General features: G+C 38.9%; 12 protein-coding genes and 1 non-coding gene across 15 annotated transcripts; 2 read left to right on the top strand and 11 right to left on the bottom strand.

Moving 5' to 3' along the window:
• Positions 1 to 9,525: 9,525 nt before the first annotated feature.
• Positions 9,526 to 11,000, bottom strand: LOC122666185 (transcription factor TCP9-like). Its single transcript, XM_043862326.1, has one exon. It carries the CDS (start codon positions 10,925 to 10,927, stop codon positions 9,710 to 9,712), a length of 1,218 nt encoding a protein of 405 aa, XP_043718261.1. The 5' UTR covers positions 10,928 to 11,000; the 3' UTR covers positions 9,526 to 9,709.
• Positions 11,001 to 30,276: 19,276 nt separating this feature from the next.
• Positions 30,277 to 32,686, bottom strand: LOC122665584 (peroxisome biogenesis protein 16-like). The gene is made up of 8 exons (XM_043861739.1): positions 32,485 to 32,686; positions 32,252 to 32,309; positions 31,847 to 32,063; positions 31,455 to 31,768; positions 31,094 to 31,362; positions 30,797 to 30,864; positions 30,659 to 30,720; positions 30,277 to 30,525 (listed from the first exon to the last, which is right to left on the bottom strand). Exons 1-8 carry the CDS (start codon positions 32,551 to 32,553, stop codon positions 30,464 to 30,466), a joined length of 1,119 nt encoding a protein of 372 aa, XP_043717674.1. The 5' UTR covers positions 32,554 to 32,686; the 3' UTR covers positions 30,277 to 30,463.
• A 1,682-nt stretch (positions 32,687 to 34,368) lies between these two features.
• On the bottom strand, positions 34,369 to 46,422 carry LOC122664694 (hydroxymethylglutaryl-CoA synthase-like). The gene is made up of 12 exons (XM_043860639.1): positions 46,215 to 46,422; positions 43,462 to 43,568; positions 41,587 to 41,719; positions 40,646 to 40,789; positions 39,557 to 39,715; positions 36,482 to 36,555; positions 36,323 to 36,398; positions 36,115 to 36,170; positions 35,940 to 36,027; positions 35,693 to 35,833; positions 35,453 to 35,602; positions 34,369 to 34,708 (listed from the first exon to the last, which is right to left on the bottom strand). The coding sequence occupies exons 1-12, from the start codon at positions 46,284 to 46,286 to the stop codon at positions 34,481 to 34,483; spliced, it is 1,428 nt and encodes a 475-aa protein (XP_043716574.1). The 5' UTR covers positions 46,287 to 46,422; the 3' UTR covers positions 34,369 to 34,480.
• Positions 46,423 to 51,412: 4,990 nt separating this feature from the next.
• Positions 51,413 to 54,891, top strand: LOC122664695 (mediator of RNA polymerase II transcription subunit 18-like). The gene is made up of 5 exons (XM_043860640.1): positions 51,413 to 51,485; positions 53,366 to 53,465; positions 53,798 to 53,855; positions 53,934 to 54,290; positions 54,749 to 54,891. The coding sequence occupies exons 1-5, from the start codon at positions 51,450 to 51,452 to the stop codon at positions 54,849 to 54,851; spliced, it is 654 nt and encodes a 217-aa protein (XP_043716575.1). The 5' UTR covers positions 51,413 to 51,449; the 3' UTR covers positions 54,852 to 54,891.
• Positions 54,892 to 65,646: 10,755 nt separating this feature from the next.
• On the top strand, positions 65,647 to 67,775 carry LOC122665336 (ubiquitin-related modifier 1 homolog 2-like). Its single transcript, XM_043861452.1, has 4 exons — positions 65,647 to 65,799; positions 66,921 to 66,996; positions 67,302 to 67,384; positions 67,588 to 67,775. Exons 1-4 carry the CDS (start codon positions 65,777 to 65,779, stop codon positions 67,703 to 67,705), a joined length of 300 nt encoding a protein of 99 aa, XP_043717387.1. The 5' UTR covers positions 65,647 to 65,776; the 3' UTR covers positions 67,706 to 67,775.
• A 1,197-nt stretch (positions 67,776 to 68,972) lies between these two features.
• On the bottom strand, positions 68,973 to 70,999 carry LOC122665335 (molybdenum cofactor sulfurase). The gene has a single exon (XM_043861451.1). It carries the CDS (start codon positions 70,861 to 70,863, stop codon positions 68,974 to 68,976), a length of 1,890 nt encoding a protein of 629 aa, XP_043717386.1. The 5' UTR covers positions 70,864 to 70,999; the 3' UTR covers position 68,973.
• Positions 71,000 to 72,722: 1,723 nt separating this feature from the next.
• TRNAL-AAG lies at positions 72,723 to 72,803 on the bottom strand. The gene has a single exon. It is a non-coding gene; the product is annotated as a tRNA-Leu (tRNA).
• Positions 72,804 to 90,956: 18,153 nt separating this feature from the next.
• Positions 90,957 to 102,111, bottom strand: LOC122665309 (ATPase GET3A-like). The gene is made up of 7 exons (XM_043861425.1): positions 101,851 to 102,111; positions 101,365 to 101,489; positions 98,114 to 98,264; positions 97,328 to 97,438; positions 91,791 to 91,926; positions 91,555 to 91,670; positions 90,957 to 91,470 (listed from the first exon to the last, which is right to left on the bottom strand). The coding sequence occupies exons 1-7, from the start codon at positions 102,109 to 102,111 to the stop codon at positions 91,294 to 91,296; spliced, it is 1,077 nt and encodes a 358-aa protein (XP_043717360.1). The 3' UTR covers positions 90,957 to 91,293.
• A 4,166-nt stretch (positions 102,112 to 106,277) lies between these two features.
• Positions 106,278 to 125,132, bottom strand: LOC122663630 (protein HOTHEAD-like). Its single transcript, XM_043859231.1, has 7 exons — positions 125,128 to 125,132; positions 121,173 to 121,177; positions 108,498 to 108,591; positions 107,563 to 108,204; positions 107,077 to 107,471; positions 106,429 to 106,994; positions 106,278 to 106,337 (listed from the first exon to the last, which is right to left on the bottom strand). The coding sequence occupies exons 3-7, from the start codon at positions 108,580 to 108,582 to the stop codon at positions 106,283 to 106,285; spliced, it is 1,743 nt and encodes a 580-aa protein (XP_043715166.1). The 5' UTR covers positions 108,583 to 108,591; positions 121,173 to 121,177; positions 125,128 to 125,132; the 3' UTR covers positions 106,278 to 106,282.
• LOC122663628 (SPX domain-containing membrane protein At4g22990-like) lies at positions 112,326 to 131,506 on the bottom strand. Its single transcript, XM_043859230.1, has 11 exons — positions 131,397 to 131,506; positions 129,453 to 129,526; positions 127,917 to 128,037; positions 126,162 to 126,473; positions 125,849 to 125,953; positions 125,250 to 125,704; positions 116,413 to 116,714; positions 115,948 to 116,132; positions 115,093 to 115,283; positions 113,205 to 113,338; positions 112,326 to 112,721 (listed from the first exon to the last, which is right to left on the bottom strand). Exons 2-11 carry the CDS (start codon positions 129,503 to 129,505, stop codon positions 112,483 to 112,485), a joined length of 2,097 nt encoding a protein of 698 aa, XP_043715165.1. The 5' UTR covers positions 129,506 to 129,526; positions 131,397 to 131,506; the 3' UTR covers positions 112,326 to 112,482.
• Positions 131,507 to 160,215: 28,709 nt separating this feature from the next.
• Positions 160,216 to 163,812, bottom strand: LOC122666225 (sorbitol dehydrogenase). Its single transcript, XM_043862378.1, has 6 exons — positions 163,537 to 163,812; positions 163,330 to 163,397; positions 162,951 to 163,187; positions 162,274 to 162,564; positions 160,590 to 160,777; positions 160,216 to 160,414 (listed from the first exon to the last, which is right to left on the bottom strand). The coding sequence occupies exons 1-6, from the start codon at positions 163,646 to 163,648 to the stop codon at positions 160,222 to 160,224; spliced, it is 1,089 nt and encodes a 362-aa protein (XP_043718313.1). The 5' UTR covers positions 163,649 to 163,812; the 3' UTR covers positions 160,216 to 160,221.
• A 3,361-nt stretch (positions 163,813 to 167,173) lies between these two features.
• On the bottom strand, positions 167,174 to 192,577 carry LOC122666223 (zinc finger CCCH domain-containing protein 48-like). Of its 3 annotated transcripts, XM_043862375.1 has the most exons (10): positions 192,374 to 192,576; positions 191,484 to 191,941; positions 191,263 to 191,358; positions 189,576 to 189,665; positions 189,312 to 189,413; positions 188,892 to 189,038; positions 188,378 to 188,497; positions 188,185 to 188,244; positions 167,673 to 167,770; positions 167,174 to 167,451 (listed from the first exon to the last, which is right to left on the bottom strand). In XM_043862375.1, exons 2-10 carry the CDS (start codon positions 191,937 to 191,939, stop codon positions 167,310 to 167,312), a joined length of 1,311 nt encoding a protein of 436 aa, XP_043718310.1. In that variant the 5' UTR covers positions 191,940 to 191,941; positions 192,374 to 192,576; the 3' UTR covers positions 167,174 to 167,309. The 3 variants fall into 3 exon arrangements, with proteins under 3 accessions (XP_043718310.1, XP_043718312.1, XP_043718309.1); XM_043862377.1 differs by having other exon boundaries at positions 189,312 to 189,410; positions 189,573 to 189,665; positions 191,484 to 192,577; XM_043862374.1 differs by having other exon boundaries at positions 191,484 to 192,575.
• A 4,212-nt stretch (positions 192,578 to 196,789) lies between these two features.
• Positions 196,790 to 256,512, bottom strand: LOC122666222 (DNA-directed RNA polymerase IV subunit 1). The gene is made up of 18 exons (XM_043862373.1): positions 256,360 to 256,512; positions 252,173 to 252,293; positions 251,951 to 252,075; positions 238,055 to 238,126; positions 237,740 to 237,997; positions 234,795 to 234,950; positions 234,428 to 234,526; positions 232,433 to 234,328; positions 226,310 to 226,479; positions 226,155 to 226,221; positions 225,950 to 226,065; positions 222,670 to 222,815; positions 215,175 to 215,434; positions 214,904 to 215,077; positions 214,648 to 214,785; positions 212,961 to 213,286; positions 210,937 to 211,048; positions 196,790 to 197,149 (listed from the first exon to the last, which is right to left on the bottom strand). Exons 1-18 carry the CDS (start codon positions 256,444 to 256,446, stop codon positions 196,979 to 196,981), a joined length of 4,494 nt encoding a protein of 1,497 aa, XP_043718308.1. The 5' UTR covers positions 256,447 to 256,512; the 3' UTR covers positions 196,790 to 196,978.
• Between the last annotated feature and the right edge of the window lie 5,467 nt (positions 256,513 to 261,979).

Genomic DNA, 261,979 nt, shown 5'->3' with positions numbered 1-261,979 from the left:
ACAGCCGCAAGATGAGAAGAGCTTCACCAATGGACACTCTCAGAGGCTGGTTTCATTCCTCTCGCCCTGTTCTCAGAACTTTCTCTTACTGATGTGTTTCATTCCGGTCACCCCTGTTCTCCTTCAACGCTTATGGTTTCTGCTTCTCTCCTTGCTCATCCATGGCTTCGGATCTCTCTCCTATGCAGGTTTGTACTTCGATTCAGGTTATTCTGAGGTCTGATCCCACGAAGAGTGGCGGTCCCCTGTGATTTTTAGCTTTGGACTCTGATTCTCTGTCAATGCGTTGCTAATCCACAGATGATGGATGTCCATGAGAAGAGTTCTCTCCTTGGGATCTTTTCAAAAACTTGAATTGACTTTTCGCCGCTACCACAGTTGGAATACATGTCAATCAAACCAGCATCTAAAGACGAGTCCATGTTCAAGCTGTTCTTCTGTATATAGGCATGAACTACGAGTGTCCGAAGCCTAAAAACTAGCACAGGCAGAGAGGGTGATCAACAAGGTTTAAATTAAGATTCACACCTGATGACTCCACCTGGTGGAGAAGTGTTAATTTGCATCAACTTACACAAGATAATTCCAAACCACTGTGACATCATCTTGAGCATGAATAATAGACATGCAAGGTCGATCGATGTTATCATTTTGGACAAATTGATGAATCATGGTGATCCAGACCACAACATTCTCCACGGGCATCTCAGAAAAAAAAAAAAGTACAAAATCTACAGTCTCAATCTCACCATACATGGCTAACCGTGATGAAGGCCTGTCCAAGTCCTATTCTCCCAAAGTCAGAAATGCAGTAGAAGAAAGGGTGGTTTACTCTCGAGCAAGTCATCAGATTGCCTATGAGTTATTCGATGAAATGCTGACATGCATTCTAAAATCAAGAATACACTTCCTAAAGTCAACATATATCCAAACAGTGTTCAATCTTAGTCAAGAATGCATTCTAACATTTGAGAATAGGAATGTACATTCTCAGAGTGGGAATGCATATACCAAGCACAGCCTAAGTCTCTGTCCGCTTGGAAGATTCTTCTTTCTTTGGTGAAAGAGGGCAAAGGTGTGTGGGAGAAAGAGTTATAAAAGGAGAGAAGAATTCATTCACCATACAATCAGAGCATATTTCAGAGGCTGATGGGAATCAAATGATAGCATTCAAGTTCTATCACTCACCTGTTAGTGGCAATCCGAGTGGTAAACCATTCCAATCATGTCTGTGATCGCTTTGTAGCATCATATTCGTATGATAGAACGATAAGCCTTCTAAGGCAGGTTTCCTCATGGGCATGGGAGGAAAGGAGGAAGATGAGACCATATACAAATGGGATTTTAATCCTCTCCAATTCTCTAAAACGTGCAGTTCGGGGTGGAAATGTCGACATGTGGCAGCTCAGACATCCAACAGTCCAAGCTCATTGACTTGGTTTTTTTTTATTTTTTTTTTTCTTCTGGAGCTTGACACCGTTGGATGTCCGAGCTGCCATGTGTAACATTTCCTCCCCGAACTACTGCACTGCACACTTTAGGGTTTGTTTGGTTGCAAGGGGAATGGAAATTTTTTATGTAAAGTGAAATTTTTTTCCCAAGGGATAATAATTTTAGGTGTTTGGTTATCAGGGAATTGTGTTTCCCATGGGAAATAAATTTCACTTTTGAGGTCAGATTGCAATTTTAATTTACTGACAAAAAACGCAAGTAAAATCAAAACCCGAGAAACGACTTGAACCTTGCTTTGTTCGTTATTTCGTCGATTGAAAGGGTTGGAGATTTGAAAACGTTTGAGAAGCTCAAAAGCCCTAAAACGTCTCTGGTGCTGGTTCGTCTCTCTGAGAAGGCGTTGAAGCTCTCCTTCTTCCTGGTTCAGTCTCTTTGAGAAGCTCCGAAGCTCTCATCTCTCCGAACGAAGGTACTCTCATATCCTTCTTCCTCTTCTCTGATTTTGTTCACAAGGCATGAGATCTAGGTATTTCTAACATCTCTATCTTGTGGTGCTTCAGTTTCTCTAAAAAGCTGCAAAGCTTTGAGCAAGCTCCGAAGCTCTCATCTCTCCGAACCTCTGGAAGGTAATCTCATTTCCTTCTGCCTCTTATCTGGTTTTGATTCCAAATGAAAGCTAGGACGGATTCCTTAGTAGAAGACAGGATTCTCTACACAGTTAGGTGGATTTCTGCCCTGTTCTATCAATGCTTCTATTGTCTATTAGATCTAGCTTCATATTCTGTTCTGTTAGTTCCATATCCCATATTCTCTGTTCTTCGATTTTGTAACCTGCTAAAAGTAACCTGCTAAAATTATTAGTTCCATATCCCATATTCTGTAAATCTTCCAATATCCGAATGACTGGTTATATGCAATTTGTTACCTGCAAGGGTAGCTTGGAATTGTCAGTTTTATATGAAAAGGAAGGAAACTATCTCTGTATGAACATATTTAGTTAATCAACTTTCAAATACATATTGTCACTAAAATCCAACTTCAATAGTTTAAGTTGTCATCTACTTCTTTTTTAAGGTTTTAAGCCTCCTAACTGTAAACTGAACCAGCAAAGCTTCTCCAAGGATGAAGCATGCCCAAATTTATTTAAGGTCCTTCATTTTTTTCACTATCTTAAAGATGGGCATACTGTTGTCGTCCAAAATACGTTGAACTTGGTCAAAGACAATCAAAACAACTCTTCCAAATGTAGTGAAGAGAAAGTAATGACAAATGAAGAAATTATTTGCAAGAAGAAATAACATGGATAGTTAAACAGTAGAACTTTTTAAAAAAATTGATCTTTTCATCCATGAAGAAAAAGATATAAAGCAGACACTAATTTGATAATATTTGAATTTTGAGGTGGAAGACGATTAAAATCTGTTGCCAAGAGTTGACTTGTTTAGATAACGGAAATTTTGGCTTCAGAAGTCAGCAACAAAATAGTGCAAGGATATGGAAGAAAAGACCTGGCCTAGAGGCTCTGTATCTTGAAAATCTGCTGAGGGCCACCCTAGTTGAATGCTTTCTCTGTATGGGATATTGCATCACTTAATAATTTTGGCAGCTGCTAATTCTGGTTTCTAGTTTCTATTTTCTGTCTTGGTTTTGTAACTTGCTAAAAGTAGGATTTTTACCTACCTCTGAATCTGGCTGTTGGAATATTGTCCAACTTTGATGCCTGATGGTCTATTCTCCTTGACAAATAAACTACTTAACCCCCTCAGATGATAAATACACTACTTGACCCATGTTTCAACCCCCCTCGGTTCAGTCCTTGTTAAGCTATTGAATTTCTCCCTTTCTGATCTTGTGGTTCCTTATCCCTTTGATTCTGGCTTACTTGAGGTTTTATAGACCCTAATATTAGTTGATTTAGAATACTCCATTATGTGGTCAATATACGGGTACACCATTATCTTGAATGTGAATATATTTGAGGTTTCTTGATCAAGGCCATTGATGCGGTAAGATAAATACAAAACAACTATGCCTATCTACTATCTTATTTAAATGAGGTTACTGTTTTAGTTGTTCAATTTTCATTGTTGCTTTGTAGTAAATTTCTCACTTTATTACAGAATTTCCTATTTGGTTGTAATGATGGCAGCTTATAAATAAAGAACAAGGGCACACTAGCCCACAGATTTGGATGTTTTGAAAAACATGTATACTGTGGTGAATCAGTCACAGTCCTTGTGGTGAAGCAAGTAGCAACCCAAGGTGGTGAAACCTTGGTTTGGGACTGGTGGTGAAGCCTTTCCCACAGGTCATGGATGGTGAAGACTATGATCATAACCCCTTCTTTTCCTCTTTCTTTCATTACTGTTCAGCAGGTATTCCAGCGGCTATCTCTAACTCTTATTAGGTGATTTTAGAACTTTGTGTGCTTATTTAATCTTTTATTCTTTCTGTTCAAGTTCTTTCTATCTACTATATTTTTTAGTATTGTTTCATGTCTACAATAGGGTTATTTGACAGCATATAAGTCTGAAGCTTAGACTCCGTTTTTAGAGTATCTAAACATCAGATGGGGCTGAGTTTTGACTATGTTATTATTCCCTCCCCCTTCTACTCCATTCAACCCAAACTTGAGCATCATCACAGTGGTGGATTTGACTACAGATAGATTACAATTGGAGTTGGTAGGATATGCAATAATATGTAATGTTGCCAAAATAAACCTTTGTAGCCATGGATGTTAGTATTCATTTCTTGATTCAAATCCCATATCTAACATCAATGCCTCTTGTAGCATACTTGGATTTGCTGTTATTTATTGGACTCAACTGATTATTCTATTGATTGATTGCTATTTATTTATTAGGGGGGGGTGTACTCTGTTATTTTTGGGAAAAGGTTCCCTTGCAGCATACTTGGATTTGCTTGATGAAATTTAGGATGTTGGCATTTATTAATGGTGGATAAATTTTCAAATTGAACTCTCTTTGATCTGTATCTGCCCAATGCTTTAATTTTCCATTCCATGACATTAGTAATATTCTCCTTCTTTGCTCCAACCATTAAATATAATGTTGATTTATCCATCGCAAATTGGCATTTTTTGTCGCGGAGATTTGCTTGTTTGCGGGTTCTGTGAGGAATGCCTACCATACCATATACAGGACAGTTTTTTGGGACCAACCTCCTTCTTGGGTCTCATAAAAAAAAACACCTTCTTCTTGCGAGATCTTGAGGAAAGGAGTCTTTGGAGCAGGGGCTGCCTTCATTGTGTTCACTGGCATACTCAAGGAACTCTTCATGTTTGTTACTCTAAGGCTAAGGATGGATTCAGATCTGACTTTGGCAAAGACATTGGTGTGGGGTTGAAAACCTATAGCTGAGTTAGCATAAGATATAACATTGTTAGCTACATAAGATCCAATATTGTTAGCTAAATATGGAACTGTTTGCACTTTGGATTTATGATGTTTGGCTCACTCGTTGAGTTTCATTGGTGTTTCCTGTGGAGCTTAATTTTGGTTTTTGGATATGGTATTTGATCATTGTTTCTATTCTTTGCCCTTGTATAGGGTTCTGTGAGGAATGCCTACCATACCATATACAGGACAGTTTTTTGGGACCAACCTCCTTCTTGCGTCTCATAAAAAAAAAACCTTCTTCTTGCGAGATCTTGAGGAAAGGAGTCTTTGGAGCAGGGACTGCCTTCATTGTGTTCACTGGCATACTCAAGGAACTCTTCATGTTTGTTACTCTAAGGCTAAGGATGGATTCAGATCTGACTTTGGCAAAGACATTGGTGTGGGGTTGGAAACCTATAGCTAAGTTAGCATAAGATATAACATTGTTAGCTACATAAGATACAACATTGTTAGCTAAGTATGGAACTGTTTGCACTTTGGATTTATGATGTTTGGCTCACTCGTTGAGTTTCATTGGTGTTTCCTGTGGAGCTTAATTTTGGTTTTTGGATATGGTATTTGATCATAGTTTCTATTCCTTGCCCTTGTATATACTGCTCACATTGTAGTTGGAAAACTTCAATTAGGAACTTGACATTACAATCTGATATAGACATGCCATTGAGGTTGATCTTTTTCGTGGCCATTTTTGGATTTTTTTTTTTTTTTGTAAGCAAATTGTATTATTTGGTTGATTGAGGAAAAATCCAATTGGATATAGATAGAATTTCCTTTATCCAGCTTGTCATTAGAAATCGTTTTATTTTTCTCTTTCACACAAGGTTAGAGAAATGCAAAAGAGGCATATTGAATGTTTGCATTTTGAATCATTAGGCCCGAATTTACAATTTGGTTTTGCTTCAAGGGTCATTAATGACTATAAATGTCTACCCATTTATTTATGAATGTTCGATAATATCCCCCCTATTGATGTGCAATACCCTCTCCTAACCATCCAAATTGTTAGAATTTAGAGGCTCTCTAATTGCCCATGCATATTTGTGTGTAAATGTTGTGGGTCTCAATGGGGTAGATATGATGTGTTTCCAAATAGTATTTCAAATTTAAAAAAAAAAAAAAAAAAAAATATTTCAAATTCATTAAACTTTTGTTATATATTACAAAAGTTTGAAATGACCGGCGCACCCCTGGTCCTTTCTGCCTTTCCAAGGGGTGCACCGGCCATTTTGCATGGCAATGCCTAACCGCAGGTACACACTGCGCTGCAGTATCGGTTAGCGTTCCTTTTCCATAAATTATTAAGAAAGAGCCTTAATAAGTGAAAGTTAGTAAAGTGGGTTGGATTACAAATTTTAAAAAAATTTACATTGATTTTACATCAATTTCACAGACAACCAAACGACATAGCAAAATTAATTTCACTTGGCTTCCTTTGCAACCAAACGACTTAAAAGGGAAAAAAAACTCCCTTCACTTCCCTTCCCTCACTTCCCTTTCCCATTTCCCTTGCAACCAAACACGCCCTTAGGGAATTGGAGAGGATTATTTTCCATACAAATGGGCTTCTTATCACTTGTGATTTATATCCTTATGGGATGGACTTAATTGGTTAAGTAAGCCAACAGTTCATCAGCCCATTGTGAAAGTGGATGGGCAATGAGACTCCATCCTAACTAGGCCTGCGCATTCCCGGGCTGGGCTGGTCAGAGGAAACCCAGCCCAACATAGGAGAGGCATCAGACGAAGATGGTATGAGCCCATCTTTGAAAGAAGCCGAAGCCCATTTATCCCTCGGAGTAGGCCACACAATAAATCTAAGCCCGTTAGCTCTATGGGCTAGATTCTGTCCAAATACAAAAATGAGCAAGATGGGCCGACTCAGACTTTGTTAAAAAGATTACAGAACCCTTCAATGAAACTGGATTTGGGCTACTGATTGGTCACAAAAAAATCCGTGACCAAGTGTCCCACATCAAACTAAAAACACATGAAAAGCCCCTCACTAGACAAACATAAAAAAAATATATATTAGAGTGGATGGAGAATATAGGGATCAAATTGTTCAAAGATAAGACGTCTGATTTTGTATCATGAATTAAAAACATCTAACAAAAAGAATTTTTGACTTTATTGGTTCTTTTGGTGGATCCATCGGTCTCTATTCATCTTTTTTGCTAATATTTTATGGATTATTTAATACAAAGATATACTTTATGTCTAGGAATTTTCGTCTCTTTAAACAATAGAGGTGACGATGAGTTGGACCGAACGAGTTTCACCCCAACGCGTTCCAAATTCATACCTTTTCATCGAAAGTAACATTGATCTTCCAATGGTTGTTCAACATATTTGACCGAATAATCAACCGTGTGTCCTATACGTTAGCTGGGAACAAATTGTGGGACCCACTGGCATTAAAATTCCAATCCTACGATGGAATCGTTTTGCCAATATACCTTTGATCCTACCAGAAATGAAAGAAAGGAAGGAAATGCACGTTAGTGGGTGTTGAATGGTCGTAGGGATTTGGAGAAGGAACTTTTGTTACTTCTAGTTCTTACCGACAACGTGTGGACCCTAAACATCATTTCGGCTGGTTCTCTCACACAAATGGGCCTCATCCAGACGTCACAGGATGGGCAAATGGCTTACGTCTCGCCCTCTTTCCATTCATCCTCTCTCAAGTCCCAACCCACAAAAACAAAAAACAAAAAAAAGAAGAAAAGAATAAGTGGGCCCACCCACACCTCCATATGGACCATTACACAACTAAGCATCATTGATTGTACGGCCCGGATCATCTGTGGTAGGGGAAAGAAAGGTGTGGGACCAGGCGGCGGGTTAATGGTCCATAGCCAAACAAAGGGCCCACCCATTTAGCATTTAGATGAGTTGGTACCTCTGACCTCTTCTGGTGGTGGAGGTGGACCTACTAGTAGTGGTGGTAGTGGTGGTGTGGTAATAGTAGTAGTAGTAGTAATGGTGGTGGTGGTGGGTGTGGGGTCCACTCACCATATCATATTGTGATAAGCATCGCCTTCTATATGTATCTTTTCTATTTTCTCTCCCCAATTCCCCCCCCCCCCGTCCATAGTAAAAAAACATACTACTTTTTTTGGTAGAAAAAAACAAAAACATACTATGGCCTTTACGTAAACAATATTTCTGTTCTTTTTTTTATTATTTAATTTGTTTATTTTTATCACATGTGCTCAGCGTATCACATCCACATATCGCTGACCATACCTCCTCCGTACACGTGGCCCACCAAACTAAGTAATGTTCCAGGCTGTGTAAAACTGTAAGGGGCCCATTAAAAGATGGGCCCACCTACAAAAGTGTGGTGGATCAACAACCCAAATCCCCACCTTCCTTCCAACCCATTCATTGGTCCACATGTGGCCTTCCTTTCCTTTCGAACCATCTCAAAGGAAACCCGTGTCAAAGATGGTTTATATGGGACCCAACTATGACGTAACACACACGATCACATCTCCGATGCGGAGATTAACCATCATCAATCCCATAAGATAATAGCATCTAAAAGATGCTATACCCACGGCTAGGATCTCTCTCCTGCTTCCTTTACCTCCTTTTTAATGTCATTCTCCATTCCTATGGTCCGTCCATCCATTAGGTGGGGGCCACTATGGAAAGCAGATCAGTAAAGATTGTATAGGGTTTGTTGTGGGTAGGCAGGCAAATCAATCTATATTCCCAACCAAAAAAAAACTTGAAATCTCGAGAAATTGAAAATGAGATTTAAAATTAAACTTGATATTACTTCAATGATGATACAAGATTACAGATTAGTCAGACCAAAGAGAAGAAGAATTCTATTAAGCCAAATCCACTATTAATTCAAACATTAGTTAGATGACTACGAAATTCGAACTAAAAAACATAAAATTTCCTAAAAGGCGGGAAGACAAGATATATTTGCAAGTGCTTTTATAAAGAAAAAGTGGGACCATCATTCATCATCAACAACAGATTGTTTTTCTTTCGGATCACTTGTAAAGAAGCAACAAACGGATATTCGCTTAGTCCACGTCTTCATATCCACGTGTCGCGTGGAGAACGAACTGGTCCCCACTGAAACAGCTAAGCAAGCAAACGCGTGTTGGCATGGTCACCCCACACCCACAGGCCACAGCCTTTCCTCTCATCTCGATCGAACCACCCAAAAGAAGATGGGGACCACCACGCGTCCCCACCTCGAGAGATGAAGCGGGACAGTTGTGGGGCCACCAAGTCATTGGGCCTTGGGGCCCGCGCACGCCATCACGTGGACAGACAGATGTTGGGCCCACGATGAATCGATTCAACACGGTCCACGGAGCACCTTACCTTACCTTTTAGTCTTTTACCCTTTGTTTGACCCACACCAACCGGAGATTGTAGGACCCAACCACCCCCACCCTCCCTCTACGCTCAGCCCAACAGATCCTCCAACCCTAACCTGGCATCCTGACCCCACCCCACACGTGCATGCTCTAAAGCACGTGCTGGACCCACCTCTTCCTCCTCAGACTTCCTTCCCTCTCCCTCCCTCCTTCCCTCCTTCCCTTATGAGAGGGAAAAGAAAAGAAGACGAACAAACAAAAAGAATTACAGAGAGCTCGGCGAATGAGATCGTTTACGGCGTACAGAACAAAGAAGGGAGGATTTGAACTAGAGAACCAATAAAAATGGAAAAATAAGAAAAATTTGAAGTTAAAAACCCTTCGAGTGACTAAACCCAGATAACGGAAAAAATAGTAATAATAACCCTTTTTTTCCTTTGCAGGGTTGACGTTCTAAATTCTACTGATTCATGAGAGTTTTTCACCCTTTTACTGCTTCGGAGAAGGTGTTTGATGAGTTGCAGGACGGCTCATGAACTGAAGTTCTTGTTTATCGTAGATTTCCAAAGAGAAGTCTCTAAGCATCTGGGTAGTAGTGGTAGAACTTGAACTTGGAGCCATGGTTGAAGTCTTGGCCGCTTTTGCTGGTGTTGAGGATACTACGACAGAAGCTGTAGCGTTGTTGGAGACCGGAGCACTTTGCACCTCAACTGGAGTAGGAGAAGAAGTTAAATTGATAGCCGGCTGCATAGCAGATATGAAAGATGAGATAGGTCTCGCAGAGATGTTGATGAGTGGTGTGGCAGGTGGAAAAGCCCATAGTTGCGGCTGGTTAGAAGGTCCTGCAATGGCAGTAGAGGGAGGAATCATCCAAAAAGCACCTGCAGCCACAGCGTTGGAAGGTATAACTCTTCCTCCACTGCTCACTGCCCACATGGGCACAAGACCTTGTGGTGCAGCAGCCAGTGCTGTCGCCCCAATGGGAGCGAGACCAGAAGACACGGAGACTCCATCGTTAACATCATAGTACTCGCTGGTTGCTGCCCGCTTTCGTTTCTTCTTCGTCGTCTCTCCTTCGGGATTAGAAGATGATGTTGGGATCTTAAGAGTCCCTCCCACAGACATGGCTATGGCTGGAACTGTTCCAGTCCCTGTAGCAGCGATGATGGCGGGTTCCGCGTGTTCCAAGAGCCACCGTATGGTTTCACCGTCGGACTTATGACCGAGTTCTCGAGTCAGCTGAAATATCCTGGCCGCACAAGTCGCCGGCATCCGAATCCTCCGTCCTCGACCTTCGACCTTCGTGTGGCGGTCTTTCGTAGACGCCCTTCTTCCTGGGGTCACTGATTTTCTAATCTGCATGGGCATAGGCATCTGCATCTGCATCGCCAACGGTACAACCCCAATGGGAGGGTGCTGCCTCTCCTCCAACTCTGGCTCTCCGTCTGTTGGTTCTTCTTTTAACAAGACTAACGACGGCGCCGCCGGGAGTGGTTGTTGCGTTAGAACCGCATCAGGGGCAGAAGATGGTGGTTGCAATGGTTCGACCTCCGCTGGTGGATCAGAAGGTGGAATTCCACCGCTGTCTACGTCGTCCTCTCCGTTAGTATCATCAACTGTTTCTTCACCATCTCCACCGCCCATTCTGAGATCAGCTGTCCTTCTCTCGTCGTCGTCTTCGACCACCTGTTTCTGAAACGACGCCATCCACCCAAAGGTCCCCCAAAGTTTCGAAACCGAACCAACCCAACACAGGATAAACAGAACCAAGAATAGGAAAGACTACCAAGACCCACAAACAGAAAACGAATATATATATATAATCCTCACCAAACCGAGGTTTTTCCTTGATGATTTCTTTAATTCTTTTTGTTGCAGAGAAACGGGGAGAGAAACTTGGAAAGAAAATAAATGGGTAGAAAGGGAAAACTTGGATGGGCTTCCTCTTCTGTCTTGAAGCTGTCAAAGAAGGGAAGAAGAACAAGAAGATTGTTTACGTGCACCAATCTACAAGCAGGGTCTTCAAAAGCCGCTCTCTTCTTCTTCTTCTTCTTAATCTCGTTGTCTTCACCATCACGGACACACAGAAAAATTGAAACTTTATCCATAGAATAACAATAAATAAGGGGAAAAAACGGAAATCGAAGGAAAAAAAAAAAAAAAAAAAGCAGAACGAACCCTACGAAAACCCACTTTTACCCCTACACGACTCTAACCTTTATGAGGGGCACCTCTTCCGTTACGGTGTTACTTACCACACCGCCCGACTCGATACCATTTAGAACTCCCATCTATTACGAAAATCTACGGTCATCTCCGCATCACTTTAAACTTGCCCCACCAGATAAAGACAGGTGGGTCCCATAAGTTAGGAATTCCTTGTTCAATTGGGTCAAAAGATAGTGACGGCACATATCGCTATTAACAACCTAAATTTTCTATATTTATTAATTCCAAAGAAAAGGGAGCGAATTTTCTATAAAGATAGTGTAAGAAGGAATCTAAATACTACAACCGATGCGGGTTGGAAAAATGATATCATCCATATGAGACCTGTATCCGCCCACATAATAAAATTAGGGAAGGGAAATATTAGTGTGGGTCCCACCATTTGTTATGTGAGGAGGGCATAAAGAATTTATACACTATAACAATCTTTTTCCTAAAAAAAATATATTCCAACACACCCTTCCTGAGAAGTAGATCTTTTTCGTAATCTGATCATTCTGATATGGAAATTAGATTGATCACTTGTCAAATTTCAGACGTAGTACTCTATAGGGTCTATCCGGTCATGATGCTTAATGTTTTTCTAGGGTCGATATTCTCAATGCTGCAACTCAGACTGAGCCCAGACACATGAGGGTGGTATTTCCACCATTGAGGGGCAGTGTGGTCATTTTGCCCAACCCCATGTGTCTGGGCGCAGCTTGCACCCTGGCACGGAGAACATTCCCCTTTTTTCAATATTTTATTGGGATAAAGAATGCTAACCTATCGCACGGCACACATGTTCCTATAGCTAGACACAGCCGTGCACAAAATGATCGACATACCCCCTAGAAAGACGAAAAGGACTAGGGGTACGCCGATCATTTTGTGTCTGGCAGTGTCTTTACCCCACTCTAAAGAATGATTATCCCTCCCCTCAGATGCCCATTCACGTAATCTCGTTGGCACCGTGCTGATGTAGATTTGGCTCTTCTCCTTAGAGTGCATCGCCTAATAAGTGTCCAATGAGGCATCTAAAGGCTGGACTGTGTCACACACATCCCGATGGCTTACTAAACATGAACTGGGATGTGTGCAGCATAACCCATGCCTCAATGGGCATTCATTGGGCGATAACCTCCAAGGAGAGGAACCCAATCCCGCTGATGTAGGGACCAAGAATGTTGGAAGTAGCCAGTCCCAAGGACCAGCTTGCAAGGCCCCCCTGCGGCCCTCCCTGGTGCCAAATTGGAACACGTGTTTCATACGAAAAGAATAAGGACCAACCAATAGATAAGTATCAAAGGTACCAAAATAAATGTTTAGATTATCTTAAACGGTTCATTCATTGCCGGTTCTTTTTTATGTCATACATTAATAACTTAAAAAATATTCCCCATATGAAAGATGATTAAGCATCACATAAATAGACTGCCTTAAGTGCCTTATGCTAAAAGGCAAACTCTCCTTCTGGGCCCACTAATGGGTGGATCCCGACCCTTCATATAAGAAAAATTAGATTTCAGATAGGTAGTAGTACTGTAATACTGTGTTTAAAAAAAATATTATCTTTTGCACCAAAGCTAATAAGCATGGCGGCATGGCCACTATCCAGGGATGGCAATTGGGATAAATTCCAATTACATAAGATAATTATGGGAAAAAGATCTCAACTTGATAGTGTTTCCTACGCCCTCTCACAAGGCACTGAGAGATGACGCCTCTGCACCCTAGATAGATACCAGAGCATGTTCACCCATTGGCCCAAGCGCTTGTGTAGAGACCATGCGACCAAGTAGAGATCTCTTGCCAGATAGTTATATTTCTTTCTTTCTTTTTACTAAATTACGAAAGTCAATGTTGAAACAATTTCATTTTTAAAAGGGTGTAGTGGTCATTTTACCCCTCATTATTCAAAATAATCTTACAAAAATAAGATAATTTTCTTTTTTCTCTTTCATTTTATGTGAGGAAACAACTCATTGTTTTCACCCACTATGGTGCAAGAGGGTTCTTATGAATCAATCCCCAATATGAAACAACTCATTAGGCTCTTCAGTCGTAATTGTTGCACTCATTTACTATGCCACATCGAGGCACTCTCAAGTCGTGCTCAATCAACCGACAAAAAAGAATAATAAGATATCTCAAAACAATGGGCAAAACCAAAACAGAGAGAGAAAGAGAGTGAGTTAATCGAAGGTAAAAAAACCTCTTAGAATAATGTCCACAGTGTCAGCAACATCCTATATTTATAGGGGAGAAATGCCTTTTGGAAGAACATGTCCTTGATGACCCAAAGGATATGTCTATTTAAAAGAAGACATAGAAAACTAGTCATTACAAGCATCCAATGGATAGTGGACGACACACAATGAAGAGTCTTTGAAAGCCGGCAACATACCAACCACCACAAATCTGATGATGGAGAAAGCCAATCAACTTCGGCTAGAATGTATGTTATACCCACACCCGGGATAATAATTAATTATTCTTTCTTTCTCATGACGTGTAAATACCGTTGTCCTATATGCTGGTGAATTGTTTTCAATGGTGGTCAAACCGAGCTACAAGATCATTGACCGTAGTATGGGTTTGCCTGTGGAGGAAAGATTCTTCAACCGACAGTGGGGGAAATTCATTGATGGCGACTTTGTTGACTATCTTCCAAGTACCAGCCTGGGAAGCGAAGAATTTCAGAGAGAGTAGCCCGGAGCGTCGCCTCACTTGGACACTTCGTTCAGTGATGAACTTGGTATTACTGTGGGAAAACTATTCGGGGTCATGGGGGACACACCATGACAGTTGAGAAGTAAGTTCTAGTCCCTTGTTTTATTTGTTTACCCTTCCCTTTGATGTCCTCGAAGTGCGGGGCCAAGCTGGGCATGTCTGGGTTAAGCTGTAACCCATCATTGCTTGGGTGGTTTATCATGTGATTTGGGTGTTAAGTAAAGCCACCATATGATCGCCTTGGCTATTTTAGCTGTTTGTGAAATATTTTATTGTGGGTTCCACTTACCTTGGGAAACGTATAAGGGACTTATGTTCCCATATCTTGTGGATCCCATCCATAATCTTCTGTTCTTTGTGGGACTAATAGGTGGACTCACTTAACCATTTATAGCCCAATAATGGGTTTTGACCTATTTAATACCCAACCAAACAAACCTTAGGAAGGATTTAAGTTATAAATAGAGGCTTGGATTCCCTTAGCCCATTTCTTTTACTCCTCAAGCCAAAGACGTAGGAAGAAAGGAAAGAAGAGAAAGAAGAAAGGAGAGAAAAAGAAGGGAAAAAAGGGAGCCTTTGCTGCCCTTCCCTTGAAGCTCCTCTCATCCTCCCCTCTTGAAGGCCAAGCTAAGAGAGAAACCTGTGGAAGGAAGGAGAAGGGAGAAGGGTTTTGGCTAAAGATTGAACCCACATCCCTTAGTGGACAAATCGTGGAACTCCTCTAATTGGTAAGGTAAGCCATTGACATCTCCTTCTCCTCCTCTTTGATCGATTTTGGGTTTGGGAACTTGGGAGATGGGAAGACCTTGATCTAGGGTTCTACTTGGAACCCAAGGATCGATTGGAACCTTTAGCCTATGCTATTGTGGAGTTATTACACTCCATTCTTAACCTTAAGACTCACCATCTCATCCTACTTGAAAGACTTAGGGTTTCTACCTTATTATGTCTTAGATTAGGTTATTCTTGGATTCTCCTCTTGAATCCTTTGGGTTGTATGGACCTAATGAGGTTTTAGGACCCTAAGGGACCTAGGGGGAAGCTCCTTTGATGTTCTCATGCCTTCAAACTCTTTGGGAATGAAACCCTTGGTGAAAAATCCCTTGAATCTCGGACGTGAAGGTGTAAGGTTTTACATATGATTTTGAGACCTACGAGAAATCACCCTTGAAACCGCCTCCTTGTGTAAACCCCTGGTTAGAGAGGTTTTACATGCGGTTTTATGTTCAGAGTAAAATCACCCATAAAACCGCTAGGCTTTAAAGCTACTAGTTAGAGAGGTTTTACATGCGGTTTCAGGATTCGGGTTAAGACCACCCATAAAACCGTCCTACCTTTGAAGCCATACTTAGGTGATTTAAGGGATGCCTTTTGGGGATCCTCTCCATTACTTGTTTAACCTTATTCTCACTCTTTTCCTAGGGTTAAAACTCATACCTTGTGGCATATTACTCAATCGCGGCGACGAACTTGTAACAACGGGGCCTAACCTATATTGTGAGTGGGTTTTGGATGATTTCCTTGGGTTTGCTTATGATAATTGTATCTAACAGGTTATTGTACATGAATGAGCATATTGCATACTTGCATATTATTCTTGATATATGATGTGATATGAGAACTGCAATGTATCTAACATGTAATTGTACATGAATGAGCATATGGCATACTTGCATATTATTCTTGATATATGATGTGATATGAGAACTGATGTGACTTGTATTCTTCTCTTACATCAGGTTACAGTGTCGGGAAGTACCGGTGTCGGAACCCCAGAAATGTATTTGATATCCTCTATTGCATGCCATATTGAACTATATGTGCCGTGTCGTGCTGGTACCCGGGTGATAGAAGGAATGGGACGTTGATGCACCCGGAATATCTCTTGGGACGATAGGACTTGCATGTAGTATATCTGTGGCTAGGATCTTTGTTCCCTTATGTTATGACCCTTACCAATAGGGGTTTAGGTGTTGGGTAACTAGAGCTCCGGATTCTGTGGAGCGTGAGAGAGAGCCAGTCATGGTAGTAATGGTTATCGAGGTCGGCCACTGGGTGGTTTTGGTGGCTTCGACCGGCGTAGGCCCCTGGTGACAATTGATGTTTCATTGTAGCGATAATCTAAGTGACCCACAGTATCTCCTGAGTTTTCATAGTAGTATATACCATTGACTTAGTTTGTGTGCTAGGTGAAAAACGAATTAACATATACACGCATCATGGACTATTTGTGATCGTGTGTTTGTGCATCCCCTTTTCTCCCTCACTAACTCGGTGAAACTAATCTCTTTTTGCACATTCTTTTAGATATTGATGCAGGTGGCAGAGGAGCACTGCGATCGATGTCCTTGCAACGATTGAGCCTATGGGGTGTACTGATGGCTGGGACTTAGTCCCCTTTTTTATTTTGACTTTTGGGCCTTGTGCCTTTGTAATAACATTATCTGTTCTACTATATATTTTGTGTAGTTACTATATGGTCAGCTCATGATGAAAACTTTAAACTATATGTATCACTCAGTAGTTTGAGCATGAAATAATTATTATGGTAAACGCTTCCGCTTGTATTTCTGATCTTTCAAAATGTAATATTTCTTCCTCCGCGTTCTAATATTACTGTGTTGTTAATATTAGTTTTGACTGTGTATTGGGACACTGCATCTGTGATCCTGGCAGTGGTTGGGATGACACATGTCGTCCTAGTCATACCCTTTTATTGTATTTTATCCCTTGTCGGGATGGGGGTGTGACAATGTAAATGATGTTGATAAGATCCCTGAAAAGCCTTGACAATGAATACTCAAAATTTGCCAAGAAAATCGAATTCAACGCCAAAAAATTCTTATCCAGTATCAGTAAAAGAAAAAAACCGGAATATGATTCTGGTCCAAAGCAATAAATATTTCACACGCTCCATGCCCCGACACTGCTCAGCTTAGCTCGAGCATGAAAACAATCCTTAGACCCCCGAAGACAAGAGAGAAACCAAAAACAACATGCAAGGTCAAGGAACCCTACCCTTGACCCTTGTAGTTCTCATAATGCTATATGAATTACACATTCTTCTATTTCACAACCAATGTATTATTAAACATTTTCCACTCCTTATGTTTTTTTTTTGTTTTTTTTTTTTTTTTTTGATGAAACAAAGTGTAATCACACAAACCACACATCAATCCCAAAAGGTTAACCGACTTTTGGGATTGTGAAATGGCGGATATAGACAACACACACCCGATGTGGGACTAAACCCATACATTAGAGGTCATGGATTCAAACCTTAAGAGAGACAAAAGACTAGAAAATACAATATGGGTATTTTAAAACTTACTTTTCCTTTTGAAATTCATTTGGAGAAACTTTTCCTTGGATGAAATTTCAGCCACCTTCGTACAGTTCACAAATCCTTATATAGTTTTAGTATATTCTCCCAAATACCCTCCTACGTATATCTGAAGTTCTACCCATTCATCGTGGTTTAAAGGAAACTCAATCCTTCGCTGAATACAATACTTCTCTTTAACTTGAACCACAGATTGTTTGAGACATCACTTTGCTAGCCAATTTTGCAGTTTGATTCCTTTTAATTCATATAACATCATTTTTCCTTCATGTTATTATATAAGCGCGTTTTTCTTCTTTTATCATTAGAGATATTATATAAAGAGCTATCCCACTATTGCAAGATCTGAGAAGGACAAATGTACACAGCTTTACCCTTGCTTCACAAAAAAACTGTTTCCTAATATTTTTACCCCTGCTTCACAAGAAAAACTGTTTCCTAGTATTTGGGATATTATATATGGGATTAATTAATTAATTTAAAATATTGTGGACTGGTTAAGGGAGTTCACCCATTTTCTTGGTGCAAACTCTGTTAGAGATGGCCATTGGGCCCACATAACATTGACAAAACTGAACTGCACTGACCAATCTTACATTGGTTGGGATCTAAACCCTTTTGATATTGAGTACAAAAGTCAAGATTTTTTTTCTTCTTTTTATTGGATGGCAATATAATAGAGGGATTTTTTCATCAAATATATATATATAATAGAGGGATTCATGGTTGAAATTTGAAACCCGTCATGGTTAGGTTGTTCCATTTAGCAGGTTAATTATACTAATACCCATTTAAGAACCTAAGCCCCTCCACTATTGCCCGGGAAAATAAATTATTAAGACAAATACATTATTCACAACACAAACACATACCAAGTATAGTTCACAATGGTTCACAAGTCAGGTACAGAGTACAAACTAGGGTTGCTTATTCCAACCAAATAAAAAAACTATGGTTCCTCATGACATTAGTGTGGATAGGGATAGGAATATACATGTTACAATAGATATCATTTATTTGGAGTCATATGGTTAGAATAGGTGAGAAAAAAATGATAAAGAACTCCCTATGAGAGGGAAATAATATTCTTGCATCGTAGAACACTTTTTTCCATGTATTATTTATGAAAAACGATCTCAACACTGACAATGGGATCCTTTCCCATGCTCGTTCACATGCTTATCATATGAGTCTCGTATTGACATTCTTTTTCTGATCATGTGGGCTCCCTGTTGACAAAACTATTTTTTATTTGATTTGGCTTTGTCAAATCCGGTCAAAACGAGTCATGTTTTTTCTTATTTCTTAATACAATAAATATGTTAAAATTAGTAAAAATCAGAAAAATACAAAAAAAAAAAAAAAAGAAAGAAAATTCAGTCAAGGAATCACAAATCATTGCATTTTGAGTTTATACCATCAAACAAGAGAAGGGAGACGAGAAGATGAGGGTTTCTTACTATTTTAGTATACAGATTTACTATGTTACTCAGCCTTGTTTCTAAGTAAATCGATTTTATGGTTTAAAAAAACGACTAAACTTGCCAAGCCTGCCATGACTCGGATAAAAATACTAAGTCTTATTTGACTCGAACGATTTATAATCAATCTCGTCATTTTTTATCCTTACCTAGTTTACACGACTGTTGACCAGATTTTTCAAATTTTTGATTCGACTAAAGCAACTTAGTCCTATCAAAACCCGATTTTTCAACTATGATTGAAAAATCTTTTTCTCATTCAACACAAACTTACATTTATGAAACCGTTTTGTCGCCCCTCATTAGTGTTATCTCCTCCAATTGTTCAGATAACCCTCTCCCTCAAAATGATTTCAAGAGACCGTGCCTCCTCCATAGGATGAATTGTTGTCAGCTATTCAAACCATGGTATTAAAACAAGGAATCCACAACAGAATCGCGTCCATCTGATTCCACCCAAGTTCAGTTAGGATTAATAAAGACTTGGTCAGGTCCTGCCTGAACCCTATATATATCATTCGCTCCAGAATGGCAAGAATCGAGATCGGGCTTGGCCGATTTCAATTCAAAATAGGTAATACGGCCGATCCGATTCCGATTTTTAATCTAACAATAAAAGAAATCCTTGCGGCACCACAGTCCAATCACATGTTAAATGAAATGTTCTCTCCGAAGCCATGTTAAGACTTAAGACGTAAGACTTAAGACTTAAGACAGGACATAGGAGTCGTATAAAAATCGTTGCTTTAGATTAGATTTATTTATTTATTTATTTTTTTGGATAATGCTTTAGAGTATTACTTGGTTATGGTTAAAAGAAAAAAAGGTGATCTTCAAACTGAGATCAATCAAGAAAGGAGGAAATGATAAGATCAGATTCCAGAATAGAAACTCAAATAAAACCCAGATTGTGCAATAGTACGAACAACCATATCCACAAACAAATGAAATTAGACAAATAGAGCTTTTCTTTAGAATCATCATCAGGTGGTTTTGCTTCGATCCCTTCTCTCTTAACAAACTCTAATACCTCCGCAAAAGATCAATTCCTCAAATAAGTGGTCATGAGTTCAAACCACCTTGGGGCTTATTCTCATCCCCCATTCCTCCCCTCCCCTCCCCTCCCCTTAATAAAGCTCTCCAATTTCAGAAAACAGACTCTAATACCTCCTGTCTGGCATTTGCATCACTTTGGAGTTCAATTGTTGGTGTGGGGGTAGTCGTGGGGGATCACGTAGGGCATCCTCAATTTAAAAAAGAAAGGAAAAGGATTGTCACATTGCTCTTGTGCAAATTCTTTTATACCCTCCTCATAAAATAAACAGTGGGTTTTACATTGATATTTTTCTCTCCAGTTATATGACCATGTGGATCTCATGTAAACCTGTATCGATGATAACATTTTCTAATCTATTATTGGTTGTAGTGTGTAGATTCTTTCTTACACTGTCATTAGGAAACTCTCTCTCCCAAAAAAAAAAAAGATTTTAATTATCATTAGACTATACTCCTATAGGTGCACTTCTTAACATGATTTTAAAAATTGGATCAGAATCAATCGATGCCCTCGATAAACCCAATTTCTAACTGATCAAGTATGTCTGAGCAGAGGTTGATTCTAGGTCAATTTGGATGAGAATCGAATCAGAATCACTGAAGAATGATCTCATATGGGCTTTTAAACTTTGATTCTTATAGAACTGGACATTCAAGCTGAAGCGATTAGTGAAGCAGCAGCAGCAGCAGTGTTATAGGCATTTTGGTCATGGGATCTTGACTAGGGACATAGGATGAATCTCTCACACCACATCAATCATCATGAAAGGACTTAACCCATTACCCATATGATGATTACGAGGTAGAAGAGTGTCAGTATGGATCCCACATGATCAGAATGTAAAAGAACATAAGAGTTGCGTCATCGAACCTATACGGTCAAAACCCAAAATTCAGGAATTGAATCGATGAATTGCCTGATTTGTATCAAAATCAGTTGTGATCAATTATGTTGCTTCCGATTGATTCCTGCCGATCCTGCCTCATTTCCGATCAATTTCAATTGATTCAAATCAGAATCGGCATTGACCGATTCGATCTCCGATTCCACTTTTTAAAACCCATGGGCGACCATGGCTTTAAAGGCGGCACACATCGCGACTAGAGTTAGAAAAGAAATTGAAAGACAAAAGGCCCAGAATTGAATATTGTAAATTGGTTGTTGTGGGAAGTGGGGATATATGAGTTGGATGAGAGATGTGGATCGTGCATTTTGTGCTCGTGCCGTGTCTGGGGTCCAATGCCGGTGTGCATCTGTCACAAAATTTGATGCTGATGCAGATGATGCTGAGATGCTGATGCTAATGCTGATGGACGCCTAATTGCCAAACCGGTCCCACCACCTGACCAGCCACTCAAGCACCACCCCTCCCCCCCCCCCCCCCCCAAAAGAAAAACATTCAAAATTGAACCTATACGCTATGGTGGTCCCCACGCTGCACATTTACTACCAGCCAATTGTGTAGTGAACCAGGTCGGCCTACTACTACAGGTTCTGAGTTATAAGGGTATCAATCAGTGGGTTCAGTTCGGTTCGATTCAATTTTTTAATCTAATATTGGGCTAAATCGAAACCAAATCATTAAGCTGAAGTTTGATTTCTATAGGTTTTCAGTCGAATATGATTTCGGTGTTACATACAAGTAGGATTGCAAGTTTGGTCTAGCCCACCCAAAGATTGATAGGTCCTAGGCTGGGCTAGGGTTGAGATTTGAAGGCTCAGGTAGGGTCGAGTCTGACTTGGGTTGAGGCCTTCGATTGAGCCATTGTCTAGCCCGATTCTATATACATAAATATAAAATATATAAGGGCAAGATATTGTTGTCGGATTGTGTGGCCCCTCAATAAGAGCATGAATAGGGGTATCAACATGGATGAGATTTTTTTCAAGAGTAAAAAAGTAATTCTGCATACTTTTGTGTCTTGACACAAGGGCCGCACAACCACACAATGTTCTTTTTTTCAATATATATAATAATATCATAGATACAACAAAAAATAGGGCTAGCTTGAGCTTCCCTAACCCTAAAATGAATATAATGAGAGTATTAGGGTCAATCAAGGCCAACTCAATTCAATCAGGGTCAATCAAGGCTGGGTTGAGCCTGCTAGAGCTGGCCTAGGCTGCGACATCCCAGCCTAACCTCGAGTTGGGCTTGGCCTGGATTGAGTTAAGTGGACTTAGAATGAGGCAGCCCAGCTGAGTTGCACCCCTACGTACAAGTATTTAAAAAAGAATTAAAAACACATATTTTGTTTTAGTTTATTATTGGTTTCCTATAAGTATTTTATCGGTTTGCCGGTTTTATTTTGTACCAGTCTACAAAAAACCCCAATCCAAAACTGCCTGATAAAGGTTCAGTTTCAATCTGACCCGGTTTTGTGACATCAGATCCAACTGATTCGGGTTGGATTTGAACACCTCTATCGGAGTGGAATCCCGTTTTGTAGCTCACAAGACCTCATCCTGCTCAAAAGTCAAAACGGGACGGTAAGAGTAGTCGTACGGTAGTACCTACCACTCAAGTAGACCCCACCAGTAAAAGGATGTGGGCCACTCTCCTCAAAGCCTCAAACCCTTACCTGTCTTCTCCTGAAGTGGGGAAGCGGGCCCCACATCCTTAGTCCGCCATTATGCCATGAAATAGGGGCCCATTTGCTCAGGTGGTCCCCTTTTCCCCCTAAACGAAATGCCCCATCGGATTCGGAGACGACAAACTCGCGTGGATGCTCCATTTTCTCTCTCTGCCTTTTTTTTTTTTTTTTTTTTTTTAATGTTATTAAAACATGGAAAATTTACACATACCACCCTGAGATTTGATGAAAGGATATTTTCACCCCCTAATTTTGGAAAATTATGCATACCCCCGAAGTTTGCAAACGGTAATAAATAAGCCCATTCCGTCAGTTCATCATTAATACTATTAAAAATTAGACTTAAACTGACGGAATTACCCTTCTAAGAAGAACCAAGAAAAAAAAAAAAGTTCAACTCATCTTCCCCAAACCTGGTACTTCGTCGAAAAATCCCTCCATGCTTGACCTTAAAAATTAGACGAGATTTTAGGCCAGCAAGAGTGCTTCCGTAGGTTTTAAAAAGCTCAACTCGAAGATTTTACGCTTTATCCTCTGCAAATCCACATTTTTCCACAAGAAATCCTGCAGAAAAGGAAATAAAATTGATTAACATAGTCAGATTTCAAAACTCATATTCTTGCAACAATGCAACTTTAATTCAATTCACAATTTTAATTTACCCCTTACGTACCTTCAATGTTTCTCTTGCATGCTTCACCAATTCCAATATTTGAAGAGTATAAAGTATCATCAAGGTTTGTTATACACAGTTCCAAAATATACAATCAACTGTAAGAGAGAGAATACAAAGGGAAACGAAAGAAAATGAAGAGACAGAGAAAGAGTTACCGAAAAGGAGGCAGTCGAAGGGAGAGAAATCCATAATGATGATCGATCGATGAAGACGAGAGAAGAAGAGAAAGAGAAAATTAAAATCGAAACTTAAAAATCTATGAAGGATTAACGGATAAATTGCAGACAACGAGATTTCTACTAATGGAAGCTGGAGGAGATAAATACGGATATATATAGGCTTGACGGAGAGAGGCGATAGCCTCTTGTTGCAGCTGCTGTTAAGATAACTAATTCAGAAGCTTATCTGGAAAATTGCATTTTATCTATAAAAATTTCTTCGATTTCCTGCGTCAATTCATGTTTCCCTGAATCTGATTAATGGATTTGCAGGAGGGATTTTGGTACCACCATGCTGAGCCGAAATACTTAATGCTGGTTCATTGGATACCTGAAACTCGTAATACTCTTCCTACAAATGTTACGTACAGGAAAAACAATCGGAGATGTTTAAGGTCAAGCATGGAGGGATTTTCGGACGAAGTCGCAAGTTTGGGGAAGATGAGTTGCAGCTTTTGTTTTTTTATTTTTTTTTAAATTCTTCTTAGAAGGGCAATTCTGTCAGTTCATGTCTAATTTTGAACAGTATTAGTCATGAACTGACGGAATGGACTTATTTGTTACCGTTTACAAACCTCATGGGGGTACGCAAAATTTTCCAAAACTAGGGGGTGAAAATATCATTTCGTCAAATCTCAGGGGTGGTATGTGTAAATTTCCCTTAAAACATTTACCATCCATGGACTCCCCTGCAAGCTACCAACTTCTTCTTGGGTCTGGTACAGGCCTGGACCCGCCTCACCGACCACAAAGGTTTTATGAATTATGATATCATAATTAAAAATTACCTGAGAACCATTTCATTTTTAACCTAACATGATTGTCACAATTACTTGACTATTATGTCCATACATTGAAGCACCGACTGAATCCAACTTAGAATCAGAAATGGTTCCCCTTGAATTATTTTTCCTTCTTGAAATGAAAGCATTGTTTGGCTAAGAAGATATTTGGTTCAACTACCGGATCAGATACAAATCTGATTAGTTGCAATTTGAATGTGATGGTTACTTCATCTTGAAATGAAAGCATTGTTTGGATTTCACTCTTTTCGTATGTGTGCGATGGATGTGAAGATGGTAGTGATGGTGACGGTGGTGGGAAGTCCGGGGCCGGTGAGGATAATGGTGAAGTTGGGGTGGAGCGTGGAGGAGACCATAAGGGTTGTGGTGAGTGCAGGGAAGAAGGATGCACACCTCCCTTGGATTGCGGCGTTGCTTCCTCTTTCTGAAGATTATACTTACTTAGGGAATGATAAAATCTAGTGTTTTTATCACCATCTCTAATATGAAAATGTCTAGACTTTCGAAACTAAAAAGCTTCCTTAGCAACAAACATCCATTCAAGATGATGACTGATAAACACCTACTTATTCAAAATTTCTGTTCATTTGATTTCACTCTTGCTCTTAAAATGAGCACATGATTAATTTGATGGGCAAAGTAGTAATTTCATGTTAAAATAAAACACCCTCCTTCTTCTACTCCTTGATCTCATCACCACCACAAGATCTACAGATAAGCACCTACTTTGCCATGTAGGAGTTTAGATTAGACTGAACTTCTTGCACAAGTAAACCTAAGATCCCTACTCACATGTCAAGTTAAATTTAGGGTTATCAAGAGATGGAAGCCCATACTTAAACTACTAATAAGACGCAAGCCAATACATTGGGTGGGTATGTGGCCAACCCAGATTGTTCACTCAATTTGCAACAGTCAAAATTGTAAAAACACTCTTCCATTTGGCAAAACTAGGTGGACTCACTATTGAATTCTATCCTGGCAAAACACTTCTTTTTGACCGAGTTTTCCTTCAGCCACGTTGAAGGGGAAGAATCCCTTGACTGCAGCTTCGTAAAAACACTCTTCCATTTGGCAAAACTAGGTGGACTCACTATTGAATTCTATCCTGGCAAAACACTTCTTTTTGACCGAGTTTTCCTTCAGCCACGTTGAAGGGGAAGAATCCCTTGACTGCAGCTTCGAGATGGGCAAGAGAGGGTAATGCGCAATGTGGATTCTGTTTGACCATTCAAAAATAGTGGGGGGGGGGGTGATGTTTTAGGACCCTAGGATGGTAGCTGAACACTTCCTATGTGGTGTAGGAAAACTTTCTCCTTTCTATTTATATAATGCAAGTAACTTTTAAAAGTTTGCAGCCTGGGGCTATTAAGTAAATTGGAGAGGATTATTGTACACAATCAGATCAGATCAGGTCAGGTCAGGCCAGGCCAGGCTTGGCTCGGCTCTTAATGTCAACAAAACTAGAGCTCAGTTCAGCCGTGATGTCTCTTCTAAGGGACAATTGCATGTTAGGTTTCAAATTGTGCCCACCAATAGGTTAGACATGCACCTCTGGATCCCTTTTGTTAAAGGAAGGTTGAATGAGAATTATTATAGGGAGCTGATTCATAGAGTGAATGCAAAGTTGAGTTAAAAAAACAAAATATCTTCAATCAAATGGACAGCAATGCCCCCATTTTCTATGTCTTGTTTTCAGTTGCCTTGATGCCTTCATCTACATTGAAAGGGAAAAGAAAAAGATTCAAATAAGTAGGAATTCTTTTGTTCCTACTGTCAGTTGGAAGACCATTTGCAACTTCAAGGCCAGAATTCTCATTCTAAAAGGTACATTAATTGGAGCAGGTTATGGCAGAACCAGGCTTAGTTTTTCTAGGATGAAAAACTGGGCCTAGAGAAGTCGAAATCTGGGCTGGGTTGGGCCAGTTTGAGAATTGATCTAATAGACCGAACCCAACTTGATCCTAGAACGTGTTCTAGTCTTCTAGGCCTGAAATATAAGGTCTATATTTGGTTCAGGTTTCACTAGGTTTCACTATAGCCTCACCCTTATCTCATGCCCAAATATGAATCTTAACACACACACCTCATACACATAGTCACCATTTATCTGGATAATCTGACTAAAAAAAAGTTAACTGAATAAGAAAATGTGTAGAAATCCCAAAAATTCTTCAGTGACTTGAAACCAGTAGGCAAAAGTTCTGAGATATCTCTGTGATGGCCATCAAAGTTGCAAACAAAATATTCTGTTGAGCAACAAATCTATCATCTTCTCCATAGTATCCATTCAATTGAGAGGCCCTGATCCTCAAAACACATGACATGGGACAGTTCAACATGAATCAAAAGGAGATCTCCCATGACTAGCATGGAATATCAACCCAATACAAAGCCACTAGCACAATACCATCGCAAGGTCGCATGGTATCAGCATCCCAAATCAGAAAAGCTGAAGTTCCAGAGCAAGCATATTTTTCAGGAAGTTCCCGCTCCCACGGTGCTGAGTAAAATTACCACCTCAGAAGTCAATCATCAGAAAATCAGCGTAATTTTGTGTCTTGCAGTTTCTTCTTCTGTTCCTCTAATATTTCCAATTCAACTATCCCAAACAGACAGCAAATGAAACTGCTGTCCCAAGTAGCTAACTGCTTACCTTGGACACTAAAATCTGAATTTAGGCATTCTATGTTACCCGTTTCACCTCATTTGGTGCGTCAAATGAACTTCAAATAATTACCAAGCAGTGGCAAAAATCTGAAGTCAAATTTGCTCTCTGGTTTGATTTCTCTTTTTCTTCATATATAGAACATGTGTTGTCTATGGTCAGTACTCAGTAGCAATCAAGGCACGCACAATAAAAATCATAACACCAAAGATATTGCAACATTAAAAGATCTAGTAAAAGATGTTCCAAAGAACCACATCATTAAGTCATCTCATGTCACGCACACTTGCTTCTCTAGCACTGTGTGTCTATCTCCTTCTCAAGTAGCTTGTCCCCTTCTACATTGTTCGACATATGCAAGTTTAATAACTAAAGGCAACATTCTGCCTACCTTTGCAACCATTTTCTTCTTCCATCTTTCTAACAATAATATGCAAATATCACTTCTCTTTACTCCCTCTCACCAAAGCTTCCCTAAAAAAAAAGTGTCCTAAGACACGAGGCTCCCACTACAGAAGGGTTTGGGAGGGGCAAATGTACACAGCCTTACCCCCTGCTTTGCAGGAGAGGCTGTTTCCAAGTTTTGAACCCGCAACCAACAGGTTGCAATAGCGCAACTTAACTGTTGCGCCAAAGCTTCTCTATCGACTACAAATGAGATCTGTGCACATTATATCATGAATAATGCTGTTATTGTATCAAATCATCAAAAAGGAAGTGGGCAACCCCTAAACCGTTGTCAGCTCAGCAACAGAAGCGCCATTTGTGGCTTCCTCTGGAATTCAAAAGCTACAATTAAGAGGGTATCAGTTAACCCAGATCTGGACTCCCAACTCCCAACTCAACTGAAGAAAGCCTTGTAGATAAATTGGGTTGGTTACAAAAGTTCTGTTCTTCCATCTGAGCCATGTCCTCTGCCTTATTGGAAGTCATTTGTGTATCTTCTCACCCTTGATCCGTATCTTTTTCACCTTCCCTTTTCCTTTTAGAGCCTTCGACTGGCACACTATCACTCTTGTGATGCCTTTCTTAAAACACAAGCCAAACTGAAAGAACTTGAAAAGGCTACACAATGGGATATGGATCTCTATCCATGCAATCCCTCAAAGTGTCATTCTTCCACTAAACATCAACCATGGCATTCCTAGGTATAGCTCTCCAATAGAACAATTAGAACAATTGCTCATGGGGATGCAAAAGGATCTGCCACACCTAATGAGTTCTAATCTCCACAAGCCCGGACAATATAGAAAATGTCATCTAGCCTATCCACTTGATTCACCTTCCACCTCCAAATGAGAGCATCCAACAGAAGTAGAGCCTAGGGCCAAATACAGATAACTTTAAGCTCAGGCATAGTCTAGTCTACCAAGTTAAGAATATGCAATAATATATTCTCCTTTGTGTCTCTAAATGCACCACCAAAACCCACCAAGCTCTGATTGCTTCACATGTGATGCCTTTTATCTTTAATGTCTGTAGCTGAACCAACTCAGTAAACTTTCCCTCGTCTCATTACTGTTATTGCCTTAATACCTGACTTCTCAGTGAGAACAGACTCTAGACCAGGAAAATGATTTGAATATTTAAATACTTAATAATTTTGCAAAAAGGAAGACCCATGGAGTAACTTTGGTTGTGGCACGAACCCAAATAGATCACCTTTGATCACAAAGATTTGGTTTGCTGCTCCTTCCCCAAACTCCAACAAATTGCAAATAGAATCATCTTCTATACGGTCTCTACCTATTAGCTTCCAATTTTCCATCTCTCAACTACCAACTATTTTTATTTGATTGATTGTCCACCACATCCATAAAGAACACAAGTATCTTCAATGATTAACGTTGCGAATTTAAAATTCAACAAATGGTTTGGACTTAAACTACCATCCAAGAATAGAATACAGAGATTAAGCAAACTTACTGACCTCATATTAACTGGTCAACATTTCTAAAACCTTCTCCAGCAATGGTGTCCAAATATTACGTGACAAGTACAATCCAACTGCAGCCAGAAAAGCAGATGAACCAAGACTGCAAAGCAGTTGATCTCCCCGAGGAGCATTTGAACTACATTTCCACAAGCACTATAGTTGTCTCCTTCAGGAAAATTTGGGCACCTGTTTATCTTCTTCAGAAAAGCTGAAAATCTAAAGTAGCAAGGGTTAGTTTCGCTGAGAAGAATATCTGATCTACATTCTCAAAGCACCTGTCATCTTCTTCAGGCAAAATTAGATAATCTTACAATCGAAGAAGCAAACAAATGTAGTCAATCTCTCACCATTGAAGTTATGTCTAAATCTCAGAAACTCACAGCAATGCTCAGCTTTTGATGAAGGTAAATGATGATCAATAAAACTGGCACCCTCCCGCCCCCCCCCCCCCGCCCCTTTTATCACCTTAAACAGAACTGTGTAAAAGTTCAGTTTTGCACTTAACTAAAAAAAAGGCATACCCAGTACCACTGCAGGGTCTGGGGAAGGTCATAATGTACGAAGCCTTATCCCGCATTGACCACTTGGTCACAATGGAGCAATCTTACCATTGTGCCAAGCTCCACCCTCTAGTTTTGCACTTAAATAAACCTTTTAAATTCATTCATCATATAACTTTTAAATTCATTCATCGTATACCTCTTAAATTCATTCATCAAGTAGTTAGATGCAACTAGGTAAATACCATCACTTGCAGCAACTCTCAGGTTCCTCTCAGAATCTTCGAAACTACTTCTGCATAGAGCTGTGCATAGAACACATACTAACTTTGGCTTTAGTACTCCTCCCTTACCCAACATACCTGATTGTATGCATGTATGACATCTCACAATGTGTTCCTCTATCTACTGTCACAAATTCCTCTCAAGATCATGCTATGGTGTCATCTCTACGTGCTGCTAAGTAACAGAATTGATGCATAAACTTGAATAAGCCTGGCAAGGCAATTAAAATGTGTGTTGGTTCACATACTCTGTTAGTAGAGCTTGTTGTTAAGCATAAACATGACCCAAAACATCTTTACTCACCACCAGTCACATTAAATGGCTTTTGAACCTCATTCTTCTCATTCAAGAAAAAACTCCTTCTTAAGTTGTACATGGACAGACAAAGCGCCGGCACGTTTGGAGGAAAGAGTTGGAAAAGTAAACATCTTTATATAGTGAATGCCACAATATATAGTTAGTATCCATTATCTTAGAGGAGGAATTACTACCCCTAAGAAGAGGGGGGAGGGGGGAGGGGGGGAGGCCATGAAAATTTTTCAGAGTAAAATACATTTCATGAAACAACTGATCAGGAACTGCTAACTTTATTACGTAAACTTGTTACAGCCATGTCAATCTAAATTCTGGACACAAGAATATCGAAAGGACACAAATTGAAAATTTGCTCCCACATTTTGAGGAAACTTAGAAGCAAAATGTAAACATCTACAAGAAGCCCGTGTTTACGCAAGTTATTACTTACGATCCTGACATGTAAGTATAACGCGACTGAGCTCCAACAATAAGCTCAATAAGCTTAGCTGCAAAGTGGAAAAAAGTTTGAAATTCAGATGACAAAATATTTTTCAGTATGAAACATTGCAGCATAATTAACTAGACATCAAAATGAAAAGATTAGGAAGACATAAATCAGAGAGAAGATATAGAACAGACCTGTAAAAACCCCAATAACAGGAACAGGTTCCAAGAATTTCTCAGTGTTTTCAAGTCTTTGCCTGAAATATTATATTCAATAAGTAAGAGACATATGGTAGACCTGCATGAATTTGGAAATCAATTCAAAATTTATACCTGGTATACTTGCTGAAGAATGGATCTCTCATGATGTAAAGTGCCCATAACAGCTTTCGCCTTTTTATCTGAAGCAAACCCATGAATTGAAATCTATTTAGTATAAAAAGGGATATGCCTACATGAACCAACAAACTGCTGCAGCATAACACTTCCAAGAATGTTCATCGTTCTAACAAATTTTGTGGTAACAAAATAGGTTAACAGGTCAGGAAAAGACACTCAGAACTAACCAGAACTCTAATGAACAAATTCCTTCAAAATTGTTTACAATGCTACCAACCAAAGAATTCTCACCTCATTCTGTTCAGAGGTCGAAAGAGGGAAATCTTTGCCATTTCCATTATTTTGTGAACGTGTAACATAGGAAAGAAAGCCCACTCCAGTAAGGTCCACCGCCAGCGAAACAAGCCATGGCATCCAGGACCGAACTCCATATTTTCTAATAAATAGAACATATACAAGAGGTCTTGCAATACATAGCACCTCTGCCATCACAAATAAGCCCCCATGAAGTCCTTTCTCAGAAAGAATGGTGGAGAGGGTAGGCCTCTCAATTGGTGGAGCTGTGAGACAGAAAAAAAAAATCATCCCAAGTCTATGGATAAACTTCCAATCCTATATTTTTTAATATATAATGTTCTAAAAGTAATTTTACTTGGAGGGTCTACAGTCATGCTTGTCACGGCATGCTCTTGCTGGTGCCTTTTCAACCATGTCGAGTTAGATTCCATCCTAGCATTCTGCCCAAACCTGTTCAGTGCAGTCAAAGCCCGCCCTTCAAGATTCCGTGTGTTATGCCCCTGAAGCTTCTGAAAATAACCAGGGCCATGATTTGCACCATTTGTCAAATTTCCCATTCTGTTGCAGGAACCCAAAGTATTTGGATCGCTTTCCGCATTTGGAGTCTCCCCTCCCTGTAGGAGCATCTTGTATCCACTGTCCCGGAACGCTGACAACCTAACTAGCACCCTGAATTGAATTGGATGACCAATGTTCAGCACACACACACACACAGATCACTGCAAGTGGTGAAGTAATGAACCTTACTTGGTAGCTTCTGTAATGGCAATGAAATGCCATTTCTTATCATCGCCATAGTATTGCTGCGCCACGACTTCAACCAGTGACTCCAAGTCTTTTAGCATTGATATCCACAAGGGCCAAGGAAATGAGGCGCGCTCTGCAGGCCCAGCATGAATTTGGGTAGGGGCCGTATCGATTATATGTTCATTGATAGCAGTGAGAATACCCAAAATTGTTGTTACTGCACAAGTAATTTCAGATTATTTTGAATACCCGTATCAAATTATTAGCTTGAGAAGAAAACCCAAGTATAACAATCAATGCTTTGTTGATAGAAAAATTCTCCAAAAATAATAAAACTGAAACACCACAGTTTCAAAGTCTCTCAACCACTAAGAAGAAGACAATGTTACCAAAGTTTAACAAAACCTGCTTCAGGCCCTATTTCTGAATTCGAGAAGCGTTCGGGAAGAAACCATGTCAAACCCTGAACATCAATTTCCAATACCCAAATGAGAAACATCAATATGCATAGGAAAACATAGTTAAACCTCATGTTACACCTCCTGTTTACCCCCCTTCCCTCCCTCCAAACTTAAATTTGCAAGCTAACAATAAAACAAACAGAAAAAGATAGCAGGAGAAGTGACATAATAGCTTACACTGGCCAGAGACTCCATTTGATGCACGTAATCCTTGTTCTTCCTGACCCATCTTTTATAGGTCTCCATGGCTTCAACAGGATTCAATGGAAACAAAAGAGGAACTCACTGTATCGAAACCTAATTTGCAGACGTTCAAATTAGGCCCATGCTTCCTCACCAGTCTGTTCTCGATTATCAAAAAAAAAAAAACTGGTAACAGAATGCCCGGTTCCTTCTTCTCTTCGTCACCCAAGTCTAATCAAAATTCAAGAATAAAGCGGCGTTTTTTATATGGGGGAAGAGGAAACGATGAAGAAAGCGGAATTGCAGAGACGACTCGAACAGACGAATGTCATCAGTTCTGTGGAGGTTGTGGGGGCGTACTACAGTGTGACTGTACCTATAACAAAACGGGAGATTCGTTCTACGGTGTCTAATTGAAAGAAAACGGAAAATTCGGAAGAGAAAAGTCAAGAAATAAGCTTTGAGATAACAGATGATATTCTTTGGAATAAAAATCTGAATCAACCCTCAGCCTCAGGTCCTCAGGGGGTGGGGGGAGGGGGGAGGGGGTTGGTGTTGCATTTTAAGTTGGATGGGTAAATTGACCATGGAATCAGGAACATTGATCAATTTCTCTCGTGGCGTTATCCAGATTCCAGATCGATAGATCTTTTTAAAAAGGCCTACTTCGACATCTAAAAGTGCTTACTGTTTTGTTACTGTACTATTATAGGCAGCGTTTGGATCGAAATGGTCCCAACAACCCTAATCAGATCTGAAAACTCACCTATTCTAAGATTATTTGGCATGAATCGACTCTATGACTCTACCAATCCGATTGCCAAACTGTCTGGTCGTGTGATCCCTACGCTGAGACACAAAAGCGTGTGACGAAACCTTGCCCTTGTGATAAGGGTGTCAATCGATATAGTATTGAATGCAGAAATCGTATTGTATTGAATACAGACTATATTTCTAATATCAAACTTGTACTACCAAAGTGTTTGGGAGTGATCAAGCTGTTGATTTTTTTTTGTATGAAAGTGTAATCACACAAACCACACACCAATCCCAAAAGATTAACCAATGTTTTTTAAATAGATTGTTGACATTGTTGGTTTGTCCAAAAACAGACTCAGATCCAAATGAGTTACTCGATGGGACCTTTATCCGTTGTTGCAACTGGAACGCTGCTGTGCGCATCGTGAGACGCAGCAACAGCCATGCGCGCATTGTGGGGCCCGCTGCTGCGTCGCACGATGCTCACAGCAACACTCCAGTTATAGCAGCGGATACAAATTCAAAAAAATATCAGCAAAAAATCTACCCAAAGATTAAAAATAATTAAAATTCATATTCAGCAAGAGTAATGCACCAAAGATGTAAGTCATAGAATTCCAATAGAACGTAGAGAATGGGAAAGAGCAATTCTAGACAAATTCATTACGATTTAGCCTACGTTTGATACAAATCCGGTATGGTATCAGTACACGCAATTCAAAAACACCCCAGGGACCCCACACAATTTGAGGCCTACCTGATCTGCAATTATTTCTTCGAAGAAATTCATTTATTCGGATAGAAGATTAGAAAACACTTGCTCAAGATCTCAGTTATTAGATTCCATCATGGAAAACACCAAATGCCCCGTGATCCATTTGACCCTTGAGTCTTGACCACCAATGGCCAACCTGTGAGATTATTTGAATAGGATGAGAACCGTTGGCCATTCTGGCAAATTCGTCTCTACGCAAATTTGACAATGCCGTCCTCTCCAATTCCAGTCTCGGTGGAAAAGAGATTATGGAATGCCCAAGCAAGAAAAACTTAAACTACCAAGATATCGAAACAAAAAAGAAATCAAATTACACACCTTGAACTACAATAACAACTTGCAGATTATCAAATCTCATATTCTTTGGTAAACAATGAACGGAAATCACTAACTTTCTTCTAAAATCACTAACAATATCTGAAAATGCAAATGCCAGTCCTAAGGATTGGCATAATCTTAGTGACCATTCCCTAGTGACCCATTTTTACAAGCTGCAATATTTCCACTGCCAGTGGTTCCATTTGCAGCCTTCTTAGCATAGTATCTCCGGTACATGGAATCAACTTCAGTCAGATAGAATGTGCCTGGAGACAAAAGGCTTGTGTCCTTGGTTGTCACAAAGTCCTTCGATCCATATCGATGTTCCATTAGCTTCAGAGTTTCAACAAATTTTTCAGGGGAGACCTGCATGACAAGGCACAAAATGTTTTACCAAACTGCGCCGATCAACAACAATATGTACATTGACAAAAAACAGATGCATCAGACTATGTTCCTGCATCTTCAGGCCAATGGAGATCGAAAGATGATATTTTATTTTTCCTCCTCAAAGAAGAGAAACAGTAAGGCCAATTTATCAATCGATCAATTACTCATGAAAGAATAGAGAAAATTCAATCATGTGCATATAAATATTCTTCACATGTGAAGGTAATCTCACCTCCTGATATTAATCTTCTCTTCAGGTGGGATTTGTGAGCAAAAGGAATTTTAGTTGTATGGTTTGTTACCTGGAGGCGGTGGAAGGGGGAGAGGGAGGAGAAATCAAGTGGCCTACAAATTGAAATAGAGGTTTATACCAACCTATTTCCCTATTATTTCTCTATTTGCTACATTTGAATGTAATTTGATGCATTTTCATGTCTTATACAGTTGGTGAGTTGTCTAATTCACGTAAGCAAAAAAAACAATGTTTATGTATATTGTACTCGGAGTAGATGCTAAATTGTTGATGAATATCTATGTACATAAGCTTCCTACAGAAGTCTGCATGTGCTCAGGTATGTCATATGTGTATGCATATGATGTTTGAATCAATAATAGAAAATATATAATACTCATCTTCCCATGTTTTTGGTGATGTTATGGCATGGCATCACAGGCATAAAACACCACGGAAACAAAATATTCAGAAAACAAGATAAATACCTCAAGTCTTGACTTCAGTTTCTCAGAGACATTCATCACTGTGGCAATGTTAGACAAGGTAAAGGGATGTTGACCACCTCGAAATTGCAATGAGAACATTGTGGCAGTTAGACCACTCCCATAAGAGAACATTATTACCCGTTTATCCACCTGCAAGTAAATAGAAACAATCAAAATGACAAGGTACATGAATTTTGAACAGGTAAATGCCAGGATAATGTCATATGCCTCAAGCTTTACCAGTGAGCTGTGTTGGTTGTGAATAAGAGATGCAAATGCTGCATAAAGAGATGCAGTATACATGTTGCCCACTTGTTTAGGAAGCAAAGTGGTTGATTGCACCTTTGTGTCATATAGATGCTTTGCAAGTTGCTGTGATACCTGAAGTACAAAGAAAGAATGCTCAGCACATGACTCCAGTTCAAGCAACAATACAATGGGAAATCAGCAATTTTGCCTAAAATCAGTGTCAGGATACTAAAGTAACCTTCTCAAGATCACGGCTCTGGTAGCTTTCATCACCAGACAGAGCTGAAAATGGTGCCAGTTTTTCTTTTGCAACCTCCTCAATAGAACTGACCAATAAAAAAATCTTAGTTAATTGATGCATGAGCATAAAAATACTGATAACCACAGTTACAAAAAGGGCACAAAGTAGGAACCTAGCATTCCTCAAGAAGTCATTGAAGTACAACCGAGCAAAGCTTTTCTGCACAAGCTGCAAAACCAGTTCAAGGACCAATTAACAAAACTAATGCTTTATTCATCCAAAAAAAAAAAACACAAAACTAAGGCTTCCAAAATTCAAAAGTTATCCACTGACAAATCCAGTAATATGCAGATAACATCTTAACCACGCAAAATGCATACCTTGTTATATGGAGAATGAAATAAAAAATAGTCTGCATCAGACATTGAAAATGGCTTTCCCCCCAATTTTTCAAACCTACATAAAAGAAGATTATAAGGCCCACAAATTGAACAAATAATCACCAAGAGGAGTTCTTCATCACATCACTGGATAATTACCTGTCACAGAAACGTCTGTAGCAAGAATCAAGAGCCATGAGATAACAAGTTTGTGATAGCTTCCCATCCACAACCTGTACACATAACACATAGAAGACAAAGTGGCACTAATGATTAAACCTGTGATATAACAAGCCAGTTATAAACCTAGTGTAAAATTGGATGCTACATACAAATTAAGTTCAGATTTTGCAAAGATATTCACTAAACCACAGTTAGATTTTGAGTTTTTGGCATCAGAAGCATCTGGCAAGCATCTGGCAAGCATCAATGTTGACTATATTCACAGAAAAACCGGTTAATATGAGGCAATCCTGCAACCTAAAGGGAACTACAACTGCACCAAAAATCTATGAGTCGGTGGGATAATTTCCTCTTGTTTTCTTTCTCGATTTATAGAATATGTCACTCCACAGGAAATTGAACAGACTTAGTACTTCAAGGTTTTGATACACCACATAAAGTTGTCACCCAGCAAGGGTCATTATTTATAGAGCTACTCAGGAAATTAGTGACGCAGATAAATTACAGATATGGGCTTATTTTAGTGGAATTAAGCCTTGGGTTCGGTTATATATGTTTTGGGCCTTTGGTCCAATGGGTTTTCTTTGTAATAGGCCACTTTAATGGGGTCTAAATTATGGGTAAGAGGTAGGAATACAGGATTTACTTTATTAGATTAGTTTGAGTTGTTTCCTTTCATTAAGTAATCGTTATTTACTTGGTTGTTAAGGATAGGATAGAATCTTGCCTAAATCGAACTCCTATTTTTACTTTGGATAGAGTTTTAATCATGTGGAACACTTATTCTAACTAATTAAAATAGAGTTTAGTTATAAGGGACGTCTATTCCTATTACGGATAGAGCTTCCTATTTCAATTACACTTTCCTTTCCTATTGTAAGTACAGTTTTAATTCCCATATGAATAATGTAAGGCTTAAAGTCTCTCCATGGTTTCTAGTATTGAATAAAGCTTGGCTTTGCTCCTATGTTCTGTGTGATTCAGAATAGCTTCTGTGAGATGCAGTAGCAACCCTTGGTGAGACGCTAAGGTATGGCTGATGGGATTTCAGTCTAGTTCCAAGTGAGATGCTAAGGTAGGGCTGATAAGATTTCAGTCTAGTTCAAGGTGAGATGCTTGGTTCATATCCATCTATCTTTCTTCCAAATTTTTCATCTTATTACCACCACCAAATCAGGTTAGTATTTTCTGGTTTCTACTATGCTCTTGTGCTTCCCTACTTGCTGGAATTTCACTTTCTCAATGGTACTTCTGAGATTTCATATCAAAACTTTAAATTTGACAATCATATAGGGTTGATACAGCATCGCTTCCATGGACTGGGCAGAATCCAATAAAAAACCCAGACCGAGAACCAGGTTCAGATTTGGTTGGGTCTAGTAGGATAATTAGATATCAATTTTCTTTATTAGGATGATATGTAATCTTCTTATTTTGGAAGTTTAGCTACGGAAGTTATTTGGTTTCCCAGTTTGAATTGTTCTTAGTTTCCTAGTTGTTGTATGGTGTGAGGCTGGTGTCCTCTTCTTCTTCTCCTAGGTGATTTTCTTCCTCTCCTTCAATTTCTTCTTCTTCTTCCCTTTTGGTAAGATCTGTTCCTTCATCGTCCTTTCTTCTGTTCTTCTTCTTCTCTTTACTGATCTTCCTTCTTCTATTAATCCTTGCTCTGTTACTGCTGTCCTGTTCTAGGCAATAGTTACAGCCCATATACTTTGGGTCGAACTCTTTGGGGCCTCATCGATTTGGACTGATACTTGAGGGCTTGCTTCCCCATCTTAGGGCGACCCAGGTTGCAGAGTTTGAGAGCTTCAGACTTCATAAACAGAGAGTTTCAAACTGAAACTCAGATCCGGTCCCTCGACTTACCACCAGATCAGGTTGCAGAATTTATCCCATCTTATTCTCCATTGTTTGGGATTGGTTCTTAGCTGAAATCAAGAGGGTAATTCCTTACGAACTCACCCTAAAGTCTCGTGGGGTTTGGAGGCCTGAATAGAGAGTTTGATCAACTCCTTGAGGACTGGTTCTACCTGACTCTCATGATCGAGAGGTAGAAGAAGACCCTTTTCTCTATATTTTTACGTTTAATTCCTACAGTTACTGTTAGTTTCCCCTTTAGACCCTCCTTTATACAATTCAGTTTTATCCTTTTATTTTAATTTGTTCCAAGTTAGTCTCGATATTTTCATTCCCATAGATTGCTACTTATTCAATTTCTTCTAAAATCTTGTCTTTTCCCTTAATAGCGATTCTGGTTTTCAAATGAGTTTCTGAACCTAATCCCTTGGGCTTCTAGAAACTCATCAAGTAGACAATTTGTCACGAAGATTAACTTGTGTAAAACTAATTTGGATCCATATTGAATACTGCAGGATGTCCAATTGAATAGATTCCAAAAAGTCTTTGCTCAGCCCAGACTGAAGTGCTGTCTCACACATTATTAGGGGGAAACAAAGCATCGTCTCTCAGATGGGTATTCTCATAGAACGACAGACCCTTTGCAGGGAATAAAGGATTAACAAGTTCAGGTCTGTACTTGTATGGACTACACAGATAAAATTCCCAACATCAATTGACACTTACAGGCTTCTGCTTCTCCTTATACCATGCTGTATATTTTTCTCCATTCATCCAAACTTGAGCAGATCTCAACTATAACTCTGTAAGTTTAACTTATTTGATGATCACTCATACATAGAATGAAGCATTAAGCCTATGATGGTCTGAAATTGTAACACACTTAATACATTTTGTTTGGTTATACATGGCCATCTTGAAAGTTTGATTCTTGAATAGCAAATTTTGGTTGGTGGGTAAAGAATAAGACCATAAACATAACATCACAAATTGAATGCCAGCTCCCCTTCTTATCTCAGATCTACAAGAAACTAATGGGAAGCTAAACTTCTAAACTGCAGAGAAAGAGACATTTGAGAAATTGCGGGGATAACATAACGCAAAGACATCAAAATAGTCCATACAGGAAAACAGAATTTAGAATCCACAATGGTAGTAGAACATCACAAACAAAACATAGATCAGCAAGCATACCGGGTATTCACTTGCAAGATTGGGCTTGTAAAAATCATAGGCATGAGACATGTGACTTGCTCTACATTTGCTTTCAAATGTAATTGGAGCATTTGGCCCTATCAGCATAGCAATAGCTGCCGCTCCTCCTGTGGGACGGGCTGGACCTTCTGCATAGACCTAAAAGAAGGAAGCTTGATGTAAGCAAGTGTCCATACCTTAAAGCAAGTTGGTCATGATCTGGATCTACGTAAATAAGTTTAAGCAAATAAGCCTAACAGCCATGACACAACTAGAGCTACAGAATCACATGGAAAATATTAACTGCATCTTAAAAACCAAGAAGCCTGGCATCTTTGCAACAACCAAGCCCTTGTTGGATTTCATTATACTGTCAAAGGTGCTAGAAACTCATGAATGTGAAACTAAGTGCTTGTCTTCTGAAATTCAACCTTTTTTAGTCATTAGTCATTAAATCCACAAGAACAGAAAACATTAAATATTCATAGTAACGAAGCATCTTACTAGCCCATAAAAAGATGATAAAATAGACTACCAAAAAAAGAAGAATATATAGACTCAATTTGGTAATATTCATCTTTTTCAATAAAAACGTATGGAGGTCTATCACACAAACTAAAGAGAAAACCAACCAAATTAAGTGCCTCCAATCAATATCAGAACTGTCTATGATACATTGATACATCAACTGTTTGATTTCATTTAGGCTACAGAGAAAATTAGTATGAAGGCACTGCGGACACGCCTAAGTCATATCATCATGAGTTTTGATTTTCATTTTCATTTAATTCCATCAAGTTCTAAATGAACTATTTAAACTGGGTGTAGAACTGCAGTACGAGGTTAGTTAAGATTCTCTGCATGAACCTCAATCATTAACCACCGCAGGAAAATCACTGAATAACTGAAAACTTGATCATAATCAAGGAAGAAAAGGCAGATTGATTGATAGATCCATTGATGAATGCAGAACATCTAATCAAAGGTAATAGTCTACATTCGACATTACAATTTCATAATTAACAGTGATTAGAATATGATTCTTGATGGTCAATGTGAAATATATGTACCAAAGGGGGGAAATCTAACCGCACTGTCTGTGCACACAACAAGTCCATAGCGTCCGTCCCATGAACTACTCTCTACCCAATTCACACAGTTGAATAAAGCTGCAGTTCCCCCATAGCATGCATTTGTTGAGTCAACTCCTTCAATGTCAGTATTGCCATATTCCTGTATGTTTTACATAGAAATGGGGAAACAACTGAGAAAACTAGAGACATAAGCATATAAATCAGAAATAGAAATCTCCAATAAATCAGATAATCCCCTCTCACATCAGGTCATGACTTCAAGTCCTCTCACCTATGCAGATCAATGAAGCACCACCCTCCATAACACAGGTATAAGCAAACAGAGATGGTAACTGATTCCAAGTGGGATGGAGAAAAAGAAAGGGTAAGAGGGGGGGATAAAGCATAACCCAGAGTTTTGGAACCTGGATTGATCTGGACAGTCGGAATGGTCGCCTGAAAATGTTCTCTTTCAGGTTACATCATCTGACTGGAGCAGCCAAACTGGTTGGTCCAGTTAATGCATGAAAAAACACATGCCCATTTGAAAACTTTCACAAACAAGAAACTGTTAGTTATAGATTGCCTAGTTAGTATATTAACCACCCTTGATTAGTAGGCATGTTAGTAGCCCCTTGGGAAATGGGCATGTTGATTTGGTTTTTAACTTTTTAAAGCATACCAAAATAAGTGGGTAAACTCATTAATGTAAAGCTTTGAAAACTCAATCCCCTTCAGTAGGGAACTAAACCGACATCTATAATTGGTAGTCAATTATTGCCAGTCAACTACTGGGTGCAGTAATGACCCTTATTTCTGAAATTTGATCTCTGTGATATACCATAACAGATCCCTTTTGTAGGACAGTTGAACCAGGTCAATTTAAACCAACCCACTTTCTCGCCCTCCGAATTGGGTTCAAAAACATCTGCATAGCCAAAGAAATTGGAAGGTTACCTCAAAAATTTGCATCAAAAAGGTCTTAATGGATTTGCTCTTGTCTATTACAGTTTCACTGCCAACTTCCAGGCGACCAATTTGTGTTGGATCAATCCCATATTTCTCCAGAAGGGAAGTAACAGCTGTCAAACTGAAAACCCAAAATCAACACAAGAACAGAAGCTCCACGAAAAAGCCAACAAGCTGTCATATTAATGAAAAAAAAATTTCATTGCACAAGTATATAATGCAGAAACATCAAATATAAACCAAAAAACAATAATTGAACAGAATCAAGACCATATTTGCCAATGATAACCATCAGAGAGGAGACTGTCAACACTGCAATTAAATTATGAAACATAAAAGCTTTCAAAAGCTAATAAATGATATTATAAGTTTATAACAATCTTACATCAACAAAAACAGTTAATGGACAAAACTTGTCCACATCTATTCTCAAATATGTAAATAAAATTAAACTAAAAGATAGCCAATATATGATCCTACTACAGTATTACTTGCTTCACTTCATATCATCCACTTCCAAATTTTATGTAGTCTCATAGTCTTGACCATAAAAAAAAATAAAGCCAGTTTCCATAGTTCATCACTGTATTATAATGGTTCTCAAGGAAGTTTTCCATTCTGTAACTTCTTCAATCCTCTCCATGGTAGCAAACACTAGAGTCATTGAATAACATTCACATTTTATACTTCAACTTGAAATGGAATTTCATAAAATATTAAGACAAGTCTGTGAGAGCAGAATACATCATCTCTTAGATTCCAGAGATCAACATCGCTTTCTCTTTCTACCCTTACTTATACCATGGTATCATAAATGCTATTCGATTGATAAGGAACAAAATCAAAAGACTGTCATACCCCTCCCCAAAATTATCACCTAAGAAGACTGCAAAGGTATTATTAAATAGAAATCTATAGAAAGTGAAGCAAATGGATCAAATAATCATTCCCTGTTTTTCAATTCTGGCAACTAGTATCAAATTAGATGCAATGAAGGTCTACAGTAATTAATATCTCATAAAGCTAGAGTAGTGCATATTTTCTAAAAAAAAATGCATGCTTCATATAAACCATAGTTTTACTTTTTATTAACCAATCAATAAACTCAAACAAACAAATAGACATTGTTGACAGAGTTTAACTAGAGGCTGGGACACAGGAATCTGCAGTCTGCTGAGTGTTGAAACTAAACCCTACCATTCTAAACTTATGCGAACATATAGGGAGCTAGAGTATAATGACGTCTGAAACCAAAACAAAATGGACCTTTTGCACCAACCTTCCCCCCCCCCCCCCCCCAAAGTTTTGACATAACCAATATTATGTTGTATTTTCGCCTGTTATTATTAACTACATTATCTAGATTACCTACATCCACATATCAAAACCATAATTTTATAACCCTAATTGACCAATATGTCCACAATCGGCTGAATTTTCCATTTCACATCAGAGAAATTTGTGCAATGATCCCAAGTGGTGCGAATATCCTGGAAGGGCAGAAAAGCCTTGCGTACCAAAGAATTGAAACTACTACCGACTTAACCCCTTGGCCTAGCCCTGGATCAGCTAGTTCAGATGATTTGGCTTTTAAGATTAAACTATTCGTATGCAGATGTCAATGCTGTATCCTCATAGACTGCGAAAGAGACTGCACTTCTGAGTTGAGGGAGGTAAGTAAATCAACCCCCCACAGGTTAGAACCAGGGATTTTCCACTCAATGAAAGCCAAAAGGGAGACAAAAACTCTCCCGAGGTACTTTGGTGATTGAGAATCCATTAAAGAACAGTAGATACAACATAATAACTGCAAAGACAAAAAGTGACAAGAAAGAGAGTCGGAATGAAATGAAGCATGAATACCTCATCGAAATGACATCTTCCAATTCTGTACAAAATGCCATGCAATCTTGCCCAAGTCCAATAGTGTATTTTCCTTTACTTGCACCATCATGAGCCTCCAATTCTTCCTGTTTTAGAGAAAGGCAAAGATGAATTCAAGGAAGCTAGTAATTTTGGATTAAACAAGTACTGACACATAAATAGGAAACATACAAAATAATAAAAAGAATATAATAATTAACAGAGTGTTTGGTCAAAGTCCAGGAGACTGTTAAGGTGAGGGAGGAAGATTAAGGGGACGGAGGAGGGGGAAAAAAAAAGAAGCACAAGTACATAACTTAATTTTCTTTCTCCAAAGGAAGAAGAACAATATAAAAACTAACTTTAGCCATAACAACTTCTCCTTGATAATCTCTGATTCAAATGAAATGCATATCTAAGTCCAGGAAACAAATGTTTTTAAGGTGGCACTTGAAATGTCAAATTGTGCAACCAGTAACCGTATATCCAGTGTTTCTGTTCTAGCTTGAGCTTTGTGAGGATCTAACCGACATATTGGACGGTTTTATTCTTTTATTCTTTATAACGAGCAGATATTCTGATACGTGCAAGGATAACCAAAGAGAGATAATAGGAAGAGGAGATGAGAGAGAGAGATAATAGGGAGAGAAGGGAGAGAAGAGAGGGAGCGAGAGAGAAAAGAGGGATTTTCTTTACGGACGAAGCAAGGATATCTGGCTTATTGGGAGGTAGCCGACCTCTTCTCGGATAAGTCCAAGAGATGATTTAGGATTCAACAAATCAAAGTCTCTTCTTCATTACGTAAGTTGTATTTAAATAGGAATACATCCAAGGATAACTGCCCACTAATTAAGTATCACACTTCTATAGTAACTCCCAGGCATTCAATAATAACTCCTAATAACCAATTCCAATTCTCCCATTATCGGATAACTTCCTATAATATACCTAACATAAACTATAAGTACCAATAAGGGTCCCTCTACCTATGTGCACGTAACAATCCATATCCCATAAATTTGGTATTGTCATCAAGACCACTAAATTATAAATAAAAATGGGGAAGGTATTCGCACACGGGAGATTCTCCCATCAACTTCCATCAAATAAGGGGTACAGGTGTTTTATGTCATTCGGATAGGAATTTATGCCAATCTGACTGCAGTTCATGCAAGTTGTGTACAAGCACGGCCTTGTATGAAAACTTTTACCAATAAAATTTTAAAATAATTCCACTCGGATCCCAAATCTTGTTGGAGTAATTCCCAAGTTGCTTCCCACCGATGACCAATGGATACGAATCGGATGTTATGCCCACAAACTCGTTGGTGCAGCAATGCTTGAAAAACCTAATGAAAATCCCGTATGGACTCGGTACGGTGAATCTCTGCTGAACAAAAATCTCTTCCATCCACCCTTGTTTTAAGTTGTTAAACAGAGGAGGATATTCCAGTATAGAGACGGTCGATTTCCTCCGCCGAACCTGGCTCTGATACCATTTGATACATGCAAGGATAACCAAAGAGAGAAATAATAGGAAGAGGAGATGAGAGAGAGGGATTTGTTTTACGGACAAAGCAAGGGCGTCTAGTGCCTAGCTTATTGGGAGGTAACCGACCTCTTCTCGAATAAGTCCAAGAGATAATTTAGGATTCAACAAATCAAAGTCTCTTCTTCATTACGTAAGTTGCATTTAAATAGGAATACATCCAAGGATAACTACCCACTAATTAAGTATCCCACTTCTATAGTAACTCCGAGGCATTCACTAATAACTCCTAATAACCAATTTCATTTCTCGTATTATCAGATAACTTCCTATAATATAACTAACATAAACTATAACTACCAATAAGGGTCCCTCTACCCGTGTGCACGTAACATATCCATAACACCAAAATATGACAAGAACTATAAGTTAGTGATTCAGAAATGTTCGTAGAAAGACTTAACAAGTTCTTTGTCAAACTTACGAGGAAAATTCAAAGGGAAGAAACAGATCACGATTAAGTGAGGACCTAGTTCTACCCACAAAATTCAGAATGATTGAAAAAAGCATTTATCCAAAACGTATAAAACAGATCAAAGCATCAGGAATTCCTGGTCCAAGACAAGTCTGCAGTTAAAAAACAGTAGAACATTAAGTACAGGGTAACCCACCCCCAAAAAGGACAGCGAAGGTATGAAAATTTGCAGTTCCTATCAACGGCCATTAAAAAAATCACAGTAGAAACCCCTCCAGTCCACCAAAAGGAAGAATCAAAGCTTCAAATTTCAAAATATGCAATATATAAGCAACAAGAGAGAGGGGGGGAGGAGCATGACGATGAAGAGCTAAAGCGATAGCAAGAGAGAGATGATGAAGTAGGAGTTCGTAAATTTCCCTCCCGATTACGTTCTCAGGGATAAATTGGCCTTCCACATGTCTCAGGAAAGTCATGCAAATCCATAAGAAGTTACAGCTTTTACGTTTCCCAAAAGAAAAAAGAAAAATGCACTATAGCTTTTTTTCTTTCTTTCTTTTTGATGAGGAAAATGTGGTAAAGTTACTTCAATCTTTACGTCCCACATTGGGTAAATCAACCAACTAATCACGATGAAAACAGACATCAAAATACTCAAACTTCGTGTCTTTTAACCGGTAGAATCATAGCATTACTTACTTCAGATCAATCAAACCTTAAGAACAGTAACGAGAGAAAAAAATAATCCACTAGAATATCATAAACGAAAGTAGAAGACGAGATCTTAACCTGCTGTACGCATGTAGGAGGAAAATAAATGTCGATGGCAAGGATTCCAACATCTTTCTGCTGCGAAGCCATTTCTGTGCTCACTCGAACTCTCGAAAAGCCCTAAATCGGAACTCTGGTTTCCCTTCCTGACGCTCTTGGTCCGCAGAGAAGCAGAGGAAGAGAAGGACAGAGAATCTCAGATAAGCGAGCGAAATGGTGAGTTTTACAAGTTCTCGTTTGCATTTATATATAGAAGTGACGAGCGAAGAAAATGCTCCAAATGCAGAGTTCGTGAGTTAAAAAAAAGATTCGCTGGCAAGAGAAATTATAGGAGGGAAGGCCTGGTGAGGCGGTTCACCGCCATGGACACAATTTCACCTCTTAATTACGAAATATGCCATTGTTTTCTGGTTTCTGTTTCAGTCATTCCATCCTTGAGAGTCATGTCATCATGACAAGAGCGCTTGACATATATATCCAACTACTCTTGTTTGACCGTTGTTCACGTGCTGTCACAAGCCGCGAAATAGGTTAGCAGTCACCGTTTGATCCTGACCTCCACTTTTTTGACGGTGATAAAGTATTCTGAATCTGATCCACAAGGTCTACCTGATTAACGGCTTTAGATTCACGACAAATTGTTGACTTAGATACTAGGTTACTAACTCAGTGCAAGTGCAACAGAAAAACGCATCATCGTAGGCAGATCAACGGTTGCCAGATTAAAGCAACCAAAATCTGGCTCTGACGTCACATCACATGGAGCTCCTCGTTGACCGAGTCCAACGACATCTATATAAAACGGTTGGTCTAATTGTTTCTGCTCGCACAATACATTGGGTAAGTAACCACGTGACGTGATGACAGCTATAATTATTTCCGTCTCGATGGAATCGTATTATCCTAATTCCTAAACTAAAAGATATCGAAATACCATAAATAGACACGATCAAATTGAATGGTGGTTCGTGACGAAACCAGATATTTCTGGTTGGTTTTTGTCAGTTAATCTGTGGGACCGAGAGGAATCAATGCCTCATAAACCAATCCAGAGGTCGAACCCATGAACCGGATAATGACGGGTTAGATTGTTGGTTCAGTCCAATGACGTCATTCAATATTGCAATAAACTATTGGCATTAAGGAAAGGAAAGGAATTGCCTCCTTTGTACAATAGCGATAGTCCTTTTTTGTCATGTACATAAGCAAAAATGGTAATTATATATCTAATTAAAAATATATTTATTTCTTATTTGGTTGATTACAATTCAGTATAATTAGGTACATTTAAAATATTTCTGAGGAAAAAATATTATTTATTTAACTTACAATTATGTCATTAGGCTTTTTATTTTTTATGATCAAAGAAAAATATCCAATCTAAAGACATAATTTTAGTTAAATAATTAATTGTGACATTAGAATTATGAAGCTATTTTTCAATAAAAAAATATATGCAAAATTTTTTCTTAGACTACCATTGTGGCTCGTTTGATACTTGCATCACATTTGGATTTCCTTTCAATGTTTCATGATAATTTTTCTCATAAGTATTCAAACTCATTAAGTTCAAAGTTCAAAGCCTAGGTCAAATGTAGTTGCTCAAATTTCTCTTCGACTTTCACCAATTTAGATGATTGCATGAAACTTATCAATCACTATAATTTTTTTATTTTTTTTAAAGTGATGGAAAAACACAAATCATTTGATTAATGCTAAGCCAATAAAATTGCAAGAAAAAACATGTGGTGCAATGTGGAGCATAAGATTGAATTAGGATCCAAAATTCTACACCTTGTCCTCTATTCCCATTCAATAATCAAGGTTTGTGTATATGAACTACACCCACATCTATACCATGGGGCAACAGCTTTTACCTTTTTACCAAGAAAAAAAAAAACCATCTTTTACCTTCTTTTTTTTTTTTTTTTTTTTTTTTTTCTTTTCTTTTGAAGCACATAAGTGAATATTTCAACAAGAAACGTCTTCATGCACCGTGTGGTAAAGGGATCATACAATCATCAATGGTTGTCAATATCTACCCTTTATTTACAAATGATCGATAATACCTCTCATTGTTCCCCTATACCCTATAGACACCATCTGATGGTCTCAATCAACATGGCACCTCGGACATCTAATGGGGCAAAGTTTGCAACACTAGTCTATAGTTTTCAGAAATTGTATGAGTTGGACATGAATGACCACCATAGCCATTACTAGCCCACGGATATAATTAAGTAACCCTTTTTTCATTATTCTCATCACTATCATCATCGCTATTCCAATTTACATAGTTTTTTTTTAGGGGGGGGGGGGGGTGGGGACAAAAACAAAACTAGATAGGTTTTTTTCTTACCAAAAAATTTCCCTTAATTGGTGAATTGCTTGACCCATCACTAATCAAGCCAGCTACTAATGGCCCTAACCATGAATGCATGTCCATACGAGTGACTTATAACGTGATCCGTAGCTTGTATTGAATTGTTTGATTCATTGTTTTTTCGGTAAATGCAAATTTATTAAGGATGGACATGAAAAAACTCGAATGAAAGATTACATTGATTTTGAATCCATTGATTGGAAATGAGCCAAATTGTTATACACATAAAAAAAACAGTGACCTCCATTGATCAAGTTTCCCTTTACTTATGATAGAGGAGAAATTACTTTGTTGATGCATGTCAACACCTTCCGATGGCATCGATAACAGTGGGAGGAATATTTTAACCTTGTACTGTTGGAGGAGTAATTAAGATCCTGCGATGGTGGATGAAACCTCTTTCACGAGTGGCAAAAAAACCTTTCAAAAAATAAGGATTGAGTTTCTCCACGTACATTGAAGGAGATATTCCTTCACCATTGCCCATCATTGCATTTGGATGGGTGTCTGGAACGGTGGAAAACACTTTGAACCTTTTAACGTATAGGGGGATAATGATGGAGATAGATTTTGTGGGTGTTCAAAAGAAAACTTTCTCTTAAATAAAACTACAAATAAAAGACAAAACATAAAGGACCACTGAATGAAATTGTCAAGTAAGGTAAACTACAAGTTTGCATACATTTACTAGCACATGGTAGGTAGGTTGAGTTGGATAAATAGATCCCAAGGTTTGTTGTAAAAATAAATAAGATTACTTAAAATAAAATAAAGGATCGAGTTTCTCCACCTACGTAGAAGGAGGTATTCCTTCACCATTGCCCATCATTGCACTAGGATGGGTGTTTGGAACAGTGGAAAACACTTCGAACCTTTTAACGTATAGGAGGATAATGCTGGAGATAGATTTTATAGGTGTTCAAAAGAAAACTTTCTCCTAAAAGAAACTACAAATAAAACACAAAACATAAAGGACCATTGATTGAAATTGTACGGTAAGGTAGACTACAAGTTTGCATACATTTACTAGCACATGGTAGGTAAGTTTAGTTGGATAAGTAGATCCCAATGTTTGGTTGTTAAAATAAATAAGATTAATTAAAATAAAATAAAGAATTGAGTTTCCGTTCACCTTTGGTGAATGGATTTACTACGGGAGAGGGCGCACGGTGGCTTGAACTCATGACCTACCTTCTGTTTGAAGAGTAGATCTATTGTCAACTGAGCTGACTGTTTGGGGTTTGCCGATACGATATTTAAAACTATTAATTGGGAAGCATTAATCTGTAATGTAAAGTACCACGGTGTAACCACGGTGACCTAATCGGACTATTCACAGCCCAGGGCGGAACGGTGCCGAACACTTCCCTCGCAGAGCAAAAGTTGCCGACCGAGGGAGAGCTGCTCTTCTTCAACGTTTCCGGTCGTCTCTCTATCTTGATGTGTTTTCCACTCTTTTCACCTGGTTTCCAAGTATTTCCTAAAGACAAGGTATGATTTCTTCACTCCTGTTTATTCGGTGGTGGAGTAACGGAATTCAACCTTTCATCTTGTTTCCTTCTTTATCTTTATGTTTCTGTACATGTCTCTCTCTTATTGAGCCATTTCCATTACCGTCTTCTGGGATTTAATTAGTTTGGGGAGTGGTGAGAGATGGTCATATTCTACCATATGTAGCTGACATCGTTGAAGCTTATATACGTTTCTATTTAATTTATGAAATTGGGTAGTGTTGCTATGTTGAATGCTTGATGGTGGGGAGGTCTTGAGCCATATTCGAGAGAGTTTGAAAAAAATAGAAAAATTCCCTGCAAATGTTGTTTATCGGCTATTGCTCTAATTCTTTGAATACGAAGTACTTGAGAAAATGCGAAAGACGTAATTTTGCTGATATCTATGTGTCTTGACTCAAATATCTTCACCCAGATAAACAATCAAGATTTCTCTAATCTATTAGTAGCTCAAAACACTACTGAGTTCACTTGGGGGATTAGGGTTTAAAAATATGCGTCCTTGCAATGTTTTAAGTCAGAAAATGATCACAAGGTGTAAACTTGACTTCTTTAGCAGTTTAGCCACTAGTACAGGGAAGGACTATGGATGATGGGGGGATTCGAAAAATTGAATTCTTTAATCAATCCCGATTAGCTTAGGAGGTAGGAATTGAAAGTGAGGATGGTGTCCAATATGATTACATAAATTACGAATAGCATCGCAAAGAACATAGCAAGGATACAAGAACCTTTGACCAGGGAGAGATTGAAGTGAGAGGACCGAGAAGCTCCACTGTGTGCCAGGAGTTTTCTTGGTCGAGCCGGGGGCCTTTTACCATCATATTTTCTAAAACCAACATATCTTATTCCTTGCAGTCTCCTTTGCAATCATGTGGTTGCAAACTGAAACATTCAGCAAACCACCTCCCTGTGGGGGAAAAAAAAAGAAGAAAAAGAGATGAAAAGGAAGGCGGAAAAAAAGAAAGAGTAGGAGAGAGGTAAGAAAGGGAGATGCCAATAGTGGCAAATGAAAAAGATAGTGACAGTTCACTCACCACTGTTCTCATGTCTGTTAACAGGACTGTTGAACTTTTGTGGAATCTTGAGCAATTATTTTGCAAGTCTTCACAACTGTGGTTGTGCCTGCCTCTGCCCTTGTAGGTAACTGTTGAAAAAAATTCCTTACTGGGTTTGTGCAGACTCAATTTCAGAGGGTTGGCCTCGCTAATTCTTTTTAAATTTTATCCTCCCCCCCTCCTTCCTCTAAGCTCCTGCGTGCTTTATTTAATGTGAACTGGGATTGTATATTTAGTTGAATCCTTATTTTTGTTGAATGTGCTGTTGTGCTGATAGATATAGTGGACTGGAGTAAGGTCAATGGAGTGTGTGGTTCAAGGAATTATAGAAACACAGGTGAGTCGTATTATTTCTTCTCCTTTTCCCTTCTCTTTTGCTTTGATATAATCTTCCATAGTGTCTTGTGAAAATATTTAAATACCATGAATATAATAATTTAATTGCCACTTTAGCTTAGCATATCAGTGTAAGGACAGTCAATTTTAAGAGTTTTGAGTTAATTTGCAAGCTATTCTAGAAGAAGGGCCTGTACTATACATCAAGAGAAAACATCTGTTCCATGAAAAAAGATCTCACATTTCTTTATTTATCATTTTCTAGATTTCACGTGGATTCTATTGTAGAATTGAAAATATCTTGTGTTTGGAATGGAAAGGGAAACAATAATATCATTTATTTGGTTGTGTTGTGGTTGTCTCAAAATGGTATTGGATCCTTTATGGTAATTATTACAGCATGCAAGCTTGCATTAGTGGGACCCAATTCCAAAAATCCTATCCCCCCTCCCTCTTGCAACAAAAGAGAACAAAAGTGGGAAGGGGCAGGTCCATATCTTCTGCCTCTTTGTAGTATCTTCGATTTTGTTATGTGTGTCTCGAATTCTTGAACCCGTTTCGAAGATTGACCCGCTCCGACATTTTTGGTGGTGACCCGAATGGGAACTTTTTTTTCTGAGGCTTGTGATGGTAGCAGAGGGCTTGGGCCGATGGATCGACCCGCTTGGAGGAGTATTACCCTGTTTTTGTGTCTTGCTGTATAAGCAAGTTAGAAGTCAGATTTTGGGGGGTTTTTGTGTTAGGGTTTTGAGAAGAGAGTTCTTGCCGCCGTTTGCGTGTTCTTGAAAGAACTCCACTGTATTCTTCTTCCATTACATAGTGAATCATCTTCAGCTATGCGCGTGGACATAACACATCACATTGGTGTGTGAACCACATTAAATCTCTGTGTTATCTTTGCTTTGTTTTGTTTTTCCTTCATGTTTCTTTGGTGTTTGTTTTTAACAGATTTTCCTAGTGATATCCTTGGCTTCTTGTGGTCTTTGTACTCCATCCTCTTGGTGAAAGTGCCAAACTTATGTAGACCTACACTATTCAAGTTGGCATTTGGACCATGATAAAGATGCAACAAAAGGGTATTCAGAAGTTGCTTCAAGGTCCAAGCTTCTGTTTGTTGGCCTCTTTGGAATAAGAGGAACAAGAGGTCTCCGATCATTCATCCTCTGACCTGGAACATGTGGTATGGAGGATTAACATGTCATTTTTCTGGGCTTCTTAAATCCAAAGGTCAAGCATCTCATGTGGGATTTTTTGGCTAATAATTGGTCTTCTTTGTTCAGTGATTGGTGGTCGTTTGGGGTTGTATGTTCTCTCTTTTCTGTTTTCCACAGTTTTATTATACTCTGTTCCTGTGTCTTGCCCGGTATTTCATTATCATCTCCCCCCACACCCCCCCCCCCCCCAAAAAAAAAAAAAGAAAAAGAAAAAGAAAAATAGAAAAGGTTTGCTCCAAGCATTGCCAGGGAATTATTGAGATCATCATGATTAGGATGGCTGGCCATTGAAAATTTAGTTTGAAGTGTATCTTTGGATTGCATGGTCAGACAACTTTTTTGTGTGTGGTGTGTGTGGGGGGGGGGGTTCTTCTTCCCTAGTCCCTTTTCTAAATCAAAAATTGGCTGCATCTACTGTCTGTTCCATCAAACTAATATTCGATGGGAGGTATAAGTGCCTGGGCTTGGCTAGTGTTGGTAGGGTGTTGTGAGATTGCGATGATATATTCAAGGGCCACCCACAAAACTTGGCTAGCTGGGTCACCTACCCATATGTACCTATATTCGTGCATTTATTATGCTTCAGTGTTTTGGCCTTCCCTTTTACTTACCAAGAACCATGTTGTTTTCAACTATCTAGATCTAACTTTTGGGATCCCTCTTGCAGCATGTTGAAGCTTTGGAGATTCTACTTCAGGGCCTTTGTGGTGTTCCCAAAGTATCTCTTAGGATCCATGAGTTATGCCTGAAGAGTGCACCTGGGCTTGGTAAGTTCAATGTTATAAACATGGTTGCTCTGCATACACACACAAATGTTCAAACTCCTCTGTGCAACCTGGACCTGTGAGTCTATATTTTTTATATAGACATGAATCATCGACTGTAGTCCCACCTGATTGACTTGTTTGATTATCACATTAATTGATGAATAGTGTTCAAGTGGTGGTTATAGAGAGGAGCATAGAAAATTTTCTTTGTGACCATTATGAGAGAGGCACCCATTACTTTCGGGGCACTGTTCATGAAATTGTGTTCCAATACTGTTACTGGATGTTTACACTGGACCACTGATGAGATTTTTTTCCCCTTCCAATTCCAGGAGCGGTAGCCTCAGAGGTTCGACTCTTGTGTGATCTGGAGCAGCCTGAGCCCACTTGGTAAAACCTAAGTTTATTCTGAATTTGCATCAAAATTGTCATATCCACATGAAAATCTGTTATGGTGTAACTTCGTAGGACTGTTCGACATGTTGGTGGAGCCATGAGAGGTGCTGCTGCTGATCAAATTTCTGTCCTGGTGAGGACCGTGGTAGAAAGCAAAGCAAGCAAGAATGTGTTGCGTTTTTTTTATTCCCTTGGTTACAAATTGGACCACGAGCTTCTAAGGGTGGGATTCGCCTTCCATTTCCAAAGGGGTGTGAGGATTTCTGTTACTGTTACTTCAGTTAATAAAATGCCAAAGCTATATGCAGTAGAGGATGCTGTGCCAGTGACACCTGGTATTAAACTAGTTGAAGTGACAGCCCCTGCATCTTCTGAAAACTACACCGAAGTTGATGTTGCAGTTTCATCTTTTTGTGAATATCTAGCACCGTAAGAGCTCTTCTGTCTTTTTTAAAGAAGATTCCATCTAACCCCTGCAGAGACTGACCTATCCTCACATGTTGCACATGCAAAAGTACTGGAACTATGTCTGACAAAACTACAATTGCATTATAGGATGATTATTAGCATTTAATCCATTCTTTTCTAGATTGTGAGGATAATACATAATATATCCAGATGATCCAGAAGTAGAAACTGTCTTGAGATTATATGGTTGGGATCATTGTCTGATTGAGTGGAACTTAAGCCCAGGTCACTTTTTGGATTTGATGTTGGCTTTTGAGCCCTGTCTACCCTTCATGTATGTCGAATCTGTTGTAGAATGTGGTTTTGGACTTTATTGGTTGGATGGATGTCCTGAATTAGGTTATCCTATCTTATGCTCATTGACTTTTAAAATCCTCCATGTTACTGATAGTTAAGAGTTTCGGGTGTTCCTGTTTCAGGCTCCTTCACTTGTCAAAACCGGGAGTCCCAACAACGGTTGTTCCTACTGCTGCTGCTGCCGCTGCCTCTCTCATGTCAAATGGTGGGAGTAAAATCTTATAGTGCCATCTTTTATCCGCGAGGTAGATCTTCAGCACTTGTCAATACTGAATTTATCCATTAAACTTAGTCTTGATGGGTTATTCACGAATGCACTCATTATGGTTGTGAGTTGTGACCGTTCAAGTCATCCAAATTTTCTTCTTTCAATCATTAGGATAATTGGCCAAGCTTTTTGGGTGGTGATGCATTTCAGTTATACTTTCCATCATAAGGCAATGTGGGAAATGTTTAGAATAATTGGCAAACCTTCACTCTCAATGCGAGAAAGGGGGAGGGGTGTTCATTATATGGAGTTGTAAATTTTTTTATGAAGATTTGTGTCTAAATATGGAAAATGTATGGAATGACACAACAAAAATGTCAAAAACTCAATGAATTGATGAGTAGATGTGATTGAAGATTTGATTGAATGCCTCTAATCTACATGTAGGGAGGTTTTGGTTGGGAATAAAGTTCTTAATTCTCTCTAGACAAGGAGACGTCTCTTATAAGTGTTTGTCATCACGGTTCAAGGAATCAGAATTGGATAGGTCAAGAGTCTTGAGACCGATCCTGATTCTTGCATTGTTTTTTGAAGCACCTTGTTTGATGTTCGATCTATTATTTACTCCTTTTCCTGTAAAATATTAGAAAATCAATGAAATTTATCGCTTGTAGCCAGATTGATGGGATATATATATATATATATATATATATATATATAGGCTACCCTTAGTTCTAAGATCTTCTCTCCTTTTCTATTTTACTTTCCAGCAGTCCTCCGGGAGTTGCGTTGCAGTATTAGTTGGCTTTTAGGGCCGTTGGGCAAGAGGTAAGACCCAGGTTTGCGGTTAATTAGCAACTAAGATCTCCTTCACCCTTTGGTGGATGGAAGTATACCTTAGTTAGGGGATATGTTCGATAACTATGAGTAGACTTAGTAGAACCATGTCTTCGAGACTAGTCGGCGACTTGGTTCGCAAGTCAAATAATTAGTAATGAAGTTCTAACAAGTGACCTTGATCGGTCCCTTCAAAACTGGACCTTACCTAAGGTCCCAACCAAAGAAGTTTACAAACAAGAATGGTATAGTTTCACCAAACTATCGAGACCGTAGAACAAACTATCAATTACTCTCCGGATATGGAAGAGATCCAACTCTTAGACCCTTCAAATCTTAACAAGTTAAAAAGGATTTTAATTATATCCATATAGGACTTATACAAGTAGCCATCAAACCCCCTCGCAAGGGGAAGGGCTCAACGTAGCCCTCCCGCTTGCTCTCGGGGATCAAAGGTTCCCGCAATTTGATGATTCCCTTCTGGGATGATAGAAACAAGTCTTCACAAAGGCCAGTTTATTTCAATTGTTACCCGACATAAACTTATCCTTAAATGATGCAAATCTTCCGGATACCTTAAAAGTTAACATCCTTACAAGTGGTTACAAGATGAAACAAGGTTCTATACCAATTGCTATAATCCATAGAATCCAAGCAAGGCCATGAGAACTTTAAGACCCAAGGCTCTAAGAAGAACTATCAAAGGACAAACCACGTTCATAGAAACGGACTTTGTCCATTCAAGAACGATTCACCCTAAAAGTGAGTGGAAAGACATTAAGTTTCCGACAAAATGGTGTCTCCAGGCACCTTGCCCGCAGTCACTTGTTGAACCCAACGTGGCGTTGAATCTATAAACCAAGATCGGGGCGGAATGGTTACTATAACATTCCGAGGAAAGATAAACAAATAAAACCAAATCTGAAGAGTTTGAAAAACTCAGCCAAGTCCCAAGTAGAGCTTCAACCTCTAGTTCTCTAACAAGTCTCCACTTAGAAAATCAAAGGTTACAAGAACAAATAAGGTCCTTACATATTCTAGGATTACAAACTCAAATTAATAAATGTCACCCAAGGAATTTATGAACAATGATCTAACAAGTCTTCTCCTTCAAATGAACCAGCTTCACCAACTCAAACCGACATGCAACACGAAGCAAGAGTTCTTGTCATACGATGATGAAGACTATGAGATAGACAAACCCAAACTCGAATAGATTTCAATTCACCCAGAACGCGAAAAAAGAGAATGGTTTTTAGCTACTTCTCGAAAGAAAAACAACAAGAAATCAAGAACCTCTGGTATGACAAAATGAGAACCATCAAAGTAGATGTTATGTTCTTTACATATTTAGACATCTATACAAGTAATAACAACATTCCTTATCCCTTTTCAAACATCGATTGCAAGAGAAGGTGTACCACACACGAAATTCGATGACAAGACCATAGAGACAATACACCCTCCTGGTTCAAATGTTAAATTAAAAATTAACAACACAGAAATCTTGGCAACACCTTTTAGATCCATTGAAGGTGTTTCGATGGGTCCAAGAAAATTATTGAACAAACAAATTACACAAACCAAGTATTTACAAACCATAGGAAGTCAACTAATTAGAATAGAGAACTTAGTTCAAAAAGACACTCCTATTGAACCAACGTCTCTAAATCAAGCTAGTACTTCCTCAACAACAACAACAACTCTGTTCAAACCTTTCACGATTTCGAACAAGAGTTTAAAAAACTTAAATACTCAAGAAAACAGAGATCTAGTAAGCCAAATTTCCACAAGATTGCAAAATTTGATTGTCCCGATACACCTCAAAAGGAAACACAAGGAAGCTCGCTTCCAATGTGGCAAACATCCAACAAATGGCTTCCTCTGAATCATCCAGTGATGAAGAGGAGCAAGAACAAGTAAATGCTATTACTAGCCCTTACATGAACAATAACTATTATCCAAGACCAACATACCCGGATCTTCAAATTGAACAAAGAAGGGAATTTTCCAGGCAAATTACCAAAGTGGTACCATCTATGAATGGAACATAGATGGTATGTCGGTTACAATCTGCTAACAAACTCCAAGAAATGACCATGGTGAGCAATGCTCATCGGATCAAGAACATACCCGATCATGCCATACAGCGAAATAATCATTTCGGGTTTACGAGTCAACTTAAAGGTTGGTGGGATAATGTTCTCTAACCGGAAAAAGAATCCATACTAAATGCCATTCAAACTAATGAACAAGGTCTACCAATTATGATAGGAGACCAACCAAGTTGAAGATCTTTGTAAACACTCTAATTTTTAGTATAACCAAGTATTTTTAGGAGATCCCACAAGACTCAAGGATAGGTCTTCAACAATTATCAAACCTCAAATGTAAAAATTACACGATTTCAAATGGTATAAAGACACATTCATGACCAAGGTCCCGACTAGGAAGATGCAAATCTCCCCTGTTGGAAAGAAAAATTCCTTCTTCAGTTACCCAGTTTATTTTCGAAAAACTCAAACAAAAATTAAGAGAAGAAAACAATGGGAAATACCTATCAAACCCTCACCTATGGTGATCTCATAAGCCTAGTACACAAGGAAGGATTAGCCTTATGTACGATATCAAACTTAGAAAACAAATTAGAAAAGAATCAAAATCCTACAAACAAGAATTAGGGGATTAGTGAATGGTTTGGTTTCGATTCAAAAATCACCGCTCAAAAGAAACATAAAAGCCATAGGCATAACAGAAAAATAGATATTCAAGTAAGTACAAGACAAGAAAAGAACCGGATAAAAATTTAGAAAATAAATCTAGCCCAAAGAAGCAGAGACCTTACAAAAGAACTTTCCAAAAATCAAGACCAACTCAAAACACCAAGATCAAGTTGTTACAATCGTGGTAAACTGGCCACATAGCCAAATCTAGACTAGCAAAAAAGATCAACTCACTCATAATGCTGATGATACCAAAATCCAACTCTTAGCCGATTTGGGTCAAAACAGTCCGAGAGTGAAACAAAACCCAAGAAAATGAGTTAAACCAAATTGAGTCAAAGCGGATAGTGATGAAAGGCTTCTCCTTGTAATTGTAGCCAAGGAGTTTTCAAAAAATTGTGATGATTCGAATCATCAAAATCTATAAACATGATACAATCAAGTTCAGGACTTAAAACCTTTAACAAACCGAAGAATTTCTCAACTTTGTTGATCAAATCAAAGATAAACATACCAAGACTTTATACCTCCAACATGCCCAAGAACTCTTACAACAGGTCTCATCAACAAAACCCCAAACCAAGGCAACCCCTTATAACATAAAGAATATTTATAAGAAGTTTGACAAAACTCCTACTTCTTCTCAAAATCCGGATCAAGTTAAAATTGCCATTTAGAAGCTACTACAAATGATCTAAAGACGAAATAAAAATATAAAAGCGGAACATAGCAAGTTTAAAGAAGTTTCAAAAAAAATCGAATTAGAAGAAGAAGAAGACAACAGATACAAACTTTACCAAACAAGTAATGAAGATTTTGTTGATATTATTAACAAAGTCAAATGCCAACAAGTGGTATGTCAATATTACTATTGTCATATCATCACCCATAAGATCGACACTATAGCCCTGGTTGACTCAGGAGCACAAATGAATCGCATACAAGAAGGGTTAGTCCCAACCCAATATTTTGAAAAGACAACTCAAAAATTAACAGAGGAAAATGGCTCAAGACTAAACGTAAATTATAAATTATCGACGTTCACATCGCAACCAAGGAGTTTGCTTAAAACAAGTTTTCATATTAGTAAAAGACCTTAACACCGAAGTTATTCTAGGACAACCTTTCCTAGAACTCATAAAACTTTTCATTTCGGATCAAGGAATTACAACAACTATCCTAGGTAAACAAGTCCATTTCAGTTCTTTGAACAAGCAGAACAAAAGAAATAGACACTGCTCAAAACAGTAGCCATTTCGAGCGGACAACTATAAGTCAAATTCAAAGTAAACAAAAACATCTACAATATCTAAAACAAGAAGTCAACCATAGGACTATTGAACAAAAACTCCAAGAAAGAACGGTTCAAAAACAAATTTCTAATACCAAGGCCCAAATTGAGAAGGAACTCGTTGAGTTTCGATGCCTTTGGCACGACATAGGCACATTGTTCATCTTCCTATGAACCAAGCTTTTGATAAGGATATCCCTACAAAAGCCGGACCTATTCAAATGACCCAAGAACTACAAGAAGTTTGTAAAAAGAAATTCAAGACCTCCTTAATAAAAATCTAATCGGAAAAGCAAGTCACCTTGGAGTCATGCGGCTTTCTACGTTAATAAGAACGCTGAAATAGAAAGAGGAACACCGACTTGTCATAAACTACAAACCTCTAAATGAAGCATTACAATGGATTAGATATCCTATACCAAATAAAAAGAATTACTTCAAAGACTTTACCAAGCCACAATCTTCTCAAAGTTTGACCTCAAGTCCGGATATTGGCAAATCCAAATCCACAAAGAAGACCGTTACAAAACGGCTTTCACCACACCATTTGGGCATTATGAATGGAACGTAATGCCCTTTGGTTTAAAAAATGCCCTAGTGAATTCCAAAACATTATGAACGACATCCTAAACCCATACGGCGATTCTAATAGTCTATATTGATGATGTTCTAGTCTTTTCCAAATCCATTGAACAACACTTCAAACATCTTAGGAGTTTCTTCCACACCATGAAAAACAGTGGTTTAGTTCTTTCCCAGAAAAAGATGGAGTTATTCCAAACCAAGGTTAGATTCTTAGGGCATTACATTTACCAAAACCAAGTCATCCCTATAGAAAGATCTATAGCTTTTGCAGATAAATTCCCTGATCAAATCCTAGACAAAAACAATTACAGAGGTTCCTAGGAAGCCTAAATTACGCCGAGATTTCATCCCTCAAATTAGCCAATTATGTAAAGATCTTTACTCTAGGCTCAAGAAAAACCAAGCCCATGGACTTCAAACCATACAAAAGCGAGTTCAAGATATTAAAAAATTAGTCAAGGAAATCCCTTGTCTAAAACTTGCAGATCCTGCACTTTTCAAGATAGTTGAGGCGATGCCTCGAACTTGGGTGCGGAGGTATCCTTAAACAAGTCCAAGATGATAAAGAACAATTAGTCCATTTGCTTCAGGAGTTTGGAACCCACCGAAGAAAATTATAGTACCATTAAAAAAGAAATCCTTTGTAGTTCTTTGCATCCGAAATTTCAAAGCGATCTTCTAAACAAGAAATTTTTAGTAAGAGTTGATTGCGTCGAAGAAAAAACAAGTTTTGAAAAATGATGTTCAAAATATTGCTTCAAAACAGATTTTTGCAAGATGGCAAGCCCTTTTATCGAGTTTTGATTTTGACATAACTTACATAAAAGGAGAAATGAATTCTATTCCGATTTCTTGACCCGTGAATTCTTGCGGTCCTAAAACGATTTCTATTATCATGGCTCCAAAGGAGCCCCCAAACCAAGCATAAAATCAAAGGGTTCCTATGCCAAACCTACTTCTTCAAATCAACTAATCAAAATGTCCCCTTCCAAAACAGAGTTGAAAGTGTTCCCTTCACCCAAGTCGTGGCTAGTCAGTCCACTCAAATAGTTCCTAACACAAGGTCATCTCAATGACTCTCTAGACCAAGCTCCTCCACAACAGTGTCCAAACCAGCTTTCTTCCCAAAACTTACCCAAGAGTCAGATATCCTCAAACAAGCCCATCAAGACATTTTTGCCCTTGATGACCGATTCACTAAAGGCCGCAACACGCGTGGAAGTAGCAAGAAGGGCTTTTTCCAAGGTTGGGATTTCTATTCCCAAATAGTTCAAAAAGTCAAGAATTCTATGAGTTCATCCTAGTTGATACGATTCTATACGTATCAAACAAAATTCGACAAAATTGATCCTAGTCCGTTACCCATACTTGATAACCATTTTACAAATTATCGATTCAAAAGATTGGGGTACACATCCCTCTCTACAAAGAGGTTCTCTCAAAACTACACCCAGGAATACCACTATTTTGACTACATGGATGCTTGGCACCATGCTTTCCTGTTCAAAATAGCAAGAACCAACATTCCTGGTTCTTTTGTTTCGACTTCAAGTTCTCCACCCAATTCCAAATTGGTTCCCTCGTTGGTGGGCCGCCTTTGGGCCAATTAGTGACATTTTGCCGGATCAAGTGTTCGATGCTTTAAGCATTTATTGCCAAGACACCGAACAAATTCCGAACAACCGATCTCCGAGGTTCTTCATCCATTGCCGTCGGCTTGGATCGTTTATTGGGAGTATGCAATTGGACAATCCGAAGGCCCCGATTGCTCTTACCCCTTTTCTACAAAGAAACTTCGTAGTCAAGTGGTGGGACAAGTGTGATCCGAGAAGGTGTACCCGAGGCCCTTACTCAATCCCTCACAAAGCCAAAACTCAAGCGGCCCTCATCAAGGATCTGACAAATCCAAGAATGATGACGCCTCAAGCTAAAAGCCAAACAGCGAGATCGAGGCCCGGTGGCGCCCTCGATCTCAAGAAGAAAAAGAAGAAACCGGTTCAAGTGTTGGGTCCATTGACCCCACCTCCATGAAGGTCAATATGCCCAGATCCAAATGATGGGCGGACCTCATCGCCAACGCTTCTCTTCAACAAGGTCCACCAGGAAGGTCCGTAAGCCAAACATCAAAAAGAGTGGGCCTTTAAGCCCATGGGTTAGTCTCCAAACCCCGATATTGGAGAATCGTCACCATGACGACATCATAAAAATGGCTCGACAAATGACACGTGGTGTATCAAAAGTCGTGTCCGTCACTATCTCTGGTCCTAGATAGTCAAGCCACCACCTGGGCCCATTCAAATACGGTGAACCATCTAAACCAAACCAATGAGGAAAAAAGAGTGTTCGACACGTGGAATGCCTCGGTGCGGTTTTTGAAGCTTTTTCAAAGATTCCAAGTTCTACCTACAAAGTGGTGAATAGTAAAATTGACTTTTTCTTGTAGCACTACGGACCAAAACTCGCTTTCGCGCCTCTGCCTCCAAAGTCAAGACTCGGGCCCACGCCCACTTGCTTCTACGCTCTACCAAAGATGCCTTCAAGATAAGGTTTGCTTTCGTGGAAAAGTAAAGCGATCAAAGCCTCCAAAGCTCTTTAAGACCCCTCTTCTTCTCCATAGAGAAGGAGGAGAATCTCTGAAGAGAAAAATAGAAAGCACGCAGCATTTGTAGCTCGACTCTTCAAGTTCTTACACCAAGTTACTTCAAGCATTTTTAATTTTATTTCTTCAAGTGTAACTTCAAGTTTATTTCATCAAGTGTTCTTCAAGTCAGAACTAAGTTCCATCAAGTGTTCGTCAAGTCTCAGTAATCGTAAGTTTAAGCCTTTATCTCGAGCTTCAAGTTTCCTTCAAGTAAACCCGTAAGTGAATAGTTATCTTCAAGCTTTCTTCAAGAGTCCGTATATCAAGAGTGTAATTCAAATTCTCCAAGTAATATAAAATTCAAGATTTTATCTTTTATCTTCAAATATTGGCCTCATCGCTTCAAGCAATGAAGGCTACCCCGAAAATGGTAGACCGCCGAGGTTACCCCTCCGAGTGCCACGACCGGCCCAAATTAAGGGCATGCAGACCTAGCTAAGCACACACAAGTTTTATTTCACGACCTCTTTCAAGTTTTCACTTGCATATTTATTTCATTCTGCATATTTTATTTGGTATCCTGAGAAACCTACTATATATATATATATATATATATATATATATATATATTTATAACCAAAACAGGATTTAAAAGATGAGTAGAACAAGATATCATATGGCAAAGTTTTCATGCACGATTGTGCATGGTCAGCACGACCAGCATTGAATGCAGTTTGATTGGCATAAATGCATATTCGAAATGATACAAACAAACATCCTTCCCCCCACCCCCTATTTGACGTAGTCGATTAGAGGATCTACTGTGTACAAATACCTTCCTCGTAACGAAGATTTCCCAGAGTCATAGATGGTCCTCATGATGCATAAGACAGTTCTCCTATTTCTTCAAGTCTATTCAAAATTTTATGGATTTATATATCCCATTGATAAAGATCTATTGAGTTCTTATTGAATTCCTGAAACCTCGGCTTCTTGAGTACTACCTGCAATTCCATAATCCTTGTGCACAGAGATAATTTGATGATTAGATTTAAGTGGGGGGGGGGGTTTAGGTTCAGATCTTTTTCCCATTTGAATATGCTACATTATCAGTTTTTTTTTTTTTTTTTAACAAGTAGGTTTCTATACTGGAACAGCTCGTATGAAATAAGCTGTGATGGTACAAATACAAAGGATGCAGAACTGATCTAATTTTGGAACTAATGAAGAGTTTTTATTTTGATTAACGAACTAATCAATAGTTCAGTACTGGTTATATCATATCAAAAGACTAGATCCTTGACTGTTTTTTGGTTATGAACTTATAAGACTAAGGGACCCAACAACCCATAACCTAAATAGAAAAGTTACAAGAAAGGAATAAATGTCACTCTGTTTCCGACTTGAGATTGCACAAACAACATCTATCCTCAGCCTTCAGTATGGTTTTTAATTTTGCCCTTGTAGGAAGCCCTTCAATGATAATTTTCTACAGAAATAACTAAAATTTTGGATGAATCTTCAACTTTCAAAGAGATTTGGTTGTTAAAATTCTGGACTTGGAGGTTGGTGCAACTACTGATATGTTCCAAATCTAAGAGCCTCGAAGACATTTATAATTTTTATTCAATATGGATGAAGATGTAAAATATTTGGCTTTTTAAAACCTGAGCCCAGAGCTTAGAGGGTTGCATGAGCAAGTGCCATCCAAATTTAAGAAGGCGAGCTCTCTTGTGGATATGGCTTCGTCTAATTCCTGGACCATCTAAAACTTTGGTTTACAAATAGATGACCAAGAAGTGAGAGTGATTCCTTTTCCAGAATTTCTTGTTTTATGACTTTATCTCTCCAAAAATTTGCATTTATTATAAAAAGATTTGGGAAAGAGAAAACAAGACATATAGGTGGGAATGGAGCCTAAAAATTATTTGAAGTTGAGTTTTTCTTAACTCAACAGAACCAATTGAAGCCACCAAGGTTTTAGTTCATGATATTGGCCGCCACCAATACCAATGTTTATCGATATATATCGGTTGATTCCAGTAAAAAAATCATTTGTTGACTGAAAAGGATTTTTTGGTTGCATCGGCCGATACAATATCGATACCTAAATCCAAGGAGGGAACCCCACCCTTATCTGAATATATTACATGGAATCTTAGGCATTAGAAACTACATAAAACAACAAATTCTGTGAGCTTCATGAGTTTATAGCCCGGTTAAGTGTTTTAAAAATAATTCCTATCTGGGTTCCCCGTGCACAATATTCCATCTGATTTGTCCGGATAGGGGAATGAGTAACCCTTGATGCCGTTTATGTGAGGTTAGCAAGGATGTGGATCCTCTGGTGCCACCTGCCCGTGCTGGGGCATGCGGCCTCACAGGGGTGAAATGACCGTCTGAGAACCCTACCTGGGTGGGGTCCATGCCTTACCTGTGTGGCCGCCAAGGCAGGCGGCAGCAGAGGATCCCGATTGGGTTAGCAAAGTCCTCAAGGTTTTAATAGACATGTGGTCGCAGGGTTTAAAGACCCGGCCGATTCCAATCCAGATTAGATTGGGATTAGACTGAATTGGTCTGAATTGACCCCGGAATCGGCCTGTAATTCTACTAAAACAGTTTTGCAAGTATCAATCCGATCTGGATCGGCCAGAATTCGGATTAGCCGATCTGATCCAATCCGATGCTTAAATCCCTGGTGCAGATACGAACTCTACACCATTGGTCTCACTCCCTACTCCCCGAGTCCCTCCATTCTACACATCGTCAGTCGTCACTCTCCTCTCTATGCTCTAAATTACTTTTCCTTTATCTCTCATCATCAACAGTGTCAACTTAGGGTTTCTGGACTGTTAGAAAATAATTCGATCGAAGAGGAGAACACGGCTGGGGCTTTCCGTCCTGAGGCTAGGAATTTTTGGAGATATGCAACTCACTCTCGAGTTCGGGTAAAGTTTTCCTCTTTATTTTTAGCCCTAACTATCTCTCAGTGCCCGCGCGCCCGCGCGAGCATCTGCATCAGTACTTCTTGGATCCTTGCATTCTGTATGTTTTTTTTGTGGTTTATGTTTATCCCTTAATTATGGATTATGGTTTCTATATTTGTTTTTGTTGTTTGAAACTACTGTAAATATATTTGTTCAAAACACCATGAATGGCGCGGAAAATTTCCTCTTTTGGCTGGTACTTACAAATTCCAAATATGAGTTCACAAGGAACATAGCCAGTGCGCTAGAAATCCTTGGGCTGATGTAAATGAGTCAAATTACTCCTAAACATCTCGAAGATGCTAATCTCACGGATTCTAATTTGGTGTCGTAACAGTTGTCTTCCTTCTCCACCCCTGCCCGTCATCTGGGTGGATCTCCACTGAAATATTTGATATTATACAACTTGATAGGGGTTTGCTGATAAGAGGAAAAGTGGATGCTTGTTCGTTCGAACCATGTGGTGTTTAATGATACATAATAAAATATGTTACTCTTTGGATTCACCTTCCTTAGCTAGGGAATCAGAAAAAGAGTTGGTTGTACCTGGCTTTCACTGGAATGAGATATTCTGATTTCTTTGATTAGCTTAAAGATTTAAGATTGCCAGATAACATGAGAGGGCCTCCATGGGCCTGGATCCCACGAAATCATCCATCTTGTAAGTCTTTGATTCAACTTTGACAATCAGTTGTGACAATTGAATAGTGTGAATGTAGATCCTAATCCATAGATAAGAAAGTATTAAAATTAAGGTAAAATTCTTGGTCACACATGATGTAATAGCTGCTAATGGCCTTTTCACTCCGCAAAGTGGTTACAATAACATAGAGTAAGTGTCTTAGGTCAAACAGCATCATATGCTTCTATTTATTGTATTAGCGGCTGTTCTAAACACAATTGTCTTTATAAATTTATGGGCTCATAAGTCATTTATTTATTATTTATGAATTTCTTTTTCTGGTATTAATGTTGATTGGTTCTATGGTTTTTAGCCCCTTTTAGTTATTAATATTGCTGTTATTGTTAACTTGTCGATGTTCTTTTACACATGATTGTAATTGTATGATTCTTCTGCACAGTGGTGGACTTGAGCTTCTTTGTCAGTCAGTTAAGATACATAATGTTGATGCTGATATGTCAGCTGGTGAAGAGAAGGTGATAATCTTTCCTTTTTTTTTTTTTTTTAATAATTTTTTTCCCAAATGGATGGTGCAAGTGTTGCTTGCTGTGTGGTTTAATACCCCCCCCCCCCCCTTCATCTATTGGTGTGTTTATTTTTTGGGCTTGTCTACTTAAAGCCTTAAGCTATGTGCCTTTTTGAATAAATTTTGCCCAAACAGATGATGCAAGTGTTGCTTGCTGTGTGGTTTAATACCCCCTTCATCTATTTATGTCTTTATTTTTTGGGCCTGTTTACTTAAAGCCTTAAACTATATGCCTTTCTGACTTGTTCTTGTCAGATTACAATGAGAAACTTGCTGTCTTGGGTTCGTACCAATTTGATCAAGGAGAGGCCTGAAATGTTCATGAAAGGAGATACCGTGTAAGTTCTGGAGAACTTCTGAATTTATTCATAGTTAAATTGAAGTGAAGATTGACTGTGATACAGTCAGATTGAGTCCTTTTGTTCTTTTTATAGTGGTGTCCTATCTCTCCTAGTTTTCTTTCTTTTTTGGTACTTGCATTGTTTTAGTTTCTTTTGATGGAATGGAGTTTTTGTTTTTCTTTTTATGCCATTATGTGCAGGAGACCTGGTGTTCTAGTCCTCATTAATGATTGCGATTGGGAGTTAAGTGGTCAGCTTGATACACCCTTAGAGGAGAAGGATGTGGTGGTTTTTATTTCGACATTGCATGGAGGATGATATCTTTATCCTTTAAGGATGTAGTCTCTTGCTAATTATGCTACTACTGTTTGATAACAACCTCCTCCCCTTCGAAAAAAAAAGGGGAAAAAAGAAAAGAAAAGAAAAGAAAAGGGAGGAGGGAAGAGGTGATGTGAATCATTCTCTAGTATTAAGGTCTGTCTGATTTCTTTTTGCCAGTTGCATTTATCATATTGGATTATTTAGAAGAACTAATGTTATACTGTTTCTTTAGCATTGTCACCTCTGTAACAATTTTTATTATGTCTAGTGGCATAGTATTTCTGTTGTTTGCAGTCTCAAAATACATTTTGTTTGGGAACAGATTTATTCAGAGCGCATGAGATAAAAATGTGGCAGAGAGCCCCAAAGTATGTGCCTTAAAAAAATATTACTAGCGACATTTGATAAAAGCATTCGTCTGTTTGTAACCGAGAATGCGAATGATACTTTTTTGGTCCTTGTCTTCGTTATGATCTTCATCCCTCCCTAGCCTAAGGAGAGGTTTCAGTTTCGTTCTCCATCTCCGGTGGAAGAGGCAAAAGTAGAGAAAGAAGACGGTGACTCAGACGAGGAAGCCAAGTTGATTGAGATCAACACTAGGATTTTTGCGTAGTTTGCAGATTGCCAGTATGTTGCAGTCAAGTCTGCCGGAGTCTGTCATACTAGAATGTCCACAACCCACATAGAACCAGATCCTCGCCTGCCAAAAAGGAAAAATGGACAGCAATCAAGGGGCTGGGTCAACCTCCGATGACCTGAAAAGCCAACTGCTACCAATTGAAGACCCATGGTTACGCCGGACCTCCATTATTAGTCTTAACCACAACTATTCGGACTCTTGGAACCGCTCCTGCTTTTCCATCAGGCTCTACATGGAGCTGGGCGTGCCCATGCCCAACACGAACTGGGATATACTGGTGGTGCTGGTGTGGGTGATCTTGTGGTGGCTCACCCAGGGAGTACTGATATTGCCTCCATATCCCCTCACTTCCTCTTTCTCTTCCTCTTCCCACTCTTCGGGATTGCTTTCCCCAGTGATATGGCCCAGACATACATGGACGATTTCATCGCTCCCGTCCTCGGCAGTTTCATTCTCGCTCTCCCAAACACTAACATCCACCGATAACTTGCCTTACAAGTGATGTGGCCAAGGGTAAAGAAAAGAGATTACAAAAATATGTTGAAACCAACTCGGTTACAGACATATTTACCCTTTAAGAAATAGTACAATTGGTGTAGAAATTTTGCCGATCTGAATTCTTGCTTTAAACTTCAATAGTCTTCTGATTGAGAGTTGTGTATCTCCACCGCTCCTTCACAACAAAATCTGCATCAAGGAACTGAGCTATAAAACCCCAAAGCCTGTAGATATCCTCAAAATTGACCAAGAAACCCACTGCAGCCGTGACCACAGTTATTCCCATATCGACTCTCTCTTTCCTCCTTTTGCTTGCCTCTTCTGTTGTTTCAAGGTTTCTTGTCTCCAAGACACTTTCCTTCTCTTCCTCGTACTTGTCTGAGAACCATATGTTGTGGAGGAATCCACAACTGATAGAAATATTGCTTCGGTCTCCAAGCTTCTGTACGAGCACAGGTTCAACCTTCTCCCCTTTCCAATCAAACACATTGAACGCTAGCGCAGGTCCCCTGTTGAATTTTATCTTTGGACCATAGATTCTGACGAGTGGAAGTCCCTGCTCTGGATATGGATGCCGGAGGTTTATCAATGCGTTCACCAACCAATTGGTCAAGTGTCTTGCTCTACTAGTGATGATCGTTAGCCCCAAAGAATCCGCATGATCTAAATACTCACAGTTGATTTCGGAGCTCTTCTTGCCTGTACCAGTGGTATTGGTCTCTGTATTTCCATGTTTCAACAAATCAATGGGCTTATCTAATTCCTCAATTTCGGATGAGAAGGGTTGTTCCATATGTGGTTCTGAGGCGTCACCATGTTCGACTCTTTCCAACTCATTAAGCTTAGATTTTTCTTGGGTCTCTGGGTGATTATCGGAATCATCAGTGGGTAATTGAGAAAGGTTATTTGCTGGGACAAGAGTGACGATTCCTAAGCTGCTTCTAGCCGTGGTCGATGCCTCCAAGACCGAAGCACTTGATCTCTTGATAAATAGACAACCAAATCCCGATGGGTTCTCCCCAAAAACCTTGAAGAAGGAGCAGATAAGGAAATCTGGCCTGAAGAGAGAGAGGCCCAATGAGTCCATATCCTTGGGTCCTAAAGCACAAGCGTCAAGCAAGACGTGCCACCCATTCTCCTGTGCCAAACTCATCCAGTGATACGAGTATCGCCTGCCAGTCATCCTCGATTGGAGAGGGAACACGAACAGTCCCCTTTTCCTCTTCTTCTTCCCCTTACCGACAATCAAATTCGTCAGTTTTTTAGGGTGAATCCTCAGGCTCGGCCATGAGAACTTGGCTGACATGACTTGGGCTCCTCGCTTCTGGGAGTTATCAATCATGACTCGAACACCCTCGCTGTTGTAGTCGTAAACTGTAAGGAGGCTGCTCTTGGATTGGAAAGGATAAGATTCTGCCAGTAGCTTAAAAGCTGATTCCCTGTTGGCCGTGAAAACCATGTGATAATCAGTTTCAGAGAGATTGAGAAAATCCATGATTCTCTTCTTAATCCTGGATTCAAATTCCGATCCTTTGCCTCTGTTTAGTATCTGAGAATGCAGACTTGTGGGCTTGTAGGAGATGTCGAAGAATGGGAATTGAAGACTGTTGGGTGATAGAGTAGGAGAAGAAGAAGGTGTTGAGCTGGGAATTTGTTGCTGGGAATAGGAGAAGAGGCCAAGACCGATGTAGTCGAAGCAGACATGGTTGTAGAGCGAGAGATGGAAGTAGTGTTGAGCTCGGATTTGGTCGATTTCATGGGTGTGGGAGTAGAGTGGATAAGCTGTGGTGAAGCGAGAGAGAGCATCAGACAATGAAGGGAGGGATTCATGGTTGGTGAATTGGGTGTTTGGGAAGAGAGAAGCGGCTGTGGCAGCATCAAAGTCGTAATGAGAAGCAGCAACTGTGTTGATTGATTTAAAAGTGGGCTTGGGGGTGTCTGAGAAGCTGAGTGAAGGGGCTGAAAAGCAGCCATGGAAGCAGGCTTCCTGGCTTTCTCTAATGGAATGTGAATGCATATCTCCTCTAATATTTCTTCACTTGCTCTGTTTCTGCTTTTGATATTCTTTCTTTAGCTTCCATTCAATCAATCTCCATTCATGATTTCTGGGCATGTGGTTTGAACTCTGAACTGTGAACGCCTTAAAGACTACACAAACCTGTCATTATCTTCCAGTGACAAACTCAAGAACGGCGTTGCTTCAACGAGAAACCAAATGATGAAATCCCATGTTCATCTTGTAATAGTAGCAAAACTTCATGGTCACACTCAAAAGTAAAATTGGGTTTTCTACTGTGTTGAAGACTTGTTGATTAAATTGACGATGAGATGAAGATGAGAAGATACATGGACAGAGCAGCATCGTCGATGGAATTAGAACAGGACCACAGATTTGGGAGTTAGAAAGTTGAAACGTTCCTCACTTTTGGGAGTCTTGGGGTTCAATGATTAGGAAATAGAATTGAATAGATTCCTTCTAAATGATTCATAGTTTCAGGGAATTTTTAGATCAGTCATTCTTTGCCATGGAATGTTCGGAATAAATCTCACATCCACTAACTTTGAAGTCTGAAGTCTTAGATGCTTTCATATGCCAGTTGATGCCATATTTTTTCCCCCTTTATCCAAGATCGTGTAGTATTTTTGTGACCATGAAACGAAAAATCTCACCCCTATTGGATGCCCATGTGCGCACCTCTTTGTCACCCACTTTGGGGTTGGAGTATCAATTTGAACTTAAAGTCAGAAAATGACTTGGGAACAAGAAATTCGCCTTCCTATTTAAGTTGGGAAAAAGATAGGAGGACTTGGGAGTGAATAAGACAAATATTTAGGTATACGGTATACCTAAGGTAGAAAAAAGGATTTACCAAAAAAAAAAAAAAGGTAGAAGAAAGGGGCAATTATTATCACTATCCTACACTTAGCCTATATTTATTAAAAATACCCTACTTCAAACTTCTTTTCTAAAACTACCCTGCTTTTAAACTTTTACATCTCTTTCTACCCTCATGTTTTTAAATACCCAGATTACATTTCCTTTTCACCTAGTAACCTGCTAATCTATATTAAACCTACCATTCTTCTTCTATTTTTTGTCATTAAATAGTAAAAAATGAAAGCACCCACCTGCTTCTTCTTTCCCGTTTTTTACACCATTCGTTTTTTTTTTTGTTTTTGTTTTTTCTTCACTTTTTTTATTTAATTAATTTTTTAAAGAGAGTCGATCTGTTCCATGGTTTTTGTGCATGGTATCGGATGCTTTGAAGAGAGTTGATTTGTTCCATGGTTTTAGTGCACGGTATCGGAACGGATATCGGTAACCTGCAAAATCGATACGATACTAATATGGTATCGGCCTAGATCGGTTGTATAGGACAAAATTACCCTAAATCTCCTTAAAAAATGAGTTTTCTAACCATTTTACCTCTTGTTCGTACCGTGTTATTGATACGGTATCGATGACTAGCAATACTGGTATGTATCGCCTGATACGGGCGACCATGATTTGTTCGAAGAAGAACAATGAGGTTGAAATGTTGAATAAAAAATTAATTAAATAGAAGAATTGAAGAAAAAAAAAACGGAGTAAAAAACGGGAGAGAGAAGAAGCGGGTGGGTGCTTTCAATTTTTACTACTTTAATGACAAAAATAATAAAAAAATAGAAGAAGAATAGTAGGTTAAATAGATTAGCAGGTTACTAGGTGAAAAGGAAGGGCTGTGTGGGTATTTAAAAACATGAGGGTAGAAGAAGATGTAAAAGTTTAAAACCAATGTAGTTTTAGAAAAGAAATTTAAAGTAGGGTAGTTTTAGTAAATATAGGCTAAGTGTAGGATAATGATAATAATTGGGCCTAGGAAAAAAAATATTACATGTTGAGAGTGGGATTTGAACCCACGCCCTTTCGGACCAGAACCTTAATCTGGCGCCTTAGACCAACTCGGCCATCTCAACATTATATTTTAATTAGAGTATTTATTAATATATACAAACAAATTTTATATTGCAGTTTGGTTGGACTCCTAATTTGGTGGATTTTTTTGATCTCATCATTACTATATGTTTAAAATTCCAAAACAATCTAAATTATCCAGTTTTTATGCGTAGTGTATGTACATGATCGTCCATTTTAGCCACTAGATGGAGGAGATAGAAGTGTAATTACACATCTCCCTCTCTCCTTATAAAAAGGTTGAAGGTACGATCGTATACGTATACAGATCGCGCATAACACCTTTTGCCTAATCTAAAATACCATGTCTCTATAAAAGGTTACAAAGAAGTTTAACTAGTCTAAGAAGAAAATACACCAAAAGACCAATAAGAAGTTTAGTTATTGCGTTGCCCATTTTTTTTTGTTTTCGCTCACACTTAGGGAAAGTAATTTTTCACACGTAAATATAAGGTCATCAGCCTTGTTGGCCCAACTTGTCTTGAGTCCAAACAAGGCTTGGGCTGAGATACCTTAGCCCTAAGCACAAGTAAGGGTTAGAAATTCTGGTCCTTAGTCAGGGTCGGGCCGGGTCAGGATTGAGTCCGGCCCAGCGCTGTTCTAAGTTATACTATAAAATATATATTGATATAATGTATATATTATAAACTTTAAATGTTACACACATTTTGTTATATAATATATTATATATGAAGATAATAAGTGATATAATATATTTTCACGTAGTGTTATTTGATGTAAAATTGATAATTTTTCCCCTGACCTTGTTTAGCTCATGCATTTCCCTTTCACCCCTCCTCGTGATCAGGGCTAATTAGGGACAGCCGGGCCCGACCTTAAGGGTGGGTTAGGGTTGGATTTTTTAGGCCCTAAGTCAGAGTCGGGTTGGGCCTGGGCCCAGCTAAGGGGACTCAGGGTTGTGTTAGGGTTTTAAAAAGCCCGATCCAACCCAATCCTATTGCAACCGTATATTGAAGGACTTTTATACCCGCCCTGTTAATGCTTCCGCTCCCACTCCCATTGGCTCCTTGTGTGCATGCAGGGACCACACTCCTGCACAAATAACTCTTCCCCAATTAATATTTTTAAGTAAAATCTCGTCTTTCCGTACTGATCACACCAAAAAAAAAAAATCTTTTAGGGGACAATTTTCGTACATGGCTGTGTAAGCCGTGCATGTGAGAGGGTAAGAGTTTCAAGGCATTAAAATAGGAGTGGAGTTTTATGACTTTTCTAACTCCTTGTGAGAGGGGACACGACCGTGCATGCTTGCACGGCCGTGTATGAAATCTTTGGCCTATCTTTTATGTGGCTTTTACCTAAAAACAGATATAGATTTGAGAAAAAAGAGAAAATGTGCGTCGAGTAAATAGATTTTAGAAATTTAATTACACCTGGGCTAGCCTTGACACAACAGTTAAGTTGCGCTATTGCAACCACCACTCCACTAGGTTATGGGTTCAAAACATGGAAAAAATCTCCCTGAAGCGAGGGTAAGGTTACGTACATTTGCCTATAAAGTTTTGTGGTGGAGGGACGACAGTCGTGCAAACATTGTTCTTTGGCCATGGATCCAAGTATGTCGAAACCGTTCTCCGTTATCAGATGATTGTATGTCTATTGATCTCCATGTCTTAAGAGAAAAGAAAAAATGAAATTATAAGAGAAAGAATTGTAGGTGTAAAACAAGAAATGATCTTACTGAATTATATATTGCTGATACCGATAAAATTAACCTTGTGCATGAGAAGATATATATAATTAAGCTGAAAGCAGTCGGAGGGCAACTCTCCTTTGGCGAGTCATTAATTGCTGGGAGCAAATGCCAATTATCTATATCTCTCACCATGATCATCACTTGCCAAGGAGAGCTGCCTACGACTGGTTCGCTTAGCAAAAATTAACCAAACCCCAGGACACCCTCCCTTCATGACTGAGTGAACTGGTTCATTAATCTTCTGGGTTGTGCCATATATGAACCCATAATGCGATCGATAAGCTTTATTATAGGGCAGTAATGGAGTGGTGGACATGAATAACGGAATAAGCCAGTGAAGCACTGACATATGCTTGAGGGATATTCCATTGGATATCCTTCTTCCCAGCCAAATACTCTTTCTTTTTCTCTATGTTACATTGTCTTGAAAAGCTCCCTTCTCCAATATCAATGATTCATATTCTCCATGGCATGATTTGGACCTGCTCTGTGTGTGTGTGTCTTCTTCTTTTGAAGGTGTTGCGTATTTATCCTATGTTATATTCCTTCTTGACTTTTCCCACCCCAGCTAATCCCTTGGGCCCCGCTTGTTTGACCGCGATTTAGGTGGGGTGGAAAAGTGTTGATGTGGCATTTTGTTTGTTTAACTTGGGGTGATGAACTTACAAAAGCAAGTTCGAGAATACCATTAAAAAATGTTTTGTCGATTGGCATGACGCTTGAAAATTCTATCCCTATGCTATCTAAAGTCCCACAAAAAAAAAACAAAAAAACAAAAAAGACTTTGGTTTCTATTCATAGGAAAATTAACAATCCCTCCTTTGTTTCCCAACCCGCTACACTGTGAGACCCAGTCTTACAACATTCCCACCACATTCTTTCCATCAAACAAATAGGGACTTTAGAGTTACTTGTTATAGCCCATTGTTATATTTGATATAAGAAATTCTCACCCTCATCCAGAGAGTAGTATCTTGCTTATATCAAGATACTCTGGGGTGGCATAGATAGTAACTTCTAGGCATTTGCAATTTAACATTAATCTAGTTAGTTTATATTCTTTACAGTCAGATTCCAATAATTAAGAAAATGGAACAATTTGTTATCATCAAAGTGGTGAACTAAGAAGTTGTAACCTTTTTTTAATATTTGCCCCTTATTTTATTCTCAAAAATGTCTAATAAAGGTATAAAAACGGGGATGAATTTTTGCTGCTACACTTGTGGCAGGAATGTTCCTGCTACAAGGTTGGCAGCCAAGGAAATGGAATCTTAAAGGGTATTTTAGAAAATACTAAAACCTAGGAGGGTATTTGTGAACCCAAAGGGAAAGTAAATTATTTCATTTCCTTGGCTGCTAGTCTTGTAGCAGGAACATTCCTATGTGTAGTAGCAAATTTTTCCCCCTAAAAAAGGGGTTTCAAAAAATTTGAAAAATTATTTAATGCACCATTTAATGCATTTTTTATATGAAATGACAGGATTTACTCTCATTGAAAAAGAAATGTTATACTAAATGGGCAAAAAGGTAAGGTAAAAATTTTGTTGTAAGTTTATAACCCCCTTAGAAAATTAGGGGACATGTTTTCTATCAAATCTGCTAAGTTATTTAATTTTAGGAATTTTTTATATACTAATTAAAAGCTGGTAATTAGAATTAATAACTTATATTTTAAAAGTTGGTGTAGTAAAATATGGTTTATAGAACTATCAATTAGAGAGAATGATAATCTTAATTAAGTGGGCTAATTTTTTCTTCATATGGTCCATTAAGGGACCCTATATGGTATAAATATCTCAAGTGACACTTAAGTTGTTAATATTTTCCCCTTATTTTTATTTTTTCCATGAATATGCTTTCAATGTCACCATCTATCCATTTAATATATAACCAGAAAAAAAATCTATCCATTTAATAAATCTCAGTTCAAAGGCATTTATCATGTGATAGTATGAAGCTTTCAAAAAAATGAGCGAAAGTCAAATTTAGTTAGCATATATTTTTAGTTTAACAACTAATATACAACTTTTTATTCAAGAAAATATTAATAAAAGCAAAGTTGACGGTTCCTCTATAACCCTCGATCGTTGCAGGGATTTTTTTTTTTTGGTGGAGGGGGAGAGAGAGGGTTTTTTTTTTTTGTGGGAGAGGGGGGGGGGGAGAGAGAGAGAGAGAGAGAGAGCAAAATTAAGAAATTCAAATGATTTTTTGTAACTATAGATTTTATAGCTCATGAGTTTTCAAACAATTTAAATTGGTTTCTGTTTTTGGTGAAATATTTGCAAAATAGTAACAAAGCACATACTATTTTGCAAATTATTGATTTTTTTTTAACAAGTTATGCGAAATATTGATGAGGTCCAATTAAAACTTAATCTCCTAAACCATTCATTTATGATAAATAATGTTGTAAATGATTGAGTTTCCCTTCACTCATAGTATTGAAGAGAGAACCTCTTAATACACAAGATCTGATCTTTCGATTGGATTCATAAAAAGACATTTTTGACCTTCATAAAAAGAGACATGAGTTAATGATGATATTCACTATTCTAGGAGTTTAATCATAGCTTCAAATCACCTTGGATTAACTCTTCACATTTTTTTTTTTTTTGGTAAAGAACCTTGATTATGAAAGAGACGGATACAGCAAGCTAGAAATTCCAGTTGGAACATCGAAGCAAGGATCAGAAATAGGCCAAACAATCCTATCTGCGACAGATTGAGCCCTCCTGGCAAGGGTATCCGCTAAACCATTAGCAGCCCTTGGAATAAAAGAGAAAATACAAGCATCAAAATACGTAGAAAGATGCCTAATATCCTCCACAATTGGCCTTACACACAAGGCCGGATTCTTCCCTCTGTTGTTTAAGAAAGAGATAATCTCCTGACTGTCAATTTCCACAAGGAGATTCAAGAAACCTTCCGAGATAGCTTCTAGAAGACCTTCTCTAATTGCCAAGGCCTCTCCAACTAAGATATCCAAGAGAACAACTGGGCTAGAAACCGCAAAGCATACTTGACCGTTGTGGTTGCGAAACAGGAAGCCAATACCACTGTTGCCTTTCTCTGGACTATAGGAGGCATCACAGTTTAGTTTCATAACACCTTCTGGAGGAGGTTGCCAACTCGGAGTTAGAGCCCTCCCATTTGCAAAAATACCCCTTTCCACTGGTTGTATAGGGCTACAGGACAGGTTAGTCGAAAGTTGGAATTCCTCAAAAGCATTTTGGGCTCTGCTAATGACATCTACTGGGGACCAAACCTTTCCTGCAAAGAGTCTATCATTTCGAGCTCGCCAAATGAACCAAAGAAGAAAAGAACATAGGGAAACAATTTCCACAGCTACCTTCTTCCCCATTCGAGAAAACGCCACCCAACCTTCAAACCACTTGGAGAGAGAGATCTCCTCAGACCTAGGTAACACATACGTTAGACTGCTGCCGAACCAAACAGCCCTAGCGAAGGGGCAGTCAAGTAGAATATGAGCAATAGTCTCAGATTCGCCTCCACACTGTTGACAAAGAGAATCCACCATGATGTTTCGCTTATTCAAAGCTACCCCCGACGCAAGACCATCAGCGCAGGCTCTCCACATGAAAGATCTAATTTTTGGAAGAGTATGGCACTTCCAGATGGACTTCCACACCATCCTAGGGACACTCCTCCAACCCGAGGGGTTCTCATTCACTGATGTAGGGTTCTTCTCAGCAAACCAAGCATTACATAACAGGCGATAAGCACTCTTAACCGTAAAGACCCCATCCTTTGTGCAGCCCCAGACCCACTGGTCTTCCTTTGGAAACAAGGGGAGTTGAATACAATAGATAGCAGTATAGTCCTCCGGATGGATGTATTGTTCAATCAGCGGTTTATTCCAACGTCTCTTGTCCACATCAATAAGGTCTCGTACAAGATAAAAGGGGCAGTCTTGGAGGGGGGGTGTTGCAGTTCACCACTTGGTAGATGAGGCAGCCATTTATCACCCCAAATCTTTATATCATTCCCCGTTTCCACACTCCAATGTAACCCAGCTTCAAGCACTTTCCGGCCCTCTAATATACTCCTCCATGCCCACGGCGGAGAATTTCCAAGGCGGGCCTCCATAAAGCTGCAGATTGGAAAATATATTGCTTTCATGAATTTCGCCCAAGCCAAATTAGGATCCTTCCAAATCTTCCATGCTACCTTGGCCAGGAGAGCCTTATTATGCAGAGATGGGTCCCTCATGCCCAAACCTCCTTCCTCCTTCTATTGACAAAGACGAAGCCATGAGATCCAATGTAGCCTCTTCCTGTCCGAACCATCGCTCCAAAAGAAGTCTGCTGCTGCCATACGCAAGTGAGAGTGGTGGGACGCCAGAAGCTTGAAATGAGAATAAGCATAACTAGGGAGGGTGAGTGCCACAGATTTCAGCATAACCTCCTTACCTACATGTGACAGAATCCGCTGCTTTCAACCACCAAACTTCTTATCTGCCTTTTCTAATATGTCCTTGAAGAGAGCTGCTTTAGAGAGGCCAAAGGAAGTGGGAAGACCCAGATACTTGGATGGGCCCTTGGCATAGGACACCTTAAGAACCCTTGAGAACCATCTCTTGAACTTAATGTGTACGTTAGGGCTAAAAGAGAGGGTGGACTTCTTAAGATTCACCGCCTGACCACTTGCTTGACAATACACATCCAAGCAGTTCTTCAAATTACATACTTTTTCCAACTTCATTTTAGAGAACAGCAGACAGTTGTTTGCAAACAGGAGGTGAGTAATTGGGGAGGTCCTGTTTCAAACCTTAATACCTTTGAGGAGATCAGTAGACTCTGCTTGAGATATAAGAGAGCTCAAGGCTTGTGAACATAAAATAAATAAAGCTGGCAACAGGGGATCACCTTGGCGAATCCCCCTAGAGGGTCTCACAGTGCCACGAATCCCACATTAATTATTAATTTGTAGGTCACCGATTGAATGCAAGACAACACCAGCCGGACCCAGAAATCAGAGAAACCGAGTCTAAGGAGCAACTTTTCAAGAAAAATCCACTCCTCCCGGTCGTAAGCCTTCCTCATATCTAGTTTCAGAGCCAAAAACTTCTGTTTCCCTTTCTTCTTCTTGTTCACATAATTGAAGAGTTCATGGGCCAAGAAGATGTTGTCAAAGATTGACCGTCCAGGGATGAAAGCAGATTGGGAGGGCGAGATAACATTGTCCAAAACTCCTTGCAGCCTGTTAGCTACGATCTTGGTCACCACCTTAACTACAACCGCACAAAGACTCATAGGTCTATAGTGATCTGCAGACTCTGGGTTAGCACATTTGGAAACCAAGCAAAGATAAGTGGTATTACAAGAGACAGGTAAGTTACCACTTTCAAACACAGAATAAACAAAAGCAAATAAATTTTTCTGTGTCAAATCCCAATACTTTTGAAAAAATGCCGGTGGAAGACCATCAAGTCCAGGGGCCTTAAGGGGTGCCATGGCAAACAAAGCTGACTTCATCTCCTCCACGGTTGGTGTAGCACATAACATGTTATTTATTTCTTCAGAAATCTTAGGTTGGATGGAATCCAATACAGCCTGCAACGAAGCCGCATCAACCCCTTCAGAATTAAAAATGTCGACATAGTACTCCTTAATGGTAGCATATATCTCCTTCTCATCTTGAATCCATCCTCCATCCTCTTTTTTTAAATTTAAAATCCGATTTTTACTACGCCGCTGGTTAGTAGATAGGTGGAAAAACCTTGTATTCCTATCACCCCCTTGAAGCCACTCCACTCTAGATTTTTGCTTCCACATTTCATCCTCTCTTTGTAATTCCTCGTTGAGAAGAACCATCAGCTGTCTCTCCTTTTGTTGGCTAGCATCAGTTATATCTCCTGCCTGAATATCCTCAAGATCATGTAGAAGATGAGCAATCTTTGTCTGCACATGACCAAAGACTTGCTTATTCCACTTACCAAAAACCTTCTTACAGTTCTCCATCTTGTGGTAAAGGATGGGTACATTAGCATCTGCATCTCCCACCGGAGTCAACCAGGCCACATTAGCTGTGTTCTTACAATCTGGGTGTCTAAACCACATGGACTCAAATCTAAAAGGTCTGTGGCCTTTAAACTTTCCACCACAAGTATCAACAATCAGTGGGGCGTGGTCTGAGTTCTGCATAGATTTAACGAAAACAACCGTGTCAGGAAAAGAGCTCCTCCAAGAAAAATTAGCTAAAGCCCTATCAAGCTTTATCCTGATATTGGCAGAGCCTTGTCATCTGTTGTTCCAAGTGAAAGTTGGGCCATTAGACCCTAAGTCAATAAGCCCACACTCATCCACCATATGTCTAAAGGGACTGATATCATGCAAACCCACCATATTCCCACCTTTTTTTTCCCACCAGGACAAAACTGAATTGAAGTCACCATAAACAATCCAGTCTGATTGTCTTCCATTCCCCCAAAGATATGACCTGGTTCCATACTTCCTGACGATTTTCAAGTACCGGGCTACCATAGACCGAGGTCATATAGAATTCTCCACCATTATCCATTTTAACACTTGAGTCAGTCAGGTTTGCAAGTAAAACATCTACCTGCACACCAGTCCTCCAAAGCAGAGCCAAGCCTCTCGAGGCCCCACAAGCATCAACTGAAAAGGAACAAGGCAGGCCCAGGCGTTTTTGTAAATGCTCTATCCTCCCTTTCTGGCATTTGGTTTCAATCAGGAAAATAATATCGAACTTCTCTAGTCGAGAGAGGTGCTGCAGGTAGCGAACTGTCGGGGACCTCCCTAACCCCCGACAGTTCCAGGAGAGAAACTTCATTTCATCCCGTGGAGCTGCTTCCCAGCCTCCACGGGGGTGTGGCCTAAAAAAGGCTCACGAACAGTCAGTGCAGAACTCATTTGATCATCCTCCTCTAAATCCTGACGTGGCCTCTTCAAGGTTTCCTTAGCCGAGTTTGAATCCATAGCTTGGTTGTAGCATTCAAGTAAGGTGTGACCACCACCTGTAGTGGACTCGGGGGTTCCCACCGGGACAAGGGTATGAGACGAAGAGGGTTCAGAGGTGGTGGAGTTGGTTGGGGTTGTAGCACGTGGCCCAAAAGTGTCCTGCATGGGTAGAGAGTTATCGTGCAAGGTGGCAGTGTCTAAGGAAAAGTCAGATAATTGAGGTCGGATCGAGAGTAGGACCCTCGAGATCTCAGGATTACTCAAAATAGTAGGAAAGTTTGAATTGGCAAGGTTTGGATGTAAATAAGGTTGCTGGGGATGTGGCTGGATATAATTTTGAGTGATTGTAGGATGTTGGCCTTGATTTAGGTGTATGGGTAAGGAAGGTGTAGCCGTAATAGGTGGGATCTCAGCGGAGAAGGTGGAGGAGGAACCGGGGTTTCCTGGAATGGCCGAAGTAGGTAACGAGGAGGATCGTCGAGAGGAGGGTCCTCTAACACGGTTGCCGCTGGTAGGATGCTGTGGGGGGTTGGATTCTTCCATCGTCAAGTTTATCTTCATAGAAGGGCAATGCTCTAATTGTCTGGAATCTGGTGTCAAGCCACGAAGTGAAGCACTGAATCTCAGAGGTGGAAACTCTGGACAAGTCAATGCACTCCTACAGCCATGAGTTACACAATGGGCTCTCTCAGCATCATATAGGGCAACTCAACGCTTGGTCTCATGATCCACTTTACCACAGAAGTAGCAGAATAAAGACAATCTCTTATATTTAACACGGATTGGGATCCTCTTTCCAGACCTCCTCTTGATATTGACAAAGTCATGAAGGGGGTTTAAAATATTGATAGAGATCCTGCACCGAAGAAAATGTACCCTTACCCCAGCCTGCATACCCTGGAACATAGAAACTTCAATAGGAGTCCCAATCTTATGCGCCAACTGACCAGCAAACTCCAGCATAAATAATTCTTGTGGGACGTCATAGAATTGCACCCAATACTCCACCTGGAACAACCAATCTTCGTCGGGCTGCCATTCCTCCAGTACCAGTAGGTTTCCACTTACAGACTAGGGGCCTTCGCAAATAACATTCGCCGGATCTATAGGATGTTGGAACTGGAACCTGAAGCGATCCCCATGGAGGGGGGTTATGACTATCGGATATTGTGGATTCTAGGCCTTAGGCAAGGCTTCATGAATAGCCTATCTTCGATAAGGACGACCAACTATTATTTGGCCCACGAGGCAAAGTTCTCCATTAAGATTCAGACTTGTTTCAAGATTCTCGTCCAACTCGATATCATCTTCATCAATGTCTTTCGGTGAAACTGTGGGCTGACCTGCGAAGGGATGGGTGGCAGGATTCATCTGTTGTAGTAAGAATGGATGAATGAGTGAAACAGGGGGTGGCGATCCTGAGTATCTATATTGCGTTGCCTTCGTTCTGGGTTTTCTTCCATCAAAGTAGTAAAGCGGCAGAAACACGCACACGGCGGAGCAGACACGGAGTCAACCGGAGAAGGTCACGCACACGGCGGAGTAGAAAAAGAAGGTGGAGTAATCATACCACTCTTTTTTGTTATGTCACCCATTTGGCGTGTAATTTGCCACGTTTCACTTACTATTGGTGTCGGTAACTCGATCCCTTGTCTTTTGTTGCAATTGTGTGTGTGAGAGAGAATTAAAAGCCAATATGTGAGCATTGATTAACTCTTCACATTTGATGGCAAAAAAACTCTCATATTATAAAAGGGTCATCACACCTCTGTAGGTGTGTTTAGAATTTAACGCCTTTTAATTGTCTCTTATCTTATTCCCAAAAGATCTTTATGTTAAAGGGTTCTCAAAAATAATTTGGACGTAATTTATCATTATTTCATATCAAAAGTTGTCATTGTCATGCATATTTTTCAAGTGCATATGTGAAATGATAACTCATTGGAAAAAATTGTATGTTATACTAAAAAAATACAACAATAAATTTACAAATTATACGACACCTTGATGAGGGATGTCAATAACAAAATTTCTATTATAAATATGTATCACTTTTCTTAATTAAAAAAATTTCTTAGGGAAACTTTGCAATATCATTGTTCTAGTGATGTTTTACACTGCATGACCTACTGTGTGTAAACACTACTTGGCTGTGCATATTTGATAAGAACTTTGTTATTATTTTAGTATCTATTTTTATCTTCCTTTTTTTTTTTTTTTCAATTTTATATTTTCAAAGTTGCATTTATATAGGTAATAATGTGATTCAATTAATATATAAAGATAATTCAATTTCAATTAAAATATATTATGCTTCCAGAAGTGCTAATTAGTTATAATACAAAACATTTTTCATGTCAATTATCCAAGTGCCACACCAAAAATTGTAACTTCAATTAAAATGTTGGCCACAACCCAACAATTTTTTTATAATGACTTAATGAAAACCCTTTTATACCCCTAACTTAAATAAATTTTGAGAATAAGACATGAAGCAATTAAAAAAAAGTGTCAAGTTCTACATAAACTTATTAGAGGTGTCGTTTAGATAGCCCTTTTAAGAATCTTCATCTTAATTATTTTTTAACATTGGTGATTCAGATACATGTTTAGAAAGTCCAGTTGGTTATGGTTTTATAATACTTTGACATGTTTGGATTTGGAATTAATAAAACTTACCCAATAGGCCAATAATATAAGGGGAAAAACATTCACCCAAAAAACATATAAGGGAAAAAGATTGCCATGAGGCCCATGATGTCAATGTGTAGATTCTTATTTACATCCTCTCACATTCAACTGTGGATCCCACATTCTCCCTCCTTGCCAAGCTCTCTCTACTAGATGATTCAATTTCCCACTTCCTAAATTTGTGAGAAATTGCACTCAGACGGTCGGTCGGTGATCCTTCTCCCTCAATATAGGAAAACAAATTTCTTCCACCATGAGCAAAGGAAAATATACTCATCTAAGATCATAAATAGTGTTCCTCCTATAGTATAAAGTCAATAATACCCCTTGACTGTTCTTGATACCCTTTGCTTACCATCCAACCCTACCTCCCTTGGTATATATATGAAGGGGATTTTTCATCTACTGTTTGGATTTCCTTATCACCAACTACATTCTTTGTAAAATCATTTCTGAAGATAAAAAACACTGGTTCAGACTAAAGAGTTCAGCCATGGTTCAGGCAACTTTCTAGTTACATCATCCACATCAGATATCCATTTGGTCCACTAAAGCCTTTGCAAAGAGGATAAAAATGTCTCATTAACCAGTGTGCCTCTTCTATCTCGCTTCGTCGCATATCATTGTGGGTCCTACTAATTACACATCTCATCCACTCCAAAAATCCACGTGTCAAATGATGGGAGCAGAGATGTGTTGGATTTCCAACCGATCATCAAATCACTCACCTCCAAGATGACCGACCAGGCAAGTGTGTCTAGAATTTAGCTCGTTTTCAGGAAGCCCAGCATACTCAGGGTGCTATCAGCCGTTGAGTTGTGCCGCACACATTCCTAGATGTGCACCGAGATGTATGTAGCACAGTTCAACCGCTAGATGCCCCTTTGCAGCACACTGGGCGCACGCCTCTATTCTACTCTTCTCCGGTCCGGATAAGGATGACCCCATCACCGGCCACCTCTCTTTCCCGGATAAGGTGGGAAGATTAGTGGGTCCCATGTAGGTCCCACACCCTTTTAAACGGTCTGGATTCATTAAAGACTCTCTCATATGGTAATGGATAAATACCTGAGTCGACTCGCTTTACGATGTAAAAGGAACTACCGACCACCGAGGGTATCCAGTGAAGCAGCCCATATGGCAAAACCGACACGTGTATTTGATTCCAAATTCCAGACTCCAAAGAGACGGCTTACTGCCACCATCAACCGACTATTACCGGTTGACGAGCTAAGCGGCCCAAGACCCATGCCTTCCAGTTCTAGAACCAGATATGTATAAATTCTAACGTTTTCTTCCAAAACCCAAACACCTAAAAAATCAATTATTTTGGCCCCAACTTGATTGCGAAAGCCCAGTGCTTAATCCTGAAGGTTCCGTTTGGTTGTTTTCAATTTCCCAAGGAGAAGAAGAAGAGGAGGAGGAGATGGAGACGGGGAAGGCGACAGCGGCGGTGGTGGCGGCGACGGCGACAGCGAAGGGGAGAGGTGAGACGATGATGGAGAAAGCACCACCGAAGATGATAAGCATCAGAAGGGTTAACTCAATGGAGATAAAGCTTGACACCATATATGAAGATACCACTACAGCTCAGGTGACTGAGAAGAAGATCTCTTGTGTGGATTCTAAGGCCATGCCTAGGGGGATTCTCTCTCCAGATTGGTTGAAGACCAAGCCCACCATAATTGATGTTCACCAAGGTGGTGGTGCCACCTCTGCTTAGTGCTTCAAAAATCCTAAAATTAAAAATAGATTGTCTGGATGGAATTTATAGATATCTATAAATAGAAAGAGAGAATTAGATCGATATACTTCTTAGATGGTGAAGAGAGACAGAGAGATTAGAGATATCTGTAGCTTTTGTTTCATCGATCATTAATTGTATTTACTTACTTAGATGTGGGAAGAAACAAAGTAACAAAATATGATGCCTCTCTTCTTCTCTCTTCCTAAATTCTGATTATGATGGTTTGGGAATCTCTTTTTCCCCTTTTCTTCTTCGTCTTCTTCTTTTCATATTCCATTGTTCTTTGAGCTTCCAAGTTCGAGGTTGTTTGTGGGGTTCTAGCTTCTAAAATCCCTCTCAAAATGGATAGAATTATCAACTTATGAGATGGCCCACTTTATGGAACCACCAATTGGAAATGATAGCTGCACTTGCCGCAGGTGATTCCCCTATCCCAATCAACGGGAGCAAGAGAGGGAACATCACACGATTTATTTACAAAAATTTATATGTCAGAAAGGATAAAGAGTATTAGAAGGTGAGAACCTAATCGCCGCCCTACACGACGGCGAACTAGTGGTGTTCCCTTTGGTCCTTTCTTGTATGACCCACAAATATCTTTGACAGGGGAGGAAAGATGGACACCACCTCCAATCTAAATTGGCTTATATCTAAAATTACTTTATTCAATTTTGGGGTGGGGGACCTCACCCAAGAAGGCATGAATCTATCCATAACCTACCGTTAGAAAGTCACATCATTGTTTGCCTAACAGGTTTCCTGTTAGGTTTAGGCGATCAAACCATTAAGCACACCAGATTAGACTAATTTGTGATGCAGTGATTAATTTATGCCAAGCCAAGTTCAAGGATACGGATTGGATCGGACCGGACCGGAGCGGACATGGAATGGTCTCTTTAGATTATGATTTGAATTGGATTGGTTCGGAATCTCCTGGGATCCTAAGAATTGAAATCAGGAAGAAAAAACAAGTTTACCTTTCTTATTCAATAAACTTGAAGATCTTGGTACAAGAGATAAGTTCCATTAATTTTTTACTATTTTACTAAGTAAAAGAAAGAAACAATGATAAAAAAAACAAGGATCAAATATGAATAATGTGTGATCCAAAAAATGGTTGCAAGAATCAGTCAGGATTGGAATCAAACTTGACCAATTATAATTTGAATAAGACGATTAACTTGATCCAATTCTGATTACTAAAATCAAGATGTCAAGAGGGTACGCTAGAACATATGTCTTATCTCTCCTCCGCATAAAACACTAACTTCAGTGTCGTTCAATGTGTGATATCGTCTAATCGCATCTCATTGGTGTATTTCTCTATGCTGATTACTCCAAAAACCATCTCTCTAAAATAAAATAAAGAAAAATTTGTAATAAGATTTTTCTTCTTAACCTTTTAGTTGCCTAAGCTTCTTTTTCCTTTTTTGTTTTTGCCTTCAATTCCCTTCCTTCGTTTGGAAGGAAAAGCTAAGATAAGATCAAGATAGAAAGTTGACAGTGAAGTAGTAAACATAACTTTGCCTTGCATTTGATAGGACAGCAAGATTTTTATGGTTAAAGTTCAATCAATCGAAAAGTATACGAAAAAAAAGAAGTATTTTTATATGAAAGAAAACATAATAGAGAAGGTGGACAAAGGTAGGTCAAGTTGCCTTTTGTGTATGATTTTATGCTATGAAGTGGGTGAAATAGGCCCAAGCGCCCAAATTTCATTGGGATGTAGGGTCCACCCTCCCCTGCATATGTTAAATTTGAACCCAAATAAATCTTGGTATGTGTCAAAAAGTGATGAAATTTTTGCACTAGAAGGTGTCCTCTTCCATTTAAATACTTCAAGAGATGGGAAAAAGATTTGGACAACCGCAGCTTAAAAATGGAAATTTTGAAACCCCCTCACATATCATTGTTCATAAGAGGAGAATGATGTCATAAATGCCTCTCTCTTATTGTCAAATTTTAAAAGGGGTTTTCATATTCTCCTGACCCGTGCAGTCAGGCAGTGTAAGAAACCCTCTCCCACAAAATATTTATAGGGAAAAAGTTCTCTGAGCTGATTGTGGAGGGACCAATAAAATCATCTCTTGCTATCTCTCTCCTTCTCACATGAAATGACTTTTCTGTCCCTTATCAACAAAACGGTTTCATCACCATTCATTGGTATGCTCCCCTATGTCACTTGTTCAAATAACCCTCTCCCTAATTTATAACATCAGTCACCAGCCTGGATCGAAAACTCAACCGAAACCTGTCGAAACCGTCGAGTCGTCTCTTCGACAGGTTCCGAGACGAAATCATGCTGAAATTTTAAAAATCCTCAAATTCGATCGGGTTTCGTTGGTTTCGACTAGGTTTCGATCGAAACATTGGTTTTGGTATGCGATTTAGGGTTTAAAATCCTCAAATTCGTTGAGATTTGGGGTTTAGATCACCCTTCCATATGCTATTCAATATCCAAGACCCTGATCTAAAACCCTCTTTTATTTTGAGAGTGCATTCAAGTCTCGAACTTGCAACTAAACCCAAATCAGAGACTATCGTCAAGCCATGCTTCAGAAATTCATTACCTGGTTCCTGGTGGCAGATTCAGGTGACTGTTGGGTGGGTTTAACAGGTTAGCGGGTAAGGAATCCTCCCCTGAAGTTTGAGTTCAAATCGATCTTGCATGAGGGAATATTGATGCTTGAACCATCTTCTCCCCTGCTGGTTCTACCGTCTGCATCTTTTTCCAAGGTTGAAGACGAAATGACTTCCCTATTCTACGCTTGTTTTGATTTCAATTTAACTACCCCTCCCTTTCCTAGTAATTATGTCTTGCCATTAATATTTTTCCCCTTTCAAGTTTATCCTTTTCACTAGGTACGTTATAAACCGTTGTTTTGTTTTGGAGTTCCAACAAATTACGACTCTACCATTCACTTATGAACTTTCACTTATTTACAAATTTGTCATCCTCCTTTAGACATTGAATTATTTACTATTCTGCCACTAGAACTTGGTTTTGAGTGTTTCTTTGCTTGGGTGGATCCACAAGCAACCCAATAAGAGTTATTCCAACCTAGATACACATTAAAAAGCAATACCTGTAGGAGAAATAGCATCATAGGAAATGAAACGAACTTGACTATAGGATTAGTACAAGCTCTCTTTTCCTTTCGAATTACAATGGAAAGATTTAACTTAAAGGGAAGAGAAGGGGTGTTACCAATTGGCCCTATAACATGTCATGGGATACGTATGTTGTGTATTCGGAGGAACGGCTTCGCAATCTTCAGTGGTACGCTGCTCGTGGATTAGACCCACCGAGAAACTCCGCATGGAATTGAAGAGGGACATCTTAATGTGTTATTTAGATTAAATATATTATTCAAGGTTTAATTACTTTATAATTATGTGAATTTAGTATTTATAATACCACTTTAGTGTCTGTATCAACGCGTACGTTAGTAAACTTGGGTCAATAACCACAAATATCATTTTCAGTGATTTTTTGGTGAATGTAATTCATAAATTATATTTAAAATATGAAAAATAGACAACCTTCAAAAAATCAGACCTAAAAAACCTTGTTTTAGGGTCGAAACCTTGGTTTCCCCATCAATGAAAAAAAATCCTAGGTTTCAACTAAGATATGATCAAAATCGAAACGAACTCGATTTTTTGTTGATCGAAATCGTGTCAAAACCCAAGTTTTAGAACTTTGGTCACCAGTGAAATCTGGTTGTCTGCCAAGCGCCAAACAAAGTTATATAAACGTATCAGGGAGTATAAAGATACAGCATTCCTCATGTGTCCATAGATTCTCATAACCTACACCATTCACGGCTCGAACAACAGTTTCTTCTAATAGAGGACTCACGTGGTTTGGAAAGTCTATGTAAGATCCACATGGTCAGGATGCGAGAGAAAAGTGAGAAAAAGCATCTCACATTGTCAGTGGAGATATATTTTTACCATAGATAATAGAGTAAATTACTCAGACCTCCCCTAGCCTTTCCGACAATTCAAAAAACCTTCCCAGCGAATTTTAACATTACTAAAAGAACTTGACACAATGACACAATGCGAGACGGGCTAGTGTGGGAGTAATCTCCCAAACCACAATAATCACGGCATGAGAAACGGTTTAATAAACAAAGGGGCCCACAAAATCCGGGAGGGGAGAGAATATCCATGTGGGTCTCCTATTATCAAGATGTGAGAGGGCGTGGAAAAAGTTCACACTCTTGGCTTAGGGATCTTTTTCCCTATAACATTTTAGGGAGAGGGTTTCCCACCAGGGATTTAGGAATCGGTATCAGATTCCAGATCGATCTCAGTATCATGGATCGGCCCGTATCATTTAGTAGAGGTTAAGTTTAATACCAGAAAAGATGTATCAATTCCTGGCCTGCCAGATGAAATACATGATGACAGAGATATAGCCTGTGATGGTGAGCTGTAGGAACCGATCAGAGAGAAGCTGCAGCTACCATTCAAATAAGCCGATACTTTTTCACTATATCTGTCGAATTCATATCTGATAATCGATTTGGTGCAATCCTCACTGAGAAATCATTCTGTTAAAGAACTTCATAAGTCTTCAGTGTGTCGTCATCCGCCATTGATATGGCTGAGAATGAAGTCAAGCATAACACAATTAGACATAAACAACATCAAAGATATCTGTCTTGGCACCAACCTCGAACCCATCTCTAACCTGGAACAGAAGCAAAGATATAACAAGGATATTGTAATTGTTTCTGTTAGGAGAAAAACATCAATTTATGATGAATTTGTGCTGGTTTCGATAATGAACTGCCATGCCAATACACGAAACAGTATTTGATTGAATTAAACTCTGAAATTTGATACAATGAGAATAATTCAGGAAATAGATAGTTCCACCTGAAAAATTCATTCCACAGCTTTCATCATTGAGTAGTAACTTTGTCAACAATTCGAAATAAAACTTCCATAATAACTTAAGAAAACGGACCAAGTTTTAACCCTGAATTTTTTAAGTCCATCACAGCATTTTGCTACATTCTCATTCTGAATTATTCATGAATTCAAATTTGCTAACTATGGTACAGCCTAATAGGCTAATAGGATTCTATGTTTGCACTAATGAAGTAGCCAAATAAAACCCATGCAGAGTTTGGAGGATCCATAGGAGTACCAACACATTTACACTAATAATGAATCTTCACTTGTTGACAAAATAATTTGGAGATTGTTCATTGTTCTGCTTCCGGAGTTCAAACAAAATTCTTCAACGTCCATGCTATCATTCACACCGAGGAGCAGAGAAAAACAATACCTTCCAGTGGCAGCCAGACGGAAGAGGGCAAGCCACTGTTTGTGCGGCTGCGATATAAAAGAACTGGATCACTGGCAAATGGAAAGATAGATCAGACCTTTTCCTTTCCTTTTCTCTGTCTCTCTAGCTCTGACTCGGCTTCTTTTAACTGTTCCTTAAGTATGGATACTCTTTGCTCGAGCCCTTCAACAGTTCCTCTAGCCAGGGAAGGTTGATATGGTGTTAAAAAGTGTTGTGAAAATGATTTCAGTGCTTCAACCCCACACACCTAGGGAAAAAAAAAAAAAAACTAGCTGTTAATAAAGGTAGTGAAAACTGAGTAGAAAATATTTTGTTTAGGATGGGCATTGACCTCTTCCGGAAGCAATGGCAACTTGGTTATGTGGAAGTCATCATACAACATGTAGAACTGATCAAGATACTTCTGTTGCATCCGCATTCGTGCTTTCAGCAACTTGGATTCAACAGCTAAACAACAAACCAATTCACTATTATTTTCTTTCTTTCTTTGTGAGACAAACATATCAGCAGCTACTACATGTGACGAGTACAGGTAACCATTCATAAAAATTAACTCAGAAAGCGAACCTTCATCGAAGATTACTTGGTTGATGATAATATTGTGTGTGTCAATCTCAAACTTCGTGAGTTCTTGCACCAACCTCTCCGTCTCGTAAAGAGACAGGAATTCCGGAATGCAAACACAGACGAAAGTTGTCAAGTCCTGTTCAGGAAATAAAGAAAAATAAAGAGTACCATAGGATTAAGAAGTATTTATGGAGGCTTCCTACAAATATGCATGGTCATATGAATCAAGCTGGGAGGACCATACAAGTCATATTTTGATGTTGATCAGTCAAATTTGCTGACATTCCATGTTCACAAAGAATGTTTGGAGAAAATTCCGGACACATGCCATAGAATTCCAATTTCCAACTAGTCCGACAACTTTAATAAAACATCACACAATACAAACAGTTTGAGAAAGCATAACCAAAACTACTTGAATATATTACTTGGTCACGTGCGGCACACGGCCCCTGCACCCAGACACAGGGCCATGCGAAATTACCGCCGCGCCCTCAGGGATTTCCGCCTTTACATGGGGGTGCGACGGTAATTTAACGTGGCCCTAGGTCTAGGCGCAAGGGCCACACGCCACACGCGACCAGATAGCGTTCTCTTTCCCTATATATATTTACATTTTCTTTCTTCTCAACTCAAAAGTTTTAATTAGGGATGTAAATGGATAACCAAAAATCCGAATTCGATCCGCATCCATATCTGTTTAGGACATCCATATTCGTTTAGAGATATCTGGAAAAAAATCCGAATACTCCGATAAAAATCCGCCCGAAAAAAAAATTTGAATACTTAATAATAAAAAATTAAGTAAAAAATGATCTTGAGGGTTTTTGAAAATTCAATAGGTTTTAGAATATGAGGAAAAGAGAACCATGACCTAAGAGATATGGATTGAGAGTGAATTGTATCCGCTAGGAGGAGGAAGGTCCGGGTTACACAAGGCAGAGATGTTAACAGATGGTCGAAAATTCAAATTCGATCCGCATCCAAATCCGTTTAGAGGTATCCATATTCGGCCAGTGAATATCCAGATCTGATCACATCCGATCCGTATCTGAGCCGAATCCAATCCGTTTACATCCCTAGTTTTAATGCAGAATCAATCTCGAACCAATAAAACCTGTAAGAGATCAATTACAACATGATCGTATATAGGGACAAACCAGTATTGATAACAGAATTTTCTAATACATTTTTTTCTTTTACATATGAAAGAAGGAATAAAAGGGATATGAACTAGAATAACCACTAGGTTTGCGGGAAGGCATCACCACCAATCCCAACCTATTGCTTCACCATAATAGGGGGCTGGAGCTGCATAACCACTAACCCAAAGAGGCAAAAGCAAGTTCTTCAAGCACTCAAAATTGTAGGGCAAGTGTTCCTTGTATTTATAAAGTTAGAAGCTGTGTTACAAGAATAGTAAGTCTTGGCTACCAAGTAGCTTAAAAAATAGCAAACTCTAGGGGGTGAAAAAACTCTAGCAAGAAGATCTAGTTGCTAAAACACAAAAAAGGAAAAAATAAACAAAACAAAACAAAATAGTAACTACTAAGTAGCTATTGACTAACAAGTAACAACTAAGACTCATTACAATCAAGTCTATCTACTCATCTTCCATTTGCATTAATTCGATCTCTATCTGTTCGAGTAAGGTTCTTCCAACGAATTTTTACCCTGAATAATCAGCAAAAAGGTTTGTTGATGGGGGGTGGATGGCTTCCCATCCTCTCCCTGATATAGACTTCTCCTTCCCGTATCTCTCCCCCCTTGAGGATGGGGAGTTCCGTAGATCTCTCCCTCTTGCTTCTTCTGGGACGCAGGTCATCACAAATCTGGTCCCTGAAACATTGGTGCACTCTTCTAGTGATTTGGGTAGGCCTTCCTTGAGCTCTTCTTCTCCTTCTGGTTCCCCACCCCCTCTTCCAGCGACTGCTTCCTGGAACTCCTCGTTCAAAACTCCGACTGATGTTGGGAATGAGGGGCATTCTCTGCATTTTGCTTCTCCAGATCGTGCAAGGGAGATTAAATTTTCTAAACTAAACTCATCAGAGTTGGAAGATGAAATCCATAAATGGCGTTGCACTCTCGTGGGTCATTTCATTGGCAAAAGACCTCTGTTTCATTTGGTGAAAGATACCCTTAAGAGACTTTGGAAGACCAAAGGAGCTGTGGATTCATTTGTTCTTGAAAATGGGATATTCAATTTCAAATTCTATGATAATTCAGACATGGCCAGGGTGCTAGAGGAAGGTCTTTGGTTTGTGGTTGGGAAACCTATTATCCTTTGGCAATGAGAGAAAAATATTCAGTTGAAGCATATTGATATATCCTCCCTCTCCATTTGGGTTTCTGTCAGGTCTTCCCTTTCATTTGTGGGGTGAAACTGGGCTGAGCACCATTGGTTCGGTGATTGGGAGGCCTATGTGCTCGGACAGGAGAACTAAGCTTCAAGACCGTCTAGCCATTGCCCGCCTGAGTATTGAAATTGCTGCTAGAGATGACCTTCCAGAGACGATCTTAGTTGAAGATGACGATGGCTTTTCATTCTCACAAGAGGTCCGTTATGAATGGAAACCACCTATTTGTAATTTATGCAGACTCCAGCTGGCTTCAAGCTTCCTTCAGCTAAAGGGAAAGTGTGTCTTCTCAAGAAGGCACTATATGGTCTCAAACAATCCGTAAAGGCATGGTTTGAGCGGTTCAGGCAGGCTATTCTAAAGAAAAGGGTATTCCCAGAGTCAAGCCGATCACACCTTATTTACTAGGCGAGGTAATGGCACCATTACAGCTCTAATTGTCTATGTTGATGACATTGTAGTGATTGGAGATGATAGGTCTGAGATAACTAGGTTAAAGACATATCTGGCCCAACAATTTAAAATCAAGGATCTGGGACCTTTGAAGTATTCCTTGGGAATTGAAGTGTCAAGGTCCAAGAAGGGAATCAATAAATGTCAAAGGAAGTTTGTTCTCGATTTGTTGAAAGAAACAGGGATGTTGGGCTGCAAACCAGCAAGTTCTCCTATTGAGTAGAACCACAAGCTAGGACAAGATTGTGGCCTCTCTCTTGTTGATGCAGAGAAGTACTAGAGGCTAGTGGGGAAGCTCATCTATCTGTGTATGACTCGCCCAGATATTTCTTATGCAGTAGGAGCGGTGACCCGTTTACGCACGCTCCCAAGAGTGGGCACTTGGATGTTGTATACCACATTCTCAGATACTTGAAATCCTCTCCAGGGAAAGGACTATTGTATGCCAGGCACAGTCACTTCAGCATAGAAGGTTTCACGGATGTCGATTGAGTTGGATCCATCTCAGATAGAAGGTCTACATCTGGCTACTGCACATTTGTAGGTGGTAATTAGGTCACATGGAGAAGCAAAACACAGCCTATGGTAGCTAGATCCAATGCAAAGGCAAAATTTAGGTCAATGGCTCATGGAGTTTGTGAACTCATATGGTTGAGACGAATAGACGAATATGCGGCTCTACTGTGATAACAAGGCAACTATAAGCATTGCTCACAATCCGGTGCAACATGACAGAACAAAGCACGTTGAAGTGGACTGACACTTCATCAAGGAGAAGATTGACTCTGGCTGCATTTGCACTCTCTCACAGCTATTGCTCTCACAGGACAATCACTTGCCAAAGCAAAGCAACTCTAATTTTATTAACTCAAATCTCTCCTGCTCCTAAAAATTGATTACACTCCCTCTCAAGCTAGAGAATAAATATCAAGCATTCCCAGCTTGCATAATAGGGTACTGAATTGGTGACAAGTGAGCCTTTTTGTGAAGACTAGATCAATTGGCGGACATCTTCACCAGAGGGCTCACTTGTCACTAGTTCAGTACCCTATTATGCAAGCTGGGAATGCTTGATATTTATTCTCTAGCTTGAGAGGGAATGTAATCAATTTTTAGGAGCAGGAGAGATTTGAGTTAATAAAATTAGAGTTGCTTTGCTTTGGCAGGTGATTGTCCTGTGAGAGCATTAGCTGCGAGAGCTAGGGTGAGAGGCCTAGGGCGAGAGACACACTTCATTATTTTCCCTTCCATCCTTTATTATGTGAATTGAATCGACAACAAGTTGCTACATTACTGCTGGTTATTCTTCTCCATTAATCATCTACTATTGCTGCTATTGAAGATCTACACCAGTTGCTGGAATTCAGAACAGGGGCCAACCCCATCATCAATTTGAGAGAAAATTAGGGTTTCCCAAAACCCTAAAAGTTGTTCGATCTGTTTTCTCCCTATTCTGATTGTGCCTTCTAATTGGGGATTCATTCTATTTTCAAGAAGGGTATTCAACCCATTTGTTACTTCAACAGGTTATTGTTCCCTCAGTTGAGTTCCCATTGTTCTCTTTGGTTATCTATTTGAGATCTCATCATTCTCTTCCAACCAATTTGAGATCCCATGGTTCTCTTTCTTATTTATTGGAGGCTTTCTATTTCATCCTGCCTGGGACTAGGCCTATTCTGTTTCTAGTCCTACATTACTAATTCTTCTCTCTTAGGTTACCACCCTCTCTCTTAGGTTACCACCCTCTCCATCTCCTCTGTTCCTTTTCTACCAGCCCCACTTTTCCCATTTTTCCCTTAAATTATAGCCTCAAACATAATGGAGATTCATCAATTAACAGCAAGGAGGGACTGAAGACATTCTTTGGAGTTTGGTAGTGACTTAGAACATGATCACAACACTCCAACTCGGGGAACAACAAAGGAAGGTACTGACCTATCATGTATCCTTTATTAATTTCTATGAATCCTAGAATGAATTTACTGCATTTGTATTTGGAAATTTTCATCATTTATGGCTGTTGTTACATCTGATTTTCTCTGCATGTATGTTGTGAGTTTTGTGTTAGTAGGCCTCTGCCTTCCCAAACCCAAATTCACTCAATTGGCCACAGGCCAGGGGAGCCCACAAACTCGACCAGAATTTAAGATTAAAAAATAAATAACATACAAGTATCAAAGCAACCGTAGTTGTAAAGTACTTAAAAACCAGACCATTCTTTTAAAAACAATTCGCATGTCGAACCATGTGTACTCAATCATAATTATGTAATGATTATCTATTGAATGGTTAACAGAATTTTTGGTAGAGTTTCAAAAAAACTTGAAAATTAAAGCTTAGATCAGAAGGTTCAAAATCACTCGGTGAACAATCTTTAATGACAGACTCATTCACAAGTGCTGATCCTTCTGATAAGCAACAAACGGCAAGTTATTGGTCCCCAAACCTGTGTGCAGGTCCTGTAGCCCCAGCCAAGAGAATTCCTATTTCAACCATGTTAATAGTAATCTAGCAATTTCTTCATAATCACAGCCTGCCTAGATACTTATCCGTGCATGTACAGTCCAAGGCCCAGCTACATTCAGTAGTTTCTTAGTCAACAGCTTACCTAGTCTATTTAAACAAGTAGTCCACTAGCTCACACCCACAAAATAATAAACAAAGTTGTATCATACAGTGGGAAATCCATTTAACTGTGGAAAAAGTAGAATACATGAGAGATCTTACTGGATCCTTGAATTGCCTATTCACTTTTTCGATCACATCTTTCATGCCCTCCAGCTTTCCCAGAATTGCATCCTCACCGAAATCACCATCAATGCCGAACATGCGGGTCATCTGTCATGAACAGCCTAACATTGTCATTTACCATTCCAGGTAATTGATTAAAAATAAATGATCATGAATCACAATTACAGGTTTATGTATGACTTAAAATATGAATCAGGCTCAGTGACAGAAAAAAAAAATGAACTGAAGAAACAATAAGGCCCAGATAAACTATGAAATTTCATTTGTTTTCATCTGAATTAGGTGAATAAATATAAAGATCTCCATCGCTATGAAAAAACTAGGGAGAGAGAGAAAGAGGAAATACTAGCTTACATGAGTCTAGTTTGAATTTAACAAAAAGGACTAACAGAAATATAAAGGTGGCCAGATGTGTCATACCTAAGGATTGGATAAAGGTTTCTATGTTCAAGGAAACATTGCCCTAGCAAGTAGCAACAAACAGAAAACAAAAAGAACAACGTGACCATATGATGGACACTTGATTCACCTGACAAATCTTGAAAGGTTGAAAACTACAGATATTAGGATAGTTAAGGAAATCATGAATTATTGTTGCTCCACAACACAGTGAGAGATGTAAGGTTTCACTCTATTCCCCACCCAAAAAGATATACCATATCAAAGGCATCTTACTTGCAGCATTTCACGGAATTAAAATCCCAGCTTTAAATGATACAACCAAAGTTTAAAGTAAAGGCTGACAGGAGTTAAAAGAAATACCTGACTCAAAAGACCACCAAATTTATTTTTCAAGGTCATCATTTTTGCCAGCCCCTTCTCTAATGTTGATGGGAATTGCAATAGCCGGAGTGTATGACCTGTTGGAGCTGTATCAAACACGATAACAGAGTAATCCATTGTTTGCACCAATCTGCAGGAAAAGAAAACAACACCAATGGAGGAATAATGTCAGATCAAGGAGTAACAACTTAACTGACGCAAAACAATAAGGGAGTCAACAAAGGGAACCAAGCAATCTAGCAATACTTTAAAATTGAATCAACAAAGTAGCACCCAAGCTTCTCAAAACTCAAAATGTATTGACGAGGAAATAAGAAAGAGAGAATAATCTCTGCAATACTATTAAAAATAACAAGAACTGTCCGCGCCTTACAATGCTTATATAATGTCCAGACATAGCAAATCCCAACACAAATTAACACCACTTCCAATAAATCAGTCACAACTTCCCCAATACAATTCAGAATCACAAGAACTTGGTTTCATTTGATATATAATTTAATAAACTATCAAACGGCACCAAAATCACACAAAAGGGACAAGTTTTGATCACCCAAAATTAACCACACAGAGGTGATGGGCTGCCGCTGCTGCTACTTAAACTTCAAATCCTTGCCATCGATTTATATTTCTTTTGGACTTAATCTTTCATCAATGTCATAGAAATCTTGTTCTGACTTCCTATTGATCCAGCCCATAGATCTCCGCGACCTTGCTGTTTTGTTGTCCTAGTTCAGTTTTCAATCAACTTCTCTTCCATCACTTGGAACCACAATACAACATAGTTATTTTGTTGAAATCTGCTTTACATCAATAACTACAAGCTAAGACACCAGTGATCATATCATGCATCTAGGTTTCAGAAAAATGCTTTCTGACAGTGGCCAATCAGAAGTGTAAAATTGATGGCCACAACTATCCGATTACAAAATATGAAATCAGATTTGAAAACTCAGATGTAAACAATGAGAAACAGAAAGTTCCAGCAACTAAAACATGAAGAATATTTGAACAGAAAACTAGATTTTACTAACCTGAATCAAAGATAGATAAACTAGAAGAATTGAGGAATTGAAGAAAGATATGAACCAAGCATCCAACTGGAACTAGGCTAACATCACATCAGCTAACCTTAGCATCTCATGAAGGGCTGTTGCATCCCACAACAAAGCATTCTGAATCCCTCAGAACGTAGAGGCAGTAAAAGCCAAATTTATTCAGTAGAAAAATCAAATGGAATTCTATGGCTTTTACATCAATATATGGAAACTAAAATGTACTTACAATAGAAAAGGAAAATGTACTTGAAATAGGAAAGACAAATAAAAATCTCTATCCATAATAGGAATAAATGTTTCTTATAACTGAAAATCTATTTTAACTAGTTAGAATAGGTATCCCACATGATTAAAACTTTATTCAATGTAGGAATAGAAGTTCTATTCATACAAGACTCTCTCCTATCCTTGACAATCCTTGACAACCAAAGAAATAACAATTAATTAATGAAATGAAACGCTCAAACTAAACTAATAAAGTAAACCCCGTATGCCTTCCTCCTACCCTTATTTTAGACCCATCAAAGTGGCCTATTACAATAAAAACCTATTGGATTAAAGGCCCAACACATATATAACCAACCCAAGGCTTATTTCCACTAAAATAAGTCCAATTCTGTATTTTATCTGCATCATAAAAGCTCGCAATCTGAGGAATTGTCACACTCAATGCTGCTACGGTACTTTATTGTCCAACTCAAAGGGCATCAAGACCTTACACAAAGGCATTGATGGAACGATAAACGGAATGGTGTAGTAACCTTGAAGGCTTACACCACAAGTTTCACATCTACCAAAGAGCAAGAACAGTTTCCAGGGCACAGCTTAGATATTAGCCTATGAAGACCAAAAAAGGATGCAAGTAACGCTCTCATCCACAATAAAGCGATGTGCATAGGCTTGGTGATGACAAAGAAAAAGGAGTACCTCCTACACCCCCTAAGCTTGCATCTTATTCCTACAGCAGCTGCACCCTGTGATTATCCATCCCAATCTTATCACAAAGCCTTAAACAACATCCGAAAATCAAAATTGAACTTCTAGAATCTCATGATTGGATAGAAACTGCACAAAAAAGATTGATATGTGTAGTGTGTACATGGATTGATGTTTAAAACTTAAGGTTTTAATGGTAGCCAGAAAAGGCTCAAAATTTTGATGTTATTGATAATTTCGCTCTCCACTATTGTAGCAAAATCCAGGAAATCTCACTAATGTTTCAAAGTAACGAAAAAACTGTGTAAATTTATCTTCCATTCTGAACTCCTAAAAAATTCTGAGTTTCATTAGACGTCTATAGGACATTAGAGAAATAGATTTGAGCATTAATTATCCCAAGGATCTCAAAAAATAAGCTTTAAGGCATAGTTAACTAGTGTTTTGGTTCATTCGATTTACCTTTAGGTTACAACTTACAATTTCTAGGTCAAAAACTCAATCAGGTTCACTAACAGTGGTCTTCTCTTTGGTTTGATTTGTTTACCTTAGTAAATGACACGGATATACTAGGTATGGATGTTACTTATAAAAGTATAATTTGCACTAAGGCTTTTGATGTTGAGCTTTCCATCATAGAAGCTGCATGGATCTTTTGCATTCAATTTATCAATAAAACAGATGAGCACCTTTAATGTGGAAAATCATCCAAGGAGCACACAGCCACACACATTACTTATAATTGACCCAAGAAACCAAAATCGAAATCACCAAAGACGGACTATTTGGCACTCACAAGTCGCAACTACTAATAGCCCTATCCAAGAAAACCATAACAAAGAAAAAAAAAAAAAAAAATTCATGCAACACAATAGATTCTTTCTCAACACAGTCAGGTTCCAAAGGGAAAAGTCAAGCATAAGCGCATCATAAGTGGTGGTTCTTAATACTCCAAAGATCCATTTATAAAAAAATATTTGTACGCACATATATGGCCCTCTCTATGAGTATCAGCCAGTCAAGTATGCCAGGTTAATCCAGGCAAAACAGATAGAGTGTAATAATTAATTTCAAATGGAGGATGTTGGCCAACAGTATTACTAACACAAACGTAACACATTTAAGAAAAAAACCCCACTTTTATCAAACATAAAAATATATAACAAGAAGAGCCTAATCTCCGAGGTCACTAGGATTGTCGTTTTGCTTATCAAATACCAATGAAAGAGAACCTACTTGAGCATCTCAGCGAAGCTCATGGCCTCGTCGATTCCAGGAATTGCATTTGCCAACTCAGAAACAAAACTGTCCATTCCTTCCGCATTGTGCAACTCCTCATTCTCTACATTGGGATCCACCTCCTACAAAAGAATGCATTCTTATTCTGATCAGAAGGCAATGGAATATATAACCTCTTTCTACAGGGAGAAAAAGAGCTTCCTCAAAGAATTAAAGAACAACAAAAATTCATCGGTGCATGTTGAAAAATGAATTAGAACAATAATCCAGTACCGAACTACTTCATCGACAGGATTCGTAAAAAATTTCACTGAAGTATAAAATGGTAGGAGTGTGAGGGAATGTTCAAATTTCAACAACATAAAATGATCTGTCCTTATAATTACTAAGAAAAAAGGCTAGAGGATACAAAAATAAGCTAACTAAGCTCAAAGGACCCAAATCGATGGGGGAAGAATTATTTTGGAAAAATAGAGGCAATACCATGGCGTAGAGATTCGAGAATCCATTAACCAAATTGGGCGTTTTGGTGAAGCGCTGCTGAAACGCATCGCTCAGATTATGAGCCGGGTCGGTGGAGATAATCAAAACAGACGATCGAACCTTAGAGAGAAGGATCGAGAGAATTGAACTGCAAGTCGTTTTCCCGACACCACCTTTCCCTCCAACAAAAACCCATTTGAGACTCTCTTGGTCCAAAATGTTCTGCACCGTTCCTTCTGGCAAGTCCAGCTCCGTCGCCATGAACCCCTTGTCCAAGACACAGAAACACGAACCTTCTTTTCTTCTCAAATTAAATTGAATCCGCAAAGGGAATAGCCACAATCAAATCAAGGGCAAACTTCACCAGATGCAAACAAATTATGCGAAGAATGGAAAAATGGATGTGCTTTAATTAAAGAAACAAGGGATTATCATAACCTGAGTAGTTGTCAGCAATATATGCTTTACCAATGCCAGGTTTTTTTTTTTTTTTTTTTGATAATGGCCAATGCCAGGTCTCTGTTCGTCTGTTGGGCAATCGAAGCTCAAACGGCATAAGCATCCGCCTCTTGGCTAACGTGTTCACGTCGGTATACGGACATTTGTGCGCACCATTGGACAAAACCTATGACGCACGTGCTTGTCGGGGATTTTTATTAACATGGAAATTAAAATTCATAAGATTAGGTAAAAGGAACCCTAACCGGTAGCATAGCATGGCATGTATCTGCGCTAAGACATAGTCACACAATGCGGCATGAATATCAGTATCTTTGTCCAGACACAACTACGCATGAAATAACTAATATACCCCTAGTTCTTTCCATTTTTTTAGGGGTGCATCAATCATTTTGCGCACAACTGAGTTTGGTACTAAAAAAAGATAAAATACAATGAGACAAAATAATGATAAAGTGATCATTATTGATTTATGTATTTCTCTCTCTCTCATTTTTTTTTTCTTGTGTTACATCGTTTGACATTTGAAGACTTTAGTTTTTCTACTATGAATGTTAAAACTAATTTATGCACTATACTATCTTGTTTCAAAACATAGAATTTAGGCTATGTTTGGTTGGCAAGAAACGGATAGAAAAGAAAAGAAAATATTTAAAATTTTTTTTAATTTGATGAGAAAGACACACAAATCAATCATTATACCATGCTTTTTATCTTATTATGTTTTTTTTTTTCTTTTCATTTATTTCTTGTCAACCAAACATAACCTTAGAGAATTACTAATTATAGACATAATGTCCAAAAGAAGATAAAATATCCCACATCCAATTCCAATTCTTCTTTTCCAACCACGCAACCAAATTTTGACAATAAGTCTAAACTTTTATAGTTATGTCATCTAATTCCTTTGTTCTTTGCAATCTATGGTATATGGCTCTTGCATCGGATTGTTGTGTGCTCCCTACAAAGCCTTTTTTTTTTTTGATAAACCTCCCTACAAAACCATAGTCCATCAAAACACCAACAAAAGTTTTGTTGAGCAATTACTGATGCCCATCCAACTTCATTAATCTTTTTTACAAAACATCCATCACAAATGATAGTAAAATACGTAGATTTAAGAGTGAGGTGATTTTCAATAAGAATACCCCTTCCTCCCTTAGGGATCAGATTTATCACCAACTTGGCATATGCAAGCTTTCTTTATTTTGGTTCTCCATATTGGTCTCTAGAGGTAAAAGTAGAACTTGACTAGTATAGTTCAAAGAGTCAAATCAAAGCTTGCGAATTGAAAAATCTCTCTGTTGTCCCAAGCTAGACGATCAATCCTTACTAAACTTGTGATTGATTCTGTTCCAACATACATGATGTCATGTTTTTTGTTCCCCAGAGGCATTTGTTCTAAATTAGATACAATTAATGTGAAATTTTGGAGTTGTAATACTATGGATAGGAGGAAATTTTTTTGTAATTTCATGGGCTAATTGTTGCAAACCTAGGCTATGTTTGATATGCATTTTTGGAGTGTATTTTAGGTCGATTTCGCATTCTAAGATGATAAATACAGTTGTTAATCAAATTCTCATGTAACGAATGCTTGGGTTTTGATCAAGTTCTATTCATAACGAATGCTTGCTAATTCATCTAGCTTGGAGACTCTCTAAGAATCCCTCTAGTTTATGGATTAGAATTTTAAAGACCAAATATTTTTTCAATCAAAGTTTTGTTGTATATGATTTCACTTCCAAAAAAGGTTTCATGGATATGTAATAATATTTCTCATGTAATTCCTATTTCCTAGAGTGAATAAGCTAAAATCTATTGGAAAGTTGAGACTGGGGTATCTATATACATTTGTAAAAATCCATGGATACCTCACGGTGGTCCCATTTTGAGTGTTTGTTAGTGTAGAATTTGTAGGAGCCTAACTAGAATATATCAAGTGAAAATTACATGATTAGCTACTTTTGGGTTTTTATTTACAAAACTGTCCACCCTATGTTTGAGTTAACAAAAATAGACAAAAACAAGTTAAGGTTTACAAAACTAGACAAAATAGTATCTCTCCCTCAGTCCCTCCCACACTTATTTTTTTAGACATTTTTACCCTTGTCATTGCCTTCTCGCCCAGGCATCCTCCGTTCCTTGCAACCCTACCCTTGTCCTAGTCGCCGCCATTCTCTGCTACCCCAAGTAACAGAGGAAAAAAAAAGAGATTTTTTCAGAGGGGAACTGTCAAGGAAGGAAGGAGAATCACTGTTTTCTCTAGTTTTGTAAAACTAAACTTGTTTTTGTCTATTTTTGTTAACTCAAACATAGGGTGGACAGTTTTATAAATGAAAACCCAAAAGTAGCTAATCATATAATTTTCCCATATATCAAAGCCTAGTAGTGGTGGAACTTGGCCGGTCTAGGTTGGTCTCGGCTAATTTGGGGTTAACCTCATCCTTGGTCCATTTCCCAATTGACGATTCCCAAATTCCAACCTCTGAGTCAGCCCAGCCCAAAACATGTTAGATCCTAACCCAACTGCTTCTTGAGATAGCTAGAATAGGCTGCAACAGGTCGGGTTGGGCTAGGCTTTTTAAAACCCCAACTCAACCCTGACTCAGGGCCAGAAAAGTCCAACCCTGACCCGCCCTCAGGGCCGGGCCGGGCTGACCTTGGTTGGCCCTAATTATGGTGCCACAGGTGATGGTGGAAGTGGCTTTGGTGGTGCAAATGTTGCTAGGTATAGAGACAACACCAGTGGTAAAAGCTATGATGTTGCGGGCGATGGCGGTAGAAGTGATAATTTTGTTAGTGGTGCTTCCTCTATGAGTGGAGATGGTAGTTATGCAACTAGCTCTTATGGTGGCAGCATGGATATGGGTTTTGGTTGTGATTAGTATGGTTGCAATCAAGGCAACAATGCAGATGCTGCCAAAGGTTATGGCCAAGACGTTCTAAAATAGAATTACATGGACAACGATGAGCCCTATCGCTATACTAACAAGAACAAGAAAAACATGAAGAAGAAGAAGAAAAAGACAGGGTTGGGTTGGGCTGGGCTGGGCTGGGCCGAGCTGGGCTCCAATCGGGGCCTAAACCTTGGCTCAGCCCGACCTTGACTCAGGGCCAGCAATTCTTAACACTAACCCGCCCTCCAGGCTAGGGTATCTCAGCCCAGGCTTGTACGGGCTCAGGGCGGACCAGAGCGGGTTCTAGCTGTCGGAACCAAACTTACACCTCTAGCTTATTCCATCCCATATCAGTGTTCTCCAAGGAAACTGGAAAGGCGAAAAGGTCTAGGGGTGTGCTGGGCTGTACGTGTCTGAATGCATGTACATGTCGAGACACAACACCGGTTAGCGTTTCATTTCCCTATATATTTTTACCCTTGTACATACTGATCCACCGATATGGGAGCGACCAGAAATTGATATCAGTCTCCATCGATACCGATACGAATTGGCCGATCCGATCTCCATTCTTCAAACCATGTTTCTGTGTGAACTGTTAACTGTGAAGCAAGCGGAGTTAGCTGTTACTTTATAAGATGGTGACCAGTAATCACTTTGTAAAGAACCAGCAGTAATTGCGGTGACCGATATAATTAATAAGAGTACATCTTTTTTACTTTTAACCAAAAATAAAAAAAAGAGTACATCTTTTTACTTGCTAAGTACATACCTCTTGATGGATTCTCTGAGAAATTTATCAAACAGTTTAATGCCAATGGCCGAAGCTGTTTTCAGATCATATGAGAGAGGAAGAGACTTTCATAAAAACCATAGAAATGTATTTATTAAATATTGGAGTTCCATTGAAAAGCCAACACCTGCTCTGCACAAACGCCATTTTCTTTCTTTTTATTTTACACTTTAGTTTCGAACAGAGACTAGTCCTAAACTCCTAATACACAATGGGACACCCAAAAACACTTAAAATGAATCTCCCAATAATCAAATGCAGAATTCCCTGTGATAATGTCTTAATTCGATCTGTTCATAGCAAGTCTTTCGTTTAGAATCCTGACTCCCATGTACCTGCATCACCCAAATCAAATATTAACAACATGAACACAAGACTACAAAGTGATTGATTAACCAGTAACCCCTCTAACAAATCCATGTTTACCTTCCAAGCATCATGACAGTGGCTTGAGGATTAGTACCAGGGGAGTCATGGAAGGTGGAGCCATCAATAACCCTCAATCCATCTACCCCAAGAACCTTATAATCCTGATCAACAACCCTGCCCGTCTGGCACCCTCCATGATAATGCCAAATGGTCATCACAGTGTCCTTGCAGAACTGCTCCAACGAAGTCGAATCGTTGTCGTGCCTTGGCAGCAAGTTCACAGGGAAATTCGATGTCATGTTGATGAGGGCTTGAATGGAAAGGTATGGATACCTGAAATTGGAGAAGGCTTTGGATTGGATCACCTTCTCTATAACTGTAATCCCATCAACACACCTCTTTAAGTCCTCTGGTTCCCTGAAGTAATTGAAGGTGACCAATGGGTTGTCCTCTGGGTTCCTATTCCGGAGCTCTAAATGCCCTGTTGACACAGGACCAATGATCTTCTCTATGATGAACCCACCTCTGAAAGCTTCATAACTAAGAGCTTTCATGGCTTCTGTTGCTTTTGCTATGGCTTCTGGTGTCCTCTGCTTTGGGGGCACAACCGATAACTGCCCAGTCTGCAAAAACAGAGTCCCATTTCGATTTCAAGACTGCACAGATTGAGTCATAATTCATGAATAAGAATGAGTAAGTAAGAACCTGAGGGGAAAACATCCCAAAGTCTCTTTGTGGGGCTGAGCTTGGAGATCCAAAATTGGAACCGCTAGCAGCTTCAATGTAAGTTCCTAGACGAGTAATGCCGACCACTTGTATGAGGGAAACCTCAACAGGATTGGGAGAAGGGCTGAAGACAGCATTCATGGGGTTGTCTGCCATGCCTTGACCGACCAATGGCTGATCCAATGTCACCTTAATGTTGTGAGACCTAAGGTGCTGTGCTGGTCCCACCCCACTTAGCATCAACAGTTGTGGGCTTCCAATTGATCCAGCTGATAGAATTATCTCATTCATTGATCCTTTCTTCAAGTAGGCTCTGTGCTTAACTCCTGCTGCGTCTCTGAACACTACTCCATGGGCTATGGGTCTTACCTTTCCTGTAATATATATGCAATTAAAGATATCTTTCATTAATGAACTAAGTTCGTTGAGGGGTTGAGGGAGAAGGAGGGTTCTTGGAATTCTTACCTTTGGTCCTAAAAAAGATCCTGTGAACAGTGGCACGTAGAAGGACAGTAAGGCCTTTGGGGTTGGCGTACTGAAGTAGATCAGCCGCAGTGTGTCGATGGCCATCACGATCAAAGATGGTTCCACCAACCTTAGTTCCATAAATGTGATCATAAGTGAACCCATTGAAAGGCAATATACCAGCTTCAATCAACCCATCTCTGACTGCAGATTGCCACTGAAGCATGGGAGGTTCAAAGGCAACAATCTTCTCTACCCATTGGTAGGATTGGTTTACAAGTGAACCATCCCAGCCGGCGTCTCTGACGTAGTCAGTGCTTGCTCGGGTGTAAAACCCGGCGTTCAAACAGCTTCCACCGCCTAAAACTCGTGCACGAGCGTTGATGACGCCGTCCTCGGAGATGAAACGTTGGGAGGCAGAGGAAGGGGAAGTATCGGCGAGTGTGGCACTGAAGGATCCCAAATTGGTTATGTTTTGGTTGCCGTAAGGAGAGCCTCCTCTCTCTATTAACAAAACACTTGCGTTGTGAGAGAGTGTGGCAGCCAAGGGACAGCCTGAAGTTCCTCCACCCACTATGATGTACTCATAGTATGACACGGCTGGTGCTGAAGTTGCTTGTTGAACAAATGTGTAATTTGGAACTGCAAATTGGATAGATCGAAACACAGGGCAATTTGAGTACTAAAAAAACAACAATTTTTGTCATGGAAAATGAAATCATGGTAGCACAAGCACGAAGAAGTCGAGATCTCGATTGCTTTCACGTGGAGGGGAAGATTGTTGATTTCTATGAAATGACCAAACAACCCCTGTTTTGGCTAGATTGGATCCCCGAAAAGTCAGGACCTCAATTCGGCTCCTTTCCAACCGTGTGGTTAGAGGACAGGAGAGCAAGATATAACGACTAGCTTTTAAGAATGAGCTCTACAAATACCTTTTTGAGCGTGACTGAGACTATGAAAACAGAGAATTCCAACGAGGGCGGAGTTAATGAGTCTCCACCAGAATCCGGAGCCCATGATCGCTTTCTCAGAAGGAGGAGGTGGTGGTGGTGCTGGTGGTGGTGAGATTCGAGCTTTCAAGCTTTCAAATTTCTCCAATCCAAATCAGTTTGTGAGGACTTTACCTGAGCCTTGAGCTGCTATGAGCCTATGAACCAAAACGAAACTGAGAATCCAATAAATACACCAAAGCAAAGTCCAAACTCAACTACATTAACGGCGAAACATCACACACGATGCAAAGATTCCCTCTCTGAAATGCAGGACGTGTGACATCCGTTTTCTGCGCTTCTCCAGTCTCTGCAATGCAAGAAAGCAAGCAAAGCACTCCCCCGACTTTGAAGCAACCCAGGTGACCTGACCGGTGCATAAATACAAATCCAAGGCCCTTTGATGCAACTTTAACATCTTCTTCCCACTCTAAAAAAGAATGGCTATGAAAGAAAGAAAGAATTTAATTTTGAGCCGTAATCGGGGAGGAGCTGATCTGGATGTAATTGTTAATACAATAAATGAGAGGAAAACAGTTGGGGGGGGCGGGGGGCATTAAATTACCTGCAAGATTCAGTGTGGCTCGCTCTTCAAAGAGATTTTACGTACCTCTTCTGATCAATTTACGTGTGGTTGGCTGGTTGTTGCAGAGAGAGTGTGTGTGTGAAGACTAGAGGGTCAATTACAATGTGCTTGAGATTTGGTGAAGTTGGGAGCTTGGTTGGGTCAACCGGATTGGCAAGGGTTGATACTTATTCCTGCTTGATCCTGTAGCGATGGATCGGTACGAATTAAAAGTAAAGTGATAAAAAATATCAATTTTTAAATGAGGAAAATCCCTCTGATACAGGTCGATCTGGATCGATATTGAATTAGTAATAGTTGAGATTGATAACATATCCGATACCAATTCTTAAATCCCTGGTTAGGAGTGTTGGTTTCGATCCTTTAACAGGTTAGATCTGTGGAATTGGAATCAATCAAATTTTTATTCAACTCTATTCGGGATCAATTAGAATAAATTTTAATAAATCAAATCAAAAACCCTAAAAAAGTATCTGATTGGGTTGCTTGGAATTGTGTATGGCCGATTTCAATCCAACCCTGATTCCTCAAACCCTGGTTAGACCTCAACAGTCTAAGTGGGGCTATTCCCTTGAATTTGGTTTGGTTTGGTTTGATTTAATCACAAACCGGTTAAATGTGGGTTTTGCAACATTCCTACGGTAATGGTTGGAGTTTGGTAGACCTTCTACATGTTTAGGATAGGTTCTGGTGTGGAGAAAACCCTAGGGCCTCACCTTGGGTCCTTTGCAAAAATTAGCAAACACCTTTGCTTGTTTAGGGATTGTATATATTTGTAAAACACGAAAACCAGCACTTCACCAGAATCTTGATGGAAACCAATTAGTAGTTTTTAAAATAATTGTTATTTTTCCATTCTCTTAAATAAGAGTGGTCATTTTATTCAAAAATTCCAAAGAGAGTCCAATTCATTTATATATTTTTGGTACTAATTAAGGTTTCGTTGATAAGTAAAATAGGGTCACTTCATAGTTTATTGTGTAAAAAACAAATATCATGTGAATTTTACAATCTAATTTAAAAGTTTCCAAGTTTCCAACTTTGCTCCAATCTTTTTTTGCTTCACAGCTACCTTGAGGATAAAACATAGAGAAAGATAACGCTACCTAGTACTGTGTCGTGCATGGCATCTGTGTCTAGACACAGGGTCACGTGAAATGATTGCCGCACCTTAGGGATTTCCACCTTTCCATGACAGTGCGACGATCATTTCATGTGGCCTTTTGTTCTGTTTGATGCTGTTTAATTAGGGTTTAATGTGTGTTATGGCTCTCTCTTCCGAAATCCCAATCACATGCCTTTTAAATTAGGAAGGGAGGTCCTACAAGAATGAGATGAGAGCCTTTGCATTCTCGAATTAAGATGGGTTTTAACTCAAATAAATGAGATTCAACTACTTTTTTGCATTCTGTGTGGGGCCTATATTAACTCTCTAGGGTTTTCGATTAGGTCAGGAGGCCTCCTAGTCCAATACTTTCTTGGGTGTGGGACCTGCTTAACCACCTTTTCAATGGTGAGAACCATGAAAGGAAATTGTATAGGCTGGGCACATAAATGGACCTGTTTATATTTGGCCTTTTTGGGAATGAACCAGATTCTGGACTATTAAATTTGATGGACCCATAGGAGTCATCTTTGAAGACTTTTAACCCAAAATTCCATTAAATGATCCTAACTGCCCAGGCACAGCCCCTGATTACATGGGACACAGGGGGGCCCATGAGAATGAGAGCAAAGCGTTGGTGTCGTCTTATTTCTTTCTTTTTCTGCTCTTTCTTATAGCCACATCAACATGGAGAAGGAATGGACCAGAATGGTAACCTAATAACCCATAGGAGCGTGGAAAGCTATACGGACACGGCTAAGCCACAAAAGTCAAAACACATCCAAAGCTGTGTGGGTCCTACTACCTTACATGGGACCCACTATGTTTTGCTGTTATAGTGCCACCAGAATCAATCCAGAACCCTGCGGATCCCAATGCCCAATGCTTTATACCGATCAGCTTATTCAGCTCTCCATAGATTTCAAGTCGATCCAATGGTTGATAGATTAGTTTAATTCAAAATTCTAAAATATAAGGCTGCTGAGTTGCTCGTCTACCAACCATTAGATCGACATGAAATCCACATGGCGGTTTATGAGTTGAGTATAACACAATAGCCACTCAACCCCAGGAGGCAATGAGCTCGATGCATGTAATAACTCTTCATATACTGATATAACAAATATCCTTTTCCTTCCATAAATTCCTCTCTAAACATTTTTAATGGGAAAATGGAAGACCATTTATGAAAACAAAAGAATACGCATCATCACAAAATCATATGTAAAGCCTTCACATACGAGGAGCTAATCCGGATTCCGGGCACAAGGTATTTTTGAGTCTAAGATGCACCCATCTCTTCACGGAGGCCTCGAGGCTAGAACTTCCCTGCTGTGGATTATAAGCTATGGCCTAAGCTAACCACACCACCAGAGGCCTAAACAACACCCACCTTGCTCATTTTTATTCCCTCTAAATTTGCTTGAGAAGAAGCCATTACTTGCTAAGGTAAAAAGTTCTGGCAGTATTCTACACACCCCTGGGTGCAATTGTGCAACCAGAACCTAAACATTAATTGTGAATAAGTATGGACCCAACCTGAACCCAATCCAGATTGTAGAAACCAAAATGCAATCCATGCCACAGGTTTTGGTCTGGTGATTTTTCGTTTTTTGGATAGGAAAATAGACGTATATTAAAACAGGTCTGGTGATATATCAAAGAGAATTCCTATGAAAGAAGGGAAATTTTCATTTGGGAAAGGAGAAAGTGGGTGAAGGAAGCACCCACAGATCTAAGGCCATCGAACCCCTCCCCTATATGTACAAAGTTGAAAAGACCCTATACTGTTCACATATGCCCATCCAACACCAATGAGTGCAAGAGAACAGATTCTCTATGCTTGCTCAGAGAACCTTCTCTCTATAAATAATTATTAGACTCGAGGGCAGCCAATGAGTGCTTTCTGGATCATTTCTTCCCTTGTATTGGTCACTGCAGATAAGGTTGCACGACTCCCATTGAAGATAACTTTTATGCCATCCGAAATGCCACAACGCAACATTCTATATGGGCTAATGAGTAGGTGAACTGGTGATTTCACAGAAATAAATGACAGAAACAACTACTTGATGGGACCTTCATAGAACTGATTGACAAATTATTATGTTCTAAAAATCTAACAATTGGCTTCCAGAGTAACTATACAGCTGTGACTTAAGAAAGTTTAGAGGGAAAAACCCTTTTGGGAAAGAATGGAGGCACATGCAGATGACTGGGTGTCCAAGGATATTAAATCAATAGAGTGAGTTGTAGGTGAAGCAGGTGGCGAGAATGGAGGATATGCAAATGAAGAGTGAAGGAAGTAGGGTTACATTCAATAGCCTACTCTGTCCCAAGTACCCAGCCAGTGTTATCGTGCCGTCTGCAATTACCCGAGCCAAGGTCCCAGCTTCTGTTGAAAGTAGTCCACCATTGTAGGTCCCACGAGCAAGCCTAGATGACATGACCCGAGATAGGAGTGATAGGTTGACACCTGCATTGATCGAGCAAATGTTAGTGCAAAGTCAAATACTCGAGTGAGGTAATCATATAAGAAAACTGATTCAATTAAGAATATAACTAACAACCTAGACTGCAATTCTTCGATACTATTGACAGTCATAGATGAAACTGAAAGCAACCAGAAGTGGAGAAGTTGATGAATGGTAGCTAATACTGTCACTAGTTAGCAATAACATAGCATCAACCCTGTTATTTGCCACTTTTAGAGAACTAATACAAAGGGAAAGTTGATTCTCCATTATTTCATGTAGCTGCATTAAATTTAATCCTGTCACTTGTTTCTTTTTATAGTTGTAAGTATCTTGCACCGGATGGTAAGACTGGCAGTAATCTCAGCAACTAAAATTATGACCATTAACATCTCTGTCAAATAACTATAAACACCAGGAGCTTAGCCAGATCTAATACATGATGAATTAACATTTCATCAAGAAAACATGACAATAGGTTTTACCTTCAAGAACCTCAGCAGACACGAATGTGATGAGTGCTGAACAGACATACTGTGGTACAGAATATGGGCCGAATACATGGAAACTTAGGAGTATGCCTATCCCTACTATAATTTCCGATGCCAGTAAAATTTGCCTGCAGTCAGGTAAACCAGAAACTCTTCACTTAGTGATGCAAAAAAAAAGACCCAGCAGAAATCATCATTTCAAAGCAAGTTTATGTATTCTGAATTAGATATCATGCATAGGAGCAGAATTCAATAATTAATCAATCTAAAAGCACTGTATCATCATTCTTTCAATTGCCATCCAAGGAATTTCAAAAATAAATTGCTTATCATGAATAGGAGCAGAGTTCCATAACAGATCCAGCTCAAAGCACTGCATCCTCATTATTTCAATTGCCATACCCTACGAACCCCAAAAATAATGACAAAATATTGATAGTGAAGTACAATTTTACTTTAGCTAGGTACATTATCTGCGCATGTGAATCAGGAACAACTAGAGAGTGCATGCATAGTTGAATATTTCAAATTCAACTGACATGTACCAAAACCATTTCCACATTGGTTGTTAATGCGTACCAATAACTGACGCCAAAACAACAAGTCTTGCAGCATACCAATATTATTTAAATGGTTGTTAGACTCTGCAAAATAAATAGGGAATATAAACATTTCCCCCATATCAGCAGCTCGGCAAAGACCACTGTGCTTGTCATTTGGAATATATAAAAAGCATGGAACCAAATAAATAAATAAAAGACTGAAACAGCACTTAGAGAGATGCCCAAATAATAAACTACCATAAAACTGCCTGGAGTTACTAGTTGAGTAGCCTCAGTTTCCTTTCGCGACAAAGGGTTAGAGATATGGTTTTTTAACTGATTACTTTAGATTTCTTAGAGCCCAATTTTTTTTTTTGGGAGGGGGTGGGGGGTGGGGAGGGTGTATGTGTGTGTGGGGGGGGGGGGGGGGGCGAAGAATAAAAGTTAGCTCACTGTCACCAGGTCTGCCCCACCCTCTTCTTATGAAAAAAATTATCAGAGAGGCAACTGACCCCCTACAATCCCATGCTTCACGTCCCTGACATGAACTGGGAACACGAGGAACAGCTCTTATTGAGTAGACCTATGTTGAAAAGAGTTGACATCAAAGTGCATCCCTCACTTCAACGTACATATGTTTCGAGAACCACAAGGGACAAGAATGGTCAAAATATTGGATTCCTTAACATAGACTAGTTGTTCGTTTTTATGCTTTACTCAATTTCTCCATTTTGAGACAGTAAGTAGTGTAATCAGTGGTTGGAGTTATAGTGAGAGTAGGAGCTGGTGGTACACATCAAAGGAGAGGGTAAATCACAAATTTCTAATTTAAGAATGAAAGAAACTTTGCTCAGTTATTCTCTTGCTGCACACATTCATGGTGTGAAGGTTAATTCCTTCAAACCCTAGGCAGACTCCGAATTTTTTTCTTGCGTTCTTTTCTCTTTTATTTTCCATGTAATTTTCTGACATGCAACCACATTCAAGAGATGACCAGACATTACTGCACATTAGAACTGTCAAATCCATCATTCATACATTTAAGTTTTGGTCAAAGCCTTCCATCCCACACATCCAGCAAGCCTAAATTCTTTCAGAGCAGTAGCCAATAATCCAATTTCCACAATAAAAATCTGAAATTTCATTTCATTTATTGCCAAGTGCAATTACCATGAGCTATTGATCTGCTAGCCAGATAAACTACCCTAGATTTTCTGACTACCTTAATTGAACCCTCTCTTAGACATTGGTAAGAGTGGGCACTAAATAATTTTAAGACAGTAAAAAGTAGAAACCTTAATAATAAGCATATAAAAGGCAACATCATTTGAAAAACATACCTGTCTTCAAACATGTTGCTAATGTAGCTTCCGACAACAATGTTTACTGGAAGTACCGTAAGCCCAAGACAGGCAAGAAATATTGCAACTGAGCTGGTTGACCAACTAAAGTAATAAAACGTAATGACGCTAGACTCAGCAAGTAATATCTCCATAGCATATTTGAGCATGAAGTAAATCAACAACTGCACCTGAAATTCAAAAAAGACAAAAGGGAATCAATGACAGCACCTGAAATTAAACACAAATAAGGAATTTGATTAAGGTGAATCATAATATTGAGGTTAGTAGTGCCTTAATTTCAATAAGAAATAGTAATATACATGGAAGCTTTGGTTTCATACAGCTCCTCAGCTAATGACATTATGTTTTGCATGCACAAACATAATGTCGAAGAATCAACAAATTTCCAACAGCATATCTAAGGGTTTTTTTTTTGTAGTGGGGGGGGGGGGGGCAACATGGATATCCAGTCATGAATAAATAATCACCACTACGCTACACTTCACATCACAATGACTAAAGAATTTCCAACATATATCAGATGTACATTTCTACCAAGGTTATGACTGAAAAGGTAAAATAAGTGTTTAAACCGAAAAAGAGATGGGATTCTATTCCTTGGTTATTGAAATTAAGGATTTGGGGGGGGGGGAGGGGGGGCAGGGAGAGGAAGACTAAGAGAGAGAGAGATGACTTTCAATCAAATTTGTATGTTACATAGGCATGCGTAATACACTAATAAGGGTACGAGTATAAAATGATATTTTTAAAGTCTATTATTATGAATAACATGCTCTTATGAAACCCGGAAAACTGTCCATGTCAAAAACAAACTTGGAATTAGTTACAAACCTTTACTGATGGTGTAAGCAAACGATATGCTGATGCAATTGAAGCAGCTGGTCTGTGTGATTCCTCAGAAGCTTCTTCACTTCCATCACATTCTTGTTCACCTTCTTCATCTTGTTGCTTGTCTTCTGAATTTAAAAGCAAAGGTTGTGCCAGACCTTTTTCCATTGCATCATTTTCTGCTGGACCTGACACAAAAGTAATCATTTTTTTTCTGGGTAAATACTTACATCGGCATTAAATATCATACTAATTATCATCGATGGAAAAGTTTAAATTGCAAAATTTTTTAATAATATTTCAGAATGAGGGGAAGAGCGAGTAGTAGGGTTATTTTAAACATAAAGAGGTTAAAGAGCTTAAAATATAAAGCTCATAGGAACAAGTAGTCACAATCATCACAAGATTGAACAATATGCATCACTGAAAAGGGGGGAAAGCACAAGTGTGAGCTGTAAGATAACATACGAGCACTAGCTTCCTGTTGTACGTTTTTCGCTTCAGTCTCACGAATAGGTTCTTTAAATGAAATCCACAACCATATTAAATAGATGAACCATGCCAGTGCCATAACCCAACCAGGCAGGGTGTCTTCATTAAATGTTAACTTGTAAATTTTAAAATTAGTTTGAAGAAGTCCAGCAAGAGCCGGACCACATGCCATCCCAAGAGCACTAGCACTGACGAAACCTGCTGAAGCCTGCATTCGTATTTTAAGAGGAACCCAATCACTAATATAACGCCGGTTAACAGCTCTTGCAGAACCCAACCTGAAATATTAGAGGACAAATCATTGTGTGACAGAACTCAACATTACAAAGAAACATAAATACACTTGAAAGAGTTCTTTGTTTTTACCAATATTACTCATGATAACAGAACGGAAAAGTGAAACCAGTTGAAGGAAAGTACGAAACTTCACTGTTGTATCTTAAAAAAAGAGCAACAAATAGGGTCTATACAATTACTAGACCAAAAGACATAATAAAACCAATTGAAATCATAGTTGTCACGTCGTCACGGCGATCTAAGTTGGTGGAGCGGTCTCATGTCGGTATATCGACATGTCGCCCGCCATGGCAATCATATTGACCATGTTTTATTTTTTATTTTCTCTATTTTTAATGTCATTTAGTATGCTATAATATATACCATATAACATCAAAAATTAACATGAAAGTGTACTACTAATCTACTATGGTTTAATTCATGAAAGTGTAATATCCATTAGTGTATATGAAATCATGGATTATCAAATAATTGATAGCAATAGTCTTGCTGATAATAAAGTTGAAAAATCATGAGAGTTGAGATATAATTCATATGAAAGTGACTACAAAAGTAACAAAACAAAAAAACAATTACAATAACATAATTTATATTGAGTGAATAAAGCTAATAAACAACCCATCTAAATAAAAAAAAAATTGCTGATGTGAATATGTGATTGTGTATTAGTCAATAGTGTATTAGTGTTTTTTGTTTGATTTTTTAAAATTGTTTTTATGTTATGGAAAAAACATTAAAATAAAAAATGGTTAAAAAAAATTATTGTTAAAAAATTAAGTTTTATAATTTGAAACAACAATGTCGCCCAATATGGCCATATGTCGTGGTATGACGTCCATGGCGACGACATGGAGGCCATATCGGTCGATATGCCCACTTCTCCAGCGATATGACGCCATGACAACTATGATTGAAATAAAGAATGAGATTAAGTTTCACTATTGTATTTTGAAGGATGGGTTACGAGTATGGTCAAAGAAATAACTGGACCAAAAGTTTCAAAAACATATAAAGCTGTCATTTTCTCCATTTAGGTATATGAGGCTTGTTCATAATTCCAGGCCAGAAAATAAAAAGGAAATTAGATAGCAGTCTAGTTTATCAGCCATTTCCCAATGACTCCAACATTATGAATCCACAAAGTGCACAAAAAAGAAGATGAAATATAATTTCATAGACTGCAGAAAAAATGTTTCACATAGAATGCCTACATGGACGTTCAAATTTGTACTCCAACTTAAATTCGGACAAGTCTTTGTAATGCAATTTGACAATCCAGATTATGGATCTCAAATGCAAGTAGGCACAAAGATCAAATTTGTGATCAGATCTGAGATAAGGAAGCAACTGCATCGTCAAGGGAAGAAATCAAATCAATGGAAGGGGAGGAAAAAGAGATGAGATCAATCTGCTTGGAAGGAAGAAGAGAACAGACGAGAAGATAAAAAATCAAGTATAGGATACCAATCCCATATGCATTGCTTAACAATACCAAAACTCATATTCTTGAGTCTTGACTCAAATCATCTCTACTTGATGCGAGGTGTATCATATATATAAAAACCTTCTAAAATTCCTAAATTGACTCATAAAAGGACTCCTAATTACTCTAACACACTCAATAAAGTAAAATAGTAAATAAATTCAAAACAGAACTCTACCTAATTATGAAATATTAAGTATCCTAATCTAACTCAAGCACTCAACTTAACTACTAATCTCATGTACTAACTTTATGAGTTTTGATCCCTAAGTAAGATCATGTCTGCGGCATTCAACACTCTTCAAAGAAAATGGTATTTATTTGTGCTTGTGTAAGTTCATTCCCAGCATTAGAGTGCTCAATTGTTGAGTGGATTTTGCTCTCTTTGTAAGACCAGCTTTGCAGCTTTAGGGTAGCTTCTATCATATTTGGTTCTCATATTGCTCCCTATGTAAGTCCATACTTGTTTGCTTTAGGCTTCCTTGGTGAAAATTTAAATATGTTGGAGCCTATATAAGTCCATGTGTTATGAATGTGAAGTACCTTGATTTAACTGGAATATTTTAAAATGTATGGCATTCATTTGTGAATTATTAAATTATGGGATTTATGAAATGAATTGTTTGATGCCTATGATGATGAATTTGGATTTGAATTATTTTAAAAATGAATAAGTTATTGTGAAATCAATATGTTACGATAATGTTTTGGCACCCGCATCGTAGCTTAATACATTATTGGTTATCATTTTGCTACTATGAAAGTCCATTGCTTCGGCGATAGGTATCATTGAATTTGAATTGCTATATTTTGATGCCTATATAAGTCCATCCTATGGCGTTAGAGTGGTTTATCTCATTGGAGATTTCCCTCTCTTTGCAAGTCCATCACCGGACTTAGCAATCCGATGCTTCAATGGTCATTTTCTTGATTGCTATGTAAGTCCATCTCCAGCTTTGGAGTTCTCATCTCTTGCTTGAGTTGAGTTCTTCACATAAGAGCATTCCCATTGGCTTTAGACGTATCTTATTTGAATTAGAATTCTTGTGATGTCTATATAAGTCCAAGTTTGGTTGTAGGAACATATTTTCAAATGACATATTTTCTTGTGATGTCTATATTGTTGTGTTTTTTCAATAATAACTTGTCATCACCAAAAAAAAAAAAAAAAAAGGAGATAGTTGAGATAAGGATCGTTGAGTAAACAATCCATGATTTTAAAAGTTTACATGTTTTAGTGCTTACAATCTATTTGTGTGTGAAAAAGTTATTTGCTCTTCCAAGTATTGCAATGAGTTTCCAGGTTCCAAGCATTGAGAAGCATGTTCAAGAGACCTTTGTCATTGAGTGGTGGAGCATAACTTGAAGATCAAGCCAAGCCATCCATGTGTTTCAAGCAACTCGAGCCAAGACTTGAAGACATTACAAGTTTTCTTGAATGTGTTCCTAGAATAATTTTTTATTTTTGTGATTATATAGATGATCCTAGGATGTAAAGATCCCAATAGCTCAAGTTCATTAATCACCTAAAGACATAAATTGGAATACCTAAGATAGGTGGCTAATAGTGCAAACTGACTAAGTCAAATGAACCTAATGGTTGATATTCATCATGATCCTTGACTTAGCCCTTTGGTAACCTTTATGGACCTTATATTGGTTCACTAAGCATGGTAAATGAATAAACTAGAAGATATGTCCAAGTGATATGAGTTGTGTAAAGAATAAAAGAAAAGGAAAAAGAAGAATAATGTGGCTGCAATCCTTGGGGAGTTAAAACCGTCAGGTTTGACTCCCCACTTCTATTTGATAAATAATAATAGAGTAAAGGATAAAACAGGAAAAGAAATGACAAAACAGGCCCTACGGCATATCAAGATTAGCGCCAAGTGCTAATCCCAATACCTCGGATTCCTAACAAGTTGATATTGGTAAAAGGCCCAAAATAGCATGGCGGTTGATTGAGCAACCAACCAGTATGAATGTGAGCGGTCCACCGATGAGCATACAACAGATGACCGGTACATGCACCGTTGGTTACCAAGAACACCACTATACAGACGGTTGATACAACGGCCGACTGGTAAAATCCTAAGAGGTGTTCAATTTCAGTCTACATGATTGCGGTCGACCGGTGATTTGAAAATAGAGTCGTTAGAGGGTTAAACGGATAGAAATTGGACTGTTGAAATGCTCCTCCATAAATAGCCTGGCAGTTGATTGAGCGGCCAACCAGTATGAATGTGAGTGGTCCACCAATGAGCATACAACGGATGACCGGTACATGCACCGCTGGTTACCAAGAACACCATTATATAGACGGTTGATACAACGGCCGATTGGTAAAATCCTAAGAGGTGTTCAATTTCAGTCTACATGATTGCGGTCGACCGGTGATTTGAAAATAGAGTCGTTAGAGGGTTAAACGAATAGAAATTGGACTGTTGAAATGCTCCTCCATAAATAGGAGAAAGTTGAGTTTTCTAAAAAACCTTTCTGGGCAAAGTATGGGGAAACTCGGCTAGGCTAAAACTTGAATATTCCACAACCTATTAGGCAAAAGTGTGGTTATGGTTTTCTTGGCAGAGGTTAAGGCCATGGTGGTAGAAGAGGCGGAGGACAACAACCTAACCAAGGCATGCGTCAATGTACTTACTGTGGAAAAATTAATCATATTGTTGATACATGTTGGGGGAAGCATGGTAAGTCCCATGTATTTTCCTTATCCCAAAAACATCTGCATCTACATCCACCACTATAATTGCTCACTCAAGTACTGGCACATTTCATGCTTCTTCCTCTTCTACACCTTGGGTCATTGACTCCGGTGCCACCTCCCATATGACTGGTAAGTCCCATGTATTTTTCTCATTTTAAAAGATTAATCACCCTTCTTGAGTCATACTTGTTGATTGCTCCTTTACCCAGGTGTCTGCATCTGGTTGTGTTTCCTTACCTTCTCTTCCTATGTTAAATTTTGTACTTCATGTTCCCAATTTACCTTTAAATCTTATTTATGTTAGTCAACTAATTAAGTCCTTGAATTGTTCAGTTACCTTTAATCTACTTTTGTTTTTCAGGATCTCAAGATAAGGAAGACAATTGGTGGAGATCGTGAGAAGGATGACTTATATTATTTTAACAGTGTCTCTCCTAGTGTCGTTTTTGCGACTTCTAATGTGTCCTCTCCTCTTTAGTGGCATTACCGGTTTGAACATCTCTCTCTTTCCAAGCTCCAACGTATGGCTCCCAGTTGCAAGATTATTTCTCAACTTGAGTGTAAAGCATCATTGTATCTCATTCCCTTCTCGTGATGCTTTCAAAGTTCTTTGTTTTCTTTAGTTCATTCTAATGTTTGGGGTCCATGTCTTGTCAAAAGTAAATTTGGTTGTACTTTTGTAGACAATCATTCTTAAATGACCTGGTTATATTTGTTAAAGGATCGATTTGAATTTGGGGAAAATTACATGATTAGCTACTTTTGAGTTTTCATTAACAAAATTGTCCACCTATGTTTGAGTTAACAAAAATAGACAAAAACAAGTTTAGTTTTACAAAACTAGACAAAACAGTGACTCTCCTTCCTTCCTCGGTAGTTCCCCTCTGAAAAAATCTCTTTTTTTTTTTCCTCTGTTATTTGGGGTAGCAGAGAATGGCGGTGGCTGGGACAAGGGTAGGGTTGCAGGGAACGGAGGATGCCTGGGCGAGAAGGCAATGACAGGGGTAAAAATGTCTAAAAAAGTAAGTGTGGGAGGGAGAGACACTATTTTGTCCAGTTTTGTAAACCTTAACTTGTTTTTGTCTATTTTTGTTAATTCAAACATAGGGTGGACAGTTTTGTAAATGAAAACCCAAAAGTAGCTAATCATGTAATTTTCCCTTGAATTTTTATCTAACTTCAAGTGGTTTTATCTAAATAATGCTTTAGAGTATACCCAACGTGAAATATCTGAATTTTGTTCTAATCATGGCATGATACATCAAACCAAGTTTACCTATACTCCCCAGCAGAATGGTGTTACGAAGAGGAAAAACTGGAATTTTCTCTCTCTCTAATGATTCATATGCATGTTTCGAAGTTTTATTGAAGTGATGTTTTTCTAACCGCTTGTTATTTGACAAATTGTATGTCATCTACTATGGTTGAAAATCAATCCCCTTTTTCTATGGTTTTTCGCCAATCATCTTTGTTTGGTTTACCACCACAGGCGTTTCGATATACATGTGTCATTCACATTCTTCGCCTTGGTCTTGACAAATTGTCTCCACGTGCTACCAAGTGTGTGTTCCTTGGTTATACTCGTACTAAAAAAGGTTACCAATGTTATGATCCAATCACACGCCAGCAACTTGAAGTGCTAATGGCACCTTTTTTGAAACCACACTGTATTTTTCTGATGAGAGTCATAGGATGGACACAAACCTTTTTAGTTCACCTATTTTTGTTGTTATCCTTCTTACCGACTCATCTACTACTTCCCCCCAGTACCTTTGCAGGTGTATATGCGTCATCCCAAGTCAGCTTCAACGGCTCTTGCTACTCCTTCGTTACCGCCCTCTACTTCATTAGACTCCTTACCTGAGGATTCTTCCTCCATTGGCTTGCTGGTTGGTCTTCATAAAGGTATTCGCAATTGTACTCAAAAGTTTATTATTGCTTAGCCTATTTCTAAGTTTGTTACTATCTCCCTCCTTCCTTCTATACTTCACAACATTGTTTTGTCCTTGTTTACAAGTTATGTCCATAATATGTATTAGAGAGCATTGTCGTATCCTGGTTGAAAGAGTGCTATGGATCTAAGGATGGATGCCCTCGTTGACTCGTCAGACTTGGTCTCTGATTGACTAATCCCCAGGAAAGGAACTTGTGAGACGTCATTGGTACACTATTAAATATCTTCCTGACAGATCTGTTGAGCGGTTGAAAGTTCGCTTGGTTGCCAAAGGTTAAACTCAGACATATAGAGTTGACTATTTAGAAACCATTTCTCCAATGGCTCGTCTTAACTCTATTCGTGTGCTTATATCCTTGGCGGTTATTCTTGATTGACCTCTGTTTCAGCTTGATATAAAGAATGCTTTTCTCTATGGTGATTTTGTGGAGGTGTATATGGAGCAACCTCCTGGGTATGCTGCTCAGGAGAGACTGAATCAAAGGTTTGCTGTCTTCACAAGGTTATTTATGGCCTGAAATCGTCCCCTAGTGCCTGGATTGATAAATTTACTAAGGTTATTGGTGGTTATGGACTCACACAGTGCTTCTCTAATCACTGTGTTTGTCCATCGTCATGGTGCCAAGGTCGTTATTCTTGTTGTGTATGTTGATGAAATTATATCTGTAGCAATGACTCTTCTAGCATCGAAGATGTAGAGGCATATTTAAATCAACATTTTCAGATGATGGATTTAGGAATGCTCAAATACTTTTGGGAATCGAAGTTGTTTGTAGTAACAAGGGTGTTAGTATATCTTAAAGGAAGTATGTGCTTGATCTTTTATCTAATTCTTCCTTCTCTTCTTTCTCTTTCTGACCATGTAGGGACTGGTTTTCCAGATTCTCCATTGTTACAACTCTAACTCACTTAATAAAGTAAATAAACTCAAAGGAGAACTCTATCTAATTATTAAGTATCCTCTAACTCAAACACTCAACTTAACTACAAATCCCAAGTAATAACTTTATCCCCACTTTATAGGCTTGTAAATTAGGCTCATTACAATGAAACCCAAAAAAATAAAAGGCAAAACCTATAATATAACTATCCAAAGGTCAATTTCAGCCCATTGAATTGCCAAATTGGGGGCCTTCTAAACTTATACATAGGCATCCATACAGGATTAATGTCTAATGCAACTGCATCACTTTGGGCCATGTATAAATATATAGTACATCCCACTATTACAACTAAAACAAAACAACACACATTCCGGCAAGCATGGAACTAAATTTCGGTCAAAACTGCAGGTTTCGACCGAGACAACTCGGTTTCGTAGCTAACCGAGACAAAACTTAGGGGAGTTTAAAAAATACCAAGTTTCGACTGGTTTCAACCAATTTCGACAATATTTTGGAAATTTTGATAGTTTCGACCAAAAAATACCAATTTCGACAATATGAGGTGGTTTGGGCATGTGCAAAGGAGGCCTGAGGACGCTCCAGTAAGGAGTGACCTGATCCCGATTGAGGGAGCTAAAAGAACTAGGGGCAGGCCCAAAATGACCATAGGTGAGGTTGTGAAGAATGACATGCAAAGTCTGAGTCTTGTGCCAAGTATGACCTCAGATAGAGCCTATTGGAGATCCACGTTGTAGACACCAGGTAGCTGAGATTTTCCTGATTTCCTGGGCTTGCCTCTTTTCCTCTTACTCTCATTTCTCATTTTCCCATTTATCACTTTTCTCATTTCTTCAGTTTTATTCTTCATTTTTCTTACTTATACTTTGTGAGGACCTCTGTTTTCCCTTCTTTGTTTGTATGGATCCATGTAGCCGACCCCATTTAGTTGGGATAAGGCTGATTTGTTGTTGTTCGACCAATTTCAATGAACCCAGTTTCGGTAGTTTTGACCAGTTTTGACCAGCCCATCACATGTCAAGTTTTACCCAAAAAATACCAGTTTCGACCAGTTTCAACAAAATTTTGGTTTTTGGCTGGTCGAAACCTAGGTCAGCACTGAAATCTTTATCCTTGCTGGCAAGCAAGCTTACAGTCCACATATCCCTACCAGTCTCATTAATTACCAAACTGACATTTACTATGCACATGTTAGACAAATTTCAAAAACTATGAATGAGATTCTATAATATAAAGCAGTAAACCACTTATAAACGTCACAGTTAACAAGTCTTTAGTGCAACTACAGAAGTTTAATACAAGAAAGCAGTACCAACATATTCACACAAATATTTACCGGGTAGTGATCAAAAGTAGAACTTGCTATGTGCCAAGTGTAAGATACTAATAAAATTGGATAAACAAACAAAATCAGAAGTTCCATCCATGAAGTCATTGGACAATAAAAGAATCACTTACCCACAAAATAGACGACCAATAAGAAGAACTGCTATGGAATCAAGATCATAAGCCAATGCATATAAAACATTTCCCACAAGAAGAACAATACTGCTAAATATAAGTGGCCTGAAGTATGATTTATTTGACCATGCACTGAAATACACTGAAGAAACCAACTGTGCAACAGCCATGGACCCAATCACAACACCACAAACTGTTGCTGCAGCTCCTAAGCTCAGCGAGTAGTTGTCCGCTGTTGGAACAACAATATATGTGTTGACCATATAGAGGAAGGTGTTTGCTAAGTTCAAAAGAAGTGACATGAAATGATAACTCTCATCATCAACATGATCCTCCAATGGAGTTGGTAATTCTTCTTGCATAATAAGTGCATGTTGTCCGAGAAAGTGAAGGAAATTTGTGGAATGTGTCAACCTGTCTACTGCAGCTTTAATTGAATCAATAACAGGATCCTGCAGAAAATACAATTTATCAGAAATAAATTCCAATTCACTATGAGCTAACCCTCGCCCAGTGAAAGGTAACAAAAAAAATTAGCGTGTGAAAACTGAGGAAACTTAAAACAAGTCAGAGATTGATATATAGGAAGATATAACCTGAAGAGGAACTGCTGGCTGATCATAAATTGATAGGTAGCTTCCATGACGGTCTTGAAGATCAGCGAGATTGCGCGAAATGGCTCCTACAACAGCCCCTATCCCCTGCATGTTCCATTGTCAATCAATAATGCTTTAATTCAGGTGAAGAAGCAAATGCTCTAATGCACGATTGACATGACTCTTATTGTCTTAAGGCTACAAGAAGTTAGGAACTAAAAACTGCATCTTCAAATAGTAAAGACGATAGAATCTTCAAAAAAATTATGAAGGAAGAAGAAAATGGTTCACCAAGTTAAATAGGACACATTACCACTTGTTTGAACACTTGCTGGAGCTGGGAATAAGGATGATTTGCACGAGTTGTGACATAATAATCAGTGAATCTATACCTAAAGCGTTTATCGAACTTCTTCAGTATCTTACGCAAGCCAATAGCATTCATCTCAACAAAAAAGAGAAGCCTTAAAAGATCTTGTCCCACCGCTCTATATGATTCTCGCAGTTGAGCTATTGAGGATATTTCTGGCTGCTGTAGAAGAGCCTCATGCTGTTTATTAAGCTCGGCAATCCTGCTTGCAAGTTGCCCTTGTTGTTCTAAGAGAAACAGAACAATCTTTTCAATCTGAAAGCACAACAAACAGAAACAGGGATGAAACTTACTCTGGAGTCAACCTCAACAACAAAGTCACTGGAAATGTGATAGTTCATTTGAGTTACAAGGAATAAATAAGTAACAAACTATAATACGCCAATGCATCCTCAAAAAGCACAAAAGCATAACCAACTTTATCATCAATTGTGATCAAGTCAGCAGACTGTATGCTTTCCACAAAATGCAATACCAATATCAGAGGGACCAGGGGTAACAAGAGAGTAACCATAAACATTCAGTTTATAAGACTGTACAAGTGGAGGTACTCAAGGCCTCTAATAATGGACATGATAGACATGCTGCCTAAGGACTTAACTACAAATGACATATACCATTATCATTATTATAGAATTGATGATCCTGTGGGAAGATTTATTATTATCCTTAACCTGCTTGACTCATTGTGCTCTTGCCACATACCTTATGTCCCTTCCAATAATATATCTTCAAATAAGCTAGCTTGTGAAGGCTAATAATGGCTCATCCCCCCCCCCCCAACTATTACATTCACAATCGTAAAGGTATGTGATAAAATAATGACCCAACATCAAGTCAACTCACTAATAGGGTCAATAACATTGTCTGACCTTGAGCGACCATCAATGTCCCACACTCCCAACCCCCCCCCCCCCCTTCCCCAACGACAGACATACTAGCAAACTTTATAAGGGGCTCTTAACATGGCCTCAAAAATATCAAGGCCATTAAGAAGAGCCTTGAACCATTACGACTTCATAATCAATCACCTAAAAACCACACAATAGAAGATTATTAACTATTCCACTTAGTCATTTTCAGATATTTGGTCAGATAACCATTGCCTTTCAATAGAATTGGGTTTTAACCATAATTACCATGTTGCTCTTCATCTGAAATGCAGTACTTTCATACCATTTGCAAGTAAATTTCTGATGGTACAGAGATGAAAGTTAAAGGAATAGATGTTTAAAATATCATATTAATCAATTGACAAAAGTAGAAAACCATGAAATGTCTGGTCATTGTGGGACAATGGTACAGTTTCATGTTTCAGATTATTTAGAACTTATATCATTGCATTCATATCCTTCGAGTCCTCTTTCAATCTGAGTTTAAAAACATCGATCTCTGGCAGTGGCACAAGCCGTCAACTAAAGAACCATAATATGAGACACAAAAGCCTACCCTCAACAGAGTTTATTAGAGACCAAATATTATAAAATTGTGAAGCATACCCAACTGACCTAATGAATCAGATAAGTATGATTTCTTTTCTATTTCAGACAAGTATAAAAATGCCAGGCTGGTTAATGAAAGAGAAAGTAGTAACACGAAGGAAGGAATAAAGTTGTAAAATTTACATCACATTTACACATAACTACTTATTCAAGCACCAATGTGAAAATGTGCATTTCCAATCTATAATTATAATACCTGATTATCGAGCATTCTTGAAAATTCCTTGAGAACATAACGGCGATCTTGTGCTCCAACCTCAATTTGTTGAGAGTACTGCTTTACTTTCTTCTTCATTAATTTGTAGTTGATGTAGTATCTGTACGAAATCAACAGAATGGAGTGTTAGTTAGACCTAACTATGGCTACAGAATAAAGGCTGAATTATGCCATATGGCCCGTATAAAAAACTGGCATGGATATTCATATCCCATAAATAAAGATGGGATATTACATGGTAACAGCCTTGCAGGGACTGACTATGCAGATAAAGAAGTTTGTCTATGTCTATCGAAATTTGGCCAATAAAGTGGCCCAAGCCAGCCTCTGCGTCACCTCCTCATCCTCCCTCATGTGGCAAGTGACACCATGATAACCCTAAAATTACACCTACTAAAGCAATGTTCTCGAACTGCAGGAGATGGAAAATATTTTTTTAAATAAAAAAGGCTGAAAAAAGTTGATTGTGTTGCCTGGTGGCAGAGGATTATTGAGTCAAAACTTTTGACATGATAAATGATAATTCACCCAAAGAACAGACTCTTCCAGCCCACAGACTCCACGACAATGCCCAATAAACCTATTAAACACTTGTTCTGTCATATTACAAATTTACAATTGTAGCAAAAAATATTTCTTCCCTATTAACAATTAGTGCTCAATCATGGGAATGGATGACAATGAAATGAAAGTAAATTGCGCCTTATGATTGCAATCACAAAATCATAACAGAGTGGAAAAGCATAGTGATTTGAATTCCGCAAACAATTATGGAAGAAAATTGTTAAACTTCACCATTGATGTGGTATCAAAGTTACAAGCAACAGTATAGAACTAAAGGTGAAGGTGATGAGCCAAGAATAATTAAAATAAAATAAAAAAGGACAGCAAAGCAAATCTGATTTTATGAAGTAGCCTGGCTAACCTTTGGTGCATACTTCATACTATAATTCTCTAACATTGATTTGGACAGGAAAACTTTAGATCAGATATCCAAAGTTCCAGTCTTCTTACCAAATATGCTACATGCTAGAGCAGTCGAGCATTGTAACGTCACATAGACACAACCACAGTAATGATGATAGAAAGTAGGAAATGAAACATTCTTCTTAGGAGAACCATCCCTTCCAAAACCATTTCGTTTAACAAAATGGTTTTACCTCTCTAGGACTCAGAATTTTGCTCAAATGAAGCAGTTTAATACTTTGAAGAGCAAATATGAATATGCAGAATGTGTCTTCTTCTGCAAACATTAATATCTGCTTGGAATTTTACCCTTTCCCTACAGTTAGGACAAAGCAATTCCAACAGAAATCTTTCTTCCACAAGATTCCACTTTGCTGTGCTTCCATACATGTTGCTATCCAACAGTATTTCTAACAAGAAAGGATATTCAGATCTGGTTTACTGTTCTAATAATTTCTGAAATAAAAGGAGGGAAAAACACTGCGAACATTTCACCGAACAATTCCAAATAAAAAATAATTAAAAACATCACAGATATACCAAGCATACCTTTGCCATTCTTGAATTTGAGTTTCTTTCAACTTCTTCCCAAAGGCAACCATCTTTGAGTAAAATTATTGCAACTGTAGACAACAAATAAGGAGGAAAAAAATCCTAGGTTATTATAAGATTGAACAGAAGAATGTAAAAATAATACAACCACAATGGATTTCCAGAAAATCAACGAATATTCCACAATACCAATGACACTTCATGTCATATATTATAAAATAGCTAAGTTCTAGATATCAAACAACTATAACCTTAACATTTTCTCCCACCGCCTCCATAGATGTTAATAGAGAAATAATCCAGCAATTATACAGCTTCATTCTGAAGTTATATTCTTAACAACATATTATAAAATTTTGTCACAAAATTTCCCCAAGAACGTCACTTTGAGTTGCAAGTACCCTCCTAAGAATCCTGATAGGTGCATGCAAATTTGAAGCGTGGGAAGTGAACCATATAACACAAAAATAAAGGAACCAAATTACTCAATCTTAATTCCTAATGTATATATATCAAAAGAATCATGGATGGGGGGATGGCTCATTAAAGAGGAAGAAATCGTAATTCCAAAGCTCAATCATACTTTCGAAACTATGGAAAATGCATCTAAGGAGATCTTTTCAGTTAGGTTTCATGGTTGTATTTTTCTATTGCTTCAAATAGCAATCAAACACTTCAACATTACATCAGGTTCCTTCAAACAGATATTGTGAGTTAAGACCCGTGAAGAATCAAGACAACAAATAAATTGTACTGGAGCCAGTTACGTGTACTCCAGTAAAAATCACAAAAAAGAGCATCCCAGTGCACAAGGCTTCCGCTACTGCAGGGTATCGGAGAGGCAAATGTACGCAGCCTTACCTCCTGCTTCACAAGAGAGGCTGTTTCCAAGATTTGAACCCGCAACCGGCAGGTTGTAATAGTACAACTTAACCATTGCACCAACGCTCGCCCACTACTCCAGTAGAAATCATAAGCTACCACAAATCATAGTTCCAGTTCCTTGGCCTAAAATCAGCAGGAATTATGCAGCTCTGTTGCTGATTGAAGCTCATTAAGTACTGCAGAATGTTTCACAAACTTCATAATGAAGGAACTGAATCTCAGTTTCTTTGGAGTAATAGTCCAAAAACTCAGATGGCACTTATTAACAGAAGCAAGGTTTGTTTGAAATTCACAATGTTGGCCAGTGTGGCATAACCAATTTTCACTGCTGTCCCTTCAAACCAAGTTATATTGACTAAGACGACACTGGCTGTGATCCACTTACTAGTTCCTTCATAGTATTTATTGGGATCTATACTAAGTATTTCGAAATGCCAAGAGATGAACAGAGTTAACCTCTCGCAACTTCTTCTTCTTCAGAGTGTTCACGCCTAGCTACTGCTGCTATTCTCATAAACGCACAAACTTTGAAGAACACAAGCTAAAAGAACCAGAAGAAGAAGTCAAAAACCTCGAAAACTTCAAGTAAAGTGAAATGTCAATTTGAAGTAAACTCAGATCTACAGGTTGCATGCAACATTTCTGGTTTATGAATCTTGGAGAAACCATTAGAAGAGAGATAAAATAAAATCAGATTAGAGCAACAAACTCTTAACCGAAGTTGAATTCACCTTCTATTTGATAGAATTCTAAACTATGAAAACAATTTATATAAACATCAACAAACAGAGAAACCAGAGAGAGAAAGAGAGCTTCTTCTGAAACATAAAAACAAAGCGACCAACCGGCAATAAGAGACACAGAAAGCTTCTCTGAAGCACAACAACCGAGAAACGAGCCTCCTGATCCTCACGCGACCATATGTATCACTTTCTCCCTGTCTCTCTCTGAACTCTGAAGCTTTTTAATCGCAGCGAGCGAGAAAAAGAGAGAGCCTAAGGGGAGGAGAGCCTTTGAAGAAGATTGAATATCGAAAATCGAATACAGCCAGCTTGCATAATCGAATGGTTTCGAATCACAACTGTGAAATTCGAACCAGTTTTCTTCTATAAAAAAAAACCCAAAAAAAATTGCGAATTCTCCGTTACAACCGAAAAATCGGGATCTTCAACAGAACAAAGTAAAGCGGGAAAAAAACAAGAAAAAAAAAAAAAGAGTTGGAATTATATAGGAGAATCGTCACCGACCTGCGGGCAAATTCTGTTTGGTCTACGTGGAGCATGGTTTGAGCCTTTGAGGGATTGGCGGATTCGTATCGGTATTAGTCTGTCCGATCCCATATCAGTAGATCGGTATGGATAGAGGTAAAAATGTATATAGACCGATCCAGATCGGTATCGGATATCGATTACTAAAACGATGATGTGGAGATGATGTGGAACCATTCTTTCTTGTTTATCATCTTTTCATAAAAAAATGTTTGGTATGAATCATCTTTCCATAAATAAACATAGAAAAAATGAAAATAAAAAAGGTTTTGTCCCGTCACTATGGCTAGTGAAGCATGAGACTTCACTATTTGTCACGTGTCAGTACATGGAGCTGTCCATATGACGGAGGACTAGGCAAGTATTTCACTGGTACAATTTCAACTTAAAATGAATAGAGGAGTGGCTAAAATTACAAAAATGTCATTCTATATTCATTGTTATTTGATAATATTTTGGTAATTTTACTAAAACTTTGAATTAGAGTTTGAGCGACTTTCTTTACTTATTTTGAATTGAAATTTGACCATTGAAATTTATGTGGAATTCTCTATCGCATGGATTAATTCATATATTCCTAAGTAGCAAATAATAAAACAGCATACTTCACTAGACATAGTGACACGTAGAAGGACATATAAATAAAACCATTCACCCTCTTGAGGATTTTTTTTTGTTGGTAAACCCCTCTTGAGGATTATACTTAGAAAAAAACTGTATTTTTGTAAAAGAAAAAAAGGTAGTATTTTAAGGCTGTACAACGTATAATCCTATAAAGAGAATTATTGACCGAATGACTGAGATTTGGGAGGATAGAGCGAAAAAATGAATTGAAAATTAATTTTTCTTTTTTAAGAAATTTTTTTTTTATGGAATCTTTTAATGGAAAAAACAATGTATAAGATTACAAGGCAAATGCTAATTATGGTATGTTAAAATAATTTATAAATGATTTAAAAAGAATGTGAGAAGGTGCAAGGGAGACCTTTAAATGTTAAATTATAATTCGGGAAAGAGAACACTATTTTATCACACAGCGCACGTCACCCCTGCGTCCTGACATGGGGGCGTGCAAAATGACTACCGTACCCCTTAGAACCCCAAAAATAATCAAAGGTCTGACGATCATTTTACGTGCCCCTATTTCAGGGCACAGGGCAACGTGTCTTGGGTGACCGGATGACGTTCTTTCTCCCTTATAATTCCATAATTTTAAAAACAAGATTCTCTATATTATAAGTTGGCTATGACAGTAGCCTGAGGTCCACATCTACTGTGAAAAGTGGAGATCTAGAGCACTTGTTAAGACTTGAAAAAAAAAAAAAACATTTTTTCATCTTTTCTAGTTTCTCATGATTAGAGTCTTTAGACAGAAAGGGAGTTACCTTTATATCGTGTGTTGGACGATCCAAACTCTAATGAAGTTAAACAATTACATGATTAAGAAAGAAAGCGATAGATGTTAATTTAAGAGACATTAGGACACAAAAATAGTATATTATTTAGGTGCATGAATTTTTAGTTTCCATACCAAAAAGAATAGCTTGAATCAACTAAAATAGGCCTGAACTGATCCAATACTTACAATCTTGCTATTGGGGTTTGAGTTGGGGCTTGAGTATGGTTTGACATATCGAATCAGATTGGTTCCAATTAGGAAAATTATCTGTTCCATTTTTTGCCTGCTCCATTACCCCCAAGACCCTCTAATAGGAGGTGGATCCCACTCAGGCAATGTGGTTGAATAGGGATAGGATAGTCATTTCCTCCTTTTTGAGAAACTTGGGGAAATGAACTTGCCCAGGAAATGAAACAAATAATGATCCTTCCAATTATAATGGGAACCCTCTCTTGATAAAGTAATGGAGAAAAGTTTTATATAGTCGAGTGTCCTGTCCATCAATGTCCACGCCCAACAAAGTGGGAGTGACCGCTCTATCCCATATAAAAGGTAGAAAATTCACCCCTATGATACTTCTGCTCCTACTCTCATTGGCCCCATGTGCACACGGAGGCCACACTCCCCTTCAAAGTAATGCATATTACATCAAGGGTTGAGGTAGGGCTGAGGGGAAGAAAAGATGAGAATCTAGAATATCCAGATTAATTTTATTTAAAACTGTGAAACAGTGAAAGTGAAGGGTCATTATCTTTCTATATAAATTACCTTTGAAATAATCGTACAACAATGAGAGCTATCTCAAAGTGTTATGTCCACCCACCATCGCAATTTGGATGTTACTTTTTGGCTTTTAATAGCCCATTATTGTCTTGACCCCTTGGGCATCACCAAAAGACACCCATAGCAAACATTTACAAGGTAAACAATAAAAATCAATGTTATGATGAAATTATAATTGTGTACTTTTACCTATGTATATATTTTGATAAATGTTAATTTTTATTTATTTATTTATTTTTTGCAAATGATTGTCTATTTTATGTGGTGGAGAGAATTATCTACTATGCTTAATTTTGTGGTCATCGAAAGGTGATGTGGTAATTTTAACTATTGGATATTTCAATTGCACTCATGGATTTTTCAAAAGTGTGTCTAATACTTGGCTAACTACATTAGACTAAAAAACAAGTGAGCAGGGGGGGCCTTACCTATCTACAAAATTTCAGTTATATTAGGTTTGCCAAGTGGCCATAAATGTGTGTAGACTAGATAATTATCTACTTTGTGTGAAGTAGAAATCTCCTACGACCTTTCTTTTTTACTCATATTTGTTTTAGTCAACTACAATTGCGAATGAAATATATGGTTAAAGGTTTACAAAAAAGAAATTTATGATTAAAGGATCAAAAGAAGAAGGATCAAGACATGATTCTATTACAAGATGTAGCCACAACAATACGAAGATCCCTACAAGTTGGGGCAAGCGACACCTTCAATTTGAAGCTTTAGTTAGGTATTATTCTTTTAGGAAACACCCCATGACATCATAGTGCAATTTCACTCTCACATGGGTTGTTTTATTATTTTATCTTTCCTATTTTGAATATGTGGGTCTTATATGGATGTTATCTTTTTGGAACATCAATTGGTGTGGTGTGAAGATTCCTCTCTACACTTGTAGCTTAGGGAACCCTCTCTCCATGCTTTTATTTTGGGGGTATTTATTTTGATGTTTTTACCCTTTTTGGGTGCGTTTGTTTGTAACCTACCAGGAAGGTTAGGAACAGATTTTGTAACCATACTTTTTTATCCTTGTAGATCTGAAGTGTCAATTATCTATAGTGCCTAAATACGTAAATTTGTAGAAACTCTGATCCTCCTCATATCACGCATGCTGATGACTTCGTGCGCCGCGGCTTCGCCGTCGAGACCCTCATCCTCATCCCCTTCCCTATCCTAATCCATAGGTTAGACGCAAAATCACAGAGTTCGAACAACTGAGCACCGAGGGTTTAAAATTCTTGCCAGAGCTCAGTGACAAAACAAATTTCTTCCTCCTGTACTACCCACTAGCAGATGTGTTATGTGGTGAGGGCTTAGAAGGCGGAGATCGATGATGTGGTCAGCTTTCACAAGAGACCAAAGAGAAAGGGGTAGGCTGGAGGCGGAACCCTGTTTTGTATATTTTAGAAGGAAAAGATATACGTATGTATATGAATTCGATAGTTCTGATTGCTAGCTCTTCGTCTCTGGTCTTTAGTGAGGCCTTTCCGTTGTTGTTGTTTGAGGGAAGAGAAGTCAGCAGAGCGGAGGGATTCGACATAGATCCTCCTATTCCATCAATTTGAGAGTTTAAAATTCACTCTAGAACGGTTGTCTGCAGAGAGAGCTCCCCTAAATTCAAATTATATTTTTGCAATTATTTTTTCCCCCTTGGGAAGAACCGAATCAATACCATCAATCTCTTTCGGTTTGCTCTGCATCAGAACCTCTTGTGTGTTCCACAATATCTTGATTGCTGAACTGCTTCTCACCCTCCAGACGGGAAACTATGATGCACATGCCCGACCAGTTGTAATGGCTGAATTTTGGCATATTTAATCTCCTCTCTGCAATATGTCATGCCCAATGTTTAGGTTGGATGTTTTGATGGAGGCCCATCAAACCGTGGTTTGAAGATGAGCTGCTGCTCATCGATTGGGTGAGGGAGAACTATGTGACAAGAGCTAATGAGAGGAGAGGACCAAGGTGGGGGCAGGGGTGCTGTTGGCGGTAGAGGAGGGTTCCGGGGAAGAAAAGGGTTGGGGAGGGGAAGTTGGAGTAAGATGAACCTCAGCCATGTTTGATTGGATCGTATGTAGAGAGGACGAAGTTTTGGCTTAAGTAAGTTAAGCCAGTGGCTTTGACACAAGTTGAGCCTTCATCCAAGCTAAGCCTAGTTAAGCCAAAAGTGAAATTACTTATCTATCCCTTTTTTAAATTGCTCAAAAGAGAAAAGCAAAGGTTAGAAAAGAGAGGTTACAAAATTTGTTGTAATCATCTCGGTTACAAACAGTTTTACCCTTTATCATATACCTTTTTTTGTTTGGAAGAATGCTTTTATCATATATCAAGCTATGTAATTGCCTCTTTTTTATTTCCTCCTAAATGTAACTATCGACATAGATCAGATACGGAATCTAAATATAATTATGAGCATTCAAGGAACAAAAGGGAAGGTTGAAAATGACTAGGTCTTTATCTAATTATTTATTTGGGTATACATTCCTTTATATCCTTCTACATCATAAACAATGGGACCTGCCCCTTATTTATTTATAAAATTTTTTTATAGATGAAAACAACTAGGTTGAAGTGACAAGAAACTTCATGAAGTGCTTCGTTTATCTAGATTCTAGATGGACAAGTTCGTGCAGGGATTTCTCTTCACGGGTATCTTTTGAGAAGACCATTTATTTGCCATGTGGCAACTTAGTATTTATATCGTGGATTTGTTACCCATATAATCTTTGACTCACGTGATAAATTTTAGGGGTGTCAACGGGTTGGGTCGGGCCTGCCCTAAACCCTAACCCAATCCTAGAGGCCTTAACCTAAACCCTGATCCGACTCGACCCTGTCAGGACCAAGAAATCCTCAATCCAGTCCCGATCTTGTCAGGGTTTTTCCTGACCCGGCCCGGCCCTGATTGACCCTGATAGGGTCGGGCAGGGTCGGGTTGGCCCTGATTGACCCTGACCCTGATCCTAATTTTGTCTGTAATCCCATGTGCCTTTAGGGCTTTTTTTGTCTTTTGCTTTTTAATTTTTTTATTAGGCTATATATATAAATAAATATTAGACCAAAAAATATATATATATACATATAAATAAATAAATAAATAAATAAATATATATATATATATGTAATATTATATACTTATAATTAATACAGGGTCGGATTGGGCCGGGCCGGATTAAGCCAGGGATCTAAACCCTGAACCGACCCGACCTTGCCAGAGTCAAACTATAACTAAACCCAAACCCGCCTTCAGGATTGAAAAATCAGGGTCAAATTCGGGCCGGGCTCAGAGCGGGTTCGGGTCAGCCAGGCTTTATTGACACCCTTTTAGTCTAAGTTCTTGAACTAATTGCCCACAAAATCTTTGACCCATGCAATAAATTTTAAACTAACTATTAAAACACGTGGGATAGTAAAGAGTGTCTATATCAAACGCTGAACAAGTAGTGATATTCTCATAAAAATAAAAAAAAACTAGTGATATAAAGTGAATAGAGTTTGGCATGATGTAGGCAAAATCACAAAAGAAAACAAAGAACTTGTTGACGATGGAGAATGGAGGCAGAATTGGCAATGTGGCTTTACTACACTATTATGAATCCTTCACTATTTTCTTTTTGGGTATGCGTTGATTATTTCGTGCACGACTGTGCTAGGTGCAGGCACATACCGAGGCATAGCACTGGTAAGTGTTTCTTTTCTCTTTTTTTTTAGGATAATAAATAAAGAGATTTTATTGAATAACACATACCATAGAGATTTCCTCCGAGAAACAAAATGAACAAGAAACCACCAAGAAGTCCTCCCTCTTATCTAAAAAATGGGTTTCTCTAGCAGGAGAGGGAGGAACATGAGCTAGAATAACAAAAGAAAACTGAGAAACTAAAACCAGAATGTCTTCTACAAAAATGGGTTTCTCAACCAGAAGTAGGAGGAACATGAGCTAAATAGCAATAGAAAACTGAGAGACTAAAACTAGAATGTCTTCCACAACAATCCTAGTTGCCCAATCCAAGGTCACAAAGACACCATTAATGGTATTGTTTGTAGTATTGGCTGCAATAAATCCACACCCCTATTACCTCACTAAAATTAGCTAGGGAAAAAGAACCCTGTCAGGCTGCATAGTATATGATAGCTTTTCCCTGTGTTTCTCTCTCCTTCCCTCCCATATTTGCCTTCTATTGTGAAAAGAGAGAGATAGATACAAGGAAGTGCTAATGTACACTACACAGCCAAACAGGGAACTCAATCTCTTTTTGGACAAGAGATTATTGTCTAGTCATGTGGTCCTTACATTAGAATGGGGTCAATGAGAGCACACGGGCATCAACATAAATGAAAATTTTATTTCACAAAGGGTGGGACAGTAATTTCGTATGAACACAGGTCACATGACCAGCCAATGTTCTTTTTTCCCTAATTTTTTAATTTGAATTTTAATAGATTTTCAAAATGTATTGTTTCCAATCGACACTCAATCTTGAGGATCAGATATGATATGGCTTCTTGCCAATTTCAATCCGATCTGGGTTTCCAAGTAGTATTACATCCAAGGTCCGAGGGACCCTCAAATCAACTTTGTATTTGTCCTAATAGATATGTTCGATCTAATCTAGATCCAAACAGCTATGTTACATCACACTCTTCGATAAATTTTGTTCTTGTCCTGATCTGCAACATGTCGTTAGATGGAATTATATACTAACAATTTTTATTAAATTTGGTTGATCGTATTCTACCCAGTTTCCTATCAATCATTTCACTTCATGTATTGTAGGGTAGGTATCACCATAAAGAGAGAGTTACTTTCGACTTTGTGTAACAGGGATAAAGTAATAATGATATAAGATAAATGTACTAGTTGAAGGAAAACTTTGTACTTTTATTTTTGCCCTTCTCTCTAATTACTGTAGTAAGAAAAAGTTTCCCACGTTGGCAACGTGGAAAAAACCTATATGTTATCACAAATTAGAGGTTTGAAAAAGGCATCAACCCATGTGAATCTCATACTAAAAATTTTTTTTTTTAAAAAAAACAACGTATGGAGTCATCAGTTTTTGTGAGAAAACATAAAAAAAAATCCGCACACCGACAATATGCAGATCTTTTTTGTTGGAATTTTCAAAATATTGATGTGGGACTTTCGACTGTGAAGAAGGAGTTTGTTTAGCTTACATGTGTTAGTGGTCATTTATCACATGCTATGTTTAGAAGAGATTCTAAGGTGTACTTGCGAGGACGGTGATCGTCCAAGTGCGCCGTCCTAACAAGTGCGTGCGTGTGCGTGAAGCGCAATGTAGCGCTTTGATGTCGCACTTTGCACTTCTGTGAGCCCAATGGTGGTGACCCATATAAACAACCATGTCCAAGTCCATATATAACCCACAAGTTAGTCAATTAAGTAGAACAATTCTCTTAGTTTCAAGTGATTACTGTCTCTGCAAATCAATAATCAGTCGAGCCTGATTTATCTTAGGAGGCAGGTTTGCTGTAACCCTTTGCAGTAATAGAGTGCAAATACTGTCTTAAGATTGTTAAAAATAAGAACACAATTGGAGAGCACGGTAAGACTGTCTGAGTCAAACGAAAACGTTCTGTCCTTAGGCAATCTTACCATGCTCTCCAATTGTGTTCTTATTTTTAACAATTTTCTTATTTGTCACAAATTAGTGGATTGAAAAATGCATCAATCCATGAGAACCTCATATTTTTAAAATAGATAATAATAATAATAATAATAAACAATACAATTATGCCCCTTGGGCACTCCTTGGGTGTTGAGCTCCTCGAGAAGAACTAGATCCTAACCTACATAGGTACCCACCATCAAATGGTCCGCTCCATAGTTCATACTCCAAACCCATGACCTAGTTACCCACCACCCAATTTAAAGGAATTTAAAGGCAATAAGTAAATATGGCAATCCCCATCCAATGGATCCATCAAAAAAAGAAAAATATTAACACAAAGAAGAGAATTTCTTATTGCCACATAGGTTTAAAAAAAAAAAAAATTTATTATAAATAAAAGATCCTAAGGAAAAAGAAGACTCCCATAACCCCAAACCCAAGCATCTCTTATCATAATCTTCAATTTACAATGCAAATAATACCAATCAAAATATGATGAATTGTTTTTTAAGTAAGAGAGAGTGCTTTGTAAACACTTCATAGATAATTACACCTTTTATATAACTAAGCATCGAATGTCCTTCTGTAAGATGAGCTGTATAAGTATGACACAAAATATAGACCTCTATCACTTTAATGAATAGTTAAATGAGATTAAAACAACATTTTAAATAAAAATAAAAACAAATGAAGGTAGGTTTTAGGAGTAATTAATTCTAAATTATAGGACCTACTTTTAGGGTCATAGTTTGGTTTGGACGTTTGGTAAATGGTGGCATCTAAATATCTTCTATTAAATTAAGTTTTTTTTTGGGGTGAAAATTAAGTTTCCATTTACTTACATCTTAATCTATGCTACAAAGTTTAATTATAATTATAGAAGATGTAGAATTTCAACTATGTAATCAAATAAGGGCTCCTGCCATCAATTCAAAGTTTTGAAATGACATAAAACTCCAAAGGACATGTTTATCAGTGCTCTAAAACTCCTACCTCACCAGTCACCACCCGTCGCCAGTGTAGGGTAGGGGAATCTCTCATGCCACATCAATGGCGATACAGAGAATGGTATCATTCACAGAGAGCTTACACGACATGAGAGAGAAAACAATAAAAAATCCACAACATGGGAAGGTTTTCAAAGTTTCCCGTGTCAATTTTGTCGGGGGAACCTTTCATGCTACATCAGTGGTGATATAGAGAACAATATCATCCACATAAAGCTCACATGATCGGGACAAGAGAGAGAAAACAATAAAAAAAATTCATATGAGAGGACAATAGTACACTTTCGACATGGGAAAGATTTAAGATTTCAAAGTTTCCTACGTCTCCAGCGTAGGGGGAACCTCTCATGCCACATCAGTGGTGACATAGAGAATGGTATCATCCACATAGAGCCCACATGAGAGGACTATAGTACACTTGCAATGTGGGAAAGGTTTCAAGGGATCGAGAGGGTTCTCATAGACGAGCACACCAATGAGATGCGATGAACAGTTTTACACATAGAAGGGCAGCAAGGTCATTTCATGAGAGAGAGTGTGCGTGAGTGTGCTTGCGTACACTCTCCCGGCTGGTTAGAGAACCTTTTTTTGCCTTTTTCAAATGATAACTCACAATCTTCTTTCCATGTTTGGTGCAGAACTGCTGTCATATTGATTTAAATAATGGATACAAACAAAAATGGGCTCACAAGAACCATATCAAATGTGATTCATGGATTTGATTACAACCCTTGAAGATTCTTTATTATTATTATTCTCTTTGTCGATGATTATTTATTGACTTGACAAAACATACACTCACCATAAAAATATTTCTTTAAATGATAACAAAAGTACCCCAATTAAGGTCACAAGCTCATCTGTCCCTACAGACCTAGTTAAATCTAAAGAACACAGTAAAGAGATAGGAAATGGAGAAATTAAACAAGGAACAGCAAGAAGATCAAGGAGAACTTATTTAATAGAAGATAATAAGCAGAGAACTTGACTTACAGATTGAGATTAAGATCCTTGAGAGGATAAAACTGTGGACTTCAACCTTGACTCATTGAATGAAGCTGGAACTGGATGTAAACCTTCAACCCCGAGAAGCTTTTTAGAGAGAGAGAGAAAATGGTAGGTAGTACTGGAGAAGGGACGACCAGAGCTGAGGAGAATAAATAAATATTAGTGGTGGATTGGTAGGTAAAAGGAGGACAGCCCAGCGAATCGTTATCCCTTTCAATTCGCTGCTCCTTCCAATTTTTCTAATTCCTCATATGGAGATAGAAATGACTATCCTACCCTTGCCCGAAAACACTATCCAAGGTAGGGTCTACTCCCCCTATTAGAGAATCACAGCGCAGCCCATGTTTTAAATAGGCAAGTTTAATTGATCCCTATTCATCCAAGTCTCAACCAATAGAGAAAGATTTCAGTTCTATCATTCTAATGACAACACGTAACTCTCACAAATACTGTCAAGTGACTGGAGAGATCCATGTCCCTACCTAACAATTCACTTTTTTTAGTCTCCTTACCTATAATTTTGGTAAGGAATAACGTCAAGGTACTATTTGTCCATTTCCCTCTCACATGAGATTCTCTATAATTCTATCTCTCTTCTAGTCTGATTATATGGTCTCATATGAATGATATCATTCTCTGCACTACAATTGGTGTGGCGTGTAGATTCTCTCACACTATGTTTTGGGGAATTCTCTCTCGATCTATTTTCATCAGCGATCAGTTTTGAGGTTACCTTAATTGGCTAAAGATAGAAATTGCTTGAGACTTGAGACTTGGAGTGTTGAGCAAAAGAGGCATGCCGTCTACTGGATCCTACGGTTTTTATTCATACATGACCCATATATGAACCCACAATGTAGACGTATTGACTTTATAGTTAACCGAGTTTCTTGCACCCATGGTGAACAAAGATTCCCCTCATCATGACCATCGGTCCACTTTAATTAGAATCTAATTCAATCAAATATCTCATATATGCATAGGCCTGTAAACAGATCAGATTCGGCTCAGATACGGATCGGATGTAATCGGATTCGGATATTTTCTGGTCGAATACGAATACCTCTAAACGGATTCGGATGGATTCGGATGCGGATCGAATTCGGATTTTCGACCATCCGTTTACACCTCTGCCTTGTGTAACCCGAACCTTCCTCCCCCTAGTGGATACAATTCACTCTCAATCCATAGTTTTAGATCATGATTCTCTTTTCCTCATATTCTAGAACCTGTTGAATCTTCAAAAACCCTCAAGATCGTTATTTACTTAATTTTTTATAATTAAGTATTCGGATTCGAATTTTTATCGGAGTATTCGGATTTTTTTCCGAATATCTCTAATCGAATACGTATGCACCTAAACGGATACGGATGCGGATCGAATTCGGATTTTCGATTATCCATTTACAGCCATATATATGCATGCATACATCATCATGTATGTTCATATACGGCTAAAGTACCTCGATCACTACTATGCACTCTCTAGTCTCCATACTCTTGGATTTTCAAATATCCATTTGAAACTTAACAAACTCCGATTTGACTTAAACTTGAAATATGTAGAGGAGACCTAAGGGAGTAGGGGGTTCTATTGGTCTACAAAATTTCAGTCCTATCTGATTTATTGTGTGATTTATTTTTAGCACCATTTAGGTAAGGGTTTCTAAGTCGACCATTCAGGAAACCTCTACCCGCAATTATTTAGAGATAATATTTAATTAGGGAAAAGGAAGGCTATGTAGCGCTTGCATTTAGACACAAGAAGGGAAAAATGATCATTTCGTCCCCATGAAATAAATAATCCTACCTCTATTGGAAGCCCCCGCGTGCTCATTGGCTCCCTACGTTGGTGCAGGGGCCACGCAGCTTTGCAGTGATCCCCCTCCCATTAATTATGAGGAAGTGTTTATTGTGGGCCGGGGGGAGCCTACCCCTGCACAGGGTCTATGCATGGAAGCATCAACTGCGGCAGTCATTTTGCATTTTATGGGGGTGGAGCAGTCATTTCACCCCCTCTTGTGTCTAAGCGTAGGCACCACGATCCATCACATAAACTATTTCCCTTTAATTATATATAAAGAATGGAGATCGTTTTCTTCTCCACCCTCACCCTTTCCAAAACATATATTTTTTGAAACTTTTGCGTAAATAAAAGGCCTTTTTCTAAGACCTTTTATGCTATTGTGGTTTAAATTTGGTTTGACAAATTATATGTAATACATATATGATAATTCCTAATTAGAATGATGGTATAAAACATAATTTTTTTTGGGCTTGTGTTTTTACATTATTCTACTTTGACCTTCTCCAATCTCCTGAAAACTCTGAAACTTTCCACAGCACATCACAAGGTTACATGTGAAAGTCTCTAATTTCTTGCCATACAAACCCATCCTCTTTTACCCTGCCCTTATTTTAGATGTTAACCATGTTACTCATGTATTGGATTGATACCTAATCCCATGTATTTAGAAAATCTACATTGTTTGGCAACCCAAATTCTAACTTTTAGGGGTGAATTTAAATTTTTTTTCCATAAACAACCTAACATATATTAAATAGTTTTATTACTGAATAAATTCATCGTTAAAGATTGGTTATGTACGTCTCTCAAATGTTGCCATAGGCAAACACTCAATTACCTTTATGGTTACCCAAACTATTCAAACTCTTAGAGAAACATCCCTGAGAGAAGAATAAAAAGAAAAGGCAATACAAAAAAAAAAAAATGCAACAAAAAAAGGTTTAAGTAGAGGAAACTCACTACTGATATCAAATTGTTAGCTGATTCCCTACACAGGAAGGCATTCAACTGAGTAAATTGATCATCCAAAAGAGGGGGGGGGGGGGAGTAAAGGAGATTGAAAAAGTAAGAGAAAGAAAAGGAAACCCTTCCTTCATTGCCTAATTAAGGGCATGAGTTGACTAACTTAGCCAACCTTTAGGGCACAAGTTGATAGATTTGGCCAACCTTTCTTTAATAGCCTAATCTTTCACCTCATGGTACCTTAATTGATGCTAAAGTTTTGTGGGTATGACCATGTCACCATTTATCCCCATCATCCCCTTTTTTTTTCTTGGGGGAGGGGGAGGGGGAACCCCAAACCCCAAGTGAAAGCAGGAATCGATCCCATAATGTGGTGACATAATGTTATTGCCCTTATCAATTACGATAGTTAGAACCTTTTTATTATTATGATCAGGTTAAGTGCAAATCCATTCATTAAACAAAAAATTAATAAAACATTATGAAATTAACATTTTGAGAAAATAAAAGGTGCCATTGGGCATTGGAGTTGATAGGGAATGTTTTTTTTTGGGGTAAAAAGAGTTGATAGGGATGGATAAACCTACTTTTGTTTCCATTGTCATGTAGAATAGATATATATTTACTAGTTATGATCCACTACAATAGGTATGCATACCATACGTACCAATCCCCATTGGAGTTGACTGGGATGGATAATTTGATAATCCCATCTCATTTTAAACCTATTTTTGTCAATTGTCAGGTGGAAAATATATTTATAGGCAAGAGATCACTCTCTAGTCGTGTAATACTTGTACCAATACAATGGCCAATGAGAACATATGTGCACAATGACATTAATATAAATAAGTATTTTTTATTTCACAGGAGACGAGATGGTATTTTACATGCTCTTATGTCAAGATACAGAAGCCATACAATCAGGTAGCATTCTTTTTTTTATATGTATGGGCGATAGTTCTCTGTCTGGGAGTGAAGGCTACACCTAGACACATGGATCGACCATTCAAAAGGTGAGGCAATCAATTAAACTCCCATGTATTTGGGTGGATTGTACGCCTTCAATACAGAGAATATTGGACCTATATTTATTTAGGAGTAATGATCCATTAGGGTAGATAGGTATACCAGACTAATCACCATTGAGGTTGGTTGGGATTGATAACTTGATAATACCATTTTATCTCATTTGTTAAATCCCGCCGGGCTTTCCCTCGATCAGATCATATTTTCTGTTTTTCAGCCTACCCTCATATCATCACATGCAACGAATATTGTAACTAATAGTGATAAACCGACAAACAAGGGTTCCTTTCACGGCTCAAACAAACAAAAGCCTATTGCCAAAGGTGCTAGGGTTGGCCTTTGAGATATTATAATAAAAAATAAAAAAAAACAAAAAATCAGAAAAACGAAGAAGAAATGATGAAGAAGAGGAGGACAAAGGAGATCTACTTTTAGTAACCCAAAAATATGGCATTCATCATAGTTTTCCCACAAGCCTTTTTACCTAACGGCTATGTGAGACTTGTGCAAAAAGTAGACATAAAAAAACACGTGCGAAAGAAAAAAGGGTACCAAATGTGGGCCAAAAAGCTAAACGTATGGTGTAATGGAGGTTGCAATTTGGGTCCAATTTGCAATAAAAACCTATTAAAAGTAGTCCACGGTCCACCCGCAGCCACTTCAATCGAGTAAGTCGGCAGAGAATCGTATCAATGTTGGTCTCCTCCACTCTGACCATCTGTTAGTGAAAGTGAATCCATTTTATAAGTGTTCTTATTTTTTATTGTTTTAAACAGATTTTGTGGAATGTTTTTTTAAACATATAAGAGTAAAAGGGCAAAAAATGAGCATTCGTGTTTTAAATACGTTTTTATTTTTTTGGTTTTTTTTTAGATTTTGAACTTATTGAACAATAACTGATCATATATATATATATATATATATATATATATATATATATATATATATATATATATATATCTTGAATTCTGATTGATCTGATTTTTTCACCAATGTATAGATGACTCGAAAAGTTATATTTCTCATTATATCACCTTCAATTAAAGGTCAATGCATAGATCCCGAAATTGAGCGACAAATTGATGTATTTATTGAAAAGAATTTGTAGAGCGAGACTCCCAATTCTAACTAAACATGCATTGCTCCATGAGTGTATTGGTTGTGTTGACAACAATGAGCAATGCCATAGCCAAGCCAAATTGTATAACTCTAAACATTATAGTGTATAATTTGGAAATTGATATTGAATGATATTAGATGACATTTCTTGAACTGTGCAATGGACTGTGAAATATATATGAGTTAATTTTGGATGTTACATTTGTTTTTTTTTATTTTTATAGAAATGTTACATTTGTATACCTTCTGTTTTCCGATTTTATCTGTTCTCTGTTTTTTTAACCATTTTATTTGCCTCTCAATTTGCAAACCGTCTATTTCCAATTTTTGCCGTTCAAGTTTTCACTAATGCCCAATTGACTTTTTGCGGGGTCCAAAACTCTATAAACCATGGAATTGTTGGAGAGTGCTTATCCTATGCGACTCAGTCGTATAAAAATAGTGTTGCTGACAAATCAACTGAAACGCAAAAAGCATCTTCATCACGGTCTCAAAAATCAGAATCGAAACTGTCGAAAGCAGCCAATTCACACTATGTTTCTAGGGTTCATGAAGAATCGACCGATTCCAACCGATTGTTAACTGATTCTAAACAATACAAATGGAATAGGATCCAAAATAATTGGACCATATTGATTCCTATCCGATTTAATAATCTTTTTTTTTTTTTTAATCTCAATTGAAAAATACATGGTGGATGATGATCTGCAAATCTCCATCACCACTTACCACTACAATTTGAAAGGCCACGTAGATGGATGAGCATCTCATCTAGTGATTAGTAAATAGACTACACACCTAAGCGTGCCCTGCTTTGAGGTTGGTACATGATAACTTAAAAATAATGGTGATGGATGTGGAGGTCATTTTGTCTTTCAATTCCATGGGACAGTGTGATACTTTTGTGTGTTTTTATGTGTAGGCACAAGGTCCACGCGATTAGATAGTATTCTTTTTCCCTAATTTTGAAAATAATTTGAGAATCTTATTATTTCCAAGATTTTTTGGACAATCATAAAGAGAAAGTCTATCATTGAAAATATAAAAAGAAAGACTTCATATTCGAGAGAAAAATAAGAATTAAAATGCACATAGGAGTCTGAGTCAGTCACTCTATGGACAAGTATAGTAGAGAGGAAGGCAGCATTACAGAGACGTGAAGCTCAACAATAATTTCCCTACGAACAAAGTTAAAAATCAATACTATCAAAATTACGGCTAAGATACAAATTTTCATCTACAAGAAAATGAGTAGCCTAATCAGAAAAGAAGGAAGATTGGTTTATACAACCAACAAATAGACTCTAAAGCTAGAAACTCCTTGCCAACAACAAATCATCATTGCGTGGGTTTAGTCCCACATCGGGTGTGTCATGTGTGTGTGTTGTGTATATCTGTCATTCCACGGTCCTAAAAGCCCAGTTAACCTTTTGGGATTGGTGTGTGGTTTGTGTGATTACACTTTTATAAAAATAAAAAAAAGCAACACTGGGTGCTTGGGTTTAGTTCCACATCGAGTGTGTGTGTGTGGTTTGTATTGTGTATATCCACCATTCTACGGTCCTAAAATCTGGTTAACCTTTTGGGATTGGTGTGTGATTTGTGTGATAACACCATTTTGTTATAACAAAGTTCCTCTCAAAGTTCCTAATGATAATTCCCTTACCACCAAAAGAGTTAAGTAAATCAGGCATTATTTATGAAAGAATGGAAATAGAATAAAGAAAACAACATTCATTATTTTCAAGATGATTTAAACAAATATATTCTTTTGTTTCAAAACTTTTTAAAATAATTTTTGTTTATAGAAAAACAGAAAATATTTTACTGCTTTTTCTTTCTCATTTTTATTCTTTTCTTGCTTAAAGCCTTAAACAAACAACATGACCTATGGAATTCGAATCCCACAACCACATGATATTTAAATATGTATTTTTTATTAGTTACCAAACAAAAAAAATATGTATTTTTTATTCAATAGACACAGTTGATTCATGCATTGACAGGAGCTAATGTGGGTGTGGGAGTGCGAGTGGGTGGTAGTGGGAAGTGCTTTATGTCTGCGACCACATGATTAGTCAATTTGGAATCACTTATTCAAAACCGATAGAGTCAAATCCTAGTGGTGCTTTCTCTACTATGATGCCGAATATCTTGCAAAAGTATGTCTGGGGCCTCTGGGCCCTGGGATAAGTAAGTAATGGAATAGATCTAAGGGTCCATATCCAACTCTATATGGATCCACCAGAAACCTCAAATTTGGAATCTATGGAAATGGGAGTTGATTGAATGTTTTTCAAATTCCACCTTGGGTGATGTGTTTTTCCATACTTGGAATCATCATATTGGGTGTTATTCATTTCCTTTAGGCCTTAAAAAGGGCATACGAAATGAAGAGAGAATCTCTTAATCCATGGGTTTCGTGGTTCGATGAGATTCTTGGAATAGTGATAAAGGAATTTCGGACTTCATACAATAAGGGAAAACAAGGAATAATGACGTCCTAATGACTAGATTCTCTCAACCAGCGATGAAAAAAAAAAAAAAAAAGTTTGTCTTTTAAAAGGCATGAACAAAGCACTCAAAGGGGTGGGGGTGGGGGTGATCAAGATTTCGAATCGGATCGATCAAATTAGTTGATCGAATCCCGATTTCAGCTAATCCAGAGCAGTCACTTCATGCTGATTTTCTAGGGTTCAAGCTAATTCCGACCAATTCTTGACCGATTCCTGCAAGTGCATGAGGATTCTCTCACATGCATGGTGGGAATGGGATGTGAACCTACTATATCTCCAATATGTTAGCTAAACAACTAATCATTACCAAATCTAATATGAAAAGTAACCAATTCACAACTGCTTGGATTCTCACAATCCAAACTGAGCGAAAAGAAAAGGGGTTGTTTGTAGACAAAGAGGTTTCATTGATTCATAATAAAACTTGCCTGGGAGAAGAATTTTAGCCCATGCCCAGTTTTGCACCTTGCGGGCTTTAACTCCAAGGCCCAATTACTCTTGGCGCAACCTACACCTGGTAGTAGTAAACTAGAATCTTCTAATTTGTCGGAATTAAATACAAATTTAAGATGATTGCTCCGAGAAATTTCAGTGGTAAAGAATATTCTAATGTAATGGACAACACAAAACAACTTTAATCAGAAATTTTGATTATTGACTTTGACTAACTATGTTATAAAACTTTATTAGATAAATTAATCTCATAAACTGTATTTTTGAATCATATATTACATATTAGGTCTAGCTAGCCATCCCCAATTATAGGGTGGTAAAAAATTAGACTGATCCGATTGAACATTTGAACCCACCGAAACTGACTTGATCGAACCGAAAATCGATCGATCTAATTTCTTATTGGTTCGATATTGATTTTGGTTTTTATAAACAATTAAAAGACCAAAACACGATTGATAAAATTGGTAAAATTGATTGTTTGAATCAAAATCGGAAAAAATTCAATATAATTCACATGTGTTTCTGTTTTGTATATAAAAAAACAAGACAAGAGTAATTGATAATAGACCAGTAAGAGACCGTTACAAAAAACCAATAACGGTCATGGATGTTGATGCGGATACTCTAGGAATTTCATCCTCTCAAGTGTGGTGCATTATTTAAGAATCCAATTATTAAAACAATTACAATGGTATCTTTTTATTCTTTCAAGTGTAAGGTGAGCGATTGGATTTTTAAATGTGATGCATTGCACTTGAGAAGATAATTTCCGACATTTCTCTTTTTTCTTGTTTTTTTTGGATTGCAAAAAATCGGAGTAAGAGCTGAAAATGGACTATTCAAAGTGGTAGGTTGGAATTGGATACTTTTTAACTTACTTTGCCATCAAGAGTGTCTCTAATAAGTCATAGCCATTCTAGGTAGGCGGCGGTTGGTGAGGGAAGTAGTATCAAAGCAGATCTCTCTTATTCACCCAAAAAAAAAAAAAAAAAAAAGAGATCTCTCTCTCTTACAGGTGTCCTTTCATGGTTCTCTGTTTTAATAATTTTGTTTTTAAAGAAAAAAAGGAAGAAAGATGTGGAGTGGCATTGTGGCCGTCAAATTAGAACTTAACAAGGGATTCCCCCATGCACCCATAATCCATTATCCTATACATATTATGTATGGGTTTTTATAAAAAGTAATTAATAGTGGTGAGGTCCTTATCTATTGAAACTTGAAACAAACTCTTTGAGTCAAATTGGATTTTAAAGTCGTTAGACTTTTAAATTGGATACTTTCCACCTTCCATAGCTTCCATGGCTCTTAGGCTATTAAAGTTCCATCTTGTTGCAAAGTAAAAATTTTTTTTTTTTTTTTGGTTTTTACCTTAAACTCTTAGTAATTTTGGTAATCATTTGTTTCCAATGAAATCTTTATTTTTTTACTTAAATACTCCATTTGAATCATAAAACCCATGATCACCAAATCGCAATGGAGCAACCATACCATTGCACGAGGTCCACCCTCCATATTCATACATAAAACATTCAATCTAAATCCAATCTAAAAACACATTCTACTAAGATTGCCTTTACCTTATGATGTGATACAACTTCCACCTCTATTCTAGTGAGTCGAAAATGCCCTTTCCCAATCTAATCAAAGGGTTCTAAACTTTATAATCTTCAAACCCCATGAAGAGGCAATGGTCTAAATTTTTTTTATTTATTTCTTGAAATTTTCTTTAATTATGATGGGTCAACAACCCTCTCTAGATGACATCTGTCTCATCTACAACCATTAACAATGCATGGAAGGGCATTTATGGAATTAAAAAAAGGCCAGATGTCATTAAGATCGCAAGTCCTTGGAGGTCATGGGATAGACTCCCCTGCTTCGTGGGGTTTGAAGATTATATTAAATGTAATATATCTGTCTTAACTATACTAAAACAAATTTATTTAATTCATTAAAAATCCTTTTTAGTGCCTTAAAGGGTCGATTACTATTAGAATTATAATAATTCAAAATTTTCTAGTTGCTCACCAAAAACGCAACCAACTCAGCCTTCACCAACTACACAACCAACTCGATCATTCACAACAGAAAACAGAGCACTGGAGAAACAGAGTTCTGATTAATTTGATAATCTTTGTTTCTCTCAACAAGAACACAAGCAATCCAAAGGAGCCGATCGAAATTCTATAAAACAAACCCATATCATGGTATTGATCATCATCACTTCTATGTAAAATCTATTACAGAAAACTGAAACAGAGGAACTCAAAAGAGAAAATGAATTAAAGTTCTGTCTTTTACATTCTATATCCAATCTTCCATATGATACAAACAAGAAATCTTCTGTTTAGAAAACCCCCAAAAAAAAACACTAACAAAGATTTCTGTTTCATTCGCTTCTTCTACCTCTGTAACTTGTTGGTGGTGGTTGGATTAGAAACAGGAGTGATCTTGATGACAAGTCCAGGGAAGACATCATCTGGGTCATGAATATGAGGATTTCGTTCAACTATATAAGGATCATTGCACTTGTCGCTGATTGTGTGAAGAGTCTCACCTTCTCCAACGACATAAATTTCATCACAGGGTTGGCTCAAGAGCTGTTTTCCTCTCACGGGTTCCTCTGTATTAGAACTTTCCCTCACTAAACCAAACAAGATGAGAGCTACAAGGAGAAGAGAGCAATACCAGGCAGCTGTATCAGCTATGGCTATTGCTGTTCTTATCGATTTCTTTGAGACTTTGGAAGCCATTAGAAGATTTGAGAGAGAAAGAAAGAAAGAGAGAAGGCTAAGAAGTTAGAATAAGAAACAGAGGATGAATGAAGAGAATATATATTAAAAAGAGAAGCAGGGAAGTGGTGGAGCATCCATGGAGAAGGGGTGGGGTGAGGTGGAGGGGCGTGAAGAGAAATTTCGGGCTTTTTAATCGGGTGTTTGGTTCGTTGGACACGCGGACGTGTGTAGAGTGGGATTGATGGTGGCTTTTTGGGTCGGTCGGTTATATTTTAGAAGCGTGAATCACCTTCTCCTCCAAAACCACTATGACCTTTCATTAATTCATCTCTGACCACAAAAATATTAAAATCTAGGGTTATAATTCTAGGGTTTTAAAACCATGAATCAGTATCTGAACCGGGTTTAGTCAATTCCAACCTGATTCTGTTCCCAATGGGCCGGAATCAGCCGGATTGATTAGATGCTTCCTGAACCCTAGAAATGCTGACTGGATTATCCACTTTGGAACAACATGAGTTGGGATTGGGCTTGGTCGATTCATTGGATCTTTTTCCAATTTTTTCAATCCGTGGGTCATCCCACTCGATCTACCACTAGTAGTGGTATATACAATAGCATACAGTAAGAGGGTTCTCGTTATTATAATATTCGATTTTTTTTTTAGAACCAATGAAACCGGTCTGACTGAACTGAAAACCAAACCAAAATAACCCGGTAAGAACCTAATACCAGCTTCAAACTTATTAACATATTTGTTCTCATAAGAGAACCGATAAGAACCCAAAACCAAACCGGCTGAAAACAAAGCTTTCTTTATTTGTTTGGTTTTGAATTCACTCTTATAAAACCAAAATCGGTCCAAACCGACCAATTGACACGCTTGGTTCTTAATGACCATATATAGTCATGGTTTTTAGATCTAAAATACAACAGAGCAGGTAAATATGGGTAAAATTTAAGGGTATTTAAGTAATTCTACAAAACTGATACAAAAATGTTAGGTCAACTAACCCTTTAAAAAACCTGAAACTCGAGAAAGAATAGGAATAGAAAAGTACAAAACCGAACCCAAACTGTTCGTCATGCTTTAGTTTGGATTTGGATTAGATTTAAGTGTGAATTTCGACATATGAACGGTCGAGTGAGTGGTGGAGGTGGTGACTTGTAAGCATCCACCAGGCCAGGGCCACACGGCCCACACCATCCACACACGCAATCATCATGTGCTCTTTGGAGTAACTGTCAGCAACCACCTACTTGGGTAAGAATATATAATTTAATTGCTCGTTATTGGACAACTTGGCTTGGCACATGGTTCAAGGTAGGATTGTCAATTTCCCACCCGAACCAGTAGGATCAGTTAAATTCGACCGGTTCATTTCGAATCGAATCCACTTCAAATTGATAAAATAAATTGGTAGAAATCGAATCTGACAGACCAAAACCCGAAACCAAACCCAAAAAAACCAATAATAGTGACAAAATCATTATCGTCACGACCCTATAAGACTCCATTAAACCAACTCGTTGAGCAATCGAATCAAATTGAATTGTGGCTTAACCGTTTGACTCATTATCAACCTAAAACTGGTTCAATTGACACCCGTAACTCAAGGAAGTGAAGTTGGTATATATTTAATGGGGTTCAATCTAGTGTATGGGCACTAGTTTGGGATAGCCTAGTATAAGATATCAACTCTAGAGATTTTGACATATCGATAAAAAATCTGACAGAAGTCTACCTTCACCGATTGTGATTTCAATTCCATTTCAGTTAGAATCATCTAAAATTGGCTTATAATAGGTTAAAAAACCATTGTAATCAACTTACGCCCAAGTGGGGTCATGTAGGATGGGGATCAGATCGGTTGATTCACCCGGATTGGATTGGTATCAACCGAGGTTGATCTCGAGAATTGACTGATATGGTACCAATCTACATGTAAAAGCAGTGGCAATTCCATCCAATCCAGACCAATAAAGAGTGATCCAAATAGATATCGACTAAGATATCTGATCTCAAACTGATTTCTGATACCTTAAACCATGCTCCATTATTATGTCTTTCTTGTCGACAAGCCAACATGACCCACCTCAGGTTCATCCTATGTCGATTGGATTCTAATCCTCTACAATCAGGCAGGTAGAGGCCTTGGTGCTGCCCACATCCAGACAGAGGTGAAATGACCCCCTACCCACTGCCCGAGCACCGTACCTGGGTGGGGTCTAGGTGGGATCCACGTCCCTGTCTGGTGTGGGCAGCTCCAAGACTACTAACTGTCCTGCCGTAGAGGATCCAAATTGATGTCGAACCCAAGTCTATTCCATGGATGGATCAGTAGTGCCTATTTGTCCAAGAGGTAATTTGGCAGAATTCGAACTCTCATAAACAATAATATCTTCTCTAATATGATATGGGCTTCATTGACCATGACATGTCAACTATATCCATGAGCCCCACATTTGAGATGGACCCACATGGTCTCTTTCTATGATAATTTAGGAATTATTCTAGAATTTACCCTTATAGCGAGTGGTATGGGAATTTGATCAAAGGAGTAATTGGGTTCTCTTGCTGGTTAAATAGTCTTTTAAAGTGAATGCTAATTGAGTTCCAATAAGGGCATCAATAAAATGGTCTGAAGCCAACGAACCAGAATTGGATTCGCACTGATTAAAAATGGAACCAAACCGACCATTTAATTAGTGGTCCGGTTGAGAATTTTAAAACTCAGTTGGAACTTTAACATTATTACAGTTTAAGAACAAATGTGATAAGCTTCCGATTAGAATCTAAATAAATACAAACCAATTGCTTATTGATTCTGGTTTTGAGACTAATAACCGATTAAATAATCAGTTGGTTTGGGTGTTAAGTTCCATGGCTCCGGTCTGATTAGAGCCGAACCAATAAGAAACGGACTGACTGATTTGACACCCCTCAGTACCAAAGGGAAGGGTATTGCTCTAATGCATTGTTTTGTCTTAGTTTCTTTTTTGTTTTTTGATGAAAGTTTTGTCTTAGTTTCTTTACGTCCTATTGTGGTTATGTAATTTTCTACCCTAAAAACAAAAAAAAATAATTAAATTTGTGGTTATGTAATTTAATTGATGGGGAAATTTATTTTTAAAAAGTAGAGAAAAACTCAAAATGAGAAAATCAAATGGACATTTTCATGGATATCTAATCTTTTGATTGGACTGAGAAAAAGTATTTTGAATATTCATAAATAGGGGTTGAAAGTTAACTATGGCATTCACTATTCCAGGAGTCCAATAATAGAGTCAAAACACCTTAGATGGCGAAAAAACATTTTTCTATTGAACGAGTCTTGGGCATACTTAATTAATTGGATTAAGTTTTTTTTTAGTCACAGACTATGGATTCCTTGACCGAGGCCTTCTGGATGGTGTCCATAGGATATAGGGAAATAGTAAATATCTTAATAACCATTCCTTAAATAGAGGAGAATAGATATTAACAACCATTGATGGCTATACGATTCCTTCACTCCACAATGCGTCGAATCTTTCCCTTCATTTGAATCTTTCATATTCTAAGCCTGCTTTTTTATAAGGAGCAATAACCAAAACATTGATATGGACTGGTTTGATTATTGTCCAAAAAAAGAAGGATATGGCCTGATTTGACCACATTAGATGATTGGACTTTGGCCCAATTTGTGTTTGTTGCGTAGGTTCATTATCAATTCAAGTATCAAACAATCTTCGATACGGTCCACCAGCGAATCATTCAAGTAATGACATTTGAATTTAGGGAAAGTTTTCCACAGTGATGGTTGAAGGGTCACCCACCATTGTAGGGTTATTAAATATCCCAAAAAAGTCGATAATACCCCCATATTGTGTATGATCCCCTTTTTCCTTTCATTTGAAGGCCGTCGTGGTCAAGGGATTCTTCCTAAGGAAAACCTTGTCCTTTGAATTTTATAGTTTAGTATTTTTAGATATGTTTATTTTTGGGAGGGGTTTATTGCTAGGCTGCGTGGCTCTACACCAGTGTGAATGCCAATAAAAATGCGTACAAGTCATTTTTCCCTTCCTCTGTCTAGGCACAAATGCCATGCAACCTGGCAGCAAATTTTGAGGGATCTTTACCATCCTAGGCTCATTAAACATCTTTTATTGGACAAACACAGGTTGTGCATGGTACCCTCTTCTAACCGTCCGAAGGCCACCGCGGTCAAGGGATTCTCCCTTGAATGTGGCTGAAGGGAAAATTGGTCATTTGAACTTTGAATCTTATATGTTAGTTTTTTTAAATATTTTTTGGGGAGCTGGGAGATTACTGCCAGGCTGCGTGGCCCTGCACCAGCACGGGGCTAATGAAATTACGCACAAAAGCATTCAATTGGGGTGGAAATTTTCATTTCACGATAGGTAGGGCGTTCATTTCATGTAACTTGACAGCCTTCTTTTTCCAATTTTTCTTTTTTAAAAAATTTTATTAGTTATAACTGATTTTTCTGTTACCTTAACATTCGTTTCTTTCTTGTTAAAATTTTTTCAACTTGTAATACTCTATAGTGTTCTAAATTAGTTGTTGTTCGGGTAAAATAATTAGAATACTAATATTTAACCCGGCCTAGAATAAAATGTAGAAGAGCTTAAAGTACAAACTATTTAGGTTTGCTAGTTCTACACAACTTAGTAGAGCACAATGATCAAGCTACACAACCATAATGGTGCACCATCAATCAGGTCCCTTTTTTCCTCTCTTTTTGGTGAGAGAGAAAGCATCGTTTCGAAATTTGGAATCAGATCGGCCAAATTGGCCAATTTGGATCGGAATTGATCTCAATTTCGGCCGATTGAACATGACTGATTCTAGGGTTTTGGTCATCAGCTCATTAAATTTTCACATATGAGGGCCGGTTCTAGGGTTTTAGGACCGATTTTGATCAATTCCAATCCAATCCGTATCAGAATCAATAGGGACCAATTCCCCTTTTAATAAGAGAGAGAGATTGATTCATACGTTTCACTTCCAAGCTTTCTAATATAAATTTGGAAAAAAAGATAAAGGAGTGGAGAGACAGTTCAATTATGTACAAAATGAGACATATGCTTTATTGACTTATATATGCCTACGAAGAATAATAATACCAGCAGCCAAACTTTAAGGCTTCTACCCAAAAAAACAAGCCAAACTTTGAGACCAGATTTCATTTCATCGATGCTTATATTTTACCTGCCAAGTCAATAGTAGATAGCGAAATGGTATGTTTCGTGAGGAAGGAGAAGGCACCGACACATTTAGTGAAGAGACCGTGGATAAAGGAGAGAGACTGTGAGAAGGAAGTACATATTCACAACAAATATATATATTTTTTTATTATTGAAAAAATTTCACGGACATCGTCTAAAAGTATCCGATATCTCATAAACTTACCATACTTGGTCAAAATGTCACAGACACCCCCTATTTTTATGAATTTATTTTGATTTAGTCCACTCCGTTAGTCTCTGCAGTTAAGTGTCTGTTAACTCTTTTTAAATGGCGAAATTACCTTTACCACAATGAAATCCCTATAATACCCTTAATGATGAATTAATGATTTTAGAAGTTAGTTTTTAGAAAAAGGCAATTTTGCCCTTGTTTTTATTCAATACTTTTTTTTTTATTCCTTTTTTCTCCCCTTCTTCTTCTCCTTCTTCTCCTTCTGCTATTTCTTCCGCCGCCGCCACCACCATCACCGCCACCCCCTCCAGCCCTCCTTCTATGTCTGCACAATTTCCTCCCCATCTCCTTCTTCTCCGCCCGGGTTTCCTCTTCTTCTTCCTAATCTTCTTCTATTTTTTCTGCTCCACATTTCTTTGCACCACAGCCAACAATGGATTCCAGAGAGCTTGAAAAAAAATGATGGCAGCCAATGGATTCTGATTCTGTGTTGGGTTTGGAAAAATGAGAATAAAAGAAAAGAAATAGGGATCCAATGGTTATTGGGAGGGAAAATGGAAAAGGAAATCAAAGACATGATGGGATAAAAAATGATAAATTAGTTGAGGGTGGGTGTGGTCGGTCATGGCTGGAATTCAGATTGGGGTTTTGTTTAGACGAGGATGTGGGTTAGATTAGAAGTGAAAAGAAATGGAGAGGAGAATCGGTGATGGTGGGATGAGGGTTTATAGAATGAAAATGATAAAAAAATAAAGAGAAAAGAATAGGGATGAAAGGAGAAATAGGGGTTAGTGGAGATGATGGCGGTTTTAGCAGAGATGGGTTTTGAGAGAGGGTCGGTGATGGGGTTTCGGAAATGGAAGATGTATTTGCCTCGTTTTGTCGCCCTTCTGCAGTTCGCTTTCAGCCGTGGGTGGAAATGGAAGTCCGGTCATCTTCTTGTTTTGTCGCCCTTCTTCAATTCGCTTTCTCCTTGCCTTGCCGATGGTAATGGTCGTCGTAGCCGGAGCAGGTGATGGTCGCCGGAGCCGGAGCCGGAGCCATAGAGGGAAGAAGATAAAATGACAATTTTGTCCTTTTATTTAAATAACTAAGGGGTAAAATGGATATTTCACCTTTGGATACTAACTGTGCTTAACGTTTGGGGTGTCTGTGACATTTTGACCAAGTATGATAAGTTTCTGAGATATTGGATACTTTTAGGGGGTGTCCGTGAAATTTTCCCTTTATTATTTAACTCCAAATGGAAACAAGGGAACAAATAATCTATGAATGCATAAAAACAACTATTTTTATCATCTGAGAATGTGAAAACGACCTAGAATGCACACTAAACACAGCCCTAAATTATGGTTGCTTACAACATTACTTAACCAGTTTGACAACTATTTTTTGAACTTATAGGAAGTTTTTTGTGTTTGTATGCAGAATCAGTCCTGTGTTTCACATTCTCAGCCACCTTCACATGTAAATGTGAAAATGATGCTGAAGCCTCAAAGAATTGAAACAAGAACAAGAGCAAGAGCATTGGCTTTATTTGGTGAAAGGGGTGTGAGGGTAGAGGGAGTGTGAGTTGTATTGATTCCAATTACTGAGTAGAGAGTTGTCAGGCAACCAATTTGGACTGACACTTTTTCTAGGACTAGGAGATCTTAGATGGGAAACATCAATTAGTGAACTCAGATTGATGAGGTTGTGCATTGCTTTGATTTAACATAAAAAGGATGGAAAAATGGGACTAACCTCATATTCACTGAGGCTCCTAAGTACCTAGAAAGACATTATTCAATTTCCAAACAGGTGGATCTACCATCCTTCCACATTAGCATGTAATGCTTCTGCAGTAGGCTGGAAGAGTCGACCATTGGCATCTTGGTATGGGCAACAGCGAACTTTTCTGTATTTTCCTTACTATTGTAGATTATTATTATTATTATTTTTGGGTATGATGACGGTAGTTTTTTGTTTTTTGTTTTTTTTTTTTTGGGGGGGGGGGGGGGGGGGGGGGGAGAGGGGGGTTGGGGGAAGGTTGTTTAACAATGAAAAACCAGTAGCTACTTAAAATATCCTGAAAAATTGATCAAATAGGAATGATTTCCACCAGGCAGACCTGCAACACTTATAGGATAGTGTTATACTACAATAGATTCAGAGATCCAGGGAGAAGCTGGTTTTATGCATTATCTTTTTACTATAGCCAGAGAGCCACTACAGAGCAAGGTATGTTGTGATGGCCAATAATGAGGAGAAGAAGTTACTCATCTAAACAAGTGAAGGGTTTATAAAGCTATGTATACACCAAAGGAGAATAATAAAATTATAACGATGACACTATATTTTTGTAAAGAATCCCAGAACCTGTAACCAGTGCTTGCTAAAGAAGGGGGGGGGGGGGGTGAGAGAGAGATTGACACAGATTGAGGAAGAAGGGAGAGAAAACTGCTATACCCCCAGCCTCCCTCCTATATATATATAGTCACAACTACAAAGGAGCAAGGACTTCCTAAGTCCTTGCGATGGATTAAAAAACTAAAACAGCAACCTAATCAAACTGGGAAAGTAAATAAACGAAGTATCCTAACAAAAGGAAAGCACGATAGGGGGACTCCCCCCCATCATGTTACATATCTCTTAACAGTTTTATTTCTTAATATTCACAAAATGTGTTCCAATAAAAGCAGATAGGAACAGATCTAGCCCAATACAAGAAACCAAGAAGGTGTTGTATTTCATCTACAGATTAAACATCACTTTGATGGCATTACCTCCACCAGCACTGGTTTCAAAGGCTTCTTCTACCTCCTTTTGTGAAAACCCAAACCTGTGGGTTATTAGGGGCTTCACATCAATCTTTCCACTACTCAGAAACTCAAGGCAAAGGGGCCAAGTGTTTTTATAGCGGAAGATGCCGATAATGTCCACCTCTCTGACACCAAGAAAGACCAAAATTAACAATGATCCATCACAAAAGCTAAATAGAAAACATAAAGACAAGTGCCATAGTTACATATAATAGGACTTTGAACCCAAGCAGAAAAAATATTTTCTTTTCTGAGATTCAACAATTAAATCTAGAAACCAAAGTAAAGAGTTAAATTTACCTTGCAGCTGCTGGAGTAAGAGGAACAGTCATCTCACTATGGCCCATTCCCACAAGGCACACCTTACCACCTGCACGGGTAGCACCCAGAGCTGTAGACATAGTTTTGTTAAAGCCTGCACAGTCAAAAGTCACATCCACTCCAGTTCCCATAGCCTTGTTTATTTGAACCACTTCTTCAGCAGTATCCTGCAGAACAGGTTAGTTACAAACTGGTGACTGAAAGCACAAGAGCCACTGGAATAAGAATCAGGTTTTATTTATGTGAGCAAAGATAAAAAATAAAATAAGAAAATTTCTTTATTTAGGTAAGAAATTTACTTAATATGACAATAAATTTAAGTAGTTTATACAATAATGTGGGACAATGATTATAACAGTTTCTTTATTAGGTTTAAAATCTTCACTTCCCTTCCCTTCAATTTCCCTTGCAACCAAATGGTGCCAGAGGAAGATTCTGCGTGAGAACTGTCGCCCTTTAAATTTTTGAATCTTGGCCACAATTAAAAAAAATATTGCCTGGAAAAATAGCATTCTTTAAAAAATTGAGCAGCTGAAACTCGAAACATGATATAATAGCATACCCAAGAAAAACTAGGAGGAAATGAAAAGTTGACCATGAAGAATTACAGGCGGTTCTGACAAGTACCGGTTATTAATTACTTAATCTTTCTTCTAACAATTAGATTCTAGAATTTTTTCTAACTCAATGACAGACACCATTATATTGCAGTAAACATGCATCCACAACTCTTAAATAGCACCTTAATACTTTGGATACCCCAACAACTAGTTTATATTACAAAGTGATCTCCAGACGCATGAGAAACTTGGGGAAAATATAACTACTTTGATGAACCATTCTACAACAGGAGCATAGGCTACCCTAGCTCTACCTTAATGCTATCTGTTTTTTTTTTTTAAATTTCTTTTGTGATGAAAGGATCCCCTACCTCTTGTTTCCTAATTTCTTTAAGTAAACAATATCAAAGCTCCCTTCCAAGAAAGAAATGCCTAAATAACTTCAGAGGATAGCATTCCTGGCTTGCTGCCTCACTTCACCATCACCCTTCCTGGGTTTTAAGAATCAGGGCATTCCCTTACACCTTCCACTATTTTGATTACTAATATAAACCTTTACCTAGTTCTAAAAAAATTAAAAAGAGTCTATCCTTGATAAGTTCATTTTTACTTGAGCACAAAGTTTTGGAAGAGGTCCCTATTATAGTAGAAAAATATTATTTATTTTAGCAGGGCATTCAAAGTGGCTATCTATTTATTCAGAATTAAGAGATTAAGGTAGTATAAAGTAAATCCCACATACAATTCCTATCTTATCATTAGCTGTAAATGACAAGACCACTAAATTTCCATGGGATTAGGATGGTTAAATTACTCAATTACAATCTCTAATGTACTTTAACTGTTCTTCACTTCTTCAGCAATAAAATTTGTGGTTATTCATAAAAAAATTACTTGACTGCAATCTCATTAAAGAATAACATAATGGTTTGCTAGTGCTTTGCATAAAATAAAAAATGGAACTTTACAATTGGCTAGTCCACTTGCGATTAGTCAACTTGATATATATTGAGCAACATCTGGAGTATTTCAGTCAATTAAAAAGTTGATGCCTAGTTGACACTTAACACAGTGAGGAGAGAAAGTTGAGCCAGTAAAAATACCTGAATATTAATTGAAACTTTAACAATTTCATCTGCACCAAGTTTCTTTGCAACAGATAAACGGTTATCATCAACATCCACAATGACAATCCTAGGGGCTCCAAAAGCTCGAGCTGCTAGCATTGTAACAAGCCCGATGGGACCCGCTCCCATAATCAACACATTCTTCTCGGGCCCAATATTAGCACGGCGACAAGCATGGACACCAACACTAAGGGGCTCACACATTGCCCCTTCTTCTAAGCTTACATTATCAGGCAGCTTAAAACATAGATCTGCAGGATGCACAACCTGTTACAAGAAAAAGCTACATCTGTAAAACGGTCTATAATAGCCAGAAAACAATGAAACTAATGTTTAAATGCACATTCCATATTTAACACAATTCCATTTTTCTTGAAGCCCAAGATATGAATACTAAGTACAAACATCCACCCTCTACCATGTCTATGAATGATTCAATTTGAAGCATATGGTTTAGTCTGCACAGTATCCAAATACAGTGACACTTCTAACATCAATGGGGTAGTTACAATAGTCTTCGAAGATAGAAGTGAGTTTGGGGTTAAAACAAGGGGTACATTTTTTTTTTTAGCTAAACATTGGCTAACATAGCATCTGATTGAGTTCAAAATCTTAAAAAATTTTGTTTGAAACAGTGAGAACTTTGTGAAAACCTGATTGGCAAGAGAACCATGAACTGGAGGAGTTGCAAAAAACTTCATCTCAGGGCATAGATTGTAGCTGCCTTCTTTGCAGAGATTGCAGCGCCAGCAACTGATCCCAGGCTCCAGAGCAACACGGTCTCCCACAACGACGTGCTTCACTTCAGACCCAGTTTCTTCTATGATCCCAGCGCATTCATGCCCAATTACCATGGGCTCCTTAACAATAAAACCTGCACAACTCATGGTCTGCAATCATTGAAAAACAACAGATCATCACCAAGGAATAGAAGAATTCACATCAAAATAGATAAACAGATAGCTCCAGGCATTTAAAAAGATATGCAGAGATTTGAAGCAGAGAGAGGTAGTAAGAAGATAAGGATGTTACCTTGAGGTAGTGAACATCACTTCCGCAGATACCCACAGCTTTAATCCGAACTCTAACGTCATGAGGGCCTGCACAATCAGAAAGATAAAGTTTTAAGAAACAAAATACATAAAAATAAACTGAAAGATGTAGTGAAGTTTAAAAAAGATCATGAAACGCAAGATCAAAGTAATCTAGAATCTAGAAGAAAAGGGTTTACGGACAAACCAATAGGAGGAAGCTTGAAAGGTTGAATTTTAAGATTATTGACACCAAGAAGCCAAGCAGCCATGTTCTCTTCCCCTTCATTAACACCATGAGACATCCCTCCTTTACCCATCTTCGATTATCTCTTTCTCTGTTCCTCTGAAGAGTGAAGTGAAGAGTGGAGGCTTAGTTTTCAGTCTCCGAAGCCCGATCAAGCACTAACAACGAAGATGGTCAATGGGTTGTAGATAAAATAAAATTCTGGGTAGTAGAGAACAAGGATCAATCCATGGCGACGGTGTGGAATCTCTCATATATGTCGTCTTTTTCGATTCTGAGAGTGGATTTGCTTGTCATCCCAAGGTTACGACGTGGACCAATGAGCGAATTTTGACATTATAGGGATAGAACGATCATTTTATCCCCTCTGTGTCTGAGGGTCGGTGGTATACTCCCTAAAAGATAAGAAGGGATAAAAATCAATACATAGTATTTGAGATATTTTCAGATGATATAGTAAAGAAGTAGTTCTATGTGACATCTATGAATGAACATCGTCTGTTTTGACTTATGGCATATTGTGCCAGAGCTTAGGGGTTGCTGGCATATCACTTTTTGTCAAAACCTATAAATAAATAGTCAATATTTAGAGGGATTTTTTTATAAGTTGTAATCAGTTTTTTATTTTTTTAAATAAAATATATTTTTTTAATGAGGGTAAATATTGTAATTTCACATATATATTCGTAAAATATCTAAGATAATAATAGTTTTTGATGATGATATAATGAAAGTTATTTTTTAAATCCCTTTTATACCTTTAAATTAAATTAGTTTTAAGAATAAGATAAAGGGCAATTAAAAGCCCCCTGTAGATTTACTCGGCTGGTTTAAGATGATGTGCTTCTGTCACGGGGTCTCAAATTCAAATCCCCACGAATCAAGCGTTACACGGGGTGGAGGGTTATCCTCATTGAAGAAAAAAGTGTATTATATTAAAAAGGCAAAAGATTTCATGCACACTCAAGCACAAATCTCATTTGACGCATAATCACCACCTAATATCGCTGCACATGAAAACCCTCTTACCATCCCCTTTTAAAAAAGACAAACAAATAAAAAATAAGGTTTGAACTTCTTTTTTACCAACTTTGTTACAATAAAATTTTCCCCAATCTAAAGATAATAATTTAATCATGTTCCGAAAGTAACTAAGAATAACCATATTTTATTTCATATAAAATATTTAGTATTATCATGCTTGATCAAAATGAATTCACATAATTGAAAATTAAGATCACTTGTCCAGGAGTAAAATCATAGGATCACATCATGGTGGATGAAGAGATTCTTTTGCAGGGACCGGAAACTTTCTCTTAAAATGTTATCTCATACTTTAAATACCGAACAGGTTCAGATTCAATGTATGATGTATTTTGCTGAGGTAACATAACCCTTGATCCAACCCAAATATAATCAGGCATGTTTCAGCAGGCTTACCTCTAAAAAAAAAATTATGATTTAGTTTTGGGTTATATGGTTTATTAATATATATATTTTTTTCATTCTTTCATAAAAAAATAAAAAAAAAAGATTATCTATATCTTCCAAAATATTTATCATGCTGGTGTTGAAATTTTGTTTGGATACTCTTATCTACTTGCTTAGGTATACAATTATTTCTTGGAATCATGTTGTGCCTAGAAAAAAAAAAAAAACTTGGAAAATAGAAAATTCCTCTTTTATCACAAGCTAGGCATGATGTTTTAATTAAATTTGTGCTTAATTCTATTGGAAGAGACTAGATGTCTTGTTTTCTATTTCCTAATAAGATATTTAAGACCCTAAATTCTATTAGTTCTACTTTTTAAGAGAGTTGTAAAGGTTGGAATTTGTAAACAGTCACCCATTGCTTGGAGCAGTGTATATAAACCTAAGAATCTAGGTGGATTAGGTTTTAGGGATTCTATGGTTCATAATAAAGCTTGGTTAGTGAAATTAGGATGGTTAAATTTTGAAGGCTAAGTATTTTTATATTTACTAATCCTTCTAGTCTATGGGGTCTTAGGACTTAGTGTAGGCTTTCAAAATTCATGCACTTAGATGTTTTATGTCCTTTCTGTCATAAAGAGGTTGAATTAGATTGGCATATGCTTTTATCATACAAATTTAGTAAATGAATTTGGGAAGCAAGACCACTGGGTATTTGTACTGAGTTCCTTCAAGCTTCCTCTTTTCTTCATTTATTCTATGATTTAGTTAATTGTACTCTATTTCATAAATTAAAATTCAATATTTCTTTCAGTCTGCTATTTGATTCTAATTACAACTCTAATTTTGATGATGTCCAGAAACTATTGTTATGTGATTATCACCTTTGGATCGTCTCATCATTATCTGTGATGGCAGTTATGACCAAATAACTAGAGAGACGGGTTGAGCCTCCGTGTATCTTTTTAACTCTTAGTTTGTTGTGGCTTTTATTAATATTTGTATTTCAAAAAGTGCATGGGATGCAGAGATCAAAGGATTGTTACAAAGACTACAAAACAGCACAAGGACAAGGATAGGAGGAGGTAGAGATATGGATTGATTGCAAGGAAGTTGTGGACTGGTTGACACAAAGAAACAATCAAGGATGGCTTTGGGATCTTTATATTCTTTTATCTAATGGTTTAAGCTTATTGAACTCATTTAAAATTGTAAATAGGGGAAAGTTTTCATACACTGTAGTGTAAACCATGTATGTGAAAAGGTCTCACAAAAAGTTGGAAAAATCATAAATTCCAACCCATTAATTAATGCCTTTAAACTCCCACCCTCTCACATACACGGTTTACACAACCGTGTATGAAAACTTGCTCCTTGTAAATATTAGAAAAATGATAGATCTATTGTTTTAGTTGCCCATGTTTTGACTAGATGTTTTAGTTGCCCATATTTTGGCTAGAAAAGCTAGGCAAGTGCACAGCAGAAAAAAGGATAGATCTATAGTTGAATACTTGAACTGCCAGATTACTAAAGGTGTAATTGAATAAGATGCCAACTCCCCACAAAATAATGAGTACAATCAGATGATTTTTGACTGCTTGATCCACAAAGTCTAGTTGAAGCTATGGCTTTATTTGATTCAAGAAAAAGAACGGTTTCGTTTTGAAAATTTTTATATAATAGGTATTTTTCACTATTTTTTTGTTAAATACATTGAAAAAGAAAAGAAAGCTTTCCTACATAGACAAATTTTCATGTCTCAAATATCCACAAATTTTCAAAGATCGTTTGGAAGTCTAAATTATAGAGATCCTATCCGAAAAATTCCACAAAGTCTGGGCAGTGGCACTTAAGTTTCTTAAAAAAGTCTAGGAATGATAAATAGATTAAGCAAATCTTAATGATTCCATGGGGGGAAAAAAGAAAAAAAGTTACTCAACTGTCTTGTTAATGCTTTTATTTCCTGAAGTTTTCTGAAGCTATATTGAGTTTTGCCTGACCTCATTCAAATACAGAAACAGAAGGGAAAAAAAAATAAAATTAAGGTTCCTCTAGCTGATTCTACACTTTTTATGGCCCATAATTCAGGTTTCCCTCGAGCTGGTTCTACTCTTTCGATAAAGTTAACTTCAGAGGTGCGAACCTTTCAACTGGGACCGTGTTTTACAGGACCAAAACTTGCAATTTTATTGCATGTCTTCTTTAAACTCTTACTTAAAATAAGGCCAAAAGAATAGTGAAACGCCCCACCAAAAAAATTTTACAGAGATGGGATTCACAAATAATGCTACTGTTGATTTCACTCAAGAGACTACGGCCGGCTCAGTGGCCCATTGCCACACTCGTAGTTCCCCGGTTCCGTCACCAGTAAAGAAAAGCCCACCTGGACCTACTTGTATCGCCCGAACCTCCTCTTTTGAGAATATTATCCCCCTCTCACTGAATCTAATCCACATGAAACAAAAGAATGTCATTGGTTTGCAGGCAAAAGAGAGGCTACTATAGTTGCTTACACTTAAAAATAAAATAAACGAGACTTAAAATAATTTACCAACCAAAAGGAAAAAGAACACCAACCCCCCCCCCCCCCAAAAAAAAAAAGAAAGAAAGAAAGATGCCTCTTCAAAAACCAAAAAAAAATGGAAGTTAAGGCTTGTTATACTCACGATGGTAGGTCATAAAGGTGAACGGTGTTATTGTTATTTGAGCACAGCAAGACGGGCTTCGCTTGTGCATCATGCATTCCACAGAGGGTGAGCACACCCTGAGATGAAGGAAAACCACATGATCAATAAACAATCTCATTAAATGGCAAAACATTAATTTGATTGTTTAGTAATTGAACAAGAATTAAAAGATCAAACATATGCAAGGGCCATCAAACCATGACAAACAACATCAAACACCCCCCACCCCCAAAAAAAAGGGGTAATGTTGGACTGGGATTTAAAGTTCCTGATGAAGAAGTATCCAAACCATCAGGAATGCAGACCAGAGTTCCACTTCTGCGTGTTATCCACTTACTCCTTAAAATGAAAAGCACCCAATCATTCAAGTTTGAATCCCCAAACTGAAGACCGTATTGGGTTCAAGTTGGACAATTCTTTTATTTTAGTTTTCTTTCTACTTTAACCAGCGTAAGTGTGCCAATCATGTTTTAGCAGATTCTTTTCTTTTAGAAAAAATGTTCACAAGTATGAGCATGATTTTTGACAAGCATAAACACAAAGGCAGCTGCAGGACTTCAAAACCCAGAAACTGATTTCAGATGTGAGTTTACAGACCATAACTGGGAGCCTAAAGATCTATAACAGCAACCTCACAAGAAGGCCATTCCAGCAAAGTCCAACTTTAAGAGCATTCAAGTAAACCCCAGCTCATATGGCTCCCCTGGATAATAAAGGTTTACAAGATCTCCCATTATATGGTTACTTCTAACAAAACCAACCCCCCCCCCCCCCCCCAAGAATTGATTACTTTCTAGTTCCCACAAAAAGACCAAAATTTATTTAATTTTTTCAATAATTGACAAAACTATATTAATAAGGAGGAAACTGTCAGTAAAACAACAATCCCCTCGAGGGACAGCTCGGAAACTCCAAAACCCTATGCAAGGGTATAAGAACAGAAACCAAAAAAAGACCAATTGCAAACTACAGCATGGTAGCTATCAAACGATAAGAGGCATATTCGTCAAGAAGACTACGCAACCTACAGCATGGTAGCTATCAAACAATAAGAAGCATAGTTGTCAAGATGAACTAGGTGACCCAAGGCATTGGAGGCACACCTAGGCAAGAAGGCACCCTAGGCATGCAGTATATGAAATATAGCAATGATATGCTTATATGAACGTAGAAGCCATATCAATGCAATATGATATAATTATGCTAGCAATGACCTAACATGACAAAACCAACATATAATAAACAAAGCATAAGATACAACATAAGTATAAAAAAGGGTGTACTCAGTGCACTAGGCTTCCGCCACTGAGGAGTCTGGGGAGGATCAAAATGTACGCAGCCTTACCCCTGCTTTCGCAGAGAGGCTGTTTTCAGACTCGAACCCGTGACCACTTGGTCACAATGGAGCAACCACCATTGCATTAAGGCCCGCCATCTATAGGATATAGCATAAGGATATTCATTAAAAAAACAAAGCAATAAACAAACTCAACGTAAACACATGGAATGTTAAAAAAATGATATAATATAAGGTATCCTGTCACAAGGCAACGCCAAGGCGTCCAAGGCAGTCGCTTTCTTGCATCAAACAAGACATGATGCCGCCTTAGACCCAACACACCTAGGGGACGCCTTGAAAACTATGATGGCCACTTTCTTTGCAAATATGTTTGCAGAATCCAGGCTTTCCAGCTACAAAGATGCTCATTGTGCAAGTAAAACTGATGCAATGTAGGCCTAGTCCAAACAGGACCTTATTTAATTCACATGGGTCAAGATATATTCAGCTCAAACCAGGGCCCATTCTGGCCATCGGTTTAAGCCATGTTCAGGTCCATATTTGGGTGGTGGGGCCATGTGTTGGTGTTAAATAAGCCCACTGGTCCAGCCAAGTTTCTCCCCAAGAGAGCCATCAAACAGAAATTCAAAAGGGAAGATTTGCTCAAGATATGTGGGGCCCATAGACACCTTGCATGGAGAATAATCAAGAGGAGATTATTCCAGATCTGATGGGCCTTTTCTGGCCCTTTCTTGTCTTTAATTTCTGTTCTGAGTTGTAGTCTAAGATTAGGAGTAGCTTCTATTTTGAAGTTCCCAATCTTGTAGTAATTGATCAGTTATTTAATAAAGGGCTGAACAAAGGCCACGATTTTGAGAAAAGAAAAGAAGCTTATGCTTGGCTGAGTGATTCATGCCAATCAGGTGATCGTTGAATTTAAAATGACTTCATACTATGACAGCACTCAATGTCGAATCTTTCCAAGTTCAAAGAGAATTATCAGAGTTGGTCGTGATTGGCTAGAACAGCAAAAGGGTGAGGTTGATCCGATTGACAATATTTGTATCCTAAGACCCTTACATCTACGCAAGACTCAAGTGTTGAGAGGATTAAATCCAGCAATGACCACACCAACCGTGCAACCACAGGAAGAACCGACTGGATCAACACAAGAAGAAGAAAGTTTTATTGAAGCATCATCAACAACAGTTGAACAGATTGAAGATTCTACTAAGACAACCTATGTTGAAGAAATTCAAGCAGAATACCAAGCTGAAACAGTAGATGAGAAAGTGATCGATAAGTTCAGCACTTCCATTGAAGCAAAGATTGCTGATGCCGATCCAAAGATTTCTACAGATAATTTTTCTACTATTGAGATAAAGAATAGTGAAATAATTTCTGAAGAATATGTGGTTACTCCCTTTGTAACTGAGATTGAACCAGGGGTGGAGACTGAGAATATTGATTTTATTTTTCCTCCCAATTGTTTTGACGAACGTGAACCATAATTGCACGACTACATCCCCGACTTCAGAGAGCTGCCAGAGCATTGTTTTGGATTAAAGTCTGATCTCCATCACAACAAGCTGATCCCTTCCTTGACCAAAACTAGAGGTCGAGTTTTTCTAAGAAAGGGAGAATTGATGCAGATAAGTTACATAATGGGCTTATTTTATTGGAAATAAACCTTAGGTGGGGTTATGTATGCATTGGGCCTTTGATTCCAAGTGTTTTCTTTGTAAGGGGCCACTTTAATGGGCCTAAAATGTGGGTCTAAGAGAGACATACAGGATTAGGCTTAGTAGTAGCTTATTTTCATTCCTAGGTTGATTATTGTAGTGGGTTTATTTTCTTAGGTAGCATTAATTAGTCTTTTCAGTCTTCTAAGTACTAGTCTAGAGTCTAGTGTTAGTCTTTTCATATTCCTAGATTCATGTATTATGTCTTTAATGTTTTATTGGTTTTAGTTTCTAGGTGTTGGGAGTCCAAAAGTCAATTAAATGTAATTGCATGTAACCAAGAGGCATTCAACTTCCATCTTATGGCTATATAATACAACCATCAGCTCTCAAAGGCAACCCAGAATTTAAAAAAAAAACAAAATCCTCTTGTAACAACTTTTGCTTGTGAGACTCAAGTGGCATCAAGGTGGGACTCCTTCGATCGTGACCTCGGTGGGACTTCGATGGTTGGGCAACTAGTGGGACTCTAGGCTGCCAAAGCTATCTTTTATTTTCTGTTGATCTTCACTTAATTTCAACTTCATCTATCACCATCATCTCTATCATCTTCAACCTTCCATCAAACCACCTTAAACTCAAACCATGGCTAGGTGACTCTTCATCTTCCCTAGCTTGCAACCCTTCTATCCCTCTTTGGTCCTACACAACCTGATCTTAATCTGGTTGTCCTCCAGAATCGATCCTGCAAGAATCTAGATTCTCCATCACCTGGCCAGGTGAGCTTCCCTCCTGTTATTCTTTTTTTTTTCTTCCTTCCACAATTCTTCCTGGGTGGTAGTTACAACAACATAAGATTGGATCGATCTCCTTCGATTCAACTATCTTCCCTCAAAGATTTTGGATAAAGGGGGCCACTCCATAGGTGACCCAAATCCTATTTTATCAGCTCCAAAGTCCTCTTCATCTGTGAGTTCCATCATCAGTTTCAGACCTGGTTCTCCTTCTACCGCCATCAGTTTCTGGTTTCAGAATTTTTCCTGAAGCTAATACCTGATTTATGGAACTGCTATCGGTTCTTCCTAAGTCTAGGGATTAGAAACTCAACCCTAGAAAGTCATTGGGTCTGGCTGCGTAGGGAGGGAGAATTATCAAACTGTTGAGGGACTCTTTTTATCGTACTCATTCTTTAACGTAAGGTTGACGTAGATGAATATTTCTTCTCAATTGCTATTAAGGACAACTATTGTTTACACAACATCCCCCCCCCCCTGTTTCTGATTTTATTCTGTTTTATTCCACTCTAATATTTCAATTATAGAATAATCGCTTCTCTTAATTTTAATTCATGATCTGTCCCACCTCCTGTTAAACTCGCCAAAAGGAATCCAAAAACTTTTATTTATTTACAGAATTGCCACTCCTTTATAATTAGATTTCTATTGCTTTGAGTTCAGAATCAGAGGTTTAGGGAATGATGTGACTTGTCATTAATGACAGAGGTCCTCTTTATTTATAATGTGGTTACAACCCTAAAAGGGTAAAAAGGTAAAAAAAAAAAAAAAAAAACAAAAAACCTAAGTAAGGTGCTAATAACCTAATCACAAGGATCTCAACTCTCCTCCTCAAGTTGGTGCAAATATATCATACATGCCCAACTTGGATGAAACACTTTGCAATTTAAACCTTTTGTGAACACATCAGCTAGCTGATTAACAGAACTACAAAGGAAATAAAAATAATCCCTTGTTCAAGCTTCTCTTTGATGAAGTGCTTGTTGATCTCAATATGCTGTCTTGTCATGCCGGACTGGATTGTGAGCAATACTAATGGCAGCCTCGTTATCACAGTAGAGGCGCATAGGACCTTTAGAAACAACTCCCACATCACTCAATAATCGCTTAAGCCACATGAGTTCACACATCCCTTGTGTGATGGCACGATATTCAGCTTCAGCACTAGAAAGTGATACAACTGGCTGTTTCTTGCTTCGCCATGTGACAAGGTTATCCTCAAGGAAGGAAGAATACCCAGAAGTAGATCTCTGATCGTCAATAGACCTAACCCAATCGGCATCATAAATGCTTCCAATCTTAAGTTCCCATTGGTAGAGAAGAGAATACTTTTCCTAGGGGCAGACTTTAAATACCTCAATATACGGTACACTGCTTCAAGATTAGATGTCCTGGGATCATGGAAAAACCGACTAACAATGCCCACAGCATAGGCAATATCAGGCCTAGTATGGGACGAGAAAATCAACCAGCCAGGGAGTTTTTGGTATGGTTCCTTGTCGACAGGGTCACCCATGGCACTGCAAAGCTGATGATTAACTTCAATAGGGGAATCTGTAGGCTTACATCCAAGCATACTTGTCTCACTGAGAAGATCTAAGACATACTTCCGTTGGAAAATAAAAATGCCCCTATTTGACCTTGCAAACTCAATACCCAAAAAAGTATCGGAGAGGACCTAGATCTTTGGTTACAAACTCATTTGCTAATAGTGATTTCACATTGGAAATCTCATCATTACTATTCCCAGTTATCACTATATCATCCACATAAACAATGAGGGCCGTAATCTGATTACCGGTCTTTTTCACAAACAAGGTGTGATCTGCTTGACTTTGTTGATACCCAAACTTCAGCATAACTTTCAGGAAGCGACCAAACCATGTACTATTTGATTATGTGAGACCATACAACGACTTTCGGAGTTTGCAGACACGTTCAGTAGTAGAGGAGGATGTAAAACCAGGGGGTATGTCCATGTAGACTTGTTCTTCAACGTCTCCAAGTTCAGAATCAGAGGTTTAGGAAATGATGTCACTTGTCATTAATGACAGAGGTCCTCTTTATTTATAATGTGGTTACAACCCTAAAGGGGTAAAAGGGGAAAAATTAACAAAAACCCTAAGGTGCTAATAACCTAATCACACGGATCTCAACACTTTGGCGAGCCCATAGCAACTCAGAATTAGGATCCTGAAACCTAGGGTTGCATTAATTGGTATTAGAGCTGAAAGCCCTTCCTACCTTAATTATAGTGGTCCATAGTGAGGTTATCACCAGCTCAACTTCAATAAAGAGGAAACTAGGCCAGACCTTGCTCGTCTCACAAACAGAGTGACCACCTAATATACAACTAATAACTCGCCCTCAACACAATTGTTACTTCTCTCAGACCATGATGTCATCCTTGCAAGCTTCCATTGAAAAACTGTGCAAGGAAAGAGTCCAATTCAATATAGGGATTCTTCCAATTCTATTCCACATGCCCTGTCTCATGTTGCACCACCACCACCATATGGAGCTGGCCGACCTTTTGATGACAACCCCTATGGAGCTGAAAGAGGGGCCAAGTTGGATATCCTCAATTTCTACGGGGCTAATAATCAGGAACAATATCTAAACTGGATTCATAACCTGGAGATATCCTTCCAATCATACGGGTTGACTGAGGCCGAGAAGCTTTTATTTGCTGAAGCCAAACTAAAGGGTACCTGATGGGTTTTTCTAAAAGCTGAAGGGTCTACAATTAGAAACAAATTTATAAACCAGAACCACAATTAATATAATAACCAGAATTGACGAATAAACAACAAACAGAAATCAGATTATCAGATGCACCTCAGAATTTTAAGGGATTATTCTATTCTAGTAGGAGAACAGAATATCAGAAACTGAAATCAATCCAACGGTCAGAATTCAAGTTACGGAAGAATCCCACTTAAGGAGATAAGACGACGAACGTCGGCATAAATCTCAGTAATATGGCATATAAACTCATCCGCTTCAATACTAATATGTGGATATAGTAATTGAAGGGGAAATATAAATAACAAAGCTGAAATAGAACTCCTAAGTTGTTGGATATAGTATGGAGGAGTTTTATTAAATCTAAACTCTATCCAAAACAAAGAGAATTCTATGCTAACAAGACTCTCTCTTATCTAAACCAGCTCTTACAAGGAAAGTAGATAAACTAGAACTTTAACAAATTGAAACTCTTCTCTACTAACACATCCCACGGTGCAGTCTTTTAGCAAACTAACTACTCTACTTAAATAGCTTGAACCAGAACCAGAAAATTGGTTCAATGGTGAACCGCCAGCTGAGTTAAGAACAAGTTAACTCAGAAACAGCACTGAGTTATGACTGAATCAAGCCATGTTCTTTCTTCTTTGGTACTTCTTAGAGTACCTTCCTTCCTTGGGGCTGATTTGCATCGACTCTCCCTGACTAAAAAGCATTCGCCTATGGCGAATGGAGAAGGGACATATAGTATTCATGCAACACCGGGTTGAGACGCTTGAAATTTTTTGTGTGTGTCCAAGTGCAATCAGTTCTTGGGCGGCCTCTCTATTTGACAAGGAAGGAATTGTAACCACCTCTCTTCCGAGTGACAGTGTACTTGTTGTCCATAATATCTTCTATTTCAACTTCAATGACTGGAGTAAACCGGGGCACCTAATCTATGCTCTATATCTTTCCTCAGTTGAGTGGTGACCCAAGTAGATCGTAAGATCGGCCATGTTGAAGATGTTGCTTATGGCCATGTCAGTAGGTAAGTCAAGCACATAAGCATTCTGTCCAACATTTTTTAGGATCTTGTAAGGACCCATTTTCCGTAGGTAGAGCTCCATGCTCGCACCAGGAGGAAAGTGTTGAGATCCGTGGGATTAGCATCTTATCAATAGGCTACATTAGGGTTTTATATTATTTTTCCCTTTTCCCTTTTTACCCGCTTGGGTCGTAATTACATTATAAATAAAGAGGACCTCTGTCATAAGTGACAAGTAAAATCATTCTCCTTACTTTGATTACGAACTTGGTATCAGAGCCCGAAACCCTAGAAATCTTTTTTGGTTTTCACATCGCTCTCTCTTCCACCACCGTTGCTGCTACCTTGTAGGCTTAGCCTCCTCAGCTTGCATGGTAGACGACATCTAGATCTAGATCGTACTTAGGGTTGAGACCCTTCAAAAATTTCAGCCCCCTCGATCGCCACCGCAACCCAGTCGTCGTGCCTCCTTTTGCCGGCCTCCTTGCCGGTACTGCCGCCACAACTCACCAAGTCGCTGTGCCCTCTCTCCGCTGGCTCTCTCTTCCTGCTGGTGTTGTTTTTCACTGGGCTGCCACCCACGCAATTGTTTCACTGCCTCTGGTGTTATCGTCAGTCGTCACCCATGGGAACAATCATTGTCACTTTTACAAGTACCAACCCCTAGCCTCCTCTTGGACGTTCTACCTCCACAAGGCATTCAAATACTCTCCAACCTAACCCCATAAAGTTGAATAACCAGAATTATCTTACCTGGTCTCGCGCCTGTATTATCACCTTGTGCGGACATAATTATGCATGTCTTGTTATTGGAGATACTCCTAAGCCTACAAATCCAACTGCAGCTACTACATGGTCCTCTAATGATGCATTGGTGATGCCCTTTCTCATTAATTCAATGGAAGCTTCTGTGAGTCCCAATTTTGTTCTCTTCAATTCAGCCAAGGAATTATGTGATGCAGGTTGCCAGACATATTCTCAGGCAGGGAATTACGCCCGGATTTATGAGATTTGCCCACAAGTTCGCGCTATTACTCAAAGGAACTGCCCGCTACACTATCCTCACTTCTCTATGGTAGCAATTGGACTTTAATCACCCGGTTCCGTTGGTTCACCTTGATGATGCTGGTACTTTCCAAAAGGAAAGGGAGATGGAACGGTGTATGAATTTTTGAAGGGTCTCAACCCTGAGTACGATCAAGTTCGAGTACAGATCTTAGGGTGTGATACATTTCCTTCTCTTCTTCAGGCTTACAATTTGGTTCAATCTGAAGAACATCGTCGGACGATTATAATGCTCATTGTTTTTCCTATCCGATCTGCCTTACCACTCCACCTACACCTTCCTGCAAATCCCTCAAAGGGGACTACACCAGCACGGAAACCGGTGAAGTGTGATTACGGTGGTCGCTCCCGTCACACACTGAGACTTCTTGGAAACTTCAAGGGTGTCCCAAAGGTGGGCGCAATGCTAAACCTGGCAGCTCTCGTTCCCAAGCCAGTCCCTCTGATGCTTCCGATGTTGTCCCTACTACTACTGTCCCGGCACCTCTCTCCGGATCAAATGGCTGCCATCCAAAAATTGGTGACACAACTGACTACTGGCTCTTCTCATTTTCCTATTTCCAATCTTGCCCAGTCAGGTATTTTTCGTGTTTCCTCTTCGAGTCCTTTGTGGTTAATTGGCTCTGGGGCTACTGATCACATGACTAGCAACCCAGAGGTCTTCGTACCTACTCTCCGTGTTCTGGACGGGATAAGGTACATGTTGTCAATGAGTCTATGTCTTCTATCTTGGGTAAAGGTTCAGTATCCTACAGTTCCCAGCTCTCTTTTCTTTTGTTTTGCATGTTCCCATCTTGTGTGCTAATCTATTATCTATTTATTGTTTAACTAGTGAGTTAAAATGTTCGGTTCACTTCTTTTCCACTCATTGCGTGTTTCAAAATCTGGTGACGGATGCAACAATTGGGTATGGTCGGGTCCGTGATGGTCTCTACTACTTGGACTCTCCACCGACTGCTCCTACTCCCTCATTTGCTTATATCCTGCGCTCTGATAGTGCCATGACCAAGCTACTACACTAGAACCGCCGCTTGGGACATCCCTCTTTTCATGTTTTACGTTCTATGTTCCTGATTTAGTTAAACATTGTGGTTTGGAACAGTTTAATTGTGCGATGTGTGAATTTTTTAAGCACACAAGAAACTCTTATTTTCAAAGTGATAGTAGTAGTAATGTTCCTTTCTCCATTATTTACTCTGATATTTGGGGTCCCTCTAGGACCGTTGATCGTAATGGGTTCAGGTGGTTCATTACTTTTATTGACAATTGCACACGCCTCATATGGGTTTACCTAATCCACAATAAATCTGATTCATGTTCTTTTTTTTATTTTTGTCATGCCATGCTCTGTACTCAGTTTAATGCTTCTGTCAAGGTCCGCAATGATAATGGCACTAAATACCTTGACCATGACTTTCAAGAGTACCTTTCTTCACATGGTATTCTCTCCCAAACCTCTTGTGTTCGGACAACAAAATAATTTGGCATCACCTTTCATGAGTTGGAACCCTATTTCACAACACCCCTTCAAGGGGATAGTCTTGAGGAAGAGCAATCGTGTCCTATGGTTATTGATGATTTTCCTGATGTAATTGATATTACAATTCACGCAATTCACGGGAAGCCCCCAATTAACAGTAACAATGAGAAAGCAATTGTTCCTGCCCCCTTGTAAGTAATAACTTACACTCGGAGTAGATCCAAGAACAAGGAGAACATGAGAGACCAAACATTACCCACTGTGGCGCCTCCTCCAGATTCGCCCTCACAATCAAGTAATATCTCTCATATTTCTGATAATATACTTGACCCAGACGATCATTCCATTGCCATAATAAAAGGTGTCCGGTCCTACACTCAACACGCTAATTCTCATTTTGTGTCTTATGAGTCTCTATCACTTTCCCATCTTGCCTTTGTTTCCTCCCTGTCTTCTATGTCTATTCCACAGGATTGGAAGGAAGCCATTAAAGATTCGAAGTGGAAGGCTGCCATGATAGAAGAAATGCAAGCATTGGACAAGAATGGTACATGGGAACTTGTCCCTCGCCTAACAGAGAAAAAATTAGTTGGCTGCAAATGGGTATTTACAGTCAAGCATAGGGCAAATGGTACTATTGAGAGATACAAGGCTCGTCTGGTGGCTAAAGGCTTAACCCAAACCTACGGGATAGACAACCAAGAAACTTTTGTGTCCGTGGCAAAAATGAACTCAGTCAGAGCTTTGTTGTCATGTGTTGTCAATCTGGGATGGAACCTGCAACAGCTGGATGTCAAGAATGCAAAATGGAGACCTTGAAGAAGAGGTTTATATGGATTTGCCTCCTGGTTTCGATTCCACCTCCTTGATTGGCCGAGTATGCAGATTACAAAAGTCCCTCTATGGACTCGAACAATCCCCTAGGGCCTGGTTTGGTCGGTTCTTGAAAGCCATGAAGAAGTTTAGGCACCAACAAAGCCAAGTCAATCATACACTGTTTGTGAAGAGTGGTTCCCAAATCACAACTCTTATTGTAAATGTAGATGACATCATGATCACTGGGAACAATGATACTGAGTAAGGTTCTAAAACTCGAGTTTCGACCAGCCAAAACCCGAGATATGGTCGAAACTGGTCGAAACCTGTGATTTTCGGTCGAAACTTGCGAAATATGCGTTGTTTCGGTCGAAACAGGTCGAAACCTATTGAAATTGGTCGAAACCAGTAACTTTTTAAAATCCACCCACATCTCGTCTTGGTTTCTTACGAAACCGAGATATCTCGGTGGTTTTGACAAGTTTCGACCAAGTTCTCTTTCCATGATATTGAGATCTCTAACCTTAAAAATCTGCTGGCCACTGAGTTTGAAACCAAGGATCTAAGACCTCTCCGATATTTTCTTGGGATTGAAGTTGTAAAGTCTGATAATGGGATTTTCAATTATTATCAATGAAAATATGTCTTGGACCTCTTTAGCGAAACAGGAATGCTAGGTTGTAAGCCTGCTGATTCCCCTATTGAGGTTAACCATTAGTTATGTAGTGCTGTGGGTGACCCAGTTGACAAAGAGCAGTACCAGAGACTTGTTGGTCCGTTGATCTACCTATCCCATACCAGAACTGACATTGCCTATTTTGTAGGTATTGTTAGTCACTTCCTTTATGACCCCCAGACATCTCACCTTGATGCAGTGCACTGGATTTAAGGTATTCTCTTTTCTAACAATGGAAACCTGGGTCTAGAGGCTTTTACTGATGCCGATTGGGCTGGCTCCATTGATGATAGGAGATCTACCTCTGGCAATCGCTCTTTCCTTGGAGGTAATCTGATCACATGGGACAGTAAGAAACAATTTGTTGTCTCACGCTCCAGTGTTGAAGCATAGTATCGTGCTATGGCTCAAGGCATTTGTGAACTGAAATGGCTGACAAGGTTGTCGAGTGATCTGGATGTTACCACTAAAGCTCCCATGTGTCTCTATTGCGACAACAAAGCCGCCATCAGCATTGCCCATAACCTAGTTCAACATAACAAGACAAGCACACCAAGATTGATCGGCACTTCATCAAAGAGAACATAGAATAAGGCCTAATATGTATTCCTTTCGTCAATTTTATTAATCAGCTGGCCGGTGTGTTCACAAAGGGATTAAATTGTAAAGTGTTTCACCCACTGGTCTCCAAGTTGGGCATGTATGATATATTTACACCAACTTAAGGGGGAGTGTTGAGATCCGTGGGATTAGCATCTTATCACTTAATATTAGGCTACATTAGGGTTTTATATTATTTTTCCATTTCCCCCTTTTACCCTCTTAAGTTGTAATCTCATTATAAATAAAGAGGACCTATGTCATAAGTGACAAGTCAAATTACTATCCTCACTCTGATTTCGAACTGAAACCTCTTAGGAGCAATGCAAACCACTACCATGTATCTAAGCTAAAACTCCACAAAACGACCATGACGATCAGCCGTACCTTTATAAGAAGAATCATTGCTAAGAGCAATAAAGCGACGAATATTAGCATAAACCTCAATAATATTGCATATAAACTCATCCGCTTCAATACTAATGCATGCTTGAGGCAGAAGGGCAAAAAATAAAAAACAAAGCTGAAATAGAACTCCCAAGTCGTTGAATAGTATGAGGGAATTTTATTTAATCTAAACTCTATCCAAAACAAGGAGAATTCATGCACCTTATCTAAACTAACTCTTATAAGGAAAAAGATAAAATAGAACTAAAAAACAAATTGAAACTCATATCTACTAATACAACCCACGATGGAGTCTTTTAGTTAACCAACTACCCTACTTAATTGGTTTGAACCAGGCCAGAAAACTGGTTCAATGGTGAACCACCAGCTAAGTTAAGAATTCAGTTAACTCAGTAACAGCTCTAAGTTGAGACTTAGTTATGACTTATCACTGAGTCATGTCATGTTCTTCTTTCTTCTTTGGCACTTTTTCGGGCAGCTTCCTTGGTGCTTGTTAGAATGTGTATCTTTTTTTTGGATGAATAAAAATTATATTACGAAGAAAAAAGAAAGAATCTACAGCCCCGAGAGCAAGTAAGAGCCTAGGCTAAGGGGGAGCAGGCTGCAAGAGGGAAATGGGAAGACCCTAGGAGACAACAATGAGCCTGTTCCTTGGAGTATCCCTTACAGGTTTGAGGGGCAGCAAGGCAAGCTTGGAGGAAGCCTCAAAGAAGATGACATTCCAAATCTTGTTGAATGAACGGGAATTGGGAGTCCATCTCCGAAGGTTGCGCTCCATCCAAATGTGGGAGAGAGAAGTGCAAAAGGCAAGCTTGCTGGCGGTGTCACAAATAGTCTTACCATCAAAAGTCATGTTGATCCAAAGCCATTCTCTTTGAAGGGGAAGCGCTCTTCTTCTGCCAAGCCAGCAACGACTGAGAACTTTCTTCCAAATAGAGGCAGCGAAGGGACAAGAAAAGAATAGGTGGTCAGCGTCCTCTTGGCCGTTCCAACAAAGACAACAGGAGGGGGGGGGGAGACCTAGATGTGGTGGCGGATGAAGAAAGCCTGTGTGCGAATGCAGTTGGAAAGGGCTCTCCAGGTGGTGAAACTGTGGCAGGGGATGCGACCTTTGAACCAAACAATCTTGTACCAAAGGGAGGTGGGACCTCTGTGCCTCACAAGATCCCAACCAGAATGGGAACTGAAGATGCATGTAGCAGAGGGGAGCCAAAGAACCACATCTCCTCTACCACGGTGACCAGGGGGTGGGGGGGACCAGGCACCCCATGTTAGAATATGTATTTTGGTTGGAGGTCCATGGGTGTCCAAGGATCTTTATACCGTGGGAGTATCAAGTACATCGGTCGTGTTGCCTAAGATAGATTACTTTCCTTTCCTATTGTAAATAGGTTAGTTAGATTACTTTCCTTTTGTAACTATGTTGTCTAAGTTAGATGACTTTCCTATTACAACTAGGTCCGAGATTCCCTATTGTAATCTACCGTTGCTTTCTCTATATAAATAAAACTGGCTAGGGGTGATAGATCATTATCTTTTATCGCTCCATTTTTCTCCATCTCCCGATATCTCATCTTCTTCTCTCTATTCTGATTCTCTGGTTTTGACATCTAGTTAGTTTAATTCCCATGAACTTACATTGCTAATCTACATCGCTACGGCTCGAGTCTGATGGATTACGAATCACCAGTAGAATTGGACGCGAGGTATCGGGTTGGCGAACACCTGCGCTGAGATGAAAGAAGCCATGAAACAAAGATTCTTGCCTACCAACTTCAAGCATGCATCTCCAATTCTCACAGTTGCAATAGTGTATTATGACCGTTGAGGAATAGGTGGTGAAACTCTAGAACGGCTTACACTCTCAGATTAGTGCTGGATTGGCTCATAGTCGACTGCCTACAATGGATGACATCGTACAAATAGCATATCAGATAGAGCCACAGAGGAAAGTCTAAAGAAGCCTTACAATTGGAGGAGCTTTCCAGATACCTTCACTAAAGGTGATAGTATGAGAAAACATCCTTTTCTACCAAAGAAGTCGTTCAGCAAGCCACACAAGTCAACGGTTCTTCTATGGCATCTTTATGGCCAAACTGCACTTATACTACACCTTGTGGGTGTGGTAATGACAGATCTACTCCAAAGCCAAGGGTTGAGATACAATGCTTCACATGCAGGGGGTACGAGTATTTCTCCGCTCAGTGTCCTAATCGTCTAGTCACCTTAGCTGATTAAGACGCTCTAATAGCTACTACTTCAGAAGAGCAACAGAAGAATGAGATAGTATATTTGGAGGCAGAGTGTGAGCCTAAAGAAGGCAGCAGTAGCGACAGTGATGGAGAACAGCAACAGCCTTGCTACGTTCTTCATTCCTTTAGGCCACATAAGATCTCTGTAAAGGATGATTGGTGTCGCAATAGCATTTTCCAGACCAGGTGAAATGCAATGGTTGTTTCTGCACTATGGTAATTAACAGCTGCAGTTGTACCTAAGGTTTAAAATCTCATTTCGTTTCGGTGTATTCGGTCTGACCGAAATTTCCGAGATACTGCCAGAAATTTTGTCGAAATATGGTATTTTTTCTATGAGTTTTGCTTGGCCATTTGTGGGTGTAAACTGCCAAAATGACCAAAATAACCAGAATTTCAACGAAACGTGCCTTTTTTTAGACCAAATTACCAAGATTTCCGAAACAAGATGACCGAAATTTCCAAAATATTGCATTTTTTCAATTCGATGTTTCATTTTGTTTCAACTCGACCGAAATACTCAAAATATTCGAAATTTCGACCGAAACGAAACGAGAATTTGAACTATGGTTGTACCAACATCATTTCCAAAGCTGTCGTGTGCAAGCTTGGGTTGAAGATAGAACCACATCTCAACCCCTACAAGGTTGTTTGGGTGAACAACACCAATCAAAATTCATGATAGGTAATTGCTCACATATTCCATTGCTGGGATGGTAGATACGGAACAATGTGACATTCTACCTAGGGTTTATCACATTCTTCTTGGGTGATTGTTGTTATTCGACAAGGAGGCGCCTCCTTCAAGCACAGTAGAATCGAGATGAAGCTTCTTCCGCTAAGGACGACCCAACCATTAAGCTCAAGCAGACAACGGGGTCATTTCTCCTTCAATGAGTCATCTTAGACGGCATCCTTGGTCCTCATCCAAACTCAACGAATTTGAGTTTTTCAGAAAGGAAGAATTGATGCCGTTGCATGTGTCTGGCTAGACCGGCATGACCTGATCCAGAAATCCAGACCGAAGCGAACCGGCACAAAAAAGTAGATAAGTAGAAGATAGTTTCCTTGTTTGAGATTTTCTCCAAGCTAAGAGTCAAATTCTGTTTTGACAAGTCTATTTATACATATGGTTGTAATTAATAGAACTTAAAGATGAATATTGAATTAAAAGTGAGAATTTCTCCATCATAGTGGTGAGCGGTTGCGTGTTTTGTTTGCTAGAGTGGTCGGCAGTTGTGGTCCTCTCTCTTTGAATCCCTCTTGGTTAGGTGAGTTTCCCTCGTACTTTCTTCCTTCCACTATTCTTCTTGGGAAGTAGTTACAGCTACATAAGTTGGATTGTTCTCCTCCGATTCCACTCTTTTCCCTCTGAAATTTAGGGCATACGGTGCTCCTCCATAGGCGACCCAAATCCTATTGCCTCAGTTCATGAGTCATCTTCATCTGTGAGTTCCATCATCAATTTCAGACCTGGTTCTCCATCTACCACCAGCTTCTGGTTTCAGAACATAGTTGTCACGGCGGTTACCATAGTTGTTCCTCAACCCTATTGGGTTTGGCTGCATACCATAGTTGTCACGGCGGTTAAGCGACCCAAGGCGCTGGTGAAGGTAAAAAATCAAGGCGACACCAAGTAGGCGACCAAGGCGCCCGCCTAGGCAACCAAGGTGCCCAAGTCGACCAAAGTGCCTGGACGCCTAGGCGATGCCTTGACAACTATGCTGCATACCAAAACTTACCAAAAGGGATCCAAAACTTCCATTTATTTACAGAATTGCCACTCCTTTATAATTGAATTTCTATTGCTTTGGTGGGGCCATAGTGACCCAGAACTAGGGTTTTGGAAACCAGGATTGCATTAAGTAGTTCATCATTTCATGTAATGTTTAGTTGAGTTAGAGTAAATAATTTAGGACACAAACTTCGACATTGGAGTTGATTCTCCTCTACCCCACACGGCATAGTTTGGTGAAATTTCTGTAATTTTGACATGTCGAAGACGAACAAGAGGCAAAACCCAGAATCAACAATTTTTCACCGATATTTCGCTCATTCGTTTCAGTATTTCGCTTATTTTGGTATAAAAAATGCACTGTTTTTGTCGAAATTTCAGTCATTTCGTTTTCGTATTTCGGCCGTCTGCCCCCTAAATTGGCCAAGCGAAACTCATGGAAAAATACACTGTTTCGGCGAACTTTCGCAAAAATTTTGGTATTTCACTCATCTCAGTCTGACTGACATGGCAAAACAAAATAAATTTTCGAACCTTGCCACACGGTACTACCACTGGGTTTAGCTAAGTTGAGTTGAGTTGAGTTGAGTTTAGTTGAGTTGTATATAATATAGGACATAAAATTGACATTGGACTGATTCTCCAAGTGCTACAGGGCACCACTACTGTGTCCAGCCATGATCTAAAACCGTCACTAGGTCTTACTGTCTTAGGTGTCATTTTTATTAAATAATAGCTAACCAATAAAAGGTGCTCATCTGTATGCAAGTGCTTTCTGTCTTTGTAACAGGTAGGATATTTACATAATAGGTATATTTTATTATAGAGTTGTACATGTAATAGCAGGAGAGTCTGATTCAACATAATCATATATTCAATTACCAGATCCACTATTTGACCATTAAATGGTTAAATCAAGATCCCACCCTGAATCACTTGCTCGACAAGTTCATTGCCCCAGAATATTTTGCTTCCTTAAGTTCCATCCCCAAAAAAGATGAAATTGTGGAAGTTATCCATTCCCTCAAGGTTAATGGAGCTCCAGGTCCAAATGGTTTTAGTATGGGATTCTTTTTAGCTGCTTGGGACATTATCAAATCAGACCTTATTGCTGCAATTGAGAGCTTCTTCCTCAATCCCAATCAAATCAAAGGGATCAATCACACTTTCCTATGTCTCATCCCAAAAAAGGAAGGTGCTATTGCTATGAATGATTTTAGGCACATTGCCCTCTACAATCTGCTCTACAAGTTCATTGCCAAGATTCTTGCTCGAAGGCTCAAAAGTGTTGTAGATCTCTTGGTTAGCGATAACCAAACGGCCTTCATCCCTGGCAGGAACATTTCTGATAACATCCTACTATGTAATGATATTGTCAGAGGCTTTGATAGGAAGAACCATTCTCCCTCGTTTCTCTTGAAGATTGATATCCACAAAGCCTTTGATTCTCTAAGGTGGGATTATATTGCTGAAGTGATGACTCAGATGGGATTTCCCTTGGCCTTTGTAAACTGGATTAGCTCTTGCATCTCTTCCCCAAAGTTCTTAGTTTTGGTCAATGGGAGCCCGGCAGGTTACTTTGGAGCTACTGTGGGGATTCGGCAAGGCTGCCCTCTTTCGCCTTATTTGTTCACTATTGCCTTGGAAATCCTCTCCAGAGAGATCCAGCTTTGTACTGATCAGCAGCTCATCACTCCTCTGCCCAAGTGTAAAGCCCTCAAGCTTACTCATTTGGCATTCGCAGATGACTTGATGATATTCTCCAAGGCCTCGGTCGCCTCCTTAGAGTCTATTTTACTTTGTCTTCAGCATTTCAAAGAGCTTTCGGGTCTCCACATCAACCCCTCCAAGTCCCTCATCTTCTTTGTTGGAGTTTCAGAGATTGACAAAGCTACCTTCCTTATCAAATCAGGCTTCCTTGAGGGCCAGCTTCCAGTAACATAGTTGGGGATCCCTCTGATTCCGGCAAGGCTTTTTGCCCACCACTGCACCCCCATGTTGGATCTGATCCGGAAGAGACTTCAACTCTGGAAAAGCAAGCTTTTATCCTATGCAGGCAGGTTGGTCCTTATTAAATCAGTTTTGGAGGCTTCTTATATCTACTAGTCGGGTATATATGGCCTTCCTCAATCTACTATCAAGTCCCTTGAAGCTCTTACGGCTTCCTTTCTTTGGAAGGGCTCAGATTCCTCGCGGTTCCTTCACCCCTTAAGTTGGGCTATTGTGTGCCTTCCCAAGAAGGAAGGAGGGTTAGGCATTAGAAGAATCAAAGAAGTGAACACAGCTGGTATCATCAAGCTTATCTAGAAGATTGTTTCGAAGAAAAAAAGCATCTGGGTGGATTGGATTTATTTGGGGCCCCTGCGCCATGACTCTATTTGGACTGCCACATCCTTATCTGATGCTTCTTGGGTCTGGTGGAAGATTCTTGCCAATCGTCATTTGGTCCTTCAGGTCATTCGCACCAACATTGGCGATGCTCGCTCTACCTACCTCTGGCTTGACAACTGGCACCCTTTGGGAATTCCTCTTCACCGGGTCACCCCGAGATCCATTTACACCTCGGGCCTCCATAGACTTTTCATGGTGGCTGATATCCTAGACCATAATGACTGGGCTCCTCCCCTCTTTGGCCCTACCCTCAATCTTATCTGGAATGAGCTCCCCTCCATAACAAGAAGGTCTGCGACAAGAGATGACTGTGTTTCATGGTTGTCAAACAGCTCTTGCTCCTTTTCCTCCAAGGTGGCTTGGAATTTTATTCGATTGAAAGGACCTTTGGTTCCTTGGCGTAAGCTTCTTTGGTTCAAGCATCACATTCCTCGACACTGCTCCACAGCCTGGAGAGTCTTCAACAACTGTCTTCCAACTCAAGCTTTTCTTCGCAGCCGCCAGATCTTAGTCTCTCATGCTTGCTGCCTTTGTTGGAACAATGATGAAGACTTGAACCATCTTTTCTTTGAGTGCCCTATTGCAGCTACCATCTGGAAGGGTATTCTCCTCAAATGCTGGCCTGCCCACAGAAAAATTCTTCCCTTCTCTAGAGAGTGGATTTGGATCGATATGACCTATGCTGGCTCCTCTATTAGTGATTCGGTTAGGAAGATGGCGTTTTGTGCAACTCTCAACCATATTTGGATGGAGCGCAATTTAAGGAAATGGACCTCCAATGCTCGAACTTACCAGAAAATTTGGGATTCCATTTCTTTTGAAATTAAAACAAAGTTATCTCTAGTCCCTCCCTCTAGTTGTCTTGACACCCCTAGGAATAGGATCATTGTTCAATCCTCAGGTCTCTCTAATGTATCTTTGGTTGCTCCGGCCTCCCTTAGCTAATGCTTAGGCTGGCTGGTTTTTTCCCCCCTTTGGGGCCCTTTGTAATTCTTCTCTCTCTTCTCTTTTGGTAATGAAATTTCTATTCACTCAAAAAAAAAACAGATTGAATACAGATCTCCACAGATCCATTTCATATCATACTTTTTGTAGCCCTATTTGTATGCTAAGGAACACAGCTTCAGTGCTGCAGCAAATTAGAAAGCTCTAAAGGAAACCCCCAAACATGGAATATTCAGATCTTGGTAACTGAAAACTCCTGAAAGTTGTGATAAAGACTAGAAGTTCCAAAGGAAACCCCCCAAACATGAAATATCCAGATCTTGGTAACTGACAACACCTGCAAGTTGTGATGAAGCCTAGAAGTTCCAAAGGAAACCCCCCCCCCCCCATGTGTATAAGCATATCAAATTCTATGGTGATTAAAAGTCTAGGCTTGTGGGAAACCTCAAACAAACACATTTCTTCCTGATGAGATCTACCGCCTAGTAAATTAAAGAGAACCAAATCCAAGCGGGTGTCAACATAAAAAACAAATAGAGAAGCTGAAACAAAAGCATATAAGAGTAAGCCAAAAGAAAGTTCCACAAATAGCATACATGTTCTTCAGTGTGTGTATATGTTACTTCTAAGTCGCCGCCTTCTGTTGCAACCCACACCTGCACAAGCATGGAATAAACAGCTATAGCTTTGACGCATGCACAACCATAAATATCTATTCACACTAAGAAGAAAAGACCCATCAATAGCTAAATAAAAAGGGGGGGGAAAAGAACCAGAACATTAACAAACCTTTATTGTTTTATCAAGTGAACATGATAACAAAAATTGGTCCCAACAAAGAACTGACATCACAACCGATGTATGACCAGTCAGAGTCTGGATACACTGTAAGCTCTCTAGGTCCCAAACCTGAAAGGAAGTACAATTGTTTACACTAAAGATTAGTTTTAACATGCATACCCAGAATATTAAAATAATAATGCCAAGATATAGAAAAACAAAATTATAATTTGGAAAATAAGGGCAAAAAAAACACGACTGATTCAGTATCCAGGTCATCCAACGTGATAGGCAAGATGCCTGATGCAAAAGCTAAAACATTTAATACAAGGCAAATGAACTATGATTCGGGCAGATTAATAGGCAAGAGATTAATCTCCACATTACATTAATACCTCACACTAAAATTTCAACAGAAAATAACAAAGAGAAAGCAAAAAGTCAAAACATAAATAAACTACCAAACAATTGCAATATTTGCATCCATAAGACGTAGAAAAATGATTGTTGTCACAAAACTTACTCTTATTGTTTGGTCTATTGAGCCGGAGTACAGCCTATTTGCTCCAACGACTAATGCAACAACACCAAGACTGTGGCCCCGAAGTGATGCAGCTGGTTGAAAGGAGTTGCTTGCAGCATCGAATTTCCATGCCAGTATATTACCATCCTAAAGCAAATAAATGGAAGAATTTGGTTTCTGTCAGTCATAGAGGGAAAAAAGAATTTTCTTTTTTTTTTTTTTTTTGGCCACAGTGGGGGGGGGGGGCTTCGGGGGAAGAGAGAATTTTCTTAACGATTCAGTTTCTATTGTTAGACAGTATGGGGTGTGTGGGGTTGCAGGTTATTAGCACAACTCAAAAAGGTTCATCTATTTCCCACAACTTGAAGCTCATCAACCGAGTAGAAATATCATAAAGTTCATTGTGCCCCAAAAAATTACCTGGGTTCCAGCAAAAAGCATCTCATTGCCGACAACAAGGGCATGAACTTGTCCAACAGGTCCACTAAGACTAAGTTCAGAGGCAGTTTGGATGTTCCATGCCTGCAATATCACCAATACAAGCCATAAATTAAGCAAGAACAAGATAACTCTCAATTCAAGCTACTTTAAGCTAACCATAGTTGTTATAAAATACATCCAAATAACTCTCCAAACTTCAAAATAAAATAAGGAGAAAAATTTCCTCCATGAAACTATGCTCACCTTGACAGCATTTGGAATTCCAACAAAAAGCCAGGGACCTTCACTTATCATGCATCCTATTTCACCTCCCAAATTGATCACACCAGCACACTGAATAAACCAGAGACATGTGAGGTTACCTATATGAGCTTCATAGATAGATTGATTGATTGATTGATTGATGTAGATAGAAGGAGGAAGAGAAAAAAGGTCCAGCCCGCCTAGGCTTTTAAGTGTATCCTTTGGTCCACGATCGTGGGCCAGATTTAAGCCCATTACTACATCTTTTTAGTCCTTGCATGGTGGACTTTAATAGCTTCTATTTTGTTTTAGATTCTGTGATACGTAGTAATAGTGTCTAATTTAGTGACTGCTTCTATTTTGTTAAGTAGCTACAAGTTGGATTCTATGTTGTGTTCAGTTTCTAATTTGAGGATTACTATTTTGTAAGGATATCCCCTTTCACAGACAAGGAGGGATCCTGTTTGCTGTTTTGGCCTCAATTATTAATAAAAGAGGGGGCTGCTACATACACCCCACAATTTAAAAAAGAAGAAAAAAACAATGGTTAGCTATTTCCTTGTGAGATGCAGTTAGCAAGGTGAGAGACTTCACATGGTCGATGAGATGCTGATTGAGGCTTGATTGAGAGGTTCAAGTCATATCCCCTTCCACTTATCATCATCTTCTTCTTCTTCTTAGTTCTTACAATTCTTTTCCTGTGATCCGAGTACGATTTACTCTTCTGCTTTGAAATTGTACTTTTAATATCAACAGTTCTGTGGTTTCTATTTGAGGTTTGTTAGTGCAAATAGGAAGGAAGCTAATTGGGAATTAACTGAGTTGATCTGCTACCCTGTAAACACCTTACGATTGTACAGTTTTGGAGAATACTTAATCTGTTTATGAGTTGCAGTTTAGCAGCTTATGGCCTTCAGATTGGGACAAAATTTGAAAGAGTTGTTCACTATACAAGGGGAACCAATCAACCAGGAGTTGGTTATGATCAGGTCTGCTACTTGGGTTTTAAAATTGTTCCTAGATTTAGGAACCAAAGGTTGCTATTTCTGTCGCTGTTGATCAGCAACATTCAGGATTCAGCTACTGATATATCCTCTTCTGTCCATCGGCTCATGATGAGCTTTTGAAGTTCTTAACTGTTGGTACTTATCTTTCTTTGATCGGAATATTGAAGAGTTCTGTCCTGCAGATTGATATATATTGCTGGTTACTAATTCTGAGCCTAAGTTGCTGATTTTGTGTACTGCTAGTCTGAAGCATCTAGCCGTTGGAATAACTGATTATCACATATGATGATCTGTTTATGGAGTGATGAATCTGTTCCTGTTCTGGTGTTGTTCTGCCTTGTGGTTTTGAAGATTCATTGTTGTTTCTAAATTCCAAGTTAGATTCTATTTTCATTTCTTGTGAATAACTTGGAATCCAACCATTGGATCTTCATCCTACTTTGAGAGATTGAAGAACTATAAGTTTCCTACACCTGACCTAACTTTGGGGTTAATCTGAACCTAGATTAGGGATTATCTGTGGTGTTTAGCCTGCTGATTGTGAACCATACGACTCTGCCTATTGGGTTGGAATCTGGAACTTTCCTTAAGGATGAATTAATTCTATCATAGAGACAGAGAGAGGGACTGATCCATGGACTAGCAGCAGATAGAGCTACAAATTAAATGATCATAATCACCTGCCCACTTTGACAGTCCCAAACCCGTACAGATTGGTCTTTGCTCCCAGAGTAGAGCTTATCAGAACCGGATGGAAGAGCAATCCCGCTAATAACCTGTTCAACGAACTCCGGTAGATTAGTGCAGCAATTGACTAAAATACAAGAAGAAAAAGAACTCCCATGTTCAGAAAGGAAAATATAAATAAAAAATATCACACAAACTACGACCACTGGACTACCTTCTGGTGTCCTTCAAGCTGCGTCAATAACGTGAAACAATCGCTAAGAAACCAAGAGTGTAGATATTTGCAATTATCTCCAAAAGTACAGTTTCCGCCCATCCAATAATGACAGACTTTGTCCTGTATTTTGCGAGGAACCCTAGCTGGTCCGGGTGCACCAGCACCATGATTCCGGCCCCAGGTGTTGGAAGCCCATTTCATGTTCGGATTAGGTCTACGTGACATGGAAGGACCACTGAAACTCCGGTCATTGGCAGGCCCATAAGGACGCTTCGAAGAAATCCCGTCGATACTCTGCGGTGGTGGCAATTCTCTGTGAAGGAAGGGGCAAGGGTTCCTATTACACCTCCCAGCCCGCCAGTGATAGCAGACTTTCTGGTTTTTATCAGGTGCAGCTCCCAAGCGATTAAACACACGCTTATTTCCATCCCTTGCGGCTGAGTCGACATCCATAACTACCACAAATAGAAAACAAATAAAGAAAAACCCTAAATTCAGGATCAAAGATACCAATGAAGTCAAAGACCCTTCTCCGAGCTAGAAAAAGAAATTTCCTCAATCAAAACTTGATATCTGCTCCTTCAGTCCAATAGAAGTTAATAGAAAATCTCCTTCGCCTACACTCCAAAAACAGGTAGACGAAAGGCAAGCCCTAAAAACCCTTAGAAAACACGGAACAGAGGCAACACCGATACGCCGTTCCGGAACTCTAAAGAGGAACGATAAATAGGCATCCTCCATGGACTAGGAAACAAGGTAGCAGACTTTTTAGATCCGATCATCACTTGATGCACTGAGAGCTTCTTCAAACTCTCCCTTTTGATGGCGGATGATGTCTTTAGAGAAACTTGAAATTGCAAGACACGGCGAGATGAATAGTAGCAAACCTGGGTCAACTGGAAATCACAAAATCCCCGCTTATGCTTATGAACGATGAGTCTCTGATTCTTTAGAAATCACTATCTCCTCGATATGTTTCTCTATTTCTGTTCTCGCACTCGCACCGTCAGAAGCGATAGCGATCGAAGTGTTTTGAGAAGCAGATACCTAATAAGTCAGCAATTGCAAAACATACCCTTTTGTTTCTTCTCAGCTGTATATAATACATTAATACTGTTTCATCCCCGTGAAGGATATGCGAATAAGGATACCAATCGCTTCGGCTTTCCATTAGTTTAGTTCGGTTCGGTTCACAAGGAATGTACGCAGCCTTAGCCCTGCGATTTCGGTTCCATGGATTGATGGTGTAACCCGGAACCGAATCGATTCTGGTATTGGAAACCAAATCCAAATCTGTTTGGTTCGATTTGGTTACGGTTTCAATTCAGGTCTACAGTACGGTTCCACTGGGCTTATTGATATTAGATGGACGCTGCAGTCAAGAAGAATAGATGAAAAAGAATAAGGCAAACAGAGTGACCGAAGAAAAGATTGAGAATGCTATAGAATACAGAATGTATCTTCGTAGTGATTTGAGCACAGCTTTGCACTTTGTAGCACAACAGAGCAGAATGGGGCGATTGAATTGGTCAAGAGTTGGAGTCTTGGACTGTTTAAGGAGTGATCGAGTGAGACAAAACAGCTCTGTAGCACATGCAAATCACACAATGACGTTCTCACTTCTCACTTTCACCCTACTGGCATAGAATTGTAAAATTGTTGAAGACTTTAAGTACAAGTAAAAAATGTAAAACCGTAAAATAACAAAGGAGAAATACGAAAGGTCATATAGGGTTTTGGATTTAAGTGGATTATTCAGTTCGATTCAACCTGACGATTTTTTAACTTAAACCATAACTGAATCAAACCAAATTAAATACTCATATACCAAAAATGAAAATAAAACGAATTTATCTGATTTAACTCGATTTCGGGTTCAGTATTCTTTACTCAAGACTATTTTTTGTTTATTATACCATTTTTTTTATTTGGATTGTATTTAGTTTGGACTCTATTTAAGTGTTTGGGTCAACTTTTTACATCTTCAACTTAAAAAGAAAACGTTTATTTGTTAGACTATACTCCATCATTCATTAAAAGAAAATTACAACTTGTCATCCATATTAATTAAAGCATCAAAATACTTATGTGTAATTTGGTTCAATTAAAAAATTGGTAATTCAATTCGGTTCAATTCAAATCAACGTTTTCAATCCTAAACCAAAATTGGTACGGATTTTAGACTTTGAAATAAAAACCAAACCGGTTTGATTCTGTTCAATTCAATTTTAAGTTGCTACTTCATTTTGATTTTCGGTTTCACTTCAAAATTGACACCCTAAAATGGGAGCAAAGCTTTCTACCAAAAAAAAAAATGGGAGCAAAACTTTCATATATTTTTTCACTTAATAAAAAATACCCTTTAAATCACAATATGTGAAAAACTATTGTCAAAGGGGTTTATTGTTTTTCCAAGCATCATGTGGATAGATGATGTGTCCATTTCAACTATTGGATAGAGAGGACATGGCCTAGATTAGCCATGTGTCAAATTTAAAAGTCCAATTCAATTAAATACTCTCATTGTATTGACATGCATCCCATGTATGTCTATGCATATGAACTAATATTCCAGATAATATTGTGCACTCTCAATCTAAATCTCCCCCCCCCCCCCCCCCACAAGGTTATTAAACTCAAAATCAAGATCCCAATCAGCTGGATCAGCGAGGAATCGACCATAATCTGACCTAACCCTAGATTCCATACATGGGTCGACTGGAATCGGTATCACCCCTAGTGACCTAAATTATAGCATTAAAAAAAAAAAAAAAAAAAAGTCCTCGAGGGTGCAAAATGAGAAATAAGGACACACTCTCTCCCATGCTTACAGGGGAGAAAGACTACAGACGGTTTGGTGAAGCTTATTGACCCAACCAGCAAGCTTGAAGGCAGCAGTGCAAGCGAGAAAGTTACCTTGGGCCTGCTATAATAAAACCCAGTCACATATTCTGTGAGTAGAACACAGCACAGAAGCATTTTCATAGTTCACTCATAGAACCCGAAAAGAGAGATGGTCAGTGCCACATAAAACCCACCAAACAGTGCCCTTTGAGACAGGGCTTCTGAAATAGTTCCTTCAGAGATCAGGCACAAATAAGAATATATCATCCAACCTCTGTGGCCCCTGGGTGTCTTGCACAACTCGGATAGTAAGGGTTGTATGGCAATGTTTCTATTATTTCTGTTAATTTGGAATACTTCTGTACCAAAAAAATGTTGAATAGTAAAAAACTGTAAAAAAATATATATTTCTGCTACTAAAAAAAGAACAAAAACATGTACGGAATGCATATCAACAGAAGTGTTTCTGCTCTTTGTACCAAATTACATAAAATGCCATCATACAGATATTTCCCAAGTGAGGATCTCGAGGTGATTGCTCTACACTTCACAGATGAGACTCTTATTCTGGGAGTAGGCTGAGGTTCATAAGGCTTGAAGAGTTAAAACTCAGTGTACATGCCATGAAAAGGTTCTTTGTAAAACAGGAGGTTGCTCCCAAACGAGACTCTTATTCTGGGAGTTGGGCTTAGGTTCATGAGGCTTGAAGAGGTCAAATTCATAGTTATACATGCCATCAAAGGTTCTTTGTAAGACAGGAGGTTTCCAGGAAACAATCACAGAGATAACTGTAAATTTCCAGTAGCAAACACAGACAAATAAACAAGCAAACTTATCTATGTTTGCACACAAAAAAAAAAAAAACAGAAGTTATCCTATGTTTTGATACTTTTGATTTTGATTGATATATTACAGGGGATGTTGGGAAGAGAAGAAACATGTTCATTATCAAGAAGTTGAGAGAGCGAGAGAGAGGTCCTCACCTTAGCTTCTTTTAGGAACTCTGTGGCGTTCTGCAGGGAAAAAAATCCAACCTCAGGTACAGAATCTTTAAGTAATAGTACATCTCAAACAAATTTTAGTCATTTACAAAAATTACATAGACATTCAATGACAAGAAACGTCCCAAGGATCTCCAAATTGACCCAGCAAAGCAATTACTTTGGAATCAAAAAGCTAGAAACACTTCAGAGCCAAGATCTTCTCTAGTTGCAGAAAACTTCGAGGAGTGGAAAATATGGAGCACAGCTAACATTGCTGGTACAGTGATGCTCACCAAGTAAAAACTGGTCTAACTCCTCTTTCGTAAATCCTGGCTCCCCTGATAGGTCCTGTCCGAGTGTCCGGGCAACTGCAGAAGGTTAACTAACATATAAAGGGAACAGAGATAAACATTTGTGGAGATTAAACTCATGGAGCCAACAATTCACAGTAGTGAAGGCAGCTGCCAGCACAATTTGCAGAGATACCTCTGCAGGAATATGTGGCTTTACAGGAGATGAAGATTCAACTTTCTTGCCCTTCACCCTCTCTCCCCTCTCACTAGTATTGATGCCCTGGTGAAATAGTAGGACCCAAGCTAAATACAAACAAATTATAAATTAGCAAAGATAAACTGCCAACTCTACCAATATCGAGCTTCAGATCTTTGCCCAGACCATGACACTGAAAAACAATAGATTCAAGATTTAATTTTGACCTATTATGGGTGGGAAATGATCTATATGTGAGCAACCTTAGAGAGAAGATTCTAAATAAACTGCCACTTCTGCTACTACCATGTGGATGGATTGCATGATTAATCAAGCTGTTCTATATGATTGGAAAGACAGGTGCAGGTCCTTTCCAGTCACTGGAGAGGACTGGTTAGACGAAACAGATAGGGGCCCCACAGTCTTCCAAATCAGTCCTCTCCAGGAAGCAGCTGGTTGATGAATATGAACTCTTGGCTTTATTTCTATTTTGCCCCCTGAAAACATTTACATTTAATAAGCCAATATGAGTTGTCACCCACATTTAAAAGCATATTTACCCTTGCCATTATATATGTATGCAGAAGCATTTACTGTAGACAAATGGTAAAAACAAATTTGAAACATAATGACTAACCTTGTGAATGATTGGTGTAGACTACTCAACCTAAAATAGTGTAGAAAGAATCACTGTTTTTCACCAAAAAGAAAGAAAAATGCTTTTGATTTCCAGAAGAATTTGTTTACATGATTAATTAATAAATAGAAAAGAAAATTTGACATTCAGTTTTTTATACAGCAGATGGCCTAGATTCCACGGTCTTTCTTGCTGCACATGAGTTGTGATATGAAACAAACTGTACAGCCACTCTATTATAAGGGCATCATATTGCATATTCAAGGGTGATATTCCCATGTAACTTTCGCTGGTCAGTTATCTAACAATCCTGCCTTCAACAAATCTGGATCCATACATGCAGTACTGATATCAACAGTCTGAACAAAATCAAGCCGCAGAGTGCATCGCCATCTAATTCAATCTGGCATAACAATGATGCTCCAATCCCATCTGCAGATTGGGGTATTTACAAGTCCTTGTGTGCCCAATATCTTTCTATGTACATCCGGCAAAACTGATATGGACATCAGTAGACACTATCATCTAATGTGCATATTTCACAATTTACATGATTGTAGCATTTTCATCTCATATCTGGTTGCCTGTTTAGGTGAAATCTTTTGCAGGGCCGCCAGAATACATTTGCGGTATGAAAAATCTTCTATGGTACCATCCATCCTAACCAAAATAAAGCAGCGTGACTGGCGATGCAACGAATGGTATCCAACCTATATTTATTAAGACGTTCATCAGTTGTGACAACAGAAGAAATGCATTTATTTTATTTTATGTTGAGTAAAGATATCATATAACTGCAAGCAATGAATGGTATCCAACCTATAATTAAATAACTAATAAGACACACTAATCAGTTGTGACAACACAAGAAATGTATGTATGTTATTTCATGTTGAGTACAGATATCATAACACTGCAACGGTACCTTGGGACTTTATATATATATAAAAACACTGCCACAGTATTTATACAATAGCAATTGTCTTGCCAAAGAAAATTGTTGGGACTTGATCGATAGGAAGCTTAAACCTAGATTGCAGAATTTTACAATCCAGTTACAAGTGGTAGATGGCAGAAATATAGATTTAGAAGAACTATTACTCTTGGACGAAATGGCAAAGGAATACCCAAAGACCAATATACAAAAGCTTTGCATAGGAATTCACAAAGAAACGATACACTTGGTTAAATTGCACAATGAGGGTCATATCCATACTCCCAAACAATATATAAGAACTTCAAAGCAATTCCCCCACTGTATACATTTGGTGAAAAATATATCTTCCAAAAAAAAAACGAATTACCTTTTTTTTGGATGAATAAATGATTAATGGGGTGAGAGAGGTTCAAAGATGGAAGATATTTCAATACCCCATTTCGCAACTTGGCATGATAGAAGAGATAGCAAAAAGTACCTGGCCAGCTTGGAAACTAAAGGAAACTCAAATGGTTTGTGGTTCAAACTTTTCAAAGTTCCTAAATCATGAGACTGGAAATTTCAATCACGTGAATAAATTCTAAGCAAGTTCAATGTAAACCAAGTAATCATGGGCAGACCCACATGATAATGCAAGTCCGAATTTCCTGAACACAGAGTGCAAATTCTAAATGAAGCATTTTTCTTGTTATTTTGGTTGGGGAGGGGGAGGTGATAAAATTAGGTTTTGTACTTGAGCAACCTTAATATAAACCAACTAATTATGGACACATCATGATCATGCAAATTCATTCCGTGGATAGAAAGAAAAGAATCTATAATTCTGCAATGTGCAACTTGCACCTGAAAACAATATATATATATTAAAATAATTTCTTTTTAACAAGAAAGTTTGACAGATTGTTATGTAAGGACTGTAAGGTTATACCTGGGGAGAGAGCCTCACCACTCAACATAGATTGGTGGTCCTGGATATGTGCTTCATTTCGCAGTTTCGTAAGAAAGGGGAGCCTATTTGCCTTAAGATAAAGTGGTGGACATTAAAACGAGATTCCTTGAATTCATTTATAGATAAAATGGTCAAACAAGTAAAGTAGGACCTTGAAGGCAACACTAACTCGATGTGGAACAAGATGACGGCTTGTATTAAGAAGGTTGCTAAGGAGTTACTAGGGGAATCGAAAGGTAAACGACATGCCCCTAGGGAGTCTTGGTGGTGGGATGATGAGGTCCAAGCAGCCATTAAGAATAAGAAAGCTAGTTTTAAGGCATGGCAAAGGACTAAGGAGGTAGAGGATTTAAAAAGGTATAAATCTATCAAAAATGAAGCTAAAGAGATTGTGGGGAATGCAAAGGCGAAGAAATATGATGATTTTTATAACAATCGGAACACCAAGGAAGGGGAAAAAGCTATCTATAGGATAGTTAAAGCAAGAGAAAGGATATGTAGAGATGTTGACCATGTTAGATGTATTAACAGTGAAGATGGTATAGTATTAACATAGGGAGAAGATATTATGAAGCGATGAAATGAGTAATCCACAGTCTCCTAAATGAAGACTTTTCCAATAATAATGCCCTAGACGGCGGTATTACTCATCGTGACACCACTTATCGTAGATGTATACGCAGAATTAGGCTTTAAAAAGGATGAAAGCAGGCAAGACTTCAGCACCTGATGGGGTCCCAATCGAAGTGTGGAAGAGCCTAGGATTTTGCGGGTTAGCCTGGCTAACCAAACTGTTTAACAAGACTTTGAGTACAAAGAAAATGCTAGACGAATGGAAGAGAAGCAATGTGGTCTTGATTTAAAAAAAATAAGGGTGATGTTTTTTTTTGGGGGAATAAAAAATGAATTACCAAAGCCCAGGGGGGGGATATACAACGGGGGAGAGGGGGGGGGGGACCCAAGACCCGACTAGGGGCGGGAATGAGAAAGCAAGAGAGCACTATCTAAAACCTAGGATACAACAATATGCCTGTTCTTTGGGATATCCAAAAAAGCTTTTTGGGGAACAAAAGAAAGCTTAGAGTAGACATCCCAAAAGATGGCTTTCCAAATCAAGTCAACAGAGCGAGAGTTGGAAGTCCACCTCCTCATGTTCCTCTCCATCCAAATGTGGTAGAGGGTAGCCCCAAACACGAGCTTGCCTACAGTGTCGCAGATAGTACAGCCAGGGAAAGTCATGATAAGCCAAAGCCATTCTCGAGCAAACGGAAGGTGTCTTCTACTGCGAGGCCAGATAAACGACAGGGCTTTTTTCCAGATGGTGGAGGTGAAGGGGGCAAGCAAAAAAAGGTGGTCAACTCTTCGGACCATTCCAACAGAAAATTGATGCAGATTCATCATCAAATAGCGCTTGTTTCATTGGGAATAAGTGTAGGGTTGGGATATATACATGTTGGGCCTTTGTTCCCAAGGGTTTTCTATATATTAGGCCACTTTAGTGGGCCTGAAATAGGGGTATATAGGTTGCATACGGGATTAGCCCAATACTTAGTTTTTATTTTGTGTTTTTAATTGAACCGGTTTAAATTGGTTGCATCCAATTGGTTCAATTGGTCTAATTTAAGTAAAGTGATCCTATTGGCTAAGAGGTTCTTATATCCTATTGGCTACTAGGGAATCTTCTTTATTTTAAGTAGTTTAAGTTGTTTTAAGTCATTAGGACTCTATTTTGAGTCTATTTGAGTTTCCTAGTCAGTTTAAGTTGCCTAATAGGTTAGGGATAAGGTTAGGCCATTCCTTTTTAGTGTCTAAGTCTATTTTTGAGTCTTCTATATAAGTTTGTAAGGGAGGTCAGCATTACACACGAATTTGATTAATGAAAAAGCTTTTGTTTGCTGCCATAGCTGCTGCTCTGCTCTGTTGAGTGAACCTTGTGAGTAATATCAAGGCTACCTTGTGGGTAATATCAAGGTGAAGGGATTGGTGGACTCCGATCGACTCCTTGCATCTTGTAGATCGGGAGGTCCTTCTTCTAGTTCTTCAAAGCTGCTACCATTGAAGATTTAATCTTTCAAGTAAGTAGTTTATTAATTCAGCATTTAACCTTCTTCTTCTAATCCTCTAACCTAAGCTCCATCTACTCCTATTATCACCCCTTCCATTAATCCATAGATCCATTAGAACCCTAAAACCCTAAATCCAATTCTGCCCTAAATTGCAGAATTTTGTAACTCATCCAAACCCTAACTTCTTTATACCAAAATAACCCCCTAGACCTGCCCATTAATACCCTATAAACCTCTTTCCTAAAATCTGCCCCTAAACCCTAGATCTTACAAACAGTCCATTTTCATAAGGCATCCTACCCAAAACCCTAGAATTCCAACCTCAACCAAATTTGATCCAACTTATACCATTAGACTCATAAAATTCTGCACATCATTACCAAATAAAACCCTAAGTCGAAACCCTAACCATAACCCTAATTCTGCCCTAATTAGCCTAAGCTGTCCCAATCGGCCAGCCTTGTTAAGAGATCCTATTACCCTGGTTCCTAGTGGGATTACTCCTACCTAGGACTACATTAAAAATACAGGAAGGGGGACTGGTATTTTTCGGAGAGTGAGGAAAGCTTGGGTAGGGAGGCAAAGGGTAAGGGTTCTCTACGCAAGGAAGCTATGGCGGGGGATGTGGCCCTTGAACCAGACTAGCTTGTGCCAAAGAACAGAGGGAGCTTGGTGCCTAACTAGGTTCCAGGCAGATCTAAAGCTAAAGAGGCCATTTGAGGAGGGAAGCCAAGTAACCTTGTCCGCATGAGCCGGGGGGGGGGGGGGGGAGGGAATTTCAGATAAGGGAAAGGGTGATGGGGATGGGAGGAGGGGAGGGAGACCACAAACCATTCGAGATTATGAAGGAAAGGGTGACCAACTTAGGAACGCCAGAGGAGTAAATAGCTCTTGAGCCAAAGAAGTTGTAGAGGATACCGAAGGGGTGCCAGGGGTCAAGCCAGAGGGAGATGGAGGACCCATCAACAATGGAAGAAGAAATGGCTCTAAGAGCCAAAGGGCGAAAGAGAAGGATTTTGCGCCAGACCCAGGAGGAGTCAGCTGGAATGGAGACAGTCCAAATGGAGTCATTCTTGAGGAGATGGGAGTAAACCCATTGGACCCAGATGGAGTCGTGCTTAGAGGAAATTTTCCAGATAAGCTTCAGGATCCCCGCAGCATTGGAGTCCCGGATCCGACGGATTCCCAAGCCTCCTTTGGATTTGGGGAGGCAGATAGATTTCCAGCTGACAGGGTGGAGGAATCTAGAGGTTTCCTTTCCTTTCCAAAGAAGGCACAGAAGATGGATTCCATAGCTTTGATGGTGGCTTTAGGAAGGGCAAAGATGCCGCACCAGTAGATGTAGGAAGATTGGAGAACTGATCTGATACATTCGAGTCTACCAGCATAAGATAGAAGTCTACCCTTTTAGAGTTGGAGACGCTTGCGAATGTTGTCAAGCATAGGGGTGCAATGATGGCTGGAGAGTCTAGCAGAGATAAGGGGAAGGCCTAGGTATTTCACTGGGAGGGAGCCCAAAGAAAAGCCCGTGAGGAGGAGGAGGTAGTCTCTGTCGGAGGAAGAGACACCAGAGAGGAAGAGTTTGGATTTTAGGAGGTTGATGCAGAAGCCAGAGAGACTTTCAAAGAGGTAAAGGGAGGACATGATAGCGGAGATGGAGGAGGGGGAAGCTCTGGAGAAGATCATACGATCGTCCGCAAAAGCCAGGTGGGTAAGATTGAGGCTCTTACATTTTGGGAGTGGGGAGATAAGGTGAAGGTCGGTTTTGGCTTAGATGCTTCTCGAGAGAACTTCTAGGGCCTAAGAGAAGAGAAAGGGGGAGAGAGGGCATCCCTGGCGAATTCCAACTTTGGAGTGGAAAAATCCAGCGGGGGAGCCATTAACTATAACCGAGAAGGAGGGGGAGGAGATATATGCCAAAATCCATCGGATGAAAGTGGGAGGAAAGCCCATTTCAGAGAGCACATTGCAAATGAAGTCCCATCTAAGGGAATCAAAAGCTTTGTGAAGGTCAATTTTCATGAGAGCAGCGGGGGAGTGGGATTTTCGGTCAAAGCCACGCACAATTTCAGAATAGAGGATAATGTTATCCGCAATGCTTTTGCCAACAATGAAGACAGATTGGTTGGGGCTGACCAGGGATGTGATGACAAGCTAGATTCTGTTAGCCAGGATCTTGGCAATGAACTTATAGAGGAGATTACATAGAGAAATAGGTCTGAAATCAGAGAGGGAGGAGGCACCATCTTTTTTAGGGATGAGGCAAAGAAAAGTCTAATTGACCTGGGCAAGCTGACTGGGGTTAAAGAAGAAGTTGCGGACGGCTTTGATGAGGTCACCCTTGATAGAGTCCCAACAGCTAAGAAAGAAACCCATGCTGAAACCATCATGGCCGGGGGCCTTGTTTGATTTGTGGGTCAGGATAGCCTTGGTAATCTCCTCATCCGAAGGGATAGAAAGGAGGGAGCTAACAAGGGAGGAGGGACAAATTTGTTAATGAGGCCAGAAGGGAGAGGAGAGGGAGGGGGGAGATGGGTGTTGAAAAGGGAGGAGAAGAAGGAAGCGGCCTCGGTCTTAATGTCATGGACAGAGGAAAGAGGGGATCCATCTCTACCAATGAGCAGGGTGATGGAATTAGAGCTTAACCTGGCTTTGAGAGATCGATGAAAGAAAGTCGATTAGAGTCACCCCGCTCTAGCCATTTAATCCGCGATTTTTGGCAGAGAAAGCTTTCTTCCAAGGAGGAAAGGGAGGAGAGCTCATCAGAAAGCTTTCTCTCTTCCTCAGCCAGAGAAATGTTGAGGGGATCCAACTACATGCGGGATTGCACGGAGGCAAGGTCCGAATGGCAGGAGGAGAGACGGGAAGGGATATTGCCAAAGGTGGTTGTGTTCTAGATTTTGAGGCTGGATTTGGTGATACGAAGCTTCTTGGTGAAAGCAATGAGAGGCAGGGAGGGGAAATGGACTGGGGAGCTCTAGGCTTTAAGAATGGTAGGGAGGTAAAAATGATGAGAGGTCCACATGTCGAAGAACTTGAAAGGTTTGGGACCGAAGGACGAATAAGGCTGGATGAGGCAGTGGCAAGGGTTGTGATCAGAAAGACCCTGGAGAAGGAAATTAGCATGGGAGTGGGGGAAGGAGGAGAGCCAAGCATCATTGATGAGGAATCAATCCAGTTTGCAAGCAATACGGTCATTTCCCCCCTACGGTTGTGCCAGGTGAGGGGGGTACCAGACCAGCGAAGATCATCCATACCAATGTCCTCAATACAATCAGTGAAGGCCTTGACGGATTGGAAGTCAGGGGGACGACCTCCAATTTTCTCAGATTGGAATCTAACAACGTTGAAGTCTCCACCTATCCCCCAGGGAAGAGAGCCAATTCCATCCTTGATGAGAGCCAACTCATCCCAAAGAGAGATGCGGTCAGCAACCTGGTTAAAGGCATAGACGATCGTGATGTAGAAGGAATGGGGGGAGTTGGGGAGAGATAGGAGGTGAATAAGCTGAGAGGAGGAGTGGGAGATGGAGATGTTAACTTTGGTAGGGTCCCAAAGGATCCAAATACGGCCATTTGTAGAATGGTTGTAATTGGAGATAAAGGACCAAGAAGGGGCAATGGATGCCGCAATGCGAGAAGCATTTTTGGGCATCACACGGGTCTCAAGGAGAGCACAGAATGATGAATGAGAAGATTTGATGAGGTCTCTGATGTCTTGGTGCTTGGCCAGAGAGTTAAGACCCCTGACATTTCAAAAAAACCAGGCAGACATAGCAACTAAAGGGGGGGGGGGGCACCGAAGTTCTAAGGGGAACACTCTTGTATCTCCTACGAAAGTAAGCTAGGGTGGGGCGATGGCGGGCCATAACGGTAGCTGCAAGGGAGCTAACCGAGCCACAAGGGGAATAAGGGTGATATTCAAAGCTGTAGTAACTATAGAGGCATAAAGCTAATGAGCCATATAATGAAGTTATGAGAGAGGGTTATAAAAAACCCCCTGAGAAAGGAAACTACAATTTCGGAGAACCAATTTGGCTTCATGCCAGGTAGATCCACGATGAAAGCTATATTCTTACTTAGGAAACTCATGGAAACGTATAGAGAGGGAAAAAAGGATCTCCATATAGTCTTTATTGACCTACAAAAAGCCTACAATAGAGTCCTTAGAGAGCTAATCTAGCACATGCTAGAGAAGAGAAGGCTACCATGCAAATACATAGACATAATTAAAGATATGTATGATGGCATTGTAACTATCGTAAGAACTGTGGGGGGTCAAGGTAGTAAGTTCCCAATTACGCTTGGTCTACATCAAGGATCAACCTTAATTCCTTATTTGTTTTTGCTTATCATGAATGAGTTAAGTAAAGATATACGAGATGAGATCCTCTGGTGTATGCTTATAGCTGATGATATTGTGTTGGTGGATAAGACAAAAGAAGGGATTATCGCCAAGTTGGAGTTATAAAGATCTACCTTGGAATTAAAAGGTCTTAAGATAAGTATAACAAAGACAAAGTACATAGTGTGTGCAACTTTAGACACACTATGATTGTTGATAAGGTCGTCAGTATTGATGATAAAGAGATACCTCAAAGTGATTATTTTAGATATCTTGGCTCTATTGTAAACAAAAAAGGCAATGTAGAAGATGTTGCCCAAAGAATTAAAATAGGATTGATGAAGTGGAGAGGTGCAATCGGCATACTATGTGATCGACGTATTCCTTTAAAACTCAAAGGAAAATTTTATAGATGTAGAAACCGCTTCTTCTAAAAGGCCGACCTTGTAGGAAATGGAGGAAACAATATGTATATCATACAGGAGCTCTAACACGGTGGACTATCCAAAGGGGGACATAGGTGGATAAATAATTTTTTAACACCTGCCCACTCCCAGGGGGACTCGATACCGTGACCTCTGCCTACTCTGATACCATGTAGAAACCGCTTCCTCTAAAAGGCCGACCTTGTAGGAAAGGGAGGAAACAATATGTATGTCATACAGAAGCTCTAATACGGTGGACTATCCAAAGGGGGACACGGGTGGATAAATAATTTTTTAACAATAGGACTACAATGCGACCATTCATGATGTATGGTGCCGAATGTTGGGCAGTTAAGAAGCAGCATGTGGATAAACTAAGTGTGGTAGAGATGAGGATGTTGAGATGAATGCATCATGTGTGGCAAGACTTAAGGTTTAAAGTATCAGTATCGGGTATCGAATCGGTCGAAAAATTTTAAGAGATGTATTGGAGATAAGTATCGAACACTATAGATACACATGGAAATGGTGAAGATACAAATGGAAATACACTTTTGGAAGAAAAAACAATATAAATAAGCACTATATAACAAGTATCATGCATATATTGATGCAGGGCCATCAGCAGCCCAGACCTCCTTGGCCCCCTGATTGAGCCTGCAGCCCAGGAGAACCAGACCAAGCCCTGGCCTTGCATGGTCTGGCTAAGCCTAGCCTGAGTGCAATTTTTGTAATGGCCAATGTGTGGCCCAATTTTATTTAGTCTCTTATTTTTATGTCTTTTCATATATCTAGGTAGTTTACTTTTCCTAGTTTCTAAATAAGTGTCTTTTCATATTACTAGGTAGATTTATTATTTGTAGTTCTTATGTATGGGAATTAGTTTCTAGATTTTTGGGGGATTGTTTCTATGTATGAGGGGTTGTTCCTAGGTATTGGAATTCCAAAAGTCCATTTATTAAGATTCATGTAACTAAAGGTTCAACTGAACCTTTTCCTCCCCTATATAATGAAATCGTGGGAGCCTCTTTAGGTAACCAGAATTGAAAAAAAAATAACTCTTCTCTGAAGAATTACATCGTATGGAACTCAAGTGGGCTATGGATCTCAGCAACTACATCCAAAAGTGGATCTCTTTTGGTGGACCTAGGTGGACTCCTACGGTGGGCTCTAGTGGATCTCTAGCAGCCAAAGTTATCTTTAAATTTCTATTTATCTTACCTTCAACTTCAACCATCATCCTTATCATACCCATGGTGCAAAATTTCGCGATATATCGCGAAATTTCGGTAATTTCGGTAGGGCCGAGACAAGATGGGCTTCCAAAATGAAAAAAGTTCAAATTTCGGCGAAATTTCGTAGAAATACTGTGTATTGAGCAGTATATTTCGGTAAATTTCGTAGAAATACTTTGTGTATTGAGTATTGAACTATTGACTATTATGAAGTTTATGAGTTATGACTTATGCGCTTATGAGTTATGACTTTATGAGTTTAAACTTTAAACTAAAGGCTACATTTGACTTTATTTTTGTTTCATTAGTTTGTTAAAATTTCTTATTATGTCTTTTAGTACTTAAACAATATGTATTTAACTATTTTATACAATAGAGTCTGACCGTATATAGTCAATCAAGCGTGCAAACCCAAAACACCACTTTGAGTTCATTTTTTTTGCAATATGAAGGTTTAAATGTGTTTATTTAGCTTAAATAAGGGTGTCCATGAAGTATCAGGCCTAGATATGACCAAATACCCACCGAGATGGACTCCCAAAATATTGCAGAAAAACTGCAATATTTAGGCGAAATTTCACCAAATTTCGGATATTTCGGATATCTCAGTAGGCCCGAGATACTGATATATCGCGAGATATAGTACTATGATCATACCCACCACCAATCTCAACTTCATCACAATGCTTTCATTTTCCCTTTCATTTGCAGCCTTCATCTTCATAAATCCCTCCAATAGTGGCCTTTTCTTTACTTTCCATTAAACCAGATCTCGACCCTTGTAGCAGCCAATTCTTTGACTACACCATATACATAAAAATGGAGAATAATGTATAACCAAACAAGTGCATTAAATTGAAATTGTTGTAAAAGATGAAGTTTTTTACATGTTGTAATAGTCTATAGCAATGAAGAGTATTGAATGATGCAAAGGATGATGTTGTAGCACTCATTGATTTGTTTTGAGTCCAAAAGTGTGAAAAACTAATATTAAATGCAAGATTTTTTACTCTTGGTTGAAAATAATTTATAACCAAACAAGTGCATTAAATTGAAATTGTTATGAAAGATGAAGTTTCTTACATGTTGAAATAGTCTATAGCAATGAAGAGTTTTGAATGATGCTTCTGGTTAATAAGCAGAAGAGTTGCTTTGTGTTGGGTGACAAGGTCTCAGGGGCTAGGGCTTGTATGGTGGGAGCAGTTACTGGTTTCACAAGGCGGTACCTTCCACTTACCTATTTGGCGGCTCCTCTCCACACGGGACGGCTGAAAATCTGTTTCTTTGATGACTTGGTTGGCAAGACAAGGAACAGGGTGGCGGGGTGGAAGGGTAAGTTGTTGTTGTTGTCTGGGGGTCATGTTATCCTGTTGAGACACGTTTTGGCTTCAATCCCTATCCATGTGCTTACCACTTTGGAGCCTCCTAAGGCTGTCGTATGTCGGATCTATGGAATTTTGGCTGATTTCCTCTGGGGCAGGTCGGAGTGGGGCAAGCGTAGGCATTGGGTGAGTTGGTGAAAGGTTTGTAGGCCTCTGGAGGAGGGGGGTTTGGGGGTTAGGCTGTCGGAGGAGGTTGGCCTCTCTCTTATTAGACTAAAAGGCCTCTGGAGAGTCATGTCTGATCGCTCCCTTTGGAGTGATTTTTTCAAGGCAAAGTTGCTGAAAAACTGCCATCTTGCTTTGGCGTTGTCTAATGGTGTGGGCTCTAAATCTTGGCGAAATGCTTTGGCATGTAAGGAGGTTATTGGCACAGGTGATGTTCTCTTCTGGCTGGATGATTGGTCAGGGATGGGACCGTTAATTGATTATATGGACAATGACCTACGGCTGATACTGCTCTCTGTGTTAAGGATGTGTTGGGGGTGAACGGCTCATGGAACCAGAATATTTTACTCCAAATTGACTCTAATGGAGTAAGGCAGGGTATTCTTGCGGGTAACTTTACTCTTTCTCCCAATGTGGACCGGCTGGTTTGGACCCCCTCTAGCGATGGTCGGTTCTCAATGAAGTCCGTTTGGAATGCGGTGAGGTGTTGCTCACCAGTAGTTCCCTATGCCAGATGGATTTGGAATCAAACTTTGCCAACAAAGATTGCTTTCTTCACTTGGCAACTCTTTAATGGGTTCATTCCTACGAATGATTCCTAGATGGCAGTTGGTATCCCTCTGGTGTCTAAGTGCAACTGTTGTGGGAGGCCAAGGAGTGAATACACAAATCATTGCCTTGTGTCTGGTGGGACGGCTGCCAAGGTGTGGAGTTTCTTTTCAGGGATTTTTTATGTAGCGGTTGTCCATGCCCAGGATCAGAAGCCGCCTATTGCTTTGGCATGAGTCAGCAAGCTGCAAGAATCTCAATGACTTCATTGCACGGTTCTTGCCTTCTTTGATAGTTTGGGAACTTTGGAAGGAGAGATGCAACAGAAGGCATGGGGAGAGGATGCGTTCGGCAGTAAGTATCATTGAGAGCATTAAGGTTTGGGTGAACTGCCTACCATTGCCGCCCAAGCTTGGCAATGCTTCCTCGGTTAGAGGTGGGCAGATTCTTCGTGCTCTTGGGATCTCGGCCCCCCCCCCTCCTAGGTCGTATCGTCCCCTTCCTGTTTTTTGGTGCCCGCATTTTGTGTCGGTTAAATTGAATGTGGATGGTGCGTGTAGAGGGAACCCAGGTCTCGGTGGAGGGGGTGGAGTTATAAGGGACAAGGAGGGTTTGGTTTTGGCGGCCTTCGCTAACTTCTACGGTGCCTGCACGAACTCTATTGCTGAGCTTCGTGCGTTGAGAGATGGCTTAAAGTTATGCTGTGACTTAGGCCTATCCGAGGTTGTGGTTAACTCTGATTCAGTCACCACCGTGAACATGGTTGGGCTAAAGAGATGTAATCTATGGAGGGGCTGGTACTGGTTCCAGGAAGCACTGGAGTTGATTGGGTTGGTCAGCTCTTGTATTTCTTTTGCTTTTAGGGAGAGTAATAGGGCTGCCGATTGGCTAGCTAACCACGCCTGCGATATAGGAGCTTCCACCACTTTTAAGCAGGACAATTAGGTGAATTCCAACGTATCATTGGGAGGAGAGGGCTGGTTTGCCAGTTCTCAGATTGTAACTCCCAGGTTCGTGTGTTTATACCTTGCTTTTTGGGCTAGGGGTAAGGTGGCATGTCCCCCCCTTATATTCATTCATTCTTTTTGGAAATCAATAAAATCCTAGGGGCTGGCCCAGGTCCCAATTAATATTCAGGTTTTTTTAAAAAAAAGAAGAAAATAAAAAATAGTATTGAATGATGCAAAGGATGATGTTGTAGCACTCATTGATTCGTTTTGAGTCCAAAAGTGTGAAAAACCAAGATTAAATGCAAGATTTTTTACTCTTGGTTGAGAGTTTTCCTTCATTTTCCAATTAGAATAGGAGCTATATCGAGTCTGTGAGTGAAAAGAGCTTTTTTATGAAATGTATCAATGGCATCGGTATGTATCGAGCCATATCGATACGTATTAATGCACCCACAAAACCCTTTACCGGACGTATCGATGGTATCGATATGTATCGATCATATCGTATCAGCTCATATCGGCCGATACATTTCACTGCAATCTGAGACAATCCTTTAAAATAAAAGATTGGTATGAATTGTATCGGTACCAACCGATACTGATACATATCAGCCGATACGATACGTAGTGATACTTTAAACCATGGCAAGACTAGGAAAGATAAAGTAAGGAATGACCATATTGGAGCAGAGGAGGGAGTTGCCTCTATACATGAGAAGCTATGGGAGAGTCGTTTGAGGTGGCATGGTCATGTTCAATGGAGGCCTTGGGATGCATAAGTATGGAGGAGTGATTTGATTCAGATTGATGGATCTAAAAGAGCTAGAGGCAGGCCTAAAATTACCCATGGAGAAGTTTTAAAGAAAGGTGTAAATATTAGAGAAATAAAAGAATGGAAAGAAAGAAGAAGAAGGAGAAGAGAAGGGAAGGGAATGAGGGAAAAGCTGGACTCTCAAAATGAGAGAGGCCAGAAATCATCCATTTATATATATATATTAATACACAATAACAACAACAACATCAGCAGCCTTTTCCCAACCAAATGGGATCGGCTACATTGATCCCCTATCAAAGATAAAATGTTAAAAAGTACTGAGAAGAAAAGAGCACAACAACATTGGCAGAAGCTCAGTAAAAACCCACTTAAAAGGGGTCGACTACATGGATCTTAGCCCTCCATCATCTCTATTCGAGGCCATACTTGAGTCAAGGCCCAAAATAAGCATGCCTTTTGTTAGAAGTATGCTTTGGAGGGTAAAAGGGGAAAAGACCCTCTCGGAATTAGTGTCAGACTGTTTGGCGCTAATACCGAGAGGGCTTCCCCTCCTCTCTTTTTTGTGCCTGTTTTACCCCCGTATGTATATATATATATATGTTTCATACTTCTGCAATGTGTAACTCGCACCTGAAAACAAGATGTCAATTTCTATCGAATGGAAAATTCACACAATTGACATCACATCATTCTCTTTCCAGTTGTTCGCTTTTAAATTACCTTGATGTCTTGAAGTCCAGATCCCATCTTTTGATCTCTGTGAGGGTGGAAAAACAAAGCCGTCAACAATATGGATTTGTCTCCTTCATTTAAGTACTCATCAATCTTGTACCTACATGTAACAGTTTTATAGCAGGTTACGGCAAGAAGCAAGTAAGATAACGGGGAATCCCTCTGTTAATGTAGTACTTAGCTACAACCAGAACACACTACACGGAGAAGGAAATATAAGCGATTATCATAAAATTAATATCAGGTATGCAACTTATACAATCATGTCTACATATGTAGGACCAATGCATATGATATTTGTCAGTTTTATATATCATGATGAAGCAGCATTTGGTATAGTTTTCATTTTTAAGTAGGGGCCTGAAATGGTTCGATCCAAAATAGTGGTTGGTATAATTTAAGTTTGTTTTTTCATTTAAAAGAAAATTATAATCTTAGAATGGCCAAAATGAAAAATATGCTTAGACCCATGTTTTTCATTCTGAAAATTCAATTTGGAAAACACAAAGATGGGTTTCAATGGAGGAGAGGGATTTGAGTGTCAGGAGGATCAAGGAAGTGGCTTTGAGAGAGAGAGAGAGAGAAAAATAGACGAAGATGAGTTTGGATCTACTCTGTCAGGCAGTGAGGCACTACATATTTTCCGTTCCCCTCTTCCCTACCATTACTGAAAAATGTTCACATCACTCCATATCTGACGGGGCACTGTTGTGGTGCCCACTTTCTGTACCTTTGCAGCTGTGGTCCTCTCAGTCTCAGTTCTCCATGGTCATGCTTCAATCGACTGGACAATGCTCAAAACTGTCTGTAACCAGTGGTGGACCTGCTACAATATTAACCTGTTCGCTATTCCCTTCATTCTCCTTCTCCAACTTAGTCTCAGTACCCCACAGTGGTGTCAACTTCAATCAACAGCTTCAGTCACATCCATTCTCTTTCTCACGACAGGATTGTGAGTTTCATTTGAAACCAGAACTTGAATTCAGACAAGATTCATTGAATGACATCGAGGACATTATCACTAACTTGTTGCAACAATACATTGAGAATGAATGATTCTGGTAATGATAATGATGATCAGATTGAACTGGATGTTGCAGATAGGACAGAACGATAAATCTAAGGCAAGTAGGTAACCCCTTTCATGCCAAATGAGCATGTCCTTTTCTTCATATAAAATGTCCTACAATGGAGTTAGCATTGTCCATGCAAATAGAAAAAAAATCCAATTTTGAAATCATGCCCGAAGATGAAGTCATCAATTGCTCATGGGTTGGGAGAAATCCAAAGGAACTAGAATGGTATGTCATGAAATGTAATTTGTATTTATTTGTTCATCAATGATCAGGAAAACCCAAAAATAAGCACCCTTCCTCCATAAACATAAAAAATTAGGAAATACAGTAGCGTTTAACCACTTTTACAAAAGCTTTGGTCCAACCAAACCTCCTTTTCCCTCTCCAGTGAGGCCTTGACTATCTAACTATCAAGCGTACACCAATCTCATGTGGCACAATTCCATTTCAGAAACTGGAGACCACAGAGTTAACATTTCAAGTTGGACACTCTGTCCGTACAAGTTCATTATGTACGTTATAAGATGTCAGGAGCTGTGGATAAAGAAGACATTTTCCAATTAGGTTGCCACATTCTCATGTCCTCATGTGCTAATCGTTTATTCCCCTCTTCCTTTTTTATAGTCTTTTAAATCTGGTCAAATTTTCTATTTTCAATCTCAAATCTCTTATAGAGGTTTTTCCTTTTCTTTTCCTTTTCTTTTTGAAACTTTTTTTTAAAGAAACTAAGGTCATTACATTGTTCAAAACTTACATTAGTCTTATACATTATTTAGGGATATCTTCGATGACATTACTTACTCTATAGATCCAATCATTAAATTGAAGTGTATATGACCAAATATAAAGAAACAAGTTATTCAAAGAGACAAACCTCACTAGCATCATGAATAACAAGAGATACAAAAGAGAATAAAAAGTGAAACATCAACTTACTTTTTATGTAAAATGTTCTTCAATGAAATGTTCATCCTCAAAATATCATCTGCCGAATAGAAATTCCTTAAAACTGAATCTAGTATGCATTCCAAACTTTTATTTCCTTTATGTGGAGGATTATCACTTCTAGACAATGATGGAGAATCCCATTTCTTGCAAATACTTTTATGATCTTTGAGTGTTTGAAAAAGTTTAAGTTGACTAGAGCTCAGTTCGGTAATTTTGTGATCACGAGATACCCTGTTCTCCGTATTCTCCCACTGAGATTTGACTTGGCGGCACAAGATGTCATAGATATTCTGAGGCTTATCAAGTTTATGTCCCTGCTTATGCGTTGAAAGAGAAAAGAGTTAGACCATGAAAAGATAAATGACTCAACCAGTAAGTTATAGAAATAAGAGATCAAACATTGCAAATTGACACTGCAAACAAGCAATTACAGAATGTTGCTAAAGCCAATACCACCAAAGCACATCAAGTTATTAAATAAATAAAAAACTATTACAAAGAGATTAAAAAGTGAGAAGGAAGGCCCCAAGAAAGAGCCACCATACAATATGAGACCCACATCCAAACTGTGAAAAAATCACCAAACACAACCAGCACCTTAGGTGATTGTAAGAGTTAACACATTCATTCTTCAAAAGAATCCAGAGCTCCTCTGTTGCTTGGTGTGATAGTGAAAGCTCAATGTGCTAGCTTGAGTCAGAGAGCAGCAGCTTCGTGCAAAAAATGCTGAAGGTTAGGATCAACTCCAATCTACCCCTCCCAGGACCCAGTGAAAGTGGGAGTTTTATCACGTTATGGGCCTTTTTTGACCCCATAAACAACCTGACAGCTTGGTTTGACATTGTTTCATGGGCCCTGCTGTACATTTCTCCTTGCATGGTCCAGCTAATAGTTGCTGAACCAATTTTTCAACACCTCTCACTTAGTCTCCAAAAGCATTTGTTCTCCAGTAATGGAGGAGATAATGGATTTTATGCAGTGGGACCAAGGATAAGAATATCACCACATGAGTCAATTCAGTAAGTAAAAGTTGTTAGACTTCATTCACAAAAGGAATACCACATGACAGATGGGTTTACCATTTTCTATATTAGGCAGCAACTGTCCTTTGAAAACCAGATGATCATGCTATAATATAATAAGGTACATGCAGTTATAGTGATATACAAAGTTCCTAACAGTAGTAAATCATTTGTTTATTAATTATTGACTGGTGCAAAGTTTTTAACTTTCCGTAATTACGATTAGCAATTGCCTAATTAGTTTTAGCTAAATTAGGGTTTATTTCTGTATTGTGCCATATGTTAGTGAGTTATTTTGTTCAGGAAGTTTTAGGTCAAAATGGACTTAGTTACGAAAGAGTGAATTATTTGTGTACTTTTAGGTAGTATATAGGGGAAATCCATCAATGAGAGTGTAGACTTGATGGAAATAATTTCAGTTCAGAGTTTATTTTCTGCCCAGATTTTCCTTGATAATGACTAACAATGTGATGGTAATCGACGAGTAGAAATTGATGAGACTCAAACCATCGAGTTGTCTCATCTCCAGTTGCCTTTCAGAACTTATAGCAACCCAATTAGCATTTTTAGAGGTCTGTCTTGTGCCATTTCATTAACCAAAGCAATGGTACTCTGTCTTGTGCCATTTCATTAACAAAAGCAACGGCATTTACCTCTCCAGAATATAAAATATCAAAATGTCCACCGGTTCCGATTGGAACCTTCTTTCCCCAAGCCAGTGCATCCAAAGTCCCCAATATATCATCCCTAGCCCCTTCTTTTGCAGCCTTGATGAAGCAAGCACCAGGATCCTGCAACAAGTTCCACCAAGAAAAAAAAATGAAATTAGTGGGCTACAAGTGGAAATTGCTCTAATATAAGAAAGCAAAATGCAATAAAACTTCACAAGAAACGTTTATGGGGACTAACAGAAAAGCATGCGTGCATAACAGGGGATGAGATGGATGTCAAATGCCTCTGCTTCTTCATCCCAGGTGCACTCAATCCAAGAAACTGTCCAGTAAATGAAAGAGAATTTGCAATAAGAAGCAAATGTTCCGGAAGTACAGTCTTCCCAACATCAGATAATGCAGATCTCAAACTCTGCAATTCAAACAACAGAATAAAGGTTATAAATCTTGCGATGTTTGCCAAGCAAAACTTATATGACAGTGAAAGAAATTATAACAAAAAAACTCACTGTTATGAAATATTCCAATGCAGAATCTATGCCATGGGTACAACATATGTCATAAATATTGTCTGGGTGACTGCGTTCCCAATCAATCAAATCCATTATTGGAAGACATGCATCCTGAAGAATACTCCATATTTGTGCTTTCTTGCCACTTTCTGACATTGAAATCCTTAGATAAAGTTCACCAAAAGAACCTTTATCGGACTTCGATGCCTTGGGCAGATTACTCCACATAATATCGACGTTCTTGAACTCCAAAAATCCTAAACACAAGAGGCATCACCACATAATGAATAAAACGGTATCAATAAAATTTTATGCAGCATATACTTTGCAATTTTAAAAACTGAATTTTTGTGTGGGGCATAGTACAAGGATTTGCTAGATTTCGCCGTAATCTAGGTTTAATTTTTTTCCGGTTTCAACAGGTACCGAAACGAAACCACATGCGATATACAAAGTTTCGGTCGAAATTTCATTCGCCTAAGTTTCGATTGAAACGTTACAAAAGCTATGTTATAAATACATAGTTTCAAATCAAATGGGTTGAAATTTTCAACACATTTCATCAGTCTTGCCTAGTTTCGACAGAATACCTCCAAAACTCTTATGTTCTTGCTCTTTTGGTCCAATCTCTCCCATACAATCTTGGAACTAGTGCTTGCAGTAGAGGAATGCAGTGCAAGAGACGATTTGCTGCCCAACAACAAGATTTATGCAATATCCAAAGTTGGAGGTAATTCACTTTTCCCCAAAACTAACTTTTGCAAAAAAAAAAAAAAGGATCAATAATTGGTTGTTGGCATGCAATTTTTTATAGGTTAAATATTGTAGCCCACAATCTATGACTTCACTGAGCCGAATTTTATTTTCTGTTTTTAAATTATTTTTTTAATTTTCCAAATAAAAATGATTTTCTTGCAACAAAATTTGAAAAACAAAAAAGGATTAATACTTAGTGTTTGAAGGTCTTTTTAAATGTGTTGGAAACTGTTGGCCGATCTATGGCCTCACAGAGTCGTTTTTTTTCTGTCCGAAAATTAATTATTTTAATTTCTGTAATTTTTAATTTATTTCAAAAACTACATAAACTTCAGAAAAATAGGGGGAAAATTCTGTTGTGGTTAGAAAATTATTCAAATTTGATTCACGTATTGTTTCTGTACTTCAAACTGAAAATGATGATTCATGTCTCATTCCATTATTCTTTTGATGAATTATGGTCTTATTATTTCTAAAAAAATATAAGAGTTAGGGGGAAAATAGGAAATAGCTATGTGACTGTTTTACGATTTTGAAATGACGTAGAATAGCTAATAATGCATGTATTTTTTAATGTAATAGTGTAAAAATTAAGAAGATTGCTGCACAATGACTGAGGGTGGAGGTGGAGATATAGCACAGAGGCACGGAGATCCTATAAGAAACGATAAGAAAAAGTCACGGTGTAGGTATTGTCAGAAGGTGCTAAATTCTGGAGGGACCACTATACCGAAGTGGCAGTTGGCTGGTGGCTCCAGGAATGTGGCCAAATGCATCCAAATTCCTTATGAGGTGCAGTGGGTCATGGCTAAGCAATTAAAGGGAGGAAGACAGAAGAATGCGAAATGTAAAAGGCAAGAGATGAGTTTGATAAAGCAGTGTTAAAGAAACACCTATGGACTGCCTTTGATGACTCTAACAGTGATTACAGGCCTAAGGATTACGATAAAGAGGCAGAGTAGAGACAGTTCTAGCAGGCTAGGGCAGAGAGCTAAGTCTCTCATCAGATGGAGAGGGAGGAGGTCTGCAGAGATGGGGAAAGGAGCTGGTGCCTCTGGCTCTAGAGCAGCAGCTAGGCAAGGCTAGCAAGGGAGAGGAGGAAGCAGAGGCAGGGGATTTTCCTTTCAAGAGATCACAGAGTATGAGGGCAGCCCACCACGAGTACCAGATGATCCCATTGCGTACTTAAATTAATTTACATTCTATTTTGATATTCCTAAGTGTTGACAAGTTATTTATTTGATTCTCAACATAACATCTCAATCCCAAGTACCACTACAAGCGTCGACTTGAGATGAATGAATCACTGATAGAAGCATTGGAAAATGTGGCTGCTAGAGAATCTACAAACCTTGGTAGGTCCACTGCATTATTTGTCATCTTGTCTCCATTGAATTCATATGCCTATGTACCGAGTACAATCACTTAACATGAATAATCTTAATATTCTAATGCAAGTGAATGGTGGGTGCTCTATCAGAAAGATGCACTTGACTTCAGAAAGATAGCAATCAAAGTGCTCTCTCAAATGACTTTAACAGTTGGTGTATGTGCATTATAATATGAGATTGACGATGTAAGCGCCAAGCCATGAGGGGGTGATAACGATCAAATCGAGCTTGCCAACATTTTCTAGGTTGACTCAAATGATGAGGAAGACCTCCTATGCCAGTGGGTGAAGGATTGAGGTGACTCTGTCATGGATCAAGCTGGGGGTAGGCCTGAACCAGATAGCTAGTCAGATGGGTGCTGATGTGGATGAGTATATGTCATCTCGCGAGGGTTGTGTTCATTCACAAACACCCCGACCTTTCGATTCTCAGATTGGCGGGGATGATGAGGACCCCGATTGGTTGCATTCCTATGGTGATGGTGATGGTGATGGTGATGGTGATGGTGATGGTGGTGATGGTGATGGTGATGGTGGTGATGATAATGGTGATGATGGGAGATGCGTGAGTGGTACCACTACCAAGAGCCGAAGCCGGTATGCTTCACAAGAAAAATTCAGTTCACTCATGCCACACAGAATGAGGACCATGGTGCATGTGCCCCCACACGACCACACGTGCAGGCTACTCAAGAGGCCCACATTGTCGATTCATAACACCACCTGATGAGGAGCATGATAGCATGGAGTCCATGGACATTGATGTTAGGAACTTGACTGATACTCTTGGAGACATGAGCATGGAGAGTGGTATGCATGGAGAGCAGTGGCATGCACAATCATATGGATAGAGCACAGGGAGCACCGGTTTCGACAATAGTCACTATACTAGGTATGGTTGGTTGGGCAATGTAGCTCTTCATCATCATTACCCTCTGCTAGTATGAGGGTCAGTCACGCACTGGCTTAGGTTTTGTGGACAAGATCTTTTCGTACCCGGCCCAACAACCCTATATGTCAGTGATGGCTCCATAGGCACCATCCAGTAGCAATGAATCTTGCTCGAGTTCTACACAGTTCAGAGATCCATACTAGGTTAGGGTACCTCCAATTTGCAGGGAGCATGGTGGTGTGGGGGTACCTCCAGTTTGTTGATGATTACATTAATAGGGCTTCTGCGGAGGACTTAGAGCAATTTATCAGCCATGCTATGACATGGCCAACTTATGTGATATAGTCGAAGGCTAACGAGGTTCGATAGCGGCAACTTGCTAGTAGTTTTGATTCAGCCCAGCACTTGTTTCAATATTAGGAGTATAGGACTATATGATGAGCATAGGGGTGACTTATTGCTTGTATTATACTATTGTTGACTCTGATATATGTCCACTCTTTGTAAAAAACAATGTTTGATGCATGATTTATGAAATGGTTAATAATTCGATGTCTTTCATTCCTAATGCTGATTTAAGTTGTTTTACTTGAATTTTATGTGTTCTAGTACTAAAGATTGTGTGGAATATGCCATAATAGAGAATGTATATAACATAGTCTACCAACCTAGGTCTGTAGTCAAACTACCACTTGGGTGAGATTTTTTAAAATCCAAGGGTTCCACTATGTTTAGAGGGCCTAAAATAGAATGTCCTAAAATTTCATGACCTAATTTGGCCAGTTGGCCCTAAACCAAACATCAAAATTCCCCAAAAAAATATCAAGTTTCAGCCCCTGACCAAAACAAGGCTAGAAACTGAAACCTGAAACCTTGGTGTGGGCTCCATAACAGTTTACTTGAAAAATAGATAGATGCTTAATTGAAAGAACATAATAAGAAAAATGAATTTCAAAATGAACTTAATGGAACATCTTGGATGATGCTAGACTTGGAACCTAATCAATTAGGGGATGTAATCTCTTATAATTATTAAATTATTATGGTGAGTGACGTGAGTCCACCAAAACTTAGCTTCCTGCCAATCCTCCACCCCCCCCCCCAAAAAAAAAGGTCAAAGCTTAAATTTTCTGATATGATCATAATTTAATGATCTGAGCAATATGCCTGAGATAATCCAAACCAAATAAGAGGACGTATCAAAGGAATTCATAAATGCCTTTTCACTTCTATGTGTGTGTAGATATGGAACAAGTGTTATGACGAAGAGCTATAGAAACAATGAAAAGAAATAAACAAACAAGCTCCAAATAAAATAAATGGCCAATCTTCTTTTGTTTTTTAAAAGGGTAAATTACACTTGAGGTATCCAATGTTTAAGAGGACACGGGGTACCTCATGTTTCAAAAGTGACATTTGGGGTACCTTGTGAACTGCTTTTGTTTGCAAATCAGACATTTCCAATTGTAACCCTCCACCTCCTCCTCACTCTCCGCCCCACCCCTATTTGTAGCCAGCACCCTACTGCTGTGTAACCCACGCCCACCCTCTCTCCCTCTCCACAACCCTCTCTGTAACTCCTATAGCCCACATCTGCTCCCATCCCACACCCCTCTACACAACTCGCCCCTCCCTACCTCCCCCCTCCCATCCCTTTCAAAATCCCCGCCCCCACCTCACCTTGTCCCTTGTTGAGTTATGAAACCCGATAAGGGTACTTTGGGTATTTTCTCTATTTTCCCCATAGCCAACATAGTCCGCTTTTGTTCGCCAATCAGACATTTCCAATTTTAACCTTCCACCTCCTCCTCACTCTCTGCACCCACCCCTATTTGTAACCAGCACCCTACTGCTGTGTAACCCATGCCCACCCCCTCTCCCTCTCCACAACCCTCTCTGTAACTCCTATAGCCCACATCTGCTCCCATCCCACACCCCTCTACACAAGTCGCCCCTCCCTACCTCCCCCTCCCATCCCTTTCAATATCCCTGCCCCCACCTCACCTTGTCCCGTGTTGAGTTATGAAACCCGATAAGGGTACTTTGGGTATTTTCTCTATTTTCCCCATAGCAAGCATAGTCCGCTATGCAAGGACATATTTGTAATTATGCCCTCTTATTGAAAGCTATAAGTAAAGGGGCTGAGTGACCACATTACTCACTCAAGCCATTCTTATTTTTTCTGTTTTGCTAACATCCCGCAATTCCGTCCCATTCCCCCTCCGTTTTTCCTCCCCTCTCCTCCCGTATTTTCCCCCTCCAGCAGCCCACTGCCGTCCAGCCATGACCCCTCCACTGCCGCGCCTCCTTCCCTGCTTGCACCCCACCATGCTCCCTGCAAAATCCCCATCCCATCATATGTGGCAATCCCTGCTCTCACCTGTCCCAATCCACCTTTTCTTATATCAATCCTTTGTTCTCTTCCACAAGGAAAACAATAACATCACTTTAATGGCTAATGTCAAATAGGAATGCTTTCTCTTTTTTTTTTTTCTTTTTGATAAAATAGAATATTACTTTCTCAATTGGTTGTTCCATTAACTCAGAATAATTTTTTATTTGACAATTGAGTCAATGATATGTATTTAGACGGATTACGACAGGGGATGGGAGGGTATTGTGATAGGGTGGGTTGGGGTAGGGGAGAGGGAGGGGGGATTGTGACAGGGGTGGGGGTGGGCTTGCAGGGAGCATGGTGGGGCAAGGGAGAGGGCGGTGTAGGGAGGGGAGGGCATTGGACATAGTTGTCACGGCGCCTAGGCGACCTAAGGCATTGGAGAGGGTAAAAAATCAAGGCAACACCAACTAGGCGGCCAAGGTTTCCAAGGCGCCCGCCTAGGCGACGCCTTGACAACTATGGCACTGGAAGCAGAATACTGAAGGAGGGGAGGGAAAACAGAGGGTGGTGGGTGGGTTGTGTAGAGGGGGGTGGGATGGGAGCAGATGTGGGGTGGGGGTTATGGAGGAGGTTGCAGAGAGGGGGTGGGGAGGGGGCTGTGGAGAGGGAGAGCGGTTTGGGTGGGGGTGGGGGTTAGGGTGGAAGTCGCAGAGGGATTGGGTGTGGTTGCACAACGGGAGTGGGGGGCGCTGGCTACATATCGGGTGGGGGTGAGGGTAAGGGTGTCAACCAGTATGGTTTCGGTGGTACGATTTCGGTACAGTACAGAAAATAGGTACCAAATACCAATACCGTACCATTTAAAATCTACATTTTCAATACCGATACCGTACTACTTTGTTACGGTTTCGGTACGGTATAAATACGGTACAGAAAACGGTATAAAATTTGGTATTGAAAGTCACGCAGGTGGAGTAACCCACCCAAGTCACACAGGTCGGTAGGTGCAGTTACCCAAATAACCCGAAGAGAATACAAAATAATGCCAGACCCAGACCCATTCTCAGACAATAGCTCAGTTCACAGGAAATTCAAGATGCCTAAGAATTGCTTGCTCGAACTAAAATCATTTCAGATAAACTGGGAATTAAAAATGGACAAAAAATCTCAGCAAGCGCAGGTTGGGAGCTACTACTTGCTAGGGAAGATGGTCACCGTCTTCTTCAATTAGGGCAGATGCTCACCGTTTTCTTCAATTAGGGCCACCGTCTTCTCAATTAGGGCAGATCGTCCCCGTCTTCTTCAATTAGGGCAGATGGTCACCACCTACTTCAATTAGGGCAGATAGTCACCATCTTCTTCAAATCTACTGGGGGGGAAATTTAACAGCATATGGAGGTCGGAAGCTGCAACAGGGACGATCGACCATACTTGGTTGCTATTAGGGAAAATGCTCCCGTTTTCTTCAAATCCATCAGTGATCAATGTTGGTTTTCGAGCCTCAAATCCATCGTCATCTCTACAAAAATTCTGACAAGTTTGGTCTGACTCAACAACTCCCCCCACTAGTCCCCACTAGAAAGAACTCCCGCAGAGAGGGAAAGTGGAGAGACACGTTGCAGAAACTTCGAGGAACTTCAAACCTTTTTCTCTAATAAAATCAAATTTATTGAAATATGGTACGGCATCGGTACATACCGAGCGGGTTCAGCTCTAATACCGATACCGTATGGAAATTAATACCGTTTTCCCATACCGTACTGTACCGAATTTGTAACGGTACGGTTTGGTATGGTTTTATGGGGTCGGTTTCGGTTTCGGTATACGGTTTCGGTTCCAAATTGACACCCTTAGGTGAGGGTGAGGAGGTGGAGGGGTAAAATTGGAAATGTCTGATTTGTGAACAAAAACAGTTCACAAGGCACCCCAAATGTCATGTTTGAAACTTGAGGTACCCCAAGTGTCCTTTTCTAAAACATTGGGTATCTCGAGTTTTATTTACCCTTTTTAAATTTCATCTTCCTTTTCCTAATAAATTCTTGTTTGGCCCATACAAAATAAAGAGAAAATGTCAACAAGCCACCAGATGAAAAACAGTAGTCTGGAACAGTATAACCTTTAACAACAGTTCCAAGAAGAATTGGTATCAGAAAATCTCGGACATCATCCAATTCAACAGAAGAATCATTGGAAATTTCAACTGCAGCAGTGATACAAAAGCTCCCAACGTTTTCCTTCAGAGCATCAGCAACTGAACAATTCCTGTCATATAATCAGATAGGTCAAACAGTATGATCTTACAGTTGACTTTCAGTTCTAGCTAAGAACTATTGGATTCAAAAACAGCTCGCTGGTGCACATAATTTGCTTTATAATTAAAGAGATTCCAAGTTCTGAACATGTTGGATGTTTGTAAGCAATATATACAAATCATAGAAATATGTCCGAAGAGAAGTTATCTTGTAGTTGTAGTTTTTAGACAAGAAAATGTTTGTATCGGAGAATTAATAAATCTTACAGAAGTACGATTTTTTCATTAACTTTTCAATATCTTCCCAAGAAATTCTGCAAGTTGTTGATATAGTCAAAGCATGTGATGAATCATACTTATTTGCATTTTTTCTATTTCCAAAACTTAATCTCTTTTGCAGTTTTCTCAAGCAGAAAAAAAAAAAAACCGTTAGTAAGTAAGATTTCACCAGGTAATGGTGATGAATCTTAAATAGCTGGACCAGACATCAGAACATGACAATGACATTATCATGATGATGAAGGAACATATGGAATTACCTAAAATTTTTAATTTATGTCCTGGCTTAGAATAACCAATACAGTTTACTATTACTGGATGACTAACCAATGAAACAAAATATTTCACTTCTAGAAGTAGTTGTGTGGTATAAGTTAAGGAAAGAGATCTACAAAGATATGATGATCCCTTAAGTGCATTTAGAAATTCTCCTATATTTCCACAAGATATAGATGCACTGAATTTGTTGCCTTGAAGAACAATAGAGAAAGACCTTGTTCAGCCACTTACATGAGTCTTATGGCTAGATGGCATTGCCTAAAAATATTTTACACAATGAAAGAAGAGTGAATTTGTTACAGGGAAAGAGATTTTGAAACAAGAGAAGATAAAAGGAACAGAAAAAGACAAATAGTTATGTCTGACCCCTCAGGTGTAAGCAAAAGTATAGCCTTCAAGCGTATATAGAAGAATACTACCATGCCGTCCTAGAAATGTACACCGTGATGATTCAGAGCTTCTTAGACTCAGCTTCTGATATCTTGAAACTAAATAAGCAGGAAATGCTCAAAAAGGTCCCAACATTTTAAAATTTGGGATTCAATCAAATATAAGAGAGCCAACGACCATAAACAACTTTCCAATTGGAGAACAAAAGTTTGAAGTAGTCAATTAGTTGGGAATCAGTGGAACTGTATTACGTGCTAGGATAAGGGATGAGATAAATAGGGAAGATGAAATAATGTAGGGTGGGGAAAATATAAAATAACGTAAGTAGGTTTTCTTTACGGACGAAGCAAGGGCGTCTGGCTTATTGGGAGGTAGCCGACCTTTTCCCAAGATAACCTCTAAAGATAATTTAGGGATTCAAAGATTATCTTTTCATTACGTCTAGCTATGTTTAAATAGGCATACAAGATAACTACCTAGTACAACTAAGCATCCCCCTTCGCTAATAACTCCTATCCACTTCACTAATAACTTCTACCCACTACGTTTATAACTCCCTAAACCACCCAACTACATAAAAGAACAGATAACCCCATGCTGACTCAATAGCCCCCATGAATACAATTCCCTGCATACTAACACCACATGATAATAGCACACACATTACATAGAATAGAAAAACCATGAAAGCCGATGCACGTAACAAACTGCACAAAAGCATGCAGCAGAAAAGAGAAACTTTAATGCTTGGAGGTAATAAATAGAAAATTGATGTACACACTGCAGGTAAGTACACATCTTCTCAGACTCTCTCCTCCCTGACCATGTGGGTACTCTGTATACGAATCGTGAGGCGCTCCCTCCCGTGCACCCATTGGCTTGGCATTGGAGATGCCAATACACACGGGCAGCATGTAGATCCCTCCCCCCCTAATATATATTATAAATCATTATGGTAACCAGGTATTTTTGAAGGTTGTGGCAGAGAGTTATTTCTTCGATTGTCAGAAGCTACAATCAAACTCATTTCCATTCATAACCCACCAAGAGCTCAGATCCGGCAATTCGAAATGGGTATCACACCCTTCATAATCGGTATAGAGAAGCAAGAAGTTTTAATGCTTTATAACTCTGTAAATACCTTTCCCGGCTGACTTATTATAGTATTGCTCAGATTGATATTCTGCAGCAAGTTGTATTTGGAAATTTCCACAGATTTTTTATTTTTTGTTTTACATAATATCATGTGTTCAACAGATATTTCATGGGCAACCTAGACAATCTATACATAAACATATATGGACACCTTTATTCAGCAAATTGCAGCTCGATTGGTGCTCGACTTCGAGGACATGTTGCCAACATCACCCAATGCTCTTCTAGTTTGTTTCAATTGAATAAGGCAGTACATCGTGTAAAACAGTCCACTTAGCTTTGGCTTTGATTTTGCATTGACATTGTACAAGATTTGTGGGGGGTGATTTTACTAGAGCCTGAGATGAACTGTCTGTCAGATGTACAGCATACTAACTGTATGGGTTGCTATTTTGAGTAGTATTAATACAATACAATATTTTTACCTTTCTTTTCACCGTTCTCAAAATCCCCATGGTCCCTATCTATCCATCTATTGGAGTGGCCAGGTTAGACCCCTCTAGTTTATGGCTGAAAATGATGCAAGGGAAAGAGGCTCAGTTCATTGATGGGGCCATATGGATGAAATAGGACATTAAATTGGACAAGCGGGAAACTAGGAGGTGCCCTGTATATTCAACAGTTGGATTGCCCAAATCAGCTTTCCACTAGGCAGATCTGGCCCCCCATTAGCCACCCATGCAATAAACCTTTACTGCAGATACATCATGCATCTGTAGGAAACCTTCTACCAACATAGGCCCCAACATCATTTGAAAAATTACTAAAGTAAAAGCACGAGCAGGTAAATATATAAGAAAGGGAAAAAGATTGCTACATACCCTCCTCACATAATAAACAATGGCACCCACACTGACATTTCTCTCCTATTCGAATTATGTGGGCCCCATGTAGGCTCCATATGGAGGATTCCATTGTCCAACCCCTCATTGGTTGTAGTATGCAGATTACCTCTTACGCTGTCATTTTAAAAAACCCTCTCCTATGATGAAATATCCATCTTACAAAAACTCGAGCATATTCCAATTTGGAATTATCTTACCTGCTCAAAATCTGCAAGTTTGGAAGCATACCAACTTTGGCTAGCTTTGCAGTGTGGTTTCTTATAAGAGCAACTTTGATGGAGTCAATATTCAGTTGTCTTCTCTTCATGTTTTCCTGGAAATGCATAAATTAATAAGGGAGAGTGGAATGTAATTAGGCAAGAAAAATAACCATATGCCAAGGATTTTACTAGCAAAATCTACCTCACATATATGAAAATGGCAAACCCATGGACTGAAGTGTGTCTTTTGACGTCCTGCCGGAGAAAAGCTAAAGGCAAAGAATGTAAAACATTTCACAAATCAATTAACGCCATAATAGTAACAACAAAAGGGAAACAACATGAAACAAAACTTACACAATCATGGCAGTAGAAACAACATCTGAAAATAATACTGCCTCCAGATGGCTCTTAACTTCTAGGGCTCCATACTCTAAACCATAATTCCATCTTCTGAGCTTATTCGACAAAAACAATGATATGGTTCGATCTACCATACCTTTCCTTGGACCACATTCCAATACCTTCTGTACATTGAATTGGAACCCAGAAAAATAGTGTTAGATATATCAAGAGTAAGAGGATAAAAGCTCCAACGTATAACAGCTGCAATAAACTTCAGCTAGTACAAATTTTATATAAACTAAACTTCCAAACCCCCCATCCCCCCCCCCCAACAAAAAAAAAACAAAAGCTTTTGTAACTTCTTAAAATCACAAGAATTAGCTGAAATAAAGATGATAGATAGATATTCTTCAAAACTCTCAATAGTTTCCCAATTAAACATAGTATTAAAGCCTCTCTTTCTGTTCTTCCTAATTAATAACCTTGCAGTAAGTCACATTTTTCTCAAATATAAGAAAATTATGTTTGCTAGACTATTTCACAGTCCTATTTTCAATTACTAGTTTCCCAATTTGCCTCCTTTCTAATGAATTAAATCTTAATTTAATTAGATTACATCTCTGTAAATATATAAGCCAATTCACTTCTTTTCGTTATAGGGTTATAGAAAACTATAGGCAACAATTCTCAACCCAAACCACCAATCAACTCAGTTTCTTTCACGTTCTAGGTTGACGAAGGTTTGATTCAGGTTGGCTCCGTGATGTAAGTTACTCTCAATGCACAACCTGAGCCAATCCAACACAGTGACACCTATACAGTCTGTACCTAATAGTTACCTAAATAATGGCTCCCTCCTAATCAGTTTTCTAATAGTGTATAATCATTAAAGGTGCAATTACTATCACTCCCCTACACTTAGCCTATATTTTCTAAAACTCCCCTACCTTAAACTTTGTTTTCTGATTCCCCCTCAAAAAGTAAAGTTTCACCTCTCTTTCTCCCTTGGTTAAAAATGCCCAAATTACCCCTATATTTCACTGGGAACCGGTTATTCCTTTTCAAAAGACTGGTTTTAATATATTGAGTGAACCAGAGAAAGAAATGCGTGGCCTTGGCCTTCTCTGCCACAAACAACCATCGTCATTGCAATAAACGCATTGGAAGTGAAGTGAGGAATGTTGGAGGTGAAGCTGTTTCATGTTTGATCATCATTTTCTTAGGTTCTATACCGATGTTGTTTGGTGATTGTGATCTTCCTTTGAGGAAGTGAATGAGAGCAAGCAGAAGAAGACAAAAGAGACACAAACGGAGGGGTACCCTCTTGTTAAGGGTGAGTCTGTGTATCACTGTTTGTTGTCACTGTCAATACTGTTACACCACTAATTGATGGCAAACGTTTTTAGTTGCTTTAGTTTTACCTTTTTAGGGCAGAAAAGGTAAACATGGGAACATTTGGGCAATGCAGACGCCAATAATTCACCAGAAAATAAGATTGAATCCCAAATCGAGGGTCCTTAGGTGATCAAAGGGCAAAACAAAGGACAGTGGAAGGGGCCAGATAGGAAATTATGAGAGAGGTGGGTGAGGTTAGCAAGAGAGAGAGAGAGAGAGAGAGAGACCCTCTGAGTCCTTTGGAGGGAAGCTATAGACTGGTGACCCAACCTGCCAACCATCGCCATCACAATAAACATCTTGCCAAAGACAGAAATTCAAGAGAGAGGAAGAGGAAGACTACCAATTCAAAGGTGTTGAGAGGTTAGAGGACAGAAGTGAGAGTCAATCGAGCTCCTGGCAGGCATGATGGGGCGTGGGAAAGCAGAGAAAAACAAAAGGGTCATCGCTGGATGGAGTGCGAACTTGTCGTGCTCGAAGGTTGCAACTGTAGAAGCAAGACTCTGTCTCTGTTTGTGTTACACACAGGCAGCCGAAGCAGCAGAACAGGTCTTCTGCTAGTGAAGACGTTTGGATCTACAGCAGGTGAAATCACTTTGTTGCTACTGGCTCTCCATCTCGATCTACAAACAGTGAATCTACAGGAGGCCTTGCAGCCACAGCTGACCTGGCCTACCTTTCTGACAAACTGACCTGCCGAGCGTATGATGGATGGAATTGTGTAGTGGTTGTCTCTCACAATAGAATATAGTCCAGGGGTAGAAGAGAGAGAAGAAGAGAAAGAAGGGGGAGCGTTTCAGATTCTGATGTGTAGCAGGAACCTCACCATGCTTATTCTCTCCAAGAACAATGGAGAAGAGATTCCCATTGAAAAATCTAGAATCTGCAGAGAAGGGACGGTTACCAGGTGAAAAAGAATGAAGCAATAGGATTAAAGAACAATACACAAAGGGTAACTGGATACCAAGGGAAAAGGGAGGTGAAAAGTTTACTTTTTGGGGGGGGGGAATCAGAAAAAAAGTTCAAGGTAAGGGAGTTTTAGTAAATATAGGCTAAGTGTAAGGGACTGATAGTACTGAAAGTAATTGCCCCAACATAAATTCACTGAATTGGATGACACCTTTTGACATAAAAGTTAATCACATAGAAAAGACTCACTCTTCAAATCGGGGTAATCAAAGAGTCACAAAGGTGCACCAAGGCGTGTTGGATATGATTCATGAACCATCTAACGCATAAACCGGAGCTACCAGCAAGTCGCTCACCTAGCTTGAGTCAGGTTAATAGGTACTGTTAAAGTATTGGTCTATAGGAGTTGTGGGATCAGCCATCAATCTTGAGAAGGATAATCAGCAACAAAAACAAGCCCATCAACAGCAGTAATGGATTGAATAGTCTAGTAAGATAACAGAAACAATCAGAGATCAACTCCTGAGATGATAAAATAAGTCTGAAACACAGACCTGAAGCAACCACAGATTTTCGCCAGCACTGATATGGAGAAAATTGAATCTCAAAAATCCAGAAGTCTGATTGACTTCAATTCTGGATCGAGTTGCACCTTTGGGAAGCTTAATACACCCTCAAAAAATTAGGAAGATCTGATGGCTAGATCAAAACTAATTTCAGATTCTTCAACCTAATCAAGTTCTTTAGATCTGAAATTTGATTAAAAAACAGAGTATACCATGGAGTAAAGGAGAACTTGATTCGGAAATATCAAGAGAGTAGAACTTCTTCAACCTGGGATTGAGTCTGCAGAATACCCAGATGAAACACTCCTCCAAATATAAGCAGCAACAAATGGGGGTGAAGAGTAATTGAAGATTAAAAAAAAACACTTTGTAGAGTTGACATAATTCCAATACTCCATAAAGGATCAGAAATCTGATAAGGAGACCGTAGTTTATTATCATTCTATCATCCATAAAGAGCAGCATTTGGTTGCTGCAACCCACAAACACAAACCAAAAAGTCGATCAAAACCAGAGATCTATATGTGACTGAGTATTAATGCTCTGACACCAAGTAAGTTGGTAAGCACTTCAATAATCAGTCACCAATCAGAGAAGAAGAGAGGAAGAGACGCTGGAGGGAAGAGAATGGAAAGAACTGTTCAGCGATAGAACAAGTCAATGTATCTATTGTTGGACAGAAGACTCTATATTTATAATAAAAGAAAATAATAATTCCTAGTTACAATCGAATAAAGAAACCTAGGAGAAAAAGGAAACTAAAAATAAAAGCACAACTCAACTAAAACACTGTCACTAACTCCAGGTGGAATAGAAAATAACAAAAGGTCCAATAGGAGTCCACGACTCCTATAGACCAATACTTTAACATGTACAATGAATTTGGGCACTAAGCCATCAGCAGACCGATGCTATTTTTCACTTTTCTTTTGGCATTCACTACTTCATTGGTAGCACCAGTTGTAGTATAAAGATGCTTTCCTAAATGTTTATGGACCTTACTGCTGCCGCTATCTGATACCATCCCTTAAATTAAAAAATTAATAACAAATATTTGTTTATTGATGACCAGTCATCACCTTTGCTTGGATTAACTATCTTTTAGTTAATAAATTCTTATTCTTCACTTGGGTCATTGGGTGCATATAAAGTGAAAACAGAACAGCAAAAAAAGTGAATTTCAGTCACGAAGATTCAGTTCAATTTTTTGCAAACAATTTTCCAACTTGGGAAACTGAATTTTTTGTAATCAACTATATTTTCCAACGTAGAAAGCTAGAACTTCCCAACAAATTCATCTTTAGCAGTTGCAGTTTTCATCCAAGTTGAAAGAAAATGGTAAGTTTTCTCTGGACAACATAAATAAAGTGTTGAATTACTGAAGAATTCTCTAGATATTTAGAAAGACTCTTCTAATTCTTTATCAAACAACATGTTCAGAAATTGAATCTTGGCCCATATAGTTGAGTGTGATTTGAAGCTTGGATTACATTATTAAATTTTAAAAAATCTGTACTTTTTTTGTTTAATTACATATTCACACTGATCCTCAGGTCTAATTAGATTTTATTGTTACTGACTTGTATTTTATTGGTAGGAGAAATTTATAAAAGACAATAGACAAAAATTATACTAGCAATGCCCTACAGCCGCAACACCCAAGAGAGGATAGGAGCAAGCACAACCACTGAAACAACACCTCCAAACTTTAAAAAAAAAAAACAGAAACATAAGCCCGCACTGTGTAATCATGAAACTTTTATTTCACTTCAATAGTCATCATAACAGTCCAACCACATCACTTGGAAACAAAGAAATTAATGATTTTTATTAATAACATATTTTATCAGAAGAAAGAATACTAGGGATACAACAACAACAATGACAAGTAAAACAGGATTAGAGCATCAGTCTTATATAAAGGTACAACGTCCCTGAAACACAATCTAGGACAAAGAGAGATTAACTCTCGTCTGTCCACCTCCTTTGATTGTCAAATACCTATACTTTCCTAATTTCATTTGATGCTGGGCCTTGGTGCAACAGTAAGGTTGCTCCATTGGGACCAAGTGGTCACGGGTTCGAGTCTGGAAACAGCCTCTCTGTGAAAGCAGGGGTAAGGCTGCATACAATATGACCCTCCCCAGACCCTGTAGTGGTGGTAGCCTCGTGCACTGGGTACACCCTTTCCAAATTTCATTTGATTATGAATCCAATAGAAAAGGTTTCTTGAATTTCTCCCTTTCCCCCTACATCCACATTTCTATTTCTCCAAAAATTTTCCAAATATTTTTTACCCCCTTGGTAATTTTAGCAATGAGGCAATTTTAGCAATGATACAACCCACAGAGATTCGATTTTATTGAATCCTTCCTGCATGAAAATTACAATAGCTAAAGAATAAAAGAAAGTTTTCAAATATCCCCAACATTTTGAGTAAGAGGACCATTATTAAACCAATTTGAAGCAAACAAATAAAACATATTGTAAAATTACCCACTTAGAAAATAATTACAACTCAGACCAATCCGTTCTTATAACAACCTTAATATGGAGATTACTCAATTACAGAACCGACACTGATGGGAAGAAATGTAACAAAAACTAAATAACAAAATGAAGGTGGAGAAGCTAATATGGTTTTGGCTGAGACAATTTGATTTTTGGTTCCACTGACCCATGTCAGGCCCACAACCAATAATTCCTGTTTCCCTGCATGTGTGTGTACCAAGTACAAGTTGAGCAGGTTAAATAGTTGCCAATGACTTGGCAAGCTAGCTTAACATAGAGAGGGAGAGACCACAGATGTTCAGACGGTTGAAACCAATTCCAGAATAAGAAAATATGAAAGAACAATTTTTTTCTGGGGAGGGTGGGTAAAAAGCCAGAACTCATTTGATATTATATAGACCATAAAAAAATAAGAATTACCACACTACACTAGTGTATGATTCAAGGGCGAGCTGGGGATCTGACAGTTGGCACCAAACAAGGAAAGAATAGGAAGAACGAAAAGCCACCCAAAAAGGAAAAGGACCAATACATAAAATAAAACTCCAATGCACAACCCGTACTCTGACAAGCAATTCTTCACTGCATTGGCCTCAATCAGGACACATTATATTTTGTACACGGAAAATAATAAGTTAATAATTAGTGAAGTATTTCATAAGTAGCAAAATATAAACTGGATATGTCTACACTAAAAACACAATACTAACTGTTGAAAATTATTGAAAAAGAAAATCATGCTGCAGAGGAGGACCTTTAGATTTTGCATGGGAGACATTTCAAGGGTACCCATTGGTTGATCCAAAGCACTGTATGCAGCTTCTGAAATGGAACAAGCAGCCAAAGAGCCAACAGGTTGACCACCAAATCCATCGACAGCGTATGAATGCTCACCAAACATCCCACTACGATTATTATCCTTAACAGATACGTTCTTGGAAACATCATAAGAGAATTGAACAAGTTGATTCCCATAAGCACTTCTCACAGTTCCATCATAAGCAAGATAGAGATCGCGCATGTAAAACATAAGCTTTCTTGTCAAAGTACCCGGGAGATCGGCATTCTCACCAAAAGAATTATCTCTGCATGCTACCGAGTGAACAAAGCATTCTAATGGGTTCAGGCCATCAAGAAAAGAACTTTCAACCACAGCACAGGGAACTTTAGATTCATTACGTACAGAAGTTTCATTAGCCTTCTGATAATTCCACATATAGCAAGAAAGCCTGTCAGGAAATTTGAAAGATAAGGGAACTGAAGGCTGCTGCAAACCAAGGCACAGGCCTTGCTGAGCAAGTTTCAGAAGATTACCCTTGCTTCCAGCCTTTACCATGATCAACAATGAATTTCCCTTACTGGAATACCGATAGATTAGGTTCTGAATGTCATGAAAAACTTCTCTAAAAGCACCAACTAAAACTTTATTCAAGACACCAGACTTCTGGTTTAAGTGACATTTGTGCTCCATGTTGAGAAACTCGGGATTTTGGTTTCCTTCACCATGCTTGAGAAAGTACTCCAAGGCAGGATCCACCATCAATTGTTTGACTTGACAGACCTGCTCTGCTTCCTGTAGAGCACACTTTATCTCATCATTCATATTTTTCCGGGAGTATGAATCAGAGCAAAAGTAAAAATCAGACAAAGAGACACTAAATCCCCTCGTTGATATCCACTCACAAAGAGCTTCCTGAGCAGTGAACAGTAAATCAAGACTTTTACTTCCGCAACATTTAACAAGACTAGAGAAAATATTGTCATCTGTATCTCGTAACCAAGCAGATCCATCAAAGGAAGACAAAAGTTCTCCTCCTCTGATTCGGACACCACTTGATGGGGAATCAAAGTCAAAGCGCTCAGGGAGGAGCATGCTGAACAACTGCTTACCAGTCCAAACACAAGACTGGGATGATGGTACTTTGAGAATAGCAGGACAGAGCCACCGATGAAGGCACGACATTCCAACTTGCTGCATTTCAATCTTGTTCATAAAAACACCCTTATTCAGGATCACATGAGCAGCAGTTAAACTATCTTGACTTAGTGACAGCAAGTTTCGACCATTTTGTCCATTAACTAACTGCCTCTCTAAAGAGACAAGCTCTCTTAACTCAACTCTAGAGTCAATGGCTTGCGCAATATACCCATGAAGACAGTCTCCATCAAAATCCCCACGTAGGGGGGAACAACAGAGAGGATTTATGGAAACAACCGAATTAATTGGAAGGACCCTAACTGATAAAGCAATTAGGGAGTGCTGATGCACCGATGGAGGCCTATTTATTAAAACAACATCTCCCTCATCTAGATGTCTATATACAGTGTCCCCTATCTTAAGTTCACGGGTACAACATAAACGAACCAGAACACCCTTCCTCCTAACAAAGAACTCTCCCTTTTGAAGGAGACGTAAGTTACAGTAGATGTGTAACTTCTCCCAATTCAGTGAATTTAAGTGTTCCGAAATTGACAAACTCTCTGAAATGTCCCGTGGTATTCCAATTTCACCCAGTGAAATCTTTGGATCACCAACAACAGTCATACGGAACACATAATCTGATCGTTTCCCAAGAACAACTTCTTTCATCCATTTCAAACCAGACTTCATGGAAGCAGAATCTGTGCTTGATGATTTAGCAGTGTGCAACTGCAACCGAAAATGTAAACAAAAGCAGAGTTATATGCTTTCATATAACCAGCCCAATAGTCCCAAAATAAGAAAAATATGCATGATAATTTTGCTTACCCTGGAAACATTTAGGAAGTCACAAACACGTGAACCAAGTATATCTGACTGCCCTTTGAAGTCAATCAGCAGCCCTCTATAAGCTTTGGTGCGTTCATCCTGCAACCAATAGCCAAGTTTGAGCATTTCATGAAATAGACAAAAACAACAGAAGGTTAGGGATAGAAATAAAATCAACAGAAAGATGAAGACAACTCTTTAACTGAATGAAGGAATAGGTAAATAAAAAGGCCGTACCCAGTGCACGAGGCTCCCGCCACTGCAGGGTCTAGGGAGGGTCATAATGTACGCAGCCTTACCCCTGCTTTTGCAGAGAGGCTGTTTCCAGACTCTTTAACTGAATGAATGAATAGGTAAATATACTCACAAAATCATATTGATGCCCATTGGAGAATAAATGCGGTGTTTCCATTACGCGATGACAGTTGGGTGTAACAGGAAAACAAGAAAGGAAAAGTGATTCTGGTCTTAGAACAAAATTTCCTATGAACTCATTGTCAATATCTTTCAACAAATAAAAAACCTGCCAAAACAGGGGGGAAATTTGCAACAAGTTAGCATATCAAAATCGTGTTGTAAAATGGGCAATTCAACAAGCATAAGATTTTGCAATATCGATGAAACATGCATAACTTATGAAAAGGGAAATGTAGACAAGAGATTCAGTTGCAGAGTTACGAATCTAAAAACGAGAGAATCCTGAAGTGAACAAAAGATGGATGCGAAAATTAATCCTCCATCTGAGTTTGTGTGACCTACTCCAAGAATGATATCACTAGGAGAACAATATGTTTATTTTCAATGTTCATTACTGCAGAAAACACAAGGGTCATTAAGTGCATCTAAGTTGTTATAAACTTCTTGAATACTTTTGGTTGAGAGGTTTAAATCTCCACTCGAAATCTATTCCAGCCCTTCAGAAATGGGAAATTTCACAGAAAATTCATAGATGGGGCAACATTTTTCAGTTTTATTTGAAAAATATTATAGTAAACAAGAAAACAACATTAGAAGAATTTATTATATTTAACAAAGTGTTATGAAACATTGACATAGACATGATTGGATTCTCAAATCCCACCCCCCAAGAAAAAAAAAATTCTGGCATAAAAAGAGGCCTACTTATGATCAATATTATACCGAGTAGTAGTCTCTTGTTATATCAAACAAAATGTTGTCAAAACAAGCTGGTCCCACAGTTCACAAATTATAATTCTTACATCTTTATTGATTATAAGAGAGAGCATACAAGGTGCCTGTATTTGTGTCATATGTACATAATAATACCTCCAAAGAAATTAATGACTCAATAATATGATGATAATGCGGTGCTACACAAAAAGGCCTCAGTTCAACAATGTGTAATTGAGCACCGATGCGTTGAGTCGGCAGTTGTTTTTTAGAAGAAATCTGCACAATTGGAAAGTTGATGGTATTGCTGAACTGCTTCAGCTTATCTGAAACTCTCGGTCAACGTATTAGCTCCAGATAGCCGGATTTAAGAAAAATGGAGTTTAGGTGGATGTTCTCTGTTAGTTCTAATCATGAGTCCCCATGTGCTATATAATCTGATAAGCAATAACCATGACAACACCGATAAGTGAAGTCCATGGCCCCACCAATCGGTGTAATCTTCGTTTGGACTCTTCCATTGAACAAAATTTTTACCGTGTAAGCTCTTCAATCTAGCAAGTTCAGACCAGCTAGCAGATGCTCTATTTACATGTGATCCTGGAAGTTCTTCAGTCCAGAGGTTCAGTTTTGACCATCGAAGATTAGCTAGCAGATTCTCTAATCACTTACCCAGGAAGGTCTTCCTTCATCTGACCCCCTAAATGAATCAGCAGATTATTTATCATGCCAAAATGAGTAACACATGAAAACCGTCACCCACTTTCATAAAGCAATCAAATGCCAACATCAGATAAACTTCATTATAAACCTCTCCTCTTCATCACGTCTTTTTAGGCCTCAAATATGAAAATAATTCAAGATTAGTGCCTTCCGTCCATCCAACTCAGCCCCAAGGACATTTTATGAAGCTGACTTTTGATGGGTCAAATAGCTGTCTGACAACTCCCCATTTGCATAGAAACCTTATAACTCCACAAGAAACTTGGGAAGGAGAACCATTAATTGACCACCATCAACAGCTAAACTAACACTTTTAAGGGAATCAACTCAGGTCTCTTCCTAGCTCGGTCTCTTATCCATTTCTTGACAACTGTACCAAACTTGTCTTCCTCTCTATAGAAATAAACACCTATAAAGAAACCTCTACTTCCTATTTATAACCTCTTCTTGCTTCAAGGCCACACATACGCAACAGGAAGAGCCAATAGATCATATATTAATCCCTATACCCTTTGATTCGCTGAAACCACCAATATATCCTTCACGCCACAGATATAGTCAACGATGTGGATGAGCCAAACTCCAAAGCCTACCTGTTTCGTCAAGACATTAACAATCTACTTAGCTAAAAGTTAGTTGCTATTTTCAATTTCCAAATGCCTCTTCAACAATTTAGGACAGTCTAGTGTATGTCCTGATCACTTAATTGTCTGTATTGCCATCACAAGATGAACAACCTCTGAAAAGACCAAACTCCAAACTTCAGCCTCTCCTATAAACAATCCTAATAAAGAGTAATTTGAAATAATTGTTATCATACATTTGGGGATCAATGCCTACAAAAGGCAGGGACCAATGACCTCTTGTTAGAGACAGGTTTTAAACACGCCATCAGGCATCAACAACATCCTCTTTGATAGCATCAGTACCCTTGTGTACTGACGCAAGTACTCTTTATACTTTGAATAAGTAGAGATCCAAATTAATAGAGATACAGACTTAAAGCATCAGCTCTTCCATTTTGTTTTTTCACCACCACAATAAATCTTATATTACCAACAAGAGTAAGAGAGTTCCCCAATTCCCATATTCAGAAAGTGGAAGTTATATCCAGAATACATAACAGAAGAAAGCGAGAGTGACAAGCACAAATACACAACAAAAGAAATGCCCACAATTTGAAAAAAAAACTATAGGTGTAACTTCATACCAAAGGAAAAGAAAATGTATATATATATACCTGTGGGCTCACATACATACACAAACAACTACGTAACTAGAGTACCAGAGAGTAATGAGACCCGGGCTGTAGACAGCACTCTTTGGTTTCATTTCATTGTTTGGACTTCTTGCAGGTGTAACTTCATACCAAATGAAAAGAAAATGTATATCTATATATATACCAGCGGCCTCACACACAAACAACTACATAACTAGAGTACCAGAGAGTAATGAGACCTGGGCTGTAGACAGCACTCTTTGGTTCCATTTCATTGTTTGGGCTTCTTGCTGTGGATCTTTGTGTATAAAATCCCAATAATCCACTGGAAGTACTTGACTGGGATTTTTATTTTGAAACTTCTTGTTGGACTTCTCATTTACTTCAACAATAATTGAAGTATTCTTCATACATTTATCTTTTGAAGCAACTTTAAATTTCATACGCGGGTACCCATATTTTGAACCCTGTGTTGGACAATTCAAGAAATCGGGTTTCTTAGAACTAAATAAACAAGATAGAAAAAATGATTGAAAATAGTCAAACAAACTTACCATACAATATTTGCAGCCCTTGTATTGACCACTTGTTGCTGTCAATTTTCTACTTGATACCGTATCTAAACCCTAGTACATGCACAAAAACATCAAGATAACATTCAGTACGAAAATATCTACCAAATACATTCATATCTTTGATGATAAAATTAACTAAATTAAATCTTTTATGAAAAACTGTGGAAGTTAACTCATCCTTATGTTCGACTCTTAATTATAACCAGAAAAGAAATAAAGAAATCCCATAAATGCATAAAGCATCCCATTGCATGCATTTAATACAAATCGCCCATGTTTGGCAAAGAATTTCTTGAAAAACATAGAAAGTTTTCTTGAATAAATTTTGTTTATCGCACTGAATCATTGGGAAAAATAACTGCAGAAAAATAAAGTAGAATGGAGCTTTTAACTACAGCATGACAAACCTAACATTCATGCCTCAATTCTTTTATTTAAATCATAGCAAAATCTAATATTTTCCCTTGACCAATGACACCTTTTTCAATGACTTGAAAAAGCTATCAGCAGCGCATCTAATTGTCACTATGACATCTTTTTCCTTCAATATGGTAGGTGTGCCAAGACCCAAGATCCACTGGTCCTGAGATAATGTGGTAACTCTTACCTCTTTGAAAGAGCCTCTTGGAGACTTGGTATGGCTAACTTAAATAACTTTTGAGAATAAGAAAGGGGCAAGGATTCTTAACTGTAAATCCAACGCTTTATTATTTTGGTGTTCCATCTGATTCTAGAGCACATGCAACAAAACAAGGGAGTATAGCTGTCGCTCGTGTTGAAGTAATGTATGACAGGGCACTTTTGAATGTCATTTAAATATAAAAAAATATAAAGTGCTATATATTGCACTCAACATAGGGGCAATCAAAACAGGGATGGACTAGCACAATAAGGTTTTTAATATTGTACTCAACACGCATGTTAACGAATAAAACTTCCAGGAAAGCAGAAGTGTTGGAATATGTACACCAGAATACCGTGGGGGTATTCTGGTCCTTTTAGGGGTTTATTTGTTATGTTATTAGGTATAGCCTGCTTCTCTTATAGAGTTGGCTAGTGTAGGGGTATTGCTGTCCCCTTTGTAATTTTCCCTTTATTATAAATAGAGGGCCTACCTGATCTATTAAGATCACTCGAGCATTACAATTTTTCTTCCATCTCCTCTTCTCTTCTCTCTTTTCTTCTCTCTAAAGTAACTGGTTACAGGTCCTAGGTTTTCTACATGGTATCAGAGCTGTTGTAACCAGTACTTGTTACTCTCCAAGATTGCCGTTTTGAGAGTCGTTTATGGTTTCTTCTTTTTAGAAAGAAACCCTAGTTCATCGAAGAAGAAGAACTAGGGGTTTGTACATTGAGTTGCTGATTCGATTTGCTACAAGTGCTCCCTGTTTTGAAGATCGATTCTTCCCTTTTGAGGAGATTACAAGCCTGCATCGATCCTTTCTTTTTTTCCAGATTCAATCTGGATTTTTTTCATAGAAGATACAGGATCTGTTTATTGCAGATCTGTTTCTGATTTGTAGACTTATTTATCTGCTGGCCAGCCAATATGAAGATCGATGAATGCACGTTTTTTGAAGATTATTCTGCCTTATCAAGAATTGATTCTTCCCTCTAGAAGATCGACTTCTGCAGATCATCTCAAGTTGCTGACTACGGTTGTTCAGATTCGAAGTTTTTTTTTCTTCAGTCTCTGGAGTTTGATTCTGGTCATCATTCTACAGATCATATCTAAACTTCTACCCTACCGCCCGATTCAGTTGCGGGGATTTCCAAACTCGATTTTGTCTTCCAGGTTTCAGATCTGGTTTTTCTGAAGAACATACATCGATTCTTACAGTGTAGATTTTCTGCTATGTGCCTTGGTGGTTTCCGGCTGATACATGCTGGAGGCTGGAGAAGTGCTGCAAGTCCTTGGTTATCGCCTTGGTTGTCGACTTCGCTCGCACCATTCTCTGGGCAGTAGAAACCAGTGTTTGGGTTTGGTGCCCACGATTTATTTTCCGATGCTTCTTCTCAGAACTATTGATCCTTTGTTTCAGCAGAAGGATCTCTCCACTCAGTTCATCATGGGTTTCAATGCCGTGTGATGTGGTTCTCTAGTTCTGATCTCTGTGTTTACTGCCATCGTTTTCGGCTGGTTTGAAACCAAAGAGCTGCCGCTGGTTCCTCTTCTTCACTGGTTTCCACTGTTGTTTGGAGCCTTGAGGTTGAAGACGATGGGCTTCTCCTTACTCACAGTTCATTCTCCCCCATTAACCTATTTGGTATTTAATGCTCCTATTACCCTACCTTTAATTATTACCCATCCTTTTAATGATTATTTACATCTTGCCATTAAAAGTTTGTTCCTTCCAAGTGTGTCCCCCATCCATAAATACTAATTCCATCTACATCCTTTGTTTTTCTTTCTTCCAAGTTTACCCTTATTAAATATTTGTTAATCCCACTTGTGTCCATTCCCCTATTTGACTACCTAATTGACCTTTGAAAATTCTGGTTATTACCAGTTTGCCCTTTGGCTTGGATTGTATTTAAAAGTGGATTTCAACCAAATTACAGCCATGCCATCCTTTTTCCAACTCCGATACCTTTCAATAATTCTAATTCCCTTCATATCCCATACCTTTGCTATTTACCCATAACGCCTTTGGAAATTCCTGGTAAATTATAATTTTGCCATTCCTTCCTTTTTAAGTACCCATGGCACCTTTGGAAAATTCTGGAAAAATAAAATTTAGCCCTTTTCCATTGCATCATCTCCGTCATTTGTCCACGTATACTACTACCCGTGAGGGGGAGACTGTGTACAATTCCATTGCAAACATTGCAGAAACTTGCAGGAACATTTGTGCAAAACATTGAAGATCAGCTTTTTCCACCATTGCCATTGGGTATCTTTAGTTATTGGGTTGAATTTGCCGTAAGGGGGAGATTGAAGTATTGAAGAGTATTCAAGAGTATAGAAGATATTTGGTTGTTGCCTATTTGAGGATTTACAGTTGGGTTGATTCAGGTTTTTCCGCTGCTTGCTGCCCTAGTTATTAATCTTCAAGATTCTATGTCACTATGACAATCCGAGATTCATCACTGGACAGCTATTGAAGATCGGTGAAAGCTGCCTTTTTTGGAAGATTGTGTTCTGCCTTTACTGAGGTCGGTGGTTCTCTTTATCTTGAAGATCAACCCTTCCCAGGCTTTGCAGAATATTCCTGTCCTGGTTTGCTGATCAAGACTGTCCAGGTTTTGAAGATCAATTATCTCCAGTTCTTGAAGATTTATTAAGTCAAAGATTATTTGGGAGCTTCATCCATCCGCCAGTGTGTCAAGCTGGACTCTACTGCAACTCTGTTTCTTCCTATTTTGTTCAAGTTGGGCATTAGTGCTTTATATGCGCCAACTTGAAGGGCAGTGTTAGAATGCTGGAGTGTTAGCATTTAATTTTTTCTTGTTAGTTCAAGCTGGAGCTTCCTTTTGATATATGGATACTCCAGCTTGAGGGGGAGTGTTGGAATATGTACACCAGAATACCGTGGGGGTATTCTCCACGGTATTCTGGTCCTTTTAGAGGTTTATTTGTTATGTTATTAGGTATAGCCTGCTTCTCTTATAGAGTTGGCTAGTATAGGGGTCCCCTTTGTAATTTTTCCTTTATTATAAATAGAGGGCTTGCCTGATCTAATAAGATCACTCAAGCATTACAATTTTTCTTCCATCTTCTCTTCTCTCTTTTCTTCTCTCTAACGTTACTGGTTACAGGTCCTGGGTTTTCTACAATAAGCTAAGGCCTAAGAAAACAATATACAAGAAAATATTGTCTTGAATAATTTTTATTCTTTATTCTTATTTTTTTAAAGAAAAACAAATGATATATACCAATAATTCCAAAAACTAGCCTATACACTCAAGATGATAAACACTTTTAAATGGTCCATATCAGGCCCCACAATCTCCTCCGAGCTTTGAGCTTTTCATAATCAGAAAAATACCAAAAAACCTATTCCACAAATCCCCTTCTAAGTTTACAAAACCAACCAATTGCCCCATAAGCCGGACATACTTACACCCTAAAAACTAGAACTAGAAATCACCAAGAAGACGCCAATCTCATAGCTCTCCTTGCCACAGCATTAGCAATTCTTCTATCACTTCAAAAACCCAAGCATTTATTGCCCTCCATATGCAACAACATATAACAAACGGGATCATGCTCCACAAGTCAAGAGATCTTCCTCCATATCCCTCCCCTTCCCATTCCACCAAAACAAATAGCAACGGGGCAGAGAAAGACCTCTTCAGCACCACTGCAACAAGAACTTCCCTTAACAGCAACAGGAAAATTGCACATAAGGAATAGGTGCTGAACATTTCCTTCTTCTTCCACACCATAGTTGTCACGACAACAGACGGTGGCCAAGCACCTTGGCATGCCATGTAAAGTAGAGAGGGGGTTAGTTTTATGCATCCATAGTTATTACGGCTCTAAATATCACCTTTATTTTAGTAAATCGGAACCACAATGCTTCTCCTCCATTCATCTGGCATTTTCCTTGTGCTCATAATCTTATTAAACAGCTTGGTTAGCCAAGATAAACCACTGATTCCTAAGCTCTTCCACACTTCTATTGGGACCTCATCTAGGCTTGGTGTCCTGCCTACTTTCATCCTCCTTAAAACTTCTTTTACTTCAGTTACCTTAATTTTTCGTATATATCTACAACATGTAGTATCTTGATGGCTAATGCAGTCATCTGGGACACTATTACTCGAAATATCTTCATTTAGTGGGCTGTAGAAATAATCTCTCCTTCATGTCCTCATCCATTAATAGTATTTTACCATCTTCACGTTTAATACATCTAACATGGTCGAGATTTCTACTCTAACTTTCCCTCATTTTAGCTATCTTATAGTAGCTTTTTCCCCTTAATTTGTGCTAAGATTGTTATAAGATCTTCATACTTCTTCGCCTTTGCTTTTCCTACAATCTTCTTAGCTTCATTCTTGGCAAATTTATACCTTATTAGATCCCCTACATCCTTAGTCCTGTGGCATGTCTTAAAACTAGCTTTCATAGTCTTAATGGCTGCTTGAACTTCATCATCCCACCACCAATTCTCTCTAGAGGAATGACATTTTCCTTTCGATTCGCCTAGGACATCTTTAGCCCTCTTCTTAATACAAGAAATCATCTCTTTCCATGACGTATTAGTATCTCCCTCAAAGTCCCACTTTCTTTATTTGACCACTTTATCAGTAATGATTTCAAGGTATCTCCTTTTAAGCTCTACCTTCTTATCCTAGGGCAAATAAGCTCACCTTACTTACAATTCTGCATAATGAGGAACATATAACCACTAATCTATGTTGTGTGGTTAGGCTCTCCCCTAGTATAACCTTACAGTCCTTCAAAATTTTCTCCTTGACAAAGATCAACATGACAAGTTCAAAGTCAAGGGGAACATACAAAACAAAAACCAAAGTTAGAAGCAAAACCCAGCGCTGCCGTTGAGGAGCAGCCCAGCCCTGCTCCCCCCTTCTTCCTCCCTCACCTTCTCTCTTTCTCCCCCCTCTCGCTCTACCTTTCTTCCTCCTCCTCTTTCTCCTCTTCTTCTTTGGGATTTGGAGCTTGGTCTCCTGGTTTGGACCTGCGTAGTGACAGTGGTCATCATCCTTACGTTGTTTGTAGTCAACTAGTCATGCTTGTCGACAGCCCTCTTGGTTTGTCACCTCCCTCGCTGGCTGCCTTCCTCGCTTGGCCTGCTGGCCCGTCTCTTTGCCTCCAGCCATGTTTGCCTTCTCTCTCACCAGTCGTCTTGCATCGCCAGCGCTCTCAATTGCCGCTTGGTCACCAGCCCGCTTAAACTGCTACTGCTTGGAGGCAAGCCCCTCTCGGTCAATCTACTGTTTGATCTGTCTGGCTCGCCCGGCTAATGCTGTGTTACTGCCAGCTGCATAGTCTACCCTCTGCAAGCTATGCTCGACCTATAGCCGCTTCGCTGTTGCCCTCTGTAAGGCCAGTGCCTCTCCGATGTGGCTGTCACCTCCGCTTGACCTGCTTCCCGCTTGGTCGTGGTCCTCTGCTGGCCAAAGCCCCTCTGCTGCAGTTGTTTGTTTGCCGATGATGCTCTGATTTCGTCTTGGCGGTTGGTCGAAGTTGTGCTAAGATAGTTGGTTAGGGTTTGTGGTTCCCTACTTGGGATTGACTTGGCTGCCCTTCTCTTCTTTTGGGCTTCTTTGCTCTTATAGGCTTTTGTATTTCTTGGGCTTCCTTCTCTGTCTTTATGCCCATGTGGGCTTTTGATTTTTAAAGGCATATCCTCCTCTCAGAGTCTCAGGTAGGCCTTGTAATTGGTTTGTGGCTTTGTGCCCTTGTACGCACTCTCTCCCCTCCCCTTTCTTTCCTTTGGTAATGAATTAAATTATTTATTCATCCACAAAAAAAAAAATCTATCAGACCTTCTAGTTAGCAAGAAATTAGTTTGGCTACGATTATGCCCAATTTTGGAGGTAACTAAATGCTCCTCTCTCTTTTCAAAGTAAGTGTTTACAATGGATAAATCATAAGCCACAGCAAAATCTAAAACTGAGATCCCCTCATTCTTTTCTCCAAAACCATATCCTCCAAAGCCACAGCAAAATCTAGAACTGAGATCCCCTCCTCATTCTATTCTCCAAAACCATATCCTCCATGTACACCTTCATAGCCTCTACGATCTCTCCCATGTCCATTCAGATCACTCTCTATAATAATTGTTAGAAGAGAGGAGAAAATATGAAATGGCTTGAGTGAGTTCATCTTCACACTCAGCCCCTTCATTTATAATATTCACTTAAAAGGCAAAATTACAATACTATCCCTGTATCCCATAGGTCTGAGTAAAGCCCTTGGCCACCAGCCTGGCCTTATATCTGTCTATTGTTCTATTAGGCTTCCGTTTGACAACAAACACCCATTTGCAACCCACTGTTTTCTTGCCCGAAGGAAGAACCACCAGCTCCCACGTCTCATTTTTTGATAAGGCTGTCATCTCTTCCAACATGGCTGCTTTCCACTTTGGATCTGCCATCGCCTCCTGCCATTTTTGAGGAACAGAAACAGAAGAAAGAGAGGACACAAATGCACGATAGGAAGGAGACAAAGCATCATAGGAAACAAAATTGGTGATGGGATGTTGGGTGCAAGTTCTAATGCCTTTACGTACAGTAATAGGTAAATCAAGAAAGGGATCCTTACTAGGTAATGCAACGGAATCTGGATCTGGATCAAGTTCTAACGGTTAGAGAAGTGGTACAGTAGTGGTAGTCTCAACTTGCCCTTTATGCTTCCGGGTGTAGACTTGATCAACAGGAATTTGACTCACAGGTCTGCGCTCCCCCTGAATAGCTTCAACTAGAGGCTGAAGTTGGAGGCTCTGGAGAAGAAGGCTCCCCCTGAATAGGAGCTAGTAGATGAGCAGGCACATCTTCAAATACTGGATCATGCTCCCCTTGAAGAGGTGGCTGAGAATAATATGACAGGGATTCATGGAAGACAATGTCCGTGGTAACAAATGTACGCTGAGAAGGTGGATGATAACATTTATATCCTTTCTGGGTGGCAGAGTAGCCCAAAAATATACACCAAATGCTCCGAGGATCGAGCTTACCATGAAGATGATGGTTACGAACATAGCACACACAACCAAAAAATTTTTGGGGGGACCACAAAAGAGGAAGAGCTTTGAAGGAGGTCAACAGGAGTACGCCTATCAAGTACAAGGGTAGGCTTACGATTAATGAGGTAGGCAGCGGTAAGGATAGCATCACTCCAATATTGAGGAGGAACCTACCGTGTAAAAATAATGACCCGAGCCACTTCCAAAAGGTGCCGATTTTTTCTTTCGGCAACTCCATTCTGAGCAGGGGTGTCTACACAGCTGGTCTGATGGAGGATGCCATTCTCAGCCAAATAAGTTTGGAACTAACCTTCCATGTATTCTCTGCCATTATCAGTCCGCAGAATTTTTAATGTGGCATTGAATTGGGTCTGAATCATACGATGGAATAGCTGGAAACATAAAAAAACCTTGCTCTTGTGCTGCATCATATACACCCAAGTGGTCCTAGTAAAGCAGTCAATAAATGAAACAAACCATCTATGGCCAGAAATAGAAACACAACGGGCAGGGCCCCACACATCAGTATGAACTAAAGAAAATGGAGAATTACTTCTTTTATTTATTGGAGAGTAAGTAAAATGAGTCTGCTTAGCCAAAACACAGGCTTCACATAAAAGCTCATCCTTGTTACAACCTATAACTAACTGAGGAAACAAAAAAGATAAAGTTTGAGAAGGAGGGTGACCAAGCCGACAATGCCATAGATGGAGATCCGAAGAAGTTGTGGAATGTAACTGATGAGCCAAGGATGAAACGGATGGTGGACAAGTCTGACCCGTATCGAGTATGTAGAAACCACCATGTACATTACCACCCCCAATCGTGTGTCCTTTCACCAAATCCTGTATGACACAATGAGAAGGAAAGAAAGTTAGTTTGCAGTTCAAATCTCTCGTTAGACAGACTACTAATGGAAAGGAGATTAGTAGGAAATAAAGGAACATGCAAAACATAATTTAGTGTGATGGTAGAAGAGCAGTGAATGGAACCCTTTCCATGAATAGGAGGAAAGGAACCATTAGCCGCTCAAACAGTATCTTTTCCAGAACAAGGAGAATAATGATGAAATACATGGGAGGAACCAGTCATGTGGTCAGTGGAACCGGAGTCTATTATTCAAGGACTGAAGACAGGCTATGCACAATGACTACCGACCAGAATACCTGAGGCAAAGTAAGAACCAGAAGAGGCAGCAGGTGTAGCGGAAGGTGTCTGGAGCATGCGACGGAGGGCTAGTAGTTCATCAAGAGTAAAACCAATTTCAGTAGAGGGGACTGTAGCAGTAGGAGCAGCAGCTTCGGTCAGATTTGACTTTGGTTTGAGCTTCCCCCGGCCTCGTTTCGCCTCAAAATCAACAGACATCCCATGTAACTTCCAACACTGAGCCTTGGTGTGATAAGGTTTGTTGCAGTGTTCACACTTGGCAGGCTCCTTGGAGGCAGCATTACCACAATCAGTAATGGTAATGGGACTGGGGCTGGAAGTAGTCTGTAGGGCAAACCTAGCAACAGTAGGAGCACGGAACATCGCAGTCCGACGAGTCTCCTCTATATGAACCATGGCAAAGCACTGCTCTAGTGTAGGAAAGGGAGACTAGTTCAGCACTTGCATTCTAATAGGGTCATACTCCACATTCAGACCTGCCAAGAAGTCGTACACATGGATATTGTCGACGTGTTTACGCTAGGCAGCAATATCAGTAGGTGTAGAGGGCTGATAGTCGGAGTAATGATCAAATTGCTGCCACAAGCTTTTGAGGGCAGCATAGTATGCAGAGACAGACAACTCCTTCTGAGTGAGGTCATGGGCTTTCTTGCGAATCTCTTACGCCTGAGCAGCATTCCCAACACGTCCATAAGTCTCCTTGGCGGCACTCCAGATCTGATGGGTTGTCTCCAGAAGCAGAAATTGTCGGACAGATCTGGTTGCATAGATTGGAGCAAGTAAGACATCACCATAGCATCATATGACATCCACTTCTCTTGTGGAGAACCTTTTTCATCCGGCATGGTGTTAGTCCCAAGGATATGGCCAGTAAGGCCACAACCAGCAATGGTCAAGTAAGTAGTCCGAGACTACTTGAGGTAATTTGTCCCATTGAACATGATAGGAGCAGCAAGGGGAAGAAACTCTGTCCGGGACTGTCCATCAAGCCCAGAAGTTGCAGAAGAGGAGTCTGAACCTGTCATGATGATTCAAGGAAATGCTCCAACAAAAGGCAGCAACATAAGACATTAATTGCCAAAAATGGCAACAGCGATATCCCCAAGAAATCTTCAATGAAATAGGCTGAAAACTTGATCGAGTACTCTTCAATGATGATGGAAGAAGTCCTCAAAATTTCACACCAATTTGAGAAGGAGAACTGTAAGAGGCAATTCATCAAACACCTGTTGAGCACCCATGTATGCTGAAATCGATTCAGAGAAAAGGAAATCTGAAAGAACTCAAACAAGTGGTTGGAAGGGACGGGGAGTGATTCTCAAAGGTGAAATACACTCCTCCAAAAAGAACCAGCAGCTGAAAGGAAGAAAAAAAACCACCAAACCCAAAAAATCGACAAGTTTCCGGGTTTTGAAAAAAACCTGAAAGTAAAGATCGATTAGGAGAAAAAAGGCTTTCCAGAGAAGGATAAGGCATATGGATGGATGGATAGATGCTGCAAAATGATGCAAATGAAGGTCCAAAAAGGGGGAAGAACAATCTATAAAGAGTAGAGGCTTTGTTCTTCAAGAATCTTGGAAAAGCTTCAATACCGCAGGTAAGAAGGCAGCATATATCGGGTAGAAAAAGGTTTAAATCATGAAAAAGGAAGGAGGTAGGTTTGAGGGCAGCAACTAGATCGTAAGATCACCTCATTAGTGCTGCCCTAAGGTGAAGGAGAAGAAACAAGAGAAAGAGGAGAGAAGAGATCGAAGGAAGGGGAGGAGAAAGAAGAGAGATAGAAGGAGGCTGGGGTTTGAAAACTTGGATCAGAATAGGGTTAGCTCTGATACCATGTTAGAAGAGAGGAGAAAATGTGAAATGGCTTGAGTGAGTTCATCTTCACACTCAGCACCTTCATTTATAACATTCACTTATAAGGCAGAATTACAATACTGTCCCTGTATAGCCAACTATGCTTATAACAAGGAATAAACAAAGAAAAAAACCGAAAATAATCATTTCTTCTTGACTAAAACCTTGCACGAATCCATCCATGAAATCAACTATAGAACTCAGAAAAGTAACTCTCCAAACCCTAAAACCCCAAGACAAGTAGAAAAATTGCCTTGCAAACAGATGAATCCCAATTGGATCCTCGTGATGTAACCTCAATATCATCTACCTTTCTTGCACACACTGATGCAGAAGCCAAGCTGTTTGGAAAGAAATACTCTAGGGAACTCATGGGAGAAGGGCTGGTTCACTTCACCAACTGGTGGACTAACCCAATGGGCCATAGGGCCAGCCCACTAAAGCTAGGAGTTGCTGGGTCTCTCAAACCCAGAATCGTGGGGGCATAATTGTCAAGTTATTGACAAAATTTTGTGAGTTCAAGTGTGGACCGATATTCATTTATAGTGGGGACCATAGTTAGTAAGTTCGGGAACGGATACATACAGCAATCAAATGGACTGTACGGCAATAATACTTTTCAAAAAATCCGGCGCAATAAAACGCTACGGCAATAATACTATACGTGTTTAATACGTGCATAATACGGTTGCTCTGTAAAAATCCGGGAGCAAAAATACGGGCATATATTCATGATGCAATAGACATGTACACCTAAGAAACACAATAATAACATTTACTGATGTGCCTAAAAGTAAGAACCCCATTCTTTCTCAAGTACATAGAAGAGATGCTAAAATAATCTAATCGGATTTTAGTAGAGACACAATAGAGGAGGTAGAGGAGAGAGATAAGAGGGGAATTGGTTCTGTTATTTACTGTAAATAGATGGTTTTTTTGAACTCATTAATGGTGTGTGTATGTAAGGAGGGATGAGAGGGAAGATGATGATTATGTATGTAAGTATGTTTGATGTAATCATCTCATCACAAATAAAGAAGAAGCAAGGAGGAGTAAGGCTGCCAGCAAAAGCAAGAGCAACAGCAACAGCAACCGCAACCAAACCTTCTTCTTTTTTAGACTTTTTATTTATTTCGTCAATTTTGGTTAGAGGGTTTAGAAAGGTGTGGTCTTTTGTGTTTGGTTTCCACTCTGTTTTTGTTTCTATTTCTATTCTCCCCTTTTCTTTTTGTAATGTTAAAAAAAAAAAAAAAGATGAGGGAAGGCCGGAAGGGGAGGGGGAGATGAGTTATTTTGGCTAATGGGGGGTTTTGCTTTTACCTTGGCGGCTTTTGGAGAAGAGAATGTGTAAAAAGAAGGGGAACCGGGAACCAGCCACCGCAATCGCCGGCAGAAGTCGCAAAACCAGCTGCTGGAGAAGAGGCAAAAGAATCGCCGGCAAAAGAACAGCTGCAATCGCTGGCAAAAGTCGCAGAACGCAAGAAGATGAAGAAGAGATAGAGAGGAATGGAGAAGGGGAACCGGGAACCAGCCGCTGCAATCGAAGAGGAAGAAGAGATAGAGTTTGGTTTTTTTTATCTAACGGTTCTTATTAGATTGTAAGTTTTTTTAATCTAACGGTTAAGATAGATTTTAGTTTTTTTTTTTAAATATATGTAAAAGTATAATACGCGTTTTATTCGAGTATCATTCGGCAACCCTTAAAATACACGTATTTATCCGACTTTGAAGTATTATATGCAATACGGCGTTTTTTTCATCCAAACGTTCGGGTATGCGTATTTACTAACTATGGTGGGGACCACTTGAAGGAGTGAAGTACTTATTATGTTTCTAATTTAGGTCAGTCAAGTAATTAGAGTAGTTTCTAATTTTCTGTTGGAAGTTATTAAGTTTCTATTTTTCTTTTACTTGAGGAGCAAGTCCTGTCCTCTATTTATTGTAAGGCTGTTTTAGCCACTCCCCATGATTTACACAGTAGAATGAAAATTTGCTTGCTGCATGCATGATTCTCTCTCAAGTTGAGTGTGAGACTTGAAGGGCTGAAGGAGCCCGGCTGTGAGAACCTAATCCATCTATCCCCCCCAACCATCTATTTTTTATCTTCTCCATCTTTTCTCTCTCCATGTATCTCTGTGTTCTGCTGTAATATTGTGACTGCCCAACCATTGAGAAGACCATTCGAGTGCTACTGCTATTGCTCCAGTGCTGCTGCTGCTGTTGCTGATCAAACAAGGAGATTTCACCCCCTGTGGATTCCAGTTCTGCTCCAGTTTGGCTGCAAGCTTCGAGACCTCACAACTCCATAATCCTTCATCAGATCCTGCAGAGTTTTGGAGCATAGAACCCTCACCTGGCCCTACACTTGACCCTAGTTTGGAGATCAGACTCCCTCTGGTTTGCAAGATCCATCCGGACTTTCTATTTTGGTGTCACCCTTGCAACTCTCAACTCAGCCATCAGAATTGCACAAGATTTACTGCATAGGTGCTCCTCCATAGGACCTCCACTCGATCCAAGTGGGGATCAAAATTGCTGTTTGGTTTGGTTTCTACTCCTAACTCCCCTACTTTCTATTTTGGTGACCTTTCTCTTTGGGTGTCTCTAGCCATCCGAATTGGCTCAAATTTTGGGAGTCACTTGTGCACGCCCATTGATGCAGATAAGTCATCTAAAGAGCTTATGTTATTGAACATAAGCTTTGGGTTGGATTATATAGGTGTTGGGCTTCTGATCCCATGGGTTTACTTAGTAATTGGCCAATTTAATGAGCCTAATATTAGCCCCTTCTACTGGCTGAAACCTTTGTTCCAGCACATACCTTAATTCTGAACTTGTGTTGGTCCATACCCTTTTACTAGGGTTTGTTAACTGGTTATTGTGGGTTTACTTGGGACTAATTCTGCCCTAATTTAGTCTTACATTACACACATTATCAAAATGTATTATAGAATCAGGCATAAACAGAAGGTAGCACAGCTAATTGCAGCAAATCTTCAGCTGGTTCAGAGATTTCAACTAGTCAAAAGTCTAACCATATGAGTAACTCAGACAAGAAAAACAGGAAAATGAAAAAACAGCCCACCATAAATATCATCCAACGATTCAACAAGAAAGGCAACATCCACAGCGTACATTATGACATCATTGCAGTATAGCACATTAAAAATCTCAGCAAAAGAGAGAGGTACCTGACCTTGATATGCAGATTTTGTCTAAGTGACCTACATACTGGACAAAATGAATTGAGAATTTGCACTGTTTCTGAGATAAAATATGGATGCAAAATGTCAATTGGGAACTTAATTATCCCTGTATGACCTGCAAATAAATAAATAGGATAACATGCAACAATTATCAATAACAAACAAATTATGTAACTCATTTAGTAGCATTCCTTAATGTATTTGATCCTCACCATCACAGTGTTTTAGATCTTTGGCACCACACGTAGAGCACTGAGAGGATGGATTCGGAACCCCAAACCTTGGATCAGTAAACTCATTGCCTGCAGCTACAGTTTTCACAGAGCATTTTTCCTGAAATAGTTTTACAAGTCAGTTTCAGAGAGTTGATCCAACAAAATTCCCACAAAAAGAGAAGACGGAAAATATAAGTACTTCTACTATTATAAGCCCTCCGGCACTATTTTTAATACTGCAAGTCCAATGGCAGCGCTATTGGATGCCACCACAAGATATGATACACAAGAAATATACAGAATAATGATGCAGTACAACTCCTCAGTAACTACCACACCAACCCACAAAATTTTTCCCCGAATTTTATCAGGGACCCGGGCTGGCCCCTGTCATTTTATTAATAATTTAATCAAATCAAATCAAGAAATACAAGGGGGGGACATAACCCACCTTACCCCAACCCGTAGATACAAAAATCTCACTCACTCATCAAGAAAATCTGCACACTATACACCTCCACCCCAAGAAAGCAAACTATTTACGAATCACCGGAAAACCCGCCGCTTCCTCCCAAATGATTTTCCTAAGCTCCGGAGGAAGGTCAACCCAAGAATTAAAGGCCATGATACCCAAGGTTTAAAGTATCGGTATCGTATCGGTCGGGCGATTTTAAGAGACGTATCGTATCATATCGGAGATACTTATCGATCGGTGCAGAAACGCATGAAAATTATCAAAATACACATGAAAATACACTTTTGGACACAAAAAACAATATAAACAAGCAATACATGTCATACATATACACTAAGAATTGTGAATAATGTATAACCAGACAAGTGCGACACTATGAAAGTGTTATAAAATATGAGATTTCTTACATGCAGAGTCACTCTATTGCCATGAAGAATGTCGGGGTGGATCAAACTCATGTCTGTAAGGGTCTTCAAGAATAAGAGCAACTAGGATGATGTTGTGTACTGACCAAACATAAGCACAATACTGACCCTTAAGAAAGCCATTTTCGGTTTTTGATGAAAAATGGTGGATTTGAGTTCAAATCTTTGCAAATGTATACAAAGCATGCATCTAATAGTTAGTTGAACCTATTTTCCTGGAATCATAGCACAAAAAAAAAGAACTAAAATGCAAGATTTGAAGCAAAAGATCAAGTTTTTTTAAACAAATCTACCATAATTTCCCTTCAAGTGTTGAGTATGTCTTGTATTCCAAGGATTCGAGTGTGATGTGGATTTGACCCAACCCGACATATTTTGTGGTGTGACCCGAAGGGAGAAAAAGTTGAGATTTAGTTCGTGAAGCAGAGAGTTGGGCCAATAGGCCCAACCTGTAGCAAGCGAACAAATCTCTTTGGGATTTGTACGTATCGGCTGTATTGATACGTATCGACCGTATCATATTGTATCGAAATATCAATATAGTCGATACATTATACTTTTTAAAAAAATAGATACGTATCAGTATGTATCGTATCGACCAATACAGTATGATACACACCGAAACTTCAAACCTTGGTGATACCAACAAAAGTTCTAGATACCAACACATACAAACATAAACCATGGCTTTGTAGGGACCGAAACAAATAATGTTGTAAGTTTTAAGGATACAATTTCCCGGCCAAAGTTTCATAACCAATTATTTAAAGACCAATATCAGAAACTGGATCCATGGCCGCCGATCCCAATGTGATCTGGCCGATGTGGCCCAATATCTGCTGGTATCAGCCAGTATCAACCAGATGGGTGACTGCTGATCCCACACTTTCATTATACAATAAATGCAAGACTCCAGTCAAAGTATGGAAATATATGATAAAAATCCATTTTTCAATCAAAAAGAAAAAGAAAGCATGCAAATTTTATAGTTGACTCAAAGGAAATATTCTCTCTCTCGATAAGTAAAGGTGGGCATTAGAGCATAATAGTACATGGGAGTTGGTGGACCTTCCTGAGGGATGGAATCCAATGGGATGCAAAAGGGTATTTATAGTGAAGTATAAGTCATATGGCATAGTGGAGACATACAAGACCAAACGTGATGAAGGTGTAGAGATAGGTATTTGTGGGTTGATTACCAATAAAAAATTAGCTAGTAGCCAAGTTGAATTCTATGAGAGTTCTCATATCCTTACTACAAATCAAGAATGGCTTTTATATCAATTTGAAGTGAAAAATGCCTTACTGCAAGGTAATTTGGAAGAGGAAGTGTGCAAGAAAACTCCTGCGGGATTCAAATCTCCCAAGGCTGAAGAAGACATGTCATCTAAAGAAGGGACTCCATGGCTTGAAACAATCACCAAGAGCCCGGTTTGATAAGTTCAGACACGCCATGGTAAAAAATGGATACATTCAAAGCCAGGCAGATCACACTATTTACCAAAAGGACAAATGGTAAACAGACAGCAATTATTGTTTATGTTGATAATATGATTGTAACCGGTGATGAGGAGGAAGTAAGAAAAATTAAGTATTTGGCCCAACAAATAGAGTTCAAGGATCTGGGTATTTATATTTGTCAGAGGAAATATGTTCTGGATCTCCTAAGTGAGACAGGGATGTTAGGCTGCAAACCTAGTGACTCACCCATTGATCAAAATCAAAAATTACGTAAGGAAAGTAGGCAGCAGATTGTTGATGTTGGGAGATACCAGAGGCTCGTCGGCAAACAGATTTATCTCTCTCTCACTTGGCCAGATATAGGAAAAGTTGTAAGTAAAGCCACCTAGTTCATGCATGCTCATAAAATTAACCATTTGTGAGAACTGGAGAACAATGGCAGATATCTTGACTAAGGACTTCCGTCCATACATTTAAATGTTTTGTTAGGCAAACTGGGAATGTGTAAGATCTATGCACCAATTTAAAGGGCAGTGTTGGAATAACTGTAGGGATATTTTGGGAATGCCCATCTAATGGGGTTAGAATAGTAATTAGTATTATGTATGAGGTTCTTGTCCTTCCCAGTCTTTTTAGTTTGAAAGCAAAATATAAAGGGAAAGGGCAATCGTAGAGAGCCCTAACTTCTCTCCTTTCTCCTTCTCATCTTCTTTTCCTTCTTCAACACTACTGTTACATCTTATTTTCTAAAAATCTTGTTCTGCTCCACACAACAGAAATGAACTACCCCAACGTTGACAAATGACTAATAAAATGGGTATTCTACCATCTAACGGTCAGCTTGACCTGATCAACTCTCCATGTGACTCAATTCCAACACTACAGGGGCATCAAAAATAGAGGCCACACCCATGTCCAACACGTGGCCATGACATGCCTAGTACTATACTTATAGTTCCAGGCATAGTTCAAAAATTCGTCGAAAAATCGCTAATTTTGACATGTCCGAGACGAAACAGGAGGCAAAACCAAGAACCAGCACTGTTTCACCGAAATTTCGCTTATTTTGCAGAAATTTCAGTCGAAATCTTGATCATTTCGGTCACAAAAATGCACGGATTCATCAAAATTTTGGTCATTTATGTTGAAAATTTCAATCACTTTAACTGTTTACCACCTGAAATGGCCAAGCGAAACTCACAGTAAAAATATACTGTTTTGTCAAAATTCGGTATTTCGCTCATTTCGATCTGACCGAAATGGCCTACTGAAACGAGATTTTGATCTATGGTTCCAGGCATACATATAACATATATGTAAATAAGTTTATCATCCCATAAAACTGATGGACCTATTCATACCAATATACATGATATGCAATGAATTTGAAATAAATTATAAAAAAATATTTAAAAAAAAATTGCTCTGAGTCCCTGAATCCAATTTTTGACACCTCATGTCAATATTCGATTCTAAAAACCACGACCAAATCCATGTAATATAGCTTAGAATGGTGGACCATGTGAAGGAGTCCTCTCCTTCAAAGGACCATGTAATTAAATAACATTTTCCATACATGGTTATTTGATTCTGGTCCAGAATAAATCCTTGGTTTATATTATCAGGAGATTATATAATTCTAATAGTGCGTAGTGATATAAAGATTTATGTTATCAACTACCAAAGATTTGCAAGGGAATTGCCATATTGCTACAACAAGCAGTATTAAATCAACTAGAACAAGAGAGGGAATTGCAAAACGTTCTTCAAATATAACTTAGTGTGCTACCCACAAAATGAAACAAAAATACTCAAATACTCACTATTTGTGCAGCAGTCAAAACATCAAACCTAATTCCACTCAATACCCCTGACGGCACCAGCTGCTCCAGAAACACTTCATCATCCATGATAACTGAGTCACTTTATTCCCAGCTAACCAATTCTATAACCTATAAAAAGTATGAAGTAGAACTTGAAAAAATTAAAACAATGAAAATCAGCAGGCACTGAATATATGCCAAGAGCAAGTTATGAGAAATTGATGTACCATTTAAAAGACAGAATACAGGCACATAAAATCATGTCAACAACTGACACTGAATTCATAGGACTGATTTCAACAGATCACAAATTTGGAAACTGTGAACTAATGGAAGGATCCCAGTTGAGGAAACAAAACCCCTAGTGCCTATTGATTCTTCTTCCCAATCAATTTACAAATAACACAAAATGCAGCTTCATTGCTATTTGATCATTCCAGAAACCAAAATAAAAAAAGTGATCCATTAATGTAGCAAGGATAACACATACATAGACTACAAATTCAGGCTTTCGACCAGAAAGCAGAATGAAATAATTTATAGCTCAAGGAACCAGAGATAGTATTTTTATTGCTATTCGACAATGGACAATCATTCCAAATTTATGACAAAAGTACAGGAGGTTTATCAAAGGGCTGTAACCCAGTGCAAGTCTCGCTTCCACAGGTCCGGATAGAGGTTGGTCATAACCTTCAGCAGTTTTTGCATCAATTGGCTGCCCTAAACTTGAGCCCATGTCTTCAAATTGGCAGCCCCAGCTTTTTACCATCACCCATATGAATGATGAAAGTTTTAAAAAAAAAATGTTTCCTGAAATGAACGCAACCTCGCAATTATCTATAATTAACCATTCAGGTGAGGTAACTATGTAAAGAAAATACTGAAGGATTAATACTTCTCCCTTTTCTCCAATGACCAATCAATTCAAAGTTCTAGCTATTGACAGTATCACATAATTTATTACAAGCAAAATGAATAGTTGACAACAACAATGATGAGTCAATGTTGAATCAAAGTCTCCCATAATATCTTCAACAAATTAACTCATGGCATGAGATGTTAACCCATTCTCAACCTCCATATTGAATCTAACAACACTAACTTTTAATGAAAATCATTATATGCATTATGTACATATAGCATAATACATAGGTCATTGTCACTCTATTTGGGTAACTTATTCCAGAATTGTGTGGGTTAACTTTGTCAAAATACTCTCTTCTCCAAAAAATATCCTTTTACAATCTCTTCCATAGGTGATGATCTTTTAAATTACTGTGCCTCAAGATAAAGACTATAAAAAAACTCAACGGACTTTCTATTGATAAGGTCACTTTATAGAAGACTTCTATGGGATTATTTCAATTGATAAATGATCATGGGCAAGAATTTTGTGTCTTCGAAAGATTGAAAAAAGATAGTGAGAAAGATGTATAAGAACATGCTAAATTAAATGACGAAAAACAGAGAGCAATTCCGCGTTAGTGGAGGACAAGTTAGATTAAAGAAATGTGAAGCACCTGTTTAAAACTCTAAATAACTATTAAAGGAGAACCACATAGGCACTCTAATCTAGAAGGAACTAATATCTCTAAAGAGATAAAAGATCATAACAGAATCAGAATAGCTTAAGTTCTAGGGGTATGTCTGCAAGCTCAGATAATGTCAAGAAGACTCAAGAGAAATTTAAACGAATTTAAAAAGGCAATTTTGTTTAATATTTTAGGCAATTTCTTATTATTACCCATCAGATGAGAACAGATGGCGCTGATTATGCCACGTGGAAAAATGATGTGGCAAATTGTACTGTTAGATATCTAGGGAAAGGACTAGATTGGCCACCTGTCAAAGTTCAGCACTTCAGCCCCAAATTTAACCATTCTAGAATCCACCTTAAGGGTGGCAACTAGAAGCACAGTTTTCTGATTCAGAGAGTTTTTAACTAGGTTCAGATGGAAACCTAAGCCAGAGCAGCCAGTTAGTTATATGATTAATTTAGCTAAGGACCTAAGGTTGAAGTGATGGGAAGGAGGAAAGACTAAACCTCAAATCAAAGAAACTGAAGGAAAAGGATATCGTCTCTCAAGGGGGTTATGAAGTTGAAGAGCTGTGATTCTTGTAATAAGAAAGTGAGAGGGGTACTGATATGATACCGGTGGTAAATCTTGCTGAGGCCCCCCAGAATAAGACACTAAGATACTTCTAACTCCATTAACCATACACAAAGCTACTGCTAAAATCTCTGTCCACCAGTGCTCATCCTCACATCATAGTTAAGGCTCCTCCAAGGAAGCTGTCCAATTTAGCTTTGGATAAGAAGATCGCCAACTCAAAAAATGTGATAAAGGGCAATCAGCTCCAAAATATCATATGCCAAAAATGACTACTGAAGCAGAATGTAAACATTTTAGTTGTCAAGATGCAAAGGTTAGAAATGCAATGGGATTAGAATTTGGTAGCAACTTCACTGTCATCACCATAAAAGTATTACATTTATGATATCCATATAATCTCCTAAAGAAGTTAAGGAAGCTTCAAGGAAAAGATAGGAGTGGTTTTAAGACCGAACCGTATCCCATGTGAGGTTTGGGTGTCAGGAAGTGCAAGGTTTCAGATGGAATTTCCAGGAACAAAAATGCATGGAAAAAAAAAACCATAGTGGCTATTTATTATAACAATTTAATATTCTCAAATGTACCCATTATTAGAAATTAGGTTTAAGAACCACAAAGAAACATTAAATATGAGTGATTGAGCACTAAGTAATTAAACTAGACTACTTTCAAGTCAATTTGGTTCCATGCCTGGGAGATAGATTACAGAATATTGAAGAAATCATCTTTTTTTTTTTTTGGTGAATAAATAAATTCATTACCAAAAGAGGGAGAAATTCAGGGACTCCCCAAGAAAAAAGGGAGAAGAAGATAACAATACAAAGCTAAGCCCAACCCTCAGTTAGGAGAGGCATGGGGCTGGAACAGAGAAAGGAGGAGGCCCCAAGAATCTACAATAAGCCTATTCCTTGGGGAATCGGGGCACAGGGAGGAGACCTCAGGTATCTGGCTTCTGACATTAAAGGCGATGGTGTCCCAAATCTGCTAGAAAGATCTGGAATTAGAGATCCATCTTCTGAGATTGCGCTCCAACCAAATATGACAAATAGCAGCACCAGAGGCAAGCTTACCCACTGCATCACAACTGGACTAACCGGCAAAGGACATGTCCATAAAAATCCCATTCTCTATCAAAGGACAAGATCCTTCTCTTCAAAGACCAACATTTGGTAAGAAGCCCTTTCCAAACCGAGGAGGAGAAAGGACAACCAAAAAAGAGGTGATCCACATCTTCAGGAGCATTCCAACAAAGAAAGCAAATTTGGTAAGCATGAATCTATCTCTAAATAAGGAGAAACTGTGTTGGGAGACAGAGAGAAAGGGACCCTCAGACAATGAAGTTGTGGCGCAAACCAATTTGCACCAAAGGCTCACAGGGCCACGAGTCCTGATGAGGTCCCAAGCTAACTTAAAACTAAAGAGGCCCAAAGAAGAAGCAGACCAAATAACAACATTACCACTACATCTAGACCTTCTAGGGGTGGTCGACAGAGCATCCCAGACGGCTAACAAGGGGAGGAGAGTGCGAGAGGGCAGAAAGGCCCGCCATCATGAAAAACGATGTCCGAAACCATGGCCAACTTATCATAGCCCGAACTGTATTTGGATCTGTCACCGACTAAGTGGATGAGAATATCTAGGGGGTGCCAGTAGTCCAACCAAAGGCGAGTGAAAGCTCCATCACCAATCAAGCATTTAATGACCCCAGAGGTAAGGGATCTTTCTGTGTGATCGACGTATTCTTTTAAAGCTTAAAGGAAAGTTCTATAGGACTGTTGTATGATCGGCTATGATGTATGGGACAGAATGTTGAGCAGTTAAGAAGTGTCATATTGAGAAGCTATGTGTGGAAGAGATGAGGATGTTAAGATGGATGTGCGGAAAAACTAGGAAGGATAAAGTAATGAGCGTATTAGAGCTGACTTGGGAGTTGCCCCGTTCAATGACAAGCTCTGAGAGAGTCGTTTGAGGTGGTATGGTCATGTTCAACGGACTAACGAAGGCCTAGGGACGCCCCAGTAAGGAAGAGTGATATGATCCCAATTGAAGGAGCTAAAAGAGCTAGAAGTAGGCCTAAAATGACCATAGGAGAAGTTGTGAGGAAAGACATGCATAGTCTAGGTTTTGTACCAAATATGACCTCGGATAGGGCCTATTGGAGGGCAAGGATCCATGTAGTGGACCCCATTTAGCTGAGATTCTCCTGACTTACTGGGTTGTGCCTCTTTCCTCTTACTTTCATCTTTCATCTTTCATTTTTCTTTTTACTCTCCATCTCTCATTTGAAATTTTCTTTTTTTCATTTCTCATCTATTTTCCCATCCCTCTTTTCCCCACCTCCTCATTACCCTTTTTGTTTAGACCTCAGTTTTCCCTACTTTGTTTAGTTTGGATCCATGTAGCCAACCCCATTAAGTTGGGATAAGGCTGAGTTTGTTGTTGTTGTCTTCAGACCCAGGAAGCTATCATCTTAATTGCACAATTTTTGGAAATGGAGACATTTAAAAAAAAAAAAAACAGACAAAGACAAAGATCTTCACATCATCTTCATTTGCTTACCATCAAAATTGTATTAAGAAAGGCCTTCAGGTAGAAATATTCACACAGTTGTGTAAAACAATGAGTAACTGGCTTAAAAGGCAATAACAAATTTTATTTATAGTAGGATTTCACCAAGGGTTGCCAGTGAGCCCATATCTCTCCTGCCAGTTGTCAATGACATTACTACGTATATACAGGAGGAGGTCCCCTGCTGTAAGTATTTGATGCCAAATTACAACAAAGGAGGAATGCTTTGAAATGAAAAGTTCTTTTTTTTTTTTTGGAGGGGGGGGGGAATAAGCAACAACCAAAACTGTAGTAAGAAGAGGAGAGGAAATAGAAGAGCCCAAAAAGTTAGCGAGGGCAATGAACCGAAAAGAAATCTGAAATAAAGACTGGCACCTCGCACCTTTCTACACCAAGCCCCTCCAAACAGAGACATAATCCTCCACAGAGCAACCAAAAAGGGAACAGGTAGAAATAAAGAGAAGAATAAAGGTCAAAGAGGACAGAAAAGATGTCTATAATTTATCCTGGCAATAGAAAACAATTCTGTCTCTGACAGGCTTTCTTCACTTTCAACCCTTCTTCCAATCAATCATGTCCGCCCCCAAGGTGGTCTCAGAATCAGCCCACCAAACAAAAGTGGCCCAAAGATTGTCACCTCTATAGAGTTATTGGGGCAAGCTTCTTTCCAACCTCCAACGTAATAGCAGTAGATTCTTTGACAGGTCTCTTTTACCTAAAACTCAGCTTGGGAAAGCCCCAATTTTGAGCATTTAATCCTTATTCCTACCATACAAAGTTCAAGGAGATCTGTGCCTTTAATCAACTGACCCAATAGGGAAGATTTTTTTAACACTTATAAGTTATAACCGGCTACTGAAGGACAGGAGTTTCGAGACCTAAGGATCCATAGGCCAGAGAACAGGGTCAGGAGCCAGCAGAGCAGATTGACAATGCTA

Source organism: Telopea speciosissima, chromosome 6 (assembly GCF_018873765.1).
Source record: "Telopea speciosissima isolate NSW1024214 ecotype Mountain lineage chromosome 6, Tspe_v1, whole genome shotgun sequence".
Lineage (NCBI taxonomy): Eukaryota > Viridiplantae > Streptophyta > Magnoliopsida > Proteales > Proteaceae > Telopea > Telopea speciosissima.
This window is presented reverse-complemented; position numbering and strand designations above follow the sequence as displayed.

Coding starts and splice junctions, on each gene's coding strand:
- LOC122666185 (XM_043862326.1), bottom strand. CDS start 10,927: ATGGCGTCGTTTCAGAAACAGGTGGTCGAAGACGACGACGAGAGAAGG.
- LOC122665584 (XM_043861739.1), bottom strand. CDS start 32,553: ATGGAGACCTATAAAAGATGGGTCAGGAAGAACAAGGATTACGTGCAT. Junction 32,064..32,251: donor AGAAATAGGGCCTGAAGCAG/GTTTTGTTAAAC, acceptor TTACTTGTGCAG/TAACAACAATTTTGGGTATT. Junction 30,526..30,658: donor TGTTATTGGGGTTTTTACAG/GTCTGTTCTATA, acceptor TCCACTTTGCAG/CTAAGCTTATTGAGCTTATT.
- LOC122664694 (XM_043860639.1), bottom strand. CDS start 46,286: ATGGCTTCGCAGCAGAAAGATGTTGGAATCCTTGCCATCGACATTTAT. Junction 43,569..46,214: donor CTCCTACATGCGTACAGCAG/GTTAAGATCTCG, acceptor TCTCTAAAACAG/GAAGAATTGGAGGCTCATGA. Junction 36,028..36,114: donor GACTTCTTGAGGAATGCTAG/GTTCCTACTTTG, acceptor TTTATTGGTCAG/TTCTATTGAGGAGGTTGCAA.
- LOC122664695 (XM_043860640.1), top strand. CDS start 51,450: ATGGAGTGTGTGGTTCAAGGAATTATAGAAACACAG. Junction 53,466..53,797: donor GAAGAGTGCACCTGGGCTTG/GTAAGTTCAATG, acceptor TTCCAATTCCAG/GAGCGGTAGCCTCAGAGGTT. Junction 53,856..53,933: donor GAGCAGCCTGAGCCCACTTG/GTAAAACCTAAG, acceptor GTAACTTCGTAG/GACTGTTCGACATGTTGGTG.
- LOC122665336 (XM_043861452.1), top strand. CDS start 65,777: ATGCAACTCACTCTCGAGTTCGG. Junction 66,997..67,301: donor TGTCAGCTGGTGAAGAGAAG/GTGATAATCTTT, acceptor TGTTCTTGTCAG/ATTACAATGAGAAACTTGCT. Junction 67,385..67,587: donor TTCATGAAAGGAGATACCGT/GTAAGTTCTGGA, acceptor CATTATGTGCAG/GAGACCTGGTGTTCTAGTCC.
- LOC122665335 (XM_043861451.1), bottom strand. CDS start 70,863: ATGCATTCACATTCCATTAGAGAAAGCCAGGAAGCCTGCTTCCATGGC.
- LOC122665309 (XM_043861425.1), bottom strand. CDS start 102,111: ATGGCGACGGAGCTGGACTTGCCAGAAGGAACGGTGCAGAACATTTTG. Junction 97,439..98,113: donor TTGGTGGTCTTTTGAGTCAG/GTATTTCTTTTA, acceptor TGTTCATGACAG/ATGACCCGCATGTTCGGCAT. Junction 91,927..97,327: donor ATAGGCAATTCAAGGATCCA/GTAAGATCTCTC, acceptor TTTCCTGAACAG/GACTTGACAACTTTCGTCTG.
- LOC122663630 (XM_043859231.1), bottom strand. CDS start 108,582: ATGGGCTCCGGATTCTGGTGGAGACTCATTAACTCCGCCCTCGTTGGA. Junction 108,205..108,497: donor TCTCAGTCACGCTCAAAAAG/GTATTTGTAGAG, acceptor TCCAATTTGCAG/TTCCAAATTACACATTTGTT. Junction 106,338..106,428: donor ACTGTCATGATGCTTGGAAG/GTAAACATGGAT, acceptor TGGGTGATGCAG/GTACATGGGAGTCAGGATTC.
- LOC122663628 (XM_043859230.1), bottom strand. CDS start 129,505: ATGGTTGCCTTTGGGAAGAAGTTGAAAGAAACTCAAATTCAAGAATGG. Junction 128,038..129,452: donor CAAATTCAAGAATGGCAAAG/GTATGCTTGGTA, acceptor GATTTCGTACAG/ATACTACATCAACTACAAAT. Junction 116,133..116,412: donor ACAACAGGAAGCTAGTGCTC/GTATGTTATCTT, acceptor CTTTTGTGTCAG/GTCCAGCAGAAAATGATGCA.
- LOC122666225 (XM_043862378.1), bottom strand. CDS start 163,648: ATGGGTAAAGGAGGGATGTCTCATGGTGTTAATGAAGGGGAAGAGAAC. Junction 163,398..163,536: donor TTTCAAGCTTCCTCCTATTG/GTTTGTCCGTAA, acceptor CTGATTGTGCAG/GCCCTCATGACGTTAGAGTT. Junction 162,565..162,950: donor ATGGTTCTCTTGCCAATCAG/GTTTTCACAAAG, acceptor TTCTTGTAACAG/GTTGTGCATCCTGCAGATCT.
- LOC122666223 (XM_043862377.1), bottom strand. CDS start 191,939: ATGGATGTCGACTCAGCCGCAAGGGATGGAAATAAGCGTGTGTTTAAT. Junction 189,666..191,262: donor GGGACTGTCAAAGTGGGCAG/GTGATTATGATC, acceptor TGGTTTATTCAG/TGTGCTGGTGTGATCAATTT. Junction 167,771..188,184: donor ATACACACACTGAAGAACAT/GTATGCTATTTG, acceptor CCTTCATCTCAG/GGTGTGCTCACCCTCTGTGG.
- LOC122666222 (XM_043862373.1), bottom strand. CDS start 256,446: ATGGATGATGAAGTGTTTCTGGAGCAGCTGGTGCCGTCAGGGGTATTG. Junction 226,222..226,309: donor GTTTCTACTGCCATGATTGT/GTAAGTTTTGTT, acceptor CTTTGCCTTTAG/CTTTTCTCCGGCAGGACGTC. Junction 226,066..226,154: donor GCCATTTTCATATATGTGAG/GTAGATTTTGCT, acceptor ATGCATTTCCAG/GAAAACATGAAGAGAAGACA.